Source organism: Syngnathus leptorhynchus, chromosome 1, assembly GCF_054491065.1.
Source record: "Syngnathus leptorhynchus isolate UIUO chromosome 1, UIUO_Slep, whole genome shotgun sequence".
NCBI lineage: Eukaryota > Metazoa > Chordata > Actinopteri > Syngnathiformes > Syngnathidae > Syngnathus > Syngnathus leptorhynchus.
In genome coordinates this window covers 23,879,687-24,156,360 of record NC_141195.1, presented here as the reverse complement: position 1 = coordinate 24,156,360, position 276,674 = coordinate 23,879,687, and the positions used below count along the sequence as shown (strand labels likewise).

At 40.4% G+C, this 276,674-nt stretch overlaps 27 protein-coding genes, 1 long non-coding RNA gene and 1 other non-coding gene across 59 annotated transcripts in view; 16 read left to right on the top strand and 13 right to left on the bottom strand.

Annotated features, from left to right (window-relative positions):
* Positions 1–1,217, top strand: part of plekhm2 (pleckstrin homology and RUN domain containing M2) — an 11,269-nt gene extending 10,052 nt beyond the window's left edge. For both annotated transcript variants that reach the window (XM_085910159.1, XM_085910151.1), the window contains one exon: positions 1–1,217. This exon is cut by the window's left edge and continues 1,926 nt beyond it. The gene's annotated coding sequence lies outside the window, so the exon portion shown is untranslated.
* An 890-nt stretch (positions 1,218–2,107) lies between these two features.
* On the top strand, positions 2,108–13,412 carry arhgef19 (Rho guanine nucleotide exchange factor (GEF) 19). 6 transcript variants are annotated; one of them, XM_085924908.1, is made up of 18 exons: positions 2,108–2,124; positions 2,885–3,057; positions 3,477–3,535; positions 7,368–8,007; positions 8,081–8,515; positions 8,779–8,905; positions 9,295–9,380; positions 9,459–9,715; positions 9,782–9,942; positions 10,020–10,172; positions 10,579–10,708; positions 10,845–10,919; positions 10,984–11,073; positions 11,261–11,424; positions 11,559–11,717; positions 11,814–11,893; positions 12,229–12,333; positions 12,403–13,412. In XM_085924908.1, exons 4-18 carry the CDS (start codon positions 7,389–7,391, stop codon positions 12,555–12,557), a joined length of 2,796 nt encoding a protein of 931 aa, XP_085781034.1. In that variant the 5' UTR covers positions 2,108–2,124; positions 2,885–3,057; positions 3,477–3,535; positions 7,368–7,388; the 3' UTR covers positions 12,558–13,412. The 6 variants fall into 6 exon arrangements, 5 of the variants coding, with proteins under 5 accessions (XP_085781034.1, XP_085781060.1, XP_085781023.1 ...); XM_085924917.1 differs by lacking the exon at positions 2,108–2,124 and adding an exon at positions 2,819–2,844 and having other exon boundaries at positions 2,923–3,057; XM_085924934.1 differs by lacking the exon at positions 2,108–2,124 and having other exon boundaries at positions 2,803–3,057; positions 7,368–7,983.
* Positions 13,413–13,930: 518 nt separating this feature from the next.
* Positions 13,931–27,699, top strand: cenpe (centromere protein E). 2 transcript variants are annotated; one of them, XM_085921959.1, is made up of 49 exons: positions 13,931–14,106; positions 14,403–14,515; positions 14,593–14,682; positions 14,758–14,876; positions 14,981–15,100; positions 15,347–15,428; positions 15,503–15,570; positions 15,697–15,771; positions 15,995–16,046; positions 16,141–16,228; positions 16,304–16,442; positions 16,696–16,815; positions 16,926–17,078; positions 17,155–17,305; positions 17,396–17,492; positions 17,563–17,797; positions 17,874–17,915; positions 18,039–18,206; positions 18,348–18,422; positions 18,599–18,667; positions 18,976–19,107; positions 19,210–19,387; positions 19,468–19,622; positions 19,745–19,843; positions 19,928–20,077; positions 20,261–20,344; positions 20,472–20,588; positions 20,681–20,797; positions 20,869–21,090; positions 21,178–21,255; positions 21,346–21,468; positions 21,580–21,753; positions 21,933–22,136; positions 22,215–22,439; positions 22,503–22,694; positions 22,775–22,870; positions 22,954–23,034; positions 23,176–23,301; positions 23,374–23,568; positions 23,679–23,876; positions 24,103–24,315; positions 24,401–24,604; positions 24,805–24,981; positions 25,104–25,204; positions 25,289–25,386; positions 25,824–25,959; positions 26,039–26,376; positions 26,449–26,487; positions 27,221–27,699. In XM_085921959.1, exons 1-49 carry the CDS (start codon positions 14,051–14,053, stop codon positions 27,280–27,282), a joined length of 6,426 nt encoding a protein of 2,141 aa, XP_085778085.1. In that variant the 5' UTR covers positions 13,931–14,050; the 3' UTR covers positions 27,283–27,699. The 2 variants fall into 2 exon arrangements, with proteins under 2 accessions (XP_085778085.1, XP_085778094.1); XM_085921968.1 differs by lacking the exon at positions 26,449–26,487 and having other exon boundaries at positions 13,932–14,106.
* Positions 27,700–32,527: 4,828 nt separating this feature from the next.
* Positions 32,528–50,092, top strand: LOC147062886 (fidgetin-like). Its single transcript, XM_085924667.1, has 3 exons — positions 32,528–32,808; positions 33,306–33,351; positions 44,806–50,092. The coding sequence occupies exons 2-3, from the start codon at positions 33,312–33,314 to the stop codon at positions 47,049–47,051; spliced, it is 2,286 nt and encodes a 761-aa protein (XP_085780793.1). The 5' UTR covers positions 32,528–32,808; positions 33,306–33,311; the 3' UTR covers positions 47,052–50,092.
* Positions 50,093–63,380: 13,288 nt separating this feature from the next.
* LOC147062885 (voltage-gated inwardly rectifying potassium channel KCNH7-like) lies at positions 63,381–76,089 on the top strand. Of its 3 annotated transcripts, none has more exons than XM_085914673.1 (16): positions 63,381–63,613; positions 64,383–64,613; positions 67,228–67,374; positions 67,662–68,114; positions 69,019–69,233; positions 69,307–69,732; positions 70,449–70,680; positions 70,764–70,931; positions 72,006–72,205; positions 73,449–73,692; positions 73,751–73,956; positions 74,253–74,331; positions 74,488–74,682; positions 74,752–74,878; positions 74,959–75,125; positions 75,195–76,089. In XM_085914673.1, the coding sequence occupies exons 1-16, from the start codon at positions 63,538–63,540 to the stop codon at positions 75,275–75,277; spliced, it is 3,249 nt and encodes a 1,082-aa protein (XP_085770799.1). In that variant the 5' UTR covers positions 63,381–63,537; the 3' UTR covers positions 75,278–76,089. The 3 variants fall into 3 exon arrangements, with proteins under 3 accessions (XP_085770799.1, XP_085770809.1, XP_085770790.1); XM_085914683.1 differs by having other exon boundaries at positions 73,440–73,692; positions 74,524–74,682; XM_085914664.1 differs by having other exon boundaries at positions 73,440–73,692.
* On the bottom strand, positions 75,980–79,209 carry gca (grancalcin). Its single transcript, XM_085914698.1, has 8 exons — positions 79,040–79,209; positions 77,599–77,817; positions 77,456–77,525; positions 77,338–77,381; positions 77,102–77,249; positions 76,682–76,795; positions 76,555–76,613; positions 75,980–76,424 (listed from the first exon to the last, which is right to left on the bottom strand). The coding sequence occupies exons 1-8, from the start codon at positions 79,061–79,063 to the stop codon at positions 76,398–76,400; spliced, it is 705 nt and encodes a 234-aa protein (XP_085770824.1). The 5' UTR covers positions 79,064–79,209; the 3' UTR covers positions 75,980–76,397.
* A 589-nt stretch (positions 79,210–79,798) lies between these two features.
* Positions 79,799–88,222, top strand: LOC147062883 (dipeptidyl peptidase 4-like). The gene is made up of 27 exons (XM_085921460.1): positions 79,799–79,822; positions 80,879–80,944; positions 81,156–81,243; positions 82,048–82,146; positions 82,219–82,310; positions 82,434–82,508; positions 82,720–82,772; positions 82,852–82,924; positions 83,056–83,176; positions 83,399–83,553; positions 83,624–83,721; positions 83,794–83,923; positions 84,355–84,393; positions 84,477–84,575; positions 84,652–84,722; positions 85,165–85,218; positions 85,272–85,384; positions 85,458–85,505; positions 85,569–85,667; positions 85,744–85,813; positions 85,901–86,095; positions 86,165–86,219; positions 86,288–86,387; positions 86,628–86,686; positions 86,749–86,821; positions 86,940–87,013; positions 87,073–88,222. Exons 1-27 carry the CDS (start codon positions 79,799–79,801, stop codon positions 87,163–87,165), a joined length of 2,316 nt encoding a protein of 771 aa, XP_085777586.1. The 3' UTR covers positions 87,166–88,222.
* Positions 88,223–88,405: 183 nt separating this feature from the next.
* LOC147062882 (glucagon-1-like) lies at positions 88,406–90,625 on the top strand. 2 transcript variants are annotated; one of them, XM_085920534.1, is made up of 6 exons: positions 88,406–88,544; positions 88,621–88,718; positions 88,785–88,934; positions 89,436–89,552; positions 90,303–90,449; positions 90,518–90,625. In XM_085920534.1, the coding sequence occupies exons 2-6, from the start codon at positions 88,630–88,632 to the stop codon at positions 90,540–90,542; spliced, it is 528 nt and encodes a 175-aa protein (XP_085776660.1). In that variant the 5' UTR covers positions 88,406–88,544; positions 88,621–88,629; the 3' UTR covers positions 90,543–90,625. The 2 variants fall into 2 exon arrangements, with proteins under 2 accessions (XP_085776660.1, XP_085776670.1); XM_085920544.1 differs by lacking the exons at positions 90,303–90,449; positions 90,518–90,625 and having other exon boundaries at positions 88,417–88,718; positions 89,436–89,633.
* On the bottom strand, positions 89,875–109,960 carry LOC147062881 (sodium-driven chloride bicarbonate exchanger-like). 7 transcript variants are annotated; one of them, XM_085920430.1, is made up of 27 exons: positions 107,513–109,960; positions 105,715–105,744; positions 100,530–100,611; positions 99,676–99,819; positions 99,457–99,598; positions 98,935–99,095; positions 98,615–98,803; positions 98,418–98,506; positions 97,545–97,702; positions 97,372–97,459; positions 97,031–97,177; positions 96,459–96,559; positions 96,135–96,309; positions 95,927–96,060; positions 95,601–95,846; positions 95,418–95,523; positions 95,141–95,302; positions 94,969–95,082; positions 94,660–94,821; positions 94,346–94,597; positions 94,204–94,272; positions 93,668–93,841; positions 93,453–93,575; positions 93,312–93,376; positions 93,113–93,217; positions 90,416–90,538; positions 89,875–90,017 (listed from the first exon to the last, which is right to left on the bottom strand). In XM_085920430.1, exons 1-26 carry the CDS (start codon positions 107,924–107,926, stop codon positions 90,457–90,459), a joined length of 3,714 nt encoding a protein of 1,237 aa, XP_085776556.1. In that variant the 5' UTR covers positions 107,927–109,960; the 3' UTR covers positions 89,875–90,017; positions 90,416–90,456. The 7 variants fall into 7 exon arrangements, with proteins under 7 accessions (XP_085776556.1, XP_085776591.1, XP_085776549.1 ...); XM_085920465.1 differs by having other exon boundaries at positions 89,884–90,538; positions 107,513–107,618; positions 108,902–109,960; XM_085920456.1 differs by lacking the exons at positions 89,875–90,017; positions 90,416–90,538 and adding exons at positions 90,955–92,100; positions 92,742–92,779.
* stk24b (serine/threonine kinase 24b (STE20 homolog, yeast)) lies at positions 108,927–113,351 on the top strand. The gene is made up of 11 exons (XM_085920521.1): positions 108,927–109,554; positions 109,715–109,945; positions 110,053–110,109; positions 110,231–110,339; positions 110,421–110,578; positions 110,668–110,853; positions 110,927–111,078; positions 111,199–111,322; positions 111,417–111,485; positions 111,556–111,692; positions 111,759–113,351. Exons 1-11 carry the CDS (start codon positions 109,519–109,521, stop codon positions 111,790–111,792), a joined length of 1,293 nt encoding a protein of 430 aa, XP_085776647.1. The 5' UTR covers positions 108,927–109,518; the 3' UTR covers positions 111,793–113,351.
* A 24-nt stretch (positions 113,352–113,375) lies between these two features.
* Positions 113,376–117,648, bottom strand: donson (DNA replication fork stabilization factor DONSON). Of its 3 annotated transcripts, XM_085920499.1 has the most exons (13): positions 117,065–117,648; positions 116,502–116,576; positions 116,178–116,378; positions 115,935–116,113; positions 115,632–115,707; positions 115,388–115,490; positions 115,234–115,321; positions 114,910–115,059; positions 114,502–114,700; positions 114,233–114,302; positions 114,022–114,152; positions 113,773–113,949; positions 113,376–113,600 (listed from the first exon to the last, which is right to left on the bottom strand). In XM_085920499.1, exons 1-12 carry the CDS (start codon positions 117,491–117,493, stop codon positions 113,809–113,811), a joined length of 1,842 nt encoding a protein of 613 aa, XP_085776625.1. In that variant the 5' UTR covers positions 117,494–117,648; the 3' UTR covers positions 113,376–113,600; positions 113,773–113,808. The 3 variants fall into 3 exon arrangements, with proteins under 3 accessions (XP_085776625.1, XP_085776615.1, XP_085776635.1); XM_085920489.1 differs by having other exon boundaries at positions 113,376–113,949; XM_085920509.1 differs by having other exon boundaries at positions 113,376–113,949; positions 114,910–115,056.
* A 373-nt stretch (positions 117,649–118,021) lies between these two features.
* runx1 (RUNX family transcription factor 1) lies at positions 118,022–127,890 on the bottom strand. 2 transcript variants are annotated; one of them, XM_085905527.1, is made up of 8 exons: positions 127,529–127,890; positions 124,407–124,546; positions 124,218–124,328; positions 122,660–122,816; positions 121,068–121,172; positions 120,028–120,279; positions 119,302–119,448; positions 118,022–119,228 (listed from the first exon to the last, which is right to left on the bottom strand). In XM_085905527.1, exons 1-8 carry the CDS (start codon positions 127,614–127,616, stop codon positions 118,696–118,698), a joined length of 1,533 nt encoding a protein of 510 aa, XP_085761653.1. In that variant the 5' UTR covers positions 127,617–127,890; the 3' UTR covers positions 118,022–118,695. The 2 variants fall into 2 exon arrangements, with proteins under 2 accessions (XP_085761653.1, XP_085761646.1); XM_085905520.1 differs by lacking the exon at positions 127,529–127,890 and adding an exon at positions 125,324–125,527.
* An 8,916-nt stretch (positions 127,891–136,806) lies between these two features.
* Positions 136,807–151,407, bottom strand: LOC147062877 (uncharacterized). The gene is made up of 4 exons (XR_015067920.1): positions 151,313–151,407; positions 143,592–143,702; positions 137,301–137,370; positions 136,807–137,078 (listed from the first exon to the last, which is right to left on the bottom strand). It is a non-coding gene; the product is annotated as an uncharacterized LOC147062877 (long non-coding RNA).
* A 1,247-nt stretch (positions 151,408–152,654) lies between these two features.
* urp2 (urotensin II-related peptide) lies at positions 152,655–155,661 on the top strand. The gene is made up of 6 exons (XM_085918217.1): positions 152,655–153,025; positions 153,107–153,204; positions 153,306–153,593; positions 154,285–154,319; positions 154,486–154,630; positions 155,123–155,661. Exons 1-6 carry the CDS (start codon positions 152,994–152,996, stop codon positions 155,152–155,154), a joined length of 630 nt encoding a protein of 209 aa, XP_085774343.1. The 5' UTR covers positions 152,655–152,993; the 3' UTR covers positions 155,155–155,661.
* Positions 155,662–156,061: 400 nt separating this feature from the next.
* On the bottom strand, positions 156,062–160,301 carry ptk6b (PTK6 protein tyrosine kinase 6b). Of its 2 annotated transcripts, none has more exons than XM_085939087.1 (8): positions 159,793–160,301; positions 159,548–159,666; positions 159,284–159,453; positions 159,033–159,192; positions 158,802–158,963; positions 158,164–158,345; positions 157,766–157,919; positions 156,062–157,689 (listed from the first exon to the last, which is right to left on the bottom strand). In XM_085939087.1, the coding sequence occupies exons 1-8, from the start codon at positions 160,299–160,301 to the stop codon at positions 157,463–157,465; spliced, it is 1,683 nt and encodes a 560-aa protein (XP_085795213.1). In that variant the 3' UTR covers positions 156,062–157,462. The 2 variants fall into 2 exon arrangements, with proteins under 2 accessions (XP_085795213.1, XP_085795298.1); XM_085939172.1 differs by having other exon boundaries at positions 157,766–157,895.
* Positions 160,274–168,384, bottom strand: srms (src-related kinase lacking C-terminal regulatory tyrosine and N-terminal myristylation sites). Its single transcript, XM_085939300.1, has 8 exons — positions 167,673–168,384; positions 166,238–166,359; positions 165,312–165,478; positions 164,103–164,250; positions 163,827–163,985; positions 163,541–163,722; positions 163,296–163,452; positions 160,274–162,602 (listed from the first exon to the last, which is right to left on the bottom strand). The coding sequence occupies exons 1-8, from the start codon at positions 168,044–168,046 to the stop codon at positions 162,403–162,405; spliced, it is 1,509 nt and encodes a 502-aa protein (XP_085795426.1). The 5' UTR covers positions 168,047–168,384; the 3' UTR covers positions 160,274–162,402.
* Positions 168,385–171,774: 3,390 nt separating this feature from the next.
* On the bottom strand, positions 171,775–196,541 carry LOC147062873 (nucleolar protein 4-like). Of its 2 annotated transcripts, none has more exons than XM_085939426.1 (10): positions 195,826–196,541; positions 194,643–194,726; positions 192,274–192,529; positions 184,555–184,712; positions 175,471–175,895; positions 175,203–175,397; positions 174,936–175,124; positions 174,637–174,750; positions 174,215–174,428; positions 171,775–174,148 (listed from the first exon to the last, which is right to left on the bottom strand). In XM_085939426.1, the coding sequence occupies exons 4-10, from the start codon at positions 184,670–184,672 to the stop codon at positions 173,928–173,930; spliced, it is 1,476 nt and encodes a 491-aa protein (XP_085795552.1). In that variant the 5' UTR covers positions 184,673–184,712; positions 192,274–192,529; positions 194,643–194,726; positions 195,826–196,541; the 3' UTR covers positions 171,775–173,927. The 2 variants fall into 2 exon arrangements, with proteins under 2 accessions (XP_085795552.1, XP_085795638.1); XM_085939512.1 differs by having other exon boundaries at positions 184,555–184,708.
* A 151-nt stretch (positions 196,542–196,692) lies between these two features.
* commd7 (COMM domain containing 7) lies at positions 196,693–199,854 on the bottom strand. The gene is made up of 9 exons (XM_085939644.1): positions 199,680–199,854; positions 199,484–199,537; positions 199,199–199,301; positions 198,491–198,547; positions 198,128–198,165; positions 197,927–198,017; positions 197,528–197,577; positions 197,393–197,441; positions 196,693–197,270 (listed from the first exon to the last, which is right to left on the bottom strand). The coding sequence occupies exons 1-9, from the start codon at positions 199,758–199,760 to the stop codon at positions 197,194–197,196; spliced, it is 600 nt and encodes a 199-aa protein (XP_085795770.1). The 5' UTR covers positions 199,761–199,854; the 3' UTR covers positions 196,693–197,193.
* An 855-nt stretch (positions 199,855–200,709) lies between these two features.
* Positions 200,710–212,867, top strand: LOC147062871 (DNA (cytosine-5)-methyltransferase 3B-like). Of its 4 annotated transcripts, none has more exons than XM_085913704.1 (22): positions 200,710–200,857; positions 203,418–203,520; positions 205,889–206,033; positions 206,412–206,494; positions 206,581–206,700; positions 206,845–206,985; positions 207,204–207,362; positions 207,434–207,541; positions 207,757–207,898; positions 207,976–208,098; positions 208,384–208,428; positions 208,511–208,590; positions 208,873–208,985; positions 209,093–209,276; positions 209,368–209,452; positions 209,519–209,664; positions 209,763–209,853; positions 210,540–210,688; positions 210,854–210,939; positions 211,035–211,104; positions 211,168–211,286; positions 211,386–212,867. In XM_085913704.1, coding segments are annotated over exons 1-22 (2,436 nt in total). In that variant the 5' UTR covers positions 200,710–200,855; the 3' UTR covers positions 211,528–212,867. The 4 variants fall into 4 exon arrangements, with proteins under 4 accessions (XP_085769830.1, XP_085769820.1, XP_085769839.1 ...); XM_085913694.1 differs by having other exon boundaries at positions 211,014–211,104; XM_085913713.1 differs by lacking the exon at positions 200,710–200,857 and adding an exon at positions 201,710–201,728 and having other exon boundaries at positions 211,014–211,104.
* Positions 212,868–213,652: 785 nt separating this feature from the next.
* Positions 213,653–221,143, top strand: LOC147062870 (DNA (cytosine-5)-methyltransferase 3C-like). The gene is made up of 18 exons (XM_085910105.1): positions 213,653–213,944; positions 215,695–215,854; positions 216,638–216,691; positions 216,834–216,947; positions 217,078–217,155; positions 217,227–217,577; positions 217,810–217,854; positions 217,941–218,020; positions 218,406–218,518; positions 218,602–218,785; positions 218,875–218,959; positions 219,153–219,298; positions 219,387–219,477; positions 219,550–219,698; positions 219,767–219,852; positions 220,286–220,355; positions 220,637–220,758; positions 220,896–221,143. Exons 1-18 carry the CDS (start codon positions 213,942–213,944, stop codon positions 221,089–221,091), a joined length of 2,127 nt encoding a protein of 708 aa, XP_085766231.1. The 5' UTR covers positions 213,653–213,941; the 3' UTR covers positions 221,092–221,143.
* Positions 221,144–221,863: 720 nt separating this feature from the next.
* Positions 221,864–226,477, top strand: LOC147062869 (microtubule-associated protein RP/EB family member 1-like). The gene is made up of 7 exons (XM_085910116.1): positions 221,864–222,013; positions 222,996–223,137; positions 223,305–223,450; positions 223,524–223,725; positions 223,804–223,913; positions 223,998–224,150; positions 225,192–226,477. Exons 2-7 carry the CDS (start codon positions 223,017–223,019, stop codon positions 225,234–225,236), a joined length of 777 nt encoding a protein of 258 aa, XP_085766242.1. The 5' UTR covers positions 221,864–222,013; positions 222,996–223,016; the 3' UTR covers positions 225,237–226,477.
* Positions 226,478–227,041: 564 nt separating this feature from the next.
* acss2 (acyl-CoA synthetase short chain family member 2) lies at positions 227,042–235,707 on the top strand. Of its 3 annotated transcripts, none has more exons than XM_085919906.1 (19): positions 227,042–227,682; positions 228,224–228,419; positions 229,939–230,030; positions 230,107–230,210; positions 230,282–230,354; positions 230,449–230,524; positions 230,730–230,835; positions 231,086–231,130; positions 232,542–232,679; positions 232,807–232,977; positions 233,043–233,176; positions 233,255–233,387; positions 233,449–233,505; positions 233,672–233,752; positions 233,833–233,941; positions 234,037–234,105; positions 234,192–234,368; positions 234,871–234,945; positions 235,117–235,707. In XM_085919906.1, the coding sequence occupies exons 1-19, from the start codon at positions 227,556–227,558 to the stop codon at positions 235,242–235,244; spliced, it is 2,091 nt and encodes a 696-aa protein (XP_085776032.1). In that variant the 5' UTR covers positions 227,042–227,555; the 3' UTR covers positions 235,245–235,707. The 3 variants fall into 3 exon arrangements, with proteins under 3 accessions (XP_085776032.1, XP_085776023.1, XP_085776041.1); XM_085919897.1 differs by having other exon boundaries at positions 231,083–231,130; XM_085919915.1 differs by lacking the exon at positions 231,086–231,130.
* Positions 235,708–237,183: 1,476 nt separating this feature from the next.
* Positions 237,184–239,794, top strand: LOC147062867 (galactose-specific lectin nattectin-like). The gene is made up of 7 exons (XM_085908639.1): positions 237,184–237,302; positions 237,459–237,521; positions 237,609–237,636; positions 237,732–237,817; positions 237,903–238,037; positions 239,147–239,243; positions 239,399–239,794. Exons 2-7 carry the CDS (start codon positions 237,459–237,461, stop codon positions 239,476–239,478), a joined length of 489 nt encoding a protein of 162 aa, XP_085764765.1. The 5' UTR covers positions 237,184–237,302; the 3' UTR covers positions 239,479–239,794.
* A 2,896-nt stretch (positions 239,795–242,690) lies between these two features.
* LOC147062862 (snaclec alboaggregin-A subunit beta'-like) lies at positions 242,691–272,967 on the top strand. Of its 4 annotated transcripts, XM_085908559.1 has the most exons (11): positions 242,691–242,968; positions 244,573–244,642; positions 252,079–252,177; positions 266,478–267,419; positions 267,716–267,778; positions 267,883–267,922; positions 268,034–268,122; positions 268,224–268,355; positions 269,405–269,507; positions 269,576–269,727; positions 272,454–272,967. In XM_085908559.1, the coding sequence occupies exons 4-10, from the start codon at positions 267,378–267,380 to the stop codon at positions 269,650–269,652; spliced, it is 546 nt and encodes a 181-aa protein (XP_085764685.1). In that variant the 5' UTR covers positions 242,691–242,968; positions 244,573–244,642; positions 252,079–252,177; positions 266,478–267,377; the 3' UTR covers positions 269,653–269,727; positions 272,454–272,967. The 4 variants fall into 4 exon arrangements, with proteins under 4 accessions (XP_085764685.1, XP_085764668.1, XP_085764676.1 ...); XM_085908542.1 differs by lacking the exon at positions 244,573–244,642; XM_085908550.1 differs by lacking the exons at positions 244,573–244,642; positions 272,454–272,967 and adding an exon at positions 269,877–270,444.
* On the bottom strand, positions 245,428–247,333 carry LOC147062866 (alpha-N-acetylgalactosamine-specific lectin-like). Its single transcript, XM_085908624.1, has 7 exons — positions 247,257–247,333; positions 247,038–247,094; positions 246,925–246,940; positions 246,761–246,846; positions 246,529–246,663; positions 246,206–246,317; positions 245,428–246,010 (listed from the first exon to the last, which is right to left on the bottom strand). Exons 2-7 carry the CDS (start codon positions 247,092–247,094, stop codon positions 245,925–245,927), a joined length of 492 nt encoding a protein of 163 aa, XP_085764750.1. The 5' UTR covers positions 247,257–247,333; the 3' UTR covers positions 245,428–245,924.
* Positions 253,459–256,294, bottom strand: LOC147062865 (galactose-specific lectin nattectin-like). 2 transcript variants are annotated; one of them, XM_085908593.1, is made up of 7 exons: positions 255,923–256,294; positions 254,556–254,612; positions 254,457–254,478; positions 254,290–254,375; positions 254,073–254,207; positions 253,878–253,989; positions 253,459–253,685 (listed from the first exon to the last, which is right to left on the bottom strand). In XM_085908593.1, the coding sequence occupies exons 2-7, from the start codon at positions 254,610–254,612 to the stop codon at positions 253,603–253,605; spliced, it is 495 nt and encodes a 164-aa protein (XP_085764719.1). In that variant the 5' UTR covers positions 255,923–256,294; the 3' UTR covers positions 253,459–253,602. The 2 variants fall into 2 exon arrangements, with proteins under 2 accessions (XP_085764719.1, XP_085764727.1); XM_085908601.1 differs by lacking the exon at positions 255,923–256,294 and adding an exon at positions 254,720–254,842.
* Positions 258,652–260,040, bottom strand: LOC147062864 (galactose-specific lectin nattectin-like). Its single transcript, XM_085908612.1, has 7 exons — positions 259,967–260,040; positions 259,783–259,845; positions 259,665–259,683; positions 259,493–259,575; positions 259,273–259,407; positions 259,023–259,134; positions 258,652–258,939 (listed from the first exon to the last, which is right to left on the bottom strand). The coding sequence occupies exons 2-7, from the start codon at positions 259,843–259,845 to the stop codon at positions 258,860–258,862; spliced, it is 492 nt and encodes a 163-aa protein (XP_085764738.1). The 5' UTR covers positions 259,967–260,040; the 3' UTR covers positions 258,652–258,859.
* trnas-cga (transfer RNA serine (anticodon CGA)) lies at positions 266,234–266,315 on the top strand. Its single transcript has one exon. It is a non-coding gene; the product is annotated as a tRNA-Ser (tRNA).
* On the bottom strand, positions 272,875–274,255 carry LOC147062861 (alpha-N-acetylgalactosamine-specific lectin-like). The gene is made up of 7 exons (XM_085908580.1): positions 274,181–274,255; positions 273,992–274,048; positions 273,865–273,889; positions 273,692–273,777; positions 273,482–273,616; positions 273,272–273,395; positions 272,875–273,183 (listed from the first exon to the last, which is right to left on the bottom strand). The coding sequence occupies exons 2-7, from the start codon at positions 274,046–274,048 to the stop codon at positions 273,116–273,118; spliced, it is 495 nt and encodes a 164-aa protein (XP_085764706.1). The 5' UTR covers positions 274,181–274,255; the 3' UTR covers positions 272,875–273,115.
* Between the last annotated feature and the right edge of the window lie 2,419 nt (positions 274,256–276,674).

Here is a 276,674-nt window from a genome sequence, read left to right as displayed (position 1 = left end):
TTTTTTTTTCTTTTCCTTCAGCTAAACTTGAGTCTTTGTCAAGGAGGAGTAGATTATGAAGAGTTTACATGTCAGGAAAATCCCATTGGAACATCTGGGATTTATTTGCGGTTATTCAGAGGTCTTTTAAATGGTAGCAGTTGTTTGCCGACTCCCATCTTTTGAATGCAATTAATTCTGAATAGCTACTTTGCCAAAAGGGTGTGCACACTTGTGCAACCACATCATCGCAGTTGTTTTTTTTTTTTACTTCCTCTTAAATGTTTTATTTATGTATCAGAAATCTATCTAGCTCTCCAGCTAGCTCGCTCGCAACCTATCTAGCAAGCTGGATAGCTATCTAACTAGCTAGCTAGATGGCTATTTCAAATGTGTCCGGGTTGTAGTTCACATTGTTTGTGGAAAAGGTTTCGAAAAGAGTGTGTCGACTTTTCATATCTACTGTCGCTATTTCACTTACACGTGCCGTCATATCGAGTGCTTTAATCGTTTCCAAGTGCCACTTGATTGCCTCTGCTGCCCTTTTAAAAAAAAAACAAATCTAATCTCAGGTGAAAAAGGTACCGAGCATCCAAAATTCACCACTTTCTTACAATTTCTTTTAATTACTGCTCATTATTTAACTTCCAGGTTGTTTTTTTTTGTATGTACGCAAAAGGAGCAAAAATGTTCAGTTAAGTTGGGCCTCGCGTGTTATTATCGGGAGTGTATGGCGGCCGAGTACCCAAGCGCACTTTATTTTCCATCATTTTTACACCAAGAGGCCGCAACATTATAAATACTGCCAGTTTGCAGTCGTGTACAGTGTGGCTAATTTTGATAACACAAACTCTCATAATAAAATGTGGTTGTGCAAGCACAACAATTCAAATATTGTTACATTAATACCTCTCGAACAGTGTTAATCACAAGTGAACTTTATTGTAATGTTGCGGCTGGTTGGTGTTGAAAGAAAGATCTTCTGCGGGATTCCCCCATTTTTTTTTTGGGAGGGGGGGGAGTTGAAAAAAAGAAGTTCTAGACAGTAAAGTTCAGATGTGGTAAGTGTAAAAAGGTCATGTCAACATTAAGTCAAACATTGCTGGCCAATGATGGATGATATTCATTTTCGTTTCATGCAAGTAAAATGTGTATTCAGTTAGGCTGTTTTATTGGGATGTCAATGGAGCACTGATGAAATAGAAAACACACATGCCAGGTTTTTTTTTTTTTTTTTTTTTCCTACTCTTAACTGTGCTAATGAGTGGGAAATAACCTGGTGGCAGATCAGAATAAAGTGGAAGAATTAAAGTTGTGTATAATGCTAATGATTATTTTAATGACGGTGTTGCATCACATTGCTGTGACTATGGAATAAAACTGTAAAATTGAAACGAATGGTCAAGAAGACCCATCATTTCTTGTTTTGCACAAATCACATCCGGTTTGATTTAGTACACATGAACAAGATTCCCCACAATTTCTATATGTCATGACCGTACAATATAAGTTGACTTTCTATGTATCTTGTATAACTCTAATTTTGTGGGGCAAAATGACCTGGGTTGTACCAAAAATGTTATTTTTTATGTGTAAATAAAATAAAATGAAATTAATATTTGTTCTTTTATATAAAGTGATGTCTTGATATGTTTAATTTAGTTCGTGACCACGATGCTCAGTCAAATCATCTTTCCCGATTTTAAATGAATGAAAATGATATTTACCCTCTACCCTGAAAAGAAAGTGTGAAATGTGTTTTTTACTGAGGAATAACGTCACTCTAAAACATTATAAATATCATAGATACAAATTTCTGGCATTAGCCATTAGTACGTGTGATCATTAATGTAGTTCTCTTTGTTTAATTTTAGTTTGACAATAAAGTTTAACTCTTTAGAATCGATAAAACGGCTAAAGCCTGATTTTTGTTTGTTTATTTATTTATTTATGTATTTATTTATTCATTTATTCATTTATTCATTTAAAACATATTTATATTTTAATGACATTTATTGTGTTCTCACTTAGACCGACAGATGGCGCCATTACTGCAATTCCGAGGCGTTTCCCCTGTGCATCATATATCATATATCAACTTTGGAATCACAGCCAAGTTCGAGGTATTGTAATCATGTCACTCAAGTATGTATTTTACATTTGAGCCTGTATTCTGCGAAGTTTCAACATGTTTATGATCTACCTTCAGATTATGATAATTGAGGGGCAAAGTATTTAGAACGTTTGAATCAGTTGATACATGCAGTAAAACAAACAAGTACAATTTTATGTACACCTCTGCATAATATTATATTGCAATGTTTTCTGGGGTCACACATACCCCCCCCCCTCTAATTTAAATTTAAATTTGCAGTGAATACCTAAAGGAACATAATGGTCAGAATTCAGTGTGCAAATATGTTTGATTGCCGAAGAATGTTCCAAGTTGATTGTGTATCAAAATAATCACATATCCAATTGGCTGCCATATTGAACCCTTTCATGTGATCCCAGTGATAGATATTGTTGATACTGTTCATTTTAGACTTGTTTACCAATATATTGTGCCTATAAAAAAAAAAAATGCTATATGTCTATAAACACAACAGCATGGATGAAAATGGGCATAAAGGTCATTAAGGTCATTGTCGCTTTCTCCTCGGACAGGTGCTCAGCTGTAAGCGAGACCATTTCAAAGTTAGACGGAGGGTGAATTGGAAAATGAGAGTGAGTAAGTAACCAACAGTAGCAAGAGAGACAGAGAGAGGCGAGGAGGAGGGGGGGGGGGCTGGAGGAAGGGAGGGAAGAGGAGAAGAAGGGGAAAGGAGTGAGACGAGGCACAGACGCAGGCAAGATATCTGCACTGTGAGTTCTAACCTTTTTTTTGTTTGTTTCTCCGAGCAAGCAAAGAGGAGTGCAAAGAGATTTTGTTCTCCAAAGAAGGGAGGAGGGAGGACAGAAGGAAGACAAGGTAGCGATGGACAACGGAGATCCTCAGTCTGAGCCTTCCATGGCCCGCAGGACCTTCACGCTGGAGCCCACGGAGTCCGTGCGACGGCCGCGTTAGGCTGTCTTCAGGTATTCGATTTCCATACGTGAATGTGTTTTGTGCGTTCAGGAATGTTTGATAGTTGTGCAAAGGTCTTGGCTCATTGTTAGTTGCTGTTTTGGAAACTTTGCTTAAATGTCAAATAGGGCTGCAATAAATAATTATTTTAATCATTTTCTCTATAAAATGGAATCTTCTGATTTCCAGCCTTTTTATTTCAAAACAGGATTTAATTATGATTCAGTGACTGTTTTAAAATGTCGATTATTTGTTCTTATTTCTTAATCTTAAGTATTCTGAGATTCTCCTTCGTTCCTACTCAGTTGAAATGAAGTCAATCTGTCCGTTGAGTTGGTCAACAAACTCATGTTGACTCGATCTTAACACAGCCCTGTCACTAAACATCAAGTTTGTCTCTAAGAAGTCTTTTCTTCCCTGATCATAATAGAATTCATGATCATATCAGCTGAGAAGATGCACCAAGGGAGGCGTTGCTCATCGGGGCAGGTAAGCGCATGTTTGGGGTAATGTTCATGCTGCACGAGAGCTTGTTACAAAGCGGCGGCGATATTCCACGCACGAATTCTACGTCTCACCTGCAAGCTTCGGGGTAGACGCATTGGCTTGTTTGGCACATTTGACACAGTGCAATTAACACTGTGGACACTTTGACTCACCGCCCGTCTGCCACGAGAGTCTAAATCGAGGTGACTGTCTGCCACGTTGATGACTAAATGCTCTGTCATGTCAAATGTGTGTGTGTGTCTAGTCTCTGAAATAATGATTTTCTGTGTAACTAGCTCCAGGCTTTTTTTGCATACATTCATGACCCATTGAATTTGTTTTGCTTTATGAAATCAAGGTTGGTGTTTCCCAACCTTGATTTAATAAAGCAAAACAAATTGTTGAGAAAAAATCTCACTGCACACCACTAAAATATCCCCCAAAATAGTACAACTGGGCAATGATCGAAAAGATTCGAGCTGCTCCTGCTGTGCGTGTGTTGACCTCATGGGGGCGGTGTGGTGCCGTGCCTATATGGAGTCCACATTTGTGTTATATTTATTGATTATTGCAAGAAATATCACTTGATGCTAACATTCTACAAGTCTGTCAAAGGCATTTTACATTGACTAGTAGCATTAGCACTGGCAATGTTTTGAAGTACAATCTTAATGTGTGTTATTCTTTGTGCGTTTTCATGATCAGTGTGCGTTCCCTTTTTGGTTTTAGGCCGTGTGTCCTAAATAACAGTGGTCCATGTCGTCTATAATAGCAACCTGTGCGTATGTGAGCAGTTGCGTTTCTTTGATTGTCTCCGGCCTCGGCCTAGCAGTCCATTTGAGAGGAATGTGGGTCTAAAAGGCATGTTGGGAATGTGGAAAAGTGTCTGAGAGAATCCGAGGGTCTTATCTTCTGGGGGTGGAAGTAGAAATACGACGAGGAAGTGGCTCTTGAAAATGGACATGAACTTGAAAGCTGGAGTATTAAAAGGACCACCTAGTGTGCAACAGACTAAGAATGAACTTGATACGAAGATGAATCCATTTTTTTTTTTTCGTTTCTTCTGCACGGCTGAGAACATTTGGCTCACTTGAGCCGATTAAAGCAGGAGGCCCGAGGCCATGGCTGCACACACCTGTGCGTGTTTCTTAGTCTTTGCAGCAAAATGTTGCTTCCTAGCACACACACAAAGAAAAGAGGCCCGTGTGTATTTGGTTCTTCAATTCAGTTGACTTTCGCTTTTGGACGGTCAGTGTTGATGTGTTTCCCATTTGATAAAGTAGCTCCATGGCCAAGTCCAAAAGTGGCCATGTTAGGAGAAAGGAAAAGGCTGCCAAAACAACAGCAACACAAAATATGTCCACGCTCCAAAAACTGGATTTGGTTGTTGTAATGGTCTCAAATGAAACTACTAAAAATGATTAATCACAATAATAATAACTAAATCTAATAACAGTATATTCCATGCCTCAGTCACTTTAGTCATTGTTTTATAGTATTAAAATGTACAAAATTGAAAGTAACAAGATTGGGTTTTTACTAATTGATATTTATGCAAATAACATGTTGACATAAAGCATGAATTACTACAGTCATTCAATAAAACCAAAACTTAAAAATAAATAATTGTCTTAATTCTGAGCTACAATTATTTTTGTTTTGTTGTTGCTGTAGGCATTTATGAGCAGTTTGCAGACAGTATTTCCCTCTAGGGGGGCTAATTTCTAGGAGTGGGCCTACTTTCGGAAGTCAATTATCAACTTGTGAAGGGTGGGCTGATGCAAAAAAAAATTCAGCAGACTTGTTATGGCAAAAGTTCGTCTGGTGGAGCGGCTTGGGGGCAAAGATCCAGACTTTGTTGGCGTTTACTTGTGAAATAGTCGTTGTTTCTTTCAAACCTGGTAAATACTGTGGTGAACAATTCCTAAAAAAAAAAGAGTCTTTGAGCTGTTTGTAAAGATCATAATATAATATTAGTGCTGTACTGATGAGCTGAGAGGCTCATGTCAAAACTTTTTAGCACAACCATTCCGGTTTCTTTTTTGCATTTGTTGAATATTTGAAGAAATATAAGTGGATGGAAACCCAGCTCATGATCTGTTTGCTTCGTTTAGTTGCATCCACCAGTGTTCATTTTTCTGAAAACCCTGGGTGGACATCATAAGGCTAAAAATCTGATTGTTTGAAAAAAAAAAAAAAAAAAATGGTTAAATCATGGCATCCACATGCTGGAATAATCCCACAAGACTTTGCACACGTGCTGCTGAATCATAATGGGATTGTGCGTGCGTGTGTGTGTGTGTGTGTGTGTGTGTGTGTGTGTGTGTGTGTGTGTGTGTGTATACACACAGAGACAATGCAATTAGTGTGCTGTTGTGATCTCACATGCACACACAACGCACAGACACCAGCAACTTTCACCCCAGTGTGACTAACTCGAGGCACCGTGTTGGGCCATGGATGTTAAAGACCACAAAATTGGCATGTCCGGAGTTGCTACCACAATGAGAGACTCCTCCTTCTCATGTGCAATCACTTTCTGGTCAGATTGTTAGCTGTTACTCCAAAAAAAAAAAAAAAAAAAAATGGAGAGATTAGCAGTAAATATTTGACAAATAATTCATTGAAGAGTAGATTTGTTTGAGACGGAGTTCTATAAGTATGGCAGTCAAAAGTCGACACACCCCTTTTTCGTAATAGTTGTACTAAGTTCATTTTGTTTCCCTTGTCAATCACTTTTTTTTGGTTCTTTTATCACAAACAATTTAAATTTTATTTTATATTACCTGACATGTTTCGGCATGTACTTCCGCCTTCATCGGAGTGTCAGGTAATATAACCAAGCAAATGTTTAAACATGTAACCCAGAAAACTCTTCTCCTTTTTTGTTTCTGAAGAGCTGAATAAGAAAACCCTTGAACCCTTATTTACTGAAAAATGACTTGTTGTTTGCCAGAACAGTTTATTCTTAATTGAATATTTCCCTGCTGGTGATTTGGTTTAAAAAAAAAAAAAACAACTTTTGAGTGAAGGCACCTCCGACAGCTCTTCGCTTTGGCCTGGACATCCACTTTTTGATTTCCATATTATGTATTTTATGTGCCCTCTTTGCATCCATTGCAGCCTGGTGATCCTGAAAGGGGGATCCTTCCATCTGTGGTCCCTTCTCAAGGTTTCTCATTTTTCCCCTGGTAGGGGTTTTTGAGTTTTTCCTTGCCCTTTTGGGAGCCCAAGATCAGGGGATGCTTTGAGAATAATTGTGAGACTGCTTGTGATTTAAGGCTATACAAATAAACTTGACTTGACTTAACCTAAAAATTAAAATTGTTTGTGATAAAAGAACCAAAAATACCTGAGGAATGCCTCATGCCTTTTCAGGGATTTTTCATACGACAATAAGACGTTTTCCGGTGGCAGGCAGCTTGTGTCATTTTCTGCACTGCCACCATATGAGCGGAATCAGAGCTTCCCACAGACTCTCAAGTATCAGCCAGGCTCAAACACGCATAAAGACATCCTTTGTCTGGGAACACACAACCATTTGTGCTAACTACCTACCTACCTGCCGTGTGTGTGTGTGTGTGTGGTGGGGGCGGGGCTAAGTCGAACGTTCCTGTCCGCCTTCACGTGAACAGGTGTGGCTTGCTTTCCAACAGCTGCACATTGACAACAAATGCTCTTCCGCAAAGAGGAAGTTGAAATTTCATTTCCTGTCTGCGTGGCCGCAGGCAAAAACACATTTGAAGAACTAACTTTGTCCGAATGGAACTAAAGAAAATTCCCCCTCACGTGTGCGCTGTTGGATCATATCGTATTTCCTGTCTCCTTCCCTCAGATCCGTGGCGTCTGAGTCGTCATGCTTCCCGGTTATGGATTCTCTCCATTTCCTGATTTCCAGCCCCATCATCACGTTTTGCACCGCAGCGACGACGGTCCCGCCATGTGGCTCCCCGGCAAGTCGGCGGCTCTGATCTCTGACCCCCACCACCACGACGAGTCTCTCCCTCACCGCAAACACGTGGCCGTGTGCCAGCAGGAGACTTTGACCTTCATCGATCTTCAGCCGACAGCGCGACTAAATGGAGGCGGCTCTCCCGGCGACCGTCAGTGCTCCACCTACGCTCGACCCCTGGACTCTTTTAGACACTCGGGTGAACTGATTGACTGGGCAAAAAGTTACCTGGGCAAGGTGGATGAACAGCTAACTTCCAATTCTTGTCCTACCAATATCGGTCGTAAGACGTGTTTACTAGAACAGACTGATGGAGAAGCACAAAGTGTCACATCAGTGTGTCATCCCCACCACATACCTCTTGGTCTCCCTTTGGCCTTCCCACTCTACACAAACAGAGACTCCTGGGACTCCCAGATACCTTGCTCTCCATCTCCACCCGAGGGTCCAGATTTTCACAACTTGGACTCCTACCAAGCGCAGAGGCGAACATCCCAAGGTTCGCTTAAAGAGAAGTCCATTCGTGAGTGTGCTCTTTCTTGAGCTCTTCATCGATGTTAGATGTGTGTTTTACTAGAAGTTGTTTTTGTTTTCAGGTCGTAAGATGCAGGTTTATTCTCCGGACAACCTCAGTGACGACTCTCTCAGTAGCCCCGTTCTGGATACGGACTTCCTCTTCCCTGCAACCTTCACGTCTTTCCTGGAGGAGAACCTCTGTGGACAATCCTCACAAGATATCAACACAGAAGCCACTCCGGACCTGCGTGATATTCTCCATTTGCCAATAGAGGATTCACTTCCAGGCGTGAGAGAAGATAGTCAGGACACGTCAACGGTGGCAACGGCGGGCGGCAGTGTGCCACGCAGTCGCCAAGCAGACCACGAGCGACGGCGCTTCTCGGCTTCGGAATTGATTTCCAGACTCCAGCTGTCCCAAAAAAAGAATTCCTTCACTTTGAAACTGGGAAAGTCACTGTCGGCCCGAGTGGCCTCCAAGGACCGACAGAGTTCCAGTGGTCTGAGCACGGATTGTGAGTAATAGTAATCTTCTCGAGGATATACGTCGTGACATTTTAATGAAACAAATCATTGTCGATTAAAACTCGACTAAAAAAAAAAAAGAGATCGTACATAGTAATTGATGATTCGACTTATTTTTGTGCTTTGCCGTTGTCATTAAGTGACACTTTCTACATAAAAGCAATATTTGGGGGTCATTTTTGGATAATATAAACAAAACAACAATGGCAGCTGTATGAATCATCTGCACTACTTGTGTTCAACCACCTTCTAGATAATAAATCCAATACAAAACAACGGGGCTACAGTGATAGCGCCCCCCACAGTCCTGTAGGACCTGTACCGCCACTGGCCAGCAGTGACAATGGAATGCCAACGCATTGGTGGAGCAGCAAACTTGGGTGAATATATCATTATGAATATATAATTGTTATATTTTAATATGAATATGTTCCATAAGATTTCTGAACAAAAATATGAATCACTGTCATCACTGCAGCATATTGTGCAATATGTTTTTAACTCGAGAACGTATTTCCAGACGTTGCTTTGTTGGCCGCCTGGATTTTTGTGTTACTATCATATACTGAATGTTTTTGGTTTGAAGTTTGATTTAGTGCAATGTACAATCAATTCAATCAGTCTGAATCCGCTCAGCTCTCCAGCTCTGAAAAAACTGTCAGGCCATCATTTTTTATAGAAATTGCACACAGTCCCTTTAAGTCTTCATCTTATAGAAAGACCACCAAGAAAAATTAAAAACTGTATTGATGTTAGCTAATGTTGACAGAATGCGAAAGAGATCCACCGAGGAAGACTTGTGCACGCCGCCCGTTGTCGCTTCCTCCAATCGCTTATCGAGGTTCTTGCCGAGTTGTAAGTCAACTTCTTTCCCAACTCTCGTTCTCCTGCATCTCTTCAATATCCCCAAAAATGTTTCTGTATTTCTCGTAGCCATCCTGTATCAAGAATACAGCGATGTTGCCATTAACAGAGAAATCCAAAGGCAACAAGGCAAAGAACCGGGCACGGACGAAGACGGCCTCAAAGACGAAGGTTCCGACGGGACCCCGTCTCCATCCAGTCTATCTCCATCCGGTTCCTTTTGCTCCTCGCGGGGTTCTGCTTTCGCCCTGTGGCAGGACATCCCGGACGTGCGCTCCAGCGGTCAGCTGGATAACTTCAGCAATGAGCAGAGAAAATTACAGGAGGTTGTTTTTTTTGCTCATTCAATTTTGTCCTGCTCCAAACTAAGTGCCCACTTCTCCTCCCTCTAGGCCAAGTTTGAACTGGTGACATCCGAGGCTTCGTACATCCGAAGTTTAACCATCGCTGTGGATCACTTCATGCTGTCGCAGGAACTCTCCGAATGTCTCGGAGCTCAGGACAAGCAGTGGCTCTTCTCCAAACTGGCCGAAGTCAAAGATGTCAGTGAGAGGTGAAGTCACGAGATGCTCGCGTGTCATCCAACGCGTTCATCTTGAAGGTGTATCCGACGCTCTCCGTTACTGGCAGGTTCCTACAGGATTTGGAGCACAGGTTGGAAGAAGATATACTACGTTTTGACGTGTGTGACATCGTTTTGGATCACTGCCCGGCTTTGCGCAGGGTCTACTTACCTTATGTGACCAACCAGGCTTACCAAGAGCAAACCTATCAGCGTCTCCTGTGAGTAGAGCTTTTTTGTCTTGTTCCTTAAAGTTCTTGTTTTGTTTTGATATTATCTAAAACAAATCAATTGATGCCATTCTATTATACTGCCCTCTGGTGGTCGTGTCTCAAGGCACCAATGCAAATCTATTGATTGGTCTGAGCAAGAGAAAAATATCTCATGTCATGGCGCTAAATATATTTTCTTGTCGACATGGGTGGTTGTGTTGGGCGTGACTTAACTTGTAGTGAGCTGAAGAATTTCTCAAGTGCAGAAATGTTCCCTTTGATGCCATAACATGGCTCCGGAGTGATCACGGTGATTTTTTTTTTTTTTTTTAATATACATCTTTGCAAAAAAAAAACAAATTTCATATTGTTCTTTATAGTATGAAGTCCTAAAAATGATCTCTTGTGTTGTCAGGCAGGAGAAAGCTCGTTTTCCTTCCACCTTGGCCCGTCTGGAGGAGGACAGCGTTTGCCAGAGACTACCTCTGACCTCCTTTCTAATCCTCCCATTCCAGAGAATCACTCGGCTTAAAATGCTGGTGGAGGTAGTCTTGGAGAAAAACTGCACACCATTTAGATTTACACTTGAAAGCCAAACACGTTCAAATAAAAGCAGAACAAAATTGGTGAATTTCCACTGACAATATGCAACATGAAAGAATGTAAAAAAAATGTTTGTAGAACATCTTAAAGAGGACCACACCAGGCTCCAGAGATGAGGACACTGCAACAAAGGCGTTCAATGAGCTCAAAAAGGTACTTGCTAGTATTCTCAAAAGACTTGTGGAGAATCCTAACTTTAGTTTCTGTCTTGTCTCAGATCATTAAGGAGTGCAACTCCAGCGTGCAGTCCATGAAGAGGATGGAAGAACTCATCCACCTCAATAAGAAAATTCAGTTTGAGGGCAAGGTGAAAAGTCTGTTGATTGCCGCCTTTCATTTCATTTCTTTCATTTTAATATCATTTTAATAATATGCATCATATATAATTGTCTGGGTGGAAAAAAACTCAAAGAAAACTCAAAAGTCAATTTGTTTGTAATGACATGAAACGTTGCTTGGGCAGAGACTTCAACACGCCATCTCTTTCTTTCTAGATCTTTCCTCTGATTTCCCAGTCTCGCTGGCTGGTGAAGCACGGAGAACTTCTGGAGGTGGACACACAGACTATGAGTATTTCTGGATCCAAATTCAAGCTGCCCACCAAACCTGTGTATTTGCACCTCTTCAACGACTGCCTCCTACTGTCTCGGAGAAAAGAGTAGGTCACCATGGCAGCTTGGCCGGATGAGTTGAATCATCATTTATTTCAAATAAAATAAAATGAAAATATATATTTACCTTTGAACTTTTAAGACAATTTGTCTCCAAACTGTATATGTGGTTGTTTTGCAGCACATGGAAATTCTTGGTGTTTGTCCACGCCAAGATAGGAGAGCTGAAAGTGAAGGATTTGAGTCAGAAGCTACAAGGCATCACAGGTTTCATCTTCCATCTTCAGTTGTGCCAAGGACAGCAGCTCAAACATCAGATTTTGCTCAAATCAAACTCTGAGTGCGTACTCAAGTCAGAAGTCGACACGAGAGTGGCATTTCATCGAAACTCTGCTCTATGAGTTGTGTTGATTTTGATTTTGTGCTCCTTAACAAGGAGCGGGAAGCAGCGATGGATCGCAGCCATGTTTCCATCCAATCCTCTGGAAGACATCGAGCAAGCCAGTGAAAATGATGGTGAGTATACAGCAGGGTTGAATCATTTTTGAAAATTCATCAAACTGTGACGCTTCCCCGCCTCAGTATCGTGAATTTGCAATTATTAAATATACTTCCCATGTATTTTTCGATGATTTCATTTGTATTACAAGAAACTGTTAGATTCATTTTATTTATTTTCATTTTCATTTTCATTTTCATTTTCATTTTCATTTTATTTTATTTTATTTTATTTTATTTTATTTTATTTTATTATTTTATTTTTATTTATTTATGAATTGTTCAGGCCTACTGCACAGCTGTAGCAACGCAAAGCATTTGAATTGTCGCATCTCCTTATCTTCTCATTTCAGACATATCTCAGGTCCAGTGCATTAGAAGCTATCAGGCACAAGAACACGACGAGTTAACACTGGAGAAGGCGGACATTCTCCATGCCAAGACCATCACAAATGACGGTGAGGAAAAAAAGCTTTGATTTATTTTCGCTACGAGGGAGGGGAAACAATGTTGATCTTTTCGTCCAGGTTGGGTGGAAGGCATCCGGCTGTCTGACGGGGAACGGGGCTGGTTCCCCAAACCTTACGTGGAGGAAATCACCAGTCGCAGCGCACGTCTCCGCAACCTTCGAGAAAATATTCGCATCAAATGTGTCACGCAAAAACTGGAAGGAGAGGACTAGCCGGTAATACTTCTGGAGTGATCAATTTAAAGATAAATCTCAATTGAACAAATAGAACAAAGCTCTTAACGCTTGATAGAAAATAAGCGGAAAAGTATTGTAACATTACAACCAAGTTTTGCTTTCTTTGTTTACACTGTTTAAGCTCTGTTGTGGACTTGAACATTTTGTTTTTGATAAAACCTGTGTACCACTGTCATCATCTGCAAGACCCACTCCTGGATGCTAAAAAAAAACAATTGCATCGCATTTCGTAGATTGTTGTGCAGCACACGTGCTCTACAACTCCACAAAGTTTTTCAAGTTTTATGTTTTAAGTCTGCTAACAAAAAAACTTGTCACATGTTAAATCTCCCATCTCACCGACAGCAGGCTTAATTTTAATTTTAAGCCATAAACCATAAAATCAATAAATCTTTATGTAATTACCTGTATACCAAGTTTTTTTTTTTTTTACAGTCGATATTAATTGTAAAGATTTTCTGAAAAGCTCATGCATAAAAAAATGCTTGGACATTTTTTGGACATACATGATCAGTGTTGATCTTATTTAGTAACACTACACTGCAATGGAAATGAGTATTTTTTTCAACCACTCTTATTAATATTCTAAACCTTAATTCACATCAAACATTTCTATCAACTCTTCCATGGTTGTTTGTAACTTAAATTTGTATTTATGGTCTGAAGCTGTTTTTTTTTTCTATGTTAAGAGTTGATGCATTTATCCTAATTTATGTGAATAGAAATTATGTTCAGAATTTACAATCATCCATGTCTATTATTACACATATTGTATGAGACTGGATGGCTGCTCACTGCTGTAACACAAGGAAATAAATGGGAATTATTCTATTTTGTCTTATCTCGGAGTCATGTTGCATTAACACAGGTTAATAAAAAATAAAATGAATTAGGGCACATTAAATGAGTCCTGTAGAATCCTGTCAATTTGATTAGTTCTGCCGTAGCAACATGCTTTAGTATAAAAAAATGCTTTCAAATAATAATATTAATTCATACTTCTTTTGAAATAAGTGTGTGCAGTACATATATAGTAGCTACAGTGGAGATGAAGATTGTTGTAGTATAATTGTTGTCCACGCGGGGTCACTATTCTCACGTCTATCCATACTGGGTTCTGACAATGCGGAAAAATGTAAATACATATTTATGAAAAGTATATGTTCATCTGTCACTATCACGATAGTACGTGAATTGCTACTTGGTTTATTGCAAAATGTATTAGCGGTATAGAAAATGTATGTATATATGTTATTTTTTTAAAAGAGCGCCTTTATCGGACTTGATGCATACTTTCTACCAGTAGATGACACTAGTGTGTCTCAGTGCTGTAAGCCTACCTTATTTACCAAGAGAAGAAGATATTTGAATTTCTTAAACGACTCAACTCGTTCATAGATGGTGTGTCGCAGAAAGAAAGTTAGCAAGAAGAATTTTATTAGATTTTTGGGGGGCTGTAAAGCAACAAAATGACTGAGGAGTCGGCGGTTAAAGTGTGTGTTCGAGTACGTCCGATTATTAAAAGGTGGGTTATCAATGTTCATGTAACTTGTTCCACAAATAAGTAAAAATGTTCATTTTATAGACGAAGCAGATAAAAATAACCTCTACGCTTACGTTAAACACACACGGAGAGCATTAAAAAAAACGATGTATCAACTCTTTTGTAAGCGTTATTTTTCCGTGAACGGCTTTAATGTTACGCGAGTGTTATCTGTGACTCTGCTAACGCCTTAGTAAACGCAAAGTGGTGAAAAAAAAAACCCCATTAATTTCCACACATTCCATGAATCAACATTCTTCAATGTTTCCTTGTTACAGAGAAGAAGGTGTTCCATCAGAAAAGGCAGAGCCTGTTCAAGTTTTTTGGAAAATAGATAAGAAATCTATTCATCAGCTTGATGATGGGAGCTCAACAAAGAGTTTCAATTTTGGTATGGCTTTTCTGAAAAACAAATTTTAAATCTACAGTCACAATATAGTGAAATCTTTTGTCAACTGTTTTGAACAGACCGAGTGATCACTCCTGAAGAAACAACTAATCAGCTGTACCACGAAATCGCAAAGCCATTGGTTGTTTCAACTGTGCAAGGATACAATGGTTAGTATTTGCACCTTAAAGTTCTATACATGTTCTTGTCCCTGTGTGAGTTGTCACCTTTTTTGCTTTAAACAGGTACCATCTTTGCTTACGGTCAGACCTCCTCTGGAAAGACATTCACAATGATGGGGAGTGACCATGTTCCCGGTGTCATACCACTGGCTATTGATGGTGTCTTTGAAACCATTAAAAAGGTCAAATATATTGTGGATTTCTTTCATGTGTTGTGATATGCTATGTTTTTTGTTGTTGTTGTTGTCAATATCATTTTATCAACAATGTTCTGTTTGGTCTACAGTGTCCAGAGAAGGAGTTTCTTCTCAGGGTGTCTTACTTGGAAATATACAATGAAACCGTGACTGATTTGCTAGTAGATAGCTGGAAAAGAAAACCTCTGGAAGTCAGAGAGAGTTTAAATGTAAGTTGACTTTTATTTTACATGTCATATTTGTGACACACGATGATATTATGTTCTTGGATCATGTCATTTTCTGCTCAAAGTTTTCAAATGTATTTATTTTCAAGGTCAAAAAGTGACAGCATCATCCTTTAGCATGAATATTGCAATTTTTATCTGATATTGCGATGACGGCAATAATCCCGAGACACTTGTTAGCTTTTCATTTCTCATTTTAAATCTTCATATTTCTTATTGACTGTGCAGAAAACCATCTATGTTGCTGACCTGACTGAGGAGCTGGTGACCTCCTCTGCACAAGCACTGGCTTGGATTCGCAAAGGAGAAAGTAAGTCTGAGAGATTGCCTCATCTGGACATACAGTACAATGATGAATTCATTAAATTGTATTTGACCCTGCAGAAAACCGTCACTACGGAAAGACGGAAATGAACGAGCGCAGCAGCCGCTCACACACCGTCTTTCGAATGGTAAGCAACTTTTCCAGTTCACTTGAAAATAAATGAATGAAAAAAATTGTCTGTAGTTGTATGTTTAACAAAGGACTATTAAATTATCTAGGTTATTAAAATAACCAATGCCCTACTGTGCTTTAGATCCTCGAGAGTCGTGAAAGAAGTGACCTGGGATCAGGGGAAAATGCTGACGGCGCCATCATCGTTTCCCATTTAGTAAGTCATCTTTTTTTTTTTTTTTTTTTTTTGCCAAAATTCCCTACTGGCAGCTGCTTTTCCTTGGTTGTCGTCTTACACAATTTTCTGATGACAGGAACATACTTGTTACGCTTGTTTTCCCTATTGCACACATTATTTTTGAATTTGTGTTCTTTTAAAGTGCATTATCGATAAATTCAATTAGATTCTAATGTGATCCTTCTATGTCTCCCTGTCTCAGAATTTAGTTGACTTGGCCGGATCAGAAAGAGCAAGCCAAACAGGGGCCGAAGGTAAATAACTAGAGTTTTGCGCACTTGCTTCAATGCGCCGTCGACTTGGGGATAAACAATGCTCGGATTGACTTGACATGAATCCACTTGTTAGGTACACGCTTGAAGGAAGGCTGCAATATCAATCGCAGCCTTTTCACACTTGGCCAAGTGATAAAGAAGCTCAGTGAAGAAAGCCAAAGGTATGTCGAATGGGAATATGTACGTTACATTTTGTATTCAGTCCTAAAATGCTTTATCATTGTTCACATTGGCAGTGTTTCCAGAAGTTTCATCAACTACAGAGACAGCAAGTTGACGCGGATTCTTCAGAACTCCCTCGGTGGAAACGCCAAAACGGTCATCTTGTGCACAATCACCACTGCGACGCTCGATGAGACGCTCCGCACTTTGCAGGTTTGCACACGCACACACCAATGATGTCATTCAAAATGCGACGATTTATTTTTATTTTTTTTGCGAGAACTTCAATTTACAGGCAGTGAAAGTAAGCTTTCAAATGTTTTTGGAAAATGTCAATTTAAACACTGGTTAAAACCAACCACAAATCTCTACTTTTTTTTTTTGTTCAGCTGAAGACGGTTTAGTTATTTTTCAATTTCCGCGTTGCTCTGTGTTTAAATGATCTTCGTATGTTTTCATTCTACAGTTTGCCAGCACTGCAAAGAAAATGAAAAACGATCCACATGTCACGGAAGTTTCCGATGACGGTGCGCTTCTCAGAAGATATCGCACCGAAATTGTAGACCTCAAGAGACGACTTCAGGAGGCATGATGTTTTTTTTCAAATTATTTTATTCCCCCTCCCTGTTCCTCAATCTCCACAGATCGCATATCCCAATCATTTTCTGTATTGACCAAATGACTCCCACGCCGCAGGTTTCCTCCATAACACAGACCACGGCAACAGAGAAAGAGGTGCTCTCTCAACTTCTCCAAGAAAAACATCAACTTCAAGTGGAGCAAGAGGACAGAATAAGAAACCTCACCAAACTGCTGGTCACAAGCAACAACCTGACTTGTGTCCCAAAGGTCACTAAGAATGAAAAGAAGAAAATGTCCTCCTTCATTGCTGTCCTAACAACCCTTCCGATGATTGTTTTTGAAGGTGCCCAAACGTCGGGTTACGTGGGGAGGGAAAATGCTACGTTTGGCCCACCCGTCTCCCAGCGAGGACTGTCTGTCAGACCGTAGCTTTGCTGCGTCTGTCACTCGGAAGAGGAAGGTTCATTCCTCCGCAGTGATGGAGCAGATCGAAGGTAAGGACAAGAACCACTTCGTCATTCATGTTCATTCTTTGTACTGCAAGATTGATTGACAGTGACATTCATCATTCTGGATTTTAACAGATGAAGACTTTGATGGCGACTGGGAAATTCCTGATGAGTCGTCAGATGACATAAGCCAATGTCAAGACTTTGTGACTTTCCGTAGCATGGCTAACAGGTACTCGTGCAGTCCTAATGATCCTCTCGTGAGTTTTGTGGTCTATTCATTTTATCCGTGACTGTTTTAGGGCAGCTGAAAGAGTGGCAGAGTTGGAAGTTGAACTTCAAACCGTCGGCCAGGAAAAGCAGCAAGCCCACGATCAAATCGCGGCAATGGAGCAGAAGGCAGCCGAAGTTGACCTTCAGCTCCAAAGCGAAATGCAGCAAAAATCCCAGGCCGTAGAGAAAGTCGAGTTGCTGGAGCTCCGCGTGACAGATTTAAAACTACAATTTGAGGAACAGCAGTTGAACTTTGTTCCACAAGTGCGTTGTGAACTGAATTCATAGTCTCTTGTCCACTTTGCTGCTTTTATTTTACCCTCTTTTTTTCTCGCCCTAGCTGGAAGATGATCAGCGCTATGAGATTCTAGCTACTGAAATGGTGAATATGATTTTGATTTCTACTGTTGGGAAAGGAAACAGTTTGGCACTGCAGTCGTGCCAACATGAAAAAGAAAAAAAAAACATGATCTAATGAGTTCTCGTTGTTTGAATGTGTTTCTAGGATATGCTGGCGTCTGAGCGAGATTATCTCAAGCAGGCCCTGGACCTTGCCCTGGAGCGGACTCAAATTCTGGAGACGGAGAAAACTGCACTTTCACAGGAGCTTGAGGAAAAGACGGAATTGCAGGAATTCATATCTCTTGAGGAGAAGATGAGAAATGAACAGGAGGTAAAAAGAAATAAATAAAAAAAAAAAAAAGGAAAGCAATTGGCTGCCCTGTTTTAATACCTGTGTGCATGGATGTATTGCTTTGTATATGTATACAAATATGGATATGTTGACATTTTGCCATTGTTTGTAATCTCACAGAGTGAGTTGAAAAATAAAATTTGCTCATTGAAGGAAGCTATGGAATCCCGGGAACTTGAGTATGTGGAACTTCAGGTGAGGAGGCTTTTTTTTTTCAGCTAAGAAGGCCCAAATAGGACTAAAATGTACTATTATGCAAAGTAATTTCAACTGTTTAATTTGATTAAATAAAAGTACTTTTATTGCTATACACTTTTAAGTCCTGGCAGTGCATGAATAAAATCAAACGTTTTTGTTTTCTTTTTTAAAAGACAAATTTGGAGACCGTTTCTGAAGAGCTGAGGAAGAAAACCAAAATTGCTGATGATCTTCAGAATATGGTATGGAGTATTTCTATCTAGTCATAGTTCACATTTGTAGGTAACACTATCCAAACAGTGAAAAGCAGAAAAGATCAGACAAGGTAATGCCTTATGTTTTTACACTTTTCTTTTTTTTTTTTGTCTTAAGTGTCTTTCTTTCTAAAGTGTCTAATTATTGTCATAATTAAACATTGCCAAAGCAGCTACATATGGTTATGTTTAAAAACATGTTTTTTAATTAACTCTGAATGAAACTGCAAGCAATAATTTATCCAGATTTTTTTTTTTACCCATCTACAAAGGGCTATTTTGTTTTCTTCTTTTAGTGTGGTAAAGATTTGTCTAAAGAAGTGGCAAAGCTTCAGCTTTCTCTCGATGACTCGGAGGCCCTCGGCAGAGAGACCAAGAAAGAATGGGCAGTTCTGCGCAGCGAAAACATTGCCTTGCAAGAGTTGAAGGTAACGAAAATAGGCAAAGGAGGTCGAACTTGAATTCATCAGCATGGAAATAGATTGTTGTTTGTGAGCTCACTCTTCCCGTCGTCCTCATCTTCTCTTCAGGCGACCCTGACCGAGAGCCACGAAAAGATGGAAGCTGAAGTCAACAGCCTGCGTCTTCAACTTGAGTCCGAAAAATCCCATTTCAAGAAGATGCAGGCGGATCTCCAGAAAGAGCTCAACGTCGTGTTTAACGAGAACATGAAACTAACCAGTCTACTTGATGGCAAAGTCCCCAGAAGTAGGTTTTTATAAAGTGGGCCCTACTAATCCCGACAGCGGCGGATTTTCAGATTGATGCCAATGTTTTCCGTGACGCAGATATGATGGAAAGCGTGGAACTTGAAAGAACCGTGACCGACCTGAAAAAGGAGCTTGCGGCATCTCAAGAAGCTGAGGGTGTCCTGAGAGCTCAAGTGGAGGAACTCCAGTCTCTTCAGACGCCCACATTTGAAGCCGACAACGTAGAGAAACCGGTTTGTTTATGAACCAAACTTAAATACTGTTTTAAATTTATTATTTGGTGGCCCATCAAAGGCAGTCCATACAGGTGCTTCAAAAGATGAGGATAGTAAAAACCTTGTTGTCTCATGTGCAGATTTCTTCTCAAGAATTGGAGGAGCTAGAATCCGTGGTGGCGACTCTCAGAGCCGAGCGAGACCAGCTCCAGATGGATCTGCAAGAAAATATCGATATGGTCAGCTTTTGCCATCTTAATATCTTTTTTTTTTTTTATGTCCAAGGCCGAAGCCTCATTGCTCATTTATTGTCGTCAAAACAGATGATCGAGCTTCAGGAGGAGCTCAGGACGGAACTCGGAGAAAAAGTTGTTCTCAAAGAACGGATCAAGCAGCTGGAAGAGTCACAAACAGACAATTTAGAAAAGCCTTTAGATGACTTGACTGCAGAGCTTGAGACGTTGCAAGCACAAGTAAGTTGAAGCCAAAACGGGACCATTTGATTCATATCACAGTTTTGTGGTTTTCAGTCGCAAAGTTGAGTTGGTGTACGTTGTAGCTTTGCAACCTATTCGTCTTTTTATTTGATGTTCTGTATGTTTGAGCCAGTTCTTAAAGTTTCCACACCCAGGCATGTTTTCTTCTCCCCGTTTCAGAAAGAGCAACTTGAGGCGACTCTACAAGTAGTCAACGAGCAAAAGGACAAACTACAAGGAGAGCTGCAACAGTTTATTGATGGGGTGAGTGAAGGCTTTGCTTTTTCACATGGCAAAGTCCCTTTTTGCAGATGATCAATTGATTTTGGTAAAAAAAAAAAAAAATCCTATATAACTGAATTGATGCACTTTTCTTTTGGTCAAATATTAGGCCGCAGAGAATCAAAGCCTTCTGCATTCCCTCCAATCTCAGCTTCAAGAGCGAGTTCAGAGAAATGATGATATTGAGCAAACGGCTGGAGAGAAACAAGCTCAGCTGCAGCATCAGGTTTCTTGAAAGCACCTTCGAAAATTGGACACATTTTCATAAATATCCTAAACCTCCAGTTAATTGTTTCCTCTCTTTTTTTTTTTTTTTAGGTTGAAGAGTCTCAAACTCTTCTCCAGTCCCTTCAAGATGAACTTGAAGAGCTGAAGCGCAAGAACAATAATCTTGTCAAAGTCAGTGAGGAGAAGGAGTTTGAATTAGAGCAAAGTGTAAGAGGTTTTGTCCTACCGATTTGTTTTCTATCCATTGGTGCCTCTAAAATAAACCTTCTTTGAAACAGATTAAGATTTTGAGCGAAGAGCTTAAAACTGCTAAAGCAAACGGGGGTGACCTGTGTTTCAACGAGGACACCGGACGTCAGACTTTGACGGAAGAGACTCGGGAGTTGCTGTCCAGAGTGACGTCTCTCACTGAGGAGAGGGATCAGCTTCTTGAGACGGTGAAGTACCTGAGACAGGACAAGATCCAGCTCAGGACAGAACTGGAGGAAAATATGGAGATGGTAAGAGAGTGTACATGTTTTTATTAATTGTGAGTCACCCCAGTTGCCCGTCCTTCTTCTGGGAGATGCAATTCAAATCTGTTTTAGATGCAGTATGGGTTGCAGCAACAATTCAACTCAGATCTGCCGTCGCTGAAAGAACTCGAGGTTCAACAAAATGCACAGGTAAGGTTCCGCTGACACTCTTTTAGAATGCAGCCAATCCGGCCAATTTGTGATCCACACTGTCTTTTTGTTCACGTTGGGGATTTTCAGACTGCCGAGACTCAAGCAGAGCTCACAATAGCAGAAGAGAAGATCCGAGTTCTACAGGAAGAGATCAACGTGTTAATGAATGAAAACAAAGACGCTGGCAAAAGCCAAGAACTTCAAAATCAGGCAAGAACTAACTTTTTTTTTTTTTATATGGCTAGGGATCTCCTTGTAAATAGATCTTAGCTCTTGTGTGCACAATCACGGTCATTCCAGTTAAGTCTCACATCCTCACAGGTTCAGACGCTGTCTGAGGAGCTTGAGTGTGTGATCGCTGAGCGAACCAACCTCCAATCTGAGATGGAGAAGCTGCTTTGTCAAGTGACTTCTCTCGGTGAAGAGCGACATCAGCTGCTTGAGCAACTGGAGGCACTGGAACAGGAAACAAGCCAGCTCAGAGAACAACTGGAGGTGACGTCAATTTGAACTTTATTTGATAGAATTCTACTCCTAGAAATGGAATTCAGTCTTCTAGTAATCGTGAGGTCTTTTTGAAGCTCAGCCTCTAATATGTATTTTACACACACACACACAAAAATAGTGTTGGGGCCTTTGTTAGTCATTATTTTTGTTTTTTTTCCTATTTACAGACAAGGACTTTAACAGACAAGCCGGAGTGTGTCGAAGCGGAGAAAAATGCCCAACAGGCCGAGGAGTTGGAGAACCTGACACGCAAACTTGCGTCTCTGGCTGAGGAGCGAGCTCAACTGCAGGAGACGGTGGAGACGCTCACTCAAGAGAAAAATCAGCTGACAGTGAAGCTGGAGGATGTGACAGAAACGTGGCAAGCGGAGGTTTGTCACCTTGTACTGAGACGAACGACACTTGGCTAAAGCAGAGGCACTGACTTTTGCTTTCCCCCGTGTATGTAGAAAATGCGCTTAATTGCCAGGGTCGAAGCTGAGAGAGCTGCTTTTCCAGTTGAGACAGAAAATCAACATCAGAGCTCCGCTGAGGACCTGGAGAACTTGAATTGCAGAGTGACGTCTCTGAGTGAGGAGCGAGCTCAGTTGCAGGAGACGTTGGAAATACTCAGACGGGACAAAAATGAACTCACGGCCAAGCTCGAGCACGCGACTGAAACATTTCAAACGGAGGTAGGATGTTTTTTTAAATGTTCATGTTTCATGTCGTTATTAATGTCGAGTGTTCGTTTGCAGAAAATGTATTTCATTGAGAAGATCAAAGGGATCGAAGCCGAGCAGGAAAGTAGACATCAGAGCTCGTCGGAGGAGTTAAAGAAGCTCCACTGCAGAGTGAAGTCTCTCGACGAGGAACGCGCGCAGTTGCAGGAGACGTTGGGAGAAGTTGAGCGTGAGAAAAAACGGCTTGAAACGGAGCTGCAGGACAAGGTGAGCATAGCACAGTTGTTGGTGTCCTATTGTAATTCCACGGCCAGTGGCTTGGGTAAACGTTCAAATGATTGTTGAAGGTCTCCATAATGCAAGAGAGCGAGAACAAGCACAAGCAGTCCAGTTTGCTGCAGCAGGCGGAGGCGAGAAAACTGGAGAGCGACCTTCGACAAGAGGTGGAGATGCTAGTCAAAGCTCCGTTATGACAAAGAATAAAGATTTTCATCCAAACATGCTTCTTTTCTCACAAATACTTTAGGTGCAGCAGCTGGAGGAGCAGCTCAAAAGGTTAAAGGAAAATCAAACGGTGGTTCAGACTGAGGCGTCCACGTCACAGCAGGTTTCTTATGCACGTTTTAGTTCTGCAATGTAAATTTAGATATCTGTACAAAAGAAAATATTATTGTTGCCATGGTCCAGAAAACAATCAGTGAGTCGTTTTTGAAGAAAGCTCTTCTGTTGCTTTTCTCCACCTTTTCAGTTGCTGGCGGAAGCAAACTCAACCGTGGCCATACTCAACGAGAAGCTCAAAAGTTGCCAACAGGACTTGGCGGCCTCCAAGGTGACGGGACAAGCCAGGCTGCGCGACTTAACTTTGCAACTCGAGGTAAATGCATCGGCGGGTGTGGAAGAAATTGTTTTCACAAGGATCGTCCAACCATGTTTATGCCATTTACAGGAGTTATTTGGACAACTGGAGCAATTTATACACAAAAGCGGCCAGCTTCAACCCGCATTCGAAGGCGACAGCCTAAGGACGGAACTTTTTCTGACTAACGAGGAGTACAACTCCTTTCCTCAAGCCACCCGGAAAGCCGCCAACGTGGTCTACAGGATAGGAGCCCAGAATCTTAGCACGCTCCAGATTATACTTGTAAATAACCAACCATTCTTTCCATGGGATATTTTTGCTAAGTCTTTTCTTAACACGCAGGATTTATGAAATTCTCTCTTTCTTTTTTTTTTTTTTTCTTCTTCCTCCAGGATGCCCTTCAGGTAGAGGCCAAAGAATTCAAGAGGATTTTCCGGGAGTCGATCCAAATTGATGCGACCATCTTTGAGGAGTGGCACTTGCAGGATGTGTTGTGCTGCAAAGCCGACTCTTCTCCAGACCTGGACTATTCCTCAGATCAGACTGGCAGATTGGCTGAACTCATCGACAAAAGACAGTTTTACGTGCAGGTGACTTTTATTTTTCTTGTTGTAGATTCACAAATAATCATCATCGAGAATGGAGAACTAGTTTGTAATCTTTTTTTTTTTTTTTTTTCAAGCATTTTTAACATCAATGTTCTAAATCCATCATAAGATTATTTCTTTTTAATTGCGGTTTAATTTGTTAATACAGGCAATTCCACATTTTATCTTTGACGCTTTTAAAAATGACAAAACATGCCTTGTTTTTCAGAAAGTGGGCCATATTTTGGAGACCCTCAATGCAGGCTTGGATTCTTACCACAATGAAGTGTCTTCTGAGGACAGAGAGAGGGCAAGGTTCTCTAGGCTGGTACAGGAGGAGCACGCCAGACAACCTTTAGATGCCAGTAGGATGCACGACCTCTTTAGCGCTGAGGCCGCCAGCAGGTCTGCAGTGTTGCAAAGCAGAAAAACGCTTTTGCAGGTAAGTTTTGTGCTCTCATTTGTTTTTTAAAATAACCTAACTCTGGGGAAAGTGCTCACTCCACGTCTCTCTGAACCCCCTGAAGAGCATCTTTACCAACCGCGACGTTCAGTATCAGGAATTGCGGCAGGTGACGGCGCGGGCTCAGTCCCAGTTGCTAGAAGAAAAAAGCAAGCGTGTCGCTCTGCGACAGAAGCTGGAGGAGAACCCAGAAAGGCCAGAGCTGACTTTGCTCGGTAACAACCAAGAATTTAGTAGTCTACTCCAGCAATCTGAGGAGAAAGTCAAAGTAAGTCTCATCATTTTAGATTGATAACTGAGAAGGGCTTCAATCAGTAATAATGTTCTCCGTTTATTTTAAGCTCTTCATGGATGTGTATACATTCTCAATTTTCGGGACGTGTAAATGGAGGAAACACCTTTTTTTTTTTTGCACAGAAATTGCCCTGTGTGTATTGTGACTAAGCGGGGACGTGTTTTCTTTATCAGACGTTGTGTCTCAAGAACAAGGAGCTCGAAGAGACGCAGCAAAAAAACAACAGTTGCATCTCTGGGTACAAGAAGACCATTCAGCAACTTGAGACCGAACTGAAGGAAAATCGGGTCAAGGTTGAAGAACTCAAAAACGACGTGAAAATCCTGAAGAGCCAACTGCACGAATCTGAGGTTGGTTCCAACAACAACGTCTAAAAACTACGAGGAGCCGTCGGGAATGTCATTCGGGATTAGCGGAATGAAATGCTCCCGAGGCTTGAGATTTTTCACGACTCACAGCTCTTGTCCGATAGGAACGCGCATCGCCTTCAGTTGCCGAGCTGCAGAAAGCCCAAGCGCAGTTGTACATGAAGACGATGGAGTTGAGCGTTGCTTCTGATAAACACCAACAAGAGTAAGGAAGGACCGGCAAGAACCGGTACTTTACCCGTCTTTTTTTCCCCCCCGCTCGTCACATTCTCCCTCGATTATCTTTCAGAATCCAGAGGATGACCGCTGCCTTGCAAATGAAGGAAGAGTCGGTGAGGAAACTGAAGGAATCGTTAAGGGTGTTGCAGCACACAGGAGCGGATCCATGTAAGACGGCAGCTTTCACATTATCGTGCCCAATCAAAAGATTTCATTAGAATCCCAAATATGGTAGCACAGTTTGCCCAATTCTTCCAAGTATTTTTGGAAGAAAAATGGAAAATAAAAATGCTTTTAGTAGTTAAAAATGAAACCGAAATACATGTCGGAAAACAAAATTCTAAAAATAAAATTGCATTAAAATTTAAATATAAAAGCAATACACTTAAAGTACTCTTAGGTTTAAAAAAAAAAAAAAAAAGAAGCTTTGAGCTCATGTATTTTAAATATTCTGTCAATGTTATAAATAAATATTTGATATTGCATTTAAGTGTATTTTAAAACAAATTTTCCAAGACTATTGTTGAATCCATTCTTATTTATTGATTAGCGATTTAAAAAAAAAATATATATAATTCTACCTCACATCTTGAATGCTTCTTTAGTCCTGAAGGGTGAAGAGCTTTGTGACCGTTTTCTGAACCCACGGGGTTTGGGGATCAAGAGCAGCGCGATGATCCAAAACAGCAAACTGGAGGAGGAAGTCAAAGAGCTTCAAGTTAAAATCACACAGCTTGAAAGGTAAGACAAACGCACAGACGCCGCATGGCTCGGGTTTTCCCTCTTGACCCGTTTGTGTTCCGCCCCGCCCCGCCCGCAGCGTCATTTCCAGTCAGCAGGCGGACCTTAGCAAATGGAAAAACAGAGCGCTCAAGATGAAGTCAATCGTCAAAGCGGACGTCAAGCCTTCGCCGCCGTGCACTCCCACCAAACGTGGACTACCCACGTGCCCGGACCTCTTCCCTCAGTCACCGAAGAAGTTGCTACTCGCGTCCCAAAAGGTCCCGGACTCCCCCGCGAGGCAGTCGGACGCACCACGCATCCCGCCGCTCAATTCTCCGAAAAGCCGCTTTTTTGACGAGGGCGCAACCACGGATGTGCTTTCCAGAACGTTTCCCAGAAAGTTCTTCGATAACTCCAGCCTCGGACTCGCCGCAGGTAAACGCCATGAGCGAATCTTAGCCGGCGGTCCGCTTCGGCTGCAATTTAAGGCTGGTTTATCTCTGTCAGAGGTTGCCCACGCTCCCGTCCAAACGGATGCACAGAGCGGTCGGTAACTGCCGTCGCTCACGTTTCGGATGTTAGCATTTTTGTCACATTCTTCAAAATAATGGGAAGTTAGAAGGGGATAATTTTCATTGGACTGCACTGACACACTGAAGTGGGCCTGCTACCAAATGCACGTCTTCCTTTTTTGGGTGACTTTACATTTCTGCACAGGCGTCACGTCACTCTCTTGGCGATTATTTTATTTTATTTTTTTTAACTTCGGTGATGCCAAAAATGCCGTGCTTGCTCAACCACTTAACGTAGCATTGGTCAAGAGAGCCAGCCATTTTGAACCCTTTTAGATTGGTCAACTGTTTGTAAAACAGTTTCGATTTGTGCAATAAAATACGACATCGACCAATTTGAAGTTTCAGCCCAACGCCAGTGTTGTTATAGCACAGGTGTCGAACACGAGGACAGTGGGCCAGATCCGGCACGCCGCATTATTTTATGTGGCCCGTTAGAGCAAATCGTGTCTGTCGACTAGCGTGACCCTCGCGAAAATCTCTCTCAAAATGTTTGTTGAAATATAAAGTATGCAATGTATCGGTATCGGTCTTGAATGGTTTTCTGAAAGGTAGTTGATCAGTTGATAGCTCACAGTTGAAAAACAAACACACTGGGAGAAGCACAATTTTATGAGTCTTTGAAAAGTGGTGAGATCTTTGGGGTTACGTCTTGAACACAAGTTATTCCTAACTCTTTTTTTTTTTTTTTCCCTTGTTTTTTGCAGATGCCACCTCGGACGGGTGTGCCTCTCAGTCGTCGGACGCCCCAGATTGTGTCACGCAGTGAACACAACTTTGTTCTTCTTTAGTTTTAAATTGTTACTTTTAGAATTAAATAAAGAACCCAGGTCTTGAAGTTGCCATTTTGTTGATGCCACAGTCGGAACTGCAAATTGGCTGAGAAACCTTTTGCTTTTTCTCTTATCGTGAGAGCGCTATGCATGTTCTGTGCTGTCTTATGAGAGGTCAAATTTTCAACAGACTGTTCTGTATATTTAATCTTAAACGTCACGTCATGTAACATTGTTTTTTTTTTTTTTTGGTTTGGCTGGTTGCCATAATAATCTACTGCAGTGTCGCCTTCAAGCCAACAGAGGGCGCACTAAGCTCACTTACAAAATTGTATAAATCGAATCGTTCAAAAATGCAACAGATTTCTGGAATTAAACAGTGTTATGGAAAAAAAAAAAAGTATTTGCCCCTCTCAATTCCTTTTATCCATTGTTTCACCACTTTAATGTTTGACATTGCAAAACAATTATAATTATCAGAGAAAGACAACCTAGGTGAATATTAAATCTGTCGTTTACTTCTCGGAACGATGCCATCTTTGTCCAGTCTCTTCCTCAATGTTGAGTCATGAAAAGTAGCTTTCGCTGAAGCGATGGTAGCTTCCAGTCAGTTGTTCCAATGTTGTCCTGAGGTCTTTTATGACCTCCCGGGTGACTCATTGCTTTGCTCTCGGGGGTCATTTTTGCAAACTGGCTGTTCACCACTGTTCTGCTGTGTTTTCTCCATTTGTGGCTAATGGCTATTAGCATGTTTTGCTCAAGTTTTATGTTGACTTTGTTTCCCTTTCTAGACTGATTACAGGAGATTATTTAAACAATAATAACAAATCCAATTAATGGTACCATAGAAGAAACCAAACCATGTTTGTAAGCCTGTGATTTTTTTTGTAAGATCTGTGTGTCAATCCAAAATACTGGCTCCAGGAATAATCACATTATCTTTCAGCAGGGAGAAGCCGAACGAACGGTTTCATTTGTAGATATGTGAGAAAACACACATCAAACATGTCACCGCGAATGGGGGACCTCTGAGTCCTCCCCCCATCTTCTGCCCCCATCAACATGTGACAAAAATAAAGTTTAAATTTGGTTTCAGAGGATGAACATATCAGTGCGTAGACATTTCGCTGTCAGGTAAAATGACAGATCGCTTTTACTGTATCGTGACTTTGAACTCTGGGACGTTAAGGAGACAGATTGTTTTTGTCAAGCAGAGAGAGAGAGAAAAAAAAAACGACCTTGAACCTAAAATCCTTCAACAAATGCGAACAATCTAAAAATATTCCCTCCCCCCACCCTTTCAAAAATGAAACTGATGGAATTTAGGAGACCTGATGTCACCACTGACTAAGAAACATACCCACAATATATATTTTGGACTTTTATTATTCAAAGTGAGCTATCATTTTAGCAAGCATTGTGGTCCAAAGGTGAAATGGGAATATTTGAATATGTGTATGAAAGGCAACATATGAAAGGTGCCTCTTGGTTTTGTTTGAATATCGTTTGAATTGTGCTTCTTTTGTTCATTTGGCAATGTTACATGTTCTGGTGCTAATTATACAAGCTCGCGAGTCTTCGCACCTTGCGAACGATACAAACACGACTGTTTTTGACATGTTCATTTAACGTTCCAAATCAGATGTAAATATGCAAAGAAAGTCCCAATGGGATTACTTTGATATGCAAATTGAAAGTGCAAACAAAGGTAGAGGAGACATTTAAAGAAAAGTGAAAATAAACGTCTTGTAAATTTGACATCTCACAAAAAGTCTTATCAACACTGGCAAGTATTAAAAAAAAAAAAATCTCGCTCTTAAACTTCATGGGCTTGGCTGCTGCTGAAAAATAGATAGCAAACAGAAACGAATCAAAAACGAAGCATTTTTAGAAAGCAACCAGTTTGTCCAACTCATTAAAACCCACAAAATTAAAAATAATTGCCATAATGGCACGTTCAAGTTGCGGCATCTAAATTCCGCTGGTTAATTCTTGCCGCTGATGGAATAAACAAATTCATGATTCTTATTTGCAATTTCCAACACAAATGTCCTTTTGTCTTATGCCAAGCACAGATATCCCTTGAAGAATTGCCTCCCGGCATTGGCAACACGCGTAGATTTTCAATGGCTCTCTGCCAACCCCGACAACACCAAGGTTACAGAAGAGAAGTTGAACTCTTGATAAAATATGCAAAACCCACAGCTTGTTCACCAGGCCTTGTTCATTGGAATTCAAGAGCTTACTTGGAACCTTTGACAACTGCTTAAGTAATTAGTTGCAGGAAGACACCTCTCCTAGACAAACGCAAAAGCCCTCTCCACCACTCTTGCTTAATGTTGAATTTTTTAAGTCTTCTGGATTGGTTCTTGCTCTGCACATTTTCTGGTTTTCCTTCACTGGAACTTTTGTGGCTATATTTACACCTGACTACAAATCTAAGTAAAAAGTAACATTTACAGTTTGTTCCTTCATTGTGGCTCTTAGGTATGATTTGAATGAATGAGCTGACGGTTGGCAAAATGGCGTCAACTGTTGGTGATTGACTGTTAGCTAGCAAATGAGTGTGCGTGATAAAGCTGTGTCTTTTCTACCTGACAGGTGGGAAAGTGTATTTGTGTCTGGGTTTGGGTTAGGATATGGGTTGAGGGTGTTTGTGGAAAAAAAAAAAAACAGTAGGAACAGACAATGTGGGTGAGGTTTTGTGTGTGTTTATTGATTTGGGCAGGTATGTGTGTGTTCACGTGATAGCGCTGCCTTCAGGCTCCTCGAGGCATACGCCTAAAAGAGCAGGTAAGGGCATCTTCTGATGCTTCTGCAGTCTTCTGTTTTGTTGACACCGCTGAAGCAAAGACGTGTGTGTGTGTGTGTGTGTGTGTGTGTGTGTGTGTGTGTGTGTGTGTGTGTGTGTGTGTGTGTGTGTGTGTGTGTGTGTGTGTGTGTGTGTGTGTGTGTATGTGTCTTTGGGTGCGAACGATTTCATCAGAAGGATTCACAAGGACTTTGACGATGGCCGTTCTAAGTATAGGCCCAGAAGTTTGTTTGTTTATTTACTTATTTATTTATTTATTTATTTATTTATTTATTTATTTATGCTAGCATGCTGCATATTCTGACAAAATGAAAAGAACCATACAAATGATTAAAGAAAAGTCTGCTAGCTTGATGCTAATTTGCATCCGCTACTGTGAGCATCATGAATACCTGGTAAGGGTTAAAAATAAAAAGAAGTTGAGGCGTGATATGAATATGAGATTCGGCACAATGTCTAAAGGCCTCAAGACAACCTAAAAATACCAAGAAGAAAGAGTAATATACAGGAATAAGATGAGAAAATGCTCAAATTCAGTTTAGCTATTAGCTGTAGTGCTCTTTAGCTAGCAAGTCAGCGGTTGCTTGGGTTCCTCGCTGTCTAATGGCCCACAACACCAAGTCCTTATCTTCTTTTGTCCCATTTGAATGTTCTTCACTTGTCAAATATTAATCGTAACGATGAGCAAGTGGGGGTTGTATGGCCACTACAGTCTGTAAGAAGACATCACAAGGCTACCAGGGGACCACTTTGTACTTTCAATATTTGAACTGTGGAGACAGAGACATGACTTCATGTATCTTGTGATGTAAGTAATACCACAATTCATGAATTTCAAACACTTTGACTGGGGGTTAATTTGAACCATAAGGCTTTCCCTGATAGATTTATAGCAGACTTAATGGTGATCATACCATTTAGCACTTGGAGACTGCTGAGAGCTAAACTCGTTGGTCCGTTTTTTTTTAAGTTTCTCAAAATGACAAACATTTCCTGGAGAATTCAAATGAATCAAGATGGCTTTGTCTGCCCGTCTTGCATGGGCCGTGCACAAAATGCTGAATTTTGCATGAGTGTCCGAGCATTCAGCCGTCCCAATTGTGTTGTTTACTGTTGCTTCCTCAGGGCATCTTTTTTTTTTTCTGCTCAAAATGAGAATAGGAAAATCTGGTGCGCTACTTATAAAAGCAGACCACGGCATAATAAAGGCCAAAGGTCAGGACGTGCTACAGGGGCCATACAGGAAGCAGAGATAACTTCCTCAATGAATTCTAAACATGAATGATACTGAAGTCATATTGACATAACCTTAATGTAATCATGATTGTTATCAGAGATGCGACAACAAAACGTACTTTTGCTAGAAAAATCAAATAAAGTTGAATCCTTTGTGTAATTTGACCAAATAATGTCCGATACATTTGAATCATGCACCTGTAAAATATTTTTAAATGTGAGGTGAAAAACCTATTTCTCCTAATTGCCATGGGAATGAGATTGATTTTATTGTAAGTGTACCACAGCACTTTTATGCTATAAATCTGCTTCATTTTATTTTGACATGTTGTTTGAAGTCTGCAGATATCAAAGGGTAGGGTTAAGTGATGACAATTATTTTTAGCTGACGTCAAATAACGACTTAAAAAAACAGTAGTAAGGACAAGATACAATTGATTGGTACCAATGTGAAGACATCAAATGTTTTTCATTGATTCTACAATAATGTCATCGTACTACTTAATTATGAGCTAATCCCATTCAGGACGAAAAAGGGTTCAGTGGTTGTCGTATGACTCTTGACTTGGCAATTTCAGGAGGATTAAAAACACCTGACGCAAGACGTTGATATGCTTAAATCACGTTGCATTTCATTCTTTGAGAAGAACAAAACCCGTAAAATCAAGTTAACATTTTGTGAAACACTTTTACCGTAAAGCAGGGGTGTCAAACAATTTTTTTCCCGGGCCGCATTGTACTCATAGGTTCTTTCGGAGGGCCGTTATGACTGTCAACCCAAATAAATGTATGAGCACCTCATATTATATCGAGTAAAAACGACAAAACAAACTGACAAATAACTCGTTTTCAAATCAGACGAGAAAAAACGGGTCAAATAAAAAGAAGATATTATTAAAAATGAAGACAATTTGCAATTCTAGTCATGACACACGAATTTAATGCACAATTTCTCTTCGCGGGCCACATAAAAAGATGTGGCGGGCCGTATCTGGCCCCCCGGGCCTTGAGTTTGACACCTGTGCCGTAAGGGTTTATTTAAACCCAATTAACTATGAAATAATGCTTTCCCGCCACAATATAGACACACACACAAAAAGCAAGAAAAATCAATCCACAAGTAGTGAGATCTGAAAAATCGACTTTGTTACTCTACCACGAATGATTGGTGTGTGTGTGGCTGTGAATGTAACCATTGCGCATGCGCGCTGTTGCTGGCGTGGCGTGGCGTGGGGTGGCGTGGCGTCGATGAGGGTGAGAAGCATCTGTTGGGAAGAAGAAGTGCTGCTGCCGCCGCTGCAGCTGCCGCCGCCGCTGTGATTCAACATGGCAGTGGCGGCTGTGGTCAGCGTCTGGTGAGCCAGCCAGCCAGCCAGCCACCCAGGAGGGAGGGAGGCATGCCCGAAGAACCGAACCTCTCCGGCGGGGAACGACAAAACAACCTTCCCACCTCGACCTGTGGCTAAAATAACAGGTAAGGAGAAAAGGTGGAGGGAGGGGGTTGATTAACCACTGGATCTTTTATTATTATTTTTTTTATGATTATTTTTAGAGGGCCACGTTTTAAACGAACGGGGAATTATTTGAATAAGTTTATAATCGACACGTCAGCGTGAATTGTGTTCTTTTGATCGTAAAAACGATCATTACGATTATTTTGATATTCATACGCACCTATCAGGATTTTCCGTGATGTTTTTCTCAGCCATCCTTCAATTAAGACAATTTGCGCACTTTTTTTTTTTTTTAACATAAGCCGCAGCTCTGCTTTACAAGTTGGCGTGAATGCGATGCAAATTGGTTTAGGTCCTTTACCTGCGTTCTCAACTTGACATGAGTTGATGGAAAAAAATAATCATCACGGTATAAATCATTATTCTCGCCCCAGTCAGCACAGGAAATTTGTGTTGAAGTTGTTTTTTTCTTCATATCAAATTCTCCTCCACCAAACAATTGCTCTCGTCCATGCAGCACGAAATGATCAGCAGCAGCAGCAGCAACAGCAGTAGCGTCTATGGTAAGGTTCTTTTTATTCATTTATATTCCTTTCTTCAGAATTGTTCTTTTAGTAGACATTACTTGTGTCAACGAGTTAATAAAAACGTACACTTTTTATTCAATAGAACAAAAAGTCTCAAAAATCGATCATAATTGGATAGAATTATAATAAACATTCTGTTGCATGCAATGTCATGCCTGAATTAGCTTTGTTTAAAATGGAAGTATATGCAAATGTCATTACAACCTTTCACCTCGCCATAATATACATTTCACTTATAGCTCATTACAAGTAGTTGATCATTATTTTTACACTTGGACAACAATTCATTTTACAAGCAATTTACATGCCTTTGCATTTAATCGCTGACATCACTGTGTTGATCTAAAAATACAGTCTCAGTCTCTATCACTATTTAATGCTCTTCTAATTTGAAATTTCTACCAGACATTGATTATACGATGTATAAAACACAAAAGGGAATAAAATCGAAGGTGATGGAGCAGGCACAGCAGCAGAAAGTCGTAAATTTATCATCTATTGGTTCCATCATAATGACCACTACTGGCCCAATCAAATCCCAATAGGAATGGCATATACTTAGTCTGGACAATGTCAAATTTGTCCAAAACACTTTTCTGTGGATGAAAAGTCACATTATTTCTGTAACTTGAAATGGAAAGCTGCTAATCATGCTGAAGTGCAACACATTTTTTTATACAGTAGCGTACGAGTGTGTTGGCTGACGTGTAAAAAGATGCTAAAACCGAAAGCACGTGTCGCCGGTGGCCGTACGATGTCTTTCCTCTGAAGAATAATTGGCCTGATTATATTTGTAGCGTATCGTCTCACATCTCAGCATGCGAGATGGCTGAGTAAATCCGAGGGAAGGAGATCGCTCTGCAGAAAGGGGAGCGTCTTTTTCCCTCCCTTACAAAGAACGCTAAAGGTGGTTAAGCGGCTCCCAGCGGGGCCATATAGATAAATTATCCTGACACTTTCTATCAGTCTGTAATGTTTACCATTAAAAGCTGTTTTACCATCCCGGCTTCCGCCTGCCCCACGGGACCCCTGACAGATGTAAAGCAGTTGATGTGCGCTTCTTTATGTCAGCGTGAGTGGATTTCTCCCACATGTGATGCTTTGAAAAGCTAGCCAGGAAAGGCTTTTTTTTTTTTTTTTTTTTTTTGGGGTGATCTTTGGGCAAATTTGTTACGTGTCTGTTATTTTGTACGGGAAGCAAGCACTCTTGCAACTCATTGGAGCTGCATTGTTGAAGGATCTGTTTCCACAATTGCATTGGTTCTTGCATGCTCCAGTTGAAGTCATTGTGTCTACGTGTTCAAATGTGCAAGTGTTTAAAAAGAGTCTCAAAAAATATCAACCATGCGTCCACAGACGCACACAATATTGTCATAGCTGGGCGTAGGTAGAAAGGGATGTTTGCGCTGTTGTGGGAGTGACCACAGATGACTCGTTTCCCCGGCCAATGGAAGCAGCTCCCCTTCATTCCCTTTCAATTAAATTCAGAAGATACCCAGACGTTCTTTGTCGCTGGAGTCCGGTTTTCCCTATCAGCGTTGAGTCCTTGTACATATGGTTGCTGTGGTACGCGTTTGTCCCCTGGAGGCAAGGAGGAGGGCGGAATTCTAATGGCAGCATGAACGGATGCATGAAGTCTGTCCTCCCGCAACCTTCTCCCCTATGTGATGCATTAATCATGCACTAGGATGAGGATTCACGCATGGTATTGACTTTTGAGTAGGTGTCCGCTGGTCCACGGTTGGCTCTGTGTTATTGCAGAGGTCACAATAGCTGCCAGCAGAGCTGGAGCTATAAGATTGTTTGTTAGCGTTATTAGCAAAGGCAAAGACTTTCTATACTCTTGATCATTGTTCAATTTGTACTTCTTGACACTTACACAGGAACGATGAAAATCAGGTGTCTCGCAAATTGCAGTCAAAAACAAGCACACAATTAAAAAAAAAAAAAAAATCATATTTACTTTTGGCAGAATGTCCATATGAGGATATGGTGGGAATGTGATTATTTATATTCAGGTTTTTGACCAGACAATATTGCACAGGCCATGTTCATTGTATGCGCTTGGAAATGATATAAGGGGGGGGGGGGGTGATGTGTTTGGTGGTAGAAGCTGTATCTGTGCCTGCGCTGGTTCTTTGTCTGGATGAGACAGCAAACATTTTTTGCCCCCTATGATTAATAATAATAAAAATAATAATAAATAAAAAACAATACATGTCAATTCCAATCCTGGATTGCACTTATGCACCAAATTCAACCCTTGCCGCACACTAGCATATTTCAAAATGTATCATTTAACAAAATGCTAGTTAGCTTATGAAAAATGGATTTAGAGCATTTTGGAAAAGAAGTCTAGGATGCAAAAAAAATCATCTGTCATGATGGCCCAAGATAAAAAAAAAAAAAAATCAAATAAAAGAACTATTGTTGCTTGATGAAGGGCCACATTCTCCATCTTGGTGCTCACTAACATATATTTATCCTCTTCACACCGCATTCCTCAAGGCCACTCAGATCCCCTCTTGGGAGCCCAGATGACATGCTCACTAATGTGGGCTTTGTCCTCCAAGTCTCACAAAGCACGTTCCGATTTGTCCCTTTGTGACTACGCTTGCGCCAAGTCCTTGAATCCCAGAGAGGCTTAGTACTGGCTTCCAGGGGAAGTGTCAAGTACCCAGGGATTGAGAATGTTTTGAAGGCAAGGAGAGAAACTAGGTGGCCGCTGTCAAGCAACTCCATTGAGTCGCCGCCTGAATGGCTCATTCATATATGTATATTTTTTTCCCGACAATTGCACAAATGCCGTATTGTTGGTTCAACAACAATTAAATGCAACAAAGGATTGTCACAGTTTCTTGAATTGCGCCGGTCGGTGGGGAAAACTTCTCGTAGGGTGCAGGCAGGGGACACATGATGGAAAGTTTCCATTTCATAAATTGACTGGAATGAATATGGGCACTTTGTCCAGGCGTGTTTCTGTGGTTCTCAGATGCTTGTAGTAGTTTTATTTTTTCTTCCCCCCCTTTTTTCTCGACTCGCCATGAGACTTTAGTCCTGCGTTGTCGAAATAAATCTCCGTTTTTAATCCCAATTTTCAGTTCAGTCTTGGAAATGAAGCAAGCTGCCAACACACACTGTGCAGTAAAACCCATTTGGATCATCGCCCTTGACAAGAGGCTGATCACATTTATCGTTTGGCTGCGCGGGACACTAATGGCCGTTTAATTACTCAATAAAAGCCACCTTTTAATAGATTTCTGGGCCTCCTTTGCGGTGAGCAAATGGTATTGATCCGTCTCCGCGCCGCAACGTGATCTCTCGAGAAGGACAATCAGAGCGGTCGGACCTTGATAGTGCATTTGTCACTTATTAACGGCAGTAGACGGAGGCTAGCCCAAGATGTAAAAAGACACATTTGATCCGAAATATTATTCAAAATGAGCCTAATTAAGATATTATGGTTCTTTAAAGCAGCTGTCTGACCCAGACTTTTTTTTTTTTTTTTCCTTTGGATATGGTCAGCCTAATTTATGTGAAAAGCAGGTCTGCTTTGTGTTCTTAACATTTTTCAGTTCTGGTTCTTTGTGATCCCGTCTCTCTTGATGTGTACATCAAATGAAAGACGGCTTTTCTGCACAGGCTCAAGTCACTTTGGGTGGCTTTGTGGACCAGAATTGGGCCTTGTAACGGGACAATAAAAGCCACATTGTCCAGAAGCGAGCGTATACAGTTCTTTTTTTTGTCGATAAATGGATTTTCATGCTCATCAAGAATGAATAACTGTGGAGAATGTGGAATTATGGTCTTCTCACATGAAGTTTGTGCGCTCTTCTGAGGGTGCTGTCTTCACATGTTTATTTTATAGCTATACATTTTAAAATTTAATTTAGTATAAACAATGACTCACTGCTAGCAGGTTAAAATATAATTCATTATAATTACATTTAAATATAATTATAATTCAAATGTGATTTTTTTTCCTTTGCTTCTTTAAAGTCAGATCAATTGAATTATAGATTGTAAAGAAAATTCATTGACTCGGGAAAGTGGGTAAAGTCAGGTTCCTTACATCATTAACATTCTTCATATTCTGTTCACACAAGCACCGATGGAGAATTCATGCTTTCAAGCATCCATCGAAGCCACGTACAAAAGATCTTCGTTTCTCAGTAAGATGTTTCACTTCAACATAATTCCTTGACACCAATTACTACTTTCCTGTTAGCCATGGTTTTAGCGCCATATTTAACTTCAACTCATCCGATTATCTTGAAATTTTCAAATATTCTCCTATCGCCCAACTTCTGCTGCTATTTAGATGATAGCAATGTCCTCAACATTCCTGCCAGGCCACACGCTGAGCTCCGCAACAGTTGTTTACCTCTTCTAGCGACGAGCTAACATGATTAGAAATGATCTCCAACAGTTGGTGGGATGAAACCGTGAAAGGTAGCGGGGCATCAGCTGTGGATGTGATTACAACGATCGATGGTAAGACAATGACACCATGTGGATGGCTAACACCCGAGGAGACCGTGTGTGTGTGTGTGTGTGTGTGTGTGTGTGTGTGTGTGTGTGTGTGTGTGTGTGTGTGTGTGTGTGTGTGTGTGTGTGTGTGTGTGCGTGCGTGCGTGCGTGCGTGCGTGCGTGCGTGCGTGCGTGCGTGCGTGCGTGCGTGCGTGCGTGCGTGCGTGCGTGCGCGCGCGTGCGTGCGTGCGCGCGCGTGTGTGTCTGGTAATGCGAGATCAGACGTAGCCTGTTAGTCGTAGCCTCGCATCTGCTGTCAGCCACTCGCTCTAACTCCGTTAAGGATGTTATTGATTGCTCATTACGGGCCCGTTCCCTGAAAGTCGAGCGTCCCCTATGATCACATTAAGGCCCCCCCCCACCACCACCACCATCGGACCCCCTCCTGAGATGCCTTCTGCTCATCAGCTCACATCAAGTTTCTCCTCCGAGATCTGATATCAAGCAGCCCGACATTTTTTTTTTTTTTTTTTTATTCCCCCTTTGTGAGTTACTCAAAAATAACCGTCTTTTTTAGTTTTTCTTTTAAAGCACCCGTGGTAATTGATGTGTGGGTTTTTTTTCGCCTCTGGTATGTAAATCAGCAAGCAGCGAACTTCAGTAAACTTCAATCTGCGCGCAGTGAACAAATTACAAAGTGTTTCATTTTTGTTTGCCCAAAGTGATGTTTGTTAGCTTTGTGATCTGTGTTTTGTTGACTCGGTGACGAACAAAGAGGAGCTGACAAGGAAGACGTCGTTTATTATTCTTAGCATTTGTTTTTCTTAATCAATCGTAACACATAAGCAGCATACAAATTGTCAAGAGCACAAGTTGTAGTTTTCGCCGTGTTCCTTTTGATTTCATCTCTTGTGGACCAAAAGAGACAAAAGCTCGTTACTTTTTCATTGTTTGGAAAAAAAAAATTCAAACTCCAAATTCATAGCAAGCACTTTTTAATTTGGGGTCTGGACACGAAATCATCGGAATCATCAAGCGTCACCGAAAAGTAGTTGCCAGAGGAGTTGGAATAGTCGATAAATATAGCCACATGAGTTGGCAACAGGGAGAGGCCGCTCACTCCATCTCGTGCCCTTGGTCGTCATAGTAACCAAAGACATCGTCAGCATTTGCATGAAAATGACCCCCCCCCCTAAAAGAAAAATTATTTCCTTATCTGTTGCCTACTTTGAGAGAAAATGGTCAGAAATATATTAGTAAGACAGAGGAACAGAACATGAAGAGATTGACGTCTTCCGAAATTTTTCACTGTACTGAGACAAATAACAAGAAAGGAGAAGGGAGGGTGGGGGTGGGGGTCTCGCCCAGTGACCCAGTAATGGTTGTTTTGGGATTAGGCCCGTCCAGCACTTTCCTCCAAGTGGCCAGTGGATTGGTACTTCTAGAAATGAGTCACTTGAAAATGATCATGGGGCCGCCGTCGCCGTGTACAGTATGATAATGGATAACTATTACAACACACACACACACACACACACACACACACACACACACACACACACACACACACACACTTGCCCATACATGATCACTTGAAATATGATGAACGCAGTACGCTAAGCGAGCACTTAATGTCCAAAAGCGGCACATTTGCTGAGATTTACAAGACGGACGACGGGAAGGTGACGGTGGCATGAAAGGTGGGGTTAAAAACCATTATCTCATTTTATTTACGGGGATGGACGCCGTTAGATGAGCTTACACAGGCGCCCTCTCTATTATCCGCCTTCTTCGTCCCCGTCCCCCCCCCATTAGTTTCAGGCTCCGTCTCATTTCTTCAAACCTCACTAATAACATCTATTTGACTTAGCTGACACGCAGGTAAACAAAGTGGCTCCCAAGTTAACCTCTGGGTTACACTGAAAGAAACTTTTATCCAATGTGTTGATCCCCTGTTATTATGTTTGCCGTGAGGTGACTTTCCGGGATGAGATTTACATTAACGGAAGCTTGTTGGAACGGGACCGGATCAGCACTCCCTTGTTATCGTGATACTACAGACAAATTTGTTTACTTGTACATCAAACTTATCAAATCAAACGTGAAGATCGACACAACAACCTCAAGCCAAAATGATAACAAATTGTGTTTTTAATCGTGTAATAATTCAGATTTAAATTATTACACCTGTCTGGATTGTTCACTCCCTAAAAAAAAACAGTTAAAAAAAATATTTAAGCTGATATATAAAATTATTAACAAAATTTTAAAAAGTGGTATTAGATACGTTATTCCCTCTAGATGCCTTATTTAGCTAATTGAAGACTATTTGAGAATCTTTTACGGATAGGTGAATGTATTGTGTTTTTTTTTTTAATTTTGTAGTGACACCTTAAAAATACAATTCCTGTCAATTTGATCTGAAACCGAGCCGTGCGCAATTTCCTTGATCGCGAGCGTTTGTTTAACTGCGCCCTAGCCATTTAACCCACCCCACTCACGTTTGTCTGTCTTGTCCAAGCAAATTTACAGAGATGGTGTCTTAAATCTTTTGTTGTGATTTTTACGGCTGCCAGCGATTGACGCTGTGGAGTGTTTTAATCACGTTTGCGGCTAAAAATAGAAAACCTCTCAAGTAGCAGATAGGAGTATTATTGAAAGTGATGCCAATTTGTGTATTGGTTTAAATGTGTCTGTGCGGAAAAGGGCGGGACCAGAGATGCTCCATGGGGGGGAAAAAAAGTTTCCAATGAGCTAAATACACTTTGTCCGACAGACAATAAGCACGCCTTATTGCTTAATTTTACATAGGTTTTTCCAAATTTCTAGGCTGTCGCCAGCCACAAGGCAAATTCAAGCCAAAGCAGAAAATAAAGTATGATTTTGGAAATACACAAAAATCTGAAAAAATGTGTCAATTATAGTTAAATTGTTTCAGTATAGCTTGAAAGACGGTAAGTTGATTTCAATGTTTTTATTTTATTTTTGTTTAAAATGTTTTGGGGAATGTAGACATTTTTAGAATGCAAATATTTCCCAAGATGACCCGAATGAAGTGAGATTTTGACATTGGAATGGTTTGCAGGAGCATAAAACTTGTGCGCATTAATAATAAAACAAAATGTTGGTGCAAACTATGTGCAGCATATAAATTGCTTTTGTACAAGGTTATATCTCAGTTTGGCACCCACGGATTCACCTATTTGTGCATATTTTTGTGAAGGGGGGGTGGGAAATATATATTTTTAAACACTTTTTGGCAGTTTATTTTTTTTTCACCCCAATAAACTTATTGTGAGCATGAATGATTTCTGCTAATCATGGGCTGGGCTACTCAAAGCCCCCCCCCCCCCAAAAAATGGGAGTAAAAACAGCATTACATTGTAAAATATAAATATGAAAACACAATAAAAAAAAAGGTAATTCAAATATATGAAGTGTATCTTTAAATCACGGCAAATGTCAAACATGCACGCATGCACTGTAGTATTCGTGTGTTGGCATATTGCCCAGTGAGAGGTAGCTAGCTCAGCGTAATCATTTTTGCCATGCACCCTGCAAGTGTTTTCATTTTGTATTTGCATAGAATCACTCTTCCTATTTCTACTGTTAGCATTTTATTTTCTGGGAAATGCGTGAGCATCAATGTCAATGACATTTTCACCCATCAGCCAGGAAGAAAAAAATAAAATAAAAAAAATCTTGCTTTTTATGCGTGTCGAGTTTGTCTGACTAAATTTAGCGACACTGTTAAAAGCTTTGCGGATTGTTTCATGATATTTTAGATTTATCTAGCGCCAGTAAACTTGTCAAAGCTGATCTTCTGATGATTCCACTGATTAGAGTTTGATGGTCACACCGTGATGTCAAAGAGCATTGATTACCATGAATATTAGATTATTTTTTGTTTCCTTAAAAGATGCTGACATGTGTCAAGTATCTTTCTATTGCCAGCGCAAGCTGTCATCTTTGCAGCAGCCAAGCACCGGCAGCCTTTACTGTCTTTGAATTAGTGACAGCTCATTTCTTTGGGTCAGCGCTCAAGCATGGGAGACTTTGAACTCACTCTGTTTACTTCCCTCATCTGTTGTTGTTTTTGCTTTTGACAGACTGGTTGTCATCATGGTGAGCTGAGGAGGAGCTCAAATTCCACTTCAAAGTGCATTTGGATTCCGCTTTGGTTTTGTTTTGTTCGGAGGGAAAAAGTGAGAGACATTGTTTTGTTTTTTAGCACTTCTGAAACGCAGTGCTTTAAGGCAAAGATGATTTTTAGGAATTTTCAAATTTCTTTTCTTTATATTTAGTGTTTTTAATTATTATTTTTTTCAAATGCATATGGCACACTACAGCATTTTTTTTTTTTTCAACACTCAAAGGCAAGCGTACTTTTTATATGTAATGAGTGAGTGGGCGAGCAATCGAGAGATAATCCTAATTTACGTCCTGACGCCCACTTACTTCCCCATTGTACATAACACCATGTACCACTTTGTCACTCGACATCAGTGCGACGGGACCAAAACGGGCAGTTAAACTCCAGTACCACCCAGTTCTGGCAAAATGTTGGTGTCGCGCTGGACTTAAAAGCACTCATTAGCACCTCTGCTAAAGATCTGTTTACTACTGTACACTAATGGGCAACTAGCTTGATACATGTGGACTTTGGGAGTGATGGGAATAATTAAAAAGGAAGGGAAGAGGTTTAATTGAATGCAAAATGACAAATCCTGGGTAAATAAAATACGTTTTTATTTAATTTTGAACGCAGTATGCCTGTGCTAACCATGTAGCGTGATGTAGGGCAGTGGTGAGGTCTCAACTTGTTGCCTTGATTAGTCCAACAATGAGGGTGTCATCATCAGATGTTTTACAATGATGAAATGCAAAAACCGTTATGAGTCAAGAAGGGGACTGTGGACTAATCCCTGCGGTATTCCAAAATCCAGGATGAGAGCAGAGATGTGTTGAGAGATGCAAGTCTATTATTGGCGTACACTGACATGGCCCAGACAGTGATGTGAAATGCAAGATCTTCAAGACACCTGTAGAAAGTTCGAAATGTTTTGGTCCATATGATTGTGAAAATACTGTCAAACTTGCAAAAGATCAACCGCAAAACTCGGTTGTTTACTGTCGGGGTACAGGTTAGTCTTTTGGGACTTGGCAGACTTGTCAGACTTCTCACTGCACCGAGTGTCTGACAGGCTCGCGGGCCTCTGCCAGACTCCTCTCGGCTAAAGTGAATGCAATTATCAGATTACCGTTGTGCTAATTAGCCACTTGCGACTGCTGAGAGATGTTTGGAGAGGAGATTCGCAGAGGAGAAAATAGTCTGGGGACTTGTGATCCCTCACTTGAGCTGTTTTGTTACCAAACAAAGCACAAGATGTGTCAGTCTATTTTTAATTTGCCGTCGTTTAAGTGGATTAGCCGTTGATCTGAATTGCTCTAGCGGAAATGAATTATGCCCATGCCCCAACTGTGGATTTCTCGCTAACAATCAATAACCAAGGCAAGACACCTTTATTATATTTTGTAGGACTACAGGTTGAAATCTGCTGTGATTAATTCCCACCGCCTTTGGTAGTCGGACTCTGTGGAGTGAGTCAATGGCAGACTGTCCATGTTTACAGATGGCGCTGGCTCGGATTAAAGGAAACAGTCCCTCAACAGCCTCCCGAGGTCATAAAAAAAAAAGGGCTGGCAGGGGGCAGGTGAAAGTAGCCAGACATGAGAGAGAGATAGCAAAGGGAGCTGGGGAAGAAGCAAGAGTGAGTGCAGTAAATAAGAGAGGCGCGGTGGTGGTGGCGGCTAGCAAACTAGGAATGGGAATTATAAATATTGTGAAAATAAAAGGTGGTGATGAGAGGAAATCAAATCATGTCGTTGATGGAGCAGCGATGGTAGCTAGCAGACCGGGAAGAGGTACTACAGACTGAGAAGAGGTCAAGGTGGAACTGTGCAGGAAGGAAGCAAATGCATTGTGATTCATAGCCTGCGGCAATGGCATGCCCGTGTTTGTTCATCTGGGTCAGTGAACGAGAGCTCGCGTGTGTCTGATTATGTGTTGGAAGAAATCAGAGGGCTTTGTGTGAGGCGGATGCTCGTCGAGGCTTTTTTTTTTATTTTAAAAGCCCACCCCTAGACACCTTAGATGAGCGGGCGATTATAGCGTGAGCCTCCAAGATCCAGGGTCTTATTAGTCGAGCCAAGGTTGCATGGGGGAGCATAACCCAGCCTCTCTTACGTGATCATATAAGCTGCGAGGTTTCAACAAGTTGTCATCACTTTTATTTTCATGTATGTATTTATGTTATGTATGTCATTTTTTGGGGGGCTTTGAGTTCAAATTTATAGTTTCAGTTACACAATAGAAAATGAAAAGACTTGCAAGAAACCTAAAGGAATCACTCTATCCTAATGTCACTCACTAGGCCACGCCCCTCAAAGGTCCCTGTGACCTGTTTATTAACATTGCCTTATTTCACATCTTCTAGTTTTGTCCTATTTCATATTTATATTGTACAATTATACTTCTTTTCTCTATTTAAAATGTGGTTCTTGAACCCGATCGTTTGCGTGTTAGCTCTTTTCGATAGGGAAACATTGATTTGAATTTCAAGAAAACTAGCCATGGGACAAATTGAATTTGTTAGTCGAGTTACCACAGTACTTGGAATCCTGACCAACTTTTGAATGTCTCAATATATGTATATTTAGCTAAATATAGAAAAGAACATTTTCACAAGTTGCAACAAAAAGTGTATGAATCTGTCTATCAGCAGCTATGATCTGAAATGGGATCCGTTCCCAGGCTCAATTTTCAGAAAACCATTAAAGTTGATCATTAGCTTAAAACACCAAATAGCAGAGACATAGCGTGGGAATCGTAAGACGTTTGAAGGCTGAGTCCTGATTGCATTTACTGTATTGTCCCTTGTGCTTTTTATTTGTCACCAGGGTTGAAGATGCAGTGGCATCCCGAGCAAAGCCAGTGGGCCGAACAGCATTTTGACATCTCCTCGACCACGTGCTCGCCGGCCCACAAGGCAGAGCCATACCGCGTGGTACCGGGCCACCTACAGTGCTCCGTCGCCTACCAGTACGCCTGGGCGAATGATGACATCTCAGCCCTCACCGCCTCCAACATGCTCAAAAAATATGCGGAGAAATATTCCGGCATCCTGGAATTGCCGGTGTCATACCCCGAAGCCCCCAGTGTACCGGGAGGGATAAACGGACGGAAAGGTGAATCGGAATCCTGGCAGGACGGCGTCTATCTTATGAGCTGCATACCTGAGGGGGTTCCCATCCGCAAGGGAGGTGTTGCAGCAGCTTCTGAGGTGCTAACTGGTTTGTGTAGCTCTCCCGGTCTTGCCTCCAGCACTCTGAGTGAGCCCATCTTCTCCAGTAGCAGTTGTGGGAGCCACACTACCACCACACTCCACTCGTCCTCATTGCCTTCTCAGGAATTTGATGTCACTTACAGCGGTTCCTACTTGCACACCAGTTACAATTCCCAATCTGTCCCTGCCCCTGCACATCCTTCCCCATTGCACAGCTCTGGCCTCCTGCAACCACCTCCACCGCCATCTCACTCGACATTAGTGCCAGCATACAACGGAGGCTCCCCAAACTTGTCTAGTTATAATTACACCCCTGCGGGATACCCTGCCCAGAGCTCAGTCGGACCTGGATACAACAGCGGAGGAGTGCCCCGACCATCTTCATACCTCCCCTCGGGGATTGCTGCACCAACGCCCCTTCCCCCTTATCCATACCACAACCATAACTTGACCCCAATCACCCCAAGCCCTCTTAACAGTTGCCCCTCCAACTTGCTGAAGAGGAAAGCCTTCTACGTGACAGGCCAAGGAGATATGGAATCCTCTTATGCAAACTTTGGCTACGACCAGACTCGAAGTGCAACCGAAAGCCCAATGTACAGAGTGGCAGACAGCAGCAGCACAAACAGAAACTGTAACAGTCCCGTCGGTAGTGGTTTTCATCCAAGTTCCGAGAAGTCATCTCTACCTTTTAATCCGCAGAAGCAGTCCACACTGCCTTCGGAGGAGCAGCAGCATAGGAAGTATAGCAGCCGGCCAACACCCAACCCACTGTCTCCATCCGCTTACGTCACTTCGTCACTCGGGGGTTCCCGCATGGCCGACTCTCTCGTCAACTTTATATCCCCACCCCTCAGTGAGCAAAGTGCGGAAGATCATCATATCCATCACTCCCACTCAGGTGCTCCCTCTTCTTCAACCATGTGCTCTTCACGCTCTGCTGAAGAGCAACTGAAAACCTGTGACCCGCACCTTTTGGACATGGTCACCTCTGAAATTGTTCAACAGGGCCCTCCCATGGACTGGAGTGACATTGCAGGCTTAGAACTGGCCAAAGCCACCCTAAAAGAGGAGGTTCTCTGGCCCATTTTACGCCCTGACATGTTCAGAACCTTAGGCGCCAGTCCACGTTGTGTGCTGCTGTTTGGCCCGAGAGGCAGTGGCAGGACGTTGCTAGGACGTTGCCTGGCCATCCAGCTTGGGGCGTCGTTACTTCGACTCAGCGCGTCAACTTTAGTCACCAAGTGGCTGACAGACGGCAAGGACATTATCAGAGCGTCCTTCCTGGTAGCTCGCTGCCGTCAACCCTCTGTACTGTTCATTAGTGAGGTGGACATGCTTCTATCGGCACAACTCGCTGAAGATAGTCCCATTAACAGACTAAAGGGGGAGCTACTTTCCCAGCTGGACTCACTTTTAATGGGCTCAGGTGTGGATGGAAGACACCAAGTATTAGTGGTTTGCTCCACAAGTAGACCCCAGGACATAGACGAGGGGTTGCATAGGTACTTTGCTCGGCGGGTTTTGGTATCCCCGCCCGATAGTGCAGCTCGCCACCAGATTGTCAGCCAGTTCCTCGCCCAATACCAGCACAAATACTGCATGAGTGACGAGGAGCTTGCACTGCTTGTCCAACGCACTGAGGGTTTCTCGGGACTTGACCTGTCCAGACTTTGCCAGGAAGTCCATGTGGGTCTGTTACACATATCCACGCAACAGGGGATGGAGATGACCAATATGATCCGGCCACTAACCTACCAGGACTTTGAAAGGGTCTTTTGTAAATTCTGCGCCAGTGTCTCGCAAAAAGAGATTGATATGCACACTGAGTGGAACAAAATGTTTGGATGCAGACAATGAAAGGACATCTTTGATGTAAAGACGCCCTTTCCCTAAGGGCAGACACATTGTATCGGAGTGGGAAAAAAAAACAACAACAGTAAGGGCCTCACAGAAAAATCATTCACACCACAGGATTTGTATATACACTGTACATGTGTATGTCCCAGGGGTGTAACGGTAAGCTACATGTATTTGATTGTGTATTCTTCGGTACAAAAGACTATCCAAAGAGTCAAACGCTAAGCGATAAGCTAACTTACTCTTGACAGCCGAGCGTGTTAGCTTTAAGTCTTTACTTTCAGTTATTACAAGTACCATTAACGCTACGAAGGTTTGAAGAGTAACATGTGACACAGAGCCAATGAGAATGACACAAGACATGCTAACTGCCAAAGCTAACTTCTATGTGAAGTTTCAAATCAACAAGGACATGAGTATTTGAACTGCAAATCATTTTACAGCGGAGCATCTAGAACTACAAACTGTAAGTGAGCAACGATAGCGATTAAGAGAAAAAAAGAGCAATACAGTAAACACACAAATGGAAATGAATCAATGTGTTTAAACACTACTTTCTTGAAAATTGACTTATCGTTACACCCCTAGTCTGAGTTCTAACAAATTTATGAGACCACCTGTTTAGACCATCTGGTATTATGAAGTGCTTGAATGGTGATTTTCGATTTCAGTGACTTATCAAACGGCGCTAATTAATTAAGCCTTTCATTCAGTCATGAAAACACTTTTTTGTAAACCAGTGCTAGTAAATAACTATAATTTGACATCGGAATCAAGGACAAACATGTTACTGTTCTTTTTGCCAGCAAATTTGCTTCGCAATAGATTGGAAAATTCCTGGATAATTCTGGATGAAAAATATTTTGTTTAAAAGGATTACAGACAAAGGAACTACAGAAATTTGGGAATTTGGTGGGAATTGAACATAAACCTCACAACTTGTGGTGGCCTGATAAATTTGTATAGCACTGTCTATATATATTGCATATATATAATGTATTTATTTATACACTCCCTTCTAAAAATATTGTTTATTAAACTGTATACTGGAAAACATATGGGTTTGACATTAAAAAGTAAATATGGTATTTTCATTTTGCTACTGCCATTATGTTATGTGGAGTTGTCATCGCTTACTAGTATAAATTTAGTCTTGGAATACAGAAGCCAAATCTGAAACAGAATGTAGATGATGTTTTAAGATTGCCGTCAAACCCAAATGTTTTCATTGTCAGCAAAAATTAAGAAATCAGATCAATCCTCAAGGAGGTGGGGACAAATGAGATTAAGTTGGTTATCCAAGTGCCTGAAGTGATGCTTTCTGATTCCATTTCTACCATAGTTGACATTCCTAGATGGAATTGATGTCAAATATTCAGCTTTAAACCAGCGTGTTTAACAATTGACAGTCCAATTTTTTATGTCTTTATCGGCACAACAATATTCTGGGCCCTGATCCCTCCAACCGAGCAAAAACTCAGGAAATATTTTGTGAAATCTACTGTAATCTCAAAATAGAAGTATGGATAGATCCTACATACTATGTAATTCAAATTAAATTTCATAATTCTTGGGTTGATAAATCCCTCTAGCTTTCGTCCACCTAAGGCAAAAATGACAACAATGGCCAATCAAGAAAAAGCTTTATTTTTTTTTTTCTCTGTCTACGAGGCAAATTTGTTTACCTCACTCACTGACCTCACTGAGCGTTTGCATGTGGACACAAGGTTAAAGTATGAAAGTGTCTGGTTTTTTTTTTGTTTTTTTTTTAAATATCTGCGTTTGTGTCGACCAGTCCGAGGTGGTTGTAAAACAGCGTAATGGGTTCCTGGCAAGCTACACAGGTGACGATGAATGTACAGCACTTAATATGTTCTCAATTGATGAAATAAAAGTTGTCAATTTGAACGATTGACAAAATAGTCACACAAATTTGATCAATTGTGAAATTTATGGAAAAAAATTGAGATTTTTTTTTCATGTCCATTGTGTTGCACTGAAATGTATTTTGGGAGGAATTATCTTCATTGCCTTCAAACATTATGATATCAGTAAGTCTTGTGTTTTTTGTTTTTTTTTAACCTCTGATGTAAAAAAAAGAAAAATTGGGGGGAAAAAGTTAGCACGTGACGCCGGCAGCGCCGCATTGTGTTGGAGCAAGTGCTACAGTTGATGGCTAGGAAAGACAAAAGACGAGTCGTGCAGCGGAACAAAAAGTAAAATTCCTAAAAAAAAAAAAAACCTTTTTTTTTTTCCTACCTCAAGGCTATGGAAACCCTCATGGTGTTTACTTTACTGTAGTTCTTTCAAAATATCATATACGAGGGATGGCAGATTTAGGATAAAACGCATTGAGAAGTAAAACAAAAAATAATAACGACAAAATGGTATGAATATTACCACCTTGAGATGGATGACATTTGCTGCAGTCCACCTACTGCCGTAACTTTTTGACATCTCATCCAAGTATCCAATTTGCATTCGACTGATGCTTGCACAGAAACACACATTCAGTTTTATGTATGTATAATCAACGCAATTCATTGTGTATATACCTGAGCACCTTTTTGACACTTATTTACATTTTGTTTGGGTGTTAAATTGATCAGTAAAACACACCTTGCTCAACATTTAACCGGTGTGTCGTGTTTGTTGTAAATACATGAAAATCCAAACGTGCACTTATGAGTTTTCACTTACTGCCCTTCTTGTTGCCAGAAAATGATCATATTTTAATATACATCATTCGGATATTCAGAATCTGAAACTAAAATTTTGTTGAACGGCTGTTTGTGTCAAAATCTCAACATCGTTAAAGAATTCAGGGGACAATGGAGAAATGATTGGTGTTCGATGGTGGCAATGGGAATTGGCTGGTGACAAACAGAAGTGGTGATATTTTGTTGGGAAGAAAAAAATGATCGGCAGCTGTACCAGACTTGATTTTTAAACAGTTACGTACTGCAGTTTTACACAACCAAAGCTTTCAAATGTAAACAACGCTTAAAGTGTGTACAGTGTGTGATCCCTATCACTTGTAATAAAACACATTTCCCAAGAACCGTGTACTTTCAGTTTGCTTGATCCAAAAAATACTCGACAACTCCACGAGTGGTCCCTAAAGTCTACAAAAATTACTGAAAAAATAAAAGAAATCATTTACACATATTTGTTCTTTAAAAGTGAGAAGAAAAAAAAAACCACAATGGGTACTGACAGACACTTTATCCTAGGAGGGAAATATAGTGTTCCAGCATTTGTTTTTTTAGTCCTCACTTAAATTGTCAAATTTGTCAAAAGCAAAAAAAAAAAGCTTATTGCACAAAAGTAAAACCGAAATGTTAAAAAAAAAAAAACATAGCATATTGATACCAGTGAATGTGCATGTGAGCTAGCAATTTCACTGTAAAATATAATCAATCAGTAATGAATAAAAAGTCAAGAAAAAGGCTGAGACTTGCAGGACAACGAGGCACAACTGATGCGACAAGGTGGATCCGTTCAAGATGGTGGTGAGTACAGCAAATAACAGATCATGACAATGTGTTGGCTAATGGGTGAAGTTAGCTAGCACCTGTTGGCTTGTCTAGAAGCCCCAAAAAGAATCTTTGACTATCTTTATATTTTTCATGTCTGCATGTGTTGCTTCACTGTTGGCCATAAAACAGCAACTATATATGCAGTTAGCGCATCACGTTTGTATGTTATTTATTAACGTTACGTTAAGTGGACTTGTAATTCTCATGTTATTTAATTTTTTATTTTTTATTTATTTTTCTTGAATCATTCACTAAAGTGTGTTCTTGAGTCCGTCTGTTATGACCCTGATGTTGTCTTTCCACCATCCCTTCTTTGCTTCTTGTTAATGCTTTTTCTATTTTATTCAATCGTTCCTTTTTTTTTTTTGGCCCTTTGCTTTACTTGTGACAAAACAGTTGAGGATGTACTAATTGGCCGAAGCATCTTCCCACCGCTCGGCTCAGTTTGCGGCTCTGAGAATGAAATGAAATGAAGGAAGCAGGTGCGGTCAAAGGGGTGAATTGGGGGTCGTGCAGTGGGAGACTGAGCTTTGGGATCATCACGTGTGGTTAATCCACATCCCACAGGACACCTTGAAATTAATTGAAAACATTTCCTTTTTTTCCCCCCCCTTAAATATTCAAGTCGTCATTGTAGCAGAGCTGCATCCTCATTATGACTTTTCATCTGGTCTTTTCTATCTTGATGGAATGGTAGTCAAGGTAAATAGATAAAACTGCTGCGCTGAAGCAAGAATAGTTTTTTTTTTTTTTTTTTTTCCCCAATTGTCATTTGAAGTCTGAAGCCTTTATGGAGATTTTTGCGTCTGCCTTCGTTGAGTGTGCACATAAACACCTTTATCGTCTTTTTTTTTTTCCCCCTTCTACTGACGACAGCATCATTAGCGCATCTTGTCCAATGCATTACACATAATTGGAATCAACATCTATTCTTGATGCTCGTGACCTTCCCCTTGTTTTGCAGCAAACGGTGTCTAACTGCTGAGAGGGAAGCTTAACGAGGAGAATACATGCTAAGTGCTTTGGCTTTGTTGTATCAGCGGCACAATACGGCTCTCTCGCTCTCTTCATAGAACTTTATTCTGTCTTTCTATCCATCTGTGAGTCTATACCATCAGACAAATAGTATTCATATAATTAGTGTTATTTTTATGAATGTTGTAAACTAAAAGGGCCAAAAATGTGAAGGATTGGATGAAATAAGAGCAAAGAGTGGCCAGATGTCACAAAAAATGTGTCCAACTCCAAATTTTTATTTCATTTGATTCATTCCAACATCACAAAACATGACTTCAATGTATTGCTCAGAAGAGAAATGTCTGATGAGAGCCACATATAGCGTCACCATTTCGAATCTTTACGACAATATAAACGCTTCGCCCTGCAGATAATTCCGATCGAATGACACGCAATTATTGTTTCAAAAAACATTGAAAAGCATTCATTAAGATTGACATTTTTCATGAGATGAAATGAAATCTGATATATTGATATCATTCAAATAAGCTGCCCTGGAAGAACAAACTGTATACAATATAATTACATCGAAGAAAATGTTCTCATTCACCTTGTGTAAAAATATTAAGACTGATGAAGTGGTCCTTTTTAGATGGCATAAATATACAGACAACTTGAGGAAGCACATTTTCATTAACAGACGCTCTTCAATTTCACAACCATTCTAAACAATGTTTAAGGTGACTCCCCTTGGCATCAATACACGCTTGGATTCTCCTTTTTTTTCCTCCTCTAAGCTGTGCAATCAATTGTTCGCTTAAGAAAGACTGAATGAAAACCGCCGTGTGCACAGTCAATCGTCGATTGTGCTACTCTCCATCGATAAAAAACTGATGAGCGTGGGGGGGGGGGGGGGGGGGGGGTGACACGTCTTCCAAAAGTTTCCTCTAAAAACCGCTTAGATCAGTAAAATCTTCCCGTTGAATAATCCACAGTCTTAAACATGACTTGCAGATGATTTGGTTATCACAAAAAAATGGATCTTAGAATGCATCTTTTTTCTTTGTTTTGGTATTTTCCAAAATGGCCGCCATTAGAAAGGGGCATATGCGCCGTGGTGGGAGTGAAAAGAGCCATTTTGCTTCTTTGACATGGCTAAAGTTGAACAAAGGTGGATATTCCATCAGTACTGTGTACTTCAAACTTTCCGTCGCCCATTAAGACATCAAGCTGTTGCCATGGCAACACCGGCGATTCTATTTCCCTCATTATCTACCGGTGTAAACTCCAAATAAAAGCCAGCAGTGCAGTTAAGTTGTGGTTTTATGAATTCAAGATAGACATGCACAAAGATGAGGCGGAGGAGACTTTGTACTCGTCAGTCAGGCCTCATCCTTGTCGAGACGCCCCCCCCCCACCCCCTCTACCCCTCAAATAGTCCTAACCTCCCACCCCAATCCTGCAAGTCCTAAACATGGCACATGGCTTTTGCCCTGGGGTCCATCCAAGTGACAGCTGTTGATTTAGATCCCTCCAGCACATGCCAGATAAAGAAGGATTCAGTCACTCCCAATCCTACTCCATTGTTTGACCCCCAAACCTGCTTCTACTGCTACTGGACTTCTCCAAGGCCGTTGTCAGCACGCATGATTGCGTACGATTTTCAGCCTCCCACCAAACAGCCCAACCCCCACGCTCTGAAACCATATTGACTTCTTTATCCAACCAAAGAACTTGGTTGCGTTTCAGTCATGGCTATAAATTACCATAGCGATGTTTAATAGTGTTGCCTTGAGATGCAAGCTGTCATTAGGAATTTTTTATGGACTTTGACTTGAGAGCAACATTTTCCAGATATTTACTTTTGGCAACAAGCAGCAGTTTGACAGGTAGTCAACATCCAGCCATCCATTCTCTGTCACGCTTTCGGGTTTCCGAGGGCCTATCACACCCTGGACTGGTCACCAGCTGATTGCAGGAAATCGTCAATAATTGTTCAAAGAAAAAAAGGCAGATATTTCCAACCCCATGTAACGAAGTCAAATTCCTTGTTTGGCACGCTCAAACATGGCGAATAAATTCTTCTTGAATCTTGAATCTTGTTTATTCAATTTGAAACACATAATAAAAAATTCAAAATTAAATTAATACAAGTAAATAAATACATAAATTAAATAAATAAATAAATAAATAAATAGCGAATAAAAGTGTTTTTTTCATTCAAAGCAACGATAAAGCTTTGCTATCCCATCGGATGTTTATTAAATTTAAAACACATAATAAAAAATAAAAAATTAAATTAAATTAATAAAAGTAAATAAATACATAAATTCAATAAATAAATAGCGAATAAAAGTGCTTTTTTCATTCAAAGCAACTATAAAGTTTTGCTATGTGTCTGGAAATTAAAACACATTAAAATATTTGATTCATCCAATTGATCAAACGCAAAATAATGGACAAAAAAGAAGACACAGTTGATACAAAAATAAGGAACGAAAAATGACCCACAAGAAATGTACGGGTAGTTTACTCAGTGACACCCACTCAGTCAGAACCCTCCAGAAGACAAGCAAGCTAGCTGTCATGTCAGTCGTTCTGCTAACGCGGCCGCCCGTCCGACTCCCAGAGTGACTGCGAACATTGTGGGAAGTATCGCCACCCTGACACACAAAGTTCCCGAAGGTAGCCTCCTGTGACAAGACAGGTTGTTGTTTTTATCCACTGATGGATGGAGGTGGCGGGTGACACTGAAACACTCCACTGAACCTCAACATTCCTACAACATCACCCTGGTGTGAGAATAAGAACCCAGAAAGAATTCCATCTTCTAATTGAAATATGATCAAACAAGGAAGTTTCTGGTGCCAAACATTTAATGGCAACATCACACAGCTGTTCTTTCTCATCTTTGTCCTCATCTCAATCACATCAAATCCCCGTTTTGACTCTCAATCATCCTGTGAGTCATTTCCCTTAGGTTGAAATTTGACTGCGTACTCGACATTGGCAGAGATCCGCGAGCCGATAAAGGAATAATTCATGCCAGATAATTGGACTCAATTAGGCTTCATGAGATCATTTCAATTAGCGGCTGTGTTTTCATTTGCCGCTCCTGGAGGGCTGTTCTATATCCACAAGGGACTAATCTATTGCTGCCATTGTTTCCAGCTCGATTAATTAGTCACAGATAATTAATTGATCCCATTTAGCGCATGCGTTTCATCGAGACGGTCACGCGTCGCTTTAAACTTCATTTCGAGTGAAGGTTCGTCATTTAAATCAACGTGACTATCACAGTAGAGTTGAAGGGATGATTTGACCCAAATGATTCCATCACAATAATAATTCTATGCAATTATGAAGCCTGTGGGGAAAAAAAAAAAGAAAAGCCGCTCATTCGATTCTTTGTGAATGTCAATTGATCGGGCGGAATATGCATGGAAATCCATTGGGTGTGAGTCAAAAGAGCGACATTGATTAGATGAACTAAAAGGCCGCCTCTCTTTCAAAGGTTAAGGTGAAAATTCATTTGCTTGTTTGTCTTGGAAATCATTTGAATGGGAAAAGTGAATGTGACTTTTACTTATAGCTGTAATTATGGTTGCCGAATACAAACGCTGGCGACTTTGGACAGGGTTAGGATTCAAACTTCATTTTCAGCCCTTGGTTTATTTGCGGTTGAGTCGAAGCTATTAATACGGGATTTCTCTCGGTCGCTCCCGTCTTGTATTCCACAATGGCCGAGATTCTTTGAGTATACACACAAGAAAGAGGAGGAGGAAGATTGTGGGGGGGTTAAAACGAAAGCACTCAAAAGTCAAGGTCCATCCATGTAGTTATTGTATGAGATGGTCCCTGTCAAGGATGACAGTTTGAAACACTTGACCCACAAAAATGAATTCTTTGCCAGGGCCAAGTGACAGCTATGAGTAATTCATTCTTTTGAAATGTTGAGGCAGATGGAGAGAGAATGTAAGGAGAAGAGGAGTGACGTGGAATTTGATAGAGCGAGACAAAAGGGACAGCCAGATAAGGTAGGAATAAAAATGAGACAAACAAAGAGAATTTATACATGCAAGGACAAGCGGGGATGGATTAGAAGAACAATATGGATTCACTTGACCACCTTAAGTGGAAAAATATATGAATTGATATGTCATTTTATTATAATGGTGGTTTAATAAATACGCATTTCAATATGTTCAATCAGAGGTCACCTTAGCTCCATTGACACTGGCGGTTATTCACATTGTGCGCCTAGAAAATCTTCATTTCACAGAATAAAAGAAAAAGAAATAAAGTAACCGTGAAAGGCTTTTATTAAAGAATTGACTGTGCTGCTTTGAGATCATCAAAATCGACTCGTGTGATGTCCATGAAAACTTTTGAATGCTAATAGGCAGCGTGTATGATGAGATAGAGTGGGGGGGGGGGGGGGGAAACCTGAGTGCGCCACCGTCCTTCAGATGGCTGATGGCTGCACGGTGCGCTTTGTTGAAATTAGCAGAACTTGGCAGCGATCAACATCCTCAAATAGCGACATCTCCAACGCGCCGTGTTCTTTCAACTTAAAACGACAACAAAAAAGAAGAGACGCACGAGTAATTGAAGTAATATACGGGGGGGGCGGGGAGCAAAGAAAATTCATAAAAGAAGCTTAAAATACAAAAATAGATGTTGGGTGTCACCTTTTGACCTTTTGAACAACAGGTCAGATCACTGACAGACAACCAATGGGAAAAGCAGAAAGACATTTGTCGATATGCTGCAAGAAAATGATACAAGACCCCCCGAGGCAGCAGTGACGGATGAATGGATGGATGGATGGATGGATGGATGGATGGATGGATGGATGGATGGATGGATGGATGGATGGATGGACGGACAGACAGACGGGTGGATGGATGGATAAATGGATAAATGGATAAATGGATGACAAGATAGATAGGCCATATCAATTCTTCATTCAGACAGACGGGTGGATGGATGGATGGATGGATGGATGGATGGATGGATGGATGGATGGATGGATGGATGGATGGATGGATGGATGGATGGATGGATGGATGGATGGGGAGAGAGAGAGAGGGAGAGAGAAAGCTCTCTATCTCTCTGTCTGTGTCTCTGTCCCTGTGTCTCTGTCTCTGTCTCTCTCTGTCTCTGTCTCTCTCTCTTCTCTCTCTCTCTCTCTCTCTCTCTCTCTCTCTCTCTCTCTCTCTCTCTCTCTCTCTCTCTCTCTGTCTCTCTCTCTCTCTCTGTCTCTCTCTTTCTCTTTCTCTTTCTCTTTCTCTTTCTCTTTCTCTCTCTTTCTCTCTCTCTTTCTCTCTCTCTGTTTTTGTCTCTGTCTCTCTGTCTCTCTCTGTCTCTCTCTCTGTCACTCTGTGTCTCTCTCTGTCTGTCTCTCTCTAAACGGTCCAATTTCCACTCTCTCTCTCTCTGTCTCTCTTTGTCCATCAGCGTTATTTAGAGAGCTGCTGATGTTTTAATCATTGGAGGGGGGGGGGCCTCATTGTGATGTAGCGCCACCTCTGTGTTGTCTAATTGTCTCCGAGCAGGCTGATGGGCGTCTGTCTGGAATGCCAAATGAACTGGTAACCAGGAGCCCATAAAAAAAAGCAACCGTGTCTATATTGTATTCTTGGCTGGATTTAGAGATAAAGAAGAAATGTGTCCATGCGTGCGTCACCAATTAAAAATGACCTCCTGTGAGATGAATGGTCTGCACTCACAATATCTTTTACCTGTGATCATTTCAATCCCTGTAATGAGAAAGCAAGCTATTAAATGTAATCATAAAATGAACGCTTGACTTCAATCATCTTTATATTTCCTCGTAATTAGCCGTCACATAACCAAATTTCTTGGCATTCTAAATTTAATTGACGCCTCTATTAAAAGCCACATCGGTGACATTTAAGTGTTTGTGTGCCCACAATCGATCGGTGCGGCGTTTAAATGACTTGCAATCAATATGATTCCACCATCTCCTCAATTAAAAAAAAAAATCTTAATAAATTGCTAATGCACACTCATTATACTTGGAGTGACCTGTAATGTCATAATTGCTTGATTACGTTTTTCTCTGACCGAACAGCTGGATGATATAATTTACTATTGTCAGACAATCCTCATTAAAAAATATATTGATACTGTATGGATTGTATATGCATGTTTTTGCAAAACTACTCTGTTTCTAATTGCTCACTAAGCATAAAATAGAGTTGCTGTGATTTAATCACGAGATCATTTGTTATTCAATTCATTTCAGAGTTTATTTCTTTGAGAATTGAATGGATTTGTTAGAAAATGTATTTTTGTCAATCGTCATTTGAAAATCCAAAATAGAATATTGAAAATTCATCCTTGTGCTCATAGTTTAGGTAAATGTTAACCATTTTGATGCAAGATGGACATTTTTCAATCCATATTTGATGCATTTCTTTAAGTAGGCATGCATTAAAAGTTGAAGGACATGATTTTAATCATGGCAAGGCTTTTGAACACAATATCTCCACAGCCATTATTGCAAAGAAAAGAGTGGCCAAATACTGAGTAGATGTTTCGAACAAGACGAGAGGTAATTGCTTGTTTGACGCTCACCTCAAGCTCTTAAAGCAACATTCTTGAAGATGAGATTTTTTGTTTTTTGAATACACACAAAAGATGCTTTAATTTGTACATTCTCGATGTGGATCTTAAGTGCTGGAGTTAAAACAGATTTCCTTTATTATTTTATTTTTTTTATGAATACACAGCGATGCATTGTGTCCTTACACACGGCCGTGCAAGGCTGGCCTGTAAATTTAACAACAGTGTAACCTTGATGGAACGCGCGCACACACACACACACACACACACACACACACACACACACACACACACACACACACACATACACACACTTTTCTAAAGCATGAGTGTATCTAAAGGTTCAGTGTCTCTTCTCTTTGATGTTTTTGTCAACGGGCCCTGTCAATCATTTTGGCCAGCGTGCTTTCTTTCTTGCTGTTCTTAAATGAAGTTGAAATACACACACTTGATGAATAAAAATGTCTTTTAAAAAAAAGACTTTGAAAGTAGAAGTAGTCATTCAACCTCCATATTCAAGTTTGGCTCCTTTGGGCTTTTTCTCCGAAGGGGTCGCCACAGCGAAATACCTGTTTTTTTTGTCCAGATGACAAAACAAAACGAGAAAACAAATGGTGTACCGAAGAGCAATAGTAGATTTTTTTTTTTACTGGAAGTTGAATGCAATTAATTAAATAGATAATAAAAAGTAGCTTAATTCCCTCTCATGCAAACTTATGAATTGTTTTGCTTAGAAGAAGTTAATAAAACTCACAGGCTCACATCGCGTGTTGAGAACTAGCTAGGCTAGGCTTGACTTTTGGCATAGCTTTTCTCATGTAAACTGAAAACAAAGAAATACAAAATATACAAACAATAATAACTGAGAGTGGGGGCTTGTACCTTCTTTGGATGTGTTTTCGATTCAATGGAGAAAATTTGAAAATAAGGATTTTTCTTAAGCATGTTCAAATGTAGCAGTTAATGCTAACATGTGTTTTTTTTTTCAAAATGATGAAGAATTTAATGAAGATTTTTCTCAAGAAAGATTTCTTTTAACGTAGCAGGTAAATGTATGGTACAGTATTTTTAGATGTATTTTTTTTTAGTTTGATATTTCATGTTACTATCTGTGGAGGTTAGAGAGATACCATGCAATGACTTTATTGTTGAAGAAAGGGGTTACTTTATGGGCATAATGGCTTCATGCAGAGAGATTTTAGCATTCATCTATCACCTTTCCCTTTCCGTCTCGGTAGGTGGCCTTGTCAGTCCCCGTTATGACCCACATTTAATTTGGCTTTTGGAAATGCCCCTGATAAAATGGCCTCTTTTGCTCATTCCCCAAACCTGCATTCTTTCTTTTTTTTTTTTTTTTTCCAGAGCCACAGGCTAAAATCCATTGCCCAACTCCGCCAATGTTTTCATGGCAGCTTTACCCTGCTGCCTTTTTGAAAGTTCATAGCCTGGCTCGGAGGCAAACGGAGAAAAAAAAAAAAAAAAAACCAAAACTGTAAGGTAGACTCACATCACAATTACAACCCCCACCCTCGCTTCTTCTTGAAAATCAGGTTGCCTGAAGAACCCGTGCTCCCTTTAACGATCTCTAGGGTTCCATTTGACATTGCTATGTCTTTTTTATTTTGTCCATTTTTTTTCAGGGCTTATTTTCTCATGAAATAAGGAAGGCAATTATTTGCAAAGACCTGATCTTTGCCTCCGTTGTATGAGTGACGTTTCACCTATTGGCAAACATGTAGCAATGTGATCGCTGAATGTCAGGTCAGGAACATCCGGAGAGCAGCAGTCCTCTCAACTGAGCAGAAAAGAAGTTGATAAAGAGCATCAGAACACAAAGATTCTACCAGGTCAGCTCAAAATGCTACCACGCCATACAAGATGTCAAACAGATGAAACATTTCTTTGTCATTTGTGGCCTGGCTCCAAAAGTAAAATTGTCTATATATTTTTTTTTGTGTGGATTGCAACCAATCATGGCTCAGCTTACGGCTGTCACATGACTAAACCTAGATAACAGGTGAGCTGTGATTGGTGGTTTGAGCCCTCGGCAGCGATGTCATTTTTAGTTGAATAATAAGTTGCTGCTGAAAATGTCTATCTATCGCTTTAAAATCGTTTTACCTTCAAATGTTGTCTTTTGTTGCCTTTAAATATTTTCTAACCTGCTGTCTGAAAAAACAGCAAGTTTACAAAAAGATCCTGCGGCATTTGTGAGCTAGCGTTGTGGCAGGAACTTCACCATGCAAAATCCTGGAGTGTGAAATGCAATTTTACAGCATGGTGGACAAGTGTGGGCGGACGTGAGGGCCTTATTCTGAAACTGTGAAAGACAGCCCAGTGGCCAGAGGTGCCGGAATGGAGACAGCCTCCGCTCCTCACTGGCTGCCTGCGTTAGTTGTGAAATGTGAAATGGATTTATATTGTGGGAAAAAAAAAAGAACACTTATGAGGAGTGTGGGTGTCAAGGAATTTCTGGTCGAACGTTGTTGTAATAATCTATTGTAATAATTACACTTATATTGGGGTTGTTGATTTGTTTTTGGACTTTATTTGGAATAGGAGCATGTGAGATTAAATGAAGAGGAGGAACAGAACAGATTTATTGTGTCATGGGTGCAAGTGGCACTCCAATTGATAATAAGGACTCGAGACAGGAAGGAGGGGTGGAAAACTGTTGATTTTTCTCTTCATTATTAATATCTTCATCACGTAATTAGTAGGAAATGTTAATAGGAAGGTATTATTGATCCTTGTAAAAACTCCCACACATCAGAAAAGGAAACGTTCATGTAAAGGTTAATCCATCGGACATGCTGAGGAAAGGCAGGGCATTTGTATTCTTTTGTATTTTGTGCAACAATGACAATCAACACTTGTTTTACAATAAAAATAAACAATTAAAGAGGAATTCCACAGACCAAATTTTAACATGCTTTCTAATAGTTTTTTTTTTTCCAATTCAAAATTCATTAGTTTGTAAAATTTTAAGTGAAAATTAAAAGTAAAAACCCATAAAAATAAACAAATAAATATTTAAATAAATAAATAAATAAATAAATAAATTAAAAAAAATAAATGAATACATAAATGAATATTTTAAGTTTATACTAGCCACTGGAAACTAGCGAGTGGATTTTTGACATTTATGCAAAAATACTGCTCTCCTTTGGTGAAAGTGGGAATAGCATGCTCGTTTCTCAATCATTGATTCTTGATTCTCGAAGATTCAGTTGAAATCGGCTCCTTCCTATTCACGTTTTTTGTGCACTTTCTGAAACGTCCTTAGATGCTATGCCAAAATTGTGATCCATCAGAAAGTAGTAATTGATATCAGAGTATATTGAAATTCTGTAGCCTAGCCTCTTAGCCTGAGTTGTTTGAATTCGCCACATGTACAAAATATATATTCTTTCTCTTGAGTTGCTTTTCATAAACGAAATCAAATCAAATCATCTCCAAAATGTTTCATTTTAATGCTAAATCTGTGAACAGATGATTTCTTCTTCAGTCATTTTGTCACACGCTTGTTGTTCATGATATCGCCAGCAGAGGGCAGCGTAGATTTACATTTGTTTTTTCTAAATTGGGGACATCTGAGCCAAGTCATACAATGTAGGCTACATGTTTGAAGAAGGGAAAGGTCATGTGTAAGGTACGTGAAAGAGTACAAGAACAAATAGTTAACAAACAGTGAAACAACTTTTGGAGTGGAGTCGCTATACGACAACATGAATATTCTAATGGCGCTACAAATCTAGCACTAATCTTACTTGCAGCATTTTGCAACGTCATTAGCTATAAATCAATAAAGCTATTGATTAACCTCTTACAAGGTTACAACAGCTAAATTGATTGTTCTGTCAAGGTATTGGAAATATCGAGTCTGCATGTAAGGGTCCAGATTTAGCTTGTCCTCAAGCACTGAGAACATTTTGGAGCATGTCCTGCTAAAAAAAAAAAAAAAAAAGTGTAGAGGTTATCATTGTAAAATTTCCTCTACTTTCTCCGTGTGTGAACCGATTTTTGACAGTATGTAATATTAGATGACATCTTTTGCGCCAGAGCTGAAATCAAGAACTAAAGTAATTTCAAGTGTCATTCGACATAATACGGCCATACAAATTGATGTCAAAAGGAATAAGTACATATTTCTTTTGAGTTTTCATGGTCGGGTATACAACAGTTTCCATGGCAACTGTGGCTCTCGCACTCCTGTGGCTCTTGCATGGAAAGGAAACAAAAGAATTAACAAGAAGGACACTCGGGGGTTTCTTCAATCAGGCGAAGACCACAAGTTAGCTAATTAGATCCTAGAGTAAACATCTGGATAAATTATCTCAAATTGACCAGTTATGAGGGGGTGCACACTTACGCAATTACATAATATCGTGTGTTTTTTTTTTTTTTTACTTCTCTTTTTAAAAAGATGATCATTTTCCCATTTTGGTACAGTTCATAGATCACAATAATGGTAGATTTTTTTTTTTTGAAATAAATGTTAAAGTTTGTTCTCATTTTATTGAAATCATCAAAACCTGTCATTCCAACAGGGGTGTGTAGACTTTGTTGGTCCAAGGGAAGTGTTATTTGATGAAAGGAAAATGTGGGAACAGACTCCAATTCTAATCTAATCTTACTCCAAAAGTCCTTGAAGAAGGATCTGTGGGCTGCACTTGCCAGATGTTTGTGCTGCCAATGTGACAGACAAGACAAAGCAGCTACTTGAGTACTAAACAGAAGCTGGAACATAGACAAGAACCCTCCACGTTGTATTTTCCTGACTTTCTGACGTCACACCGTAGCTCCGCCCCTAAAGTCAAGGCACCAATGTACGTACTTTTAATAGAGCAAAATAGGTGTAAAAAGAAAAGACTTTAATGAAATAACACTTTTATTTCTTTCTAAAATATGAATGAAAGATTGTTCATCTGTTTATGAGCGTCGGGGAATTTTGTGAACATATTTAATGGAGTTTATTACTCTTGTTCCATTAAAACAGACTATGTGTATGGAAAATTAACATTTTCAGTGTTTGGTAATTATTTTCAACTGTGAAAAAAAGAATGCCTTTATTTCTATGCGATAGCTTGGAAGAAGACACGCCTACCTTGGTCGGTCAGCACTTGTTATCCCACAAAGGACCGATGGCCCCCCCCCGCCTCCCTCCCTGTCACACGTTTACGCAAACAATGCACCGCGCCCGTGACTGCATGAACACACGAACATCTCGGAAATGAGAAGCGATTGGTTTTGTCTGATGCTTGGCTGCCGCATGGACGCGATCAGTCAAGCCCTTCAAGCGTGCGTCATGAGGGAAATTTTCTGACCATCATGACTGGCTGGTGATAAAAGGATCGGATTTTTTTCCTTTTTTTTTTATTGGGGTGAAGAAGGAAATAATGCCGGTCCGCAGGGGCCACGTAGCGCCACATAATACATTTCTCGGAGTAATAATTCGTAAATTCGAAGGACAAAGTGAGTACAGTGCATGAAGCGTGTGTTCTGCCCGCGCTGCGATGCATGCTGCGCCCGTAAATTTCATCAGAACGTAAAGCACGAGTCTCATTCCTCTTGAAATGATTTGATTTTTGGGATTTATTGTCCTTTTGAGTACAGGTGCAAGAATTTTATCTTTGAATTTCACTTCAGTTTTATCTACGTGAACACTTAGAACATTCATTCGTTATTAATAAGCTTGGACATTTATTTATTTATTTATTTATTTATTTATTTATACATTTACTTATTTATCTATTTATTTATTTGTCTCTTTATTTATTGCTCAATATTATTGGGACAATTTCTGCTTTAATTTGGTGGTATTTATTGGGAAATATTAATCATAATTTGGGTTCATGTTAATGTCATCATCATTTTCCTCGAACATGTATTTTCCAAATGAGTTCCAATCGGGCGTTGACTGCATGTCAATCTTTTTTGGACCATAAACTATAAACAAATACAATCACCAAAGTTATTAGAAATTAAATCTTGGAATACTGCTCTCCATTTAATGAGTCTATAAATGAGTTTCAGTGTTTTGTTACTTCTACCACTAGAACAAATTTTTGTAGAGGTCATTGGGCAAATATGAACAAAACAAATACAAAAAAAGAACCAAGCTCTAAGTATGTGGTGTCTGAAAGTTTTATGAAACTTAGTTGGGCGAATTAAATAAACCCTTAACTGACATTTTGGCCACATGTCTAACTACAAATTAACTTTTGTTTTGAATTGTTGACAGATAAGAAATTCATCATCGCCAATGCTTGTGTGCAAAACTGCGCCATCATCTACTGCAACGATGGATTCTGCGAGCTGACCGGTTTCTCCAGGCCGGATGTCATGCAGAAGTCGTGCATATGCGACTTCCTGCACGGTCAGTCCACAAGCCGCTATGCCATCACTCAAGTCGCTCAGGCCCTCCTGGGATCGGAGGAACGCAAGGTGGAGATCATGTACCAACGTAAAGACGGTGAGTGACCTTGACTGACTTTTGTTTGTCTACATGTTCTTTGTAGCATCATTTATTCAGATAACATTCTATGATGACGTCCTTTTTGAGTTGATGGCTCCTAATGGAATCTTTGAGAGGAAATTCGATTAATTTCATTTATTGCCTCCCATCAGCCTCTTTTGCTCGTTGTTTCTATTCCTGGGGACATTTAGACTCCAGTTAATTTTGACAGGACTTATTTCAGAATTTTCCAAGTATAGAATGAAAACGTTTAGACATAAAGGAAGTGACATTGTGGGAAAAATCTTTGAGTACGTTGACACGGCAAGCATAAAACAGCCACGTTGTCGCTTTAGACTTGTTGCTGCTGTTGTCAAAGTGATATTTTTAACGAAGCGGAGGTCAAAAGATTTTTTTCACAGTCCAATTGTTTACTCCAAAATGTAATCATCCGATAAAAATTGCAGTTTGTCTTTGGATCAGAATGATAAATATTTAATAACGATCAGAAAATTACTATAGCCCGACACTTCTGTCACAGCCTATCAGAAGACAAGTTTTTTTGTCTTATGGTTCTAAGCATTGCTTGTGTTCTGCCCACTGGAAACACTTCATAGCTGCTGTATATCTAAGGAATGTCAAGCATGTGCTACATATAAGTCCTTGTATCAGGAAGGATTAGCTCTTTGCTGTATTATCGCACGCGCTAGCAACGTGACATGAACAAAACACATGTATACACTGCTACGAACTTTGAAGTTGACAACCGCGTGAACATGAAATGATGGCAGCGCACGTAGGTGATTAAATCTAAAATGAGCGTACAGAATCCTGACCCTTTCAGGTCAAAGTGATTGATTTCTTGGCCTAAAGTAATGGAGCATTGCAATGTTTTCCCCCCATCAATCAGAGCGCTTTAAGATCCGCCCTGCTGTAATTGCTTCGATGTTTGATCCACGAAAATAGGTTCGCTTAATGTGTCTGGTGGCGCTAATAGTACATCCCTTGAGTCATCGCGAGGCTAGCTGGCTCAGTTGAGCTCATCGTTAGCTCATAGCCACCTAGCTTGCTCGCGATGCTTTTCAGGGTGTATGCATTGCTAGCTAGCTAGCTAGCTGACTGTTTTAAATGAACACTGAGCTACAGTGACTTAATTATTGAGAGTGGAAATGAAATGAAATGAAACTGAATGACTTGCTCTAAAGTCCTCATTTCCTCAATAATTTATCATCTGAAATGTATTATAGCCACTGTAGTACATTCAAAATGTACCGTATTTTTCGGACTATAAGGCGTACTGTACTACTGTACTATAAGGCGCACTGTCGGCTTTTGATAAAATATTTGTTTTTTAGGTGCGCCTTATAGTCCGGAAAATACGGTAATTAGTATCGTGTGTTTTTTTTCTTGTTTGGGGAGTTTTACAGACATTTAATTGCATCTGCATATTTATGAGTACAAGCTGTATTTCTGGGTTTTTGTCTGTTTGATCGCCAAAAAGGAGGCACTCATTAATTTGTGCATCTCTGTAGTGTCATCATTAGTGCATTTAATCGTCTACATAATTTCAGTTTACAATATTAGTAAGTCGTCAATAGAGCTACCAATAAAACCAAAACTCAGAAGACACGTTTTATTTGTGTGCCGAATGTGTGCAATTGGGCAAACTAGGAGAAACGAGGAGGAAATTCAGTGACTTTCCCTGGTAAGAGTGATCATCTTGCTTCCTCCTCCTCATCATATCAGCAGATTTATCATGACTTATTAATGTCTTTTTCCTTTTGTGGTGACAGTGATGTACGATTATGGGCAGAATACAGCTTAGTCCAGCAGAATCAAGGCTCACCAATACATAAAACCTACACTTTACTGCTTCAAGTCAGCTGGAGAATTTGATTGATTATCTTGCTGCACAAAAATAAATTTTGTTTGGATAACATGCTTTCTAGAATTGTGGTTAAAAAAGGAGATGGATGGATGGATGGATGGATGGATGGATGGATAAATGGATGACAAGATAGATAGGCCATATCAATTCTTCACTCTAATGAATATGTGGACAGAATATTAAGTTCCTGTCGAAAAAAAGCTGCTGTATGAGTTGAGGCAGCATGTGCTATAAATAACTCGACTGCAGACTTGCAGCCTGATTCGACTGCAAGGATCTTCTATAAATGTCCGCTTTACAACTGAATATGCATTGCAGAACTTCCTGACAATTCATGAGTCATACATGGAAAAATTCCATGGAAAATCCAATTGGCATTAGAAACGAGCCTCCTTCTGAAGCAGGTTTAAGAAATAAGAAATGAAAAGAAAATCCTGAGGAAAGTATTTCTAAATAGAGCAGGTGTTCTCGCTGGGAAGCCGCATTTGGGTACGATCCATTTTTATAGAGGTCACATTGGGCCAAAAAACTAAAAATCCTTTTAAACCTGAATATACAGCACACAGAAGTACACATGAAAAGTCTATTGATAAGCTACTCGATAAGTCACATTTAATAAGGTCATAAAATTTGATGGTCCAATCACAAAAGTTTCATTTCTTCATTTCAGTTTTGTCACATGATATAAATGTAATTGATGGATCTAGAAATGAACTAACCATGACTCAATCTCTTTTTGGTCAGGTTCAAAGTTTCTCTGTGCCACACATATCATTCCAGTGAAGAATGAAGACGGTGTGGTCATGATGTTCATACTTAATTTTGATTACATTCTGGACGAGGGCAGCAGTGACTCGGTGGAGAAGCTAAACCCTTCCAAAGCTGACCGACGTAAGTGAAAATGCAATGTAAACAATGTAAGCTAATCAAGCATAATTAACGTGGAATGCATTTTTATTTTTTATTTCATACAATCTTCAAAAAATGCTGATAAAGATTAATTATGAGACAAGGGTGGAAATACAAAAAAAAAAAAAATCCTATAAAAATTGGAAAATACGTAAAAGTTCATTATTTGGGCTAGCACTTGGTTAGGGGGGTGGGGCAGTGCCCTCACGGTCCCACCCTCAAATACTCTTACTGTAACCACGTGTAACTGTGATCTACTCCTCGTTCAGGAAAAAGAAGCTTCTTCCATTTCCGTTTGCCAGTTTTACCACTTGTGGGTATCAGCAAGCAGTCCCTGCCTCAGGAAGACCCCGATGATGTGATGGTGGAATCTCCTTGCCACAGTGACGACTCCATAACAATGTGTAACGACCAACTGGCAAACATCCAGGAGAGCTGGAGTCGTTCAAACCCCAACGACACTCTCATCGTCCCGAGTTTTTCCTCCACACCCGTTTCTGGCCCGTTGGATCACTCCTCGCCCAAAGGTCCCTGGGACCGATTATATCCAGATGCCAAATGTCAGGAGGAGACAATTATCGCCACGCCATCCATCCCGGGCCTCACTCCGACCGCATCCAGGGAGAGCGTATGCAGCATTCGGAAAGCCTCTTCCCTCTATGACGTGGACGGTTTTAGATCCAACTCCAGGGTGGCCTTCAGGGATCGCCACGACAGTGAAGGTAAGCCAATTGTGGCTTGATAAAAGGATGCTTTTGAGGTGCACACTCATCTCGTGCCTGTCAGACTAAATAATATTCAAGTATTACAAAATGGCCGGTTGGTATCAGATCCAATTTGCATACATTGAAGAGCACCAAGCTCCTTTGTCGATTCTCCTCTCCATGTCCCCTCCACCTTCTCTGTTATTAATTGCTGCCATCTGACAAAGGACAAAATATCAAAGCTAACAAGCTTCCTGCATCTTCATTAGCTCAAATGCGAGCTTACCGCGTGAGTTGTGCTGAATGACAAATTATTGAAATGAGCATGAATACATGAAATTTTGGTCTGATTGTTGGGTTATTACTCATAGGTTAAAAATTAATCAGAAATGTATCGTACTTTATCGGACCCCAATTGGTCAGTCCCGGGCTTCCATCCACCCCCACCCACCCTTCACCTTGAGTACCCTGCGGGTGGATGACTGGTGGTATGGTTTTAGCCATTTTTCCTTTGCTGACTGGCCACAAGCTGCGCAAGCATAGTTCATCCTCAACTGTCTCTTGCACTGTCCTATACCATCAATCAGGATATTGTACGGCCATGGCAGCGGCAGAAGCTGGGAGTGGGTCGGTTCTGTGTCAGCCAGAGTTCACCTTTGGTCACTCATGTCACTGTGAAATAGAAATGAATATCGTGGAGACAATATTCAAGTGGTACCTTGACTTATAAAAAAAAAAGGTAGTCGTCAAGGTACCGTTCGAGATAATCCCAAACATTGCTTGATTTCTCAACAAGCTAACACGATGGATGTTTCTCTACATAAATATTGTATGGTCTCGGCTGAGATGTGTCTCGTCACTCCCACTTTCATTGTCCTCACAATTTGTCTTCTGATGTGCACCGTTGGCTTTACATCTTCAGGGCCTCTCATCCAGATCAAATCAAGTCTGCTCTGCTCCACCTCCGATTCCAATCTCAACAAGTACAGCACAATCAATAAGATTCCTCTCATCACGCTTAACTTCTCAGAGACCAACGTTGAGAAGAAATGCCCATCTCCACCGTGTTCTGACAAAACCGTGATTGCGCCCAAGGTCAAAGACCGAACGCACAATGTCACCGATAAGGTCACGCAGGTAAGGTCATATAGTTAAGAATGGAAAAAAAACAAAATCATGAGCAACCTCAATCTCATGTCACCGTCTCCAGGTTCTATCGCTGGGTGCCGACGTACTGCCCGAGTACAAACTCCAGAGCCAGCGCATGGATAAGTGCACCATCCTTCACTACAGCCCCTTCAAGGCAGTGTGGGATTGGCTCATCCTGCTTTTAGTCATCTACACGGCCATTTTCACACCTTACTCGGCCGCCTTCCTCCTCAACGACGTCGAGGAGCAGAGTAGACGGGAGTGCGGTTACTCCTGCTCGCCGCTCAATGTGGTGGACTTGATAGTGGACATCATGTTCATCGTGGACATCCTCATCAATTTCCGTACCACCTATGTCAACAGCAACGAGGAGGTGGTCAGCCACCCAGGCAAGATAGCCATCCATTACTTTAAAGGCTGGTTCCTTATAGACATAGTGGCCGCCATTCCCTTCGACCTACTCATCTTTGGATCGGGATCTGATGAGGTGAGATGTCATTTGGCCAAAGCACAAAACAGGGTTATTGGCTTAAATGATGTTAACCTTCTCCTTTACCATCTTAGTTTGAAAATAGAAATAGAAATTGTTTCTGCGATAATTGAGAGACTGAACATTAATGGCGCTTCGAATGATTTTGACGGTAAGATGGATAACGTTCTTTAGACTTCTCCGCTAAACATTCATTCAAACTAAACTCGTGGGGATGAAAACAGTGCGCTAATCTTTCAAATAAAAATGCTATTTGTTAAGCAAGGCCTGGGCCTTAATTATACTTTATGGCTAGCTAACATTAGCACTGTCTAAACTAGAGCTGGTGTTAGCTAGCAGGCTAAGCATTAGGTTTTGCTAATCAAAGAAAGACAATCCAACCAAACATTCTTTACATTCCTGGAATAAAATTCTTTCCATAAGGTTCAGGTCCCAGTACAGACCTTTAGAAGTGGCTAGTCCACAACGAGACACTCTCGCTATCATCTCTGTAGAGTACAACTATTTATGACAACCACTTGAGTCTCCTTACCAACACCTTCCATTGGATTAATATAGATTTTTTTTTTTAAATAATAAACAAAACAATAATTTATATAGGGCTGAGGATATTTTCTACCCAAAAAAACAACAAGGTGAGTTTGTGTTGAGTCTGTTGACTGTAGTTTGAAATTGTTCCGAGTAGTTGACGCCGTGTTCGCCTTACTTTGCAGACCACCACCCTGATTGGTCTGCTGAAGACGGCCCGCCTCCTGCGTTTGGTACGCGTCGCACGTAAACTGGACCGCTACTCCGAGTACGGCGCTGCCGTGCTCATGCTGCTCATGTGTATCTTTGCCCTAATCGCTCATTGGCTAGCCTGCATCTGGTATGCCATCGGCAATGTGGAGAAGCCGTATTTGGAGCACAAAATTGGCTGGCTGGATAACCTGGGTTTATCTATAGGTGATCATCTCCTTCGTTATACTTCATCAAACTGGTGACCTTTGACACTTCATACCACTGTGATTGTTTTTTTTTCATCCCAGGCAAAAAATATAACTACAGTGACCCAGGTTCAGGACCGTCCATCAAAGATAAGTACGTCACTGCACTTTACTTCACCTTCAGCAGTTTGACCAGCGTGGGCTTTGGCAACGTCTCGCCCAACACCAACTCAGAGAAGATCTTTTCTATTTGCGTCATGCTAATCGGATGTGAGTGACAACCTAGAACAGGGGTCGACAATTTCTTTTCAAATGTATGCCCTTTTTTTCCTTAAAAAAATATGAGGTTGAAAAAACAAAACAACTATTTGCCGACCACTGGGCTGGTTAGAAACCCCAATCTTAGAAATGTATGCCCTTTTTTTCCTTAAAAAAATATGAGGTTGAAAAAACAAAACAACTATTTGCCGACCACTGGGCTGGTTAGAAACCCCAATCTTAGAAACCCTAAAAGTAGTTTGAAACCCTCGTTGAAAACCCTAACCCTAGTTTTAAAACGTAGTTTGAAACCCTAACCTTGGTGTAAAACCCTAGTCGGAAACCCTAACCCCAGTGTAAAACCCTAGTCAGAAACCCTAACCCTAGTTTTAAAACCTAGTTTGAAACCCTAACTTTGGTTTAAAACCCTAGTCGGAAACCCTAACCCTAGTTTGAAACCCTAATTAGTGATCCCAAAACCCGTTGGAAACCCTAGTCAGAAACCCTAATCGGAAACCCTAACCCTAGTTTGAAAAAAATATGTTTTATTTTGTTTTTTTTTAATACATCATATTAACGTCATATTGCGGGCCAGACAGAATAGATGCTGGGCCAAAATTGGCCCACGGGCCTCTGACCTAGAAAGCTTCTCATTAATTCACACTTGTAGAAAAAAAAAAAACTTCTAGGCCTTAATTTTTCTGTTCTAAGCTTAGCATCCACTTAGAGAAGAATTTGAATACATCAACCAGGAATTGTGTTGGTCCAATAATGGATCAAATACCGATTACCCCAGGGGTGTCAAACTCATTTTTGCCATCGTCATAATTTCCCTCGGAGGGCCATTATGATTGTATTCAAATCTAAGACTAGTAAAAACTGTTCAAATATTTTTACAAAAATGAATGGTCATAAAAATCGCAAGCAATATCTTTATTTTTCAAAAGTGAAGACAATTTGTAATCTTAGTAATGACACTAAAAAATCGGTCTTCGCGGGCCACATCTGGCCCCCGGGCCTTGAGTTTGACACCCATGGAATGACCCAAAAATGTTGGCCATTCAAACCGTCATCATTTTTTTCCAGCACTAATGTACGCCAGCATCTTTGGGAACGTATCGGCTATCATCCAAAGGGTGTATTCCAGTACGGCCCGTTACCACCTCCAGATGCTACGCGTCAAAGAATTCATCCGATTTCACCAGATTCCAAACCCGCTTAGGCAGCGGCTGGAGGAATATTTTCAACACGCATGGACGTACACCAACGGCATCGACATGAATATGGTATGAGAGCGATTATCAGGGAACGTTACAATATTTCTTTCTTACATACCGTATTTTCCGGACTATAAGGCGCACCTAAAAACCAAATATTTTCTCAATAGCCGACGGTGCGCCTTATATATGGACCAAATTCCTAAATTTAAACTGTCCCGAAGCATTGTGTCATAAAATCAATCATAAGTGGCCCTCTGAAGACTATGAATCATGAATCAAAAAGACTATGGATCATTATTTGGTGATTATAAAGTCATTTGTTGCATGTGAAGTTGAAATCAAAAAGATAAAATGGAGAATGATTTGATTTGGATTCAAAATGGGCCATTCATTGAAGGTGCGCCTGATAGTCCGGTGCACCTAATAGTCCGGAAAATACGGTAATCTCTGCTTCTATTCATCCCAGTACTTATTTAAGTTTGTCTTTTTCCATGTCTGCTTCATGCCAAATGGAATGATTGGACCACTCTGGTAAGAGCAGGAGGTACATGTGTACGATTTGTTGATTGTTACTCGCGGCGGTGTGGCTCAGGTGGTAGGGTGGTCGTCTCCCGACTTGAAAGTTGTGGGTTCGATCCCCTCGACCATTGTGACTATGTTGCTCCTGATGCTGCATCTTCAATAGGTAAAATGAGGAGATGTTTTCAAAAGCATGATGCAAGTGAGAGTCTGTTTAATGGCGCTATTAATCCTAATCATAAAATCACAAAGTGTAGTTTTTCGCTTTACTGTAAAAAAAAAAAAAGCATATTATTATCAGTCTTGTTTGAGTTGTCAATTATTTAGGCATCATTGGAAAAAGACGGATTAGGTTTTTAAAAAAATCTTCAGTCGCCGTGTCTGGCGCTAGCACAAAGTTTGACCATTTTTAGATGCTTACAGAATGCTTCAGTCGATGTGTAAAAATATTCATACATACTCGAGTAAATATGGAAAATTAAAGTAATGATGAAAATTCTTTCATTAAGCAAGGTACAATTTTGTTCATACGTTAAACAAACAGGATTAATTGATAAAAAAAAATATATTGTTATTGCTTTTCTTGTGGTAACTATAAAACAGAGGAAACCCAAATGAATACACAAATTCTACAAAGGCTGAGGCCCGGATTTGAACTCACAAACTCAGAACTACGAGGCTGATCAGCTAACCACTTGGACACTGTATCATGCAAAAATGATGGCAATTTTTTTTTTTTTTTTCAATTACTGGCTCTCACCACAAATACGTCTGCTTGTAGGTCCTGAAGGGTTTCCCGGAGTGCCTCCAGGCAGATATCTGCCTTCACCTCAACAAGAATCTCCTGCAAGGCTGCAAGGCGTTCGGCGGTGCCACTAAAGGTTGCCTGCGGGCGTTGGCCATGAGGTTCAAAACCACGCACGCACCCCCCGGAGACACGCTGGTTCATTGCGGAGACGTGCTCAGCCTTTTATATTTTGTCACGCGTGGCTCCATCGAGATCCTCAAAGAAGATGTCGTGGTAGCCATCTTGGGTGAGTCGAACGATTTTAAGGCTTAGCGACATGTTGACACGAATGTGTCGCCTTGCAGGCAAGAACGATATATTCGGAGAAATGATCTACCCGTCGGCCAAGCCGGGAAAATCGTGCGCTGATGTTCGGGTGCTGAGCTATTGCGACCTACACACCATCCAGCGGGGGGAGCTCTTGGAAGTTCTGGACATGTATCCAGAATTTGCTGACCATTTCATGACGAACCTAGAGATGACCTTTGACCTCTGTAATGAGAATGCCAAGGTATGGATTCCATTTGCAACAAAAGTTGAGTTCAATTCACTTCAAGGATTTGCATTAAATCTTTATGGACTGTTTTTTTTTTTTTAAACTTGTACTTGTGCAAACGTCATTGAACTCAACCCTAATATGAAAACCTAGTTTGAAACCCTAATTCTAATTTCAAACACTAACCCTAATTTGAAACCCTACCTGTATTATTCGACATGAAACTGGGTCATCCAAATGATCTGTAAAAGCTTTGTAGATTCATTCAGCATACTTCCATTTCCTTATGAGTATTCCATTTATCTCCACAGAGACCCCAAGACACCGATTCCAGCGTGGACCCTCAAACGAGTTGGAGGAGAATGTCATGCGCTAGGAAGTCTTCCATTGGTATGTTCATTTTTCTTTATTCAATTTGATCAACGCTCAAATCAACACGTCCATTTAAAACAAACAAATTGTCCTGACCTTAAAACTCTCAATTCATCTCTTTCCATCGCCGTTTCACAAATTTGACAAATCATTGATACTTCCGATTTGTTGTAGGTCTTCCTGCACCAACATTCTGCAACTCCACTCCAGAGCAAACCACCACAGCCAAGGAGCGGCGAGATTCCGCCATGGCTGGAGAGCACGAGGAGGAGGAGGAGGAAGAGAAACCCAAACCTTGGACTTCCAGCGCACTGGGGAATCCACCAGTCCCGGACCAGCATAGCTCTGCCTCTGGGCTCGACACTTCTGGTTGGTCCATTGAACACGTTCACGTATAACACTGACTGTTACCATGGTGACCGTGACTCTTCCCAACAGAGCACCTCGAAGACCAGTGGACACTCCGGGGTCAGGAGACGCCAGTTGAAGAGGACGACAACGATACCGACTTCAGCTACGTGGAAGTGGAGCAGCGGCTGGACAGGCTGCAACAGCACCTCAACAGGTGCACAAAAGTCCAGTAGACCCCGGTGGGATATCATCTACGACCACGCAACTTCACGCCTTGTGCTCTTTTGACCACAGGCTGGAGTCCCAGATGACGACCGACATACAAGCCGTCCTCCAGCTTCTCCAGAGGCAAACATCTTCCTTCCCGCCTGCCTACAGCGCCGTCCAGACCGGAGAAATCGAGGTTGACCGGCAAGGTGCGGCAAGAGTCGGACATCCGGACGAGTCCTACTCAACTTCCGGTAGACGACACAAACTTTTTGATTTCGAAACGAACCTTCCCTGACTTTTTCATTCGGGATGCTTTTCAGGGTCCTGGCACAGAGATTCATCCAGGTGTGAACATAGCTGGAGTGGAGCAGAGACTTCCAGTGGGGAACGTGTCCTCTGTTGAGTGATGCCCGTACCAGCTTTCCAGCAATGTCACCAGCAGCTCAGTACCAGCGGTGGACCTAGCCGTGTCTGACCACCGGCACTTCCCAAGATGACCAAGGACTTTTTTAGTTGGACTCAGGGTCGAAGAATATGCAAAGGAACAAAACTTCCATTCCTTTACAGAATATCCTTTCCTAGTTGGAATTTGGATTTCTCAAGTCCATTTATATACTGAAGATAATCGACCTAGATGTATTTCAAGTACAATGTGCATGTTCTTTATTTTTCCAGAGAGAATTTTTATTTTCTGGCGCATGTTCTTTATTTGATCAATTTTGACTGCAGCTGCAAAGTGCAATTTGTTTTCCTCACAGGGGACAATGAAAAGCTCATTTTGTTGGACACGTTTCAATTTGTGAGGTTGGTATGTTTTCCATGGCGGCTTTAAAAAAGACAAACTGTTGAAATGTAAGCTGAACTTTTCTGGTACACTTGTGAAGAAGATTTGCCAGATCTCGTCATCAGTCATCTTCAATTTGCGACTCTATGCACGTTCTAAAAATTAAAAAAAGTTGTACAGGATAGTATAAACGACACATTTGAAATGTTTTTGTGAGAATGTGATATAATGCAACACTTTTCACAGCTGTTTGTTTTTAAATGAAATTGAACAAAAGTGTAAGAACACTTAGGGGGGAAAAAAAATCACAATCGTACAAAGTCAATAAACACAACATTTAGAAAATTTTATTAGTAACAAAATATGATCTCATCAGTAATGTGTGTGGGGTTTTTTTGGGGTCTAGAAAAAAAAAAAACATGCAAAAATGTATAGACACATTATATAAATATGAAGTTATCCGTGACTTCATATATGCTGGTATTAAATGGCACAGGTGTCACAAAATCTATTCAAACTATACCTTTGGTTTGATACATTTTTCAAGTTATATGAGCATGTGAACATCCATTTCTAAAGCAAATACATTTTGAATGTTATAGCAAGCTTTTTCACCTTGTCAACCCGACTGGCCATGATTGGCATTGTTGTACAGTGATTGGTCAAAGGGTAATCCCTGACCCCCTCCGATTGGCTCCTCAAGGGATTTTGGACTCATAGCTCCGCCCACTAGCAGCAATTAAATGGCCATTGTGCACAGGATGAACTGCCCAGAAAGAAGACAAAACGTTTTAGGAGCTAAACACACATCATATCATAATATCAGTCAAAAGGAAACACGACACAAGTGGATGAGCGTAAAATTAGGAACCGGCCGGTGATTTAGCGTGACTTACGTCATCGTAGCCAAAGTGCACAGAACCTTGCTGCATGGTATCTCGCCTCTTAAAATGATCTGCAGTGAGAACAGACGTGAATGTGAAAGTTTCGATTTGCCGCGTCTGAAATTGTGAGCGAGGTTACCTGTGAGCGTACGGAGCTTGACGCAGCAGGCCACGTAGTCGTCAAAGTAGATGCGACCGCCTTTATTGTAGCGCTTGATGATGGCGTTCAGGGCCTGAGGACTGATTCGGTATCCTGGTTTGGTGGATGGGGAAGGTAAATGTTACATGTTATTTCCTATTGAAGCCACAAGATGGCAGCAAAACATATTTTTGGGCCTGCTAGACTGGTCTGATTAAATGAAGCTCCGCCCTTTAGTTCAACATTGCTTTTTGGGCACCAAATGATGCCAAAGCGAAAAATAAATATGTCTCAATAATTTCCAAAGTGGAATGATTTGATTCAGTTTGATGCGTCAAACTCGATTTTCTGATTCAACTCATTCCCACTCTTGTCTTGTTTGCTTTGGGTTGGATACGGAAGAATCGTCATTTTCCTCACCCATGGCGCTGATGGCCTGGTTCATCTCATGTTGCTCAATAGTACCGCTCCGGTCTCGGTCAAACATTGTGAAGTTTTGCTTCCAGCCGTTGAGCGCCACAAAAAGCTCCTTGAACTCATTGAAGCCCATCTTGCCCGTAAAGTCTCTCTGGCGACGGCGTGGTGAAGGTACAATAGTCGATGACGGAAAGAGCGCTTTGCGTCAAAAGCGCGGCGGTCACGCAAAAAAAGGATACGTCCAGCATGGCGATCATGATTCTGCACGTCTCCAAGCTAAATGCTGCAACACGCACAAAAAGACCGTTTATACGACCGAGCAAAAAAAGTTTGCGGAGATTGATGATCAAGACTCACGGCTGTAGGTTCCGGTGAAGCCGGATTGAGTTAAACACCTTTGCAACTCCACCGCATCCACCTCACCATCCTGTATACAAGCCATCGAAAGGCTGGTTAAACTTTTTTTTTTTTTATCCCCAAGCTGAAAGACTTTACAATACCTGGCCAGCGATGGCTGTGAAATAACCCCACATTGGGTCATTGGCTGCCGGGGACGCAGCGCCATACGGGCCCGGATAGCCTGCTCCGTAAGGGGCGTATCCGCCACCGTGGGGCTGCGCGCCTCCCATTGGGCCAAGCATTGGTCCGCCCATCTGATTGGGCATCGGCCGTCCCATCGGTCCTCCGGGCATTCCTTGGGGTGCCATCGGGCTGCCATACTGAGAAAGGAAACACTCGAGCTCAACGATAATTTACCCAATTATTGGACGACAACACCAGAGTCCAGTGCGTCTCGAACATTTTTAAATCAAATACCATTTTTAAAAAAATTATTCGCATCGACTCTAAATGGATTCAAACAATATGTGAATGAAATCGAGCTGTGGCGTTAATAATTGTAGATGATGTCATCAGCGAGTGGAGCCTAATGAGGTCAAAATTATATTAGTCAGGGTCTGACCCATGAAACTGTCAACCTCCTTGAGTCTGGTGGGTGTTATGAACGTTGGAAGAACCAGATACATAAACAAGCGACAAAATAGTACAAAAAGAGCACCCTCGAGGTCTGTGGTTATTTTTGGCTATATTATATAGTGCTGCAGCTCATTAATAAATGAGGAAAAAAAGAGTCGAGTGTGAAGGGAACCAAACTGTTCGAGCAGGTTTCAGCAGCTGCTCCACCCTGAGGAATGTTTGCGTGTACGAGTTAGTAACAACTCAGGCAGCTGCAAGCAGGTTGAATGGCAGAAGTTGATGACGTATATAAACAAAAACGCATCGATGACTAATTGAGTCGGAAAATACTATGACTTCCTTTTAATTAGTCACGATAGTCATTTGTAAAAATCAAACAATTGGTTAATTCAATGAAAGTTTTCTCAATGACAATTTTAGCTGGCGTTTGTCTCCTTCTCCACCTTCAAATTATAAATCAAACAATGGCTTTTGTTGTAAAGATGTCAAATTGAACAGTTTGATGTGCAAACAAGCGGAAAAGACACCAGGCTACTCTCTGTTTGGTCGCTTAGCAACCAGTGGCAAATGTGGGCATGTTGGGGGCTATCGCCGTCATGTCTGCATTCCTATTTTTGCACTCCTCGGTGCGCGTCGAGCAAACGACATTGTCGTTAGGGTTTACAATTTCTAGATGTGTTGCAGATGATACTCAAACATTTGCTTGCAAATGACACAGCAAACGGGACTGACCAAAAAAAAAATGGAGGTTGACATTTTCCAACCCCGGAAGTCGTTTACTTACGGTCATTTTGGAACCGACACAAACGTTATTTTTTGTTGCAAATGTGACACGTAATATACGAGAATTGAACTTATTTGTGTTTCAAAACTGTGAAACACTTGGGGAAACACGACAGTGTCAACCAAGAACTGGAAGTCGATTATTCAAAAAAAAAAAAACGTGAGCACGTCCAACGTACTCACCCCACCGTATCCGGGATAAGCCATTTGATGATGATTTAAGGTTGAAAATTGTAAAATGTTAAAGTGTGAATAACACAAGTGACACCCTTTAGACTTTCGGTAAATTCCAGTCAGACGTGAGCGGAAATTCAAGTCGAAATGTGACGTAATCAGGCCCGCCCCGCGCTTTGGGTATACATCTATTTACAACCCTCCTCGACCATTCGACATTTTAGCTGCAAGAAATTACAAATTTGCAAATCAGACGAACTGGCTCATGTAAAACCCACGTTACAAAATAATGTTATGTAGAGATATATTTATTTGAAAAAATTAGAGTCAAATGATCGTATTTATAGTCGCTGAGGAGAGTTGAGACGGAGTGAAATATTTTCTTCTTCCCGCTGGGGGAATAGCATAAACTAAATGAGAAACACACAATTACAGCAAAGACATCGGAGATGGAGAGCAAAATAAAACAAATAAATGCATACATATGTATGGTAGTAACGCAAAGCTGCCACGCGGTGTCGCCCTTTCACCGTCTTGTTATTAAAATTGATTAAAGTTGGATGCGCCTTTTTTTTTTTTACACTCTGTCTTGAAGATGTGTTGAAAATTGATGGCTGGCTGAATGAATTGATGGATATTCCAGCCATTCTTTTTAAATTAAATTATTAGTGCATGTTGATGTGCTTATTAAGTTTGGTAATGTAACAGAAGCACACGTCATAGACTGCCAACAAGTGTATAAAGACAAGTGAAAAGGCACAAAGCCAAATGGCAGACAATTCAGTGATTGAGGTCAAATAAAAAATAAAAAAATCACGAGTATTGTTTTAGGAATAGAAAAAAAAAATTAAAGTAGCTCCAAGGCTGAGGGTAAATGTGTTCAAAATGCCCCCTATAAAGAATTTGGTTTAGTGGCATGTAAATGGAAAGGTTGTACTCATCAAACAAGGCATGCTGCATTAGGGAAGATTTGTTTGCTGAGGATGTCCGCTCTGAGTGGAACAAGTGTTGAAAATGGTGTTTATTCCCCATAAATGTAGAGCTTCTCTATTTGTGAAGCTTTCAACAGGCTTTTACTGTGGACGCAGCCTAATCATCGTCTCACACCTTCCGGCAGGACGGAAATAGACTGCTCCGTGGAATGATGTGGTTTTCACTTTTGTTTCATGTCATTAAAAACTACATGGCTTTTATTATACATTTTGTAAAGTAAATACAATACTTATGATCAGGGACGGTTTTTGCTATGGGAAATTTGGGCGCAATCCACATGGGGGCGCACGAGCGCGCTCAAGAATTACAAAAAAAAATAATCTTAAATGTGTTCAGTGGGCACTGGGGCAACCTTATTGTCACGTAATGTCAATTTACTCCTGAGAGTCGTGTTGGGTCGGGTCAGGTCGGGGTTCTTCGTGCGTGCGTGCGTGTCAAAAGAGCAGCCCTCTTCTCTCGCCCCGCCCCTCCCTCCCCCGAGCCTACGTTACGCAGAGAGAGGGTGTTTGCCATATCACCACTAGATGTCGCTGTTTTATTTGTGAGAGGAAGTGACCTCTACAAACTTCTTATCCAAACAAATAATAATGAAAACAAACTTCAATATATTATTAATAAAGAACGGAATTTTCCTTTTGGGAAAGTAATTTTAGGATGAGAGAAATAAAAAAAATAATAACATTGACGAACTTGTTAACTGATAAAGACAAATCTAATTTCCCTTAGGTTTGGATAGTATTAAAAAGTAAACACCACAAGTATACTATGAAAACACTTTGACGACAAAGGAAGGGGGTGTGATTAAATCTCGATTGAAAGGATTTTGATGAAAGAAAACTTTCGGTTTCTTCAAAGTTGATTCAACTTGTCAAACTTTGCTCTGCTGTTAACGCATTTATTGGCTTACCCTTGAAACCAAAGGTAATATTTAACAGCTAAGTTGGATAGACATACAACTAACTGCGAGCACAATTTTCTGACGCTGCATGGGTGCTGTTGTGAATTTTTTTTTGGACCCATATTGTTGAGTCTTCTTTTTTTTTTTTTTTTAATTATGGTCAGTTAATTGACAGCACATGTTCATGTAACTAAAGTTGGTGTTTTACATGAAATTTTTGCTCCTTCCAATCAGGTCTCCATTGCCAAGGTGGTCCTCGGAATTCTTGGACTGGTTGTTGTCATTGTTCTGATCACAGTACCAACTGTGATTTACTTAAAAGGTAAGTCATTTTCCCAATTTTTATCCATTTTCTTTCCCTCCCAATTTTTCAGATGATTGAATTTATCTTTCAAGGCTAATCACAGAACCCAAATTAAAGTTAATAGTTAACACTTAAGTACCATCAGCAGTCGTAAGTTGTTTCCAACCTTCTCAAGCCGCTACTTGTCCCTCCCTTCTTTTATGGTTGTTATCAAAAGACTCATTATGAATGTCCACCGGAAGATCTTTACTCACCATATCAGCAAAGCATGGGATCAAATAAGATTTATTGTCAAAAGGCTATTGAATAAATATGGGATAACTTCTATGCAACTACTTCATCGGATGTCTTTTCTGTAAAGGCAAACAATCTCAATCAACAAAAATCCATTGTTAAAAGCTACAGAGTTGATTCAAAGAGAAAGAAGTTCCTCTGAAGTACTTTTTCAGGTACGAGGGAGAAAGGAAGGAAGCTAGCTTCGTTGAACTAAGGGACTCCAACCCGTAAATTATGAGGCCGACCATCTAATTATTTCATACAGTTAGTAGACCATAACTTGAAGAATTCCAAAAGACTCTTTAGCGCCTCCTAGAGAAGAGATTACAACAGGCTGTAAAGTAGAGTTAAATTATCTTGACGGGACATTTCAAGAACCTTTCCTGGTCCCTTGGGACAATGGAATGAAGAATATATTAGACTTGTTAATTATTTCATCTCTCTTGTAAACAAGTCAAAAGGTTTGAAATGTAGATTCCTTGAGTAAATCAGAGCAAGTTTGATGAGTGCTGAGCATGCAACATCCAAGTTTCTTGTCTTTATCAGAGAAGCAGAATGAAAACATAGAAGAGAAGTTTTTCTCACTGGCGGATGTGTTCAACAGTTCCCTCAAACCAAGATCAGCCAGCATCCGGTGGATCTCTGGTAGGTATCACTCCACGCTATTTTGAATTTCAGTGCCAATCAGATGTCAGCATTTTTGCATTCCCTTTGTAGATGATGAGTATTTGCAGCAGCGACAAGGCTCAGTCTATCTTCATAACGTGACCACAGGAAAGTCCTCCATCTTCTTGAGCGCAGACATATTTGTAAGTGTTTTGATCTCTGGAGATTGAATTGTTACCAGAAAAATTTTTTTTAACCGGTTTGACCAGCAGTTCTTATTGGATCAGAACATTTACTTGTAAAATCATCTTTTCTTATGCAAACAGAGAGAAAAAGAGGCTTCCGACTATCAAGTGTCTGCTGATCGCAGATATGTGGCATTTATGAGTAACTACACGATGGTGAGACTCAACTTTTGATATTTGGGTTAAAATCACTGCATGTTTCTCTCATTAAATATTAGGTTATGTGGAGAATCTTAATTTTCAAAATGGAGTTAAGGAGATGTCTCAAAGACACCTTGTGGGTCTTTTAACTCTTTTTTTTTTTTTGTGTGTGTATTCCATTTGACGGTGAATTTACCGACAACTGAACATTTCCTTTCCCCGATAGCTGTGGAGGCATTCATTCGTAGCTTCCTACTCACTTTATGATCGGATTTTGAAGTAAGTATGCAGAAAGATTATGTGCTGGATTGTTGTTTTTTTTTTTACTTGCTTTGAATACTGTCCTATGTCATCTCAGCAAGTTTGTAGAACCTTCTAAACTTCCTGAAGAAATCCAATATTTGGCTTGGGCACCTGCAGGGAATAAACTGGTGAGTGTGATTGAATCAATGTCAACTTTAATGGATCAGCAAAACTTAGAGCTGCCTTTTCCAAACACTTGATGTCAACTCTCGATAAGAAATGGATTACTGAGCCGTCGTACGCTTGTTCTCATTTCTAGGCCTTTGTGTGGAAAAATAATGTGTATATAAAGACCAGCCCGGATTCATCGCCCCAACAAGTGACATACAGTGGCAAGGAAAATCAGATTTCAAATGGAATTCCAGATTGGGTGTATGAGGGTAAGTAAAAAAAAAAAAATACTAGAAAATTACATAACGTTTGGTACCCTCCTATTAGAGGAGAGTTAAAAACCAAATTCAACATAAATCGTTTTATACTGGAGAGACGTGCAGTCCTAATCTTTACGTTTGCCACTTGACGGATATTTGATATTTCAATGTGCGGTTATTCTTTACCGGAGTCTCCTAACAATTGGCTTTCATATTTGTTCCTCCTACCAGAGGAGATGTTCTCATCCAATCAGGGCCTTTGGTGGTCCCCAGGAGGGAAATATGTGGCTTACGCCGAGTTCAATGATACATTGGTCCCCATTGCGGAGTTCACCTGGTACGGGGACCAGCAGTATCCCACTACTATTTCTATCCCATATCCCAAGGTGGGTCCCTCATCACATATCCAAAGAACCTTCAATCCGATGTCAAGTGTTTTGGCACTGTTGTCTTCAGGCAGGTTCCCCAAACCCAGAGGTGAAACTGTTTGTTGTGGACACAGACAATACAACAATTATCTCCGAGGTCCCGGTTCCAGAAACATTCAGCTCACAGTAAGAGAAGCCTCATAGCTATTAAAGAATGTGTCGGTAGAAGATTGAATGTTGTCGTCTCTGGTTAAATAGGGAGCACTACCTGGCCACAGTGACTTGGGGGACTGACCAGCGTCTTGCTGTCCAATGGCTAAAAAGGCTCCAAAATCACCTTATCCTTCAGCTTTATGACCTCAAGAACTTCACTTGGGTCCCCGTTGCGGTACAAAGCTAGTCGTGTACTTGCCAGTCTCACTATACAATATGTAGATCACAAGTGTCAAAGTTCAAGGCCCGGGGGCCAGATACGGCCCGTCGTATCATTTTAGGTGGCCCGCAAAGACAAATTGTCAATTTGAAAAATGTCTAACTGTTTTTACTTTAAAAGAAATAGATATATTGTTAGTAATTTTTATAACCGTTCTTTTTAAAATGAATTTTTATTTTTAAATATTTGATTTCAATATTTTATTTTTAAATATTTGAACAGTTTTTATTCGTCTTTGTTTTGAAAACGACTTATTCATCAGTTTGTTGTGTAGCCTATACTATATATACAATCTGAGACGTTCATACGTTTATTTGGGTTGACAATTTAAAATTGACAAATATATATAATATCTTCTCTGTCTTTTTTTTGTTTTTGTTTGGTAGATTCAAGAGGTGAAAAGCATCACTGGTTGGATTGGACGGGTAAAAAATAAAATAATTTACCTAGCGTAGCTATGAAACATGATGTTATGAGCTATGCTAACGTATTTTTTTTTTCTGGCTAGTTTTCCCCAGCAGCTCCAGTTTTTTCCAATGATAAGAAGAGTTATTACTTATTGATGAGTGACCCCAAAGGTTACAAGCACCTGCATCATATTGTGGAGGTTGGTTAAGTGTACAAAGGCACGACCGTTATCTATTTATTTTGGGGTCAACGTTATGCTAACGTATCTTTTGCAGGGCAAGGTGACGCCAATCACTACAGGAGAATGGGAAGTCATTAGCATTCAGAAAGTAACTGCTGATAGTGTGTAAGTTTATTTGGATTCCTCAAGGGGGGGCAGGGCCTACTTTGCGTTTGTTAATCTTGGTGAAAGGTGATTGACGTGAATGAATTTGCCTCCTGCTTCCTCCCACTTCCCTAAAAGACACACGTTAGGTCAATTGAAGTCCCTAAATTGGCCGTTAGTGTGAATGGGTTGTCTATATGTGCCCCGCAGTTGGCTGGCGACCAGTCCTGGGTGTAACCTACCTCTCACCCCAAAGTCTTCCGGGATAGGCCTCTGCTTGCCCGGGGACACAAACGGTAAAGAAAATAGTGGCGGCGGTAGCCAATTGGATAGCGTAGTTGTTTCGAAAACTTGCGATTACGGCTAGGCGACTTTAAATGATGACTTGGATGGATTGATGCAAAATCTTTGATATCGTCCATTAAGGATATTTATATCTTTAACACACATCATATTTCCATAGATACTACTCAAGTAACCAAGAGGGAGGCAAACCTGGAGGAAGGAATGTTTATAGGTAAGACCTTTGTGAAATTCCGCTTGCGTCCTTTTAATACGACTTTGTTGCAGATGGACCGATGGCGAGGTCAAGTGTCTAACTTGCAACTTGGGCGGTGAAAAGTGCCAGTATAATTCTGCTTATTTCAGCCACAATGCCAGATTCTTCCTCATGACCTGCCGTGGTCAGTTCTTATCTTTTTGTGTCATATATGTTGGAATGTCCCGTGACGTGAAGTTGTTTACGTTTGATTCAAGGTCCGGGCATACCTTACAGTTCTCTTATGGATAGCAAAGAAGACAAAGGTGAGAGTTGTTAGCTTAAGCTAGCAATGACTTTGATTTAATTGTCTTTCAATGAATCACTAGAGCTGATGCGTTTGGAGGATAACAAACTATTTGGCCAACTCATTTCTGATATCCAAATGCCCACCGTGCGTCGAGAAACTATCACCGTTGCCGGATACAGTGAGTTCACTAAATTGAAAAATGTGCGTGGTTGTTAGCGTTATTAAATCTTTGACTTTTTTCTCGTTGGTGACAGAGCTCTGGTACAAGATGTATTTGCCACCGGGCTTCGATGAGTCAGAGAAGTACCCCTTATTGATTGACGTGTAAGAGCCCATCGCTAGCTCCACAAACCGGATGGAATTGAAAAAAAAAAACTGTCTCATAGATCAAAACACTCATCAAACTTTCAGGTATGCAGGTCCCTGCAGCCAGAAAGTAGACTTTACCTACAGAGTAAGCTGGTCCACATACTTGGCCAGCACAGAGAAGATCATCGTGGCCAGTTTTGATGGGAGAGGCAGCGGTTACCAAGGCGACAAGCTAATGCACGAAATCTATAAACGTCTCGGAACCTACGAGGTGGAAGATCAGATAACAGCGGCAAGGTAAGGAGGTGAAGGGTCAACAATTATTTCTCCTTCTACGAGAAGGTCTAAAGGATATTTCTGTTTTAGGGAATTCATCAAAATGGGATTTATTGATAAAGATAGAATTGCTATATGGGGATGGGTGAGTAGAACAAGTAGCTCATGTTGAAGTCACTTTGCGCCTCATGGGACTTTTTTGTTTTGGTTTAGTCTTATGGTGGATATGTGGCTTCCATGGTCTTGGGTTCTGGAAGTGGAGTCTTTAAATGTGGAATGGCAGTTGCTCCAGTCTCCAAATGGGAATATTATGGTATTTTTCTACTTTATTTGCAAAATTCACACGACATTTTTTTTGATTGATCTTCTTTCAAACCAGTATTCCGCCATCTAGTGGTCAACATTTAAATTGCACCCAAAAGAAATGAAGGCTACACCAAAATATTAATTGTACGAACAAAACAAAATGTGAAATAGCAAGACCGCCAACCCAGAAGAAAATATGATGATACAAGAGATCAAATACCAAAGGTCCACTTTGGGTTCTTTCCAGATACCATCTACACCGAGCGGTACATGACAACGCCAAATGACAATCCAGTCGCCTACGCTGTAAGTTTTCACAAACACTTTTTCGTAGAGTACGTCTTCAAATCCAATCTCGCTCTGCGCAGAGCTCAACAGTTACTGGACGGGCCAAGAACTTCCATTCAGTACAGTATCTTCTCATTCACGGAACAGCTGATGGTGAGTTATGAAAAAACGGATGGGTGGATGAGCAAGTAGCCCCCTGCCCCGCCCCCGATCGATTAAACAAAATAAAAATCGTCACGTTAACATATCCTGATATGCTTACACTTTCTAGACAACGTGCATTTCCAGCAGGCAGCTGAGATCTCTGAAGCTCTGGTGAACGAGCAGGTGGACTTTGAAGCCATGGTGAGCAAAGGAACCACCATATGGATCCAAATGAAAATTCTAAAAGTGTTGTCTTTTAGTGGTATACGGACAAGAACCACGGACTTCCCGGTTCTGCCTACCAGCACGTCTATACCCACATGAGCCACTTCTTACAGAGATGCTTCGCATGAAGTCGACTGGATCGGCACTCCACGCACTCCTGAGGATGTCACAAAGCAAATTGTCGTTGAACTGATTCGTTGAATTTAAACAGAGGCCAACATTGCCGTATTGATGGCGATCAAGTTAAAGGGCCTTTTTCAAGATGACAAAGAAGGCGCGTGTCTTTGTAAATTTGAATGGCTGTGCACTTGTTAAATGGGAGCTGAAGACGCTGGTATGCGCACAATTTTACCTACTGGTGACTTTTCTTTTTTTTTCACTTTTTATAAATTTGCCTAAGATTTTAAAACCACTTGATTTTCTTACATTGTCATGATGGGCTCTTGAGTCGAGCTGTAAAATCAAAGGTGGACAAATTGAAGCACAATGAACACTTTTCAGTTGCACGGTACTTACTTAAAACTTGGAAGGTTAAGATTGCATGGTAAGCAAGACACGCCCTCTCCTCGCCCCGCCCCGCCCCCCTCACTTAAGTTCATGAGTACACGTGATGTCATCTTCTTTTGACTTTTCATTAACTAAGCGTGTCAGCCCATGACTTTATTGGATCCTAAGCAGAATTTAATTTATTGTGCAAACAATGGATCAAATAAATATTTTGACTGCAGCAGTGACTAGAGGAGCACAAAAAAAAAAAAAAAAAAAAAAGCAAGAACCAATTACAAAACAACCGGAAAGCACAGATGTTGACACGGTTATCATTAACAAGCTACTCGGCATTGACTTTTTAAGATAATGGACATCCATCAGTCCAAATGTATAACTTTGTTTCATCCTTGACTATTTTGCTCATAAGCAGGGCTTTTGACGCCGACTAGTGGCATCAAAGAGCATTGCAGAAAAAGCACTAAACCCAAAAAGTTTTCAGAGAACAACTGAAGAATATTTGAATTTATGAAGCCAAGCCTTGCATAAGAACTTTCACAAGGTATAGTCCCATTCAAACCACTTCATGTTCACCTTTCTCGCCTCCACGATTTTCCTCCCATTAAAAGTTTGTGGAGAAGCTCAAGGTCAATTTCCTTGTGGCCTGCGCGTAAGGTTTCTAACACACGTGTCATCTTTAAAGATGAATCGTCATGGATCCTAAAATAGGGACTCATTGTGCCCACATTAAAATGCAGGAAATAAATGGTGGCCCATTTCAGGATGACATCCTGCTGTTTGCCGGTAGTGTTGACTTTATTTGTTTGAACATTGCACCTTTACCTGGCATCACGCCCCAACACATTTCCTGACGAGGGCTGAAACACATTTAACAAATGGACTGAAAGTAATTGCTGGGCTGTAAATAAGGCAGAAACCTACCCATCCGAGCAGATCCACCTTCAGGTATTCAAGAGCCACAGGTTGGAAAGTTGGCGTTCTTCTGAAAGAGGAAATATAGGTGAGATCTTCACAGACGCTCGCTGTAAAATTGATCACGCTTACTGTGTACGTTTGCTTTTCATTCTATGAGACAGGTTGTAGCGATGACAAACATTCGCTCCTTGGTTGGTCTCCTTGTCGTCCTCAGCTTTGTCCAATGTAGCTGGCAGGTTCCTCTTCAAGACATCTCAAGGTACAACCCCCGATTGGAAATATAGTAGTAAGTGAGGTTACATTTGCTACCGTCTCTTTTGTGAAGGACATGTTCTTCCTCCTCAAGTTCAGAGACAGACGATGCTTTAATGAGAAGACATTCGGAGGGAACTTTTTCCAACGACTACAGCAAATATCTTGAAGACCGGAAAGCTCAGGACTTTGTTCAATGGCTCGTGAACAACAAGCGGAGCGGGTTAGTGGTCCACTTTATGTTTTGTTCTGATAGACAATGTGTATGATATTTGCTAAATATAATTGGTGTTTTTCAATCTACCGAGAATCAAATATTCGAAAAGCAGCATTTTTACTTTTTAATAAGTCGAATTCTGTTTTGTGGTTCTCACTTGTTGCGATTCTGCATTGATGGTTTCGATGCAGCTTGATAGTTGTAGTATTGAGGCGGGTTAAGTTTATTTTGGGGTTTAAAAAAAAAACCTCTTGCATATGCTAACCCTAACCCTAACCCTAACCCTAACCCTAACCCTAACCCTAACCTTAACCCTAACCTCTTGCATTTGCTGTACGGTAAGAATACGACCAAAATTTATTTTGATAATCGGTTAATAGCGGCAACATACATTTATGAAGTTAACCCGTTCCGTGAGCGAATGAGGATGTTCAGTTGTTCGGCTGTTAACCGGCTTTAGCATTAGCCACCGTTTGCACTGACGGAACATGACGCTCTTGTTCCCAGCAGCATGGAAAAGCGTCACGCCGAGGGCACATACACCAGCGACGTCAGCTCATACCTTCAGGACCAGGCCGTGAAAGATTTTGTCGCCGGGCTCATGTCTGGACAAACCAGAAGAGAGTAGGGGAACTTCCTGCTTCTTTGCATTCCTCCAGTGCCTGATTCCACTGGGACAACATCCCCGGCTGCTTTGACCTTGCCGTCCCGGCCCGTTTGACCTTCATGTCCCTTTTCCGTGTAATAATAAATCACATGAATGCGTTGAGTGGAGTGACATTTTACAACATGAACAACGTTAGCTAATCGATTTAGCTTCTTTAGCATCCAATAGGTTACAGGTTGAATAAATACTGTGCTGATTTATAGCTTCAAAATCATTCAGCTATCAAAATGTAATGAGATTAAATTTGTACACATTTTAATCATCACTTTTTTTAATTTCGGTGCACAGGTTTGTAAGCGGTTACCAGTTTTTTTTTTGCTTGGATTCAGTACTCGCTCGTAAAAGGCTGTCCGTCTGTTTCCTGTGACTGACTGGTAACCAGTCCAGGGTGTATTCTGCCTTTTGTCCGGCAATCCGTGAGCCTGAGGAAGACAGAAAATGGATGGATGGATGGATGGTTTGTGAATAAGGATCGCTAAATGAACGTGAAATTCGCATTGTTTTTGCCGAAGGGCACAACCAGCAGTGGCCAAGCAGTTTTACGGGTAACGGTAAAATGCATATGATCAGATCAATATAACAAAGCAGGTTTCTGAAAAGATGCTTTTAAATTCTTAATAATAACCATACAATTGACATTAAAAAAAGAAAACAACCCAGACAACCATATGGCCCAGTAACGGTTTCCATGGTGTGCATGTACCCAGATGGAATGTCAAGCTGCAGGATTGCGGGTCAAACCGGAGGAGGCACGTGGACGGAAGTTTCACCAGTGACGTAAGCAAAGTGCTGGATTCCATGGCGGCCAAGGAGTACTTACTCTGGGTGATGAACTCCAAGTCTTCAGAGGAGAGGTAAAGGCTACTCAGTAGTTACCTTGACCAAGTAGCATGTTCCTATTATGATGTTCTGTGTATTCCAGCAAGATAGGACAAGCTGACCGCTGAGGACAACACAAGAAAACAAATATGAGGAACAGGAAAAGCCATACCAAAAAAAAAAAAAATTCTTCCATTGTTTTGAAAGCACTGCCATAATGATTTTTTTTCTACGCATTTAAATTATTTTCTATTTATAAAAGTTACAAAAAAATTTAAAGCTTAGGTATAAACAATTCTGCTGGGCAAAATAAATGTTTTTTCATCCAACGTTTGCATTACTTCTATTGCACATGTTGGTGTTTTGTCGACAGCGTTTTGCATTGTGTTTACTATTAGCATCATGCTAACTTATTTTGAATAGATATATTTGATTCTCTCTTTTATTTTGGCAGAAAAGAATTGCTCACAAAGTGCTAAACCACTGCCTGTTGAGTTCAAATTTTCTGAAAACAAAGATAGAAAAGGAAAAAAAAGCATCTCTTTATGTATGTTTATTTCATTTTTTTATAGACACGCCAATCAAATCCTTTTTCATTCAGCTGAAGAAAAAGCACAATTGAAGAACAAATCGAAACGGATTATTTCACAATGGCCAGTCAAATTGTCAAGCGAATGCACATGGCTATTGTCTATCAAAGTTTAAGGCAAACAAAATACACACAGATGCAGTCAAAATATGTGATAGTGATATCATTTTGACCTCTTATTAGTTTGTTTAAGCATCAAGGAAACATCTATGTCAGAAAAAAAAACAAAAGCCTTGGACATCATTTTCAGTTATATATTAGTAACACTGAATAAAATATAGTGTGTATTATACATTGTTAAGACTGATCAGCACATATTACAGGTTGCCCTTTGCAGAAAAAAAGTTTTTATTGCATCTCTAGGAGTACTAATGGTGCTTTTTAAAATAAATGTCATTTTGAACACAACACAGAAGACAGATTAGGTCCGTGGATGACAGCAAGATGACAGTGGTAAAGATTTTTGTACAAGCCACTCGAAAGGTCAGCAACAAACAAAGAGGAAAAAGACCAAGTAGCAATTTGCCAAGATCACGTGCTACTTTGCAAAAGATGAAGGGAAAATAAAACAGCTGTAACATCACCAAAAGTAATAAATATACAGAATATATATATGAGATTTAATATAATATTCCCTTCCCCAAAAAATTTTACTTTTGACACACTTTTCACAGAAATTCTAAATTCTACAATAATCACATATTTAAGCAATTTTACTATTTTGCTGAGGCAGGATTTTAGAAATGTTCTAAGTTTTGCGAAACATATAAATACAATGAAAATATTTTTCAAAAAAGTGTCCTTCACTTGGCCCGTTTTGTTGCTGGTTTCACGCAAATGTGCATTGATTCTTTAATATAGTCGCCGATGTTGTTTCTAATGTCATGTTTCATACAGAAGTTGCACACGACACACAAAAAAAAAAATCACAGTACAAAGGTGGTGGAGTGTGGCACAGTTTTTTTTCTTTTCTGATGAACAAAAGAGACAAAACAACGGCATTGTCTGCCAATGTGTGTCATCACAAGCTTGTCTCCCGATCCAAGCTCTTGTCGTGTTTCCGACGTTTGTGGCGCTTCTCAACTTTTTTGGGTAAACTGGGCAGGTGAGGGGAGAAAAAAAAAAAAAACAACACAATGTATTGAAATACTAGCAAATGACTTTTTTTGTAAATGCAGAGGAAGGCTGAGGGAAAATACCATAAAGGAACAAATTAATTGACTAGTGCACAGCACAACTATCATCTCAATCCGAAGATATCATGCAAACATGCCCCCTAGTGGCTGGAAGCAGTACATGTATGTCAATGGCACAATCTGATTGGATAGATAGGTAACTATAGAAAGTTGTGCAAATAAACTCAAACTAGTGAGTGTGGTTCCAACTTCCAAACGTGAATCTCTCTCTTTGCTCTATTATTGTTATGATACCGACGTGATTTTTTTGAACGCACTGAAAACGTAACACGATGACGAGAAGTTCGAGTTTATGTCTCGAAGTTGAATCACTGCCACCAGTTATATTGCAAATTCTGCAAATCATCTCAGCGACAACTTGTACCTCAAACCCTTAAGTTGATCTATCCATCCATTTTCTGAATTACGTTGAGTTTCCACTCAATTCTTCCTAACATGCAAAGGGGCAAACATGCACGGGCAGCAATTCAAAACAAAGGCATTCATTTGACATCACTGGGTCAAAGGTTGCAGCCCTAAACAAGCAACAGGACAAGACTCACCTTTGGCTTCTCAGCTTCTAGGAAGTTAGGAAGGGGAGCTTGAAGGGTGGAATGAGGCAGAGGGAAGCAATGCAGGAGATTCTATGTTAGTCTACTGGCTGGACAAGCATAAGGACAGGGCTGCTCATAATTCATGTTCACGCAAACATTTGTCGAAAAAAAAAAAAAGGGGTCTTCAGGATCAGAAAGTTCTTGAAGTTGATTTAGCTAAACAAGTTCAAATCCCTGTAGCTCCAGTGGCTGGCGTAAGAATGTAATGTTAACAAACGGAAACGAGACAAAACTTAAAAAAAAAACAAAAGTGACCTAATTCTGTGAAAATTCGATTCGAAATAATAAAGAGCCTAAAACATTTTTTGCTGTTGGTTTACCTTTTAGCAGCCGGTTCCTTTTCCACGGGGTTCACGCCCTTCCAAACATTCCCGAAGGAACCCTTAGACATCTCATCGGTGATGTTCACTGTGGCTGGGTCGCTCCTTCAAATATATCCAAAAATAAATCCGATTTGAAAATACAAAGACAATACAGGTTCAATCTATGTGGTGGTTCCAAAATGAATTCTAAACTTACTTGTAGTGTCCTTCAAGTGGAACCTGCACAATGCCTTCTTCTTCTACAATAATACTGTGTTCCTCCTGAGGAGAAACGCGAGCGGCCGTCAGCAACGCAAAGGAGACGTCGTCGTCTCTACACCTTTACGTATCACTACACCTCTTGCGCGGCATCTTCAAGTTTCTTCTTCTTCCATTCCGGCATTAAGTCATCCAACCAACTGAGCTCTCTCTTGGTGAAGATGAAGTCCAGGAGCTTACGGATGAAGACGAGTGCCAAGACCTTGAGTAACATAAATTCAATAACCACTTTTGAGTCCGCACCATGAGATCATTTTCAATGTTTTGCTCTCTTGACTTTTTTTTTCTTTTTACCATCATCGGGAAAACGATGGCGGCCCTGGAGGTCTTGATGACCCATAGCAGCACCAAACAGCTGAGCTGGATGATGGTGAAAAGGTGCACCTTCCTCAAAGGAACGTGGCGAAGGTAAATGAAGTCAGGCTGATGTTTAGCCGGCATCCCATACAATCTGAGACGGTCAAAGAACTGTCAACAGAGAGGTCAGATCAAGCTACAGGATTCATCTTTTCTCAAAAATATGTAGCCATTGCTATTGGCCTCTCCGTACCTATTTCTTAAAAAAGAGAAAAAAAATTCAATGTCCAATGCAAATATACTAAATTTAAGTGAAATACAACTGAATTGTACAAAAGGCCGCGATTCGCTCGCATGCCACTAGAGGGAGCCCACGTAGCACCCTTGAGAGTATTACTGATCTAGACAATCCAAGACATTTGGAGATGTTGGTGGTTCAGAATGATAACCAATAATGTGACCAACTAGACTAGAGCCAAAAAAATTGCCGTCCACTTTGATTGGACACAAAAAAAAATGACAAAAAGACTTACCTGGATGCCTCGAAGTGAAGAAGCCCCCATGTAGAGAAACACTCCATACAACACAGGCATCGGGATGAACTAGAATGAAAACCCAGAAAAGTCATCGGTGATGTCTACGTATTGACATAATTCATGAATTTATTTTGCTGACCTTCAACACTGAGGTCATAAAAACAGAGCAGCCCATGAGGGTGAAGATCATGAGGCCGGTAAAGCGCTGCTCACGGATGCCCAGGAACTTGGGCTGCTCTCCGGGTGCAGAGCACTCGGACTCCAGCTTCAAGCTGTTCACGTGCGAGATAGAAAGCACGGTGGCGGCCACGAACCACGGCAGGCCCATCACAGAGCACACGCCCAGCATCACCCCGACCACAAACAAGTCAAGGTGGTAGCCACAGCCTTTCTGGAAAAAGCACGGCCATTTTCAGAGTATTTTCTCCGCAAGTCATTTCCAGGTGTGGATACCTTCAGTTTGTGTTCTTTCCTGTTGATAATCACAGCTGTGATCTGTTGGTCCATGAAGATGAGGATGGTGCACAACAGAGCAGGGATGAAGGTGATGATGGTGGTCCACCATGGGTTGGGGCCCACGGGATTTATAATCCAGGTGCGATCATCTCTGGTTGGCTAAAAACAGTACAACATTTTTTGGGATTTCTTCAAGACATGAGCTGGTGTTTGCAAGAACGTGGATCGCTGTGGCTGTGGTTCTTCTTTTGGAGTAAAAAAAAAAGCCAACCTGATCTTTGATTGTTTGAGCTAGCTAAGACTCACTTTAAACTTGTTGGGAACTTGTAATTTTGGTGAGGGAATGCCCAGAGCGTAGTCAACCAGAACCATGGTGAGGATGGTGATGAAGACTGCAAAGTCACTGATGATGGCCCGAACCTGAACAAAAACTTCATTGAGGTCATTAAGACCACAAGGTGGCTCGGCTAGTACTGACCTTGGTCGGAAAGTAACGCCTTGTCTTGAACTCCTTGAGAAAGGCGGACATGAAGACAGTAGAGAAGAAGAGGACCACACACCAGAAGAGGACGTCTGGAATGTAAGGGCCGTGGGGACCACAGGCGCTCCCCACGAATTCCCCGTGCAGCTCTTCGCACTCCTACTGGCACCAGAGGACACGATGAGGACGATCGCGAGATAAACGACAACGGAAATCTTCTAAAGGCCCCGTCCACATGTTTCGATTTGTCGGGTGAGTTCCAAAAATGATTTACCTTAACTTCCAACATGGTCCAGTTGACCTCAGAGGCTGTGATGTTTCTCTCCTGCCACAACAGCCGAGTCTCATTGCTGGGATCTTGGGGCTCTGCACAAGTGCACCTGTGTAGACCAGATAATTCCAAGTTGGTCAGTTGATCTCACTCAACAACAGGGTTCTTCTTTTTTTTAGCACTTACGAATACAGTGTTAGCTTCTGAAGGTTGTTGTTTTTATTGATGGGGTAGTGCACGCCCAGGTGGATGAGTTTCTCCAGGGCCTCATAGATGAATATGATGCAGATCAGGGCAGCAAAGGCTTCCTCTGTAAACCTTGTGATGTAACAAACAAGTGAGCTGGCATCCGTGGCCACGAGCAGGAGACAGAAAAAGGACGTCCAAAGGCCGATACAGGCCCTCAGGGAGAGGTAGGAGAGGCCGTAGTCCCTGCAAGAGGACGAGAAAGTCCTCAACATCAATTTGCAAAATGATTCAAAATACTTCGAAAAAATAAAAAAAAGACATACTTGCAGAACTTGAAGAGGATCTTCTCAAAAACAAGGACCGGACCGGTGCTGCCAAGGATTGTGAGTGGCTGCCCGGCAAAAAGCGAGTAGGCGATTCCAGTCATGGAAGCCCCGAATAAGGACTCGATAGCGCTCTGAAAATAGTTTGGAGGGAAATGTCAAATGGGAGCGACGATATCTTTTTTTTTTTTTTTTTGAATCCACTTACCACACGTCCTTCGGTCGCTTCACCAAGAAGACCTCCAAAGGTGATGACAGGTGACATGCAAGCGCAGTAAAGGAAAAGGAAGGAGGCCAGACACTGCAGACTAAGAGCATCCGTGTAGTCCGAAAGATAGTGAGGGGCCTTTCGCTTGATGTCCAGGATGAAACCGCCAAAAAACCTTGGAGGAGCATCAGAGGAAAAAAAGCTGTAAGTGGTATTATCTCATTGCTCCATGTGGTTATGTCAAGGTGGACTTTTGTAGGAGCACGGCAAGATTGAGGTGACATTTTAACAGAAGAGGCCGATGAATGTCTCTCTTTGACCTACTTTCCAGTACGTTGAAGCTCAGGGCCACCGTGACCTCCGTGTTCCTCGGAGTCAACAAGATCGGTGACTCCATTTGGAAGAGGAGGAATCTTCCGCTTTTCCTGTCGAATAATAATAGAAAATATTAACTCCGACCGCCACACTGTGCTATCTAGTTCTTAGAAGTATTTGATTTTGAAAACGATAAATAGCATCAATAGACAACTGTAATGAATGAGTGAATGTAGAAGATCTCAATCCTGGTACATATTGAAATGTGTTCGTTAAGAAAAAAAGTGGTGGTCATGCAATATTCTTTATTTCATAATTCATTATTATTTATTTATTATCAATAATGTATTTTAAGCGATCAACGGGTATCTAGGGCAACAGACAGAACAGATGGCAATTGTCCCGTGTATCGATTTTTTTATGACACTTTGTGTGTGGTGTTTTTTTTTAACCATGTCATATAAGTGCCTTGGCTCAATAAAGGTTAAACATTCTGGCGTGGTTTGGATATAATCCTGCTATAAATAACAGAAAGGAAACTCCTAACAGGTCAAAACAAAACCTTTTTTGTGGGGGTTTACCTGAGAGGGCACATTTTTGGGAGGTTCTATTCTGATGGAGGGATCCCATTCTCCAGGGGGTAACACTGTCACTTGGTCCAGGAACTCATCAATACCAGCCACAAGGTCATTTCTGTCTTTGGCTTTGTAAGCCACATCGTGGAAAATCTGTTGAGGGGAAAAAAGTTTGGTTGTCATCCCAACGCCTTAAGTTCATCACGGGGGCGGGTGGAAAGGCAACATCTGCTGAAAATCCTGATGCTCATCATTCATTCCTCTGTAGCTTCCTTTTTTTTCAAGGAAGCAACAGAATCTGTCATCATTGCTGTTTTAAAAGTTTGGCTCCCGGACCAAAACCTCACCTCGTCGGTCATTAAGGTTGCGATAGACCGTCCGATTTCATGGTACTGCGGACCTTTGCCCAGAGGCCCGAGCAGGATGAAAAGAAACCTGCGAGAGTATGTATAGAGGACACAATCAGGGAGTGCGCTGGATCATCTGTCCAAAAAGAAACACAGAAGTCAGCGGGAGCAACCTAGTGGTGATGGGAACCTCAGCCAGGCCGCTGAGCAGCACAGCGGGCGCCAGGCGGACAAAGGCCACCACAGGGCGTTCGAGAAATTCCAACTCGCCAACCAGGATGTTAGAGGCCTCTGCGCCAGGTGGGATCTTCTTCATGAAGTGAAGGTCGATCTAAATAACAAAACTTTTGAAGAACTGGTGACCGATACACAATCGACTCATCATTCTAGAGAGAGTTATTGTGACTAACTTATTGAAGAACTTGATTTGGGATATAGTCACTAAAAAGGCAATTGTGAAAGTACAGGACTAAGTTTCCGTACCTATTTAAGTCCAACAAGTAAAATGGTGAAAGGTTCATGAATATTCCCACATGAACGGTTATGGAGTCCCACAAGGGTCAATACTAGGCACACTATTATTTCATTTATAGTTTAATATTGGATAGAAACTCCAATTTAACCTGCCAAAATCAATCATTGGAAGACCTGAATGACTTTGTGTTCACATCCAAAATGGTGCGTATGTACTTAATAATTCATAATCATTAATTAATAATGATAAGAATGATTTCCCTCCCCCCTTGTTGTAGCTACAGTAATTCTTTTCCTTCTTGTAGGCCATGTTGGATTAGGATTTTATTCATAAACAAAACTATTCACGCTCATATTAACACCTGCGGGGAAAGTGAGCGCGCCCGGAGAAAACCCACGCAACTATCACGACGATGTATTTTCCGTTATGTAAATAGCTTGGTCCTCTAGTTACACAATGTCCAATTTCCCAGGCTAAGTTGCAAAATCAGACGGGTACCCAATCTTAAATCAATAATTTGACCCGGTTTCACGTTCCGCAGATAAAACAGCAAAACCAGCGGTGGGCTCACCTTGCTGAAGTCGACGGCGCTGTTTTCTCTACTGACGTCTTGTTTGCCCTCGCTGATCGCGGACTGAGACTGAGATGAAACGGTTTGTCCTGTCAAGAAAATACTGATATCAGGTCAGCCAAAATACGCAGCTAAATGTCATTAGTTTGTTTGCGTGTATATTATATTATTATAATTAATGGCTCACACGTACTCACCATTCTTATCCATGGAGTGAGGCTCTGATTGCTTCTTCCCAATATCTGCAAAGGAGCGAACAATGGGAATACGGTTGGCAAGCTTCTTGTGGTTCTGATGGTGATGCTGCTTGAGCAGAGCTTCACGAATCCTCCTCCTAGCATCTTGACCCAGTTGACCGGACACTTCGTGCTGATCCAGGACCATGTCTAAAAAGGAGAGCAAACCAGAACTTTTTTTTTTTTTTTTTAATAAGCGGTACATAATAGATAGATGGATTATATACTGTAATTGCTAATAAGTGTTGGGCTCATTGTCTCCATGAAAATGATTGTTGTACCTGCAATCTCCTCCAGGGAATTTGCTCTCATGTCCAGCATAACAGTGCCATTCATGATGCAGCTGCGGAGCTCAAAAAGACTGTGGAGGGACAGCGTGGCCACGTAGGGCTTACTCCATCGCTCGCCACCATCTTCGACGTCTTCCTCAAACTTCAGCCACCTTTACGTACAAATACAAATAGATGCAGCTAGCTGTTGCCGAACCATCTGGATGGATTGCAGAGATTGCAAAAAAAAATGATGATGCTTGTATGGACTTTTTATTGTTTGGTATTTTAGTCATAATTGGATTAATTTTAGGGTGTTAGATACCAACATAGATATTCACTCATTGGTACTGATACTAAACTACTTGGACTCAAATTAGAAAATTGGATCATTTGAAGTAAGATCTAGAGGAGACCTAAGAAGAAGACGTGAAGAACAACACCGCAACGCTCCAACTAAGATTTTGTTTGCAAACATGAAAATGTCTACAGGGATGACAAAAGTAGGATGTGGTGGGACAAAAACAAGCCCACCTGGCAGTTTCCTTCCATTCTGCATCCTCGCCCTCTCTGAGGCAAATTTCATCCAGCTCGGTGAACAAAGCGTGCGGGATGTGCTCCTCATCGCCATCTTCTGTCCCCAACAAGAACTGCACCCTCTGGGCTGGTGTGTCTGCTGCAGCAAAGGACGACGTTTTATTTCTGCTCAAACGGCAGCCGCATGAAAATGTAATGAACGTCGGGACAACCGACTGTGTGATGGAGATTCTCGTCCATCGTCAGCCGTGGAGTCCCTCTCCTTGGAACGCTTCCTGTGTCTGTGGCCGTGGTGACGGTGGCGGCGATGTGATCTGCGGCCCAGAGGAACATGTACCCCAATGTATAGAGTGCGGTGACCTGGAGTCAACAAAAAAAAAAAAGGGGGGGGGGGGACTTCATGCTCCAACTGCAGACATTGTGTGCAACTTGGCCACCGGGGGCAGTATAATACTGACAAAACTACAGCAGTATTGTCATATTAGTCATAGTTTTTTTTGTAGAGCATAAAGAATGCATAGCTGTGAGTGTCACTATCGTGTTGCTGCACCATTTGTGTTCGAATATCCATTCCATACTGTGTTGATTGATTGATTTTTCTTCCAAAGTAAAATTGTTTGGTCGGGCTATTCATTGTTTGTTTACATTGAATGCAGACTTAGCGATGATTTCCACCTCCTTTTAGCTGCCACACTTGTGCGTGCGGAATTCGAGCATGCATGCGCAAGGTTAGAGTGAAGATAATCTGAGCTGACTGTCTCCTCTTTTTTATTGCAGTCGAGCTGACTGGCCAGTGATGCAAACTCTCCACCCATCGCTGGCTCTCAGCTGAGTGGTCAGAGAACTGTGACTGCCCTGTTCTTGCCTCCTGCACCGTATGAGGTGCAACAGTAAAATCAAGTTGATCTGATTTTACACATACAATAAGCGGTTCAGAAAACAGATGGATGAGATAGGAGTCATTGGTCTGATTATTATTTTTTTTCTTTTTGCTTTGAATTGATGGCAAACTTGAAATGAGTGTTGTATGGTGGCAAGGTGATAATATATAACACGGAGAGGGTTGTTACCTTCTAGTTCTTCCTTCTCAAAGTTGGTGTTCAGCATGGAGCGGGTTCCGCCACGGTCCACCACTGCTTCCTCATCAGTCCTCTGACACAAACACACACAAACAAGGCTTGGTTCAGGACTGTAGATCATCTAAACTCGAACATTTCTTCAACCTTACGCTTTTCTTACAAAGTGAGAAGGTATGTCCAAAGCTGCACCTGAAAAGTGACTAGTCACTAGCTGTAGACATAACAAGTCAGCCAATTTGAATTTAGTATTTAAAATCTGCTTTTTAAAAAAAAAAAAAAAAAAAAAAAAAATCTGGTTTCCAAATGAAGTAGCTCTGACCAACCAATCAGAGGACAGAAATAGGCCAACATCAGTCTGAGCTTTCCTGAAGGGGAAGAGCATTTAATTTGGGAATTGTATTGGTTTAATAAATAGCAATAACCATGCTGGGATTCTAATGACCCTGGGCAGATGATATTAAAATGAAAACACATCATAGCAGAAATCAACAACATAGATGTTACTGCTGATAGTGTTTAGGCGCCCATGTAGCACAAAATTTCTTTTCCTGTCTTGGCCGCTCACTTGTCTTCCACGCTCTGGGCTCTACTTAGACGAGTCGAAGCGAGCAGCAGACAGCCATGAACCCTCGCTGTCGGGTGAGGCGGAAGAAGAGGCAGAACGGAACGCCGGCAGGAACACAATGATGAGATTCAGCCTCCTGGTTGACAATTTAACGAAAGCTTGGCTCACCCGTGGCCAAATGTCGGCCGGGTCACTGCAGGAGACAGATCTGCCCCGAATACGAGCTAATTCCACCATGAAAGATGCAGTGAGAATTTTTGTATCTTTGATGAAAACATAATAATAAGACACATATTTTAAATTGTGATTTTAAGCTATTTTTCTAATGCCAAGTGTCGGGGTCAAAGGTCATCCACCAATCACCATTGTGAAAACATGGAATACATCGTGACAGGCTTAGGAGGGCACTTGCTGAGTATCTCCAGCTTATCCGGCAAAGATTAACGGACAAGTGAAATGGTGGCACATCACTCTCTCACACATGGATGATAAGACGGAAGATCAAAAGTGTTTAGTGGACAGACGCGGCGAGCTCATGCTGGTGCGTTGGTATTCAATATCCGATAAGTCAGTGTTAATTGACTCAGACACTCAAACGTGATGTTGAGTCTGACAAAAAAAAGAACACGAAGGCTTGTCTCACATTTACGTCACATTACTAGAATATTGGGTGCACTTGGAAAATGCGGATGGAATGTTCAACTGCACTACGATCACTACTGGTGTTCCTTTTATGTAGCTCAGTAAGGAAAGTAGACATTAAACATTCATAAACATAGAAAGGCGGCAGTTACGTGACGAACACGCTTGGGGTTAAGTGGTGCTGACGTTCATCGCAAATGCGTGTGTAACTAACATTAACATCCAAAGAGCTAGCTTAACGCTATAGGGTTAAAAAAAAAAAAAACACACACACACACACACTTTAAGTTGAGCAACTCCAAATTGGACAAGACACTACAGTGATGAAAATGGTTTGCTGATCTCATTGTTAAGTGTTGTTCAAATTTGTTTGGCACAAAATGGCGGCTAGCAAGTAAATGTTATTCATCAAGTGTTGATTAGAAAGCAGAATGAAAGTTGTCTTTTGGATAGGAGGCTAAATACAATTAGTCTCATAAATACAACAAAAAATATCCATTTTAAATATATTTAATAGTACAGTAAGTCTTTAGGTAAAGATTTAAGCGGATGCTTACGCAATGTTGTTGTTTTTTGTGCTAGCATATTTGTTTTTATTCCAGTCTAAATGCATATAGTCTTTTTTCTTTGTAGTTCTTCAAGAGATTTGTCTTTTCTATTAGGACCTAAACCAACTTTTCAACTTGTAAACATCAACTTTACCACTCTGCAATGATAGTTATAGCCTGCCAGCTAACGCTAGCTGTTTAATATGTTCCGTGTGGTGAATCGGTACGACCAAGTACCTTACCGAATGTTTCCTACCCACCCCTAAAAAAATCAAATACATGTATCACAACCCCTATTATGTAACGATGAGCCAAAATATCCACCCAGCAGGCCTCTGTTTCTATTTATAGGCCGTAATGATACAGCTAGCTGAGCTAAACCTGAAAGCATTTAAATCATTAAAAGAAATACGATGAAATTAGAGCCGAGGAAATGGAATCAGGAATTTCATGAATTATGTTGTGTGATGCAGGGGAAGAACAGGGAGCATGTAAACAAGACTGCAGGGGGTGGGAGTCGGGATGGACGAGGTGGAGGAGGGGTGGACATGCGACCATGCGTGATAGAGACATGCTCACGTGTTTCTGTATGTACAATCCATGATGCCACCAGAAGAATGATTACGTGCCAGCCACAACATTACGACCGGCGCTGGCCCAATATACGGGAACTGAAATATTCCAATAAATGAGAATAACAATTTTGCTCTGATAGAAATGACTCCAGTCCAATGTCACGTTCCTCTTCTGAAGGTCAGGATGCTTTTATACATGTTGCGCAAATACGAGCTCACGTGGCTTGAGACCGAGACACAATTCTTATTCCACACAGCCTGCCTCTGTCTGCATTTTACATAAAAAGCAATCAAATATATATGTTGAACACGAATTAAAATAACGGGTTGATCTTTTGGTCAGTTAAAAAAAAAGATCCAGGGTTGCTGTGAGATCAACAATATGATATTTATTTTATGACCAGTTTGTGAAGCATCTAAATGAGTGAAGCGTGAACCACCAACAAAAAATATAGATTTTTTTTTTTTTAGCTTGTTTTGAGGGGGCGATACTATCATTAGAATTGACCCAACGTAATGTGACAAGCACTTTCTCCTTCGTTCATCACCACAAATGAATACGACTCAACCGGCTAGCAGCCCTAATGAACGTTGCCATAATAAAGCTGCTATGTTTTCCAACAGGTGTCCCTATATTGTCATTTGAAAATACAGAATCTTAACTCTCGCTCGCTTTCAAGTCATGGACAGCTGGGGAAGGTATTATGTGCATTAGCTGCACTGTTACATCACAATCAGTAAAGAACGGCGCACATGCTTTCAAAACATGAACTTAGTTGTTTGAATTCATCCATTCCAGAGACCCAAATCTATATACAAACAATTAAAAAGTCCAATTTTCCATATTATGTCCACTCTAGGCTTTGACCAGCTTACTTCAATTCCTATATTCCACACATGCTCCTTATGAGTAATCCATTCCCAATATCATGTAACTGTGGAAAACAGGTACAATGTGTGACCTAATTTCTGCAATAAGCTATTCATGGGTGTTCCCTGGGGAGCAACATAATGAAGGTTAAATTACTATTGTGGGAGTTACAGTATACTTCTTTCCAAAAAAAATAAGAATACACCACAGCAACAGTATGTGAGCTTGAAAAAAAAAAAAAAAAGGCTTGAGAGACAAAGCAATTTGATTTATTTCCACGCTGCATTAGTGTCAACACTACAGACGTGACGATTGTGGCGGCTTTTAGTTGACAAAGACGGAGAAGGATTATCGGTGGCTGTGAGGGCCTCTGCGACTGGCGGGTGGTTTTAGTTGTCATGGTTTTTCATCCCTACAGATGGTTACCGTGGCGATGATAACTGCTGAGAGCATCAGCACTTATAAAAACTGGAATATTCCGTCTGTATAGAAGGCACTGTCAAAACAGTACAAACGCTTTTTTTTTTTTTTTGGAATCCGATGAAGTAACCGGGATCATTGCAGCAGATATAAGCCCCAATCTCGGAACAGTACGGTCCCATCTGTCGAGGCAAGCTCCTTGGGATTTCTCACATGCGCAACATCCAAATCCCAAGAACTTTCGAAATCAAATGAATTTCAGCAGCCTACCTGGTAACTAAATCTCTTGTTGTAGTCCACCGAAAGCATTTTGGGTCCCTTGGGAGGGGACAGGATGGTTAGTAACCCCTCCCTCCTCCTTGTTTGGCGGGAAGTGGTGGGATGAGAGGGTCACAAGGGTTATGCGTCCCACTCGGAAAGATGACGTAGCTCACGGCGATGTCGGCTCGGAATGGAACATGGCGAGCTCGCATCCAAGAAACGGAGCTCAGCTCAGTTCAGCTCTGAATCAATCGTGTCTCGTCTCATCCAGGGTCAAATGTTTCTGCCTCGCATCCATCCGCCAATCCGCCCTAACCCCCCCACCCCCCCCACCCTTCAACAGGGATTATAGCGCTGTGACATCACCGATGCCAACATGATTGGAGCAAAGCTTGTTTCTCTCCCAGCTTGGTAGATTTGTTATCTCAAGTCGGTGTCCCAAAAAGTTTGCAATCGAGACAAAGGATCGTGACAACGGTGCCAGACTCCAATCAGTGTAATTTTCATTTTTTCTTTTTTTCTTTTTTTTAATGTAGTTACTTTTTATTCATTTTCAGTCATCATTTGTTGTTGTTTTGGTGAATTCTGCAATAACCCACTGCAGAGACAAGAAATATAGAAATATAGAATATCATTAGGATTCTTTTTTCCTACACTTCAACCGCCCACAGGCACCATGACCACTAACCCGTAACACCAACCAACCATCTTGCGCAATCGCAGTTAGCAGAAGTATTGCCATTTAACTAACACAGTACATGTAAACCAAATATTATAAGGTTACAAATGAAAGATTTTACAACATATAAATGTCATAAAAATGAAAAAAGTGCTTCATTTACGTTTTTATGTTTGAATCGGAAATGTCCCTGTCGCCCCTTTTCATTTTAACATTCAGTACAACATTGTAGCAGTCAGTGTTGAAAGGTCAAGCTCGTCCGTACGTGGTGCAACCTTGAGCTGGCCGCTTTTTACTTACTTGTCCTTCACGCAAGATTACAAACTTGCATTTGTTGTGGAATGTGCTTCCGCTTCGATTAAGAGATGTTTCTTCCACAGACAACTTTAAAAAGTAGTCAATAGGACATTTCACAAAAGATTTTTTTTTTTTTTGTATTACCTTTAAATACTGTGTGACTCATACTTACTGAATACTGAAGTTGTTTTCAAATGGACCGAGCCAAAGTAAAATGTCAATTTTAGCATTATTTAGCTCACATTAAGCACACAAACTTTTTTGATGCCTGCCTTCTAAAAGTCAAATTAATTGAGGGAATAAAAGGAGTGTACTTACCACATTTTTAGTTTCTTGTACGCTTTGTTCCTGCAATCAAAAGACATCAGTTATTAGGACAAAAACAAAAAACAAATGTCAAAATGCTAACAATGAGATTTGTCGATTAATCGTGATTAAGATCATCCAAATTGTCCTTCAACTATAATCTAAAATTCCCTTTTAAATTCCATTTTAAAAGTTCAAAGCCTCACAATTCCATCTCCTAAGAACTATTCAAATTTGGATTCATCGCCCCAAAGAAGCAACTTTATAAACCTCAACAATATTTCCCAGATTTTTAATGCTGCTTTTGTACAATGACAAAAGTGAAGTGCGTTACAATTAAGAGCCGTCACAAAACTCAACATCAAGTCCCGTTCAATAGAAAACATGAAGTCCAGTCCAGAACCAATCGTTGCTGCAGAAATCGCTGGTAATGCAATTCAGTGGTAATTGATAGATCAGTTGTGGTTTCCAACCTAATTGACAGAACAGGCACACAATCGCATGGAGGCTAATATATTTTACTAGCTCTGTATTATTTATTTTTTTATTCCCTGATTCAAACGTTAAATTGTAATTATTTACTTGCATTCTTGTACAGACCCCCAAAAAATGTTTTAAAGGAAGAATTGAGCTTTAAATTGGTTCTTCTTGTTAAAAAATGCTTACAATTGAAGGAAAATGGAGAAGATTATGAAATGTTTTATATGGTCTCTTGGGAAAAAAGATTTTTTTTTTTTGGGTATATAATTTGGGTCAGCTGTGGCATAAACTCTAAACTGTGTGGTGGTCTAATAATTCTTTCAAGCACTGAATATTGTAGGACCTGATCCCAGATATTTTGCTTATCTCTGTAAATATTGTTTCATTCTGGAGCCTATTAACCAATAAAGAAGTGATTTCACTTCACTGGTCTGAATGTATCATCTATGACGCCATATTGTGGCAGGCAGAATGTAGAAAATGAACCTAAGGTTTTATTTTAGGTCAGCAACATTTTCCTAATGTTGAATATGTGCATTGGCTCAATAGAAGCATGCGTATATTGAATCGCATCAATACTCGCTTCCCGGACATGATCCACGTAGCGACATGAAATCCTACTGATGCTATGACAACACAGAGAACAAGCACGCCATGTATCCTAAAATAAATCTAGTCAACATTTCTCATTTATCTATTTTTTTTTCCTCCTGAATAATGATGAGATGACGCTATCGTTAGCGACGTGAAACGAGGCCTCTGATTTTAGTGGGCAGGTGCTCACTCAATCTGCCACTGAATCACCAAATGATTAATTCCAAAAATGATGAGAATTTAGTAAAAGGGGGGGGGGGGGGCTTCTTGTTAGTTGAAAGTATGCGAAAGATGCCTCATCCTAGCTCACAGGTTGCATAAGAGGCTGCAGGTAGTAGAGGGCGCGTGAAGTACACTCACTGGGCAATTGGATCCAATTGGACAAAATCTATTTGTATTTCTAATTTAAAAAAAACAGCTTTGTTTTGATTGACGATGACAACATCCTATCCATTTCACATCATGTATAACAAAGCTGATTTCACAGATGCACATCGAGCATCATTCAAATTGAGTTAGGATGATATCATTTTTTTTTTTTGCCTTAAATGACATTGAATTTGGAATGTGTGACAAAAGAATTGTAAATCCCAATTGCCCATAGCAGTGCACCACAAAGATTCAAATGCTTCTAGTCATACTAGCCAAGGGAGATTAAACCGAGCGTCTTATGTTGAATTCTAAAGAGAAATAGCCAAACGTGAACATTTCACACACGACAACTCATTTGACTCACCGCTGGCAACAGGGGCTCCATTTGAGCACCCTGATCGGTAATGTCCATCTTTTCCTCCTCCTCCTTCCAAATGTGTTGCGCTTCTTTAGTTGAGACGCCGATGAAGCTTGACGATAAGGAGAGTGGTTGATATGTCTCGTTGTCTTCTCCACTCGCAGTACCAGGATATTTACCGGTACGGGTTTTCTCAAATGGAGGTGGCAAAGCATGCCCTACATATTTTACGCATGGAGGAGGGAGGTTGCGCCAGCCCACATAAACGTGGGGAGGGGGGGATCGGTGCCAGAAAGCCTCCGTACGAATTCGTCGTAAATGGGATATGAGCGTAAATATATCAAATGTAATAAATACAGGAGAAAGCGTGAGTGGTGCATTGACATTGTGTTTTTTAATTGACGCCCACGTACACAACATGGTTTGTTGCAGTGGCGGCGGGATGTAGCTGATTTTTTTTTTTTTTTTTTTTTTTTTTTACGTAGCCTGGATGTGTTAACATAACGGAAATAAAGTCACAGCATAATGTGATCGTGACCACATTTCAGTCTATGCGGCACGCGATCATGTGCGGCCATCGCGCATCATGACGAAGGATGCTGCGGCACCTCAATCTTGTATTCTAGCGCCTCTATCTGGCCCAAACTGGAATTATTATTATTATTTTAATTTTTTTTTTATTGCTGCATGCAATAACTTTACCTAGAGTTGTAAAGGGCTTACTTTATCCGTCTGTGACTGTAGTAGTCACAGATTAGTAATATTCTATTTATATTTGTTTGGTACTAGAATTCATTTGTCGCACATGTCAAATTCAGGATGATATGCAAGGAAGGAAGGAAAAGGGAGATTAAGAACTGAGATGAGAATGAAAGGAGACAAGAACGTATAAAATGAAAGGAAGCAAGGAGAATTGAAGGAAAGACAGGAGAGAGAAAGGGTCAAGGATTGCATGAGAGGAAGCAAGCTAGCTTAAAACCAGAACCCTGGAAGATGTCTTGAAACCTTACTTTGAAATCACAAACCTTCCATAAAATCCCAAACACTCAGAATTGCTTGATGCAAGAATTTAATTTCGGAAGCTTTTTTTTTTCAGGATTTGACAGATTGGAATAAAAGTACTGCTGTGAGTTACAGAGCTGTGGAAAAATGTTTGGCCAATTTTGATAGTAGGGCATTTACGAAATTGAATAAATGACGCATTTTAAAATTGTACTGTATCTACTTTTTTTTGTGTGTAAATAAATTAACTAGTATAGCATCCAAACATGATTTTCTTTACACAAAGCGGTAAATCCGCGAACGATATTTGAATTTAAATAGTTTTGTATGAACGCAAACAGGTATAGCGATGCACATTTGGATATAATTGAAAATAATTTCTCGGTTTCTTACATGGTGTAGTCCGGCTCAGAACCGCCCTACAGTCAGACGTCATAACTGACAAGATGGCCGGGAGTTCGGGGCAAAAGTGAGGAAGGAAACCAAAACACGGGCTGCTTCGAGCACATGACGAACAGTTAGTGCGAAGAGAATTACTTCAAGACTCCGCTATTTTGACCTCCATTATTGCCATGCCGGGGTCGTTATTGTTTGAGTCCGCTACATGCAGACAACGTTCGGTTGTCTGCTATGATTGGCTAGCTAGGTAGCGAGCTAACAATGCTATCTGTCCACCGAGCTAAAACTGTTACCGAAAGGCTTCACTTTTATAAAGTGACAGCGAGCTAAGGGCTTTGCATAAACTTCTATTTGCTTTCCCGAATCATATCAAAACGTCTTCTGGGCGTGGTTATTAAACGGAGGAGTTGAATAACTTGTCACTGTTAGCAAACGACCGTTATCTCGACAAGCCTTTAGCGATGCATTTTATTTTGGAAGGAAAGCTCTGACATTATTTGAACTCCACAATAGCCGCAGTAGCGGGAGTCCCGTGGGGCCAACTGCCCATTCACGTCACTTAACTAGTAGTTGATATTAGTTGAGCCAAGAAGCTCTGAGCCAGTCCCACCATGGCCCATCCCCCTGGGAACCTGCCTGGGATGCAAGTAAGAGCAGCTTTTCTAATCTCGAATACTTTATGTTTAAAATGTCAGATGATCAACAGAGAAAGTCCAGTGATACGTTTCAAATATCTGCTCTACTTCTCTGTTCTTCTTGTTTTCACTCCTCAAACCTCTCACTCTTCCATCCATCCGTCTCGGTCAGAACGTCAGAGTGGACCCAGAGGAGCTCTTCACCAAGCTGGAGCGTATCGGCAAGGGTTCGTTCGGCGAGGTCTTCAAAGGTATCGACAATCGTACTCAAAAAGTGGTGGCCATCAAGATCATTGACCTGGAGGAAGCCGAGGATGAGATCGAAGACATTCAGCAGGAGATCACTGTGCTGAGCCAATGTGACAGTCCCTTTGTCACCAAGTACTACGGCTCCTACCTGAAGGTAATGCCAATTATAATTTCCTGCTATTGGGAATTGACAGAACATCTTCATGGCCCACATTTTGCTGATTTGTGATTTAAATCCTGTGATGCATCTCAACTGCATAGGATGCCAAGTTATGGATCATCATGGAGTATTTAGGAGGAGGCTCAGCTTTGGATTTGGTGAGTAAGTCCCTCTTGTCGGATTTATAATTAAGGCCCGATTCTGAAGGAACTTAGGGTCGTCATATTTTTTGCACCGATTAGATTTTGTAATAAAAGTTTTGGATTTTGCCTTTGGAAGATGGAGCCAGGTTCTCTGGATGAGACCCAAATTGCCACCATCCTGAGAGAGATCCTTAAGGGGCTGGAGTATCTGCATTCTGAGAAGAAAATCCATCGTGATATCAAAGGTACGATTTGGTCCACGAGACCTAAATTGCTGGCAAGGCAAATATTTTGACTTCTTCCATGTTGATTCCATTTCAACTCAGCCGCCAACGTGCTGCTTTCGGAGCACGGCGAGGTGAAGCTGGCCGATTTCGGAGTGGCCGGCCAGCTCACCGACACCCAGATCAAGCGTAACACTTTTGTGGGCACGCCTTTTTGGATGGCTCCCGAGGTCATCAAACAATCCGCATACGACTCGAAGGTGCCAACGATATTTTCCAGGATGGTGTTCGACCTATGTTTCTTTATATTTGATTATCATTTGAGCTAAGATCTCTGCGTACATTTCAGGCAGATATTTGGTCTCTGGGCATCACGGCCATCGAACTGGCAAAAGGCGAACCGCCCCACTCGGAGCTCCATCCCATGAAGGTTTTATTTCTAATTCCAAAGAACAACCCTCCGACGTTGGAGGGAAACTACAGCAAGCCGCTCAAAGAATTTATTGAAGCTTGCCTCAACAAGGAGCCCAGTTTTGTAGGTATTTTCATCCGGCCATCTTGTTTCCCCTTCAGCCGTGCATTTAAAATGTTTTTTTTTTTTTCTACAGAGGCCGACCGCCAAGGAGCTGCTGAAGCATAAACTGATTGTGCGCCACGCTAAAAAGACGTCCTATTTGACCGAGCTGGTGGACAAGTACAAACGGTGGAAGGCAGCGCAAACCAGAACCGCGAACGAGTCCAGTTCCGATGACTCCGACTCGTAAGTGTACAATAAAAGGATCAGGTTTTGTTTGTGTTTTATGAAGCAGTTTTTAACTTCTTTTTTTTTTTTTTTGGCCAACTCAGCATTTTTTGACAACTTATTTGATATATCCGTTAGGGAGCAGGATGGGCAGGCGTCGGGCGGAAACGACTTTGGCAGTGACAACTGGATCTTTACCATCCGGGAGAAGGACCCAAAGAAGCTACAAAATGGAGAGGGACAGTCAAGCGCAACTGAGCAGGTGCCACGTCAAGTATTTATGCTCTCCGAATGATTTGTGTGAAAATGCTTGTGGTCTTTTCTTTTCACCACTCTCCATCTTTTCTGCCGTGCAGACGAAAGACATTCCAAAGAGGCCTTATTCACAGAGCCTGTCCACCGTCATCACTCCCGCATTCGCAGAGGTAACAATTTCCGTCGCCCAAATCCACGATATCAAGAACCCTTAACTCAAGACTCCCTTCACATTCCCAGCTGAAGGCCAGACACGAGCAAGTGAACCGGAATCCCGTTGTTTTGGACGGTTTGAAGGAGGCCATCTTGCGGGCCGAGGAAGCCTACCCGGGGATTTCGGATTCCCTGGTGGCGCACGTGATCCACAGGCTTCAGAGGTACCGCCAACGACACCTGTCGTTGTGCTTACCGTCATTGATTTTCTTTCTTTCTTTCTTTTTCAGTTTCTCCACAAGCAGGTCGTCCTCTTCTTCGTAAAGCGAGCGGCTCTCTGCGACCCACCCACGGAAGCATCTCCATCCTCCAAAGCAACCCCCCCCCCGGTAGCAGCTGATCTCAATCAACATATATTTTCCGACGGGACTATGCGGCAATCGGCTCGGCCAAGAGACAAGGCTCTTTTCGCCCCGAGGCAAGACTTAAATCCAGCCCCCTCCCTCCCTCCCTCCCTCCCTCCCTCCCTCCCTCCCTCCCTCCCCTTTAACCCGTGCTTGCAGCGTATCCCACTGGGAAGCCTTTGTTTGACAAGAGAGCGAGTGTGCATGTAATGGTTTGCACCAACATGCCCAAAAAGGTAAATGGCATTCTCCGTGGGAAAACTCAGGTAAAAATGCTTTATGTTGTCAAGCGGCTGGGCTTGTCAGTTTGCCAGGGGGCTTAATCGCTGTATACAAAATGCCACCCCACACATTTTGCAGATGCTTCTACTGAAAGAGAAGAGAATAAGCGGAAAATGTTTTTTTTTTTTTGGTATTATCTTATTTCATTTGAGTTAGTTCCATCAGTCTGAGTACAGAGCCCCAGACATAATAAATTTTTTTTGTAACAATCAAATAGATTTAACATATGTACAAAATTGGACTTCAAAATACTAATTTGTGGACACAGAATACTTATTTGTTGATTTAATATCCTTCCCAAGAACAACTCGTGTAGGCGGATAAGCAAATGGAGCACACATTTCTCCGATTCATTCAAATTCCAAACCGCTTCTCTTCATGGGAGTTCCCAGTATCTAGTATGTCCTGAACTGGTTGCCAGCCAATCACAGGGCACACTTGGAGAAACTCTTCACTTTCACAGATATTTTGGAGGTCAATGGGTCTATCACGCATGTGGAAGGGATCCAGAGTTACCAGAGAAAAGCCTCGCAGGCATGGGGAGAAGATGCAAACCTCGCACCTCTGAGGTGGACATGCTAATTTTTGTATTATTTAATTTTTATATTATGCCCACTTGTCTGGGACTCTGTAGCGAGTAACTCATACTGGTGTTTTTTCTCTGTCTCAACTTACAATCCTTTCATTTCAATGGCCTGCTTTGTGCAACAATGTTTTAAAGGATGGGGGGGGCAACACGGCCAAACAATGCCACTCACATGAGAAGTGCCACGGCTTGTCTGTTATGGTCTCCATTTCAGATTATTATTTTTTTTTTTTTTAAACCCATAAAATTGTGGTCCGAAGTGAATTGAAAGCAAACCTTGTTACAGTTGCTAATAACCATGTTGCTATGTATACTTAAGAGCTCCAGAGTCTACTGTGCTAAAGCAGCAATAATGTTGATAAGTATCACTTGTCAACGCAGGTAAGAAGCAAATTAAGAAATAAATGGTATTTTTATAACTGCAGTTATGGAAATATGGAATGCTTAGCTGAAATTAAAAAAAAAAAAAAAAAATCACTTTAAGGAAATTCTGTACATTTGTTTATCATAGCAAGCAGTTTATAGTAGTGTATATAATATTTGCTCGAGTCGTTGGAGAAATCAAATGTAAGCGTTCAAAGTGGCAGAAGAAATAAAGATGCTACTGCAGATCGGATGACTCCGATGACTGGTAATTTGTGTCGAACATTTATTTGTATGCTTTGATAATTTATATAATACACAAGCCATTTTCTTATCATTTTTATACTGAGCCGGCCGGTTGAGATGGAATCTAATCGCGACTGACGGCGGGTGGGTAGTACGACATTTCCTGTCAGTTACGTCACGGGACACCAGCAAGCATTTGCGTTCACACCGGCGGTTATTCTCCCAAATGTGCTTCCTGTCATAATCGCTGCCTAAAAAGTTCAATATAACTGAACTGTAAGTTAAATACATGAGCATTTATTCATTTGAACACCGCTAACTAATTTTTCAATGAATTAAGCGCGGCATGTGAGTTCAAACTGCACTTTTACAGTGAGCAGCATTTAAGTGGGGAAAAAAATGGAATATGATGATGGCACGCACCCTTTTGACTAGGATGAATCAAGAACCAGGACCCAATCACTTCTTCCAGGTGTAGCTGTAGTTGTTCATGGTGATCTGTGTGAGCGCCGTCTTTCCCAGGCTGGATGGTTGCTGCAGCTGGATGATGGAGGCCGGATGGAGGCCAAACGCAGAGAGGTCCTCTGACTCACTCGTGCGCTATCCCAAATAAAAAAAATGCAAAAAACATTAGAAAAGTGTAATATTTATGGAATTTGGGATTTAGTTTACCTGTTGCTTAGTTCCGTGAATGTTCAGGATGGCTGTGGGCGCATGTGTGTAAAGAGTCGCTGAGAAGTTTCCTTTCTGTGCTGGGCGGAGCAGGGTTGTGATGGCGTGCAAAGACGATGGCAGGATGGGCCCTTGAGAACAAAAAGACAAAAAAAAAAATATTTCCCAGATGCCGTCCTGTCTCGAGGATGCTCCTGTGTCCGCTCCCTACCTGTAATCTCCATACTGCTAATGTTCTGGTAGGTAGTACCAACTTGGCTCTTCACATTGACACAGCGAGCCTGAAAGGGTCACAACAAACTCGGGGGGTCAGCTGCTGAGGTCATTTGAGATCTTTTGTGTTCTGCTTCAGTAAAGACAACTTATTTGGAAAAACAAGGCCCTGTCAGAATTGACTTCTTAACTAGAATATAATTTTCAACGTCTTTACTTCTCCTCAAGTACATAGCGACGGTACTTTTGCCACCTGCCGTTGGTTACCTTAAGCGAACGCATGGCAGCGCCTCGAAAAGCAACCGGGGCCAGTAATGTCGGCGGAAGGCCGGCCTGAGACCCGGCCGCCGCCACCGCGCTCTTGCAGTTGATGAGGAAGTTGACGAGCGTGAACGCGTGCGGCCCCTCCACGCACACCACCGACTCCGGCTTGTGGTCCACCCCGACCGCTCGGTCTTCCTTGCGACTGCATGCAAACGTGTTAAGGATGAGACGAGATGAGATGAGAGCCTTGCACTGAAGTTGAAAGACTATCAAATTATTTTATAATGGTTTATTCTATTGATTATTCCATCGATTTATGGCATACGACATTACATATTCCACACTTCATTATTTGAAATGATTTGATTTGGTATTGTAATTTCTTTTCATTTTTCCACCCCTATAGGATACAGTTGAATGCCGATGCTGTCTGGCTTCTGTATCTTGTCCTGGACTCCCATTTCCTTCAGCCACGAGAGGCTGCCACCTCCATCTTCATCATCGTCGTCGTCATCATCTGGGCCGTCCGAGCAGCACGTGTCCTCTTTGTGCTCACAACTACTGTGACAGAAAGATTCAGTTTAGACAAACGGGGTTAGGTTTTCAAAATCAAATCATCTGTCCTTTTTTTTTTTTAAAGACATGGCTTTGAAATGACATTTAAGTGTTACAAAATCATCGTAGTATTTAAGGTTTACACTGATGCACTTGCAACTTTACAAGACCAGGACTCACTCTTTCGGCTGCCGTTCCTCACCGCAACGATTCTGTTGCTCTCTGCTCGTCGTCCGTTCCTCCACTAGAGGCAGAGTGAACTCGATACCTGACCATCAATAATGACGGCAATTAACAACACGGTGACACCCATTTGGCTTTGGAAATGACTCACCTTCAGCTTTCATGGCCTCACGGAGACCTCTGGTGGTGGGAGAAACCAGGGCGTTAATGCTGACGGAGCCTCCGAGTCCAGCGGCACGGAACAATACTGTGAACTGACCGTGATCGGGCACAGACACAAATGCTTATTTAGGGGAGAATTGAGAAGAAGCGGATAAAGTCCTCGGAATTAAAGCATAAAATGAGGAAAACAATGCATTTTTCATCTTCGTTATTTATTTAAATCCATCAAGTACCTGATAGGAGCAGACATAGAAGTAAGGACACAGTTTGGCCTTGAGTAGACTGTAGAGTGATGACAGACTGGCTGACCTGCACAAACATACAGAAATGGTTTGATCCACGTGCATTCTTCAAACACTTCAAGAACCATCAACTTTGACCTGTGATTCCCAAACACCGTGCTCTGTCTGAGAGCTTATTCAGAATCGGCATCAGCCTCAGAAGTGAAAATATTTACATGTCGAGACAAAGTCAAAGCGCCGCTCACGTAAAATTTCTGTTTTGCCAATCATTTTTCAAAGGGCTCACATCCTTACCAGTCACTCATAAGACCTCGCTGCAGCTCTGCATCATGTGCCCAGGGGGCGCTCTTCCCAGTAAACCTGCGCTCAGCATTGATCCTGGGGAACAGTGGCACCCAAGACAGGCTGGGATGCTGCCAATAGATCAGACTCTGCTGGAAGGCACAGCGAAGCTCCCTGCATGACTTTGGATCCTAAAGGAGGAACGATGGCACTAAATACGACACTTTTTTTTAAGACACGACGACAATCGCGTACCTGTAGATCGGGCGGCCATGTGCTAAACTGTGCTCGGCAGTGCTGGCTGAGCCCGGAGGCTTCCTCCTGAGCTTTGGGCTGCTCGGACCAAGACAGCGACAGCGAGGACGTAAAAAGTAGACGGGTCTTCAAGCTCCAGTCGGCTGGATACTCCGTGCACAGAGTGGCCGCTATGGAAAGAGGAGAAATGGCCTGTGGAGTCTAGATGAAAAGACAGGAGAATATTTTACTGTTACATTTCAACATCCTTATTACGTATGAAAATTTCACGTCATATTTATCCTGGAATGATGCAAAGAACATCGACATTTTTTCCCCATTTACCTTCAGTAGTGGTGTTTTAACGTCGTCCTCACTTTCCTCAAAAAGAGAGCTATCTTCAGAGAGAGACAAAGTCTTCTGGAATGAGCAAGAAAGATGAAGAAGACCTTAAATGTACAGCATGTGCAATGACGCATTCCAAATCTCAAACACTGGTTCGTGTCACATTAGTTTGTCAGAGATCATTAGGTGTGCTACGAGAAATGATCTCATTGCCCCTGATGGGTTCAAAAACTATTCGTTTATAGGTATTATTCTGTATTTAAACAAACACACAACCAAAAAGTCCAGGAACTTAATGCCAACCCACATGCAAACCAGGATAGAAATGCTAACAAAACTAGCATCGAAGTCCATGGATTCAAACCCAATTGGCAAGAGAAAAACAGAAATATTATAACAATACGCACATGCATGTATTCTTTATCCCCAGCAAAAGAAATACTGTCGTTTTATGTTCATTTATGCACAAAAATCTCTTGCCAAAGATGGTCAAGCAATGATTTACAAATTGTTTAACTTTTTACACTATTGTATTTATTTCATGTTTCAAAAATGGAACCAACCTGTTTGTCGTTTTCTTGTCGTCCCATAGCTTCGACTTTGCTCATCAATTCTGAGAAAGCCAAGTCATCGCTTTTTCTTACGAGACTTTCTTCCCTTGTTGGCGGCCTTTCTGTTGTTTGCTCGCCCGCTTCGTCGTCGTTCAAATCGAGACATTTCTTCCTCGGACTGTGTCTGTTCTCAATGTTTGCGAACGGGTTTCTGCGCTTCACCCCGGCGCCGGAGCGTGTGTGGTTGTTGAAGTAATGCGGTCCAGGCGAGAAGGGACGGATACACGACGATGACGACGGGGAAGAGACACTTTGCTCGGTACCGCTGGGGTCAGTGCTCGGGCTAGAAGAGAAAGCTTCGCTGCGGGCTCTTTTCCTTCGCATTCGCATAATTTCCGAAGGTCGTTTGAAGCTGGGAGAATAGCCCATCTCCTCGGCCATTGTGAAGACAGCAAATTCGGGCGGCAAGTCCAAAATTTAACAATAATGTAATGTTTAACTCATCCACGGACATTTGGTGCTTTTAAAACCTAGCGCTTGACGGAATGACGTATCCAGTTCTTCTTCGTCGTTATCTTCTTCGTTTAGTAAAATGGCGGTTGATCATGAACATTACTGACATCTACCGGCCTGGAGTATGGATGAAAGAATAAAACAATAGGGAATTTTTAAATCTTGACGTGTGAGAAAATTTGATGGCATGGGTGTTTCTAGCCAATTTGTATGGGGTGGTTAAGCACTGCTAATAGTCAATTTTATCTTTTTTTTTAAATCAAACACAAAAACCGAACCAATTGCAATTACACCATATTAATAATTTCATTTTGGTGGGACAATTCAACAACCTGATTAAAAAAGGATGTAGCTGATTTTAGATTTACTGTATTTTAAGTGACCTTATTAGGTGTTTAAGGCAACAACCCCCCCAAAAAAATGGTGGCAGTGGTTGAATATGATGGGTGACAAAGCAACATTTCATCTTTTATTTTCAGGTATGTACATGTGAATTCAATAAAGAACTTAAAAGTAACCTCGTTTGTTTAAAAAAAACAAACAAAAAACAGCATTTTGGGTGAGCTATGCACAATTTGGAGTTTTAAATGAAAAAACAAACATGCTTGTTTTTGGAATGTGTGAGGAAGCTGAGAAAAACCCCACAAGCATGACGAGAACATGCAAACTCCACATAATAAAGCCTGAGTCGAGAATTGAACTCCAACCACAGAACAAGGCAAACGAGCTAACCCAGTCAGCGTTAAAAAAAAAATAAAAAAAATAAAAATACTACAGTGGTACCTTGACCTACGAGAACTCCAATGTACGCGTTTTAGAGATACTTGCTGTCACATTGTTCATTTTATTTTAATGAGCAAAAAACTAGATGACGGCATCAAACTGCATGTTTATTCAAATGGGCGAACGTTGATTTGAGACTCAAGTGACAAGCCTGGTTAAATGGAGAGTCACTGCACCACTGTAATAGAAGATCAGCTGAAAATATGAATGTACAAATATGACCTTTGACCTTGAATATCAGTGATCGGGGTTGTCCTGCAAATCAGTAGAGCTTCTGACTTTCACACTGCCATCAAAACCTTGTGACGATCCCAATTAATGTTGATAAAAATATTTGTTGATTCCCGTCAATAAGGTCTCCAGACAGCTTCCGCGTTTGCCGGGGAACTACTATGACTGGACTCCACCTCCACAGCCACGCCCTCATTCTGATTAGGCAAAGACGGGTGCAGGAGCGGAGAGCCCGTCGAAGCGTTAGTGCAAGGGGGTAAAATTCTGGGCGGGGAACGAGCGTCACCGCCGCCTCCCCCGGCCATCATGGAGAACTGGTACGAGCCCGCAGCCGTGGAGTAGTACACGTGATACGGCGAAGAGGTGGACTGGAAGGGCCTGTTCTGGCCCTGATGTGGCGTATTTGTCGGGTACGGAGGAGGCAGGTAAGTGTGATACCTCCCGGCAGGTGCGGTGGCCATCGCTGTCGCCATGGTGATGCCGATGGCGCCGTTGGAGACGGGATTGTGCGGGGGGGTGTAAGTGAAGGCAGCCGTGGGGGGGTAATGGACCCGCGGGTCTGAGAAGCGGCTGTCTGGTAAGGAGGGGACAGAGGTGAACGATCGTTCCAAGGTCATCCTCGGGTCACTGAATGCGGCCAGGTCGGGACCTGAATGAGGGCAAAGTTCACGGCTTATGCATTTGTTCTTTTGATTGTACATTGTTAAATGTGTGCGTGTTACCTGTAAGACGTGAAGACAGTTCGCCTAGCGATGAGCGACTTGGTGAAAGGGGATTGGTGGAGTGGATGCTAGGTGTGGTTATCTGTCCAAGATAGGGATAGGATTGGTCGTAGGACCATGATGGAGATGACTGCATCTGTCGCCCTTCTAAGAGAAGCACAGAATGAGGAGACTTGAATTTCTTGCCACATCATTTGGATTTTAGTCTTTGAAAACATAAAGAGAACGTCAAGTCAAAAATTTTATTTATGAGAAAAGGTTCTAAGCTCCCCTACACGGCATTGTGGACATTATTGCATTTGTGGAATATGAATGATGAAAGTAATATCAACCTGCTTTTATAGATAAGTAGCCCAATCCGAAGCGACATCGCCACAAGGCGGCCATTTTTAGACAGGACTGGTCAATCGCATTCTAATTAGTGGAGCGCAGATTTTAATATAACTTGAGATTGCTCAACTCGGCCGATTTTCCAACGGCTTGTGTTCCTCTTTTTTTTTTTTTTGGACATATTTAGTGCGCACGTGTATCGGTTTACTTCCAGCGTCACAACCAGGCAAATAAGAGGAAATGATACCATCGTTTAGTGCCTCCGATTTGTGATGACACAAAAATAAACAGTAACGAGGAACACTTCCATATCGACATACTATTAATGTTCTGTTGTGACAGAGAACTACACCTAAAAAACTTGGACATCACTGATGCCTACTTTGTGTCACTTACCAGTTGCCATCTGGGTGTGGGTGGGGCTGGAGAACGTGGCCGAGTGCAATGCGGCCGCTGCCGTCGACTGACGCGTGTTACAACCGGAGGGCTGATGATGATGATGATGATGATGATGAGAATGATGATGAGGATGATGGTGGTGTGGGGGAGTCACTCTCATGGAGCTCCGCCTCAGCTGCTCCAGCTCTGTGAGTCTCTCGGAAAAGGCCAAGGACCCGGGCTTGATGTCATCCATCTTCTGCCGATGACCTAAGAGAGGATTTCATTACTGAGCTTAGTGTACAGTAGCATGCCTTTTGTGTGTGTGTGAGTCTGTGTGTGTGTTAATGCACATGTGCACATTGTGTGTGGTGTTGGTTACACTTCAAAGCTCTTAATGGGTGTAATCCCCAGCTATTAGAAAGCCCCGCCCACAAATAGTGAAAAACTGAGCGTAATTGACACCCTCCCCGAATAGTTTATAATTGCCGAAATAGATGGCACAAGATCAGGTCAAAGCACTTTTTTTTTTTTATACATGCATAGCCCTGTCACTCAATTAAGAGAAGGTTTAAAAGTGCCACCAGATGGTGCCAAATCACTACTTTTTTTTCTTCTAGACTGGTCAAAGTCTTAGTCTCCTTAAAGAGACCCCCCCATCCCTGCCGTTAATTGTGAACTAGAGGGAGTAATTACCCCTGAAGCTCCCCATTGGTTTAAAATTGCCTATTTATGCCAGAAGATGGCGCCAAAAACACTCCTTTTCAACCATGTCTCCTAAATTCAACCCCAGATGTCCCAAGTTGGTGCAATATAATTCTAACAGGGGGAGGAAAAAACAAAAAAGTAATAGTGAACCGAAAATAGGCATGTGTGCTCGTACATGTCGGTGTGCGTGAGAGAACAGTGACGGTCGTGCGCAAAGTGAACTGTTAGAGGAAGTTGGCATTTGCATGGATGACTCACTTATAGCTGCCATTTCAAAAGGCAGGATTCAAGTTTCGAACTTAGCCAACTAGCTGAAGAACATGACTTGATTGGTCAGATTTGTTACTCACGTCGCGGTTCTCTGGGACCATCCACTGTGATTTTGATGGCTCGCTGGTATGTGGCCACCTGGGAGGGATTTGTGAACACTGTGATGGTCAGGGTGAAACTTTTGCCTATGAAAAGAGACCAAAAAAAATGATTTAAAAACAAAATGGAGGAATCTTATCGATGTAAAGATCGATATTTTATCCGATCCAAAGCTTACTCTAAACAGACATAATTATGCACATAATTAGTTGTGTTTCTTAATATACACATTACCAATATAATTTTTTTTTTCTAATCCATCTGGAGGACGAGAAAAAAAGTTTAGAATACGCAATTCAAGTTTGGTAGACACCAGACAAAAGAAAGACACTTGAAGGTAAATCGAAAATGTCCACAAAATGGAAATAAGAAAAGTATATTTTGAGTAGTTAGTATTGGTTTTGTTTTGCTTTACTGGCTGAAAATATCAGAAGCATAAATATCACATTTATGTGAAATTAATAAAAAAATAATAGAAAATATCATTTTAATTTTGGTTGTACTATACTGACAGCTTGGTCTAATATTTTGATTTTCTTATTAAGATACACGAGACAACGTTTAGAAGCTGTCGAAGAGAGCAACTACAACATGTTAAAAAAATCAATTCATGAATAATAATTACTATTTGATCTGTACATTTAACCAGGCAAGGACCTGACACTAATACAACTTCTCCAAAATAGGAATCTCTGATTAATAAGTTAATATTTTCTTCATCATCACTACTCCCAATGCTGTTTGCAAATGAGCATATGAGACAACCGTTGCTATTCAAACAAATTGCCAGTTGACTTCCTCTAGTAGTCCTTTGGTGACTCATCCTCAAAACTGTTCACATTATGGTTGGAATGTGCAAAATATGCAGTAAATGTAAAAGTCTACTACATTTCGCAACTTCAAGAGAAGCCTTGGACTTTTAAGGCGTACGACTAGTCTTGATAATTAATTACAGTCAACAAATACTCTTCAGAGTAATCAAAATGATTTTTTTTCTGAAACATCATAGTTATCAATTTGAACTCGTGGTATTGCACAGGCTTGTTATAAAGTCAAACTTAAAACCCAAAAAATGAAAATGTCACATAAAACCAGCTCTTATTAAAATTTGCTGAGTAGTGTAACCAACCATATGGTGGAAAAAGTGAATACAATTTTAGTGATTTTTAAAAAAAAATACAAATCCATGGGAAAACCGCATGTTCTATTCCAAACAAAAAGCAAAGAAATAATTAGTTATTTTAGGCGCCACAAGTTGGCAGACCCTTCCGTCATTTTTCAGTGAATGTTGAACTTTTATCCATTTTATTTGCATGTGTGGAAATAAAAGATCTTTGTTTTCTTCTCCTTAAAAAAAACACGTTGCTGTTTTAAATAGATAAGTTCAACTATTTGCTTAACTGTGTGTCAAAGAGAGGGGGAAGAAGGGGGGGGCTCTACCAGGAAGTTTTTTTTTTTTGAATAATGACTTCGACTCACTTGCACTTCCCCCTTGTATATGTGCAGTATATGTCAGAGTGGTGCATATTTTTGCACGTGCGTCTAGTTTTGCACAAGTGAGCAACAAGCCTACCCCTCCCGCTGCGACCCACGAAGCGCAGGTCGTTGAATCGAGCCACTTGGTTCTTGATGGCGGCCGTGGCGTTACGGAGCTCTGCCGAGTAGTTCTCGTCGTTGCCTGCCATCACCGTCACCATGGTTCCGTCAGGGACCTCGCCGAGGGCAACCACCTGATCAGCACCCAGAAAAAAAAAATCAGCAATTAATTATGATTTTTTTTTTCCGAGTATGATAAATCAGTACTGTGGGTTTAAATTAGGGGGTTCAAACTGTGGCTTGGGGACCGTATGAGGCCAGCCATCATTTTCTTCCAGTCCACGGAATATACTAAATATAGCATTTGACTTGAAAAAAAAAATCTCGATCAATGTGACATCTACAACAACCGCTACTAATACTACTAACATGAAATGAGTTTATAATGGCGCTTTTGTTGATAGGCTATGTCAAAATCATGCCAAAATCATGAAGAATCCTAAATTACTTGCCTCATTACATTTCACAGACATCTATATTGTATTATTAAGAGTGGAAAATGTCAGTTTTTTGTTTTTTTCTGTATGTTTGATACCGATTGGTTAAATGGACATCATGGTATTGATGCATCCTACCAATAATCTGTTGTCAGGAAGAGATAAGTGGCACTTCATTAGGATGCATAACACATCACTCGCGTGCACATGTATGATGGCAAGTGCGAGCTAATGCAACAAACGAGTCGGGTCTGCGGCTAAAAGCCACTTTTGCCACAAATGCATTTTCGCCCCAAAGTGCAGGAAAGACACGCACAAGCGTCAACAGGATGTAACGAGACCATTAACCCATAAAAAATATCCAACTTCTGGAATACATGGAAAGGAGTTGTACAAAATGTGTGTCGGGTAATGTAGCAGTTAAACAATTGCTTTGTTTTTGTAGGAGCATTACTTGCAGTTTACTGCTAAGCCGCAGCGGATTAGGTGCAGCCAACAAAAAAATCCCCCCAATTAATAAATATTGGATGCCAACATCATATTGTTGCCATATTCTGACCAAAGGTATTTTACGTTACGAACATCTGATGGCAAAGAAAACTGTCTGGCTATACACAAATGAAATTTTGGCTTGAGAGATTGAAAAAGTCATTTTATAAAATCAGTCAAATCTGCATGTATATGACGAGAGGTTAAACGTACCTTGTGGAAAAGAATATATGTGTTCTGCCTGTCAATATACGTCGCCGGCATAGACGGGTGGACAAAGGTCAATGAAGTCAAATTTCACACCTGGGCATCTATCACAGCACACTGGTGTCAAACTGGAGGCTCCGGGGCCAGATCAGGCCGGTCACATCGCAAAACCAAATCATCTGCTACCTCTTCATGTTTCTTGCAGGAATAAATTGCAAATAATCTTCACTTTTAATGCTACTGAGCGTTAAAACGTTTTTTTTGGTGACCAAACCTTTTTTCAAAATGAACTGAACAATAGTTGGCGTATTTGCCATGATGAGATGAAATGACACTCTTGATGGAAGGAATTTTTCCAAGCAGGATAACATGACAAAAATAATAGAACATAGGTTTTCTGACCTTAAAAGCAATAGGCAGGGTTTTGTTGCACCTCCAGTGTGTGGGTAGCACTGAACACAAGAAGTTAGGACTGTCCGTCTTCACAAGCTCGCCCGGATGATCTGAAAGCACCTGCCAAAGAAATGAGCAATTATTTCGTTTTTTTCGAAAAGATAATAAAAACATGAGAGCCACTTGTATTGAACCTACCATGTCACGGTCGGCCATGCGCAGCTTGCCCACCAGGGATGCTCCGCCCCCGGCCTCCTGGGCACCCAGAGCCTCGGCCATCTTTCCCCCCGAGGCGAGCGTGGTGGACGGGGGAGTGTAGCGCCGGCCGGGGCAGGGGTCTGGAAGAACCATTGATTGACACATCAGAATGAAAATACTTCTGCTCCTAAATAATTACAAATCGTTGGAAACACAAACACATTTGAGACATTTTCTGAAGAGTTTGAAGCAATTTGACAACATGTGTTCATGCCTCAGAGCAAAAATGACTGGTCAGATTTGGCACACATTGTACCCCAGCCACAGTATTGTGCAAAAAAACATGCACAAAACTAATAGAAGGAGTTGGCATTAAAACCTCCTTCATATTATTGCTCACTTTTGACTGCAATATGTTTTGTATTGTCATTGTAGCCAATAGTGCACTGATGGAGAATAACATGAGACCGGAAAAGTAATTATTAGAACTATAGAAGACTTAATTTATCTCACAGTTGTCTATTATAGGAGTCATATATAAATTTGGACAAAATGAAGCAAATTCAGTTTTGCATTATAACCTATTTTGCTTTCATGGGACTAATATTTACGAATATTTTGACATTAGTGTTAAGAGATTGAATGACTTTCAAGTATGATGTCAAAAATATTTTTTTACTCCCCCACCCCAAGTAATAAATAAAACGTGTGCTCAATAAATATCACCGTATTGTTTACAGTTGATTTCTATACGTTAAAATTAAAAAGTACATTCATCAATTGACCTCGTCAGACTCGTATCTATTTAAAAAAATACTTCAGTCAAAACGCAATATGAGTCATAGAGTGCATTTTTCTTCAAGCCTGTATAATGTAATTATAAAAATCATAATCAATAAAGATAATGACGGGTCTACCGTATTTGGCGTCCCAAAGGAAGACCATTTGTGCGACTCTTTCAGTCAATAAACGGCCAGACAAGTCTCAGCTTTTCGGTCTTCTTCTGGATGATGTAAATCCGTTACAAGTGCTGCCGTCTTGAATAACTACTTCCTTTAGTTTGTTCCCCCTGCACTCCGCGAGGATTGGAAAATAAAAATAAAAATAAAAAATAGTTGTCACAATCTTCGAAAAAGATGAGCAGACATGTCAAGCTTGTTTGAAGGCACAACGACACATTGGTATGTGTGCGCGCGGCCGTAAATGACCATAGACGCTCGCAGCTACTGAATTTTTACCGGAATAGCCCACGTTTGGGTTTCATCCGGGGAAGTGCGACGGTTGCTCATGCTGTCAGTTGATTGGTTGCTGAGCTGCCAAGAGTGAAGATTGACGGTGAGACGGGCCAATCAGCTTACTGTCCGTCCGCGAAGGTGGGGGGCGTGTCTTGGATGTTTGTGTGCGCGCGTGTGTGTACGTGTGCGTGTGTGTGTTCCTACATTGAAGAGCATCAACAAAACTCCACTTTTGTCCTTCAAAAACAGCTCGTTGAGGAGATCCGGGTAACCTTTTTTTTTTATATACGTGAAATCCTTACTTTCCTCACAATTCAACTTCAAGCCTTTTGGCTCATTCAAGATTATCTGAAGAGATATTTCCCTACTAAATTCCCATAATTTTCAGTATTCGACCTTTTCCGAGAAAAATAAAACAATTAGGAGGGCAATTTTAAATGTTTTTATCTGATCCTTCCATATTTCTCTGCCGATCCAAACAATCCTACCTTTAAACGGTTACAGACATTCCAAACAATGGCTTTTTAAAAATAATAATATTTCCCTATATTTTCCAAGAAAACCAATCCAAATGAATGGAGACATTTTAGAAATGTACCTAATCCTTTCACAGTTCTCGTTTGAGTCAAACCAAATTCCAGCTTTGCAATGATCAACTAGCTCATTCAGACATTTACAGCAATACTCTCCACTTTGCACCAACTTCCCTTTAAATTTTCCATATTAAGAGACATTTCACATATTCACAACTATAATTATTGCAACTTCAAATTTTTCCATGACTTTGGAAAATGTGTTAAATTCCTCACCAATCTCCCTGAATAGAAGAACTTTCATTATATCCCTACTGTTATTATTTTATCATGTTCGACATTTAATAATATGGTATCTCAGTTCAGTATCATCTTTTCTGCAGTTCTCATTCACTGTAATGATGTCATGCCATTTTTGAAGGGCCACATGGAACCAATGTGGCGCTCACAATAATGTGACATAACATCAAGGAATTTGCCTGTAGAAATAGTCCAGGTCAGCTTTGAATGCCTCTTCCATCCTGCAGTTAAAGCAGACCAGTACCGCTTTACGGCCAATAGGGGACAGTGAGGGATCGAAGGCATGTACTCAAAGTAATTCCAGACTGTCATGTTTCCCTCATATCAATTTTATGCACGTTTATGTTGGGGAATTCCGAGGTGAAAAAAAGCACATTTGCCATAAAATACAATGATCAGAAAATATATATTTTTTTATCATCCAGAAGTCTTCATGTAAAACTGGTAGTGGATGAGGTTCCCTGAGGGTACACATAATATGAAAATAATCGAAATATTACAAATATAGACACATAATATAGAGTGATTGCATTTACAAAATGTGTTTTTTTTTTCATTTAAACTTTTGTTGAACAGATAGTTGACCCGACTTTGTCCACTAAATATTTGGTATGCCAAACTTTATATGGAGTATAACACGGAATTGAGTGCGTATGATTTAAATCAAGTCAACCTTTTATTGCCTTACAGCTGCTGTCGGAAGAGTTTTGAGAAAATGCCAGTCTGCCCCTATGGCCAAAGGGGAATGATAAAAAATGTAAAATGCCTCTTTTCTTGTCTGGCCCAGAGCCGGACGGGATGTGATTTGCCCTCGGAAATATTTATAGTCCACTATCTTGATAACAGACACGTGGAGTCTCAAAAAAAGAGAGAAAAAATAAAGTCATAATGTCGTCTTTATGTTTAAAAAAAAAATAAAAAATCAATTGCACAACTTTGATATACATATATATTTTTTACAATGCAAGATTGATCAGATAAAGACTTTGTCTTAAAAAAAAGGAACATTTTTACCAAAAGAGAATTTGATCAATGAAAGAAGTTGTGGCTTTACCAAAGAGTTCGCTGCCCGATCGGCCTTTCCTCATCAAGAACATCGCCAAGGACAGTGGACCGGAACCGGAGAAAGTTCCCGAGTTCATGCTGGGATCCTCGGCGGGTGACGACGGCTTGTCCGATTTCCAAGCCAAGTAGAATAAAAACGAGAAATGATAACAAACCCCTCAAAGAATCAGATGAATCGAAATTTAGGGAGATGATCAACCTCGAAGAAGAAGTCGCTCACCTTCACCGGCAGTTTTTATACTCATCCTTCCCCCTCGAGCATGTCAAAAAAAAAAACAACATCAAAATGTGAAGGAAGAGCAGTCAGTCAAGCTGAATTCATCTTCGCCTCTAAAGCTCGTAGCCACAGGGGACATGAGTCCACTTTGCCCTCAGGCGCTTTCGCAGCTACTAATTTCCTTTTCACTTTGCCACTCAGCGCCGTATTTTCCATTTTTTAGGGTCACTCCTGTAATTTCCAAGCACTTCCCTTCCATTTTCATTGAAAGTACCGTTCCATTTTTTAGTCTGTTTTTTTAGTTGGTCTTTTTTAGTTTGGTTTTAGGCTTGCAATAATATTGAATGTACTAATGGAATAAAACCAATGTCTTTTTCTTTTTTGATGTAGGCCCACTTCACTATTGTATAATCAATCATGTTAGTCCCTAAGGCGGTGGAAAAACAATTGTAAAAAATTTGAGAAGTGCTGCTATAAAATCCCAAACTCCTTCCAAAATAAAATATATATATATATTTTTTGTGAAATTTTAATATTGTGAAAGATTTCAATATTTAAAACACACTTTAATCACTTGAAACTTCCTCCAGGTCAAAGTCTGATTCCGAATGAATGTTTTTTTTTTTAGAGGACCAACATTTCTGGATTAAAAATGAGTCGTTTGGACTCAATGTAAAGTTAACATCCATGTTTTGAGCCTGTGCAAGCACAAGGAGATCACGTCAACTCAGCTTTGTGTTCGTGTGGCGCTGTCCATGGTGCTGAAGGAACAGTTTGCCCTGTTAACTTGGACTTGGGCATTTCATCAATACCACAATGTATCGTTGTTTTAGTATCAAGTATTGATGCTCTTGTTGGAAGAGTAAAAATTTGATTTAAGAATTTGATTGTGATTTTATGAGCACAGCAATCAAGTAGAAATATTGGTTCAACTTTAAGTCGAGTAAAAAAGTAGAGATCGAAATGTATTTGAGAAATATTACTAGAAAATATATGCAATACCAGTTTTGATAACTTGCTGCAATAACAAAAAACTTGCTTGCACACAAAATAGTTTGTCTCTTAATTAGAAGAAAATAAAACGAGGGTATAAGTTGCTGCAACTTTTATGCTAGTCAGAAAAATGCTAAATTAGCCAATCATATCAACTGAAATGTTTTTTGTTTTTTAAAAAAAATTTTTTTTTTTTTTTTTAGATTCAACAGAACATGGGAACAATGCAAATCATTCTTGTGACAGATGTCAAACCATTTTAAATAACATTTTACTGATTTGATGACTATGAATATGGGGAAACAGTACAACCACAAAGTATTTGTACTTTGATATTTTGCACCTACGTCACAACATTTGCTTGGCTTCCAGCCCTCTGAGTGACTGGCGACCAATCCAGGGTGTGGTCTACCTTGGTGGGATGGGCTAGCTCCAATTGACCTTTAGCTGTAAAGAAAACAGATGGATGGATTTTTCTTAAACGCACATAAAAAGCCAGCAGCTATGTGTCCCCTTCTGCTGCACCAGCCCGAGGGCAGCGACAATGGCAAGACTCCAATCAATATTGGTGTGCGACGGTCCCAAAACGGCACAACTTGGCCAACCCAAACAAGACATTGATCGGGAGGTGGCGATGTAGCAAGTGGCGATGAGGCGAGGACAAATAATGGGAAACGGCCGGTTGGCTGTTGATTTGTGCACCAGGATAAACGCAGCTTTCAACTGCTCTCGTCAAAGATGAGAAACTGTACAGTCCACAAAGTCGCACACCTTTTCTATAATTCAGTGGCTGTATTGTGGGGATGCAGTTAACTGCCGCTTCAAAGTAATTAATTGATTTTCTGACATTGCTGTTAGCGGGACCGGCGAGTGACACACAAACACATAAAAATACAAGAAAGAAAGAAAAATGAGGACTGTATTACCGTATTGCCTGTTATATTTGGAGTAAAATGTAAATTGTTCGTTTAATCATGCGCAACTGATATATATTTGTTCAAATTGAGTAACCCAAAGGATTTTATTTCTGTCTCTGCACATGCGCTTGATAACTTGACTCAACTTGCTTGAAATTTCAAGACTCAAATTGACACGATTGAAATTTCCAACAGTAAATTGGGACATGTTTGAAACTTAAAAGTTACAATTTGTGACTTTTCATGAGTAGGAATTGCGCAACGGCGAAGCAGAAATTTGTGTAGCCAGCCCTGGCAAAGCTCCACCAGCAATTTTATTATTATTTGTTTTTCTTGAATATTCTTTGGCCAAATTCAGTTAAAACTCCTTTAGGATGAAACATGCTCGTGATGTGTGTATTATGCTTTTACTGAAAATATATAAAGTAAGTGAAATGATGAAAATCGATATTTATTTCCTTACCCCCTCCCCCGAGACCAAATCGACGCCAAGCATCTCATTATCTAAACGTACCTACCGTTTATATATATATATATATATATATATATATATATATATATATATATATATATATATATATATATATATATCACTATATATATATATTTTTTTACTTTTTACAAGAAAAATGGAATGCATAAAAGCAAAACCTTCTCTGCACTATATATATATATATATATATATATATATATATATATATATATATATATATATATATATATGTATATATATATATATATATATATATATTTTATTTTTATTTTTTTTTTTTTACTTTTTACAAGAAAAATGGAATGCATAAAAGCAAGACCTTCTCTGCACCACACGCTCCTCTCTCACTTCATCCTATCAACTGTTTAATAGTTTGAAAATTGTCAAAATGATTTGGAAAATAATGCATCATTCATCCCATGTGCGTACGCGAGTGTGTGCATATTGAATTATTCAGCCAGACGAGCGGCTAATTCTTGCTAAACTAACGATTGATTTTCTGACACAAGAAATGAAGGACAGAGAACGGTGAACAGCGTCTGGACGGGCTTCACATGAGCTGAGCCGACGTGGCTTTGAAGGGGTTGAAGGTGGGAGGAAGATGGGGAGGGACAGGGAGAGTCAAAAGTGAGAGCGCACGTGTCGAGTGACACCGGGGCGGAGTGAGAGGGCCCAAGAGATGGGAGGCAGGAAGAACCGAGAGCCTCCGGCAGTGTTTAGTGCAGTTTGAATAGCTGAGCAGGTGCATTAGCCCGAGAAACTCTCCAGCGTCCAAACATGAACTCTTTCTCTCTTTCTGTGTCGGCTGAATTTGGATGTGCTGAAGTTGATCAGCAATTTGGGGTTTGACAACTTCTCATCAAAACTCGGCCATGTGGCTACAGATGTCATTCATCTTTTTTTTTTTTATGCTTCAATACTTTTGCATTTATTGACACTAATCACTTGCACTTGAATCCAGACCTACAGATGAGACTGGAATTATGACCTACTTATTTCTATTTTAAAGACTTGGTTTGGTGCTTTTTTTTTCTTCTTGTGTTTAATATTAGTACAAAGCAATTCATCATACCAAATGACCCTTCTATTGACTCACCGTTCGTTCGACCAACAGCTAGCTAATTAGCTAGCTATCAAGGTTGCTAGCTAGCATTCTAGCTTGCTATTTAGGTATCTATGAGCTAGCGCAGTGTGTGTGTTGCGTGCGTTCATGATAAAACATATTTTTAATAGTCAAAAGTGATATACTATACATTGATATTCATTTTGTTTGTTTTTAACATCAAGATCATGCCAGCAGAGATGTGCTCCCTGCTAACCTTGTAGCTTTTAGGGACATGTAATGATGGGAGTTCCCCAAAGTTATCATCATTCGACCCTAACGTCAAAATAACTCTCCGCGTGTAACGATAAAACATTTTCAAATGTTAATCCAATAACCATCACATTATCAATTCACATACGCAAGCGTTTGTTAGCATTTGACGATTGAGCTTTTGCATGCTAAGTACTCCAGAAGACTCCCTGTAACTGAATCATTAAAGTGGAAGGAGTCGGCTAAATTAGCCAATCAGATCCTTTGAAAGCGACCGCACGCATACGCATCAAATCCCAAACGAGCCAATGAATAAATCAGAAGGTGCAGTCAATGTGTGGAATTTACAAGAATAGAAGGATGCTAATGGCTGCCAGCCACATACTGTATGTACACGTACACATCAAGACAACACTTTGCCTTCATTTTTTTTTTTTTTTTTAAACCACAAAGTGGGGACAAATGGGGCACACGAATGAGGGAGAGTGTGAAAAGGGTGAGGCGACTCTTTGCATGACTTCTTCGTTAACCGCAGCACTGATGGGACCTTGCCTCGTCTCGCACGGGACAGCCGTCCGAATCAGACTTTGACAAACACAAAGCCGCCATCTCGCCCATTAAGGGTCGAAGGGACCCCCAGTGTGGTTAGGAGACGTTGGAAACATCCGCCGAGCTTAGGATGTTCGTAGACTTCATCGATCGTCAAATGGCTCTTCGCTGTTGGCGGTTTTTCTACCGTCGGCGCTATAAAACTTTGACGTAAGTTCAAATCAGCAGGGAAGTGCAACGAAACAAGCCAACAGCGCATAAAACGGTCGGAAATAACACGTCAATTCTTGTCGCTTCAGGTCACATCTACACAATTGTCTCTCGGCGCCTAAATGTTTATTCTATTCACGAATGTTCCATTCTAGCTATCGTTTGAATTTTTAAAAAAATAAAAAATAAAAAAAAAGCATTCCAATGACAAGCCGCATTACCCTTCGGTGCCATTGACGGTTATAGACGTCAAAGATATGAACTGGGTTGGCAGTGAATGAGTTAAATAGTCTTAAATTTTGTCATCAGTTGAATTTTTAAACAGGAATTTTGCTCCATCCCAAAACACACCATCCAGTTTAATCAACGATTATTTCGCAAGACAGGGAATTTATGTCTCACGGGTCAGACAATCGACAAAATATAAGACTGACAAAATACCAAAGTGAAAAGTCTGCACCACTTGACAACCAAGAACAGAGCCTGGGAGCAAAACAACTTACAACTGCCTTAAAGTTGAATTATGGGGTACTAAAGGGTAAAGTTTGCATCACCTCGTCTTAAAATCAGCCACCAACAGACCTGTTGAGTTTCCTCTGCTGTCGTTACCTGACACACACGCGCACACACAAAACACAAGTGTAACCTCCAGATAACCACAATATGCGCCTCGTGACCAGGCTGAGAAAGGCAAAGAATGTCGGCAAGTGGAAACGAGATTGTGTCGTGTGGCCAGAGGTGTAAATTCATGACAGAAATGTAACAAAACAACCACCGATCCAGTTTGATATATGAGCAGCTAGCACCGATCAAAAAAAACAAAACAATAACACGACACATTGATGGTTTGAGTCCCATCAAAGCAGCAAAGATTAATGGAATGGGAACTGACCATGATAAGAGACAGGATGGATTTTAATAAAAATTGTACAAATAAATATAAGAAATGGTATGGCTGCACAATATTGGAATTATTATCGCATATATGGATATTTTCTTATAAATATATATACATGTAAAAAAATATATATATATAATACCACATACCTTTGCCTTTCAGCTCAGTAGCTTAATTCTAATGGTAAATAATGCTGATGCTAATGCTAAGTAGCGTGATTTTTTTTCAAAACACTTTAAGCAATGGATTAATCACAAACAACCCCAGTCGTACTTTTTTTTTAACCTCTTATATTTGAAAGTCATTTTACGTTTACATGTATGTTTCACATTTCGATTCGTAATCTAAAGAAAAATATGACATTTCTGTTGAGACAAGTCAACAGCGGAGACGCTGGAAGAACTTAGCTCAGTAGACATCCTACTGCGTGTGTTCTGGGAGCGCGCAGTGGGAGAAGACTCAGCGTTGACCCCTCCCAGACAAAACATGACCCCCAGCTGCAACTTCCTGGATTCAATCAGACGTACAAAGCCGAAGATCACGTCACGGTCATAGTAACTGAGGTCAGATAACAAATCGAGAAGAATGAAATAATTACCAGCTGACATCTAAATACTGAAATTCTCGTTATCATCACTTCACTTCTTCCAAAGCAATCAGTGGATATCAAAGTCATAGGTAAGAAAATTCAAACGACACTAGCCTGTGTTCCTTCCGTCATCCTCATCACCCCGCCCCGCCCCCCCACCGAGCTCCCACGACATCAAAATAAATCCGACTCACATCTTTGTGCCAAGTCACTCTGTGTGTGTTCTTAGCAGCTGCTAAAATACAAACAAAAAGTAAACATCAAGTCTTTGGGGAAGGTGAAGTCATGCAGGGACAGTTTTTCTGTAAAATCAGGATTCGGACTAGGCAGCCCATTGTCGTGGTTGTCTCCTCGGGTACATCTCGTTTCTTTATTAGAGATCCCGTGGAGGACTTGAGCGGAGAAATGAGACGTCAATCCAAAATGATGTGTGTGACACAAATCAATCACGTCAATTAATTTTTTAAGAGGAATTAAATTGAACTGAAATCAGATACGAGCGGTCGTTCGGATGGTTTTGAGTCAAACGTCGGTTTATGACACAAATAATAATTCTTCAGTGACTGATTGACAGAAAGAATGAAGATCCTCCTACCCTTGTAAGTACATACCGTAGCTAACATATATTATCTTTTTCAAACTTAAGTTATGTTGTGCACGAAATAATTTGCATCATTCACAAGACAACACACACAAACACACACACAAACAAAAAAAAAATAATGTCATCTCAGGCTAATGAGGTGTGTTTACTGTATCTCTGTCAGTTAGTTTGGGGTGTCAGCAAATGAAATAATTGGTCCCACGAGGTTTTTAAGAGTGCGGAATTCGGTGTGTAGTTGCTCTCCATTGGCCTCGGCCTCTCAACTTTTTCTTACGGGCTCTTCTTTTATAAAGTTCATCTCAATTGCTTTAAAAACAACACGTTGAATTGTTTAAAGTAGAGTTAATACCCGATTTGTCACATATGTGACATCCTCTCCCGTAATGGTGGCGTTACAATCCGATTTTATTACCCCGGCACGTGTGCGCCTCTCGGAGCTAATGACGACTTAACGCCAGTGACGATCCCGTTTCGGATTTACGACTTGACCTAATGACGAAACTTCATGATTTTTTTAGTGTTATGTTTTGTTCTCTGAGCAGTTTTACGGCCCCAGAAATTTCACAGATAATTCGACAATGGGTGGGCGGGAACTAAATACTTTATATTGCCCACTCTGAGCCATTGTGATGACCTTTGTTAGGGTCTTCAGCCAAGTCAGGGCTAAATGAGCTAACGCTATTACGATTTGATGGAGGTGTAGAGTACGTTGTTATTGTCACAAATCGCTTCGGGTCAAACACACACAGAGAGACACGCAAAAATGAAGTCAAAAAGATGAAATAATGGAGGGAAATGCACATTTAGATATATGCAATTTAACAAGTATTTAAAAGATGATAAAGGTGATATAAAATGCATTTTTTCCTTTTTTTCATTTTCCAGACAGATGGATTCATTTCATGGCATATAAATGAAATGATGATTGCCGATTACAATTCAGCAATTATTATTTTGATACTGTGTGAGGTACCTCCACTCTTTCTATTTTTCTTCCATGTATACTTATGACCAAAGCAAATTATAATTTATATAATATCTCAAAACGATTTCAAATAAAAACATATTGTCTCTCAATGTGAATAAAACTGTTCTCACTCCAAAAGAAAATACTCAGAATTGGACATTAGTCAATCTATAGGAAGTAAAGTAATTTCTCAAGTCTCTACAATAAGAAACGTGATTGAAAAAAAAAAAATGAAATTAGTCATAAAATATCCAAGCATAGCATCTGTGAATTATTGATAGTATTTTAGCATTATCTTTAGCCTTTGTATGATTTTTATCCTGCAAAATATTTTTTTTGCATGATTGGTTAGAAAATAAAAGTATTACAAACAAAATATTTCATTTAGCATTTTTTTTTTAGTCCTTCTCTTTAGCTTGTAAATCATTAGTTGAGCTTCTATTGTTATGGACTTGTGGTTGTAAATGTCCAATTTCCAAATCAAATGACCGCACACCTGTTTTCAAAATAACAATGCAGCGCACGTTCGTGGTAAGCTTAATGCTTCAAGTTAGGCGTGGACAAGCCTCCTTGCATCTGTCACGTCTCGCACTTCCAACTAATTATTAAGCTCACACACACACACACACACACACACACACACACACACACACACACACACACACACACACACACACACACACACACACACACACACACACACTATGCACTTGGCGTGTAAATTGTGGGCTGTTGTTTTCTGACACAAGATCTCCTCCAACAGCGTCATTATTGCCAACGTGCATATGTAATTAAAGGTAAGGGAAGCCGAATAGAGCGGCAGATGGCGGCGATATCATATTTTTAGATGGCTTTCACTGCACACAACAGAAGCAAACAGATGTGCAAATTTGGCGCTGTTTACTTCAAATGGCTAATCACAATTTTTGCCATGATCTTATTTTGATTTTTTTTTTTTTGTGTTGGTTGTAAGAATGACTCGCCGTGATGTATTGTGCTCACCTGTTTCCGTCAAAAAAGAAAAAAAAGTGACGATTTAATATGTAAAAAAAAAAAACTGGGCAAACAGATAAAGTGATACTCATCCAGTTTCATTTTGTTAGTCAGGTTATAAAATTGAGCAAAATTATTTTGTAGAATATTTTGCTCAGTAAGTTTTTTATGGGTTGGTTCACTGCAGCATGGAATCGCTTGCTAGTTCTTTGAACAAAAAACTGATTTTATTTGCTCTCTAAATTTTTTTTGTCAGTTCATGTCAGCAAAAGTTTGGAAACATGTTTTGAAAGTCTAAATGCCAATGCTAAAAATAAAAATAAATAAATAAGTCCAAATATTTTTACATTTTGGACATTAACGTAAGAGTGACTCACGTAAAAGAGTTGAATCATTTTTCCCTTTTTTTTTTCTAATCATCCATCTGTACTTGAGTAGTACAGAGTCTGGCAGTTCTATGATGATGAGGGTCTCTTTTATCCACCATCCCTCAAATAAGTTCGGAGCTTCACAAACAATCAAATATATTGACCAGACACACACACACACACGAGTGCATCGGCTGCCGTTTTGTCCAATATGCAACATTATATGCTCCCATACCGACTCCTCAGTGGACTAACCTCGTTGGTCTCGGTCCATTGATCTCATGTTTGGTGCCACCAAGGTTTCAATTTATGACTGATAAGAAATGGATGCGCTTTGTTTCTTGTCTGTGTCACATTATCTACCTGTCTGTAGATGGTCTGTTTCGTAAGAAGCAATCTGAGTTTACATGGCACAGTCCGAAAGAACTGTGGGAGAAAAAAATAGTAGGTACATAATTCAAGACCGATGTTGTTTAGTGGTCACAATGTTTTATACATACAGATAAAATAAATAAAAAAATAATAGTCAATATTAGTTGAATAATATTACATTATTAAATGGATTAATATAATTATCAAATAATATTTAATATTAATAAATAATATTACCTTATATATACAATTTTCTTATACTAAATGGTCTCCAACCTGTTGGTATGTGCTTTTTGCGGACCATTCATTCTCGGGTGGGTTGAAGTGGGGATCGGTTCCTCAAATCCTGAAAAAAAAAAAAAATCAGTCAGTCTGCAGACTTTATTCAAGTAAATTTTTAAAACAAAATGATTGTATTTCCTGATTCATTTCAAACATTATTTTCAAGAGTACAACAAAAGTAGATCATATCAAAACGATATAAAACTACTAAAAATCAACCCCTTAGGAATTATGAATACGACTTAAAACGTCAGCATGATAATTTTGAAGTCATTTCTACTTGCAAATTTATATAATCAAACTATGACATGACTTTTGGTGTACAATATAGAATTGAATATTAAAACTAATAGTATTCTCATGTTCCAAATCCATTAAATAGCTAAATTACATTTTTAAGATTGACGCTTTAAACCTGACATAATTCAAGAAGTTGAAGTCATTTAAAATCAGCAGTCATCAGTCTTTTTTTTTTTTTGTGCTGACGAAACGTCTGCCGTATTTGGGACTTTTGTTTCAACAGCATCGCTATCTGTCTTTGGGAGTGAGAAGGATGGCATCACATTGTCCTCCCCAAGGGACAAATGAGACCCTTTCAAGGCTTGTCTCACTCTCTTTTTCCCCTGAACCATCTCTTTTTCTATCAAGACCATTGGAACACTAACGATAAGTGATATATCTGCTCTGATCAGAAAAAACATTTGTAATAATGTTCACATAAATCCTTAATTAAAAAGCATAATGTTTAGTAACGATGGTCAAAAAAAAAAACAAAAAAAACGAATGTAAAAAGTTCATCCGTATATTGCATAGTGTGTGGAGTATCTCTATACTTATCTGTAAGAGGGAGGGGTGCGTCACTGTGGGAGTGGTCATTGAAAACGCTCTCAGGGCACATTTGTATGGAATCCAGGGATCGCAATGATATGTTGTGATGCATTATAGTCTTCAAATAATTCATCTTCTTCGGATTTGTAATGTCAACAATTTTGGAGGTAATTGCAATCACTTATCATGTCAAAAGGTGAGAGAAATATGTAAATGTGAGCCTTCCATTAAAACGGGGATCAGTGCATACAACTTGGCCGATCACATGCTGATATAGGAATATTTATTCATATTTGATGCTGCTTTGGATTTTTTTTTTTTTAAATCAATTAGGTAATCAAGTTTTCACAATGCATATGGTGTTCCGGTGGTCTTTTGCATATTGCCTGTCACTCATATCATTAAAAAGGCATCTGTCGATGTCACCGCTGCCAAATGGCCTTTGATTAGTTCCAGCAAATATATCGAACCGCATCAAGCACATGCACCGAAAACGGGATTATGCTGAATCTGCATGAGCAATATATACATATAAAAAAAATAAAAAAATAAACAAGGCCTGCTGAGAGTGTAAACTTTGCTCATTCACTACTTGCACTAGCTTGCTTAGGAACTCAGGAACTGTGATGTGAAATGCAGATAAGTCCACTTTTAACAAGAAAATGTATTTTTGTGTTCAGTGTGGTTTCTCTTAGACAGAGGAAATCTGTTTTTGATTGTAAAGTGCCTTTGAGCTTCTGGCCGGCGATGAAGAAAACGAAAAAAAAAAAAAAAAGAAAGCCTCTCATGTGTCAGAAATGACCGCATCACCTCTTGCTGGTCACACACACCCACAGTCGCTCACGCCTTCACGTTCCCACAAAGCCACAATGCATCTTGGGAACCATTAAGGAAACCGGAGACCACCGCAGTGGGCAAAGGACGCAAACACAGGGTGAGAGGCTGAGGGCAAGTGAGACCGAGATGGGGGGGAAAAGTGATGGATTTAGACGGTTGACGGCAGACCAAATCTAAAAGTCTGAGAAGAAACATGGAAAAAGACTTCATTCATCCCACAATTGGGAAATTACAAATTACAACGTCTTTAGCAAAAGGAGAATAAAAGTCTCACCATAAAAAATTAGCAAATACATCATGAGTAAATCCAACTATAATGTATGGTATGTTTGAATTTCCACGACTGGATACTTTCTTTTTTTCTTTGGGGTGGCCAAGGACATCTCAGAGTGTCCGTTTTTTTGGTTGTTGTTTTGTTTTCACAACCTAAAAAAATCGGACAAAGTTTTAGGATATGGCATGTGTAAAAATGTAAAAAAAAATCCTGGGATAATCAGAAAATACACAAAAGTCAATTATCTGCCTTGCCACCTGGAGGATCCAAGCATATATCAGAGGGGGGGGAGGCAGTGCCCTTGTAGCCCCCCCTTCTAGCTCCGCCAAAGCTACTATTTTTGAGTCAATATATTATGATGAAATTTAAATTAAATTGCTTTACCAAATTTTTTTTATTATTCTTTCATCTGACATTGTATGGCTGTCATCTTTATTTTCCTTTTTACCATGTTGCCCCCTAAAAAAAATTTTTTGTTTTTTTTTTCACATTCCTGCAGACAGCACTCATTCATCTCAGGTAACGTCTCGAACGCGGACAGCAAATTAGACTTGTCATCTTCGCAATTGTACATCACATCATCTACAATGTAAAGTTGATTCCACTCTCATGTTGCAGTCTGCCTATAAAATGACTAATCTGTGCAATTGTGATTATAGATCTGCACCAGCAAAGGCCTCTGATATGTCTAATTATAGCAGGTCGCCTCAGCGATACGATAGCCAGGAAGTATCGTTTGCACGGAGATGCATTTTTGGCCAACCGAGCCGCTTGATCATCTTAAAATCGGATGAGCTTTTTTTTAAGTGGAAATCAATGAGGACTTTTTAATTTGCTCATTTTTGTAGATACAAATTTCAGAATTCAATGATTTCTTAACACTGCTAGAATGAGGAGCAAGTGCTGTATTTTCTCGTTGTTGTGAAAAAAATCCAGACCGCGCGTGCACAAACGGAGAGCTTGTCTATTTTGGACAAATGGAAGAAAAAAAAAATGAAGGGCAGAGACGAGCGTCCTCTTTTATACAATTAAGTCTTACAGTAAGCCTTTTTCAGAAAGACATACTGGAAATCTCATTTCTATCCTTTTTAGTAATCAATTACCAGAAGACGCTTCCGAAGAAGTTACGATCCTTTTCTGCGTGACAGACAAATCTTTCATGACTCCATTTTCCCATGACTTACTACACGCCATCATAATGCTTCATCTAAAGGTTAACAATAACTTTCATCATGTTGTGGTATTGGCTACTCGAAATTTTTTGTTTGGATTATGAAACATTTTGAATTCAAACATGTACTGTAGTACACACACAAAAAAAAAAAATCTCCCAAAATGAAAATGGAAAGCAGGTACACCTTGTTGCCCGGTAACTTGATGATGGTTATTGGGGGTTGTTTAAGGGAAAAGGCTCTATGGGGACCACGAGCACTGGCTGCTGTGTGATAATATCAGTTTCTTATGGTGGGAAACATGAGCAGAAAATCTTTAAGAGACAGAGAGGGTCCACATAGATCTCCAGGGTCACTTCGAAAATATTTCTGGCCAGGACGATACCGCTCCACGCTAACTGCCCCAGGTTGTTTATTCCCCCCCGTGCGGATTGGCATGGAAGCGTCTGGCCTTTTTTTTTTGGGGACGAAAAGTATCGTGTAAGATTTTGAGTGACAATAAAAGTAGTTTTGTGACGCATGGCCATGACTCGATCGCTTGGTTGGATTTATCACCAACACGGTAAATAATGATAATGCAAATATCTTGCAATTGCACAAAGTGATGAAGGTGAACCGAGAGTCGAGTGGTATTAGTGTCATAGTATCGGAGCTTTCGTTTCATGTACGATATGACTTAAAAAAAAAAATAATAATAATCGACGACATCATAATTACGTCAAGAACCTCCCCCGGGTCCAAAAATGAAATGTAAAGCTACAAACTATGGGCTGGTGTGAGTTCAAAGTGCAGACGTCCATCACTGAAGTTGGACAACTCCCGCATTTGGTTTTCAACATGAAATAATCTTCTGATGCTAAGAGCAAGCAGCAAGAGTTAGCATTGGTAATGGCTTTGCTCTTTTGCTCTTGTTTTGGCATCTGGCTTGTGTTATTTTGTTTGTGTTTGCTTCTGCTCGGTTCCGCTGGGCTGCCTTTCCTCCCGAGTGTCACTGTGGGATGTCGAAGCCGGCACTAACGGGAGGCCTCGCAGGGTCGGCGTGTGAGACTTTTTTTTTTTTTTTCAGTGTGTGTGTAAGTGCAGGTTCCCCTGGGTTGGCGTGAAGTGTTTGGTTGTGTGAAAACACTGCGTGGCAGGTAAACGCACACACATACACACAAGGACCTGTCTACAAACTACCAGTGTGAAAACAAACCGATGAGGGCAAAGAACAGGAGTGTGTTTGTGTGTGTGTGTGTGTGTGTGTGTGTGTGTGTGTGTGTGTGTGTGTGTGTGTGTGTGTGTGTGTGTGTGTGTGTGTGTGTTTTGTTGCCCAAAAGCCTTCTAATAAATAAGATGCACCCTTTGAGATAGCGGCAATTTTAAATCACGATATATTTATGCAAATATCAATTTGTAACTTTTTGAAATGTCACGCACTCTGGTTTTTATGGTTTTATATTCTGCTTTATTGTTTTTTATCTTCTGTACTTTTATGATGTGTGCGTTGAAAATGAAGCGCTCTTTGGTCGGCAGTGTTGTAAACGCGCAATAAAAATCGTTTATGAATTGAATTGTCTTTCCTCCGACGTTTGTTACTCTATAAAGCTCAGTCAGAGGAGTGTTGTTGTTTTTTTTTTATAGATATTATTTTATCATTAGCTGGAGTCGATTTTTTTATAATGAGTGAAATCAAAACACTTTAAGAACAATGTGGTTTGTTTTGATTACAGCCATTTTAAACTGTTGTGGTATGCCACCAATCAATAAAACTGCATTGGTCATAATAGAAAACTACTAGTGGTAGAGGAACCAAAACAGACAAGTGAACTAATTATGGCGGAAAAAGTAGCTCAAGCTAATAATGCTAAAATAAATATGACAGGTACACACACACACACATACACAAAGCATTGCAACCAGTTTTATTTTGAAAAATAAAAACATAACACCAACCACCCTATATTCTTTTCAGCAACAACCAAAGACAATTTATTGAATATATTTAAGAATTAAATATATTTCATATTTATTGAGCAAGATGTGCGCTTGTGTGACGCTCATATCCAGTAACAGTGACTTCCTGTCAGCCTGAGCAGTAAAACAGGATGAATCCGTGTTACTGAAAATGTCAGGTCACAATATTTCACCGTCTTTTATTGATATTTTTTGGATTTGTTTTTGCTTATCACAGATAATATATGGAGGAATTAACACATGAAATTAGAGATCAGTGAATTTGAGAGAGCATTCGAATTGATTGATTAGGATTCGATGGTACAATGCAAATGAAATAGTCAAGTTTCATGCCTATTAATCAATCAAAAGTTTACAGAACTAACCAAACAGAAATTCAAATAAATTGAATAACGGGAATAAAAAAATAAATAAAAAATCCACCTTTTTTGTCACCTTGTGTGCACAGCTGACACATTTTTTGTTTGTATCCAGGGATGCAGGGGAAGCATCAATTTAAGTAAATAATTCACTAGCTGAGTCATGAATTAATAATTAGGCTAAGAGCCTAATTGTCATTTGTTTAAGAGGCGCAGATAACACCTGAAAATAGAAAGCAAGTTGTGAAACTAGAAGAGAAAAATCTCACGACGATAAAACATTCAACTGTGCGATGACATCATCTGTGACAATGCCAAAGATTTTTTTTTTTTTAAAAAAAGGGTATGTAGTGTTTCTCTAGCATCACATTTTCAGTGTATCGAGTGTCCCGGACACAATCTTGTTAATTGGGCGGAGATTGCAGTCATTGCACGCGTGTGTGCCTTTTAGCAGTAGCAGTGCACTATTGGATTGAGATCATGTTGACTGCATTAACATCTGCTAACATCTTTGTGCAAGCAAAACATTCCATCAGTGCTTGATTGCTTCTTGAAAAGGAGAGATTGAGGCTCTCCATGTGTTATGTGATTTATTAGGAAATCTGCATTAAGTCTGTCAGGTTGCGTTCATTTTGTATTTTGTTATAGAATTTTTTTCGACATGATCTCATTTTACTACAATTTTGGAATGGCGGCCATCATGTTAAATTGTCAAATAAATATAAATGAATGGCAAATCCACCTGGTTGCAAAAGGTGAAGAAATAATGGAAAAAAAAAACAGCAGTAGACGCTCTAAGATTGTTTTCTACGCGCAAAAAGAAAGCGCCCTCCCCAAAAGCAAATTGTGGATCACTCACCTTCTGCGGTTGCACAGGAGTGAGGCTTTGCATGTGGTGCGGGTCTTGTTAACAACACGCTTGCCACCTTTGGACTTCAGACCAACGTGTGGACGTATCTAATCTTTATGGCTGGAGGAGTATGAGATAGGAGCATTATTCAAACGGAGCTCATATTGAAATTCTGAAGTTCATTTCAAACGTGACAAAAAATAAAAACACAGAAACAGAACAAAAACCAAATATAAATATCCCAAATGAGCACAACATGTACTGCTAGTCCTGAAAGCAATAAAGAAGCAAATACTATTTTAGATTGAACATGGTCAATACGCGATGACCTTGAAAATGTTCATTCCCGCATCTTTTCAATTTTCAACCCCATTTATGTTTTTTATTCTCAGTGTCTTTTATGTGAGATTTAAATAACATCTATTTTCATTTGTCTACATTTATTGATAATAAATTGGAACACTATTGTTGTTATGTTAAGGGCAGGTTTTGGATGAAAGAGGGCATGAAGTCAATGAAAATGATTACATATAGATATATGATAATAATAATATGTAATATCCACACTATATCCCTTTTGTATAAGGAAGTTTCGTAACTTTTACTCGTGCTGTATTGTTAGTAGAGTCGATCCAAATGCTTTCGGAACCTCACAGATCTGGACGCAGCAGCCAATCACATCGCAGCGGGGCGTGTCCTGCCTTCAACTCACACCTCTATTCCTTTCTCAGCTCGTCAGTACAGCACTAATATTAGTCGTCCTACGCAAGTGAATCGAATGAAAGCTTTTAAAATGTCTTTGCTTGATTGGAACTTACTCTCTGTTCAAGCATTAACCATACAAGTAATGCCACAACCATAATGTGGTCTGTGGGTTGCTCTCTATTTCCTCTCTCTTTTTTTGTTTTTTTTTGTTTTGGAGGCCGGAGGGGTTCTCTTCCTTTCAGGTCTATGTGTCTCACTTGGTTTGTCAGGCAGGCAGTTGTGGTCAGAGGGAATTGTGGGTGGGAAGAGGCAGCGGAATAAACACCACATTTCAACATGGCTAATGTCCAGTCTTGCAATGACAGCTCGGGCATATTTATGCACTCCAAAAGACAAGCCGTGTCTGTTTCATGGACCAAACTTGATACTTTACATCATCTGTTATCTGTAGTCATCAGATCTTAATGGTGAACTATTTAAGAATCATTCATAACTCACATTTGTGGTTGGTAACATAATGATATCAGAGTTTTTTTTTGTTTTTTTTTACTGAAAATGGCTTGTATGCATAATCTTGTCAATGTTTTTCCAATATTTGGTCGCATAATTCATATTAAAATGAGAAACCTGGTTGGGCTAACTAATTGTCAAATTAGTAATCAGGACGTATATTTTAAACAAGTGAGCTTAGCTTTTGATATTGTGATTAACATGTTTGTCCCGTTTGAGAAACACAAACTGTTTCTTTCCATCCAAGCATAGCAACCATTTGCTAAATGTTACCAATCGGCATATTTATGTGCTCCTTCTATAAAATCGTGAGATGGCACCAATAAAAAAAAAAAAAATTGGTGTCAATGAAGTATTCACAATATTAACATGTAGGGGGAAAAAAAGAGGAATTCAAATTGTGTCAATAATTATGTAAACGAGTTCAACTTTGACATAAGCTTGGTCAAACATGTCGCCATCACCAGAAAATATTCCAAATATTCAATTGATAGCTGAGAAAAATCTGATTTCAACAATAAATCGAAAGTTGCCGCCCACCCATGTATACAAACACGCAAAAGCGTCCTCCCAATGTCCATTTTTCGTCCTCCCTGCAAATTCTCCATCGCTCTCAATTACTTCTCTTCTGCTGCCATCTCTCTTTTGTCTCCGCTAGCGCCCCACCCCCCCGAGATACGCAATTGGAGTGGAAGCAAATCAATCAGCTATCGAGCAGGGATTGGATTTGGACGGGCCTTTGGATCTTGCTTGGGTGCTTTTTGATTTTAGCTCTGCTCCAATGAAGGTGGATCAGATGTATTATTGTTATAGACATTGTATGTGTGTGTGTGTGTGTGTGTGTGTGTGTGTGTGTGTGTGTGTGTGTGTGTGTGTGTGTGTGTGTGTGTGTGTGTGTGTGTGTGTGTTGTTTGTGTGAGATGGTCTGATGTCACATCTGTCAAACAGAGACTTACGCGTTTCAGACATGACAAAGCCATCAAGACATGTAATGACTGAGATGGACTTTTTTTTTCCAAATCCAAATGTGTGGTTTATAAGCTTTGACCTTGTCATGACACAAGAAAAGCCGTTTTATGCTCAAGCAATCTTCTTGAAGCTTTCAGATTTTGTTTGTACTCCAAAAATGAAGTTGGATTTGATGAATTTGAAGTTGGATTCTTTACTGTGGCCAGCACAATCATAATAAAGGTGCAGCAACACTGCATAAAAAAAAAAATGTTGGTCACAGTAGAGGACATAAAGAACTTTTATTCTCAATGATCGATGTTAAAAATATACTGTAATCCCAATTAAATATTGGTTGTCAATTTTATGTTATTTGTTGAGTGTAACTAATGAATTAACGTGAGCAGTAACGCAAAAAATGAAATAACATACCAATGTTGCTTTCACTAACTCACTGACCGAGACATTCTCTCTAGTATTTTTGGTACAGAAAAAAAATGTTGAAATGTCAAATGTTGTTTTTGTAAATATTTCATCATACAAAATTGTGCATCACTTTATTCAGATTTTTTTTTTTTTTATTTGAGCTATGATGATGACTGATATGCTTCTTGGTGGACTGAAATAAATAATCAAGGTTTCATCCATGAAATCAAATGTTCATGTATTAACCCTCATAAAGCGACTTTGTCTCAATGTGACTCTGGTAGCGCATTTAGCTAATAGCTGCATTAGTCATGTGACCTATGACATTTATGATGTTCCACTCGCTCTCTCACACACGTATTTGCATGATTTCACTTCAGTGAAAACAGAAGAACATAGATACAAATTCATCCAAAGAATTATTTCTCCCCCAAAATGTTCATTCACAATTGTAACAGCCCTGAATGAGTGATTAGCTTCGGCCACAGACAATGTTGTAAACACTGAGTCAATACTAACTCACTCATTTGCTAGCGCTAACCTGCTTTGTACTGAACAGTTTGGGTGGGTGGGCTTCCACAACCCATCTGTTTTTTTGTGTGTGTCCGTATCTTCTTTGGTGCTCTGTTTACATATTTCGTTGCGAGAACTTGAAGCCCAAATCAATAAAAATGTTTCTTTGTCAACAAAGAATTGTGTTGTTACACCGCTTTGTCATATTTTTCTTGCTAATGGTTACGCAATGTTTGGGAGATGTTTCGCAATATTCTGAATGGTGAAGGAAATTATTTCATTGGTTTGAAAATGATTTTTGTCGGATCAGAATTCAGCGAGCTGATAACAAAATGTATCACGGGTATGTGTGGATTGCAACAGCTTTGCTTGTCGAAGTTTTAGACAGCGGGCGGGAAAATGTCAAAGTTATCGAGAGATGATTGTATTATGTTTGTACCCAATATTTATATAAAGTCATAATTTAACTGACTTTCAGCTTGTTTTTCCTTTTTTTTTATTCATTTGATTGACGATGTATAGTTCACGTTTGAAACAAATAAACTTCATTCATTCATTCATTCATTCATTCATTCATTCATTCATTCAAATGCGTTGGCAATATAGCTTACGTTCTATCGAGCAAAGTCTTGGGCAGATTAGTTGACGTGGCAACATTTCGAGGCTGAAATCTGATTGGACAAAAAAAAAATTTGTTTTACATACGTATTTTTTCTTTCTCCCCCTCGAACCCTTCCCAAAAAAACCGCATCTTATTCAGGTGTACGACGTTAATGATTAAATTGCAGTTAGAAGCAGAATTGGGACCACTCCTAGATCAGTCCCCCCTAGAGGTCAAAGTTTGAGGTTCAAAACTCCATACGCTCTTTCATCAGCGTGAGATTTACTGTTCTGATAAAGTTGTAAATGTTTGCTCACAACTAAATTGATTCGAGAAGAAAGAACCACAAGTCATCACCATAAATTTGTGCAGAAAAGTTCTTGGAGTCAGAAGCCAGCAATATGAAGAAGATGGCAGACGGTTGATGTCCTTCCCATCTCCGACATCCAAGACGTACGTCAGTGCTGGTGTGCACGCGTGTGTGAGAGACGCTCACCATTGATCCCCTGTCATCCTGATCACATTACAAGACCAAACCCCTGCCCACCACTCCGATTAAATCTACATTTTTAATTTTCCTCCATGGATGAGGAAAAAAAAAAAAGATTATAAGAAGAAGCTGAAGTTCAATACTCCGAATGGTTGTGGGAAGTAAGATGATGAGATGTTTATAGTTTATTAAACGTAAAAAAAAATAGCTTTTATTTTGATGCTTAATGCTTTATAATAGACCTAAAATTGAATTACGTTGTTGTTTCATTTCCTTTAGCGGCTTGAACTGAAAACAAAATTGCGTGGCAAACTCATTTTAAAGAACATTAGAAGACAAAATCTAATTGTGTTTTTTTTTTTTTTTAAATATCTATAATAACTGATCTTACAATGCACACTACACTGTTCACATTCCAAATAGAATGAAGTCCATCTCCGGCGTGACCAGTAGGGAGGACACGTGTACACTTGACATGCTTCATCTTAATGCTATAAATAATCCGACTTGTTTTCATTAAAGTCAGCCGCCACTACCGCCTATGATGGTAACACACGGACTGTACCATTAGGCAACCGTAAGTGAAATCGATGACATCCTGGTCACTCTCCCCCTAAATTACACTGTTGACCTTGGTCCACCTCATCAAGTTTTTCTCGTCACACGCATAAAAATCAAGATGATTTTTTTTTTGCCAGATTCTGTTTGGTGCATCGTTTACAACCCAAAAAAAAAAGAATCATTGTTTTATATTTATTAACTCAAACCACAAGGAGGCACAAGAGAGTGGAGGCTTGTGATGATATGCTTCCGCACTGTAAAGACAAGAGAGCAACGAGAATTTAGAAGAAATGAAAGGAGCCGCTTGATTGGGCATGATCGATGTCGGCTGTGACCACCCCCGCAGCGGCGCAGCCCTCCTTATAAACCAGCCTACGCTTATCCGGCAGGTCTAACCAGCTACGTGTTGCGCAGAATTCCCGATGCTCAAAAAATAGGGCACTTCAAAAAGATTCACTCTACCACGAATGTTGGCTAGCGTTGTATTGCTAACCCTGCTAACTTGGTGATTCGAACTGATAACATTTGTGAGCTAACGTAAAAAACTATTACGCAACACTTTTTTTAATGTTACCATATTCTACAACACTAAATATGAGCAACCTTTCTTCAATAAAGATTTTCCACGTTGTACTTCCTTTCCTTCCAGATCTTTCTTCCTCTTCCTTATTTCTCCATCTGTCTCATCCCGGTACGACCATTAACTCATAAATCCAATACAGGCCACCTAAACACTATCTGTCTTCTGCCAATGGAAAGAAGGATTGGATGGACGGAGCATTGAAGAGGATCAATGGCTCCCCTGACTGTCAGTCTGCTCACTTGTTTTCACATCCATCTACCAACATCGTCGTCTCCTCCTCCTCCTCCCCACTGCCCCCTTCTCTTCCTCTTCCTCCTCTTCCTCCTCCTCCTCCTCCCTGCTGTCTTCTGTCATCTTCTTGTTGGGGCCACTTTCATCATAAAGGCTTTGCTCCCCTTGACGCAAATAATCTACCACATTACTGCCGAGTGACTAATTGTCATCTGTGGCCGGGGGCAGTCAAAACTGTTATTTGAAAGGTTATCCGACCAAAACTGATCAGAGATGTTTAAGATGAAGCAAGATTATTAACTAATCTGATACTTGACCTGAATGACAAAACCTTTTTATTGGAGTTGGGATCTGTGGATCTCAAAACGGGATTCCCAGGGGTCCTTGAACCGCCGCTTGGGGGTTGCAAAATTATTTGCAATAAATTAAAATGTGAGATGTATAAAAAAGTGCAGACCTCCATATGGGGACTGACAGCAATAAAACAAATATCATTTATTTCACTCACGCATAATTTTTATTTTCATATTTGAGGCAAATAAAGGTGTCTCATAAAAGATATAATATCGCAATGTTTTTTATTTTTCATTTGGTAACCTTTTCCTCGCTGGAAAATAAGCAACTGTTTAATTCCTATGGCATTTAGGGGTACAGTATGTTTAGGTGGCATGGGGACTAGGAAAAGCCAAAAGGTGCTCATGAACCCAAACATTATGAGAACCCCTGTGTTAAATATACCGAGTTATTTTTTTGTCCACACATGCACGCACGGGTGCACGGGCGCACGGGCCATGCCCTTCTCGTGTTTCCTTTGACACGCTGTAATAGATTCCGCGGCAGCTCCACGCCGTGGCTAAGTGGCCTCACCTTTCACTGAAAACAAATCACTCACCCGCTCAGGCTCATTCTTTCTCTCTCACGTACACACACACTCTTCATTTGTGACCTTCCGTTTTTCTGTCTCCCAAGGGTGCTCTCTTCTTCCTCGCCATCACTTGGCCTGCCATCCTTTGAGTCTTATCACATAGCCACCTTTTTTTTTTTTTTTGGGTTGTTGTTGTTTTTTTGTTTTTTTTTAATGCATTTTACCCACTCAGACAAAACATATTATTTTTGAGGAAACACGAGATTGTAATGATGATGAATTTAATGGTCCCTTTTGGGAAGTTTGTCCTATACAAAGAAGCCATTTTTGACCAACCTAACTAAATCAGCATGCAACAAGGCATTTAGAATTCATCATAAAATGTGGTTCAGCATGATCAATGGAGACAAGTACTGGAATCCAAATAATTGGGTCGATTTTTCTTACTTTGCTTCATGATTCTTTTTTTTATGTACTTTCTTTCTACTCCTTGGCCAAATTGCAATTAAGCTTTTATTTTTATTTGTTTTTACAGTGGACAAAAAATTCAAAGGCTAAATTTCCTACATTCAATTTTGAGTCGTTCTTCAGAAATCATTGCGTTTATAATGGAACAAAATTCGAGCTTTTTGGCTTGTGTACCTGAGGTGGTTGTCCGTGGTTAGGCCTTGTAAAGAACAAGCCTGCCCTCTTGTGGTAAGTTTGTATAGGCGAGTGTCTTGGCTGAGGTTTTTTTTTTTATGCGTGTTAATTTTTATTGCTTATCGAAAGGATCTAACTTTAAGATTTTAAGCATACTTTACAATTACTAAATAAAAAAAATACAATTTCGTTGTATCGACGGTTTATCTGTTTTTGTCCAATGACAATAGAATCTTTATTCTAAATATTATATGACAATAAAAAAATTATTCTAAATATTCTATTCTAAATCATAAATAATTCTGGAAAATATGTTTATTCATTTCACACCCGTGAAAACCTCCAATTAGGTACACATTACAACGCATTATTTAAACAGCAGAGTGAGCAACGTAGCCAGCTAGTCTGCTACTTTGTTTTTGTTGCTTGTAAATATTATAGAAAAGGAAATTAAATTGCGTCACATTGTTGTGACGATGATCTCGGCGTGACCACATTGTAGGGCTACTTTGAAGTTGAATAATGCATAAATAAAGGAACATCGAGCGAATGTGCATCGAAGTTCATAGTTGTACTACACTTTGCCATTATTTCACAATTCCTGACTACTTACTTATCGTGTCAAGTCAGAAAAGTTAAATTCAAACAAACTTACCGAAGATGAAATGGGCGTCACAAAAGCGACAATGTCCTCGATACAGTCTTGTAGCAACAGGTTCTTCCTCCTCCATTGTTTTTGAAATTACCTGTTTCCTCGTGAAAAAAAAAAAAAAACTCTTTCCACCTTAATACACACAACAGTTTGCCATTACAATGTTTGAAACGATTACAAAATTGACAAAACCAGCACGATACTGAAATCTAAATAAAAAGTCTCCTCAGCCAATCATGTTTCTCTTTTTTGGGCCAGTCATTTTTCAATTTTAAGGCGGCTGACAAAGAACTTCTGGTGCATTCCCGCCAGTCTGAAATGCATGTGGGTCTATCGCATCCTCCAATTAACATATTCCATAAAAAAAAAAAAAAAAAATAGAAAATGAAAATTCAACTCACAGGAACTTAATGTCTATTGTGTTGAAAACTTTCTGACCTCTCAGGCTTGGACTTCCTCCACATAGAATTTACAGTGGTGACGTCACATAAATATGAATGGAACATATTGAATTTGAGTTCACTGTCTCCCTTTTTGGTGGTGTTTTTATTTGGTAGCATTTTTAAAAACGATTTGTTGGCTTCCTGTTAACGCAAGCCCTTCTTTTCAGGGTACAAGGAATGAATGATTGGAAGTTCTCAGGCAAAATTCTCTTCCCCCAGCAACTGACACACACACGCACACGCGCATACGTATGTTCCATTTATCAAAATTATTTATCTTTTTTTAATCCGGGGGGAGAATGCTTATTTTGGGAACCGAGATCGTCACTCGCGTCAAATTCCTGTCTGTGACATTAATTAGCACAAAGAGTCACCCTTTCCTGTCTTTTGTGTCTTTTGGTCATGTTGCCCTCATCACACTTCTTTTTTTTTTTTTTTTTTACAACCTGTTTGTGTGCATTGTGTGTGTGCTGGGGTATTGGGGGAGGGGGGGGGGACCTTTCATCCAAGTTTAAAACAAACCCTGGATAGCGTCCATTAGTGTACAAGTTGTGTTTTAACATTTTGAAAGTACTGTATTTGTTTTTGCCGTGTGTGTGTGTGTGTGTGTGTGTGTGTGTGTGTGTGTGTGTGTGTGTGTGTGTGTGTGTGTGTGTGTGTGTGTGTGTGTGTGTGTGTGTGTGGCCTGGTGCTGTGGAAGCGGTGATTAGTTAGTTCTTAATATGTTTGCTTAGGACCACAGTAACAGAAAGACCCTCTGACGCATGAGAGGACTCACACAAGGACACACATACGCACAACCACACACACAAGCACACATCCACTCAAGCCCTAAACACACATTTACAAAACGATATTGGATCTCAAAGTTGGCTGCCAAAGTCCCCAAATGTCACCCAATCTATTGAGAAGCAAGAGGGCGGAGCCTCTCGAAGCGATTGGTCGACGCAGATTTATCGCCCGACTGTCCCGAAGCGGAATTTTAAAAAGGCGAGTTCGTCGGAGAGGATCAGGAAGACGAGAGTCGCCGGCGAACACTTGACAAGCCTTCTTCTTTAAGAGGCGCATCCCTGGAACATAAACCAGAAATAAGGACGGAAGATTTATTTCGACAAGAAAATTATTTAAATACATTGCTGCATTGACGAACACCAAATCCTGGTTGAAATACTTTTTCAAAGCTTCATTTTTTTTTTTTACATATCTATTTTTGCGGGAAATCCAAACTGAAAACTCACAAAATGATGACGACCAATGGACCGTCCAAATCAATGTAAGACAAAACTAACGAATCTAAAGAAACAACAAAAATCTCAATCGATTTTTCATTTTTCGACCTTTCCGAATCACCAAGGAAATCAAAGATGCTTCTTAGAGGTGCAAAATTGCCGTTCATTCCCGTTATGATGCTGATTGTCACCACGCAAATCCAAGCAGCACCCACAGAAAAAGGTATGAAAGCTAAATCTCCATGTTTTTTTATTTATTTTTTATTTACTAATCTTTTCAAATACCCCAAATCGATTCTGATTTAACCATTTCTCTTCCCCTAGATCTCCTGAAACCTCCAACTCATCTTCCCGCTGGTATTCATTTGTCGGCTGAACCCCCAAGGTCCGGTCAAAGCGAGTTCCTCAAACACTGGCGTCTAAACACCAGAGCATCTGGGGCAGAAGGAACGAGACGAGGAGACCGAACATTTACTGCCGGCATGAGATACCATCCTGGGATGGACGGTTCTGAGAAGCAGGGCCAGATGCTAAAGATGCTCTCGGTCCTTGAGAGGATGCACCGGACGTTCAACAGTACGCTGAAGACAAGGATCACCTTCCTGCCAAGAGGTTAAAACATCTTCACACTTGCTGTCATTATAAAGGCGTGAGAGAAAAGGCTTGGAAAATGCTTCGGATTCCAGAGGGATTATTTCCAAAGGACAAATTTATAGTTTGGATTTGAAATGTAATTTTTGTGACGGCAGTCCTGGAAATTTTCTGACATGGCCCGTAACGTGTCAGTGTTAATCGACGGCAGCCATTTGCAATTTTCACAACACTTAACTTACCCTGCTTTTAGTGGCTTTTCTTGTGGTGACTTCATCAGATCATTCAAGATTTTTTGACACATATATTGCTATCATAACACATCATCTGTGATACATAAATTGAGTATATGGTTGAGATTGTCATTGTGTTGACTCCGCCATGGCGCCGTTGGCTCATGTAAACATATGGCAACCATTTTGGTTTTAATACAGTTCACTGCTACCCTCTTCTGGCAGTTTGGCGCATTACAACTCTTTAAAGCGCTTGCAATTTAAAGGGCCAGTGCATCAAACCAATGAAAAAGCATAACATGTCGTAATTGGACCTTGTCAATTTATGTTTTGATTCTAATGAGCTTCTTCAGTCGTTCTTGACATTTAATGAATTAACGACGATTTATTAGCTTCTGGGTAGTAAAATGAAGTGCGCTGAAATTGTCCTACTGGGCATGATATGAAATCAATAATAACTTTATTTTTATTTTTTGCAGCAAATGCAAGAAATTCAGGACGGAAAAATAAAATGGTAGGTCCCTTTTGATTTTGTCCTTCCGTTTTCTACATCATAGGGTCAGTTTGGGACTTTTCTAAATCAGGATTGTTTGACCTTGGCAGGGATCAACCAAGTTCAGAGTACCTTGATTTTAGTTCAACCCTCATTTAAAAATTGTCTTTCATGGTCTTATGATGAGGCTGCAGCAATGTTGACCACCGCCCCGCCAGCAGCTGCCAATAGCACCGCTTCCGGAGCGAGTGCCGGCGTAGTCGTCCCCAGCCTTACCGGCCGCAACCTCCGCAAGTCGCTCCCAACGCAGTCTAAGAAGACAAACAAAAGAGGTAACGATCAACAATCTCTAAAATGGCATGTATTCATGCTAGCATTAGCATGTCAATGGCTTTTCGCTATCTTTGTTAGCATTGAGGTAAGATGACTTTCGTGTAACTCTTTTGGTTTAATGTTTACAGTTTAATATTTATAAACTTCACCTGGATGTGGCATCAAATAGTTTGAAGCCTCTTTTTTTTTGATGAATTGTTCAATATTTGCCAAAATGCTACTTTTGGATTGGACTCGTATCTTGAGTTTATAATCACGCGTATCTCAAGGCAACACTGCAAATAAGAAAAATCACAAAATAATCAACTTCTCAATCGCTGTGAAGTAATAGTACACAGTGTAAAGTAAAACTACACGGTGATGGAAAAAACACACATTTGGAATCTATAAGAATGCTGATGCTAAAAAAAAAATCTTTCTTGTAGCATCATTGTCTACAATTTTTTATTTTTTTATTTATTATTAATGATTTTTTTTTTTTTCTTCAACAGTGTGTTTCTGGAAATACTGCTCCCAGAACTGAGCTCCCACTCCCCAGCGTTTCACCTGTGAGCCTCATTTCCCTCATCACATCTCCTCCATTCATCCATCCAACGTTCATGGCCTTTGCTTTGTCCTCATGAGAGAAAAAAAAAAAAAAAAAAGAAGTGAACTATTGCTTTATCAAAGTGTCTCATAGCTCGTCCAAAATTTGGATTTGGCCATTATTCTCCACGCATCCATCCTGCCAACCAGTTTCCATACCTATGCTCTGGGCTCGCGTTTGACCTCTGCGTGCTAGGCAACAGTTGCTCAGACATCAGCAGGCCCGGGGCCTTCCACCGCGACGGCGCCAATACCCACTTAGACCTTTTCATCCAACTCGTTAATTAACAAAACTGACCGATCAAAGAAGACGATGTGTGCTCAAGGCTAAGCACATGGAAAAAGAAATCCCCGTTTAATACCACCCCGCCCGCCTAAAGACAGATGCACATTGCTTTTTTTTATGTGTATGCCTTTTTGAAATAAAGTGCTTCTACAACATGCCAACGACAACATAAACTAATCTTATGTTTTAATGTCTTTTTTTTAACGTCATTGTTTACGCTGAATGACCGAAAAGTTCAGAAAGTTGATTAGCAAGTCAACAATAAAGGGCAGATGAGTTAAACGGTTTGAATAATCAAGAAATCTCTTGATTATTTTGTGGATCAATCAATGATTTTTTTTTTTTAAACCCCGTTTTAATTTCCATCCTATTAATCTAAAATAGAATATTATTTTCAATACACAAACATGAATGAATTATAAATCAATTTTGTTTGGTTCTTAACATGTCAGAAAACAGGCAAAAATATTGCTCATTGTTTTTTCAAAATAAAAGCAAATGTTCTCTTTTGATTCAAAACAAAGCTAATCAGTCTGTTTTTATGCAGGACTACAAAAAATTGGAGAAAATTTATTTTATTATTCTGGCGATTTGGACAAAATTAAAAAATATATCTAAATGAGTTATTATGATGAAAAATAATAATCAAATCATTTCATAATGCTTGTCAATTAATCATTGCGCTATACGGCACACCTTGTGAACGGATTATCTCGGCAAAAGTGCTCAGTTACATAAATTTGTACATATCGGTGAACAATTTATGAAAAAAAAATTCTCCTGGCATTTCAGATGTTCTATTCCAATACAAAACAACCTTCAGGCATGTGGAAGCTCGTTAAATTGACGTATATCCCGATTTTTTTTTCGTTCCCCGCAACAAAAACGACACAATCACTGTATTTGTGGTGTGACTTTACATAGTGTCTAAAGCGTTGTAGTGTTGGCTGTACATTCCTCATGTGGATGTTTCCATGGTAACAGATAAGCGTGTTTGCTGTTTGGATGAGTAAACTGTGCTTAATTACATTCAGAGCGTTTCACTGCCACTGTTGCCCCGGTGATGAGTGTGTGTGTGTCTGTACATGCTTCTATGAGTGTGGAGAGGTGTTAAATACACAGAGGTGTTGCGCATAGCATTATTTTGCATTCATTGATCTACAACGCACAATCGTGTAGTAGTCCCAAATGATTCTAAAAAGAAGCAGGTGGAATCATTTTGCTTTCAGGAGTTGCTCAATATTCACCAAAAAAAAGCAATCAGGTTGGAAGGATTAGGCACGCACTATGGTGAAAATTTAGAAAAAGTGAATTATTTATTATCTTTTTAAATGGGCTGTATAAAAAGTGAGTTATTTATTATCTTTATCAAATGAGGCCTTCTGACATGCTTTTCCTCTTATTATTTGTTATACCAAATTGTCTCATTCATCCTAAATCTACAAATCTAAAAATGCATTCAATTATGCCCAGGACTAGAAGATTTCCAAGATTACTTTTAAGTAATGCAGGTTAAGTAACATGTAACTATAATTCAACACAAATACAATGATACATTTTCTAAAATCTGTAACAAGAAAAGAATTCACGGATAAAACTGACTGACCTGACCAGAAAGGAATCGGCGCCATTTTTTTTTTTCAGCAGCGGATTTATCACACAAATACAAATGCAAAGTACGGCTCTATTTAGTGACATAATACTTGATGCAGTTAAAAATAATAATTGCCTATGTATGAATACACTGCAAATCATTATGCAAATGATATATATATTTTTTTTTTACTCTGATTTATAAATAGTCTATGCAAATGGTGTTCTGCATATTGTCAAATCTGCATCATTTTGAGCACGCTATCAATGTGAGCGAGTGCTAGATTGTTAATAAAATGCGCCCAGCGATTAGATGGCGACCTGCATCTCTTGCCAAAAGTCATTTTAGGTTTTTTTTTTAAGCCTGTTAAGTTTCTGTAGGTGTTGTAGGTGCTTCTTTATCTATATGTGCTATGAGACTCCCATCGTAGATGTTGTACATTTGCTCCTTCAGTTGGCAGAAAGGGGGCCGCTGGTCGGGATCAGTATTCCAGCATTTGCACATAATTTCGTACAGGAATGGCGGACAACCAGGAGGTGCTGGCATTCTGTAGCCCTCGCTGACCAGCTTGTCCGCTTCCTCCCCGCTCAGACCTGCCGAGAAGACCACCCGTTATGGAAAATCCCGCAGATCAGCACGGTCTTCGCCGAGTTTCAGCTAACCACTCGCCTGGGTAGGGCACACCTCCGTAGGTGACCATCTCGTAGAGCAGGACGCCGAAGGACCACACGTCCGACTTGACGGAAAATTTTCTCTGGTTGATGGCTTCCGGCGCGCTCCATTTGTGTGGGGTGGCTTTCTGGTATGCAAAGTAGATTGGCTCCTGGGATACCAAAAACACCATTGCGTCACTTAATGTGTTTTTAAAATGACTTAAAGTCGGTTTATGGCAATTTTCGATACCAAGTATTTTTGCTCTTTTTGTAACTTTTTGGGGAGTTTCCCAATATAATATTCAGTATTACTGTTGTAACAAAGTAGCGTTCGGTGATCTAAAACACAATATGTAACAGTTGGCAGCTCTGCTAATCGTCTTTTTACAATTTGTATAAATAACCACCACCCACCTTGATGACTTGGGTCAGTCCAAAGTCGGCCACCTTGCAGATGTAGTCTTCTCCAACCAGGACGTTCCGGGCCGCCAAGTCTCTATGGATGAAATTATGCTCTTCCAGGTACGACATCCCATCAGCCACCTGACCGGCCATGTCCGACAGTGATGACATATCCTGCTGCTTGCCCTCGGGACCTCAACGTCAACACAAAAAAAAAAAAAAAAAAAATGGCCAGAGTTTAGGATGGTGTTGTATTGCCGATGTTAAATGCTAGTTTGCTGTAATGTCTGAGATGCTACATGCTAGCAGTAGTTTGGTATAACTTATCTTCTACATGCTAATACTTGCTAGCATATCCAGAGCAATATTATTGGTTGTCGCAAGCAAGCAACTTAAGGCAAAACAAACCCGAGGATACGCAGATATTTTAAATATATATCAAATTTGTAAAAAAACAAAATCAAGTTGCTTAAGTTTAGTGGTATTCATAAGCATCCAATCAGAACTCAAGTAGGATTCTTAACTCATTAGGCCAGTGTCATGGTGCTATATGCTAAAATGCTAACAGTAGTTCACGCAATGTGGGATGAACTTTTATTCTTGTTCTTAAATTTGATTCAACCTTAGCTAATCACAAAAAAGTAACCTACTTCTGAGCAGGCTGAGGAGACTTCCTTTCTCCATCAGCTCGGTGATGATGTAATACGGCGTGGAGGCGGTACAGACGGCAAAAAGCGAGATAAGGTGACGGTGGCGCAGGCGCTTGAGGATCTGCACTTCCCTCTGGAACTCTGAATGGTTTACCTCCGAGTCTGGAGACAAAGAGAAAAGAAGGTGACCACGCAGAAATTTCAAAGGGGCCAACGCGGGACCATAAATACCATTCTTGATGATCTTGACGGCCACACGAATGCACGACTTCCACCACCCTCGGTAGACGTCCCCAAAGAAGCCGCTTCCCAACTTGTCCTCCAAGGTGAACTCCTCCTTGGGTAGCTCCCACACTTCGTCTGGGAATTGGACTTCTGACACAGGTTCTTTCTAAGGGAACACACAGACACAAGACGTAGACTAATGAGGGAAGGTAAACACAAACTCATAAGAAGACTTCAGATGACAATCTATTTTATACCGGCCTGCAGGGTTCCCCCAGTGTGTCCTCGTTGCTGAGACGGAGACTGTTGTTGCAGTAATGCGCCACCAGATTGCTCAGTGACGTAAACTGCTGCATGCCATCCAGGTCGAAGAGACCGTCGGACGTTTGGGTGATCTTGAAGTGTTTCACTCGAAAGCTAGAACGCACTGCAGACAGGCACACAAACCGGCTTTCGTTCAAATGGACATGCCCGCTTTGTGTTTTTATCTTTCGGCGGGGGGGGGGGTGACATGATCTTGCCTGAGAGAACATATCCGACGTGGTTCTCGCTGGATCGGATGAGGAACGCTCCCGGTCTGTTACCCGGTGCCATGAGGAGACTTATGGCGTCTGAGCGGTTCATGGTCCCAAAATTCCATCTGATACACGTGAGGGCAAAGAAAGAAGAAGAAAGATCCTCATTCTGTCAAAGTACCATCATTACCAAGTAGCGTCAGCAAAGTAGCATTTTAAGCTAATGAGAATTGTAAGCATTGTAAACTCACGGTTCCACCTGCATACTCGTCTCAGTTTTCTTCAGGTAGTTTCCGGGCACAACCCCGCTATCAAGCTTGTTTCCAGTCTGGTCCAGTTTGTATACAGTCCACCAGTCATCACTTCGGTGCTGGACCTTGAACACATCTCCCGTCTGAAACGTCAACTCATTTGAGTTACGGCCCTGGAAGTCCCACATTGCTTCGTATGTGCTCCCGCTCTCCTCATTGTCCACCGGTTGCGTCAGGGGCGGTTCCGGGTTCGATACTATCTGGCCGTCCACCTTTGTTTTGTTGTCCCTGTACAGCTTCTGCCACAGAGCCGGGCATACACTACGCAGGCATTCGTCCATGTTTGAGTGGAGTAGAAGACGCCCTGGATTACAATGGTACACAACACCTGTTGGACCAGTAGTGACATGGTTGGATTTCTGAGAATGTTGCTTGGGGACTTGAGCAACACATGGCATGAAGGTGCTTTTATTTAATTGCATTTTTACTGGCATGAGTTCCTTGTGCATTCTATCATGTCACCGCACACGAGACCAAATAATAAAGTTTTCATCACGACCCCTCACACAGGTCGGAAAACAATATACAGAATGAGAGTTTTGGAAGAATTCTCACAGTAGAGGACATTATGGGAGACTTAGGTACAGACTCGACCCGAGATATAACAGGGGGCATTATGGGACACTCGAGTGCAAAACTGGACATTCTGTGGTAAGAAACAAAATAGATCATTTTGGGACATAATGAGATTCAAGGAAGATGGTGAAACACAGAAACTTTGATGCCAAATGGGATCATAAGTGACATGAGGACATAATGGGACAAAAGAAATGTTCTGAGATACTTTGGGACAAAATAGAACAAAATGGAGAATCCAGGGAACATGATCAGATCATCCCATTCGCTACATGACTTGCTTATTATTTCAAAACAAAAACTTTCAAGTACTTCCTGTAACAGTTATCTATTGCACTAAAAATAGCAAGGGAAAGTATGTCAACATTAGAGTGGAAAGGTTTTATTTTTTTGTGACTCACAAGTAACTCGTCACTCTATACACTTTGTTTTTGTATGGCTCAAGATTGTAAATGTCAAAGTAAGAAAGTTGCATTGTTGTGTCTCATTGCATGGCATGCAACACTGTCAAAAAGCGCAGTCGCCGTAGGGATCGTGGCGACGACTGTGTAAACATGGCGCCCCTTCTGGACGCATATGGAAGACTGAGTTGACGTAATACTTTGGGCTTGGCGAGCAAGTCTTTTCGCCACACCAGTCGAATGCTGGAATGTGCAAAACAGCCCAACTTAGACCAGGGGTGGGCAAACTTTTGTGCTCTATGGCCATTTTTACTTAGGTCGGGTCATCAGATGAGGTAAGATTTAAAACTGTAATTTAAAAAAACAAAACAAAAAAAACATGAATTATACAAAATTAGAATTTGTCCTTATTTTGATATATTATTTATAAATACATTGTAATTTATGACGAATTTAAATGTATAATTGAATAACAAAATTTTCCATATACAATTCGCCACGGAGGAATTCACCTATTAACATTGTTTGCGTGACCTCGAAAGTAGTAATTAGTGTCAAGCAAGAATGTTGACTCTTCGAGAGTCTTTCGCATTTTGCTCTGCTGAGCGGCGGTTAAAAAGCAGAATCAAAAAAACATTTTAGAAGAAGGGTTTGAAATTTAATTTGAAATATTTTAGATCATAACGCTGGTCTACAGCATATTTTAAATTACAGATGCTTAATGAATCCTGAAAAGTATTTTTGACACAAATTTAAAACCAAAGTCAATTACTTTCTAGCAATGTTTTCATTTTTATGTTTGACCTAGAAAAGCTTACGCAATACGAATTTAATAGTTACTTACTCGCTATGAAATCACAGAAAAAAAAAGAGAATAAAGTAGGTCAGATTCGGAATCAGTGCAAAAAAATGTATCTCTAAAAGTTTACTTGCATCTCTGATTCAAAAAAATGTAGCAAACATTTGTTGACCAGAAATTATAATTATTTACGGCTCAAACTATTAATATAGGAAACTGCAAACATTTTAGGGGGCATTAATTACTTGTGGAGTTCTTGGTAAATGAAGTCATTTTTGTAATACTTTCTTCATGAATTCGATTCCATAAAAAATAAATCCAATTTGAGAAGGGGGGAAAAAAAGGGTAACTCATTCTTACGAATTTGAAAATACTCTTTATCATGTAAATGTTCAGTGGGCTTGATTAAAAAAAAAAACCTGAGCCCTAATTTGCCCACCCATCGTCAATGCGCAGTGCTTTAACAACTAACAACCACTTTCAGGTTTTCATATTTGTTCTTAAAAAAAATAATAATGCTAAAGCTAATGACCAAAAGGGAATTCTGCCTCCATTGAGAAATCAGAAATGTTCTATCATCCTTTGGACAAAAATATTAGCTTATGTCAGCCAGCAATGTGGCTAACCACCACTAACCAGCACATCATTATTGCACATAGCGCCTCCTTGTGGCCTGTATTCATCATTGGTCATCTTCAGATGAAAAATTCTTTCACGCCAGTTTTTGTCAGCGTCCGTGGGAGCAAAGTTGTCCTCCTCCTCCCCACCACGTGGTCACACCTCAATGGTCTTGAAGTAGATACGAGCGTAAATGGAGTCCAGCTGGCTATGCAAAGCATGGAAGGAAGGCCTCTTGGACGGCTCGGCCGCCCAGCAGTCCATCATGATGCGGTGGATGTTGTGAGGACATCTGCTCGGACACGCCAGGCGAGCGCCAGATGACAGCAATTCCAACACCTGCTTGTTGCTTTTGCCTAAAAAGGTCATCACGCAGTCAAGGAACGGGAGGATGAGAATTCCCCTAAGTTGTAAAATTACAATATGTGCTACGTAACTGAAATAAATGTTTGAAACTCGATTTTACGTGACCTGGATTTGACTGTACTTGTAACAAAAAAAGTTGAAGCCACAGTAACATAACAGCATACCACTAGAGGGAGCTACAACTGAAAGTCATTTTCCTAAATAAAAAGCTCAGAAATTTGCCAAAATGATCTATCACGGCTGAATTTCATGCAAGGGTCCTAGAGACTTTTTTTGTGTGTGCTCATGTTGATAGATAAATTTCACATTGATTAGTCAAGCTTGTGCCCAGGGTTCATTTCTAAACTTCCATGAATGAGGGAATTCTTCAGGGGTCATGTTGAGGCCCCCTAAAATATGTACAATTTCAAACCTTTTGAGGCATGTTAGGCCTTCAAAAGGCAATTATTGACTATGCACTTAGTCTTACAACTTTTTCAACATTTGTATGATGTAAATCTGCTTTTATGTGATGTTGAGATATTTTTTTTATAAGTGTATCGACGTATTATTTCATTAGATTCCTCTTACATTGTTCTGTTTTTCTTTTCACAAATGACGGCATTACATGTATCACATTTTTTGTGTTGATAAAAAAAAAGATTTCTTTGAATTTCTAAAACATGTAGGATGTTACACGCTACCTTCGTAGGGCATTTTCCCACGTGACATCATCTCGTAGAGCAGAACGCCAAAGGACCACACGTCCGACTTGACGGAGAACTTTTGGTGAATGGCGGCTTCTGGTGCCGTCCACCGCACGGGTATCTTGGTGGTCCGGCTAGCCGTGTACACGCTGTCCTGGAAAACGTGGCCCAAAGTCAGCGAGAGACAATTTGATTGTTTTGTCTTTTTCCAAAGTACTTCCTTTTCGGAGTCATGAACACACCTTGATAATACGAGCCAGTCCGAAGTCTGCCACCTTGCAGACCAGATCTTCTCCCACCAGTATGTTTCTCGCCGCCAAGTCTCTGTGGACGATGTTCCTGTCTTCCAGGTAGGCCATGCCCTCGGCCACTTGACTGCCCATGTAGATGAGGTGAGCTGAGGTCAGCACCTGACCTTCTGCAGCTACACACAAAAACAGAAAATGGAAGCCACATTGAAATGTCCAAAAGTTTTTATGTTAACTCTCAGTGGAAGTGTTTTTGTTTTTTTTCTAAATGTTAACTCACAGGCCAGGTAGGATTTGAGGCTTCCTTTGGTCATCAGCTCAGTCACAATATAGACGGGTTCTCCTCGGGAGCACATGGCCAGCAACTGGATCAGCTTGGGATGGTGGAGGCTCTTCAGCGCTTGCACCTCTTTCACAAACTCATCCTGTTTGGTGTCCTCTGAAAATCACCCAAAAGAAAAAACATTCTCAACTCTATTGATATGTTCCAGACCGATGCGCAAAAGGTGAAAATATATAATACAGTGGAAGTTGTTTGAAGACAAAAAATGGATACCTTGTTTGAGCATCTTAATGGCCACTCGCTTATTCTCAGTGGTCCACTGAGCCTCCCACACTTCTCCAAAGTGGCCTTCGCCCAACTTGCGGTGCATCTTGAACTCCTCCCGAGGCCTCTCCCAAGGCTCCATGTCGTAAAGCTCCCGCTGCAGAGCACAAGCATGTGAGTACACGTCGCACGACGCTGGGGTGTGTGTGTGTGTGTGTGTGTGTGTGTGTGTGTGTGTGTGTGTGTATGTGTGTGTCATCCGTGTTTCACGCAGCAGGTTCCTTGCTGGTTCTTCTCTGTGTCCTCACTGCTGATAATGAGGACAACCAAAGTGTTTGTTTGTTTGTTTGTCACTGATGAAGAAGACAAGCCAGGAGACTTCTTGTGATCATCTTTTATTATGGATGTGCCACAAACACAGTGAAATTGTTTGACATTTGACAAGTCAACACAATGGGAAAAAAAAAAAAAGGTAAAAAGTGACAAAAGACTGAAATGATAAAGAATCAACTCTTGAATGAGATTTGGCGATTACACAAAGAAGCAACGGTCACATTGTGCCTGGTTATTAACATTAACAAGGAAACTAAATTGAAATGTTTGAGAATTGAAATGGGACCATTTTAAGACCGTACAATTATTATTGCTACAATTTTAAATAATTTTTCATACACTTATTATACCACCATTGCTATTATCAGTTTTGTGTACACTGAAACAAAACAAAATAATCACAGTAAGAGAATCAAGTTTTTCAACAGAAAAATTGGAATATACAAGAATAAAATTGTATTAAAATTGAGTGAAAAAATGTTTTGTCACTAAAATTCTCAAGGGAAAAAGTTGGACTATTTTGAGAATAAAGTGTTATATTCAATGTTTTTTATATATGAACGATTCTAAAATTCAAAGAATCTATGAAAACTACTTTAAAAAAGTTGCTACACAAAAAAAGCTATTGTACAAGAGTATAGTTGAATTTTTCTTTTAGATATTTTAGAGATCTTCTTCAAAAGGAAAAAGTAGCACTGTTTTTTTAAAAGAAATAAATCATAACTATCTGAAAATAATGTATTTTTTCTTTCTTAAAGAAAACCTCCCTCAAATCTCTGAAGGAGAAAAAAAGAACTAGAACTAAGCTGGAAGCTCGTCCAATTGTAAGCGCTGACAATATATCTTGATGCTTATGAATTAATATTCGGCTGTATGAATTTTTACCTGCTGAGCACAAGGTTCCACCAGCAGCACGCCCAAACTGCGAGGGTTCTTCTGGTAGTACGAGACCAGCTCGCCCAGCGTCCCGAAGGAGATTTTGTCGGACACGAAATAAGCGCCGATGGAGGAACGCTGCACACGAAAGTGGATCACCTTCCCGTCGCTTCGAGCTGGAAGTTAAACAAGCACAAAAGGAAATTGGTGTTCAAGCATCACCATACATCCAACCACAGAGGGAGCATGTAGAACTCCGATGTTGCACCCAAAAGCATTTTTTGCATGTTAAGATACTGACTGAACAAAGCTGAAAAGGACAAGTAGTGAAAAGTCTTGGCATATTTTGAGAGTAAAAAAAATTTGTAAAATTACAAAAAAAAGATTATATTGACCATTCTTGACAAAATGCTTATTTTTGGGAGAAAAAAAAAAAAAAAAAAGACAAATTGTTACAAAAATAATCATAATTTAAAAGAAATAGAAATGTGGGAAAAAATACAAGGATTAAAAAGTAATTTAAGAAAAATATCTGAATTTTAGTAGTATCATGTGGAATACAGTATTTGTGAAATAAAATCTTTATTTTCATGAGAACAAAGTAATCAGTTCAAACACTGAGAAAACTAGAAAAGTCTATGTTACTATTATGTAGGCTACAGTATTCACTTAACAAAATATTTTTGATGTGGAAAAGTTGCCTATAAAACAAACAAAAAAAGCAAACATAAATGTATAAGAAAGTATTTTTTTAAATGAATAATACCTGAATAAAAACACAGAAAATGAGAAATAAAAATTCATCATATTTCAACCCAAATGTTTTGATTTTGAACTTTGAAAATTCTTGTTTTTCTTGACGTTCAAAGATACCAATCACCCAAGAAAAATATTGCCAAAATATGCCAAACATACACATCAAAACACATACAAACCTGAGAGGGTGTACTCATCACTATGACTCTCACTGATGCGTGCCAGGAAGCAGCCATCTTTGTTTTGGGGGGCCAGCAGCAGCTTCTCGGCTTTGGTACGGTTGATGTTGCCGTAGTACCACCTGCACACATCGTTTGAGTCAACATCTCATTTCTTCAAACATATTTTGAGTGAGGAGCTTGTAGATTAAGAAATGAGATATAGTCGCATATACAAACAGAAGAAGAACGTAAACACTAAACTGGTCGGTACAGGCGACTGTGAGATTGTTTACGTGTATGTGATCGGCGTGGGCGTGTCGCTCGGGTTTCACTGAAACTAACACCAAATGACTGATTCAATTCAAAATGTCATTTTGATCGATTATTAGTCCTTGGCAATCACATGTGTGCATATTTGTGATTATTTCTTACTCCAAACTGTACATACAACATAATTTATATGAAATTCCATAGTGGAACGCAAGTTCACCAAAATGCACCGTCACGCACATGAGCTGAGTTTGGAGAGTTTCAAAAGGTGCTTTCTGTTTCTTTTTTTTTTGTCGTGGATTCCAAAAGAAGCAGCAATGCGGATCTTCTTACACTTGTGTAACAACAGTTGAAGGTGACAGTTTGACCGTGGGAGAGAATATTCCTATTTTCATTTTTTTTCCTTTGCATTTTTTTTTTTTTTTTTTTCAAAATAAAAGAGACAAAATCAGCATTTTGAACACATTGTCAAATTGAAATGATAAAGACGGGAAGATGAAATATGAACAATTTGGCGGCCCATGAAGAAAGTGTAACTAATGGGTCAGTTTTCTTTGAGTGTTAAACCGGTTCTGCTCGACACTCATAATATGAACAAGGTCAGCGTCAACAAAGCAGCAGCACATTAACTTTGATTGTGGAAATGTCAAATAAATCAAATACATAATACTCGACTTTTTAATTGTTACTATCTTTGCTCAATGCATTTCAATTCATTCATTCATTCATTTCATTTCAATTATTTGCCAATTTGGGGTATTTGCGAGCTAGGTAGGACAGGTTGGTCCATCTTCTGATCGGATCAGAGCTTTGTCTTTTTTTTGTTTGTTTGTTTGTTTGTTTTTTTTACTTGATGACTGGCGATCAGCTCCAAAATCCTGATTGTGTAAAAATAAAGCCAGCAAATTAAGGGAGAAAAAAAAACATTTGGACCATTTGATAAATGATTTTAAAACTAATCCGAAATTATTGAAATGAAATTGTCAGTAGTTTAGAATAAACAAAACGTTTTAGTCAAACATAGACATATGCTGTACAGAAAATCGGATCTATCTTTTCCATAATTGTATGCCACTTCGAATTCTGGAGCAGTTCGAAAGCAAGATGACAACCGACCTGAGGTCAGCCTCAAATTCAGCCTCCTATGGTTGAGGTGTCTTAACCGACCTGAAATCAGACTCACTTGTGTTTGGCGAACTCGTCCTGGAGAACGGCCACATAGTTGGCGGGGATGAGTCCAGACTCCAGCGACCCGGTCAGTTTTTTGGCTAATACGTAGTTCCCCCTCTGCTCCAACACAGAAAGCTTCTCGCCTTCCCGGACCGTCAGCTCGTCATCGCTGCGGGCCTCAAAGTCGAAGAGCGCCGCGTACAATTGGACCGGCCTCTTCTTGGGCGACGGTACGCGGATGTCGCCCGACACCGTCCTGATCTCGGCTGTATGCGCGGCCGGGTTAGCGATCACATGGTTGGACAGGCTCGGGTAGCGGAAGTCGGGCCAGATGTGATCCCAAAGACGCTTGAAACAAGGCATGCAGGAGCGGCAGCAGCCCTCCATGACCTCCGGATCTCAGAAGCGTCCTTCAATCGTAGAAGGCGAGCCCCCGCAAGCCCAGCACAGAAGCAGCCGCCCCGCGGTGCTGCTCTCCTGCGCGGCCGGGATGAAGCATTGTTCCGGGCCAGCAGTAGCAGCGGCAGCGCGCTCCAGATGAGCCGGACCGACCGGTTTTTTTCCCTGTCGAGCGCATGGACGCGAGCCGCCGTGAGAATGCGGAAGCGGTTGAGAACATCCGAGTTGGCAGCTTCGGACTCGGGCTTAATTTTGGACCGACTGACAGGCGTCCTTTTGAAGTATTTGCTTTACGCGTGCGTGACACCTGACAGGTGCGCGGGCACATGGGCGCGCACCCTACAAACAATGAGCGATGATCCTTTTCACGATGACGTCACATATTTTTCCCGACTGGCAAAAAGTCGGATTGAATTGAATTCTTGGATGATTATTCTCTGCAAGTAAAATGATATTTTTTCTTTGTCTTTATGGTTTTAAAACCCTTTAAAAGGCGGTAATCTCAATGATATTGCTTTTTGTTCTAAAAGACAAAAGAGATGAGCTGGTTAGGACAGTTTTTATTATCATTAGTATATTTAACTTTGTGTTGTACATTTCAGGAGGTCCGAAGAAAAAAAAAAAACCCAAAATGTTCCAAGTGACAGCACATTGAAAATAAAGTCACCATTAGATTGTTGACATGATATGTTCTCTTTGACAAAACACAACATAAAATCTCATTTACATATATGAACACATTAGGTCCACTGTTGTATGAAATCCAAAGAAAGACAATAAATAGAAAATGGTATCAAAGAGGGCAGCAAATGAGTTTGTACAAAACTTTGTGTTGTTTTTGTTTCCTGAGGTTGACGTGTGTCGTCTGCACCCTTCTCGATCGCTAAATATACGAATAGACCTCCAAAGTGGGTCTCAATGGCTTTTCATTCTCCCACACCGATCGGTGTGTGTATGAGTGTCTACATAACTGAGCCCCTCCAACCCCCCCCCCCCCCCCTTCAAAAAAAAAATAATAATAATGAAAGATGCTTCTTGTTTCATTTCTTCACAAACTGGCACCCAACTAGCTGTTAGCATCCTAAATTAATGAATGGGTAGATGATAGCAGATTAATAGCATTAATAGCACACACATGGGAAAATTCCTATTCCTATGGCTTAATGCTAAAAGGCATTTAGAATCCCTAATGTATACAGTCCATGGTTAGATGCTAGCAACCCGTTTGAAATGTCGAGAAATGCACAATTATTGTTCCCTCGGTGGCCCATGGCTAAATGCTAACAAGCAGTTAGATCTAACTGATGCATAGCTGGATGCTAGCCAGATGTTGAAGAGAACCAAAATCCATATTTATTTATTTTTCTGCAAGAGTATATCGGTTGGGGCTCTCGTTGGATAAATGGCTGAGAAGCCGCTTAGCTAGCTCGCTAGCAAATGCAAATAAAGGGCGTGTAGCCTGCGGCTAAATACCAACAGGAGTTAGCATCACTTGGTCACTAAAAAAATGATTGGCACAACCTCTGCAATTTATGGCTAAATGTTATGACCCCTTCAGATGCCTCTAAAATCCTCCATCCGCCAATTGACTGCTTAAGGACCTATTCTACTACCCACACGGATCTTCTCCCCAATCTGCATTTGTGCTAGTTCTTAGGGGATAGTATCCACATTTCACAATTCCCCCAAAAAGCATTTTTTTCCAACAAACAACCCCCCTAATTTTCTCTGGACCATATTCTCCAATTTTTAAAATTTTTGATACGTTGTACTCTGGTTGATGTGGCCATTCCATTTATAAACAGCATTTTGGCAGACATTTTTTGTAACATTAACAAAGAACTCCTCAGACAGCTATGGCTAAATGCTAACTGTAGTTAGCATCAGTTAGTCACATAGTTCTGTGACTTATGGCTAAATGTTAGCAAACAGTTAGCATGACCCTATCTTAATGCACGATTACACCACAGCAAACTCTTAGAATCTGTTAAATCACACATGGCTAAAGGCTAACTATTAGCATCCCTTCAGTGACCTCTGTCGAAACAATAACAAGTAGTTAGTATCCCTAACTCAGACTCGTGAGATGTAGTGAGCTGTTAGCATTCATCACATCTGGCTCAATGTTAAGAAGCTGTTTGCAAAGATCGGTAGGGTTAAAAAAAAATAAACAAAGGGTGAAGAAACGTGATCGACTTCAATTGAAAACATGTCTCCAGCTGTTATTTCTACATTGTTCTTCCCATTTTCATTGTTGGAGGGTGTTGTTGGGGGTCGGAGAAAAATCATTGAATACGAGGGAACGACGGGGCAGAAAGTTGAAGTTCTGTACATGTAAACATCACACTTCCACTGAGTGAAACGAGGCCAAGCGAGCAATTCAGATCATCATCCAGAACAAAAAAAAAAAAAACATAGAAAGAAAGAAAAATATCAATGACACGAACCTGTAACACACAGTCAGTGATAAATAGCTGGCCAATGGATTTGTGTCCTCAGAGAGCTTGAGTCTATCCAAGTCAACTTTGGGCAAGAGGCTTAAGACACCCTGGATTGGTCGACAATCAATCGCAGGGCACAAAATGCAGACTCACATTTACACTAATGGGTAATTTAAAGTCTTTCAGATGACTTGTGGTGAGATTTATTGACTAGTAAGTATGATGTGTTACGAATGTCAACCCTTGACAGCCAATTGCAAGACACATACAAAGAAACAATCATTTAAACTCACATTTAACACGTGGACAATTTTGAGTGTTCAATTGGCAGAGCGTGCATGGTTTTGGGAGGACCGAGAGAAAACCCATGCAGGGAGAACATGCACACAGAAGGTCCGAAGCTGAGATTCAAACCCAGAAGCCATCAACTGTGAGACAAACGTGTTAACAACTAGGGTCAAGATGTTGTCCCATTGCTCACTACTAAACTCAACCAACCTGGTAGCTGAGTTTAACCGTATTTTCTATCATTAAGTTTGAGATGGACTAAATTAACGTCAAAAACTCAAATAGTAAGGAAGTTGTTTTCTTACGACGAAAGCATGACGGGCAACAATTCAGAATGCAAACACTGTCAAACATTGTATATAAAAAAATATATTGTTTAAAAAGAAAATCACAAAGTTGATTTTGGAAATAAAAAAACAATCTGGCATCAGGAGGTGGAGTTTACTAGTAAAAATTTGATTCGAAACAGCAATTTAGAATTTGGCAAAGATTGTCCTTTGCTTGTTTTTTTTTATGTTCGCCTTAGTGGATTGAGAAGAACAGTGTTCTTACTTTGAATATGTTCTAGTTCTATTTTGAACAAACACAAATGCTTTTAGCACAAGGGTGGACAAACTTTGTGCTCAAGGGCCACATTTGATTTTAACATTGCATAAATGGGCCAGGTCATTCATGCAGAGATAAAAAATCAAACCAATTTAAATGTGTATGTAAAATATAGAATAACAATGAAACTTCTTCATTTGGCTTGTTTTGATCACTAATTGAATGACTTGTCAATTCTTTCATAAAATAATGATTAAAGTTAACCAATTTAATAAAACCAATTTTAGGAAAAGATTTATTAATGAATGCAAGAAATTATAATGATTAGAATTAAAGAACGGATCATACCATATGTGACCCCAGGCCATATTTTCCCAACACCTGGCTTAGAACCTTTAGAACCTGATTGTAGCGCAGTGTCACATGAATCATGTGACTTCATTGCTCGCAACCCCCCCCCCCCCCCGACCCCCTTCCTCATTCTCCCCCTTTTTTTGCATATTTGTCAAAAATAAATAAAACAATAACAAAAACATTCTTCACAGTTGAAATCGGGAATGTTCCACAAAGCCAACAAGTCACATTAACTCTCATTGCTCTCGCAATTGCTAACACCTCGCAGTGTGAGACCGCCTAGCGTCGAGGGAGCGGTGTGATTATCAGTTGCATTGTGTAAAAATAAAATAAAAAGAATAACAAAAGCTAGTGCGATGCGCACCACCTGCCCCCTTTCCATCACAAAATAAAAACATCACAGTCGGAAACAAGTCGCTCTTTTAAATCCTCTCTGTCCCATCAGCGTTAGCTTGTTCATTTTTTTTTAAATTGTTGTTTTCGCACAAAAAAAAACCTCAATCGTAAGCATAAAGTGTCACCGATTAGCAGAGTCACAACTTGAATTTTCTGATTTGTTTGTATGGTTAGCTTAGCTTTGTGTGTCCTTGATGTACGCTATGATAACATGAATGTTGGATTGAATGAAAGGACAATGTTTTTTTTTTTTAACCTCCTCACAACTGAAATTATGATGAAAAAAAGAAGCAAACTAGTTAAGTGCAAAGGCAGCATATTAATATTATGGCCCATGGAGGTGAGGGCAACATATTTTTAGCGAAAACAACAAAAAAGCTCAATGCTAAACACAAATTCACCCGATAGCAAAATGGCCACCTACATTGATGGTTATTTCTTCGCACCAGTTAGCTTATGTTAGCATCACCCATCTTAGCCATAGGAAGGCATTGTACTTTGAGAAGACAACGTTACGTTGGTTTTGATCAAAAAATACGATGTTATGCTACGCTTGGTCGTCTACTCAATGACTAGCTGTACAATGTGTATACACGTTGACAAGTTTCAAGTTTGTTTTAAACGATACAATTTTAAGCCAAGCTAACTTTATATTCGCGACAAACCGAGGCTGAAAGATGATGCGAGAGGACAATGAGAGTACAAAGTGTAAACTTAAAGATAGCTGTTTTGAAGTAAAAATTATTTTAAGTTAAAACAACTTTCGCCTCACAAGCTAAAGTTGCTCACTGACTGATCCAGGGAAAGATAACTGAATCTTGTAAGATGAAAAGACATTATTGATATCCAGTAGTGTAGTTAACCTATTGACTACCTGATAATAAAAAAAAGATATAAAGTCAGCTGTTTTTGAATAAAACAATACAACTTTAAGGTAAGCTAACGCTCTCCTCGCGACAAAACAAGGCTGCTCACTGACTGATCCAGACCAAGCTAATTCAATCTTGTACGGCGACAGACATTAGCGACATCTAATCACATAGCCAACTTGCTGTACAATGTAAAACAAAGTTAATGGTGGACTGTTGCAGTTTTGAAAATAAAACAATACAACTTTAAGCTAAGCTATCGTTTCTCCTCGCAACAAACCGAGGCTGCTCATTGGCTTATCCAGACAACGACCGGCAGCCAATGACGTAGATGTTGCGACTTGTTGCCGATTTATCCAAACACTCCAACAAAAAAGACATGTAACACAAGAAAGCTTTTGGTGGTCTGTCATCGTCGCCATTTGTGAGGTCTCGCGGGGGGGGGGGCTGTCCACGTCTGAAGCTCCGCCTCTCGTTTTAGCAGCAATATCCCAGTCCTCTCCTTCCTCCGGTGGAGGACGCCTGCGAGGACCAGCAGGAGCTTTAGGTCCATCGAGAGGAGACGGACGAGGTCCGAAGTGATGTGACGACCGTGTTAGCGTAAGAGGTAATAAAAGGAGTAGTCGTTAGCAATTGAGCACACACAGACGGTAGACACACGTGTCATCATCCTCCGCATCTTCAGCTGAGTATTTACAGCAGCGGGGCAGGAAGCGGATGATTGAGGTATTTCCTGCTCTGGTCAACAGGCGTTCGAGGTGCATATGAAGTAGCGGGGAAGGTTAGCGGGATAAGTGCTTCTATGTACAAGCCGACGTGGTCGAGTGGGGTGTTGGAACAGGGGGGCGGCAAAGTCGCTCTTCATCGGAGGCTCAAGCTGATTGTGAGTAAAACGGGATAACCTCTTGTTACAAATACTTTTCCCCACATTTTCTCCTGGACTGAATTATGTGTGTGTTTGTGAGAGTGTGCACTTCAGTTCTGCTGAAGGATGAGGTTCTCCAGCTCGTCGGCAGAACGCAGCAGGAAGGCCGCCGATTCCCGGTATCCGGCGATCAGCTGACGTACAGCCGCGATCTCCGGTTGACTGAGTTGGGCCGAAGTAGCGCCCCCGCCCCGCCCGCCCAGACAGTGGTTGGCGGCGGCGGTGGCCATGTTGCCGGACGAGAGCGACTTCATGCTGAGGTCTGTGGGGCCTGACGAGGAAGAGACAAGGTTGAAAAAACTGACAAAGTATAAATACGTCTTTCCTATATCCTCACCGTTGCTCTGAGCGGCGGCGCCAGTGGTCAAGGAAACGGCGCCGCCCAGGTATCCACGGTAACCGTAGTTGAGAGCGGCTCCGTTGATGTAAACTTGCGGCTCTTGGTTGGAGAAGGCGGACGCGGCCAGCGAGTAGGCGGAGGGAACGAGTGATGCCGGCTCCCTCGTGGCGCCGCTACCGCTGGACGGTTTGTCCAGCGAGATCTGCTCATCCTTCAACCGCAAGGTGAATGTCGGTTTCATTTGTTAACAGCGAGGTTTAAGATGAGATGTCTACGTGTGTATTTTTGGGAGGAATTCAAAAATGTGACACATCAGGTTATCGCGATTTTCTCGTTTGTTTTAATTACGTTTGACCTCGAAAAGCTTGTGGGGTAGAAATCTTCAGAAAAATGCTATGATAAAAAGGTCGGTGACTTACGTGATAGGCATCCAGGCGCATCCTCTTGGCAGCGTTGCGAGATTCGCTCTCGCAGGCGGCGGCCAGGATGTTCTCCGCCATGGCGGAGGTGAGGTGAGGCGGGGTGGGCCGGGTCTGTGGAACAACCACATTCTGACCGTCATGAATCTCTTTATATTGATGCACGGATTAAAAGATGAAAAAAAGAAGTCACTCTACTCATTCGCTTTTTTTTTTTTTTTGAATTAATGGGCCAATATTTGGTGATTGGAATTTAAACTTGCCAAATGTTGCAATCGTGTCTTGTCGAGATGCAGTACCTCCATGCCATTCTTCTTCATGCGTCGGCAAGATTTGAGGTAGGTGCGAATGCGCTTGCGGGCGCGTTCTTGGAATTCTGGAAATTGTCTGCTGCAGGACTCAATGATAGCCTGGATCTTCTCTTTAGGCTGCTTGGAGATGGGAACCATCCGGTCCAAGTTCTCATCCACAAACAGACGCACAAACATCTGGAGGAGTCCACACCACAGACGGCGGCGTTACTGGCTACGCCACGCGGGAAACTCGACGGAGTCGAGGCCACTCACATTAAAGGCCTTCAACCGCTCCGGGTCGACGCCCTCCGTGTCGTTGATCTTGTCGCTGTCGTCGTGTTCGTCGTGCTCGTCGTCGTCATCGTCGGGGGCGACGGGTCCTCCGAGACGGCTGGCGGCGCTCAGGTCCTCCACGCTCGGCTCCATTTTGATGCTGTCGTAGCTGCCGCCGGAACTGTACACGGGAGACTGGGCGAGCGCACAAATACATTTTGAAAATGACCAGTCGATAACGTTCGGGAAAGGCCGCAACTCCGCTCACCTTGCCGCCATAGTCGCGCTCTAGTCGCAGATCGCTGCCTAGCAAGGCGTGCGTGCGCGGGATGTGCGCGCGAGGCACCGGCAAGGCGGGGTGCGAAGCGAGCGGAGGTTTAGCGGCCAGCGGGTACTTCCTACGCAGTTCCTCGGACACAGTGGGATGCAGGGCGCCGAGCAGGGCCGCCGCCGCCGCCGACACGGTGACGGGCAGGTGAGAGGGACCCAGCGGCGGCTTCTGAGGGGGCGGCTCGCTCAGGTTCACAATATGCTGGTCCTCGGAAGACGAAGACCAGGACGTGGGCGTGCTGAAGTCGAGGGGGGCGGGGCCGCAGTTGCCGTTGACAACCTCGGCTTCCCTGACGACGGCCGAGGAGGACGACGGAGGCGTCAGGGTGGGAAGGCCGCTGCCGCTCTCCGACGATGAATCATCTGGAATGACAGAGGGGGAAGGACTTGGTGAGAAATTGCCAAGTTTACTTCACACTTGACCATGCTTCAACAAAGAAATTCATAAAATGTCCAGCAGGTGGCGGCATTAAGTCACCAAGAAGAAAGGAATGGACCAAGACATGCATATTGTATGTGCTCTTAGATTCCAAAACAGCATCAACCTCCCTTCCACATCCCACACACCCTTTTCTTCCTTCTATCATCATCATCATCATGCACTTTAATGGACATCAACATTTCATGATGGATGAATGGAATGTGGGCGAACGGATGCTGGCAAGATATGGATGAAGGTTGACAGACAGGTGAAGAGTGAGCTTCTCAAGGATGTAAAGATAAATGATAAATAGATAAAATGATAAAAAGTATGCCATTAGAAATACTTTTTCTTATTGTTACTAGAACTAGAGCTCTTACCGGCCCTGTTACTATTTGTACTCCGAAAAGTAGGCACCAGTTCTTTTAGTAGTAATGTAACAACTACTACTTGGTTTTGATCAGACACCGAGCGAGCACATCGTGATTTGATATTTAGCTGGAAGTGTATCGATGCTGCAGCAGAACAGATGGGCGGATGTATCATTTTGTCTCGCCCCGATAACACAAGACGAAGGGATGCGGGAAGACGAAAAGGAAAGATGGAGAGGGTGGACGGAGAGACTGCTGGGGGATCGGGGGGGGGGGGGGCTGCAGAGGGCAAGGAGCTAGTGAGAGAAAGAGGTCAGGTGGGGGTGGGAGGGCTCGCTTTAGAGGTGGGGGCTGATGATGATTATGATGATGACCTGCTGGGGGAAGGGTGGAGAAATATGTATACACAGTATAAATGTATATGAATAGATATATACAGTACGTATACTTATATATGATGATAGCATGTAGTACATAGCTATAATCGGATTGTTTGAAAAGATAAAGGACTGGTGGAGAAGTGTAAAAAACATCCGCCCTGCAGTCCAAATCGAGTTCTTGAGTACCACATAGTTTCTAGATTAAAAGGAGGACAAAGGACCGCCACAATCGAATGGGTGGACTTCTGGTTGTACACAAAGAAATGACATATGTGACCAGACGGGGGCGCCAATGAAGTGTGTCATTCTGTCAATCAACGTTTCATGACAGCAGGAATTCTGACATTGGAGATGATTTTTTGGGAGAAATTATTCCTGACACCAATTTGATTGATATGGCTTTAATTATTCAAGTCTGATTTCAGTCTATTTTCTTCCTTTTGCTAATAGAAAAACCAAATGACATCAACATTATTCCAAACAAGTTTTTCTTTGATTTCTTCTGACAATAAGCACATGCTTTTCTCAACAAACTTTTATTTTCAGTCACAAACTTGCATACATTTTATGTTCTTACATCTTAATGTATCTTTTTTTTTTAAAACAGTCACGCTCGATTAGCTTTTGTAAGCTAGCTCCGCTGTTGGCAGCCATGTTGTTATTAGGAACCGTGTTTATGGTTCTTCTTCTACATGTAGGACACGTACGGCCATGAAAAAAAATTATGAAACACCCGTATTTTCTTCCATTTCTTGTTTTAATGTCTAGTATCACTAAAAGTGTATCAAAAGTGTAAAAACAGCATTTTGGGAAGTGCAATGCCATCACTATTTGTGTAAACACTTGGAAAACGACTTTGGTTCCCAAGACAGAAAGAACAAAATTCCACTTCTAACCCAAGCTAACGTAACTCAAACGCAATTCCTTCACACCAATTATTGAACTACTTTCCTATTCAGCCAGGACTTACAGATAGAGCACAACACAACGATTAATTTTTCATCAAACTGTTGAGTGTCGGTTCCATAGGAGGCAAATCGGTAAAAAGCGAAACTCCAGTAGGCGAATGTTCGCTATCCAGTCATCACATGCGACGTAACGAAATATATTTTTATCTGGAAAACCCCACTTTCTTACAAACGCACATTGTGATTTGAAATTGGAGTTGGGGCCTCTCAGTGACAGTGTGTGTGTGTGTGTGTGTGTGTTGTGTGAATAGGACGCTCTGTGTGATTGAGCGCTGTGCGCATCACATGACCTCGCCCCTCAGAGCATGCCAGTGTGCATGTGTGTGTCACGCTGTCACACACACGCTACCGTGACCTCCGTCCGGCTGCGAGCGCCTTCACACCGAGGAGAACGTTGAATTTGGAATGACAAATCACACTTAATATATCAGCTCCCCCCCCCCCTTGCCCCGCCCCCAAACCGCCTGAAGGCCCTTCTCAAGCATCACCGCACAAAACGGGGAATCCCGACTCCCTCCTGAAGGGAGGCGGGGAAAAATGGGAAAAGAGTGAGAATAAATGGATGAGGGAGAGAGAAATAAAAGGGTGCATTGGGAAATGAGAGGAATAATAAAGGGATGAGGGAGAAGAGAATGGCCGCAGGGAGAGGTGGAGTCAGAAAAACGAGAGAAGAGATTTGTAGATGGATGCTCGGATGAGGGAGGGATGATAAAATGGGAAGGATGGAGAAGGAGAGGGGGGGGTGCCGGATTGGGTGACCCGCCCATCATGCTTCATTTGCGGCTTCACCCCTCCTCCCCTCGGCCTCCCTCCGAGGGGGCGAGAGTGTTAACAGATGCTAATTCCTTCACTACTTCCCCCCCTTCCCCTCATTTCAGCCTCTTCCTCACCACATCCCGAGAGACCAAGAAGGGGAGAGTGCCCCCCCCCCCCCCGCCCCTCCCACCTCCTACACCAAGGCAGGATTACAATGGATTATCCCGCTAAAGCGCTGCACGAGCTGCTGGCAAGGCAGGCGCTCGGTGGTTCCTTGATGCCACACCCTAAAAGGCCCCGACTCCTTTGCCTACCTGGCATCGTCATGGCAACTGAGCACCCCCCCTCCCCCTCCTCCTCCCACACTCACGGTCAATAAGGCAAAGGTATGTAGTGAACAGATGCTCACTCTCTTTCACAGGAGTCGTATCACAAACAAGTCTCGTTTCTATTATATCATTTCATATCTTCCGAAATGTGAATTATTGCTTATTCTCTCCATTGTTTGTCTCTAAGTTCCTGACATTGACTGGTGGGCCAAATTTATTTGAGTAAACAAAACCGAACAGAATAAAATAATAGAATAAATAATAAAAAAATAATAAGTCTCGCTACCATTATATAATTTCACATATGCACCTTCTTCCAAAAATGTGTATAATTTGCTCATTCTCTCAATTTTTTTGTTTCTAGGTGCCTGACAACAAACACAATAACTAAAATTGAAAAAAAATGGTGAGGTCACAAAAAGACAAGAATCCATCAGCCCGTTAAAGTTCATTTAATTAATATAGCGGTGGCCTTAGAAATCAGGACATGTAGCCATGACATGATAACAACACCATGTAACCGTGACAACGTGACACTGACAACATACATCAAGACATGTCAAATGACATATGTTACCATGACAACACAACATGACCTGCCTCATTACATGACAACATGATATTGTGACGGGATGAAAACGTACAAGCGGCTGTATCAAACACAAAACTAATGTTATTAACGACATCGAGTCTACTTAGATAAAATAAATACAAATATTGCAATATAAATGAACCTTTGGAAGCTGCTAAATATCGAGTGTCACTTTTGTAGCACTATTTTCATACGAACTGAAAGTCTTACACGTACTAGCACCAACTAACTGCATGGGTAGAGTCGGCTTCCTTTTGGTATTTTCGCAGATGCGCGCAATTGGAAACGGGTATTTGCGCCGTTGTGGGGGTGAACACAGCCGACTTGTTTTGATGCTTGCGTCTACTTGGAAATTTGGGTACGCCAATTGATACGCACGTGTACTGTGTTTCAAAATTCCTACACTTGTTAGTGCAAGTCTTAAGCTGCTTGCACCGTGATGGTTGCCACTGGCCTCCTGACCTACTTTACATATAAAGCACTGTAAAATGTGAAATATCAGATAAGGTGCCATCTGCTCCATGACTTTCAAACAAAAATGATTGACAGATGATATCCCCATTCACCTTCCCTTGCTTGCGAATATGATTCAAACCCTTAGATGGCATTTTTCTACATTTGTCCACCAATACATTCAAGCAAGCCACTGAGAAATCAATCGAGGACGAAGCCCGCCCGACAACCACGTGGAAACATCAGAGCGATAGCAATAAGGCGGCGACCCGGCGCTAAGATGGCAACGACACAAGGTGTGAGTACACATTAACGCTTTGGTAAAGACTTGTCAGCAAACACAAGATTGTGACGAGGACAACATGGCAGCAACGTGGCAATAACGCGCCATCGAAATTGTAATCATATCTCATTAACATGAGGATTCGAAGAGAGAAACCTAAAACCGAGAGAGTCGGCAAACACATGCTGACATTGCCTCACTCGTCTCCGCATCATTCACGCCCACGTGTAGCCTACTAGCATCGGAATACACTCACGTACATTTTGTGCAATGTGTATTGTGCGGCCTGTGGCTGGATCATCTGTGGCCTTGAGAGGTGAAAGAAAAAAAAAAAAAAAGCTACCTGCAAACACCACACACACACACACACACACACACACACACACACACACACACACACACACACACACACACACACACACACACACACACACACACACACACACACACACACACACACACACACACACACACACTGTGAGGAAGACAAAGACCCAGACTGTTGAGCTTTCTCCTCCTCGACCTCGCCTTACCATACCACTCCTACGCACGTACACACACGCACTCGCCTATATAGGAGCACACACAAATCAGACATCCACCCACACATCTTTGGACTTTGAACACAACTCATCCAGCTGGCCTCAGGCATGATCAATCAATCACAGAATTCTTCCCATCAACTCTCACAGTGCACACTACATTCAGATATTTTTTTTCGATATATTTGATATACTCGAATCGTTACTGTAAAAGAAAATGTCGACAATCGAGAAAATGTTACTACTTTATAAATCATCATTGGTGATTGGATAGTACCTGAGTACCGGGTTAAGATGTAAAAACTTTACCAATCTGCCATAGCGCTTTCTCGACTCAGGTCACTATCCTGCTAATCAGTATGCTAGCAATTAGCTTGTTATCCTGTCATCAATCCTCATTAAAAGTTGTCATTGAATAGGGTAAAATGTACAGTAAAAGCTTTCTGGTAAAATGTTGAATGAAAAAAGTTAATTTGTTTTTTTTTTGATTGATTGATTGATTGATTGATTGATCAATTTTATTTTGAGCTTAAAAACAGAAAAAGATATTAGTAAAATATAAAAGGAAAAAGAATAGGAAAAAGAAAACAGGACGATAACAAAATGTCCCAAGCAAGTCGTAAATAACTTCACAATTAGGACAGCTCGAAAAGGAGTAGGAAGAAGTTAAAGCCTCGAAATACAAAAAAAAATAATTCGGTAACATTTCCGGGTCATAATACAATTAAAACTGCCTTTTACGCCTTTCCCTACTAAAAATACTATCTCGCTAACATGTTGGCATTTTATCCATTTTTAAAAGTAGTGCCTGAATCCAGGGTAAGATTTATATGCCTTGTCAATTTCCCTTGTTAGCATATCAACTGAGCTATTGTACAAATTTCATCTTAGCTCAACAGACATTGATACGACCGTTTGTCATAGGTGAAAAGCTAAAAAGTGAGAAATATCATTTCAGACGTGTCTTCAGCTTCTCCAGGTTCTTTGTTGAAAAGGATGACCTCGGGGGGGGATGTAAAAAAAAAAAAAAAAAAAAACCCAGCAGCGAGTACATTATCACTTACAGATTGTGTGTGCGCGCAGAGTCTCACTAGAATGGAAGAGAGGTTTCCTTGACGACAGTGACGAGGTTACGGAGTACATCCTGGTATAGAATAGCACATTAAACACTGTGGAGTCCCTACAGGACAAATAACTGCAGTGTACTGCTGTGGATCAATGTGCCAATCAGACTTTCAAAATAAAATGGCCATATAGCACAGCGGAATTTAATAGGACGCATGATCAATAACTCAGCGTGCTTGTTCAGTCCAACAGAAGTAACCATTTTGTGCTTTTTTTTTTACCCCTTGTGGCTTCCAGTAAATGAATGAAAAAATATTAAAATGATGTGAACATGCTGCAACAGATGTTTGAATACTTTCAAAAGAGTTGTGAAAGTTTTCAAAGCGGGCAAAAAGCGGTATTTCTATTTCTATCGCTTTTTAAAGAAATAAAAAAAAAGGGTAACACGAAAGTCTCTCTCTCTCTCTCTCTCTCTCTCTCTCTCTCTCTCTCTCTCTCTCTCTCTCTCTCTCTCTCTCTCTCTCTCTCTCTCTCTCTCTCTCTCTCTCTCTCTCTCTCATTGATTAAAGATTGATTTATTAATTATTACTGGTAAAAAGAAAAAAAATCACCATTAGGCTGACTTTGAAAGGATTTGATCCAACGCTTGTTGCTTCTCATCTCATCCCACCCCGCCACAAAGACCCTAACCACGTGCCTTCTCCTTTCTCCCTTTTTAATGGATGCCCTCCTCATCCTCTCTACAATCCCAGTGCTACATGTATGGAGGTGGCAGTAGGAGATCATTTCACAACGCTGTGTCCTACTTTCCCGCACCGCGGCGCAAAAACATATTTATTATTAAAAAAAATGAAGAATAATGATGATAATAAGAAATCAGCATGAAGTCAGTGGAGTGGCATTCCAAGCAGAAAAGACCACAGGTGTTCCAATACCTTTGCCCAGAGGTTGTGCTGGATGGATGATTTTACGTTTTAGTTTATCTGTGAATGAAGACATTTTCAATGATAAGTGCATTTAAAAAAAGAATATTTTGAAGTAGCTCCTTGAGATTATGAGTAATTTGTTTGGATCATTTTTGCTTTAACTTTCGATAAGAGCGTAGTACAGTGGGAAGCGCAGTGATCCTAGCTCGACTCACTTAATGGAGTTTGGAGGATTAGGCAGATCCACCACCAAATGATGGCCACTGCTCCACATTTGAATCACCGTCCTCGTTATGCAAGTCATGATCCGGATTACTCCGTACGCAACATCTGTCCGTCAGGAGCGTTGCGTACCGAACGGACATCAATTAGGAGCAGGAAATTTGCGCATCCGTCCGGAAAACTGATCTTGTATTTAACTTACGTCACGATAGGCAGCACTTTGGGATGAAATGTATGATTTTTTTTTTTTTTAGACAATTACGAGCACGTCAGCTTAGCTTAATGCTAGCCATTAATGCAACGTTCCATTGACGTGCTAATGTTAAGCGTCCATAGGTACGGTTTCAGAAACAAGAGCTTTGTTTCCGATTCTATGGTTTGTTTGACCATTTTGAGTCTCAATAAAATGTTTACCATATTTTCCGGACTATAAGGCGCACCTAAAAACCTAAAATTTTCTCAAAAGCCGACAGTATAGTCCAGTGCGCCTTATATATGGTCCAAATTTCTAAATTTAAACATTGTGTCATGAAATCAATCAGAAGTGGCCCCCTGAGGACTATGAATCATGAATCAGAAACACTATGGATCATTATTTTGTGACTAAAAAGTAATTTGTTGCATCTGAAGTTGAAATAAAAAAGATAAAATGGAGAATGATTTGATTTGGATTCAAAATCTGACATGATGCATTAATGGTGCGCCGTATAGTCCGGTGCGCCTTATATAAGGACAAAGTTTTAAAATGGGCCATTCATTGAAGGTGCGCCTTATAGTCCGGTGCGCTTTATAGTCCAGAAAATATGGTAATTCTTTTTTTCTTGTGTATGTCAGTTTTACAGGTAACTTTCACTGGGATACAAAGGAACAGACTAAGTCATTCTGCGACATTACGGCTTGCTGCTCAGGTATATAAACAGGACAAGAGGTGACAAGTGTAAGAATAATTTTTTTTTTCCCCAAGCACTTTTTTTGCATAACTGGCAGGTGGGCGGCGATCTGTCAATCATCCTTTAAGACCTTTTCCACTCAGCTTGGCAGCTCTTGTCGCTAAAATACTTGAAACTATACGAAGCTTGATGTGTATATAAGGTGTGCGCTCCTAAAGAGTGCGTGGGTGTGTGTGTTCGTGTGTGTGTGTGTGTGTGTGTGAGTCATGCACCATAATAGTGCACCAATTCAAACATTTATGTCCTAAAAAAAAAGATGAGTCTACGTTTCGTCTACTGCTTTCAAAGTAATTTGACATTTTGTCGTTGAAGCTATAGAAAACACAAGCACACACTTTGACGAACTAAGTTGAATTTGTTAACATACGGCTAGCGGCTGAATCCAAGCAAACAAAGTCCAAGGAAGACATAATCAGAGATTTCACTAATTGGTGCTAACAATGCGTGTGACCAAGAATATGAGCAGTCATTAATATTGAATAGTGGGTGAACAGTTAGCGACAAATTAGTTTATTAATAATTCATAGACATCGCTAAGCTCCTCCCACAACACTGTGGTTTGAAGTTAGCTATTTAGTATAGAATTCGAAATCATGCACCAAAAGGGTGAAGACTTATAACAATTACTACTTTCCTATCAGATAGGGTGTTTAGAATCTTTAAATCCATCAAATTGACCTTCTTTCATATTTCTTGACCAAGTCAAACCATTCCACCTTCCAAAAGAATGATATTGAAAGCAGCATAGATAAATGTTGACTTACCGTCGTCCTCCCTGTTGCCGGCGATGTTGGGACTGTGGCGCACGGTATCCGCTCGGCCGGCCAGGCTAAGCTGCGACGTCGCTCCGGCGTCGGCTGCCGGCCACGAGGGCTCGCTCATGTCGGCCTCGTCCTCGCTGCTCACTGACGCGTCATTCTAGCTTGACGTACATAAAACAGGAAATGGTCACAATAAGTCGTTAAGGTACACAAACGTGTCACTTAGTGAATAGAGAACAATTCCTTTAAAAAAAAAAAAAAAAAAGCTTCAATCTGTGTACTACCACTCCCAAATGACGTTTACTGATAGACTAAGTATTTTACAAAAGAAGAAAAAAAACCAAATAGCTTAGCTTTTGGGTTCATTAGCTTAATGCTAATGCTAAATAACATCTATGTTGTGGTTACTATATTAATTCAGCATTAAATTTCATTTGAAAGAACTGAAAACACAGCTGACGGCATTGGAAGCATTTATTGAAAGAAAATGTGGATTTTTTTTTTCTTCCCCCTGGCCGTCACGTTCACTTTTGGCTGATTGGTTCTGACTGCTTGTTCAGCTTTACCACGCATCAGAAATGCGCATCAATGTGACTTCCCACCAGACTAATCGTTGTAGCATTGGTGGTCTGGTTTGTGCGTGCGCATGCGTGCGTGTTCATCAAAAGCAGAGCAGCAGCCGGATGGACAAGCTAAGCAAATCAAGTTAGCTCATGGACCAACGGAAAGATCTTTGTCTCCGAGTGCTCATCTAGACAACGCAGCATCCCCACTAAGACAAGAGAAAATATACCTTGATAATGATCAATATCATTGTGATGTATTGTCAACATATATGCTACAGGATTCAGACAAATAGATTGAATATTGGTCTTGATATAATCCACTAGAGCGCACTTCATTAGGAAATCACAGAAATTAAGGATTGAAGATGTAACGACACCGGAGCATCAATTATATCAATACATGGCGATTTTATATGTGTAATATTTTTGTATCAACGCTCAAAGATACAATAAATGTGGACAGCATCGAGAATTGATCAGGTTGCATTGACAACTGCCGGACAAGCAACGATACGGTATGATAACAAATGCAATGTCTCATAATAATGATGTTGTTCCAGTTGTTATAAAGACTTTATAACAAGCAATCATGATACAATCGATAACATATATGAATACATCTCAAAAATGTATCCAAAATATATATAATACATATTATATATAATATATACATATCGTTTAATCTGGTTATATGAATATAGCAAAAACAATAATTCTATCTTACTTCACAATACTGAGATTTGATTCAGCTATGTTAAGACGGCAAGTGACACTGATATAAAATATATCCGTAGGGGATCCAGTTGCAGTGATATTATATATTCCAAGTGATAATAATACAGCATCATATCGATACTGGAATAACTTTCATTGGCACTATGCGACAGGAATATAACAAGTTTGATCCACTTTAGCGAAAGTGATAACAATATGACGCAGCGCGATATCAACTATGGATCGTATTGAAACTGTCACACAAGCAATGATAATATATTCGAGTGATATTCGCATTCATATGGTGATATGAATTTTTTTTTTGCGAGTGTTTGTGCTTTTCCATTTTATGAATGAAGGTTTATGATCTTATGGGGGGGAGGATGGAAAGTGGTCTCTTTGTTGCCATGGTGCAGAGCTGCCGGACCCTCAAGCTGGCATCAACATCACCACTCCCAACCCACCCCCACTCCCATCAGCACCCCACCCCACCCCCATTTTACCTCCCTTCCCCCATGCCTGCATCCTCTCATCCTGACAACTCCCAGCATCCTGGCCTCCGAGCGGCCTCCTTTGTCATGGTATCGCCATATTACCATGGCAACCAATAATTAAAACCAAAATGATTCAGTGCTATTCGCTACGTGCTGTATTTGTGGGTTTTTTTTTTTTTTACCGATGCGGATTCTCTCGTCCACACCTCTGACACACCCACTGCGCGTATCATGGGATGAGGCCTGACTCACTGGCATTCCAGGCTGCCTGGAAATCCTGGAGACAAATACTTGACTAGAGACTTGTGAACGTCATTGAAATCCATGAAAAAAAAATGTGTAACTTTGACATGTTGAAGGTGGGCATGATTTATTTATTTATTTATTTATTTATTTATTTATTTAATTCTGTATTAAATCAGTCCAATAAAAGAAACTTCTGTGAATAAAAAAAGGGGTTGTGCTTGTTGTCTGGACTCACTCCTCAAGTTTTTGGTTCTGAAAAAAAAGTATCTGTTGAGAAAGTGCGGAAGTGACAGATTCAGTGAGATGGGAGTGTCAGCGTAGTGAGAAAAGCTCACTTTTTTTTTTTTTTTTTTTACTGAAGCACACGAGAGAATATTCTCCTCATACCACTGTGTCGCCATTTTATTTGTTTTTGTCAGGGATATTGAACTGAGGTCCACATGCAGTAAAATGGAAGGAAGTGTGTGGGGGGGCACTTCATTTTGTGTTTCTGAATCATACACGTTTATGAACACCAGTTCAATATGAGCTGGGTCAACAAATATCAAGCCGTTCAACATATTTAAAGACGAAAGAAAAAAAACCTGTCAATTTCAGCTTGGCTTTATTTTCGATGCTGTAAATCAAAAAGTTATTAGTTTTAGTGTGACATTAAATATAGTTAATTAAAACAATTGTGTGATATCTTGTGACTCAAATCAACTTTATTTTTACAGCACTTTGACAGCGTTTGCAGCTGTAACAAAGTGATGTGCATAAACAATAAAAGACAATAAGTAAAATAGTACAAACGTTCATAACTAAATAAAATGTGCTTTTCTCATTAAAATACACAACACCTCTGTTTACATTTGTATTTAGTGTGCATCTGGTGCAGAGGTTGTGAGTCGTCGTTATTGGGTGAGAGGAGCAAAATTGAAGTCCTTATCCAATTTGAAAAAAATATTTAAATAAACTTGACAATTAAAATGAAGATACTGTGCGTCTCTAAACATTGGTTCCATTTTGTAACCTTTTGATGACAGCCTTTTGATTGTGAATTTTAAAAAAAAAGGTAAAACATTTAAATACTGTGTATAGTTGCCATTCTTAGAATAACTGATTCATTTAGTCTTTGTACATAATACAAAAAAACATTGAAATAAATAACTGTTGCATTACCATTTCCATTAATCTTATCAGATTAATTAAATAAAGGTCAATTCATTATAAATAAAACAAAGGTCAATTAATTATAATGAAACTGATTTAAAAAAAGATTTTAAACATTTAAAATGTGTCTTTGCTTCGGGCTGCTAATACCTACAAGACACACACACACACAACACATCCTGCGAGGTTACCAGGGGTTGCGGTCAAGGGAGAGGCACTGAAGACTATTGATCGCTGAGAAAACCATGAGGAAGAATAGTTCATCAGTTGACTGACAGTCTGTGTGTGTATATTTGTGTGTGTGTGTGCATTTGTGTGTATGATACATGATGCATGATACAGCACAATATCAATATTTGATAGTAACAGTACATCGAAATCGGCAAAAACAATATATACCAATGTTTGGTGTCTCAATACGTTAGTGTACGTGTTAATAAAATAATATATCACAACATCAATATTTGATCAGTGTTGTATTCATACTAAAGTGTAAGAAATACGAAACGAAAACACTAACAAGCGTAACTTTTGAGCCAGTCACAGAATAACAACAATGGTGTGGAATGGCTCATTTAAAAGCGATCCGGTGAGGCGCGCTGACACCTAGCGTTGCGTACGATGTTGACGTTTCGCCCAATGTTTTGCTCGTACCTGTAAAAGTTTTGGGGGCGTTACCTCCTCAAAGGTGTCCTGTGTTCTAGCTAATCATTAACCCGACCGGGGCAATAAGGCGCTGAATCAACAAGAGGGCCTCCATAAAACATTTGACATCATAGACGCGCGGACGCTAGTTTAGTCGCCACCTTTTTGCACGTCAGAGATTAGCCGAGTGGCCAACACGCTGAGCCCGCCTTAATCCAGTCAGTCACAAATCTGCTTGAGCGCTATTAAACTCTTGCCTTTCTAGCATAGGGCTGGATTACACCTAGCAAAACTCACTGGCCCGCCAAACTAGATTTCCCACAGCCGCTACTAGCTGCTTTAGCTAGTTGCTAGCCGCATTTCCAACACTGACCCCGCTAGCTCTATCCTCTATTTTTGCACTCAAGTTATTTTACAAGGGTTGGAAGTGCATGGCCGCTCCCGCCATTGCTTGGCTCATAACCTTGTCCTGTGCTAACCTATCACATCCTATCCTGTTTGCTATTCATCGCGTCTCTTTATTATAAGACCTAGAACTGCCTGGTTCATATCTGTCCTGTGCTGTTTTGTTCTTGTGACATCTGTTTCTTAAAGCAGTTTGTGATTTACAACTATCCTGTCCCATCATATCCCAAATTGAGTCCCTCACACAAGATGGAGCTTTGCCCGAATCATCGCTACTGTCCAATTCCGATGTCATGTAATTGTTGTCATATGCTGTTTTACTGCGTTGTGTGTCTGTCTCCTGTCAAAACTTGGTCTGTTTAAATTGCTTTTTCCCATAAATGTCAATATAAAAAATAACAAAAAACAAAGGAAGTATATCAAATTTCTCATTTCCACAGTAAAACGGTTCTGGCACAATGTGAAAGAGGTAATCCAACATGACCACTGGGGGGTCTTCTGAGAAACCCAAAGAGAAGTGGTTGGAGTCACTTAAAGGGTTTTGAGGTTAGACAGCCTAAGTGCTGCACAAGGCAAAACAAGGTGAACGTTCCTCGTAAAGCTGTCAATGTTCGAAAACCTCTCGGAGCATTTAAAACATTGTTTATGATGGATGTTTACCCTGAAGGGAAATCTGTTTATGGCAAACATTTAGCGCAAACTGTAGCAAAAAAAAAAAAAGTGTAGCGGAATATTGGGTAACAGAAATAAGTACACCCATTGGAATAACACAGTTTGAAGATTAGCTGTACTTAAGTAGAAGGGAAATTGTGCACTGGTTTATTTCATTAAAACATGAAAGTTATAAAAATATATAAAGATGTTTAAGAACAAACTATTCTTAACAGTTCTCTGTAGATTAAAACCAAATGGTTTGAATTTAAATTCAAGACAACGCTTTAATTTTATGTACCGCACTTAAAAATCCTGCTAAATGGTGGTCGATGCTTAACATGTAGTATAGGCAACGTAAAGAAGAAAAAAACATAGCACAAACATCTTTCAAGAGAAAAACGCTCATGCTAAATGAGTCAGCCATTCACCCACTTGAAATGGCTGTTCATCACATTCACATTGTGTTCGCTGCAAAAATATGTTGCCTTGCACCACCTGTACAACTAAGACAAGACCAAATGACCTGGCAACAAAACATGCTGTTAAGATGCCTTCCGGTTATGCAAAATTGTTTAAAATGTTCATTTATTACAGAAAAGCTTTTTGACAAAAGAGAAACGACTCCGATTTTTGTGGGGTAGAAATAAAGACATTCTATTTTCAGGCCACATCAAGACATATGACATATTTCCCCGACAGTAATTATTTGACTTTGCATGATGCTAACAAAAGAGTAAATGTTTGATTTTCGAGAGTTTTGGTGTTGAGCAAAGGTGGAGAAAAGACACGTGACAGCCTCAAAGGGACTCCAATCATCAATTACACATCAGCACCCAATACACAGTAAATAAAGAGTATCGCTAACATGAAAATGTTATGCTAACATGTAGCAGGATCTCTGCGGGCAGTTTATGCTAACATCCTAAATACAAAATCAGCTGAGTATTGCCAAAAAGCAAATGTTATGCTAACATGTAGCAGGATCTCTGCGGGCAGTTTATGCTAACATCCTAAACACAAAATCAGCTGAGTATTGCCAAAAAGCAAATGTTATGCTAACGTGTAGCAGGATCTCTGTGGGCAATTTTTCCTAACATGTAGCAGGATGGCGTTCTAAACACAGAAATCACAAAAGCAGCTAGGTGACGATGAATTTGTGGTCAGCTTCTAAACTAAAGTAAACGTCTAAAAAACTTTATTTGTTCTCAGCTACCGTACGGACAGTTCAAGCATCAACAATGCGATCTAGACACAGTGGGGTCGATAATTACAATACTTAATAATTCAGTTAAAATTCGCAAAACAAAAACCTAAATAAAGGTTTGAAAACAAATAAATTGAAGTTGAAGCTACTACTATAATATCATTTTTTGGCTCAGTTTGAATGTTGAGCCCACAAAGCACAAGTGCAGGGGTCACCAGACCTAAAGTAGCCCGTAGGCTCACAAAGAGGGGAATCCATTTAAATCAGCACCGACCCCATGATATATAGCGGAAGGGCCCATTCATTCCTTCAACCCTGAACTTTATGCCCCTTATCTCTACTTGGCCCACCCACCCCGCTCACCAGCGACATCTTTTGCAACTTCTCCTCACTGTTGCTGACTTGACAAAAAAGTGAAGAACACAACAATAACTGAAGCTTCAAGCAATGATAAACGGGACCTTATACCCTCTTTTCGCAAACATTCCGAGAAATGAGCATCAAATCTATCTGTCAAAGATTGTCTAGAGGGCATTTGGATAAATTTGAATTCTATTTCAAGTAGATTTAGGATAACATGTGAGTGGTAGAATTAGCGTCTCAGATTCTTTCACGCAGTGTGAACAGTACGATTCAGATTTTTTCAAATGTTATTTATTATATTTTAGATATGGATTGGATATGCGTGCGATGCTCATCCGTACACCTAGAAATCATCATTTGTAAATTGGGGGACAATTCAATGGATAATTACCTCTAAAAACTCGTATCTCTGTTGAAAATGCTTGAAAGTTATTTTTTTTTTTACAATAACAAAACTTAAACCATTTTGTCAAATTGACAAATTTCAAATGTCAGCAAAGTTGGTTGCCTTAACATTTTTAGATCGCCCAACTTTTTGTTTTACAGTGTACAGTACATAAATAAAAGCAAATTATTATCATTCGTTTGCGGATACATTATTTTGCGATGTGTTTTATTCACCACACAATAAAAAAACAAGATTACCAACGTTGTGTGCGATAGATAGATAGATAGATAGATAGATAGATAGATAGATAGATAGATAGATAGATAGATAGATAGATAGATAGATAGATAGATAGATAGATAGATAGATAGATAGATAGATAGATAGATAGATAGATAGATAGATAGATAGATAGATAGATAGATAGATAGATAGATAGATAGATAGATAGATAGATAGATAGATAGATGTTGAATATTGATCTACGCATACATAGACGTACTGACAGAGCGAGAAGACTGAAGAATTGGCTCGGGATCTTTTGTATCCAAAAGATGGACAGGTCGAGTCAATTGACAATTGTCCCGCGCCACGTGCACGTGGACAGTGGTCAGTGTGCACCAGGCGCCTACGCACGCACGCACGCACGCACAACAGAACAACAATGTGCAGCAGTCATGGCGCACAAGGAACCGCAGTGACCGTCAGATGGGTTGTGCGTGTGTACGCGCGCACGCGCCTACACACACACACACACACACACACACACACACACACACACACACACACACACACACACACAACATAAAAACGTCGCCTTGTGACCGGACCGAACAAGTGAACGCAACATGACAGCTGACGATGACGAGGAGGATGAAGAGCAGAGCTTACCTTCACTCCTTTGCAACGAAGACGAAGAAAAAGAGAAAGCGGACGTGTGTTTTTCTTCTTGTCCTCTTCAATTCCTCCAGTATTGTCGAGAACAATAATTGCGATGATGCATTATTATTATTGTTGTTGCGTCTATGATCGACTCGTGAACGTGCTGCCTTGCGCCAGGAGGGAGGATGCAGCGGCGCGCGCGCACGACCCCCAAGACTCGGCGGGGCTGTCGCGGGATGGGGGCGTGGTTATCGCCGTGACGTCGCTGTGGGGGAACGAGTGAGAGCGAGAGTAACGATAAATAACGATTTTACTAACTTGCTTGGAGGGAGAAATGATAATGACGTTAGTTAGTTAGTTAGTTAGTTAGTTAGTTAGTTAGTTAGTTAGTTAGTTAGTTAGTTAGTTAGTTAGTTAGTTAGTTAGTTAGTTAGTTAGTTAGTTAGTTAGTTAGTTAGTTAGTATATTTTTCCCAAAGAAATAATGCTCAGCTTGTTTTTGCACTTGTACTGCAATTAGCAATAAAAGGTGTGAATTCCAAGATTTTTTCCGATAGGTAATAATGTCACTTATGATGATGATTAGTTTGTGTATGAGCTGATCATTTTAATCAGGTGTAGAGTAGGAGTCCTCCAGGACTTGGTTTGGGCACCCCTGCTGTCCAAGGACTTCCCACATGTGTGCCAATCTTTACAGGACAAGGCTGCCACCTGTCGGTTCAGTAGGGAAGTTTAGGGCTGCTCGTGAGTGTTTGCTTCAGATGTTTGACAAATGAAAATTTCGAACGTCTCCAGACTCTGTTTTATGTTTAATTTGAGGGTGAACGTCCCTTGAAATGGGAGTGAGCAGCTTTTAAAGGCTCTTTAATATGAAACCAAAAAAAATTACTATGACGCTGACAGTGAAATTGAGTTGAGTTTGTTGTCACCATGTTGCTCGTATCTGCTTCTACTGCCGTGAAGAAGTAATATGGTGAATCAACAACAGTGTCGGTGTTACAGACCAAAGCCTTCGTGCACGTTCGCGCACACACAGAAAGCATGGCAGCTCATTTCCTCCTCTTATTGAATTGGGATGGGGGTGCGGATGCAGCGATGGATGAGGAAGATGGCTTGGCTGTCGGATGAGTGTGCTCATCCCAAATGGTTTCAAAAACATAAAAAAATAGCACACTATGTTGTCATTTTTTGCCGTGCAAGTCCAAAAGTCCTGAAATGTGTCTATTTTATTGATGTGATGTTCAGTGACGGTTTACTTATATTTTTCATTTATGTTTGTATTTTTGCCAGTGTTTTATGTGATATTTTTGGTTTTCTTGTTCTATTATTTTCTCATTTTGTAAAGCGCTTTGGTGCAGCAAAAGCCTTTGTGAAATCATGATATCAATAGGAAGTATCATATTTTGAATGTATTCATGTTTGTGGCATTAAAATTAAAATCAGAAATCGGATTTTTCTGAAACAAAATGGCGGATTTCTTTTCAAAGCAGCCCTAGTCTAGAATTAACATAGAGCAATAATAAAATCGTGTAAATATGTGTCAGTCTATACTGTAGCTGTGAGTATGTTGCATGTGTGCGCATGCACACGTGTGTTCTTGGCTAATTAACTCGAGTCTCAGAGGTAGAAATTAATTGGAAAATGTCAGTTATATTGCCGATTATCTTCATATCCAGACACACACACACCTACACAAAGTGGCAGTGGCGTGACAGTGCATGTAAATATGGACCTTGCTGGCTTGGTTTCTATGGTTACGAAAATAATATTTTACATGGTTACGAAAATAATTTCTAACATAACCCCACATGGGATAAAATACTCGAAATGATCATCAGACTTTGATACGATCCTGTATTAGATAGTAAATCATGCTACATTGCCCGCGACCCTCAGGAGGATAAGCTGTTCAGATAATGGATGGATGGATGGATGGATGGATGGATGGATGGATGGATGGATGGATGGATGGATGGATGGATGGATGGATGGATGGATGGATGGATGGATGGATGGATGGATGGATGTTGTTAGCTCAAAATGCTAACTTGATGCTACAAACGTAAGTCCCTGTTGCTATACATTTGTCCATTTAGCCACCTGGACATTTTCATTCATTCACTTAAAAGGCAATGCTCGGCTTTCAAATGCATTTTGGTTATAAAAACTACCGTGCAAAAATAAAATATATAATAATAATAATAATACGATGCTCTTATTAGTTCAAAATGCTAACTTTATTCTTATAACAAGGTTCGCTAGGTGGTCTTGTGATGTTTTTATAGGCCCATATGCGTTTGAATGATTGCAATATTAATTGATGTAATTTAAAAAATATATATATCCTATAAAATGTGATGTCTGCGTGTCTTCACTCACAAGCTCAGGATTTCCCGTTGTGTTGACGCTTTCAATCGTGGACATCCACAGAGTCCGACGTCAAGTCCTGCACCGTGTCATTTTCTGAAGGACACGAGGAGATGGGATCAGAAACAAGTCACCGGCTACATGAATATTTTTAATCCCATCGAATTAAAATTAGGATCAGATGCACTGTTTTCATGGACACTAAAATGATTGATCTGATTAGGACATGTTCAAGTATTATACTTTTGATTGGAACAATTCTTTTTGACATGATATAATATCTTTTGCATTTTTCCTCACTAACACACGCAAAAATACGACCATCCCCCCTTCCACACACACAAAGACAGTTATTAACACAGTTCTGTTCCATGCTGATTAATTTGATTTAATAATTCACCACTGAACTTTAGCAGAAGTCATATCATCGTAGAATGCGTGTAATTGTGTGTGTGTGTGTGTGTATGTGTGTGTTTGTGGACCCCAGCCGTGGAGTGAGGCAATTACCAAGATTATATACACACTCACCCACACACACACACACCTACACACACATGCAGAGTTGTTGTGTTTGTTTGCTTGTGCGTCGAAGCGATATCATGCAGAGGTCCTGTCTGTGCTAGTTAAGCCCACCCCTCCTTTTCGAAATACGGGGCCACGCTTCCTGGTCAGTGTCCTTTGTGTGAAGCTGTTAATGAGGCAGCTCGCTTAATGGGGGGGCTGGCTGTGCACCATTTTGGGGGAGGATGTGGAGGATGGGAGGACAAATTGCATTGGAAGCGAAGAAGACAAAAAGCAGAGAAGAACATGTCCTATACCGTATTTAAAAGATTGATCTGTATCGATCACTGAAAAGTACATGTTGAAGTGGACGGAATTTCTTAAATAGGATTTATTTCAATGGGAATGTAACGTTATCTATTCTACACTTAACTACCCTATGTATTCTCTCCATCCATCCGTCCGTCCGTCCATCCATCCATTTTTTGTGAATGATTATTTTCGTATGACAGTATATTGAATATGTTTATGCAATGTTTTTATCGTCTATTTTATTTTGAGCACATCATGAAGAAATTACAATTCAATTGAAATTACAATTCAATTTCGTCCATCCACCCATTACTATGGAATTGATTCTAGCAACTACCGTATGTATTCTTGATATTGATTAAAAGTGTGTGAGCGTCTTTACCTTCGGAGCATTGGGCACTGGCGTTCATCCTCTTTTGCCACTCGTCACAGGTCATCAAGAAGGCGGCCATCTTTGCTATCTGCGTGAAGTTGTAAAAACGACCAAACAAAAAGATTTAATCACGGAAATATACTGTACAACAATACTCCACACTCAAATCCTGAGAGGCTATTAAGCTTGTAAAATAATTTAAGACATTTTTACCGTTGTTTTTTTATTTTTTTTATTAGAGATGCATGTACATTTTGATATTTTTTGCCCTAATTATAAGTCTGCCTTTGTTTGTTTTTTTGGCACATCAGGATTTTGTTATTCTGGGAATGTGACATTTAGCATTTAGCATGTAGCATGAGGCGCTGCCAACGCAAAACACGGGACATAGCACAACAGTTTGTAGTATTTAAAACATTCATTCGTTCGTCTTCCGAACATTTTATCCACACAAAGGTAGACGGGGTGCACATTATGCTAAATGTTTACGCGAGAGGCAAGAAGACTTGAGACATGTGACTTGACTTGAGTCAGATTTAAGCTGCCAATTTTAGGACTTAGTTTGGCTAGAATTTACTAAAGTGTTGGTTTACGGCTTGCTTAACTCGTGCAATAACGTCTCGACGTGCTTTAATTTGAATGTCTGACTATCCGTTAATCGCACGACCATAACAAACATTAGAATGGGAATCACGACTTGCTTGTTAAACACTTTTGTCCAGAAACCACAGCGCCACCTGCTGGCTGAAGTGAATCCTCACACGAGCAGACCCTTGCGTTCACTCAAATTGTATCACGATTATTATTTTTGTTTTGTTACTGGCGGCATCATGTAACATATAAAAACATTGGATGGCGGAATGTTTTATTCTATTTTGTACAAAATTAAATGGAAATTTATAATTGTGACACTTGGCAGGTTTTCATAACGATAAGCCATAACAAAGTCTGTGGAAAATCAAAAATAAAAATTAGACAACAAAAGGATCTGTAAAATGTTTTTTAAAGAATTTATGATTTTTTTCCCCCCCCACATTTAACTACTGTTTAGATTGTTTTTAATCACAAATGTTCAAAGACACCCATAAGGAAAAGTGGTCCAGATGATGGATGGACACCTTTATTGAAATGTGTCATGGCTTGTGCAAAAGTGGCAATTGTGCCCAAACAGCCAAACACACACAAATACATACATACAAAAAGCTAAGAGAGAAAACACACACACACACACACACACACACACACACACACACACACACACACACACACACACACACACACACACACACACACACACACACACACACACACACACACACACACACACACACACACACACACACACACACACACACACACACACACACACACACACACTCAGCTAAAAGAGTCCATGCTGGCTTTGGCTCTCTCCATCTCATGCAGGAAGTTGTAAAACTGCGGGAGCGTCAACTCTGAAACATCCAAAACAAAGTGTTATTTGAACTACCCACAATGCACTTGATTTCTTGTTCTTTAATAATTACCCCCAAATTACCATCTATTCTCAACATTGCCACCAGGCCCAATTACTTACCCATGTAGAGGTTTTCCGTGGAATTCCCCTTCTGGACGACAAGTTTGAGCTGCAACCAAGGAAGATAAAGACACTATTTGTCACAACTTATTGCCATCCAAAGAAAAACTGTGTGCGTGTGTATTATTGTGTTACCTGTAGAAAGATGTTGCTCATTTTGTGGAGTTCGCTCGTGCCGACGGTCACTATGGCGTCACAAACGTTAGAACACATATTAGAAGTCTTACCTGAGACTTTATCAATCAAAAGATCAACAGCTCAATATCAAAGAAAACATTTTTTTTTTTTGAGGAAAAACATATCTCATCCATTGCACAGGATGTCCCTGATTTTGACAGACCTTCCAAAAATTTGTTACTGTAGTTTTTCCAGACATCTGTACTTAACAACTTATTATTTTTACTTTCGACATAGATTATTATGGGTAGGTCCACCGTATTCAATTTTGTGTAAATACCTAAACATTTAAATATAAATAACGACATGCAATAATTCAAATGTTTCTATCATAAATATGATTGTCATTCATCTCACCGCCAAACTTCCATTCCATATCCACCAGGCGGTTGACAGTCAGCGTTTGTCGCACGGCCAGTCTGCACAGCGCCGCACGATGCTCTGCCCACTGCGTGATAGGACGGGCGTTAGTGAGAGGGGCTGAGGACTGGTTCCAAAATGGAGCAAGGAATACGTGAAAATACACAATGTCCGTGAGAAGAGTAGAAACAGTGAGACCTGTTGTGAAAAGTGAGCAGCCTTGTCTTCTTGAAGTCCTGCACAAAAAAAAAAAACGAGTATCCAGTAGTGCCTTGAGGTACGTGTTCCCGCACTTATGAGCTTCAAGCTGATTGTTGCCATGTGGAGCATATGAAGCAATGGTGTTCTTTAAATGACGTTGGGATACAATAACAATACCTAGAAGCATGTACTTTTTTTTTCCTCGGCAAAAAATGACTGATACTGTAGGTTCTGAGTCATTTGCAGAAAGGAGAGATTATTTTTTGGGGGGCTTGTGTCTGCCTGACTGTTTTATACTGCCATCTGGTGGCCAAAGTAGGCACAACAGAATGATCAATTACAGCATTAAATCATACATACCTAAAGTTTGCAGATCTTCTTTTAGCTGCTCACCAGTCAGGTTTTTCTTAATCGCACCTGAATAGGAAACGCAGACAGAAAGAAAAGTCAACCTTTTGAGGATAAAGTAGTTTGTTTGTTTTTTAGAATATATATTCACAATATTATAAGAAGTTGTATATTTTCAACAATGAGGAATATTTTCACCACAGAATTTTGATAGAAGTCATAATGTTAGAATAGTCGTATTTTTGACATTTTATTTGTAATGCAGGAGAATGAAGTCACTTTAACTTTGAGGCGTAGTTTAGAAGTCGCATACTGTCGAGACTTAAATATACGAGAATCAAGTTCATAGAGAAATGTTTTATAAATATTTGAAAGGTCAAAAGATGAAAAGACAAATGATCAAAAGTAAAAGTGTAAATTCGGACACAAGTTGCAAATTTTTATTATTCTAAAAAACTTTTTTTTTTCCTAATTGCTTTGAGTTGTTTATCTTTTCAGTGTGGTCATATGACTCCTTTTTTTTGTGTTCGACCATGAAACCTGGTTCTGCTATGTTTTATTATGCAGTGTGTGCTTGTGTGCATGCATGTATGAACTTGTGTGTGTGTGTGTGTGTGTGTGTGTGTGTGTGTGTGTGTGTGTGTGTGTGTGTGTGTGTGTGTGTGTGTGTGTGTGTGTGTGTGTGTGTGTGTGTGTGTGTGTGTGCGTGTGCAAGGTCACCCTGTGGCACAAGGATGACGCTCTTCATGAGGTTCTTGAGCGGGCCTGCACTCATCCTGTGCTCACTTGCAAAGTCACTAAGCTGCAGCATCATCTTCTCTGTCTACAGAGACGCACACGGACACAAATACATATATTTATATTTTTATAGCTGGTACATTGGTGTCAAATGTTTGAGAACCAACCGTGGGTTGCATGAAAGGTGCAAAATAAATCACTATATACTTTTGAAGTTGCCCATACTGGATAAGTGAAACTGAATTAATTCCCCCAGTGTGTGTTTACCTCTTTAGGCTCTAACAAAAACTGGAAGAGAATTTCCACCAAACGAAGAAATTGCTGTAAAGCAACAACATCAAATCGATCAACGCTTGACAAGCTTTGGAAGAACATCTCATGATGTGTTTTGACGTCATTCGCTAGCTTCTTAAACCTTCAGTAAAATGAGCCAGTCGTTCGCTAACATGTCGCACACTTTTACCTGCTCGTTGAATTTGTTGAGGTTGTGGAAGTCACCGCTGACAGAATGCGGTAAAACATCTTTAGTGAAGTGAAGCTGCATCTTTTGAAGACGCTGATGTTTAACTTCACCAGAAACCCGGAAGAGATTGAAGAAACTTGTCAGTTTTCACTTCCGGGTTAACCACGTGCAATTCGTGACATGCTTGCGCTCTTTATTGTGCCTCGATTTCCGTCGCCATATTGGATGTGTCAAAGTAATTTAACGGCGTACTATTTAAACTTATTCGGGGAGTGGGCAAATGACAATCTTGAATTTTGAATTCTATAATCATATTGTCATATTATCATGTATAATTGTATTGCAATCCCTCAAATATATGCACCCTTATTACTAATTTACCTCTTACTTGACCAGCATAGCACACACACGTAAACAATATGCAATGTTATTGTGGCACTTTTCAGTGGTTTCATGCAAGCTCAGTAGCACAAAATTCATTGCGAGTGTTGTGTCGTGCCTTGTCCATGAAATAAAAAGAAGCACACATACAACGCCGAGGTGGACAACACCATTAATGCTCTTGTAATAACAGATTTAATTTGTTAGTACAACCGAGAGCAGCTCAACAAGCTCCCTTTCACGTTGTTTTGCTCCATGACAGACCCTGGGACTAAAATGGATAAATATCAAAACCAGAAATTGTTGATTCTTTCTTATTTACAAAATTGTAAATAATTAATCATGCAATGTTGGTGACCCCCACAAATAGCATGTAAAGTGTGTTTCTATTGAAGAAGTATGTATGTATAAATTGAAAATGATAAAAAAAGAAATAATTTTACCTTTTTTTTTTCAAATACATTTATTTGTTTAACCTCATAGACTTCCTGCCCAACCTGTTCGCTTGAGCAGTGAGGACAAAAGTTGCGCCACACCTGGCGTAACCCTTTGCCAGAAAGTTCACCTGCAGGTTGGCTTTTCCAACAAGAGAGTAGAGGACGCCCCGCCCGCCCGCCCGCCACGGAGGGGGGTGACGAAAAAGTGTCTTCTGCTAAGAAGGGTCCTTCATTACTCAAAGCAAGGCAAGAGAGCCTGCAGCAAGTTCCCACTACGTGATCAACTCGTGCATTGCAACGTTCACTTGTGGAACACTTGCACAGCGAGAAAACCCAAGACATTTCTTCCTGGATTCTTATGTAAGTGTTCTACCAACTCGCATATATTCATGATAATGTCCACCTGACTGTTGTCGTGTAATTGTCCCGTTACGACAATTGTATACACGCATGCATGTATTGTGCAGAATGAGACACACATGTACACACACGCACGTGTACGCGTCGAAATCTCTTCCGACATGTTCCTTGTGCGCTCGCTGCTTTTTTTTAAAGCTAAGTAAATGAATGCACGTTTATTTGAAAACTTGAGTGGAAACGACGAATTTAAGGAAGCAATTCCACGCTGTATTTGGTGGAGCACGGGCAGGCAGACTTGTGCACAAGGGGCCAAATTTGAAACAGAAAAAAAAAATGGATGGGCCCCGGGTCTATTTGGTGTTCTGAACTTTATATTTAGTCTTCATTTTTGTAGTCACTCGGGCTCGGTGATAGGACCTTAACATAAACTCCCTGTTTTTCTTCACCATTTTTTCCACATTGTTGTCTTTATGACAAGAAAGTTGGAAGACAGTCACAGATTTAAAAACATGGTGTTCAAGGATTGAGCATACATTGGAAACTACTGACCCAGTCTATCTTCTGATTTGCAAATATTATGATCAAGGGAACTTTGGAAACAACTTCAAACTTCAAATATGAGTTTTATATGCTGCCAGTGTACTTAAGTGTTTTCACAATAACAATTTTCCCCCAAAAGAGGCTTCAGTTTGTTTACTGTTTAAAGAGAATTATACTTTGTAAACTTAAATCAACCACTTATTTTAGTCTGCTAGCCTAATGTTAATAATCTTTTTTTGCTCTAAACCTTGTAGGAGCACAGTAGATAACGTAACAACTCTCACAATCATATCCTCTGCAAACAACTTCATATCAGTGTCGCACTGACAAGGTGAGAAGAGCTGATGTGTCTCAATGAACAGCATATCTGTCTTATTAACCCGAGGTGGCCAACATGAGCACACTAGAAAATAATTCAATGAATGCAGTGTGGCAAAATTCCATGTAATTACACTGGAATTTGACTGTCTGTGTTTATGAAGTATAAAATAAATTACCTGCTATTGTTCTTCATTTTAATAAGTGTAGCGATACTTTACATTTGGTACATGCAGTAGACACACGGCCAACAACAAATACATCCCAATTTCTTATTTCAACCTCAGCTAAATGAGATTTGAGACTGTGTAAAGGAGGCGGGGCTTCACACCCATGTGACACAAATGCAGGAAATACGTTTTTTTGCTCGGCAGAGTCACGTGGCACGCCTGCGTGAAGAACGTCTGCCATTTTGTGGAGTTGACCGAGCATAAAGTGATCCCAAAGTACATGACTGATGAGGAATGTGGCCCCAACGAGAACCCAAGCACCCCCTGACACACACACACACACAAATTGAATTCTACACACACGCACTCACGTTTAGGAAGTGAACAATCCCCTCCATAATCTCCAGCTAGCAAACTTTGATGTGGGGGGGGGGGGCACCCCCATTCCCTTTCTATGGATGCCCCCCATCCCTTGATGGGCCCCTCTTCGTCCTCCATCCTTCCTTGGCCCCTCCACTTTGTTGTGGCCGCTGCTTTTGTAAAAAGATAAAGTAAAAAAAATGACAACTCTGTACTTTGACAAAATCATAGATTCCACAAGATGGCTCAAAAGTAATATTTTGATTTCTTTAGCCTGAGCACACACACATACACACATGGAGTCAAGTGTTGACATATGCATCTCATGTGCATGCAGGCTGAATGTAACTAATCCTCGCACAATGCAAAGAAGAATGTGGCACGAACACACCATGGTGTGTTTGTGGATTTTTGTTTTGTTTTATCAAAGGTTCATTTCGGCGTGTCAGCGCTTGTTTTCTGGATTTCTTCAACGGGTCACTTTTACCAATGCTAAAAGGACAAACCAGAGTCGCGAAACTCGTGCGGCCTTTCATGCAAATAGTATTTAGTTCGTTATTGAGTGAGTGAGTGAGTGAGTGAGTGAGTGAGTGAGTGAGTGAGTGAGTGAGTGAGTGAGTGAGTGAGTGAGTGAGTGAGTGAGTGAGTGAGTGAGTGAGTGAGTGAGTGAGTGAGTGAGTGAGTGAGTGAGTGAGTTTAACAATAATGTATTTGTTTCATTTCATTCATAAAATATAAATATTTTATGAATAAATTAAAGTACCAATACTGTCCTGTTGGTTTTGTATGTTGCTGTGTCAGGAAATGAGAAATACAAATAATTATTCAATGCACTAGAAAGTGAAAAAAAAATCACTCGTTACGTAAATAGCTTGAACGCTATCATTTACATATTTTATACAATGAACTCTTATACATATTTGACGTCATCAATTCAGTCAAATTTATTTTGAAAGCTACGTACATATTTTATCTTATACTTGTTTGACATCATCAATTCAGTCACATTTCAAATGTTTATTTTGACAGCTACGTACATATTTTATCTTATACTTATTTGACATGATCAATTCCGTCACATTTCAAATGTTTATTTTGACAGCTACGTTCAATTAGCAAATACTTTTGAATGCAATTGAATGACATCACTGGTTTGATTGCTTGACTGACAGGTTTGAGAAGGGGTCGTCACTACCATCGGCCACAGCCACAGCGATGCCCTCTGATCAATATTCTGCTGTGGCCATGGAGACCGGCAACAACATGGCCTCCATGGTGAGTCCGAATCACAAAAAGCACAAAGATTTACATTTGTCCGATGCTCAGATGCTTTTTCCGGTAACAGTCACGAAATACTAAAATTCATTGTTTTGCTAACATTTAGCTAGAAACCTGCTAAAGCTTTTTACGTCTTGTTCTGTATTCTCAGCAGAACTCTTCTGAGGTGCGTAGCTGAAAAACTGTCTTGCTAACATCGTTTGGCTCATCTTTCACTGAAAGGGGTCAAACTCAAGGCCTGGGGGGCCGGATACGGCCCACCACGTCATTTTATTTGGCCCGCAAAGACAAATTAGTATTGTGTCAATACTAAAATGACAAATTGTCTTCACTTTTAAAAACGACACATATTGCTAGCAATTTTTACGACTGTGTACCTTTTTCAAATATTTGAACAATTTTTACGAGGGTCTGATTTCAAAGCTGATTATTCGTCAGTTTGTTGTGTAGCCTGTCCTGTATATAATATATGCGTTGACAGAAACTACAATGCGGGTCGTGACAAAAATGAGTTTGACACCACTGCTTTAAGGCTTCACACAGTAAATTTTTCTGATAGCCGTTGGCGTTTGTTCCTCTTTTTCACTCTCATAAATCACTTTAACCTGGAGGGGGTGTTAGCCGGGGTCTGCTTCCTTCCTTTCACCATCTGCTCCTATTTTTTTCCTGCTTTCAACACCACTCAAATGTAAATTTTTTTACCAATGTGGTGAAACATGGATCAAACTGTTGTGAATTTTGACATTTCACCCATTGTGAAAGAACAGCTTATTGTGAAATAGTCAACTGTTGTACTTCAAAGGTTTCTAGCAAGTCAAATTAAGTTCACCTGTAAAAGGTTATGGTGAATTATAAATTTATGCCAACATTTTGAATATCCCTAATAGCGGCCTCTTTGCAGTCACAGGACATGTCACCCATGTGTCTTAGCATTGCACGCTACTTTGAGTTATTCCTCCTCAGGAGTCGAGGAATAACCTCGGCTGCAGGATAATCACGTGACCCACTTGGAACACCTTCTGAGACGGCGGGAAGCACCTCACAAGTTGACTGTGGTTTACTTGCAGTGACGTGTTACTGTTTGGCAGGGCTGGGAATGTTTGGAGACAGCTTCTGTGAAATGTACCTTTTTTTGCAGATGTCAATTAACAAATAGCAAATAGGAATTTGGTCTTATGCCCTGAGGTTAGGTTCAGTTTAGATTGATAAGACATAAACAGCTCACGATTGGTGTGCTAACACGTGGGTTCTCAAATAAGGGCATGTGACATTTTGAAATCTATTTAAATTGTAGAATTCATGCAAAATTCCATGAAAAGAGGTCATTATTAAATTGTGTAAATATTTTAGGAACATATAAGTTTATAAAATACATTTTATATTCAGTTGGCTATTTAATTTCATTTTCCTAAAAACCCAGTTCATCCCACCGAACCTGTCATAGGCCATCTACGGAGTATCACCCTTGAAAACTTTAAGATTGTGTTAAGTTTTTTTTTTTTTTCTTTTTCAAAACTAATCTTTACTATGTTCTCAAAAGAAGACACTTGATGTTGATAATGATTTTATGTACACAAATCTTTATAAGTTAAAATGAAAAAAAGTTCAAGAACCACAAATAGCAAGATAGCACAGTTGATAGCATTTTGCAGTCGATTCGATGCTAACATGCTAACCGTCATTATAGCAAGATATTAATCTGTCTAGTTGTCCCAATTAGCTATGGAAATATCTGCTCAAATATTCTGAGGTGTTCCTCAAGGATGTCTCCTCCGCACACACTCATACATCAAACACCCCAACGATTCCTGTTTCAGTCTAACACTCGACCGTCTGACGATCAAATGTCATCAAGCATGCAGCCAAACAAAATGGTTCCGCTTAACTTCCCGAGATCGCATTCCTGAGTCGCAGCTCTTTCTTAGCATGCCTCTCTTCAAGCTAAAACATGTTTGTACCTCATCACCTTTGCCCCTACATCATACACTGTAAGAACTTCATTAAGAAAAGGCTATAATGAAAAACTAATTTAAAAATGATCAATAACAATACATTGATACTGTACTTATACTATATACAATTGTGAGCAAGCAGCAAGTAATATAATATTGTATATTACTTGTACATCGAGTTACAGTCTTGATTTTTTTCCACTACATCTAATGCTGACAACTTTCCAGGCTGCTGTTCACATTCTCTATTTATCATTCCTCATTACATTTATTGGAGCAGTTTATTTTGGTATTAGAATTCTGCTGACTATTCTTTCTGTGGTTCACAGTAAACTACTATAAACTATATATTTATTAGCTTATATACAGATAATGGTATATGTATTTTATTTTTATTTTTTGCACTGCCCAAGGCGGAGGTCAGCCCGCCACCGCCCGAAGGCCTGTTGGAGAATGACAGCGGCGTGGAGATGACCAGTGAGAGCAGCCCGCTGGCAGGGGCCGAACCACCGTCGCCCTTCAGCCCCAAACAGAACGCGGGTGCCTCATCACCTCGAGGTATATGAAATCATTAATTTTTATGTCAATCTCAATTTCGTTCATTTATTCATTCATTATATATTGATTATTAATTATTGATTTCAGACTTAATTGAATTTATTATTATTGAATGTATACTATTGTGATTCAAAATACATTTTGTTTTCAGTTTGTTACACTTTATAATGATCTCTGTTTTAATCACGTTGTAATTACATTTGTGTTTATTTTTTATTGATTATGTTTGTTTTTAAAAATGTATTTACATGTTTTTTATTTAATTTTAAGTCATACTGTATTATTAAATGTTGGGGGGGGGTGGAATTTGATTCCCGAAAAACAAATGAAATGTAATTCATTTTTTATTCTTTCATTTCCACTTCTTTGCCTCCTCAGATGATAACGTGAATGTGGAAAGAGGGACCAGGACCAGGAAGAGCTCCGAAGGCGAGCATGGTACCTGGGACCCAGATAGTAAAGTATGGCGGGCGTAAGCGGACGGCACAAATCTGCGTAAACCGACGCTGAATTTGCATCAACCAACACATGTTCTTTGTGTGTTCAGAAAAAGACCCATCTGGCTTTGAGAGAGAGGCCGCTTGCCCGAACCATCTTCCAGGCTGGTCTGATGCCACACGGCAAACCTCGCAGACAGACACGAAAACATGAGCTCATGGCCGCTATGGTGAGAATCCCAACTGGAATAGAAAAAAACTTTCATTAGTTGGTACAAAACATCTTGCTAGGTTGTGTGTGTCCATATGCCATCACTGTGCTGGGATACAAGAATTTCGTGGAGATGTTCCTTAATCTTGTCTTCCTCCATCAGTGTGGCAGAGCTTGGCGAGCAGTCTCACCCAAGGAGGTCCCTGAGGTGCCTCGTCTAGAGTTGTTGGAGAACGACTCCAAAGACTCAGCCCAAAGCAGTGGCACCAACACGTCCGGTTGCGACGCCTACATTGAATATAACGTAAGGACGTGATTGACGGATGTCCTCACTCATTCTACTGTGAGATGCCTCACAGATAGGCCAAACTCACGTCACGACTTGACGAATATATTCGTTGGTGGCAGTGAATGATTGGATATCAGCTGCCGACTATAAATGTGCTAGCCAGTGAATCTTAAAGGAATTAAATAATTCCTCTGCTTTTAGAAGACTGTACATAAACTTCTGGGTGTCTGCAGGACAACAAGGGCTTCAACGTTGGTGAGCTAGTTTGGGGAAAGATCAAAGGCTTCTCCTGGTGGCCCGGCATGGTGGTGACCTGGCGCGCGACCGGGAAACGGCAGGCCAACCCCGGCATGAGGTGGCTACAGTGGTTTGGGGATGGGAAGTTCTCCGAGGTGAGGAACACAAGATGCAAGCTCGCAACGGTCCTGACACGAGCCGACTGACCATCTTCGTGTCTTTGCAGGTCTCTGCCGACAAGCTGGATTCCATCACTGCCTTTGACAAGTTCTTCAATCAGGCGTCTTACACCAAACTGGTGTCCTATCGCAGGGCCATCTTCCAAACTCTTGAGGTGAACTTCACCCTCACACTTTGAGACAGGAATCTCCATTTATTTAAGTGTTGTTTCTCCAAATGTTGAGATTTTGGGTGCACATGAGGTTAGTGTAAAACCTGCTAATGAGCTGTATGCTAACCAGCTAATTTAGCATACTTGGTGCTTATGATAGACTTGCTAGCAGCGCATTCATGAGCTGATTATATCTGTATTGGGTCCCTACGGTCCAGATGGCCAGCATTCGGGCTGGCAAGAAATTCCCCCCGTCCGAGTCTGACAATCCCGACGAGCAAATTAAGCCATTAATGGACTGGGCCCAAGAAGGCTTCCTGCCAAAAGGCCAAGAGGGGCTCAAACCCACACCGAGCGCCGGTGAGCAGATCTCGATCGGCCACAACCTCCAATGGGTCCTGGTGGCTTGACTAGACGGTGTGTGTATGTGCTTGCAGATAGCGCCGTGCTCGACATACAAGTCCTGGACGTTTCCCTGCCCGAGTATCCGCCCAGTGCCAAGAAGCCCAAACTGAGCGTGTGCAAGATAAAGCCCGGGCCGGAGGAGTCGTATAGCAGAGGTAAACGGGGTCAAATTCCTTGATTTATTAAAAATGATTTATTCTTGTCAAGTAGATTTTTCCTTTTTTTGGGGAGGAATTTAGAAACTCAAACGGCATCCCTGCTGCTAGTTTAAGAAAGCCGAGTAAATAAGATATTTTCCCAAGAGGTAGCACAAAATGAATGAAAGTGAAGTGGAAAAAACATTCAAATTAGAAATGGGATTTTTGTGAAAATAAAATCAGGATATTTTATTTTAAGCCACACTTGATAGGGTCTCATTGTCATGTTTGTGCTCCTTCCAGAACAAATGGTCAATGAAGTCCTGAATAATAAACGAAGTATAGAAGGTAAACAATTCTCTCACTTGACACACTTTCTATACTGCACTGCAATAGTAAGGTACTCATCGAGAGACTTTGTTTGCGTCAGAGTTCTGTCTCTCGTGTGGCAAGATGAGAGCAGCAACTTTTCACCCGCTCTTTGAAGGAGGCCTGTGCCAAACATGCAAGGTAATAATGCAGCAGCAACCACTCAAAACACAAACTAGCGGTCAGGCTAGCATGGGAAGCTGACGTCAAAGTTAGCATCATTACTCAGTTATCTTTTTCTTCTTATTATTATTATTATCATGTAGCTGTGGTTGGTTTTCAAATGCTCTATGGACTCAAATGTAAATTCAGTTGCACAAGATCCCAATCAACGTCCTTTGTTTACAAAAATGTAATCCATCTCAGATGCTAGCTAGCAAGTTAGCTATCAAGTGAAGCTAACCCGAGTCTACTTCCTTATAGGATGTGTACTTGGAGACATCCTACATGTATGATGACGACGGATACCAGTCCTATTGTACCGTCTGTTGTGGCGGCCGAGAGGTTCTGCTGTGCGGCAATGCCAACTGCTGCAGGTTACACTTACTTCCTGGATTTTTGTGTGTGTGCATGTTAACACATTATATCATAACACCAATACAGGGAATGAAGACTTGAATAACAATACAATACAATACTGCAGGTGTTTTTGTGTGGACTGTCTTGACATCCTGGTGCACCATGGGGCATCAAACAATGCACGCTTCCTGGACCCTTGGCGCTGCTACATGTGCCAGCCGCTGCTAGCGTACGGTGTCCTCAAGCGGCGCCACGACTGGAGCGTCAAGCTGCAGGAGTTCTTTGGCAACGACAAAGGACAAGAGTTTGTGAGTTGAATTACGGCTTATCCCAGCAAATACCTGTCACCCATCGCGATATTGAAATGATTACTTGTTAACTTGCTGACTGACCTTCCAGGAGACCCCAAAGATTTACCCGGCAGTCCCAGCCGAACAGAGGCGACCAATCCGTGTCCTCTCGCTGTTTGACGGCATCGCCACCGGTAAGTGCGGTACAGGATAGCGTTACAGAAAAGGTCATCACGTCGGTCGTGTGTTTATGCTCGCAGGTTACCTGGTTCTAAGGGATCTGGGCTTTAAGGTGGACCAGTATGTGGCGTCTGAGGTGTGCGAGGATTCCATCTCTGTCGGCGTGGTCAGACACGAAGGGAAAATCCATTACGTCCATGACGTCCGGAATATCACCAGGAAAAACGTGAGGGCCAAAATGTTGACAGTGTTGGAAGCTGTTTTGGATGCCACTTCTTTAAAACTCATCCTACATTCTTTTAACACGCTGCTACTCTTCCTCAGATTCAGGAATGGGGACCATTTGATCTGGTCATAGGTGGAAGTCCATGTAATGACTTGTCTATTGTCAACCCAGCCAGGAAGGGCCTCTTTGGTAAGTCGAGAAATATGAATATGGTGTACTTGAGATACAGTGAAGAACCCATGCTGTTTCTAAAGGGCACAGACATGCCACCAACAGCGAAAATCCACCAGTAATTAAGAACACTCCAAAAGAATTTTGTAATTGCCTCTTGATGCCCCAAAATAGTCGGAAAAAAAACCACAGGTTCTTAATAAGGGGCTTTTATTACGTCTCCAAATATTCAGAATGGCTTATTGGTATTCCTCTTCCATTCATTACCTGTATAAACTATAGACAAAAGGAACAAAACCCCAAATTGTCAAGACCATACCAGAAAGTGGTGTTACACAATCAAATGTAGTGAGGTGTTAAATTAGTCAACACAAACAAACCACTTTCCCTTGAGGGCCATCAGCAGTATTAGCTAGCATAACAACCTAAATAGCATGCTAGCACAAACTCGCGTGACATCACACAGAAACAAATAAAAACGTGGAGTAGCACGTTACACAACTTGTTGTCTTAGTTTGATTAATCTTACGGTACTTTACACAGCTGTGATTGTTTTAATATGATCTATATATAAATTTGACTCGAGTGAAAATCAGTCAATGCTGATCTTTGAATCCATTATGGGTGTTCACTGCTCATAGAAGTAAAATGTGATTTAACAATGGTGCAGAGATGTGGTATTGATGAAGGTTTTGTCATTCCAGAAGGCACAGGGAGATTATTCTTTGAATTTTACCGTCTGCTGAGCGAGGCCAAGCCCAAAGAAGGAGAGAACCGTCCATTCTTTTGGATGTTCGAGAATGTGGTCGCCATGGGCGTCAACGACAAGCGGGACATCTCACGATATCTGGAGGTGAGAACCTGGCTGGCCTTCTTAACATGTACTTTGTTCTCCTCTTTACATTTCGCCACAAAATCAACATCTTGAGTATTGTTTTGCAATTTTTCATCTGTGTTCAAAATCATTCCTAACATTGTTTTTCAATTTTTTGAAATATAATGTGTTTGTTTGTTGCAGTGTAACCCCGTAATGATTGATGCCATTGAAGTCTCTGCAGCCCACCGGGCTCGATATTTTTGGGGGAACCTGCCGGGTATGAACAGGTGCGAAATAAGCTTCCGAAAACAGCCCCTATGTGCCAAATACTGTAAATATACAGCATATTATATTTACATAGACATGAGTGTATCCATTCTAGACCGCTGTGTGCTTCTGGCATGGACAAGTTGGAGCTCCAGGACTGTCTGGAACACGGACGAGTTGCTAAGGTGACACTTCCCGACGACCCCCTTTTTTTTTTTTCCAAAACCAAATGTCGTCTTGTTATTCAGTTCGGCAAGGTGCGCACCATCACCACGCGCTCCAACTCCATCAAACAGGGGAAGGACCAACACTTCCCAGTCTTGATGAATGGAAAGGAGGACATCTTATGGTGTACTGAGCTGGAGAGGTAAACCCACAGGCAAACACACTATTTTGATTCATCCTTGTATCTTAATATTTACAGAGGAATAATTTAAGTTTCGAATGTTAACAAAACCTCTTTAAGGATCTTCGGCTTCCCAGTCCACTACACAGACGTGTCCAACATGGGTCGAGGTGCTCGGCAGAAACTCCTAGGCCGGTCCTGGAGCGTCCCTGTCATCAGGCATCTTTTCGCACCCCTCAAAGACTTCTTTGCCTGCGATTAACCAGCACAAAGAGCAAACGGACAACATCATATACTGTCATCATCATGTTGAGGCCAGAACCAGCAAACAGTAAACTTTATGACCAACAAACAGATACTATCTCTTACAGCACATTAGTCCCAGCACATAGACGCCACCCATTAACCATTACATGGATGGATGCAACCTGTTACCAGCTAATTAAAACATATCAAGGCCATATTCAGATCATAGATTTGACTTCAAACAGGCATTAAACATAATCTATAACCAACAAATTTAAGGCAGCAAATAGACACATTTCACAGCACAGATTTTCATCACCACCAAATAGACCACACTGACCTCACCAGGAAATACAAAGTAAGCTTAATAGTTTTTCAATGTCATTTTTTTTTACTAGCTTGGCATCACCCTTTAGTTTGGCCAGTATCCCTTTTTTTCACTTTTTATACTTGATGGTGAGGATATTTAAGTTTTTTTTTGTGAGAAGAGCTCTAGCAAACATTGATAGCAATGGAAAAAATAGTGACCTCAAGGGTAGCCATTTCTTTTTTTTTTTTTTAGAAAATCTTAGCTGTTCTTCTTAATGTGGCATTTTCTAAAAAAAAAATTAAAAAAGAGTTGATAGATGGATGTTTAAAAATATATACCTACATTTTATTGTTATTAGTGTGTTACACTGAAAGGCCCCTACATTACAATACTTAAAATAAGCCAATGCAAACAAAAAGCAACATTGAAAAAATGTGTGTGTTTTTATGACCTAAATTTTGCTTTTATTTTCTGTTTGCTGTAATGTCATGGCAAAAACACACAGTATTCCGTGCCAACAAGCATAATGTTATCCATGCTGAAACGTATCATAAGTGAAAGATTTTTTTTTTTTGCTGTTACCAAAAGCAAAGATATATTACCTCAAAAAAATCTCCCAAGTTTTTATAGTTATAATCACTGGAATGTGTTTTTGAAAACACAAAAAAATGTTCGATTCACAGTGTGTGTTGTTATTTCTTCTAGCTTTAAGGGACCTAAAGAACTGTTTACATGTTTCGTTCGTAAAAATGTTCTAGTTGTATGTTTCAACCTGCTGTTTTAAAAATTTTTTGTAGAACAATATTAATCTAAAGAATTATAGAATTTCCAATTCTTTCTTGTAACAAAATTAAAAATATGTTTTTTATCTTTTTTATTTTGCATTTTCAGGACTTAATAGTAAGCAGAAAACAAGTTAGCTTATTTTTGATACTACTTTTTTTACACAGTTACTCGTTTAAACCGTTAGTGGAAAAACACTGTATTTTTCTTAAGTCTTCTGTGGCTTGTTTTCAATAAAAGGCAGCTCTAGCTGAATTCAAAAACGATGTCCTATTTTCTCTCGAATAGATGGATGTGTAAGTGTGAACCTCGGACAACATACGTTTTCTGCATCACATAGCCTCATTAGAGGAAAAAACAGTTATGGCTAAAAACTAAAGGATCTTTGTAGACTTTGAGAGCACCTGCCTGCCAACTGAAGACTAACAGAGGATGGGGTGATGCATCAGGACAAAGGCCAGATAGTAAATCAACTAGTGAATGGCTTCAAGCCTTGTGGAGTGGCCTGTTTGAGGTCATGACCTCACCTAGATTACGATTCTATAGCAACCGTTTACACCAGTTATCCTAAGAATGTTGCGGAACTGAACCAGTATTGTTGAGTGCTTCTGACCATTGTGCAGGTCTGATATGCAAGTATAGGAAACAGTTGGATGGTGCAGAGGAAGACTCAAGTCATGGCTTATTAAATTTAGGTTGAGTTTCAGTAGACTCTTATGACTTGAAAGTTCACAGAAGTTCAAAATATGCTGTATGACCAATTAATGCAGAAATGTATGAAATCAACTTGACTGAATTCAGAGGGGCCTCGATTTGCTTGATTTTTTTTTTTTTGCCACAAAAACTTGAAGATTAGAATTTATTTTGCATGACATTTTTATGATGTTCAATAGGCATGGAAATCAATTATTGTTTTATTTGTCCGAGATAACGTTCTATATATTTTTTTCATAAATTTGATCATTCCAACTGAGTCTAATACTTTTTCTCGCAACTAACACGTAAACACGCGGTTAACCACTGCGAAGCTAGCCGCTGTTAGCATTATTGTTATCGCGAGCTTTTGGTTACCGTCGCCGTGTTTAGTATAACATCGTCGTCGACCATAAAGTCAGAACTGATGGTTATATGTGACATTTTATAACGACCAAGGGCGAAGAAATGTTCGTCGAAGTTATAGAAATGGCGAAAACACAATTTACTACAGATACTGAACTCGACGGGTGGTTGGCGGAGGGGTAAGGGGTGTGGAGGTGGGGCCCGAGGCCTCCCACCTCCTTAGGCCTCCTCAGTTTTGTGCTGGTTTAAATGTCCAGTCCACGCGGTGAGAAGCAGCCATGGTAAGTACTCCAACTTGCGTTTTCGTAATGTTTGTTGAAAAATGGCCATTTTGCCAAATGCATTTTATTTAGTGCATTTCAAAACAACCGCATAAACAACTAAACCACATAGTAGCTTTTTTTAAAATTGTTTTTGAGTTGCGTAACTGAATTAAATACTCACAGAATAAACGTTCATGGTAAGGGAAGTAACTTTATTTCATTGAGTGACTAGCTATATTTTTCACCATTGCTTAAGCATGTTTATTTGATATTCTGTAAATGACGCTTGTTGATCAAGATCGTTTCAAACGTTTGTTTTGATCCCATTTCTTTTGCAAAAAATGTCACGTTTAGTTGAAAGGCTTCTCATGTGCTGGTTACCTAAATTTGTTGTCAGAATTTTATAGTTATACATTTCTTTTACGGCGTTGTTTGGATCGACGTTCTTTCATTCATTGTTGTGGTTTTCGCCCGCCATGTTGTCTTTTAGCGTCGACAACTGGATCTCATCGGTGGTCAACTGATTTGAGTTCAGATTAACGACTTCACATTGTTTGCAAACGCGAATGTAATCTGACTTCGAATCAGAACACAGAAGGCGCGTAATTGTATTGATTCTATTGGTTACTTTGCTGCCCGCGCTGATGTGATTGGCCAAGAAACTATGACTTCCGGTCTTCAACTTTCCCTTTCCGGAAGAATGCATCATAAAATGCTGGTGTGTGGATAAACAGTTAAAATAATCCACGGACAAATTTGTTTCCTTAATGTACATACATGAATCTATTGTTTTAAAAATGCATGGTGCATTTATATTGATTACTTATTTTTAAGTCTTTTTTTGGAAACGAACCTAGAAATACCCGGATGGCGCTTGTTAACCTTCGCACGAAAATACAGCGATCCCTCGCTACTTCGCGGTTTGTTTATCGCGGCTTCACTGTATCGCGGATTTTGCGCAGAGTTCTGAAAACATATTTGCAGTGTTGTACTTTGTTATAAAATAAGTTGTTACGATAATAATTCTGAAAACATATTTACAGTATTGTACCTTGTTATACAAAGTTAAAATAATAAAAGAGTCCTAAAATCATATTTACAGTTACATATACATCTACAAAATCTGCATAGCGCTGCTATGGTAACTCGTGACCCCTAGAGATCCTTTTTTAACCAATGTTAACAACAGAACGTCATATCTACATATGTTACACCCACACACGCGTATAATATTTACATTTTCGATATTTTGACTATTAATGTATTATTTACATATTTGAAACTATTATTTAATGTTCTAATAATAACATACGCACTTAAATGGTTTCATATACATTTATTTGCGCACAAAAAATGTACAAATGAGAGGGTGACCCTACTACGCGGATTTCACTTATCGCGGGGTGGTTTTGGAACCAGTTATCTGCGATAAATGATGGGTTACTGTACAAAATCCAAGACTTTTCTCACGTTATATTTCTTTCGGGGGTACCTTTTCATTTTGTCATCAGTCACAAAAATAAAATAATTGTGAGAATATTTATGGAAACAAGGCGGCTCGTGGCACACTGGTTAGCACGTCCGCCCCACAGTTCAGTTGGGTGCAGGTTTGATTCCACTTCCGACCCTCCCTGTGTGGAGCTTCTCCGAGCACTCCGTTTCCCTCCCACGTCCCAAAAACAACAGCTCGTCCTCTCCCATGATGTGGCTTGTGGTCCCCACAAAAAGTTAGTTGCAACAATGTCTAAACAATGTTTTCCTGTCGAAGGTTCTCACTGATGCCTGGGTTCTGTCGGGCAGTCGAGAAGAAAAACCATCCAAAACGTTACCTCCAAGACTGCTGGTCAAGACCCAGCAACAAGAACATGAAGATGTTACATGGGATTTGTGTGATTCAGACTCCTCAGGTTACACGGACCATTCATCTGGTGGGACTTTTTATTTGTTCATGTTCAAGTATATTTAATTTGTTCTAACCAGCACACATATTATGCGCCCCAGAAAAAGTAATAGTCACCATTTTATTTAATGTCTGTAAAGATTTATGTATAAAGGAAAAACATTTTAATTTCAGCAAGTAAATTTCCAATGTTTTGGCAATATTTTAAGAATTAACTTAATAAAAACGGTTCTATCTTTTCTGGAAGAAAAGTGAAGCTCCTGATATTGTTGTTTTAAATACCAGTGCCAGTATTCAAAGGACTTTTTTAGAGCACAACTTGGATCTGGCAACATTTCTACCTTCTGGAGAAAAAAAAAAACTAGTAGTCTCATTAATTTAGCACCTTTCTCTTTAAAAGCTTTGGACAGTGATTTTTTTTCTTCACAAATATAACCAATTTTGTAATTATAATCCTTTTTTTCTTGACTCTTTAATTGCGGAATATTGAGTAAGACTTTTTTTCTCCAGAAAACTGAAAATGGTTTCATATACATTTTCTAGATGAATGCAACCTACATAAATCTTATCATTTGTTCTTTTGAAATATATAATAAAAGAAAATTCTATCAAATAAATACATCTGTATTGTGTAAGAACAAGACACTACAAACATAGCATTCAAATTTAGTTTTGTAAAATTGAGATTTTTTTTTCTTCACTTAAATATTAGAACACTTATTTTGTTTTCCCTGAGTTCATTTTATCGTAATATTGTGGCAACGATTAAACTAGCGTGTGTGTGTGTGTGTGTTTTGTTGTTTCTATATAGATGAGATTGACGTCACAGAGGAGTTTCACATCAGGAAACCTATCCAGCCAAAATGTAAATTAACAAACAAAGTCTACAGCAAAGTAGACCAATCCAAACATTTTGAAAAGATCTGTAGAAAGAATTGAAACATCACATTTACATTATAGAAATGAAAGGTCAGGAGTCAAACAGCTGCTCACTTGTCTGTTTGCAGCTGTCCCGGCTGCAAATATATCTCCGCCGGAGTTTATCTATGTGCTGAGCAGTGACGACGAGAAAGATAACAACGATGACATCGACATGTCCGACGCCGCGGCCTGTGGAAGTGGTACAAGCGTGCATCTCTTATCTTTTACCGCAACACAATCACAATTAATTTAGCTCGGTCGCAAAGGCAAGCGTTCGTACAAATGGACAACTTCAAATTCAACCTGACTCGTGTTGTGGGAATGTGGCAGGAAGCTGGACTCCCAGGAGAGCATGGAGAACAAGAGCAAACTCCACACCAGAAGATTCAAAACGAGAACTTCAGAACTGTAAGGCTCACTGCTCGTCCACTTTGCTCGCCCGCACCCAACCGTAACGTATTGTCGTGTTTCTCGTCAAGGTGTGCCAAACACGGACAACAGACCCAAAAAGAAGAAATTCCAAAAGAGAAAGTCCCGTATCTCCAGAAGCCCGTCGCAGACCCCGCCGAGCGCCAAGCAGCAACGCAAGAAAGGCGACCCCGATAAACCATCCATAACCGATTCAGCAGATCAAATGAAGCGGGACAAAGACGAGTGCGGCAAAGGTGGTCGGAAAAGGTCCAAGGATGTTAACATTCCATGCGCCGTCGCATCGAATGGCGACCACTCTTCCGATTATATGCCCAAGAGGAGGTCTTACGCCAAAGTCCAAAATAAGGTCAACACGTCCAACATTGACCCCTACACTCAACCAGACCAGAGATGCCGAAGTGAGTTTTTGATTCACAATACGAGTGACTATATATTTTTTTTTAATTCAAGTTTGTAATTTTTTTTCAGAGACTACACGATTTAGATTATATAATTGTAATGATACTGTGTATTTATTGAATTATCAAATACAATAAGAGTTGCCACACCTCATTTTAAGTTGAGTGATTCCCTATTGCCATTTTATTAACACAAAGTTAACAAAAAAAATCTGTGTGTGTGCGCGCGCAGGGGAAACAATCGAGAGGATTGTGAACATGGAACTCGACATCGAAGGTTTGTGTGTTCCGTCAAGAAAATCCATCCCGTAATATCTTTGCCAGCACCTCGTAGTAAAATGACGTTTCTCATTGTAACCGCAGGCTTCTGTTTGTGTTGCGGGAGTGAGCAGGTGGAGACCTTCCACCCGCTCTTCAAAGGAGGTCTCTGTTTACCGTGCAAAGTAAGAAGCCTCTCCGAACCGGGTTGCCCAAAAATGGAAACTCGATGGCAGTGGTTGTTAGGGCACGTGTTGACACGAGTTCCGTTTGGATTCGAAACCCCTTGCTTCTTACTACGGCATTTGTTTTCTTTCTTTATTTAATGGCTTACCTTAACCTGAGGGGGGCAGTATTGAGCCAAATGTATTTGCCAAACGCCAAAGAAACAGAGGAAGAAAAAAGTAGTCATAGCAACGAAAGTGGGACATATTTATACACAATTTATAGCTTATTTCGTCTTAAATTAATGTGTGCTGAAAATCCAACTCACGACAAACTGATTTGATGCCTAATCTCAAAATTTTAATCGGTCTCACTTCTTTCCAATCCCACAATGTTTTTCCACAGGACAACTTCACAGAGACCTTGTATCGCTACGACGACGACGGCTATCAGTCCTATTGCACCATCTGCTGCTACGGCTTGGAGGTCATCTTGTGTGGGAACGGCGGCTGCTGCAGGTCCGTCCCCCCCCCCTCCTCCTCCTCCACCTCCTCCGCACTTTAAGACCTCTCACCGGCAACTATTTTGTCTCTCGTCCAAGATCCTACTGCAATGACTGCCTCAACATCCTGGTGGGCCACGGGACCTTTGACTTGCTCAAGCATGTGGACCCGTGGATCTGCTATATTTGTCAGAACCATCAAGGTCACCGTGCCCTCCTTCCCAGAGATGACTGGAGCATTCGGGTCCAGCAGTTCTTTGCCAATAACAGCGCCATGGAGTTTGTGAGTCTTGGCTTGACATCTTTCGGCACTAATTATAGGAGTAATTGAGTAAAGTGCCGCTCGTTGTTATCTGTCCTCTTCCACTATAGGAGCCCCACCGCGTTTATCCGTCCATCCCCACGAACCTACGAAGACCCATCCGAGTTCTCTCACTCTTTGACGGCATTGCCACAGGTTAGTGTACTGATTCAAATCAGTTGACATGAATTCATGATCTGACACATTTGTAGGTTTAATGAAATGTGAATAAATTGAAGAAATATATTTTTTGTGTGCATTTTATTAAACCTACAAATGTGTCAGATCGCTGTATTAAGTTGAATTGCAAGTTTCTCCGATTGTTAATGTGGGGCCGCCTCCGTCACAGGGTACCAGGTGTTGAAGGACCTCGGCTTTAAGATCCAAACCTACATCGCCTCTGAAATCTGTGAAGATTCCATCGCCGTCGGACACGTCAACCACGACGGGAAGATCATCCATGTTGGCGACACCCGCTGCATCACCAAGAAACATGTACGGTCGCACGAATAAACAATGTTTGACATAAAGAGAACCATCAAATTCCATTTTGACGTCCATGAAATTTATTCTTGCCTTTTAGATCGAGGAGTTGGGTCCTTTTGATTTGCTGATCGGCGGAAGCCCCTGTAACGACCTCTCCATCGTTAATCCCATCAGAAAAGGACTCTACGGTATGTCAATGATTTTCTTTCGGAGACAAACAAGCTCATGGTGTTCTGAAACGTGCGCTCTTCCTTCCTCAGAGGGTTCAGGCAGGCTCTTTTTCGATTTCTACCGCATCCTGCAGATGCTCAAGCCCAAAGAAGAAGACCAGCGGCCCTTTTTCTGGCTCTTTGAGAACGTCGTCTTCATGAACAGACACGACAGAGTCAACATTTGCCGCTTCCTCGAGGTTCTCTTTCACATTCTGTCGTCCATTTGACCCAATTGTTGGTTCAACGCCGTTCTCTTGATTGACAGTGCAACCCGGTTCTGGTGGACGCCATCAGAGTGAGCCCCGCCCACAGAGCGCGTTACTTCTGGGGGAACATCCCGGGGATGAGCAGGTGACGCTTATAAGTGGGGGCAGATATTGATCATCTTGTTTTCCCAAAAAGAACGACTTTAATCTTGTAATATGGCCAACTTTGTTATTGAGGGGAAAAAAGTACAACTTTATTATTATTTTTTTCAAAAACAATAAATATGATACTACTTGAAATAATATAACAGGTACTTTATTATTGTAGTATTATTGTAGAAAAAATGCTATTTATTCTATTATGGCTTTATTCTAAAGAAACAAATTCTTGATTGGTTCAGAGACTGTTCTAAAAAAGATAGACAAGTTTTATTTTATAGTAGTACGTTTTGAGGAGAAAAAAAAATTGGGAAGGAAATAATGAAATGATCCAATTTCAATATCATAGTATTGTAAGCATTTATTTTATGCTCTGAAAATGTTGTATTTGATTTATTTATTTACGTTTTGTCTTCCAGGCCCATTACAGCTTCCCAGAGTGACAAGTTGAGTCTGCAGGACTGTTTGGAGCTCGGCAGGGAAGCCCGGGTCAGTCACTCACTTGCTTTAAGAGCACTTTGCAGGCTATTTTATTCTTCTAATATCTCATCAGTCACAAAAATTTGTCGAAAACTTTGTCGAACAATTCAAACAATTGTGCAAACAATTTTGCACAGTGACAATTGTCTGTCCTAATGATCCATTTATGTTTTTTCACGGTTTCATACTGGTTGTTGTATTGTATAGAACTGATATGACACCTAGTTTGTGTTTGACCCGCTATTGTTCAGCTGAACTGGAAACTTATTGTTTTTGGTGTCTCTGTGCAGTTTACCAAAGTGAGGACCATCACCACAAACCCAAACTCGCTAAAGCAGGGCAAACATGTCACGCTACTTCCAGTCCTCCACCAAGGCAAAGAAGACATTCTCTGGATCACCGAACTTGAAAAGTACAAACTACTTGTGTGTATGTGGTTGTGTGTGCGCGCGTGCAATTATGTGTGCTTGTGAACCGGTCAGTATGTGTTTGTTTATGCCGGGTCAACTACCTGACTAAAGTTTGCCATCGTCTGTGACCCTTTCTCAGGATCTTTGGCTTTCCCAAACATTACACAGATGTGAGGAACATGAACCGACAGCAAAGACAGAAGGTGCTAGGCAAGTCTTGGAGCGTTCCCGTCATCCGACACCTCTTCGCTCCACTCAAGGACTACTTTGCCTGCGAGGAGCTCACGCCCAGCCCGGCCACCGCTACCGCCACCTACGTCCCTCCGCGGGAGTAGCAGCTCGCCTTGAAGAGAATGACGCTTCTCTTTTAATTGTTTTTTTTTTTTTTTTTCGAAAAAGGAATCATGTTGACTCAAGTTTTTAAGTTTTTTTTACGTTACTTTTTGTCAGTACAAACTTAAAAGGCCTAAGTCAATAGTGTAACCATTGGCTTAAGTCGACTGCCAACAGCTTTTTTTTTTTTAATCGTTTTATTTTACCTCAGGGAAGAAGAACGTTTATATACAGAAGAATATATTTATATATGCATAAAGTTAGAAGAACGGAGTCTGCAGGGTAAAGAGACAGAAAAGAAATGGAACACTGTGTGTAAAAAGGCAAATGATATATTTGGAGATTTTTTTTATAACCTATAGAAATCAATAAGATTGACAAAGGCAGTCAAGTGCTACATTGTTTTTTTATTGAAGAAATGTTTAGTCTGAATGTCTATTTCCAAATAAAGCATCTGAACATGCAACAATAAATATGACAAATGAAAGTTTTTAGAATTTACAATGGTTTTAAGGAACATTTTCCACCTGTCGCTTAGAGGGCCAGAGACCATATGTCACAAATTTGTGTAGAAACTGAGAAAAAGATTTGGGGGGAAAAACTCAATTTATAAAAAAAAAAAAAAAAAAAAAAATCTGAAATACACCCAACGCCCCTCAAAAATGTAAATATTACAAAAAACAAACAAAAAAAATCCTAGAAACTGTCCTACCCGCTTGTGTGTGTTTGGCCCCTTCGCGCCACTAGGTGGCAGACAATGAATCCCCTCCTTTGACGTTAACATTAAAACAAGACAAAGAAGAAAGTAGAAATAAAGAGGAAGAAAAAAAAGAGATCTCAGATTTTTTCACCTCCCGCTACCGGTGGACTTGAGTTGGACCAAACCGCTCATAACAGAGCAGAATACACCAGTACAAACTCCAGGTGGGTTCTTCTTCGGCCGTGTCAACTGGCCGTCAAGCTGCTGTTGAAGTGGACAGCCGGCCGGCCGGCTTGAGGCAGCGAAAAAAACGCGTCCGTTTCACTTCCCTGTTTATTCAAAACAAAAATAACAACTCTCGACTCACACGTAGAATACGAGTAATTCTTAGTTTCGTTGGAAAAGAATTCCAACCGCGCAAGTTGCTCGCAAACAGAAAGTAAAGTCCGAGCAACATTTTCGGGCGGGCGGACAGTCGTCATCTGTCTCGGGAGGGTTTAGCATTGTCGAGCTAACCGGTTAGCATCGCGGCCCTGTTATGTGTCAGTGAAATCCAAGTCGTTCCGTTTCAAATTTGCCACAGAGCCAAATATACAAGCATAACCAGCACATAAACGATAAACCTGCTAGTTAATGCTAATAATTATAGTTGTGTAATCGTAATCATCATTAGTTTGTCCTGGACATTTGTCAAAGGACCGGCCCATATTTGTAGGCAAGACGTGACCGTGCGGGAATGCAACGTGTATGTGTTAATCTCCATCAAATAACTACACAACAGTTTTATTTTGTTGTTTTGTGTTGGGGTTTTTTTCCCTGGTCGATATGGTTTCAAAATATGCAATCGTGCTTAAATTTTTCAGTATTCTTACATGACTACAAGGCCCAGCTAAGTTTTTTTTTTTTTTTTTTTTAAATACTTTTGGTTCAATTATTCGATCATTAATCAAACATCAAATAAATCAACAACCATTCTGATATTCGATTAATCGCTTGAGCCTTTGTTCTTGTCTAAATCTCTTTGATTTCAGCCTCTAAAAGTGAGTAGTCTCTATTTTTGTAGTTCTTATGGGTTTTTTGTTTTGTTTTTTTAATAAACCAAATAGGAACTATCCGACCACCGTGGTTATTTGCGGGGCTAATGTCAGCGGAGGAGGAACAGTGTTACCAATTGTAATTTGACTGTTCCCACGTTTGCCCTTCCAGGAATCTGCCTACGAACAAACAATGGCTGTGAACGTCTACTCCACCTCGGTGACCAGCGAAAACTTGAGTCGCCACGACATGCTCGTGTGGATCAACGACTCGCTGCAGATGAACCTCACCAAGATCGAGATGTTGTGTTCAGGTGAGACTGGTTCGAAGCGTTAATTTGTCGTACTGATCGCGGGTGCGTGGCCAACATTTTCTGTGTGGATTACAATAATTTGTGTGTTGTGTGTTTTGAGCTGCGATCATGGTCACGGAACAACTTCAAGGCCTAATATCTCAAAGCACGACTATTTGTTTGTGTAGGTGCCGCCTACTGTCAGTTCATGGACATGTTGTTCCCGGGCTCTGTGCCTGTGAAAAAAGTGAAATTTGGCGCCAAGCTGGAGCACGAGTACATCCACAACTTCAAGCTCCTCCAGTTCGCCTTCAAAAAAATGAACATCGACAAAGTGAGTCGACTCTTTCCCCGAGGCGCGCTTAATATTTGAGGCGAGATGTTCTGGAGAAATATTCCTCTTTCAGATCATACCAGTGGACAAGCTGGTGAAGGGCAAGTTCCAAGACAACTTTGAGTTTGTGCAATGGTTCAAAAAGTTCTTTGACGCCAACTACTGTGAGAGCGAGTATGACCCGGTGGAGGCCAGGAAAGGCCAAGAGGCGCCAACTCCACCCAACGCCGCCATGTCGGCCCTCAACAAGACCCCAAAGAAGGCCATCAGCCGGGGTGGGCGGCAAACTTGTCAAACATATCATCAGGTTTTTTGCTGGCCTGGTCCGTCTCATTTTCCGTTGTTCTCCTCAGCTCCTCAGAGGCCACCGGTTGCCAAAGTCGCCCCTAAAGTGGTGCCCATACACGCCAAGAAGTCCGCAAGTGCCACCGCCAACAAGGAGGGGGCGGAGATCCAGTCAGAAGTAAAAAAGAAAAAAAAGTTGTCTAAATCTTTGGTGTTGCTTTTCGGTGTGTGACTGTGATGATGCTTGTGTGCCAACGTACAGCTGGAGGAACTCAGGTGTACGGTTCAGGACATCGAGAAGGAGAGAGACTTTTACTTTGGAAAGCTGCGAAACATTGAGCTTATTTGCCAGGAGAATGAAGGCCAGGGCGAGCCCGCACTGCAGAGGATTGTGGAAATCCTCTACGCTGTCGATGTAAGTCTTTTCTTTTTAATCAGTAGTATTTTTGAACGAGTTAGTCATTTCAAAAAAATATATGCAATATCTGTATTGCAAAGACATGATAAACTTCATATGGGGAAAAAAAAAAAATATATATATATATTATGTTACACTTAATGAGTTTAACTTTTCGAATGCAAAATTATGACCAAATTGGGAGCAGCAAACTGTGCGAGGAGCTTGCGCTTCCTCCCGGCAATGGACGAGTACTTGCGACTTCAAAACCTTGTTGTTGCTGTGCAAAACAAATGTTGGTGGCCATGACAGCTGATCCTCTTGCAGCTGCTGCTGCCGCTGCTTTTTTTTATTGTTGACGTCTTCTTTCTTCTCTTATGATACCGAAGATGAAGAAGCAGTGTCGCCGGAAGTAGTCGTGTCAACTTAATTCACTTTGAACAATAACATCAGGAAGGTGTGGCATCTTTGGCGAAAGATGTCAAATTACAGTGAAGTCTTCTAAGACGAACTTGAACAAAAACTTAAACATAGTAATTTGATGACGTTACATCATCCGACTGCGGTCGGGTGACTAAAAGCCCCCCCCCCCCCCCCAAGCCCCCCCCGAACACAGTTGTTTACTATCTAGCTGACTCCTCTTTCAGATCATCCCAGTGGACAAGCTGGAGAAAGGCAAATTCCAAAGACAATTTTGAGTTTGTGCAATGGTTCAAGAAGTGCAACTATTGCAACAGTTTGAGTGTCCGAACAGAATGTTGTTTGTTCAGAGTACACCAAAAACAGAGTGCTAGTGTGCGCTGTCGGCGCTCTTCCAAACGGGGGCACAGTGCGTCGGGCGGTCCAGATGGAAACGGTTCAAGCCCGAGCGACTGCGGAGCACATTGCGGCTTTGAATGCGTGTGTGAATGGCCGAATGGTAAAAAGCTTTGAGTGCCAAAATGTTCATCAAAAATTGAAATGTTGCTGATTCTGATTAGTTCTCGCAGCAGTCTTGATAGCATAGTAGAAATTATTCTTATTTTTTTTGTATTCATTGTACACTCTGGCTTTCTCCAGGAGGGCTTTGAGATACCAGATGCTGAAGAGCAGGAGGAGTTTTAGCATCAGGAGATCACGACCTGTTTTTTTTTTTTTTTTTTTCCTCCCCCCCACCCCTTCAAACGTCGTCGGCGTGACCGATCTTCGACGTATTCGCTCGAGTCTTGTGCGAGTGGCCCAGTGATGCAGCCGCCGGACTCTCAACTCTTCTGTCAGTAAAATCCTCTTCCTCAGCGCTGGGAAGTGCCTGATGTTTCTTTCACATGAGTGTAAGAAGGTTCTGTGTGTGTGTACTTGTATGTACTGTACTTTTGCTTTTTTTTTTAACTACCACGCTCAATGTCATTTAGAGTTGTCAGTCAATTCACAAATCGGGTCGCAGCCCCCCCCCCCCGTCTCTCGTTGTCGCCCTCCCATTTTGACATTCCCAACTGGTCCAATTATTCCAAAAGAAGTCAGTCTTTCTCACTGTGGCCCATAATTGATTGGATTTTTACTCTGCTAATTGTCATTTCCTTTTGGACACGTTGGTCTCTTTTGGTGTGGGGGGTCCATCTGTCAGTTTGCTCTCCGCTCTCACTCAAGAGTCATAAGCCGACAGCCATTTCATTTAGTTCAGTTGTGTCCATGATGTCTTTGTTGTATTATTTTGTTCAGACAAGGCGTGTACCTTGAAAACTTTCCCGGCAGCAACGGCGGTGCGCGTGACACGTCTTTTACAGCTGTCGTTACGACGAGGGCGTGACCTTCCTGTCAGATTTGACAGGTGGGTCACGCCCCCTGCTGAACCTCTCTCTGCTCCAAAATGCTGGTCCAGCTCCCTCATCTCGGTTCGTAGTGTATTGTCCATTCTTTTTCTGATTTCACCCTCCATAATCCAGCGGTGGTGTCTTATTTTCTTCAGTGCAGATGACTCTGGTCTTTGTTCCAGTTCATGATATGGTTCTCCCCTTTTTGCAGTGATCTGTTATGGCTGATTTGATGAGTTCCAACAGGTTCAACGTTGTGTGGTAATTTTACTGTTTGTGTGTGTTAAGATAATATTTGTATCATCTGAGGTCATCCTCCAAGCCCCCCCAGCTGAGGACTTTCTTCAGCGTTTGGGTGGCAAAAAAAGGTGCAAAAAATTTGAATGCGTCGATCAAGACAGTCCTGCCAAATCCTTGAGACGTGCAGCGGTCTCACGCTTTGACGGCCTTTAACCAAGTGAATGTTGCACACAATCAGACGGTGCCTGCGTGTTGTTGTTTTTTTTTTGTGTTTTTTTTTGCCTTCTCATAAATAAATAGACTGTTTGCAACTCATTTTTTCATTCCATGTTGTGTGTGGGGGGGAGTACTCTGTCAAGTATGTGTACACAACAGTCCTAACTTGATGAATAATGATGTGGTCCAACCAAAACAAGAGTAATCCCATGCCATTCCACGTGAGTTATTCTTTCAGTAGTGTCTGAAGATTCCACAAGATGGCGCCAATTTAAGGAGGATACAATCCAAAGGAATGGACTAGATTTTTTTAGATTTCATCTACAATCATTTTATAAATTCACCAAGGAAATTAAGATTATTAATTGAGAACTACAAATTAGCAAAGTAGGGAATCCTGGATATTTTTTTGCTAGTGCTAAAGGACTCGAATGTGGATTTGTTTATGATTTATAAGATAACCTGAATCTAAATACGTGGATTTTATAAAGAAGATTAATCATTAAGTCGTTTTACTACCGGCGGTAGTTTCATTTAATCGAAAGAACAAGCTAAGAAGATATAAAATCTGAGTTTTCAGATTAGTCAGTGAACGCCACGCGCGTGTTGATTGGCTGCTGGTGTGAGCGAACATCACTTTTATTCGACTACTGGGAGTTAAGCGGTGGCTTGACGAACGCACCACGTCTCTGATTGGCTGCTCGGCGGGGGTGAACGGAGTTCAGTGCCACTCATTGTGCTTGTCAAAAGAAGGGGGAAAGTAGACTTTGCCACTGCCAAGGCTCGCTCAAGGACTCGGTCACCACTCCTCCTCCTACTCTTTGGCCTTCAAAAAACAGAGGCCCTTTTGGAATATTTGTGTCTTTTAAAAACAAACTCAAACATCTTGGCGTCCCCCAAAAAAGACGGGACGTCTTCTTTGGCGCGTAAACACGTCTCCGCTCTCTTTGCTAGTTAGCTTAGTTAGCTTTGGTTGTGTCCTCCAAGTACAATTTCTGTGGATCTTTTCTTCAAGCATCACGACACTGAAGCACCCAAAAGCCATCAAAGGATCCTTTATTTTTATTTGTATACAACACTCGTGGGGGAGCAAACCAGTGGAGTCTTGCAGCTACGCTAGCGTCCCTGCTCGCAGTGATTTACTCGTACTTCGTAGCAGTCAACGCATCATCTGAATATGATTCCCGACAAGGCGCCGGAGGACGACGTCTTTCACGGGACTGAGGAGATGCGGAGGGGGGCCCACGTTCCCACCTTTGAGAAATTTAAGGAAATGTACATGCAGTCCATTGAGGACCCTGACAGTAAGTGTGACGCTTTAGACAGCCAATCGCACGTTGCGATCGATCGATTGTGTGAAATTGATTTATCATGTCTTGGACAATGCAATAGCTTGGAATACTGAAAAGAAAAAGAGAATAAATACGTAAATGTGAATTATGACAGGCATTAATTCATAGGACAACACTAAAAAGTCAAAAGCCTAAGCCATCCTATGCCATAAAAATGAACGAATTAAATTAATTTAAGAGTTTTAGAATCTGTGGTCTGGCCTTACTTTGCGAACTTTGTGTGTTCTTCCTGTGGGTCTGCATTGCAAAAACATGTAGGTTGCGCTCCTTGAAGACTAAATCGTTCAAAGGTGTGAACAGGAGTGTTTGATAAAATCGATCAAATCAATAAATTGGCAATCGATTACGTTTTAGTAGACAAACCCTTAATGCAATGCATACTGCACCCTAAACAATTGAGGACTGCTCAAGTTGATGGTTTCCTCTCACATTCCTTCAAAACCCAAGTAAGACCATCTACCACTTCTTGGCATTGTGTCTTGTCGGTCCGCAGAGTTCTGGGGGGACATGGCCAAGGACTTCTTCTGGAAGACCAAACACACAGGTCGTTTCTTGGACTACAACTTTGACACGACCAAAGGAGACATCTTCATCAAGTGCATGGAAGGAGCATCCACCAACATCTGCTACAATGTGCTCGACCGCAACGTTCAAGACAGAAAGCTTGGCGACAAAGTGGCCTTCTACTGGTCAGTATGATATTCAGAACTCAGCAATTGAAACCTGTTCTGCGTAAGCTCCATCATTAAGTCTTGAAAAGTTGTTTCCTATAGTGTAATAGTGCTAACGTCATGCGTTTTCAGGTTTTAAAAGTTCCCAGACACCTTAATAAAACATCAGTGTCATTTTGGATCAAAATCAACAAAGTCTGAAGAAGCACAGACCACTTATCATTGGGACGTCTCCTTATCAAAAAATATTAATTAATATCCAATACAATGTCGAGTGTGATGTCAAACATGATGTCAGCTAAGAAAATATTGATAGGTGGATCTCTTTTTTTGTTTGTTTGTCCAAAAACAAAGCATGAAAGTCAGGTCTCAAAGGGGAACATTTAAAAAATGAGCGTGGTTATTGTTTGCATGTAAATAGTGCAAAAAGGGCAGAACATGGGAGAGCAACATCTACATCCAGTTGCAAGAAAAATGATTTGAACCCTATGCAGTGCGTGACCTCAACTTCCCCAAAGAATGTCTTTAAATATAGTCTGATCTATAAAGGGAAAAATGTCTTTAAATATACTCGTCTGATCTACAAAGGGACTGCTTAAACTAATGCCACTGAAACACTGCTTTCATTTTTGTCCTGGACAGATTACTATGTGAATCCTTCGCCTAATAACTTCTCCAAGGGCTAACATGAGGCAGAAATGGCAACAAAAATGACAGCAATGACAACACATTGTGTTCTTTTCAGCAATTCTTTAAAAGAAATATTTAGTAAAAAAAAAAATCGACTCCTCAATGATGCATAGAAATATACAAAGCAAATACGATAGTGGATTTTTTTCACGCTGTTTATGCATATGTGACTGAACATAAGCGGCAAGAATGGAAAGTAAATTTCCTCATTGTAATCAGTGTGGGTGAGGTGATTTTTCTTCAGATATCCTGATGCAACTGATAACGGAGTACAGTCGGTCGACGTGTGCTTTACAGACATTTTACAGCTTCATTGTCTTATTTATTGCATCGGGAACTCAAGTCTTAAAGGGGACATGTTACAGAGAGTGGACATTTTGATATTTGTGTACAATATCCCTCGCTACATCGCGATTCGATTATCGCGGCTTCAGTACATCGCAGATTTTTTATCCCCCCCCAAAAAAGATTCTTATCCCCACATAGCAAAAATCAAGGCATTGCAATTATTTGTACAAATATTTTTTTTTCAAAGAATAAATAAAAATAAAATTACTCAGCACCTGTATTGCAACAATCCGCAATGTTTTGTGTAATCACGTTTCGATGAATAAAATAATTGTTATTTGCAGCCTTAACTTATTGTTTGTTTGAGAAGGGATAACCAGCTTCTTTCCTCGGCCCCCTCACGGGTTGTGCAAGCAGATTTTCAAAAGTTCCTAATCTTAGGACTGAGAGACAGATGCACCTTGCTGGCCCTTGCTTGACTAAACCTACAAAAAAAAAAAGCAACAAAGAGTTGAAACTAATGAAGCCATTTTTTTTGTACGTTTGTGTATTTTTGCAGGGAAGGCAACGAGCCCGGCGATGAGCTGACGGTGACCTACAGAGAGCTGCTGAACATTGTCTGTCGCTTTGCTAACGTTCTGAAGTCACAGGGTAGCACATTTTTAACAAGTCCCACTGCAACGAACTGAACGTGACAGTCATTTACTTGTACGTTTGTGTTCGGCAGGTGTGAAGAAAGGAGACCGCGTAGCAATTTACATGCCCATGGTGGTGGAGCTAGTGGTGGCCATGTTGGCCTGCGCTCGCATCGGAGCCGTCCACTCCATCGTGGTACGTCGGGAGCGGGGAAGCGCCGGTGGGAGCGTGCGGATGGGAAACCGTGTCGAGACGTCTTCTGATAGTTTGCAGGTTTCTCTGCCGAGTCGTTGTGCGACAGGATTGTGGACTCGCAGTGTTCACTGCTTATCACCGCAGGCGAGTTCACATGCTTTAAATGATTCCCCCCTTCCCCCCCATGTTTTAAAATCTTTTTTTTGTGTGTGTGTGTGTGCTTGCCATCCGCCTTCAGACGGCTTCTACCGAGGGGATAAGCTGATCAACCTGAAACTCTTAGCGGATGAAGCTCTGCAGAAATGCACAGACAAGTACTTTGCACTCATGCATGCGCATTTATGACGATATTTGTGTTTTGTGCCGGCAAATCAATTTGATCATTTGGTAACAACAAATTGTTTGGGACGCGTGTCTTTCGTTGCACCGTAACAACTTCTATTGTATGAATGTCTATCAAGAATACAAAAAAAAAGAGTGGAGATGATGTCTACATGATTTTTCTCTGTCTGTGTCCAGAGGATTCTCACTCGAGCGATGCATCGTATTGAAACATTTATCGAAAGAAGCACAAGAGATTTCCCTAAAGTCTCCCCCCGCCAAACGGCCATGTCCTGACCTCCAGGTGAGCTCCCTTTTTCTTTTTTGTTAAAAAAACATTTTGGTAAAATGTGGCGATCACTATCATCATTTGTTTTTCCCAACCATTTTATGATGTGACGTTTTCGATTTGATCCTAAACTATAGTTGAACTTTTTGACCTCTTAAAGCAGGTTCGACGTGGTCCTATTGTTTTCACTTTTCTTTCATGTTGAAAATAACTCATCCCGCTTCATGGTCATGGTCACGCTTGCTTTTTCTCCTTCATCCAGCAGGAGACAGAAACAGGCAGAGTAAGAAAAACTCGTCCTGTTCCGCAGGTACTTGTCCTCCTTCCAGCCAAAACCCTGCCCGCACGATTTGTTTTTGCTTCTGAGTTGACTCTTAAAAAAAAAAAAAACACTGCTGTAGGGTAAACACAATCAAGCCTGTGAATTCCTCAAATGTCATTCGTGTTGATATGGATGAATTTTTATTTTTTGCGTCTGCCTTTTTGGGATCCTCACCGTGCCTGAAAATTCAGTTCTTGCTCTAATCCAACCAGATAAACTTGAAATGTCAACATTAAGCTTGCAGCTATATTTACATCCATACTCGGCATAGAATTGTACACCAGAAACAACAACAAAAATATACCCCCCCCCCCTCCAAAAAAAAAAACCCCGACACGAGTTTTGTTGTTTTTACCCCATCACAGCAGTTTGCTCATAGAATAGCCGGTAAGCACAAACATCTGAGAACGTGAAAATGTCTCCGCTTGCTCACTTCAGAAATGGAACCGAAATTTTTAGAACTATTCAGATGGGCGTAAATGTGCTCATTTGTCAACTACAAATAATAATTCAATTTAAACATCTTAATTAATCAGAACTATCGTCCACAGTACGTTGCTGATGCAATTCAAACAAAAAACTACTTTCCCCTCCAAAGTCTGGAGTTGTTGTTCATGCTCTCAGATGTCTGTTGACTTTTGGATTAAACTAACACTCTTCTTCTCTTTGTGGTCACTCAGCGCACTTTCTCCACAAATTTGTTTTGATCAGCATGAAGATCGTGGTTAACGACTTAGTTTAGCTTTTTGTTGTTGCGTAACCCCAAATAAATAATAGGTTTGTTCTCTGCTCAACACTTTTCAGTTTTGTATGACGACAACATTGACAGTGCACGATTGTACTTTACCCACAAGCTGGTGCCTCTCACTATCTTTTGTCCACATTTATTTCTTTATGATTTTTGATATTGTCCTTTCATGCTACGAATTACATTCAGATACTCCTGATGAAGCCAACAAGTATCATCATTGATACAAAAAGGCACCAGAGCTTGAACAACTGAAGGACAATTAACTTTCCTGTTAGTTCCTTTCAGATTTCAACTATTTTTTAGCTTTAAATTAGTTTCCCTGATTTAATCTGCTAGTTTATAATAATTGAGTTTACAAAATATTTACTCGACTGTTGTTATATTGGGATCTTTTCCGGCACTGCACGTTCTAGTAGCATAGCATCTTCACAATATTGACGCATTACAATATCAATGCTATTTCTTTCCCCCCCCCCACCAATAAACATAACTTGTTTTTCTTCAGCTCATGCCGATGAATCGTTTGCTGCGGGTTTTGACCGGCTAACGTTTGGATTTTCACTTTTGTTGTAAGATTTTGATGATAGAAGACGACATGAGCAAGTTTTGCTTCTTCATTATTTGTAACATTGGAATGGTCATGGCAAGGTGCCGTGGAACCCGCAAGTGGACAAATGTTGGCACGCTTTGATGGCTGACTCGTCGGACGAGTGTGAACCCGAGTGGTGCGCCTCTGAAGATCCTCTCTTCATCCTCTACACTAGCGGCTCCACAGGCAAGCCCAAGGTAGAGTGAGCCACCTGGAATGGCAGAGGAACTATAAAAACACATTTGAGGGATTTCCTAAAGCAGAACATGGCTGAGAAGTCCATATTTTGTGACTCATCAACTCAATGTATTTCTTATTCTGCAGGGTGTCCTTCACACGGTCAGCGGCTACATGCTCTACACCGCCGCCACCTTCAAGCTGGTGTTTGACCATCGGCCCGACGACATTTACTGGTGCACGGCCGACATTGGCTGGATCACCGGACACTCGTACATAACCTACGGACCGCTGGCTAACGGCGCCACCAGCGTCTTGGTGAGTGCGGCGTGGGGGCGGAGTTAGGCGACGGAGCTCACGGCTGGCTTAACTCCGCGTTTCAGTTTGAGGGTCTTCCGACGTATCCGGACGTGAGCCGTATTTGGGAGATTGTGGACAAATACCACGTGAGCAAGTTCTACACGGCCCCCACCGCCATCAGGATGCTGATGAAGTACGGCAACGAGCCGGTGCAAAAGTGAGCGAACTTAATGTCCCTTTTATCGAATCTCGCGTCATCTTCAGGTTGACATTTCTTTATGTGTGTTGCGCGCAGATACAAACGAGACTCTCTGAAGATTTTAGGAACAGTCGGAGAGCCCATCAACCCAGAGGCCTGGCACTGGTACTTCACGGTAGTGGGAGACGGCAGATGCCCCGTCGTTGACACGTTCTGGCAGACGGAGACGGTGAGTTTGTTCCACGCCCCCTACTGGACACGTCCCCGTGACCGCGCTTTCCGTCTTCCAGGGAGGACACGTGATGACGCCTCTGCCGGCAGCCACGCCCATGAAGCCAGGCTCTGCTGTAAGTGAAACGGAATCTATCTGGGTAAAATTACGAGAGAGTGGTCACCAAAGTACACACCCTGGAAATCACTTAAATGGCTGCTTCTGTTTGGTTTTCCATTCTGGTCCTTGAAACATTTCCACACGTCCTGGTGTTGGAGTTTGAAGAAACTTGTCATTTTCAGACGTTTCCATTCTTCGGTGTGGTGCCGGCCATCTTGAACGAGTCCGGCGAGGAGTTGGAGGGTACGAGTGAAGGTTATCTGGTAGGAAGCGGCGACGTTCACGTGAATGCAAAGCTCGGCGGCTGGAAAAACGCCAACGTGACTCATTGACCCCCAAACAGGTCTTCAAGCAGCCGTGGCCTGGCGTGATGAGGACGGTGTTCGGGAACCACGCAAGATTTGAAAGCACCTACTTCAAGAAGTTCCCGGGATACTACGTGACTGGAGATGGTGAGAGGATGCAGCAGTAATCCATCGGTGTGCTAATGATGCAGATGTTTTGGTTTCTTTTTTTTCCTCCCCCCCCCCCCCCCCCCTATCCACAGGCTGCCGTAGAGATAAGGACGGATACTACTGGATCACCGGGAGGATAGATGACATGCTTAACGTCTCAGGTGAGATGTTCATGAGCCATCAAAATCTCCTTGGTGGCCATCTTGACCAGCCTCTTACCTGACATTAGTTTGATGCCTTTTTGCAGGTCATTTGCTGAGCACAGCAGAGGTTGAATCGGCGTTGGTGGGGCACGAAGCCGTCGCCGAGGCCGCCGTGGTGGGTCGGCCACATCCCGTCAAAGGAGAAAGTCTCTACTGCTTTGTGACGTTACGTGACGGTATCACCTACAATCGGACGCTGGAGGCGCAGCTCAAAAAACAAGGTGGCTTCAGTAAAATGCTTCGGATTAGCTCTCTGTGGTGTTTTCATGACTTAGTGCAATTTTTTTTATCAGCACTTTTGCTCCTGTTACCTTTTTTTTTTTTTTTACCTGAAGTGAATGTTGTTGTTTTTTTATACACAAAATATTTCTCAAAAATTATTTTCAATTTTATTGAAATCTGTTAGCTTACTGTGTGCTTTAGAAGGCCCCTACAAAATGTACAATTTTATTTCTGAATTAAATTTTTTTTAGTTCTTATAAAAGATAGGGGCAAAAACATTTTCAAAATTGACAATATTATTTCTCAAAGAAAAAGTTCCACGATTGGCTCAAAGCATAAAATATCAAGATCTAAAATAGAAATCCCCAGGAAAAAAAAGTAAGTCAGTAATACAAACAAAGTTAAAGTTTGATTTTACGAGGCAGAAGAAAAGTATCCTTGCTAAATGCAAATTGTTCTTTTGTGAAGCCTTTTTTCTTTTGTGCGTTTGTTGGTCACCAGTGCGTGAAAAGATCGGCGCTATTGCCACGCCCGACTTCATTCAAGATGCTCCAGCGCTCCCCAAAACCAGATCAGGTACACACTAGTTGGCAAAATGGTTTGAAATCGAAAACCTTCCTTGTCATGAATAAAAATAAACCAAGCATTTCTGTTGCCGAAGTTTGCCAGATAAATATTCTTTCAATTGAAACTGGTTCATTTGAAAGGTCTTTTGTATCCTTATCTTCTAAATGTCTTCCCTTTCAGGCAAGATCATGCGACGCGTGCTGCGTAAGATCGCCGGCGGTGAGCGGGATCTTGGCGACATTTCCACATTGGCTGACTCATCGGTGGTGGAGCAGCTTTTCCAGAACAGATGCGGCGCCGGCGAGTGACGATAACTCAACCAGCCGGATCCACTGACTTATAATTGTCTGGCAACAAACGACAATAATAGAAGAATGAGATGTGTTTGTGCGAGGCGGAATAAGTACTTTTATCTGTACAACCCACGCAATTATTAATTATTGAAATGAATGAATTTCCTCAAATAACATCACTTTCATTTGTGTTGTAAAAGTTTTTCGTTTGACTACGTCTGCTCTTTGTATTGTATGCATTGTTTTGTTTTTGTTGTGTTTTGAAATGAAAACAAAGGTTTTTGATTAAAACATGAAAAGGTTATGCTAATTATTCAACCGTCATGAAGAGCAGCTTTCTAATTGTGAAGAGCAATTAGTCACCTTAATCCCAAGGATTTGAGTGTTAACAATAAAAACAGTGGAGCCATTGGTTAACCTTTTATGCTATCAAAAGTTTTTATTTCTTAAATTCAGTGTTTATTGCATCAAATTATTTGATAAAAAAATGCAAAATGTATTTTTAAATAATAAAAAAAAAACAATCTAAAGATATGAGCGACTAATGTAATTTTTAGAACATTTATTGGGCAAATGAACTCTTGTGGAAACAAAACTAAAATGAGTGAAATTATCAATATTAATCAATGAAATTAAACTATCTAGGCCTCTTCCCAGCTCGAGTTCCATTTTCCGATCCTGTTTATCTCTACGTATATATATGACTGTCTAATTTTCTTTCCAGACACATTAATTTTCCGGCTATTTTGCAATTCAATATTTCTACTTTACCACAATTTCACCCAGACTTTTGTGGAAAATCACCCAGGCGGTACATAACGATGTTTCACAATGATGTTATGATTAGCACCGCCATCTTCTGTTAATTGTACTTTGGCATTCCTTTTGGTTTCGTCCGGATGCTTGGCAGGAGTACAGTATTGCTTATTTGCCACCATGGAGGCTGACTGAGGCTCGACTCCGCAACGTGTTTAGCTGCATTGTGACTAGCTTGTCGTAGCTCGCTACCGGCTAGCTGACACGGCATGTGGAGTTTGCATGTTCTCCCCGTGGCTGCGTAGGGTTTTTTCCCACACACTCCGGTTTTCCTCCACAATCTCAAAAACATGTTTGTTGTGAGCGTTAATACTTGTTTGTCTCTGTGTGAAGAAGCTTTGCCCTACACCTGAGCATAATAGCGTGTCTCCGCACACCATCTTGTTATTACAATCATGAAAGCATCTCTTTCTTTCTTGCCACTAATTATGACGGTACGCCCAAATCTCTCCATTGTGTGCAGTCTCAATCATCTTTTAAAATCTCCTCCAAAAAACTAATTGTTCTAATGAACAACTTGTTTCCTTCTTGGACCGTCGACTGAAGACACTTATAAATATCAAGTTTAGAATTCCATCTTTCTTTCTTTACATCAAGATGTGTTCAACTGCAATATACGTAGACAAAGACCCATTTCCAGAAAGCATCCCGTGTTTGCTAATTGTCTTAGATGGCTAACGGAGGATTAGAAACACGAATATCCTGGGTGACCCCAAACTTTTGAACGGTAGTGTAGATTCTCATTTGTCCATATATTTGGACATTGAAATAGTTAGTCAACTTTAAGTTACAATCAAACAAACTGATTTCCATACACATCTTCGGGCGCTTCTGCTTTAAATTGTAAATATTAAAGGAAACAAATATGTCATTTTCAAACGTCTGTACCACCGGTACAGACGTTTGAAGAAACAAGTTGTGCCACACAAATACTATTTATTATTTATTTAGTATTACATGTGAATTTCATGAAATGAAAGCTGCAACTGAACCCTTGAAACATTGAAATAAAAAGATGGGTGTGTGTTGCTGTTGTCATAGCACACTTGGGATGGGAAGGTAAAATGTATCATTAAAATAATGCAAGATAATTTTTCTCGCGGCCCCACCCCTTTAAATGAAGCGCCCTCATTTGAGACCGGTGTCTTCTAATTAGTTTGCAGACAGGTTCTTCATTCCAGAACTATCTCAGAGCGCTTATATAGAAACTTTGATTTCTCATCAGACTGCACAGCACAAAAGCTTGCAACTGCAGAGGTAACATGACACCCTTTCTATATCTATAGACTCAACTTTTTCATTATTTTATTGTAATATGAGTGTAACTGATATTGAAAGTTTTTTTTTTTTTGTGACATCGATTTTAATAAGAGTGCAACTTATATTGATTTTTTTTTCCCGGTGGTTTTATAGATGGAACTTGCTCTACGCTTGTTGATTCTCCTGTGCGGAATTACTGGACTGTTGACCGGAGTAGTAAGTCACTTACTGAATTTATTTTCACAATTTGTTTTTCAGTCTAATTCCAACAATCTGTTTTGTTTTTGTTTTTTCTCTTCACAGTGGTCTAAACCTTCCAGTCACAAGAAAGGTTAATAGGTGTCTCAATTCTTAAACAGAAAAAAATGTCTTAGTTTTTTGTCTGCCTTTGATATGAAATTTTTATATTTTCTTCCTAAATTGTAGAAAATTGCTGTCCTAAGGGATGGACTCAATTGGATTGTCGTTGTTACATTTACCAAGATAAAGGTCGGCAGTTTGCAGATGCAGAGGTGTGGGAAAATATTCACACGGTTGCGCAACTTCTTCACTGCTTTCCCCAAGTGTTTTTTTGAATTTTGTTGTTTCTTCTTGTAGAGCATCTGCAACATTCTTGGTGGGAACCTTGCTTCTGTACACAGTGCTTTGGAGTATGCTGTAGTTCTTGAAGTGATCAAGGAATCCTCCGACTCTACTAATGATGTTTGGCTTGGACTCCACGAGGCCATTGAGGTGAAACGCCACCTAATTCTTAACACAACTGTCGACAACATATCGAAAGAAATATTGTTGATTTCATATTTTATTTCAAAATATTGATTTTATATTATAGATTTATAATATATAAATATAAGTGTTTAGACATATTAGATATTTATTTTATAATATTGATTTTTTATGTTTAAGCTCAGTTCACACTGCGGGCAAATCCAGATCGGATCTTTTTAGCCCCGTATGTGATCTGTATCCGTTGATTTCATAAACGGCCACATTAGGGTTTTTGTTTAATCCACAGGTGTCAAACTCAAGGCCCTGGGGCCAGAAACGGCCCGCCACATCATTTTATGTGGCCGGCGAAGACAAATTGTGCATCAAATTTGTGTGTCATTACTAGAATTGCAAAATGTCTTCACTTTTAATATCTTTTTTTTTTTTTTTAATATTTGACCAGTTTTTATTCGTCTGATTTGAAAACGACTTTTTTGTCAGTTTGTTTTGTAGCTTTTACTTGATATAATATGAAGGGCTCGTACATTTATTTGGGTTGACAGTCATAATGGCCTTCCGAAAGAAGCTACAACTATGATTATGCTCTGCAATGCGTGAACCCAACAAACCCAAATGAGGCTGAGAACCTGCTGGTGATGACGTCACCCAGCCCGCCCCCATCTACTACGAAACAGAGTCAAAATGTGTCTTTAATTCATTTTATTTAATACAGACCTCAATATCTGGTGATGACATAATTGGACCTACGCTCACACAAATTAATTCTTCCCTAAACTTTTGGGTGGAAAAATGACAAATGATTACACTGGAGTCTCAAATAGTGGCTTCATCCCAATATTACCCCCAAAAATGTTGAGGTGTATTTTGGGGAAGCAAAGAAAAAACATTTCATGGAAAAATATCAGTTATTTATCAGTAGGTTGTTTCTTTAGAATTTTTGAGGAGTTTACAGAAAACCAAAAAGCTTTTACTTTGCATTTCAATGTCAATGATTTTCTATTGACTGGTCATGGCATATTTTGCGTCGATGAAAAATTGTCATTTCCGCCACCCGTCCCTGCAAACCTACTTTTCATATGTGGCTCCTGTAAACGTGTTCTTTTGACTTCCAGGCCGGCACCTTCTTGTGGACTGATGGCTCTGATGTTGATTTCACGGCCTTCAATAGTGACGACGATGATGGAGATTGTGTTGAACTTGAATTTGACGGTAAATACTATATCATAACTTGAACAGGGAACAGTCAATGGCTACTCACTCACTTCATGTGATTGTACTACTGCTAGTTATTTCATACAATTGAAGGAAATTACAAACATTGGCGCATTTCCATTGTGGTCACACTGTTTTGGGTTTTCTTCTAGATCTACTCTGGGACAATGACAGCTGCACTGACGAAAATAGATTTGTTTGTGCTCGAGATGCTGACCAATGCGACCACTGAGCTGCCCTCCGAAGCTCAACATCGACAAGGATACTATCTTCAATATTGGGATTGCTCTTCTTAAATCTAAAGTCTGATGGCGTCTCTTTTCTTTGTTATATCAAAACAAATCAATCATGCAATAAAATACTCTAGCGTTATCATCGCTTTGCATTCATTCCACTTTAAAAACATGGCGAGTAGTGTTTTTTTTAATCAAGAGTGGTGCCTTGAGATACAAGTTTCGACCACACGTAACTCAAATGTGTATGTCAAATCATCTTCCCCTATTGAAATGAATAAAAAATGTCTTTCATCTATTTAACCCCCCTCAAAATGTTTGCCATGTGTTTCTTTTAGTGAAAAAATAGCACACGTAGAAATGATTAATCTTAATAAAAACAATGTTGAATAAATACAAACAGTAACAATTAAATATTTTTCCCACACAGGATTAAGAATTATAATATTCTAATATTTTATAATATTCTATGGCAACACAAGCCTTAGGAATCATTCGTTTGTTTTATTTTTTGGCAAAAAAGAAAAAAAGTCATGATGCACTTTTTAGTTAACTGTCAAGTCTTGGAATGCTGTCACGGTTGTGATTTTTGTTCCTGTATGTGGTCACCGCTATTCCGTGTTCTTGCCATTTGTGTGATTTTCTTGACTGAGCATGACTGGGGGTCATCTGCATGCCTTAGGTGTGGTCAGTAAGAAAATAAAAGGAGAAAAAAAAAAGATGAGAAAAAAACAAGAGCAACAAGATGGAATTTTCACATCATTTCAAAAAGTTCTGAGAAAGATGGCACTTAGACTGCAAGAAAAGAAATGATGTGAAAAAAACAAGAGCAACAAGATGGAATTTTCACATCATTTCAAAAAGTTCTGAGAAAGATGACACTTCGACTGCACGTTGTTGATGATACTGTGAAAACGATCCTCTGAGGATGCCATCTGCTCTGACCTCCACTCTGCCCTCACCCACTTCGAATGTGAGATTGCTGTTTGTGGACTTCACTTCTGCATTCAACACCATTGTTCCACAGCGTCTCATCTGCAAACTCGACAATCTGGGCCTCAGTACCTACCTTTGCAACTGGCTACTGGACTTCCTGTGTCAGAGGCCTCAGGTAGTACGTGTTGGCGACAATATCTCCGGGAGCATCAGTCCGCTGCTCTTCACCGTGCTGACGCATAACTGCACTGCAAACTACGTGCTGAAATATGCCGACCACACCACTCTGGTGGGTCTCATCACCGGGGGCGACGAGACTCAATACAGGTCGGAGGTCGACCTTCTGGCCACGTGGTGCAGGGACAACAAGGACCAAGGAGATTGTTGTTGACTTCCGGAAGGGTCACACCCAACACCTGCCGCTGACCATCGACGGTGCTGTGATGAAGAGAGTGAGCAGCACCAGATTCCTGGGGGTACACATCAGTGAGGACCTCTCCTGGACCACCAACGCTGCGTCGCTGGCGAAGAAAGCTCAGCGCCGCCTGTACTTTCTGCGGAAACTCAGGCGAGCGAGTGCTCCTCCTGCCATCATGACCACATTCTACTGTGGCACCATTGAGAGCGTCCTCTCCAGTTGTATCGCTGCGTGGGGTGGTAGCTGCAGTGAATGCCCTGCCAACACGGCTAGTAAGATCATTGGTGCTTCACTCACCTCCCTGAAGGACATTTACACCTCCCAACTCGCCTGCAGGTCGACCACGATTGTGTGATGTGAGTCACCCCGCTCACTCTTTGTTTGATCTTCTGCCCTCTGGGAAGAGGTACAGATAGATGCCTGCACTCCCGCACCACCAGACTCGCCAACAACTTTGTACTCCGAGCTGTCAGGATCCTGAATTCTCTCCCCCCTCCACCCTCGGCTGCATAACATCCTGTACTTTTGCGCTATGTTCTGGTTGTCTGCCGTATGCACGCTCGCTCCATTTTGCTCCCCTTATTTGTCTATTTATTGATTTATTGTTTATTTATTTTGCTTATTTGCTTATTACTTATTCATCGCTCTTATCTATTGTTTTTACTCTGTGCTATTTGCTTGTATGTATTGTGTAATGTGTCTCGTCACCGTGGGACGGTGGGAAACGTAATTTCGATCTCTTTGTGTGAAGAAATTGACAATAAAGCAGACTTTGACTTTAAAGTCCGTCTGAACTGAAAAAGAAAGAAGAAAGAAAGAGAAAAAGATTGATAAGAATTTTCATTTGCATGTTAAACTAAGGTGTGTCCTATGACTAGCATCATTATTGTCTACCCTGTAATGACTGAAGCTATTTGGCTAATCACGCAATCACACTCAACAGCTTTCCATACCTACAGCAAATGTGCCTTTTTTTATTTGACCTTACCCTAACCAGGCTGACATGCTTGCATTTATGTCTTTATTTTTATTGTTCTTAATTTGATTTTGAATTATATATTTTGAATTGGATTTTTCAATCTATATTTTTTCATTTATTGGCGCGTTTTTGGCAGTTTTGATCCTCTATACATGTGGACAGCCTCACCCCAAGTCCAATAAAAAACAAAAAAACTTTCTGTTCACTTTCTGACAAACCTTTATGACCCTTAGCGTGAACTATGGTCACAAATTCCTATATGAACGGCAACCAATGTTTTGTTTACATAGTAACTGGTTGCTCAGTGACAGACTTGAATAATTTTCAAATCAGTTGTCACAGTACTTCCTACTAATGTAGGGAGATGAAAAGATTTTTTTGGCACTGACCACAGTCACATGTTTTATTACCTTTTGAACTCAACATTCAACATTCAATGAGCAATTGCAAAAGCTCGTAAGGATGTTAGTACCTACACAGTAATTAAGATGTTGGAATTTATTTATTTATTTTATTATGACCCTTCCCAACCCCCAAAGACGTGTTGGCCGCGTCAATGAGTAAAAAAATACATAAACTGAGTTTATTAGTGAAAATGACTATCGTGACTTTTGTGTCATTATCATGGAAAATCCACTTATTTTGCGTCATTATCATTGAAAATCCACTTATTTTGCTTTTATATTCATTTTATTGTGCACTAGGAGTCTCCAAGGTAAGATATAAAAAAAAAAGGAAGTGTAATCTATCCCTCCAGGTGTTGCAGTCGCAGAGATAATTTTATGATCTGTTAGGAATTCTTTTTTTACTCCGTTCATTTTCTCCATTTTCTATGACGTATGTCTATCTATTACGTCACATCCTTTGAGGCAGAACTACCAAACAAGATGGATGCGGCCGAACGATTTCGCAAAGCCGCCATCTTTATTACTCTGAGTATCAGAAAGGTTCCTATGTTGATGCTGAAAATCAAAATATATTTTGTGTTGAATGTTGTCATTTTGGAAAGTTACGTCACCGTGCCATAAATCTCCCTTGAGTTACCTCAGTTTATCGCGATTGTTACAACTTGTGCGCCGCGGTTAGTTACAGACTGAAGTTAGAAGTTGCTGGTATCGACTGAGCGTGTTGCTGTGATGTGCGTCTTTGAAACAAAGTGAGTACTTCCATTTAATCGTTACTACTGTCCACTTTTGTATTTGTTTGTCTTGACGACTTTGGTGTGTTACCTAGAGTATTTCATTTGTGGTTATTCAAGAGTCAAGAATTTTATTTTAGTAGAGTGGAACAGTTCCGTCCAGTCAGTTATGTAATATGTACTGTCTACCTGTATTGTGTGACGTCAGACGTTGTGACGTATTTTTGTCTGTTGCAGAACCACACCCATCACACACTCTCCCAAGAATCACACAAGCGCCACGTACACACTCAAACTAACACACACTACAAACACTTGCTCATAACCCACATCGACGTGCTCTCACATCCTTACGCCATCACGTTTGCCCATTTGTTCCCTTTTTGCCAATAATCCATGAAAGCAACCAAAACTGAACCACGTCTTCCCTCCTGTGTTCTGACCGACACCCGGGGAGGGCGAAAGGAGCATAACCTCGTCCCTGGCACAAAGTATACATTACAACAAGCAAATAAATTAGATTTCTCGGTTTAGTTGAAGACGAGCCATGCCGTTTGAGTTACTGACACCTTAAAAAAATAAAAATTAATCAGCAATACAGCAAGTGAGTAAGGTAAGGTTTTGGACGTTTCCTGCCACTCTCGCCCTCAGGTTAAATGTCATTTTCATAGATCGACACTAAGTGGAACGCATGGCTAACAACTGGACTTGTAGCATACCATCTACGTATTACTGTCGTCAGTGGTGTATCCTTTTGTCTCATAAAATAATGACACACCCTTTGTACTGTGAGCCGGTAACAAACAACAAAACCACTAATAAGGTAATTATAGCAAAAACAACTTTGTGCTTTTTGTGTCTTTTTTTCCCCCACAAAAGACGTGGAATTTTTTTAATTGAATCATTTTTGTAGCGGACAACATTAAACAACTTTATTAAATAAGCGCATGAATGGAGACTATCTTGTTGACTAAAATCTGTCCTCCATTGTCTTTTTTTCAAGTCTTAGATATCTCAATCAGTCAATTTATGAAGATCTCAGCTGTGGATGATTTGATTTCTCTGTTTACATGTTCTCTTTCCCTCCTGTTGTCATCTGTGGAGGTTGAAAAATATAACAAGCTTAATTTTGACAAAAGAAAGTCCACTATTGCTTTTCAAATGAAAAAGCGTAGCAGCAAAATGGTGAAAACTTCCCATGATTTAAGTCGTAGAAGAAAATGGTGGTGCCCCCCCCCCAAAAAAAAACAAAAAAACAAAACCCTAAAAAGAACATGGATTTGACTCGCGTCAAGAAAAAAAGTTGAAAAAATGATGGCACTTGGCCTGCCCGTCAATGATGATACATTGGGAAAAGAATTTTCCATTGCACATGCTTGTTGAACTAAGGTGTGTCCCGTGATATGCATCATTACTGTCTAACCAGTAATGACGAGCGATAAGGCAAATCTCGACACCTTTTGGGAGACTAATTACTAGTGGCTCAGGCTTGTGAGTGAACGATTCGTTCAAAAGAACGAATCTTTTTCAGTGAACGAATAACTTCCTGAAGTTATTTGTTCTTTTTTCAGTTCATATGACTTCAACCAACATGTAATAACGTAACTTATCCCACACCGTAGGTGTCGGGGATGCGCATTGAAGCTGGTGCCACCTTGCCGTAAAACAAAACGAAGAAGAAAAATGACTTCTGTGAGTGAACGAGTCAGTGAGTGAGTGATTTGCATTTCCCGTTCATCGGGAGAACGGATCATTGAGTGAACGTGTGTTGACTTTTCCGTACGCGAACGAGTCAGTGAGCAAACTGCCTTCCCGTGCATCAGTCAGTGAACGGGTTGCGTCTCCTGGTGTGAATAGTTTAGTGAAGTAACATGAACTATGTAAGGCAGAATGTAGATTTACGATTTGACTTTCCCATTCAACAACGGATCAGTGTGTGTTTGCGAATGATTCGGTGAACGAGTCTTTTGAACAAATCTATTGAGTTATCTGATTCGAAAGATTCAGTTGGATTAAAAGAACTGGAATGCACATCACTCCCAATTAGCCTACAGACCCTCCTCTACTCTTACGTCACATTTGTACGCCGTGTTCGAAGGCACGTTGGCGAGCGAGCAACCAATGACACCTGGTTGAGTGAGATGACAGAGTCTAAATATAGACGCTATCTGATTTTTCTGTTAACAACATTTGTTGTTGGTGTAGCTCTACAAGCAGTTCTTCTTCTACTCTCTTTATTTGGATGCCTTTTGGCACCATCTACTTTGGAACCATTCCAACAGGACTGTACAAAAATTCTTTCAAACACCTCAGCTCCTCCCAGGTTCACTAAAACACGTCACTGGGTGTCACAACATATATCAAAATGGAGGCAACAAATTGGCGTGCATTTTTTGAAAAAAGTTATTTCAACCCAGCCTTTTTTTTGCATAATGCCAAAGGACTTCAGGCAAACATCATTACTGAAGAACAAACAGTATGATTTGATTTTTATTGAGAAAGTGCCTAATTAAATGAATATTATTAGAGTACAACCAGTTGAGGGTGTCCCACGCCTGCTGCCCGATGACGGCTGGGATAAGCTCCAGCACGCCCGCGACCCCCGTGGGGACTAAGCGGTTCAGAAGATGGATGGATGGATGGATGGATGGATGGATGGATTATTAGAGTATGTATGCTACTCGCTCTGCATCAATCCATTTTGTAGGTCTTGGGCTTTTATCATCCATCACCAATATTGTAATCTACAATTGCCATCGGTCCAGTGTCTGGATAAAGATATGTGATGAGTGACAAACATATTTTTATGCACAGAAAAAAAAATATTATTCATTGAAAAGCTAAGTTAGCCGTTCAAATAAGATTACTTGATCATTAAAAAGTGAATGATTCTGTCATGAACGTGAAGGATGCCACATATATTATGTCCAAGTTAGCTTGATTCGGAAAGTATATTTTGAAAGAAGATGGCTGGTTAATGGCAGCATTTTTTCGGCACAGCCTTGATGCAAACAAACGCGTTTTCTTCCGTGCAGGTGTCGTCATTCCACAACGGGGTCGCTAGAAAACACACAAACAAGGGTTACGTGTTCCATATGCTTCTTTCAAATATGCATAAAATAAAAAAATATAATAATTATAGAATATATTCTATATTTATATAATAATTATTTATATATATATATATATATATATATATATATATAAAATGCAAAATTATTTTATTACGATGCTAGAATTTGTAAGCATACAAACCAGTTGCCTCAATCTCCACACAGTCTTCATTTCCTGCATTGTTGTCGGGCTGGTCAGGACCAAAATCTCTGAAACTAGTTATTTTGCCATCAGTCCATACAAAGTCATCTTCCTGTAAGATGGATGAAGTAACATTTCATTTAAAAGGAAAGACTGAGAACACATGAGACAAATATTTGGTGATAATTGAGGGTTGTTATGGTATTCAACCTATGTAGATCTACAGGACGTGTGTTGAGACAACCACCGTTCCTTGACAAAATTGGGTGTGGGCGACATATTTGTAAAAGCACACCGAGTGATTCAATGAGAAGATATCTCACCAGAATGGCATCATGAAGTCCAATCCAGGTGTCTACCATAGTACCAGCCCCCTCACGAATCAGCTCAATAACGACGGCATTTTCCTTGGCGCTGCTGATGGACACCAAATTCCCGCCGAGAACGTTGCAGACGTTCTGAAAGACAAAAAAATAAAGAGAAATGTTTGAAACCGTTAATTTGATCAACTCCTGAATGTCAACAGGCAGAAAACTGTCTGAAAGTCTTTCGTACCTCGGCATCTAAGAAAGTCCTGGGCTCCGATTGGTAGATGTAACAATTTTGGTCCAACTGAGTCCATCCTGGAGGACAGTCAATAGCTGCAACATAAAAGTTGCCCATCAAATGATTTCTGTCGTTAAATGGAAGGAAGATTTTGAATACAGCTCGCTACCTACTTTCTGGTTGTCTGCACTTATGTGAAGACCATGAAGAAGAAGAGCACAATGTTCAGTTTAAAGAGCCAAAACAAAAGTCTCGAGGAGAGCCCTGTGGTCGTACATTGACTTACAGCTTGGGACAGTGCGACGATCCCGCAAAGAACGAGCGACAGGTGAAGACGAAACATCTGTGTGATAATAAGAATGAATTTTTGATCGTTTCTTTCGACTGATTCGGACTCGTGCGGTTTTATAAAAACTGTTTTCAACGGATCATGTGTAGGATTTAAAGAGACGTGCGCGGGGGGGAAAAGCGCGGTACGTAAAAAAAAAATCGAGTGTATGCTTACCTTTGCAGTCCTGATGAGTAATGCTGAGGATGTCTTGCAGGAAAGTTTTTATGCTTTGGGTTGACAGTTTTGGAATGTCGTACCCTGAGTCACATGACACGTCAGACAAGTTTAGTTGGTTTCTAAAAGCCAATTACTCATTGGAAAATGTGTCATATTTTCCTTAGATATATAGATATTGACCCAAAAATAAGCCAGAGCACGACCGACCCCTAACGAGGAAAAAGCGGTTTGGAAAGTCAACGGATGAATGTCAGTTTTCTGTATCCGCTATTTTGTTCAAGTTCACGGGGAGCTGATGTCCACCTCAGCCAAGATCAGCCCGTTCTTTACACAAATTAGGTGAGTGAACAAGCACGAGTGGCTTTTAAAACAATAAAAATCGAATATAAAAAAAAATGCTTGATGAAAAGTCATGCCAGAATGGTCACTGGTCACAAGAACTTGAACCCTTTCGGAATTTCATCGCGCGTCAATACTTGGCTTTTGTCCAATCCCGCACCCAAACATTAAAGCAATTACAGTAAAAATTCGAAACATCCTTGCCTAACTTGTTTTTGAAGAAAATGAGGCAGTCTGTCGTGACGCAAAAGACCTCTAATTAGCCCCTATAAGTACAGTATGTCTTAACAGCACTGTCAAGGTGTTTTTCAAACAATGTGTCAGATAACGTTCAGTCCGTATTAACGTGTTGTCTTCAAAACCCAAATTAAAGATGTCACAAGACAGTCAACACCTCCTGATCATAATAATAATAATAATAATACATTTTATTTGTATGGGGCCTTTCACGGCACTCAAGGTCGCCGAACACACATAAAATCGACACAATTAAAAGAAGAGAAGTCTAAAAGCAAAGAGACCTATTGAGCAGAGCAAATAAACTTAGACAAATGCCTGCCTAAACAGGTGGGTTTTGAGGTGAGATTTAAAAAGTTCGATGGAGTCAATGTTTCTGATGTCCGGGGGGAGGGAATTCCAGAGGCGAGGGGCAGAGCAACTGAAGGCTCTGGCCCCCATAGTTGACAGATGAAATGAGGGGACAGTGAGGGTGATACTGGAGGCAGACCTGAGAGACCGGGTAGGACTGTGTACATGAAGGAGGTCAGACAGGTATGGAGGAGCAAGGTTATGGATGGCCTTGAATGTGTGAAGGAGAATTTTATAATCAATGCGCTGTTTTATGGGGAGCTAGTGCAGTTGGTGTAGAACGGGAGTGATATGATGGTAGACAGTGGTTCCAGTGACAATGCGAGCAGTAGCATTCTGGACCAGTTGGAATTTATGGAGGAGTTTTTGAGGGAGACCAAAAAGGATGGAGTTGCAGTAATCTAAGCGAGAGGTGACAAGTGAGTGGACTAAGATAGCAGCGCTGGATGGGGTGAGTGATGAGCGGAGGCGATTAATGTTACGGAGGTGAAAATAAGCGGAATGGATAGTGTTGTTTATGTGGGTGCTGAATGATAGGTTGCAATCAAGGACAACACCCAGACTCTTTGTCTGAGGGGAAGGGGAAACCGAGGCGGTGTCAATGGTGAGAGTAAAACGGGGTTGTTTATTGAGAGAAGCTTTGGAACCTATAAGGATTACCTCAGTTTTGTCGCTGTTTAGTTTAAGGAAGTTTGAGGTGAACCAGGATTTTATTTCTTGAAGGCACGCACTGAGAGAGGAGGTTGTGAGGCTGAAAGGGGGTTTTGAAGAGATATAGAGCTGGGTGTCGTCCGCGTAACAGTGAAAATTAATGTTATGTTTACGGAAAATCTGACCAAGTGGGAGGAGATAAATGATAAATAGGAGGGGACCAAGGACAGAACCCTGGGGAACACCAGAGGACACGGGGGAGGGGTGAGATGTGAAAGATTTTAACTGGATAAATTGAGAACGGCCAGAAAGATAAGAGTGAAACCAGTGCAGGGGTGTGTCAACCAGTCCAATAGCGGCTAGTCTTTCTAAGAGGATGGAGTGAGAGATAGTGTCGAAAGCTGCACTTAAATCAAGAAGAATGAGTATGGATATGAGACCAGAGTCGGCTGCAATCAGGAGATCATTAGTGATTTTAATAAGGACTGTTTCTGTACTGTGTCGAGGGCAAAAACCAGACTGGAACTGTTCGTATAGATTATTATTAGTGAGGTGGGTGTGAATCTGAGATGCAACCACTTTTTCGAGAATTTTGGAGAGAAATGGCAGGTTGGAGATGGGACGGAAGTTACTGAGAATATTGGGATCTAAACCTGGTTTTTTAATAATCGGGGTAACTGTAGCAGATTTGAGAGATAGAGGGACAGAACCAGAGGTGAGGGAAGAATTGATAATAGCAGTAATCAAGGGGAGCAGAGAGGGGCGGGAGGCTAAAACCAGAGGAGTAGGCAGAGGGTCAAGTTGACATGTAGATGGCTTTAAATTTCGAATGAGTTTGGATAGATCAGCAGCAGAGGGAAATTGGAAGCAGGAAAGAGAAGTGGGGGTGGGATGAGGAAGGAAAAAAGATGAATAGCTAGACATGTGAGAGGTCAGTTGTTGGTGGATAGCGGCTATTTTATTGTCAAAGAAGGACATCAGGGTGTTACAGTGACCGGTAGAATAGGTGTGGGGGGAGGGAGTCACGTGGGCGGGTTGAATTATTATTAATAATTATTATTATTATTATTATGATCATCTCGACAAGACTAGATTGGTTTACACCTCTCACCTTATCCAGAGTTCAAAACGCAAAAAGCAGACGTCTCCAATTTTTTTCTTCTTCTGTGAATTAAGTGTATTTACTTATTTGGGAGTCCAGGTTGAAGATATTTTTATTTTGGGGTCTGTAGTATATTTTCTTTCCGTTCCAGCAACCCTTCCGGATCGGCCACCAGGCAAGGCTGGATGGATGGTGATAGAAAAAAAACCTCTCTGACAACCATTTTGGTTCGATTAAAAATTAGATTTTCTTCACATGCTCAAAGAAGTCCCCTTCCAAAAATGACGTCTTGTTGCTGCTCCCTTCTCCCATGTTTGTCTTTTTTATTCAAGACTTCCAATTGGGACCTCTGAGTGTCAGGGCCTTCATCAAGAACGATCGATAGACAACTACCACCTAGTCTCTCGTCGATATTCGAGTGATGACGTTTCGCTTTCAATTAAGATACCGCATCGCAACGATCAATAGACAGTTACGACCAGGTTTCTCGTCGGTATTCGAGTGACGACGGTTCGCTTTCAAGTGCTGAGGATTTCCTCCCTTCTGTTGTCGCCGTGCAAACCACTTCTGACGATTGTTTGGAATGTGTAATATCCAACCTGTCCATCATTCACTCGGGCAGAATGTCGATCGCTTTTCATTACTCTTCATCGTCAATTCTCGGAGCTGCAGCCAGAATGTCGGCATAGACTATTGTACGCAGGATCAGTCACGTGACGTCTGGGATTTGCTTAGTGGCGTGTAGAATACAACCATTTTGTTTTGAAAGAAGAAGGGGGCGTTGAATTCTAAACACAGTTTTTCCCGTAGACTATGACAAAAATATGTGTTAGGAACATTTATCATAAAGTTTTGACTTAAGGATCGATAGATGATTTGCCACTTGAGTGGCAAAACATTTTGACTGCCACCCCATAAAGCCGCCTCTGGTTTCAGTGAACACTTTTTTTTTTTTTATAAGGTTTTACTTTTTCTTATGATGTATGTTAGTCATGTTGTCTTTGTTGGTCCAATTAGCATTGGTACTAATTTATTTAATGGTGATTGAAATTGACAATTTGTTAGGAGAGCCAAGAATGTGGTGATGTTGGATTGCATCAAACGGTAATCACTCTTCATCCTCTCTTAATTGTGTCACAGAATGTTGAATCAGTTATGTCTCCTAACACGACAGACAAGTTGAATGCGTGTAAAATCAGCACATTCCTTACCAGACCAAAAAAAAAAAAAACATTTGTTCAATTAACTTGCTAAGATAAGATCCATCATCCATTTTCAATCTCACGTATCCCGTTTTGGCTGCCCGAAAGTAGACTCAAACCTGAACTGGTCGCCAGCAATCAATCACACGATCATAATTGTTGCACGCACATTCTCAAGAGTTAATGCGTGGGAACTGAAATAACATGGGCTGTGCGGAAGTCAGGTAAACCAGAGATGGACAGCTCGCTCTCTGAGTGGCTTCTTGAGCAATACCCCTCACCCCTATTTTCTGAGTCAATAAAAAGATTTCCCAGGAAATAAATAGAAATTATTTGGCGCTTTATCCACATCACACGCTACTCAAAATATTTTTAAAAAGACAGTCATGCAATTCATTCATTTGAAAATATTGTTTGACCCTTAGTTGCATAAGTGGGACAAAAGTGACCCGGTGAGGTTGCTTATTATTATGTTTTTTAATATCTTTATAACAAAAAGTTATCTTTTCATATTCCAGGTATTTCTCAAAAATCTTTTTGGACATAATAGCATTTAAAATTTTAACTTACCTTTAATATTTATACCAATAATACATTTTAAGAAATCGTAGTTTTTGTATTACGACCCCAAACTTCCATAAATGGGTCAACAATGACCCACATGCATTTTCTATAAAAACCCTAACAGTAGTTTGAAACCCTCGTTTAAAACCCTAGTTTGAAACTCCAACACTAGGTTTGAAACCCTAACCCTAGTTTGAAACCTTAATCCTAGTTCGAAACCCTAACCCTAGTTTGAAACCCTGACCCTAGTTTTAACTCTTAGATACATATGTGGGTAAAAAAAAATCCAGTGAGGTGTTTTTTGTTATTGTTTTTTTTGTGTTTGTTTTTAAATATCGTCATAATAAAATGATGTTATCTTTTCGTATTCCAGGTATCTCTCGAAAAACATGTTTTTGACACTCACACAATGGATTCAAGATTCAAGAAGAAGAATGTTGACAATGTTCCCGTTTTTCTATGACTGTTTTCGGTAAGTCTTTTTCAAATAAGTTAGAAAGTTCAAAATAAAGTTATTTCAAGCATATATAACATAACAGTCATAATACCTAAGATCATAGACGTGAACACTGAGAAGTGTATTATGAAAAATGAAATACACTACATTAACCCTTTGTATTCCAGCGTCGAAAATACTCGTCATCCGTGGACGAGTATTCTCGTCAACTTATCTTTATTAATGGGTAGATACGACTCCCGGCCACCTGCCCACTTTAAAACAAGTCTATAGACACTTGTAGTGGTTAACTCCGAACACTTGATGGCAGAGTTGCTCTTGTTGGCTCAAAGCGAGGTGATGTAAACTGTAAACCCAACCCAAACGGGAGAACGATGGAGAATGTAGTTTTGGAGTTATGGAGGAAGTAGTGCGGTAGTGAGAGAAAATGGTGAAACGGAAGCGATCGGCTTTCAGGTGGATTCCAATGGAGCAAACTATTGCGCTTCGTGAGTGCTGTAAAAATCGATGGCGCAAATTTAGAGGAGATGACTGTGAGTACGCGACAGAGATTGCTCATATTTAAAACTACACGACACCATCAGTGGCTGTTAAAAAAAAAAAAAAAAATCAAAGGATTAAAAAAAAAAAAGGAACATAAAGACTGATTCAATGATGCTAAATGTACATTGAAGGCATTTTTGGGATGGTGCTTTCAAATATTTGGCTTTTATCCACAACATTAATCAGTCAAATGAACATTTCAATCATCTTTGACAAACTTGTTTTGGAACAAAGAGAGCTGCTGTGAGTGAAACAAAAAAATACCTATAGATGTGTTGCTCTTCCTGTATGTTATTTGCATACATGTTATTTGCATACATGTTATTTGCATACATACAACGCTCTCAAGGCGGAATTTAGATTTTTTTTTCACCCTTGAGAAACAAACATCGATCTTGTGTGTGCTAAGTGCAGACCATGAATAAATATCTAAAAATAAAAAGATCATGTCAAACAGAGAAACAAACATAGAATTTATAGTATATATAATATACCAAATAAAAACATTAGAAAACGTCCTGACCAGCTAAAGTACACACCATAATTTAAAGATATTCTATATCATATCTTATATTTTATTAGATCTTATATTTCAAAACAATCTTTAAATTTACAATCAACACAGTCTATTTGCATTGTCGAAATAAAACAACAAAAGATAAAAATGGACTTTTGACTACCTTTCTATGATTAAATATTACATATTAAAATCGGTGTGAAGATTGGAGGGAAGGAATAACACTCAAGCATATGTTTATGCTCAGAAAATGGAATTTATTGAAGATCTGTGATATGCATCCAAATAAGTTTTATTGACAGCAATCATTAAAAAAATAAATGGCCAAAGTTGATTCAGAAAAGACATGATTCAAGATGATCTGATCCCAAGATGGCTGCTTAATGACATTTCTTTTTGTTCACGGGTCTGATGCAAACAAACGGGTTCAACTCCGTGCACTCGTCATCATCCCACAGAGAGTCTGCAAGAAAACACAAACGACGGTCAAGTATGCCACTTAAAAAAAAAAAAAAAAAAAAAGATATTTAATCAACCGTCTAGATTCACCGCTTGCAATATGCCACTTTCAAGCATGTGGTTAAAAAAACAAAACAAACAAATATTTGATCAACCACCCAGATTCACCGCTTACAATATTCTTAAGAATACAAACCAGTTTCTCCAATCTCGACACAGTTTTCATTTCCTCCCATGTTGTCGGGCTGGTCAACACCAAAATTTCTGAAACTAACAGTTTCGCCATCGGTCCAAACAAAGTCGTTCTCCTATAAGGCAAAGTCACATTTTAGTATCGAATCACAGTCGCTGATAAGCTAGGGTAACGCGATTCAATGAGAAGCTATCTCACCAGAATAGCATCATGGAGTCCAATCCAGGTGTCTACGACAGAGCCGGCCCCCTCTCGAATCAGCTCAACAACAACGGCGTGTTCCTTGAGGCTGTTGATGGAGACCAGATTCCCGCCGAGAACGTTGCAGACGCTCTGATAGGGGGTGAAAAAGTCTATTCAGCCCTTGCGCTTCGTTTTCATTTGATTTTATAATATATGTGAAAGTCTTACGTACCTCTGCATCAGGGAAGGCCCTGGGATCATGTTGATAGATGTAACAGTACGTGTCCAACTGAGTCCAGCCTTTGGGACAGTTACCGTCTACAACACAATTGTTTGATACATGATACGATTCAGTCGAAACGTTTCAAATGCGTGTCGGATTTAATCACGGCTACCAACCTTCTTTTTCGTGATCGTGCCTCTGTGAAGACGACAAAGAAGAAGAGCATAGTGTTCAATTTAGAAAGTACGATTAAATCATACCGTAGTTGGACTTACCGCTTGGGTCAGCGCAACGATCCCACAAAGAACGAACAACAGGTTAAAACGAGCCATCTGTGAGATAATAGAATGAGTCGTTATAAAAAAATGGGCTTGCATCTTACCTTATGAAAGGATTAAAAAATAAATTAAAAAAAACACGCAGGTGTAAAATTGCGTACCTTTTGGAGATGCGTGGATGCTGAGAATGACGACCGGTAAACGTTTTATAGGTTGGGTTAGAAGTTTGGAATGTTGTAGGCTATGTCATACGACATGTTCAACGAGTTTAGTATGTAGACGTATGCAGATGCACCCTAGATGGAGGAAATTATAGACTTGCGTTTCGTAATTGCTGTTCTGTTCCAGGTTACGGCAATCGAGAACCCATCCCAGTTGACATCTGACTTACTATAACACCGTGGGACGGTGGGAAACGTAATTTCAATCTCTGTGTGCCTTAACATGTGAAGAAATTGACAATGAAGCGGACTTTGACTTTGATAAAACAAAAAAAGTCAAGTCATTTCTATGCTTTATAAAACTAAGGATGTGCTGAACAACAAGTCATTGTATATTATTTATAGCTCGCTATTATTTCCATGTGATGTATGGTATTGTGTTTTCAGAAAAAGCATATAAAACACATTCTATTGTTCTATTATTATTTTTTTTACATATAAAGTTATATATATATATAAAAAATATTTATTTTAAAATTATTATTTTAATGTTAATATTGGGTTGGATTGACACGATTAGAATGTTGCAGCCGATGTCACACGACATTAATTGAATCCAGTAACATTCAGTAACATGTTTATATGCCTTCTCCAAATTCACACAGTTAATGATAAAAAAAAAACACTCTTCTGCCATGAGGACAATTAGTTCTGGATTTAAGTGAGTCATTGGCTATGAATGCATTGATGTAATTATGGAGTAAGGTTTGTCTGTGGTTGCAAAGCAAAGGTAAGCAGGTCTATCAAGATACCATTGATTCGTTGTACCCACTCACCTTTCATACCCTATTGAGACTCACCCTTACATGAACTGAAACCACAAATCAGAAGAAAACCTAATCCACTAAAAAACTTAGTACTCTCCAAAGTATTGAACCTAATCTTGCCTGTGCCAGATAGAAACCTAGCGTACATATTTATTCGATTTTTTTTTTTTTTAGGGTCTTTGTTGTGGCCCATGTCCTTTGTGATCTCAAATCTGAGGACATGGCATTCGTGGTTATTTTTGTTTTATGTTCTCACCAGTCGCGGTTTTAAAAAGTAGTTTTATTATTTGAATCAGCTACATGTTTCATGATGATTCAAAGATAATGTGGATTTTGTTTTTCCTATCCCATCTAGTGGTGAACTGAAATGACCTACCTTTTTAGAATTTTGAGGCAGGTACACCGGGGACGGCCCTCAGATTTGTATTCCTCTTCTGGGGCTCGGAAAGAGGGGGCGGGGCGAGAGTAATAAATATGTGGCTTTAGAAAATAATTGATAAGTTTATGTTAGAATATCAAATAAAACACTGGAGGGTCTTAGCGCCGGGTAAACCCATTTTACAGGGGATTTCTGCCTCTAATTTGACATTATGAGCCCCTTCCCACAGCCAAGTGATGCAACTTTAAACCCTTGTTGCTGTCGTGCAAAAAAAAAAAAAAGGTTGGCGGCCATGATGGCGCTTGCTGCTTCTTCTATTCTTTGTCTTGTTCTTCAGTGGTGTCGTTCTCTTCTCTCTTCTATTGCAGTCCAGAAGCACATTTTTAATCTCTCACTGATTGCCAACAAATGAGTCAAGAGACACAAAGAACAATATTACAACAAAAACATCAACCCACCCCCAACTCAATGTCACATCGAATTATAAAGTAAACTGTACAGTCACATTTTAGTAAGCGTGGAGTACACGATAGGAATTAATACTTGTGGGTTTAAATCATGTTGTCTGAGTAAATTGACATAAGTTTGAATATTTGCTGTAAATATTCAACAGGTGTTAACTTCTGGGTGGCGCTAGAGGACACCTACCCATCATTTCTTAAATCTGTGATGATAAAAATATAACTACGCTTCCTTCCTTTCATTGGCTGACAAGATTGAATCTGAAGGATATATTCCTTTTCTATGTCAATAAGAACTTTTGGATCGGTCATTTCTTTTATTATTATTATTATTTTTTTACCAGAATAGAATCAAAGAGTCCAATCCAGGTGTCTAAGACAGCGAGCCATCCTCCTCGTGAATCACTTTAACAACAGGTGCTTGTTCCTTGAGGTTACTGGTCGAGACCAGATTACCGCCGAGAAGGTTGCAGATGTTCTGAAGGGAAATAATAAAGAGAAGCAAATGAGCAGCTCTTCAACGGTTGCACTCGGTTTATTAGCTGACAAATGTTGACGCTAACAGACATTCAGTCATCCATACATCTGGTCAAGTCCTGGCATCATTTTGGAAGATGTAACAGTTCTTGTCCAACTGAGTCCCCCCCCCCCCCCCCCCCCCTTACTCCTTGAAGAGGACGATCACAATGTTCAATTCAGAGAGTAAACTGAAATATTTATGAAGAGTTGCGTCGTCAAAAATCCGGTTTAAAACTGGCAATGTTTCCGAATTGAAAAATGTTGGCAGAGGAAAGAAAAAAGCAGACTGAAAATTTGGAGTCATCTCACCTTTGCGGTCTCTGCGCTTAGGAAGATGAAAGGCACTGCGGGTTATATACCGCGGGTTGGGTTGACACTTGGAATGTTGCGTTCCATGTCACATGACATTGACCGGCTCCAGTAACATTCAGTCGTCGCATGTTTATGCCTTTTCCAAATTCACACAATTCATGATTAAAAACACTCTTCTGCCATTGGGGAAGTTGGTCCTGAATTAAAGTCATAAGAGTCATTGGCTATGAATACATTGATTTAATTATGTAGTCAGACTTGTCTGTATGGTTGCAAAGAAAAGGTAAGCGGGTCTATCGATCCACCGGAAAAAAAAAAAAAAACTAATCCACTCAAAAACATAACTTTGTTTAATGAACCACTGTCCAAATTCTTGAACCTAATCTCGTCCGAACCTGATTTAAACCTCCCGTACATGTTTATTTCATTTATGTTTTCGTGTCTTTGTTGTGGCCCATGTCCTTTGTGATCTCAAGTTTGAGGACATGACATGAGTGGTTGTTTTGGTTTTATACTCACGGGTTTAAAAAGTGCTTTTATTGTTTGAAACGTCTTACAATGAATGATTGGTGTTGAAATGTAACAACAGTTGTCTGTGATGTTATGTTAAACATGTCATGTTCGCAAATGCTAACAGTCATGAAAGGCTGACCTACGTTGTGGCCAAAATTATTCATGTTAAATCCTCTGTGATCCTTCTTTGTTCTTTGTTGCTTGGTTGGTTGGTTTAATTTTTTTTTTTTCGTACAGTCAGTTCGTTAAAAACAAAGGTGTTGCTTGCAGCGAGCCTTTTTTTTTTTTTTTAATTATATTAATGGCTACAAGTGGATAGACAAGTTTTTGTAACTTTTCGCATCTAATTGTTCCGCCCGTCACAAATACATTGCTGTCATAGATGGACTTGATTAACTTGTAAGTCAGTGGAAAATTAGCTTTGAGTCATAATTTGGGTGTGCCATTGATTACTATTTTTGATTACTATTATATATGCATTTTGAACAACCCGACTTCTATCATGACTATTCAACAAATAAATTCATAAATTATGATGTATCGTTTAAGATGGGTGTAAAATACAAAATGAATACAAACACAACACTTAACATGTTGGTGCATCAGTTGGGATGTGTATAAAAATACAAATGTATAAACAATAATGTTCTCATCTTAATTTACTCCCCACTAGATTTAACTCGGTGAGTAATTTTATTGTAGGGATAATTGCAAGAGGCCATGACATTCTAGTTTATTGTTAACCCGCCCCCTTCCCCAATCTAATGGCATTTAATTTACTATTATGTTCCCTGAAGATGATGTGTCACTTGAACAGTAACCTGTCAAACACAAACGTCGTACAATTGTGCAGTTGGAGCTGCATTATAAATACCAAGTTGGAAGATGTTGAAGAAAGAAAAAAAACCCAACACAAACACATTTCCTATGCAGAGACAGGTTCTTTCATTTATTAGTGATAAGTCACAAGGTTTTTCTGGACTAACCACAACCAATCACAAATCAACAATGCAGGTGAAGCCAAAAAAAAAAAAAAAAAGGTGAAGAGACCTGAAAATAAGACCCTGAAGTATTTTGTTCTCATCCAGAAGGTGGGAAAGGCATTGTGTTAGAAGATATGATGGACTAGTTAGTGTGTCTTGACAAGGACTTTTTTGGCACAAATATATGGACTGAGATCAAGACAGTTGTCATCATGCCAACGCTCGTCTGTAAAAAAAAATCATCACATTAAAGCTCCCAAAATGAAATTGGGTTTCAACATCTACAAAGAAAAGAAATTGAGTTTTTACTTGCGCTATCGATGTCCACACAGTCCTCAGGTGGGACACTTTCATCTGGCTGAGACACGTCAAAGTCATTGAAATCATCAGGGTAGCCATCAGTCCAAATGAAGTCACCCTCCTGCAAGACAAAAATCCAATTTAGATTTCATTATATTTAGGCTAGTGACAAAAGTGAGTCCGAGGGACCCTTTCGCATTCGATGGATCAAAATATTGCGACTCAACATGATTCAATCCAAACCTTTGTACAGCCTTACCGTGATTGTATCATGGTAGCCAATCCAAGTGTCTTCAAATGTACCAGCAGCATCCCGGATTATTTCAATGATCACTTGGTTTTCCAGAGCACTGTGGATGGAAGCCAGATTCCCACCAAGAATGTTGCAGACGCTCTAATGAGGGGGGGGGGGTTAAACGTTCAATCAACAAATCCCGCCTTGAACAACGTTGCAACTACTGTGTGAAAGTCGTCCGAACCTCGGCATCCGCAAAGGTTCTTCCATCGTATTGGTAGATGAAACAGCGGTCATTCAACCGAGTCCAGCCTTTTGGGCAATACCCTGCAAAACAATTGGAGCCATTTTAGGCGACAACTCAATCTGAGGAAGGAAAGGCAAGGAAGGAATCCAAACGTGATGTCTCCACTAACCTTTCTTTGTCTGACATGACTGTGAAGAAGAAAAGCAAGATGGAAAATCAATGACGGTGATCAACAGCAAATGTGTTCTTTAGTTTTTTTTTAGGAACTGGATAAAATTTGAACTCACGATGCCGCCGAACAGCCCACAGATCCCGCAAAGGAGGAGCAAGGAGCGAAGAGCAAATGCCATCTGCGCAATGACAGAAGAAGACAAGTTTGTTCATTTGTGCCTTTTGACCATCGCTGTTAGAAAATTCGCATACGTGGTGTTGAAAATGAGTACAAAACGAATTTAGTTGCGTGGAGTTTACCTTTGCTGTGGTGACGCTTGGTACGGAATGACAATAAGCAAGCTCTTTTTATACCTTGAGTTGACGCTGCACTGGAATGTTAACTACGGCAATTGTCTTGTCATGTGACACATCTGACTAGTTTTTTTGTTTTTTGGGGGGAGCCGCTCAGGTTACTTGCGTATGTAACATTTGGGGCTTTGTTATTAACAAACCAAACTAATATCTAACGATTTTTGCGGATTCTTACATTGAACAAATGATGTTATTGAATAAACTCAATTTTTTTTGTCAAGTTGTTGCACGAAATAAAATCCCAATTTTGTTTTTATTTTTAAGCAGACCTTACATCTGCTTCAAGAAACCTGTATCTGGAGCCAGATGATTTTATCATGTGCAACCACTTGACAAAATAAAATTGGGAAAATTCAACACCATTTTTTTTTTGTTCAGTTTATGATACGCATTTAGACACGTATTCCGAAACAAACGTCAAACGAGTTCAATCAAGGCGAATTTATTTGCATATGCATCCAAAAAGTCACGAAAGGCTTTTCGAGCCCAACGTTGACTCAGATTCATCACCTCGACTATTCTGACCTTGCAAAAGACGAATTCTTTCTTTTTTTAACTCATAAATTATTCTTATTATTTATATAAACGATGAGTTTATTGGGAAAAGAAATAAGCGAAAAAACTGACGTAGGATAAGAAGCAGGGTGGTGCACTTGCCTACAAGGAAATGTTCTTAATAGCTTAATAGCTTTTTTGAGTTATGCCAGCATTATTCATAAGTACAAAACACACCTTACACACCTGGCCAATTACATTTGGAAGGACTCTGGCTTTCTTAATTAAGGACACACCCATTCCAAGGTTGTTTGGCATGCCGCTACCCTAGTTGAATGAAACCATGATGACTTTTTCTCATGCCTGAATCCGCTTTGACGTCATTTCACAGGCATTTAAGTCGCACCGTCAAGAACAATTAAAGACTTCAAGAACGTACGCCATTTTCAAACATGTTTTGTCAGTTGATGGAAACAAATTAATTGTCTATTAGCAGGCCCGTAATGTGCCCATCCATTTTGGCGTGTCTGGTGAAAATACATATTTTGGGGGGATCCCAATTAAGCAGTGCGGCAATTTTAGAAAATGATCCAAAAAATGAAATGAGCTTCATGTTGATCAATGCGTAAGATTGAACAGAAAGTCAACAGGTTTTTTTGTTTTTTTTTGCTCATTCCTTTGAGTAAATTCCAGAGCTTGTTCGTTGACACTCCCAGGAAGTCATTTACTCAAATGAGCTGAACTCAGTAGCAGATTAACTTCCCCAACAACTCTGTATCATCATGACAGTTGACCTTGATAAAGCAAGATGTTAAAATGTGTTGCAATCATAAGTGACACTTTTGATTTGTTGGAATTTTAACTTCGGACGTGGATAAGATCAGGTCCGATTAGCGACAAATCCGCAAGCGATTACAAAGAGGCATCGACTTCTCTTTCAGTATCAATCCAAATTTGGCGGCACGTTGAGCTTCCGTCCGTGACAAAGCTTCGCAATTAAGCGTCACCCGCCGATCCCGTCTCGTGCATTTGCATTTGGGTGACTTGAATGCCTTTATGAAGTCAGAGAGAAATGCTCAAAGTAACATGCCTGACACTCCCACGTAAAGAAAATATTCTCTTTGCTTTTCTGTTAATTAGCCAGACGTAAGAGACAAAAACACACCTAATTATTCAGATGGGTGCTGCTTGATAATTATGGCGCACCCAGCAGCATGCATCAGCTGATTGCCTTGTATGCTGCTTATTCACCTTCTTGAAGCTGACAATAGTTATAACCTCCCACATTGCTGAGTCCTTAGAAAAAAAAAAGCAGTAACAGAGTTCACTGTCAATTTTTAACAGCCACATATCAATTGCAAAATTAAAATGTCAAAGGGACTGGGATGAATGTTTGTTCACTTCACAATGTTAGGTGGAATTGAGAGTCTGGGGTGGAAAAGGCCAAGCAGAAAGAATTGTTCTGTTTTCTATTCATTAACTTATTTTTAAGCATTGACATCTTCTAACGCTTCATCCCTATTCTGACTGTATGTGATGTGTCAATCATTAAGACAAAAAAAACTATTACAAAATGTATCTTATACATACAAAAATATGTATGTAAAATATATAAAATATCATACATATAGATATACAAAAATATAATTTTCATATAAGTATAAATTATTCACTATCATATATATAGATATACAAAAGTATAAATATCATATATGTATAAATTATTCACAAAATCAATATATATCAGATCAGTGGCATTGCGAAAGATCTTGCAACGGGGTGTCACAAATCATCCACATAGGGCCTTGCTGTACATGTTGGTGGCCAGTAGGGGGCCCTAGGTGTCATCTGATATTAGTCTCAAGCACATGTCAAGAACTACAGTACAATTGTCCCGCCCCCACAAAAACGCACGCTCACAAGAAGAATAACTTCTTGACATCATGATAAATCCAAGTGGCAGTCACCCAACCATTTGGACAGTCAAGCTTAAACTCTAGCAGCAGATGGCACCAGTGAAGTATTTAAGAAGCTTACATTGGCAACTGTAGAAGCAACCAGAGAGAAGCAAAGCGAGCAAACCTGTTTTTGTCACAAGCAAAACACCAGATGGCAGTCAGGAGCCTTTAGCTAAAGTCCCAAGCTCAGTTCAGAGGTGCTAAAGGAACACTCACTCTCTGACACAAGCCTAAATCGCGGTGCTGTACAGCAATTCATCCCAATCCTTCCTTATTTATTTATTTATTTATGGGGAATCACGAGTAAATTTGCTATCTTTGTACCTGAGTGCATTGCATGTATTGTTTTCCTATCAAATACTTCCACGGTGGCTTTCTCTTCTGTACTTTTGATTGAAGTCCTTAAGATTTTTCAATGGTTTCTGGTTAGTTTTGTGTTCCTGAGCTCAGTTTACAAATAACACTTGTCATTTTCAATCGTCTATAATTCTGAGACATCTATTTTAGTGTGACAACTAATTCATTGATGATGTGCACCTTCAATCATTGTTAGCACGTAGTAGCACTTGTGCTTTGACATCTCCAGGCAAGCAAGATCAGCAACAGGAGGCAACAAGAGCCAGGGAACAGGGAGCAACACAGGACAAATTGACAATGGTGGAGCTGGAGAGTTGCGTTTAAACTACTTAAGTAGGCAAGTTGATAAGGAGCGTTGATTGTGCAGGGCGTGGCTGTAGACAGGAATGCGGTGTGGAAAGTAAAAAGGAGCTGACCATGGTCCTGAAGGAGCGGACATGGGACATTGCGTTCAAGTAACACTTAAAAAAAAACCCTAGAACCATTGAAACGTTCATTTACGGTGTCATTCAACTCGGCAAATATGCAAATTGGATACGTGCACACAGTTGACAGAATCATAATGACATGCCCTGTTCTTATCCACCAAAAGGGGCAAAGGAAAATTCAGAAAATCCCAACTGTGGAAACATTTGAAAACTTCCTTGTCATTATTCTAGTTCTGAATCTTATTATCCATTCATCCATCCAGTTTTAAATACTAATCCTAGTTTGAAACCCTAAATTTAATCCCTAACCCTAGTTTTAAACCCTAACACTAGTTTGAAACCTTAGTACAAACCCTAACCCTAGTTTGAAACCCTGACCCTAGTTTGAAACCATAGTTAGAAGCCCAAACCCTAGTTTGAAAGCCTAACCCTAGTTTTAAACCCTAAATTTAATCCCTAATCCTAGTTTTAAACCCTAAAACTAGTTTGAAACCTTACTACAAAACCCTAACCCTAGTTTGAAACCCTGACCGTAGTTTGAAACCATAGTTTGAAACCCAAACCCTAGTTTGAAAGCCTAACCCAAGTTTGTAACCCTAGTTTAAAACCCTAACACTAGTTTGAAACCCCAACTCTAGTTTTAAACCCTAGTTTGAATCCCTAACCCTGGTTTAAAACCCTAGTTTGAGAACCTAATCCAAGTTTGAAACCATAGTTTGTAAGCCTAACACTTGTTTGAAACTCTAACCCTAGTTTTAAATCTTAGATGCATACATTGTTAAAAAATGCACTGTGAGTTTTTTTGTTTGTTTTTGTTTTCATCTTCATAGTAACATGATGTTATCGTTTCATATTCCAGGTATTCCTCCAAAAACATGTTTTTTTACACTCGCACACAATGGATGTTCACAACATTCCCATTTTTCTATGACTGTTCTCTGTAATTGACTTTTTCAGAGAAGTTCAAAATAAAAATATTTGAAACATTAAATCATTGTTATACGGTCCTCGATATAATACCTAATAACAAAGAAGTGAACGACTCTACCAAAATGACAAAAATAGCATTAAAAACCATATTGATTCATTTTTGACCCATTTATGGAAGAGTGTGCACTTGTGCATCTAGTGGTAAAAAAAAAAGAAAAGAAAAAAAGAGTGCTCTTATAAACTACACTTCCAGGATTAGACTTTTTGATTGTGATCAATCTACAAGAACACAGACTATACACATTTGAATTATTTATATCCATGTTTTTAACAACCTAATACATCATTATCATCATATAGCATGAATGTTGAACTTGACATCTTAATTATGACAAAACATCTCGTGTCACGAACTGGTGCTGGAAAAACTAGTTTGCACTGTTGTGACAACAAGTCTCTGGCTGGTTTACAATACAACTCTCGAAATGGAATCAAACATAACTAAATTGACTAACTTGGAATATGCTATTGCTGTATTTAAATCATATGTTATCCTGGTCAGATTTTTGTTTCGTTTCTCTCTTTCCATAATCATGGTAGTATTATAAATTGTACTGTCGTAATGTAGATTGCGTGTCTGGCAGTGAAACCTTGGTTGTAATCGGAACGGGACTTGATAAGCAGAATTTTTGACAAGTCATGTAAAACGAAATGTGAAATGAAGTTGTAATAAGTGTCAAACAAGTGTCAAATCTAAAAATCAAATACTGCCCAAAAAAAGTCATCTTTCTTCTTTAATCCCTTCAATTAAACAGAATCAATTAATATACAATAGAATTGAAGAATGTCCAAAAAAAGTTAGCACTAAAATTCACACCACTAAAATAATGTGTAGTTATTTTAAGGGCTTTTTGGGGATGACATTTATAACAAACTGGCCTGCGGACTTTTGGAGCCTGTTTTGTAGGATTTTTTTTTTTTTTTTCTCCATGTCAGCCTCTACGTCACTGGAGGCATGCATACAAACAATTTCATGCATCTTGTTTACTGGCTTGGTTTGTCATCGTCTGTTGTCACCTAGTGAATGAAGTGGTGATTTGTTGCCACTAAAATTCGTGTGCACATTCTTACTCTTGTTCACTTCAACCCGTGAAAATGTGAACGGGTTCTGCACAGTATTCTGGATTTACTTTGTCAAATGTGAGCGAAATACATTATCATCTTCATAAAATTCAAAATAGTGCGTTGATTGATTTTCAAATACTTTTTATAGGGTATAAATTAACGTACTACACAGTTGTTGCAGGAAGAAAATAAAATAGATGACTTACATTTTGTGTCAAATGTTGATGAAACAGAGAAATTGTTGATTTGGAAACGTGTCTTTGAGACACAGCTACTCACCTTGCATGTGATTGATTGAACCAATGTTCCCCAAACATTTGAAAAGAATATTCTATAGATTTAAGAGACAAAAATGGAACTGTTTGGAAGGTGAGCGATCCAAATGTAACACAGCATTTGCAGAAAATATTGTGGTGGCTGCTCAACTAATTTGGATGTTCTGGTTGTGATTGATGAAACCAATCTTTTACTTGGAAAATCACTTTATAAATGTTTTATTTTTATTATTATATTGGAGCAGCCTAAATTCCTTGGTATTCTCTAAAAAAAAAAGCTGTTCTTGCTATTAAAATATTGTCATTGTATTGTCATTTGTCATTTTCACATGTCCTGAGTGAGACTGTGATGTAACCAAGTCAAATTCCTTGTTTGGCACGCTCAAACATGGCGAATAAATTCTTCTTGAATCTTCAATCTTGAAAAAAAAAAAAAATCCTCCACTGTTGCTGCATTAAAGCCATTGCGCAAAGACAAAATGTTGTTTGGTACTTTTCATTACGCTAAATTATTGTTCTGTTTTTTTTTTCCCATCAAGTCTTTTTCCTATATACAGGGTGTTGTCGAGATTCTTTGCCACATCTTGCTTCTTTCTAAATGCAGCTTCTGATGTTTCTAGCCATGTAGTCTCATTCATGTCACATGTCACGGTGGCCGAGAGGTTAAGGCGTTGGACTCGAAATCCAATGGGGTTTCCCCGCACAGGTTCGAATCCTGTTCGTGACGTGAGTTTTAGATCAGTTCAGAATGTTTAAGATGGATGGTGACATACCAGTTACACCATATCATGAATCGTTTGTGGGTGATGTTTAAAAGGACGTATTTTGATTGGTGTCACAATTTTTTGATGATCGTAAATCGCCCCAAGTGTGTTTTGTTTTTTAACAGGAACTGATTTTCTCACGGAATGGAATGACGGGCCATCGCAAAAGCAAGCTGACTGAAAAAGATGAATAATAACACCGTTCAAATTGTGATGGACCTCCTAAATGGAGTAGAAGACAATGTCACAGTACCTCTACAACCTGTAATACCTGAATAGCTGAATGTCTATTATCGTCGTTATCGTACATTTTTGCAATGACTAAACAACAAGCAAAGCCTGATGTACTTTCCTGTTGTTCTCACCTACATTACTTTGGTTGCTCTTTCTTTTATATGAATTTTTTTTTTCAACTTTTTTTTGTAAAAAAAAAAAAAAAAGGGGGAAAATAACGTACTTCATGGCTCAGTGTAACCCTTTTGTTTTTACTTGGTGCATAACTATAACAGACATTTGAAAATCAAAAAAAAATTCCATTCTATCCACGTCTTGAAATCCTCAGAGTGTCCTCAGAGCAAAAGTGTTTCTGCATATTAGTGGAAGGGAGTACTGTGTTTCCTTGGGATGCAACCCAAAGCATTGTGGGTAGTAACCCTGACCCTCCTAGAAGCCACCCTGGTGATGTGTTCAGGGCACGTCTCACCCAGAGGATGCTCCTGGGAAGATGGAGACACTTTGTCTTCCAGTTGGTCTGTGAACATCAAGACATCTCCTCAGCTAAAAAATTGTCAAAATGGAATAACTTAACCTAACAATCCTTGTCATGTCTTTTTTTTTTTTAAATCAATGTTTGTTTATATCATTTTATGTTTGATGTTCAAAATGAACAACTTCAGTCATTTATGAAATATGTTCAAAAGAGCCCTTCTTCTCCCCTCCCAAAAAAAGAAATCATAATTAGCACTTGACAAATGTTTGAAGCCTCAAACAGACCTTAACTAGGGTGCAGAAGATATGTTCCTCTGATGTCATCAACTGGTTCAGGTGTTCCATCGTCCGACAGTCAAGTCAGTAATTATTGCAACAGAAAACTGGTCTTATGCATGCACTCATTTTAAGTGAGGAATTTTTCTGAGAAGAAAAAAAAAGTGTAGAACATTCCTAGGCAGTATAGACTATATAAGACTACACATTGTGGTCCTTGGTACAAAACAACTCAGTCACGACCGCAAAGGTAGCGTTTCACAATTTGATCATCGTGATTTGTTGTGACTTTCTCAACATTCACATCTTTTTTGTTTCAGAGTAGCACAAAGCTGCTATTCATTATTTAAAAAAAGTTTTTTTCTCCCTCATATTGCAGATGGCGTTTGCTCTTCGCTCGTTGTTCTTCTTTTGCGGGATGAGTGGACTGTTGACTGGAGCCGTAAGTCAAAATGTCATGTATTTTCAATATTTAATTTACTGCTGCCTTCATATCATTTTTTTTTTTTTTGCAATTTCCCCCCCCAAAAAAAAATGTCTTCACAGTGGTCCAAGCCTGCATATTACGAGAACGGTTGGTGGAAATGTACGTATCGATGCTACTTTTCCAAATGAACAATATCTTATATATATATATATATAAATAATATATTAATTGACACATTTCTTTTTTTTTCCGACAATAATATTTGTGTAGTGAACAGTGACTGTCCAAAAGGCTGGACTCAGTTGAGATGTCACTGTTACATCTACCAAGATGAGGCAAGAAACTTTGCAGATGCAGAGGTATGAATCATTGTCAAATCGAAAAAAAAAAACCGAAATATATTTAATGTCAGATGGATTCAATGAGTGAAATGAACATTCAATTCTATTTTTCTCATCAGAGTGTCTGCAACATCCTTGGCGGGAATTTAGTCTCCATCCACAACGACCTGGAAAACTCATTTGTCGTAGAATTAATTCAAGAAGGTGGAAATACTGACGAAATCTGGATTGGACTTCATGATGCCGTTGAGGTGATTCATTGATCATTGTAAAATTTGGGATTGAACTAAGTCACTTGCATTCAATTGAATTGTTTTTTTTTTTTGGTCGCATAGAAAAATTGAATTCTTGTCACCGGCGTAATGAAAAGATGTTCATTTGCAACGAGTTTTCCTACGAGTAGGACATCAACCATCACGTTCAGGGTGTGCCACATGGTATTTCATGATTTCCTTCAGAGAGCGATGACTTTATCTCACAGTTTATTACTACACTCAGTTTCCAGTTGATCCATCCATCCATCCATTTTCGGAACCGCTTTGTCCCCACGCTGACAAGGGGAGAGCATGCAAACTCCACACAGGGAGGGCCGGAGGTGCAATCGAACCCGCACCCTCCTCACTGTGAGGCGGACGTGCTACCCAGTGCGTCACCGAGCCACCGGCTTTCCAGTTGATTTAACTCCTATTATAGGTTTTGATAACATATTAAATTTAAAATCAGAAGCCATAGAAAGTGATTGGTGGGCCATGTGGACCTTTCGTAAGTCATGCAAAATGATGCCGCCTTGAGCTTGACATCGTACACTGGGACTGATTCGAGGTTAAAATAGCTTTGGATTTTTCTCCTAGTTATATTATTATTGAATGTTTACTTTTGTTTTTAAATTCACTTCGTTCAGATGAGTTTTTCAAAACATATTGAATAGCAAAAGTGAGACTCAAGTGCCAAGATGATCTGGAAGAACCAGCTCGATGCTATTTACGCGGCACCAGCTAACTAGCAATTACAATTCTCAGACAAACAGCCAAATATTTGTAGAAAACCCCAAAAGCTGATGTGCGAAACTATTTGACAAAAATGAAAACAAAGTACCTTTTTGGTGTGATCATTATTGTTTTTGTTTTGTAAATGTAAACTTTTGTTTCCGTTAGTTTTCAGTTTAAAAAAAAAAAACACAAAAAAACTCTTTTCCTGTTATTTTGTTAGCAAAATTATTTCTTCATTTTTTTAAAAACCATTTTGTTAGTTTTTATTAATTCTAATCACTCTGGACTAATGATTCAAATGTGACTTCCAGAATGATGACTTTATATGGACTGATGGCTCAGATGAGGATTTCAGAAATTTTGCTACGGGAGAGCCTAATGAAACTGGTGACTGCGTGGAATTAGAGGAAAGTAGTAAGTAAACTCAGTAAATGTGGGTAAAGAATAAAATGCTGTTATGCTTAAACATTTATTTCTCACAGATGGGACTTGGGAGGATGAGGACTGCACAGATGACAGTCCATATGTTTGCATCCGAGAAGTGTATCACCACCACTAATCAAGTTCTTCGATGATTACACAGATTTCTCCAATAGCAAACAACATTTCTATCAAATCAAAGATCATCTCTCTGGTAAATGAAGCAATCTATCTGCATTAAAATAAGTGTTTGTGTCTTATTTCCTCGAACAAATTGAACGTATTTTATTGTGTGAATGTATTGTCATTTTTTAAGAAGAGCCTGTGAGTCAGCGGTATTTTACCACTGTCATTTTGTGTTAGGTACTCACCCGTTTTGAATGGAATGGATCGCGGAGGGGATATGAGCTGGGATTCAAAGTAAAGTAAAGCTCCAGAGCGGACTTAATAGACGGATTCCTTATGTGTGTTCCGCCACTGTAACTGAGAGATTGAATTTTGCAAAGAAATTCACTTTTCTTTAGGAATGAAATGTACTAATTGCAACTAGAAAATACAAGTTCTGGAGAAATTGCCTGTGAAGGCAAAGAAGCTGAATAAATACTTGGGGGATGCTGCAGAATGATGTTTAAAGTTGAAACGAGTTGAATTAGTTGAAAAATGTAGAAATGAGAAGGGAAAAAACAACATTTGGCGTGAATGTCAAAATTGAAAAATTTTCGGTAAATGGGAAGTTGTGGAATAGGCAGGCAAAAGATGAACAGTTTAAAGTTGGAATGGGTTGAAAAATGTAGACATTAAAAGTGAAAAATGGAATTTTGTAAAATTTTGCAGAGATTTTTCACGTGAAAACGTGACATTTTTGAATTTGGCAATTTTGGGAATGTCGAAAATCTTCCCCAATGTGAATTGAATGTGCTGAATGATGCCATCAAGAAGGAATGGGGAAACATTTGCCGTCATACTTTCCTTCGGAGGGCCATTTTGACTGTCAAAGCCTTATTTTGTATACAGTAAATTTACAAATTTACACAATAACTTATTTACAAATTTACTACACAACAAACTGATGAATAATTAGCTTTAAAATCAGAGAGTAGTAAAGACTGTTACCATATTTTAAAAAATGAATGGAAATGGAAATTGCATTTCTCTATTTTTTTTTTTTAAAAGTGAATTTTAAATTTAGTATTGACACGTGACATCGATGCGATGCACAATTTGTTTTTGCGGGCCCACATAAAATAATGCGGCGGGCCGTATCTGGCCCCCGCGCCTTGAGTTTGACAGATATGAACTGGATTAAATAGAGTTTGAAACTCTTTTTCCTGAATGCCAAGCATGACATCTGATAGAAAGTAGGCTAAGGTCCATCCATCCATCCCTTCAGTGATCTGCTGGCTTTTCTTTTTCACCGGCACTGAGGACAAGATGAACGTGGCCAAGTAGAGAAAGATCCTTGATGGAGAGCACATCTTAAAAAGCAAGAAACAAGTTCTTGTTTTTTAATGAAGTGGACATAGGTTAGTTGTTTTGGAATGAACTCTCCATCCACATTTAAAGGAAGAGTACCTCCCTTAAACCCAACCCCCCCCCCCCCCCCCCATTCATGGTTGCCATAATTTGGCTGCCATATTTGACATTTTGAGTTGAATGTATTCATTTATTACTCAATCAATTAAATAATGAATGAACATCATCTTCTGATCTTACAAACTGCCTGATTGACCTGGTTGTCAGGTGGCAACAATCGAACAAGGGGAGTACCGGCACTTCTTTTTTTTTTTTTTTCCCCATTACACCGATATACTGCACACGCGATCTCGTTCCTGTTTCAGGCTGTATTGCGTGTATACGACATCTTGTAAATGTCAAAAATGTGCTTTAATAAGGTTGAGAAACACTGCGTAAGAGAGACTCAATGATAATTACCTGTAATTAGCACCAGGAAATTGGTGGAAGGCATCCTATAAGAAGCCTCGAGCAGAACTGAATTAAGGGAGTGGCTGACAGTCTCTGCTGATCTCAACCACTGCTGTCACTCAACTAATGAAGAATACCCAAAAACGTCTTTGTCTGAGTAAAGGAGCAAATTTTGAATTCTCTGGAAGCCAAGGACACTGTCAACTCAAAAGTATCGCTTGGCGTCAGCTCATGATCAAGGATCACAATTGCAAGATCAATATTTATCGATTCGGGGCAAATATGAACTAGATCTGGTTGACCGGCTCAAAAGAAACATCTCAAAGAATAACATTAATTTCCTGTAGCCAGTAGGTGGAGCCACTACTACGATGAAAAATAAGTTCGTAGATGTCTTCAGGCCCTGATTATGATCAAATGCATAAAAATGTGGAGATGGGGTCGTCTGGGTCAAGTTCGAGCACTTTTAATTGTCACACAAATTGATCAAACTTTGTGCCATCGTAATAGCCACGGCCCTTTACCGAAAAGTCGCAAAATTCCACGTAGAGCCTGAGCAATGTCTTGAGGCTGTTCTGACATCGGCTCGGTGCAGTAGATATTAAAGTGGAAAAATTTGGATTCCTGGTTGCCACTAGGTGACGCTGTAAGGGAATATCACAGATTTCTTCAGGTTGCGACTATTTACCCCAAAAATGTTTGAGTTATTGAGCATTTCCTCTTGTGCGGTAAAAGAAATATGAAATGCAAACTTTGAGGTCCCGTCCCCACTATATAGTATTTAAAAAAAAATAATAATAATTCATGATTGTTGTCCCACATTTCAAGCTGGTGCAACCCAATTTTGAAGTCAGTCGGATGAATCTTGTAGGACAAGGGTGTAAAAGTATTCAAAAAGCTGGCTGGCTTGTAGCTGGCTTCCAGTTTGTTTCAGGCTATAGCTGCAATGGACTTTTTAGTACGCAAGGCAATTTTCGTTTTGCTCAAACTGAGATTGTTTTTCTTTTCCTGCTCTAGGTAGCGCTACTGAGCCATTTTATTTTCATCAACTCAAAGATGTCCAAATTTTCACCAAGTCCGATGAGTGTACAAAATTTGGTGAGTTTTTGTGCATGTTTAAAAATGTGTAAAAAAAAAAAAAAATGCAAAGCGTGTGTAAAAAAATAAACATGAAGAAGGATTCCTTCAAAACAATTTACCATTTTAACTTGAACATAACTTTACCCATAAGAGCTGACTTTATTTATAGATTTTCTATAGATGTGCTACACATATTGCATAGGGTGAAAAGGAGCTACAAAGTCTTTGATGCTGACCATTTCTACATGATCTAATCAGTCATCGTTTGGTTTTCTATCTTTGGAGTACACGAGCGCACGCAAATTGCTCTGACCTTCTGTGTGCCACAAAACAACAAATACAAAAATACACACATTGATGCCGAGACAGTTTCCTTCATTTATTAGAGAGAGCGAGAGAGAGAGAGAGAGAGAGACGCTTTCAAAAAGTTGTTTTTCTTGATGGCAATCAACCATACTTGTAAAGTGGGAAAGGAGCTGACATAACACATTACTTCCAGAAACGGAAAGCCACCGCTGATGTCCTAGAATGTCTCAGAAGAGACATCAAGAGCATAGAAAAGATAATGTTGGAGAATACATGACGTCGACTGTTGGGACTTAATGCACATTGGTGACGCAAACGTATGGAACTGTTGAAGTGCAGTCCACGTCATTCCAGAAAAGAGCTGAAAAACAACACAGGAAACAGATTTAGACATCCGTGTATCGTCTTCGCCTTGATAGACAGGAAAAGACGGAGGAAAGGAAACGTACTGTCTGTTCCGGTATTTGTCACCACACAGTCTTCACCGGCACTGTTAGGGGCGGAAACACCTTCAAATGCCCTAAATCCACCAATGGGGGAAGGTGATCCATCAGTCCACACAAACGTTCCCTCCTGGAAGACCAAGTTACATGTGAAAAAGTCACTCATCACAATCACGACGACTTTGATTTCCATGATTGCGTTAGCTCATGCTTTACAGTATTTATGTCGTTGAATCCAATCCAGGCAGTTTGAGTTGCTCCAACTTCTTTGTCGACCAGTGCAAGAATCACCGCATGTTCAACCGAGTTTAAGATGGAAGCCAGATGGCCTCCGATAGCTACGCAGACGTTCTAAACAAACAAAGATACAAATCAGCTCAGAGCTTTACTGTAACATCAATGTTTTCAGACCATTACTGTATTTACTTCTGCATCGTCGAAAGTTCTATCCTCGTCCACAACACGGAAACAGCGGTCATTCAGCCGAACCCAGTGCTTTGGACAGCAAGGTACTAAAAAAAAAAAAAAAAGGTGATTTGACATCAACGATCGAAATGCAAACAGGCGACGAAGCTACAAAGTCACTGGTACCAACCAACCTTTAACGACACCTCCACTAGACCACTGTATAAGACAAAAACATCGTTCACTGTTAGAATGTAATCGCCAAGGATAGATGTGACTCTTTAAAGTGACCAATGACATAAAAAAAACATTTTCACTTACGACACCAGTCAACAGTCCACTGATCCCGCACAGGAGAAGCAACGTGCGAAGAGCCATCTGCGCCAGAACAGGAAAAAGAAAAAAAACAACCAAAAACTTCACGTTAAACACTTAATTGACCTCACGTCATTGATTTGGCTTTGCATGTTGATACTAAAATCGCAAGGTTAGGCTTTCATGTCGTGTTACCTTAGCAGTCGTGATGAATGCTTGATGCTGAAGATGTGTGCAAGACGACAACGACGAGCGTTCCTTTTATATGTGGGCCGGAAGCAGCCCAGGAATGTTGAAGGTGTCGCTTGTGTCACGTGACGCATCAGACGGGTTCTGGTCCGCCTCGAGGAAACAATGGCATTGACAAAGAGAGTCACCGAACTCAAATTGAACATTGACTTTGTCATCGTCGTTGCCTACGCGATATTGTGTTGAGCACATGCTTGGTGAGGTTTAACCTTGACCATAAAGTCCAAAGCTCTCCTGTAGAACATGTTGATGTTGCATGTCCAAGTTTTGACTTTTATTAAGTTTTTGAACAAAATTTCCCGTCAAGCCTTTATTTTGGGTTCTCCTTTTTATTTTTGTCACATTTGGAGTGGAAGGGCGGGCGGCTTCAGATAGGATGTCCCTTTGACTCCAAAAGTTAGGAATGCAAAATGAGACGAGGCGTTGGAGAGGCAGGGCAATGTTCTCGTGCACGAGGAAATACTTTTTGACTTGGTTAATTAGCTACGTTTGACTCCTACACTCCCATGTCACACCCTTGATGTCCTCCGAGCTAATTTTGTACGAGTCAGCCACGTTGGCGACACGAACTGGTTCGGCTGTGACCACGTTGACTGATAAATATTTTGGTGATGAAAATCCAACAAACTGCTCCTTTGCACACCCCTGAGAGTTTGACAAAATTCGGAAGTTGCACATCAGTCGAATGTTAAGCGGCGGCAGTTCACACAAAAATCTGAGCGTGTCATCAGATGTCAACATTTCACTCCCTCTGTAATGACTCCCTCGAATAAGGCGTCGTACGTGACGTGCCAACCGTCTCAAATGTACATAACAGGAGGGAGTGACGAGTGTAGTCGGACCAGGTGACAAAACACACCTCGAAATGTAATGAGCTTCACACCCCAACATAAATTCATCTCCGGTGACGTCAATGCTGATTGGTTGCTTGGTATGCTACTCGTCCTGTCTAATTGTCTTAACTAGCGTTTAAAATGTTCAGGGTAATTAAGGACGCCACGGTGCAGGTCTGTTGTTCGGGGCGTCGCCTCACCCGTGTTGTGACAGCGGCTCGTTAAGAGCCTAATTGGCCTCTACAATTGAGCTTTTTTTTTTTTTGATGTTTCTGACTGTCACTAATGACTTTGGGTTTCATTTGACTTGTCTAATCAGTTATGTCGAGTCACATGAATGTGAGGGTGTGTATATGGGCCAATTGTGTAAGACTCGAAGAAAAGAAATAAAGCGACAATCCTTTGTTTATTCGTTCACGTTCCGAACAAATTTGATTATTTTAAAGGAGGGTGATTGTCAATTATTGACTAGAGAGACATCTTATTTTCATATTTCTGATTTTTTCTTTGGTGATTTGACGTAATACGTGTTGGGAGTTGGGACGGACGGGTCCAAATAGCAATGCAAGGACAATTCAAAATTCAAATGGGAAACCTTGAGAAGGGACCACAGATGGTGGGAGGGTCCCTCTTCTAGGATGACCAGGCTGCAATGGATGCAGAGAGGACACATAGTACAAACAGTGTCGACAATTCACAAAAGGTGTGGAGAGCAGGATGTTATCATCATAAACATGCCGTCGTCATTAAATAATGTTTAGTTAGGCTCATTAGGAAATGATCGCACCTTTATGCATGCAAAAAAAAAAAAAAAGTTTGGCCGCTCAGAACACGTACCTGGCACGAAGATACGTAAATAACCGTTTGACCCATGGTCAGGGTGTGCTGAAACAAACTAAACGTTTGACGGATTTTCCCATTGGATGAATGGTATGTTCGTCAAAGAGGATTTTTTTTAATCGGGGCAACAGTGATCAAATCCATACGTTCATCATCTTTCCAACTATTTTCTATGCAACGTGTCCTGTTACTTGGCTACCGAAAGTTTCAACTGGTCACCAGTCGGTATATTAAAAAAAAAAGAGTACAAGCTACCCTTACACGTGCGTTAAGATGAGGTGTTTGGTTATTTTTCGTTTTGGATCTTTTTTTTTTATTTGGATAGAAATGACCGACTCGTGTAAGAAATCAATATCACTAAAGTAAAGTGTCAGACTGGATGAGGTCTTCTTGAAAAGTACTTCTTCCCTCTGAACAAGTAAACCGTGTTGAACTCGAACATCTTTCGATGTTTTCTACAATATTTATTATTCTCTCGCAATGTGTTTTCAGTCTTTTGATAGATATCAACCAATCAATAACAAAAAGTTGTTCTCTGCGATGATGATGATCCCTTCTTCAAGATACTGCTGCCATGATGAGGCAATTTTACAATGGCTTTCTCAAGACAGCGCTGAACTCGAAAATGTTTATTAATGAGGCTCATTTGCATAAATTTCTCAACGACATGTAAGCTAGTAACGCTCTGTGTGTGTGTGTGTGTGTGTGTGTATATGTGTGTGTGTGGTACCAGGTAGCAACTGGTGGTAATATACCACTGTGGTAGG

Excerpts from the sequence above, each read along its gene's own strand:
- arhgef19 (XM_085924908.1), top strand. The coding sequence starts at position 7,389 with ATGCTTCCCGGTTATGGATTCTCTCCATTTCCTGATTTCCAGCCCCAT. Across the intron at positions 10,173-10,578 it reads CAAACCTATCAGCGTCTCCT|GCAGGAGAAAGCTCGTTTTC; the intron begins GTGAGTAGAGCT and ends TTGTGTTGTCAG. Across the intron at positions 10,709-10,844 it reads GGCTTAAAATGCTGGTGGAG|AACATCTTAAAGAGGACCAC; the intron begins GTAGTCTTGGAG and ends AAATGTTTGTAG.
- cenpe (XM_085921959.1), top strand. The coding sequence starts at position 14,051 with ATGACTGAGGAGTCGGCGGTTAAAGTGTGTGTTCGAGTACGTCCGATT. Across the intron at positions 14,683-14,757 it reads AACTGTGCAAGGATACAATG|GTACCATCTTTGCTTACGGT; the intron begins GTTAGTATTTGC and ends TGCTTTAAACAG. Across the intron at positions 19,388-19,467 it reads TGATGGCAAAGTCCCCAGAA|ATATGATGGAAAGCGTGGAA; the intron begins GTAGGTTTTTAT and ends TCCGTGACGCAG.
- LOC147062886 (XM_085924667.1), top strand. The coding sequence starts at position 33,312 with ATGATCAGCAGCAGCAGCAGCAACAGCAGTAGCGTCTATG. Across the intron at positions 33,352-44,805 it reads CAACAGCAGTAGCGTCTATG|GGTTGAAGATGCAGTGGCAT; the intron begins GTAAGGTTCTTT and ends ATTTGTCACCAG.
- LOC147062885 (XM_085914664.1), top strand. The coding sequence starts at position 63,538 with ATGCCGGTCCGCAGGGGCCACGTAGCGCCACATAATACATTTCTCGGA. Across the intron at positions 63,614-64,382 it reads TCGTAAATTCGAAGGACAAA|ATAAGAAATTCATCATCGCC; the intron begins GTGAGTACAGTG and ends AATTGTTGACAG. Across the intron at positions 74,683-74,751 it reads CTCTGGGCTCGACACTTCTG|AGCACCTCGAAGACCAGTGG; the intron begins GTTGGTCCATTG and ends TCTTCCCAACAG.
- gca (XM_085914698.1), bottom strand. The coding sequence starts at position 79,063 with ATGGCTTATCCCGGATACGGTGGG. Across the intron at positions 77,526-77,598 it reads TCACAGCCATCGCTGGCCAG|GATGGTGAGGTGGATGCGGT; the intron begins GTATTGTAAAGT and ends GCTTGTATACAG. Across the intron at positions 76,796-77,101 it reads CCAGGCCATCAGCGCCATGG|GATACCGAATCAGTCCTCAG; the intron begins GTGAGGAAAATG and ends CCACCAAACCAG.
- LOC147062883 (XM_085921460.1), top strand. The coding sequence starts at position 79,799 with ATGGCAGACAATTCAGTGATTGAG. Across the intron at positions 80,945-81,155 it reads GCTTACCCTTGAAACCAAAG|GTCTCCATTGCCAAGGTGGT; the intron begins GTAATATTTAAC and ends CCTTCCAATCAG. Across the intron at positions 82,147-82,218 it reads CAGCATCCGGTGGATCTCTG|ATGATGAGTATTTGCAGCAG; the intron begins GTAGGTATCACT and ends TTCCCTTTGTAG.
- LOC147062882 (XM_085920534.1), top strand. The coding sequence starts at position 88,630 with ATGACAAACATTCGCTCCTTGGTTGGTCTCCTTGTCGTCCTCAGCTTT. Across the intron at positions 89,553-90,302 it reads TCTGGACAAACCAGAAGAGA|ATGGAATGTCAAGCTGCAGG; the intron begins GTAGGGGAACTT and ends GCATGTACCCAG. Across the intron at positions 90,450-90,517 it reads TCCAAGTCTTCAGAGGAGAG|CAAGATAGGACAAGCTGACC; the intron begins GTAAAGGCTACT and ends TGTGTATTCCAG.
- LOC147062881 (XM_085920430.1), bottom strand. The coding sequence starts at position 107,926 with ATGTTGTGTACGTGGGCGTCAATTAAAAAACACAATGTCAATGCACCA. Across the intron at positions 100,612-105,714 it reads TACAAGAAACTAAAAATGTG|AGGACTGATGAGGAAGCAGT; the intron begins GTAAGTACACTC and ends TGTTTGTGTCAG. Across the intron at positions 99,096-99,456 it reads GAATGGAAGGAAACTGCCAG|GTGGCTGAAGTTTGAGGAAG; the intron begins GTGGGCTTGTTT and ends TTGTACGTAAAG.
- stk24b (XM_085920521.1), top strand. The coding sequence starts at position 109,519 with ATGGCCCATCCCCCTGGGAACCTGCCTGGGATGCAA. Across the intron at positions 110,110-110,230 it reads GAGGCTCAGCTTTGGATTTG|ATGGAGCCAGGTTCTCTGGA; the intron begins GTGAGTAAGTCC and ends TGCCTTTGGAAG. Across the intron at positions 111,486-111,555 it reads TCACTCCCGCATTCGCAGAG|CTGAAGGCCAGACACGAGCA; the intron begins GTAACAATTTCC and ends TCACATTCCCAG.
- donson (XM_085920489.1), bottom strand. The coding sequence starts at position 117,493 with ATGGCCGAGGAGATGGGCTATTCTCCCAGCTTCAAACGACCTTCGGAA. Across the intron at positions 115,322-115,387 it reads TGAGGCCATGAAAGCTGAAG|GTATCGAGTTCACTCTGCCT; the intron begins GTGAGTCATTTC and ends ATTGATGGTCAG. Across the intron at positions 113,950-114,021 it reads TTCACGGAACTAAGCAACAG|CGCACGAGTGAGTCAGAGGA; the intron begins GTAAACTAAATC and ends TATTTGGGATAG.
- runx1 (XM_085905527.1), bottom strand. The coding sequence starts at position 127,616 with ATGAACTCGGGAACTTTCTCCGGTTCCGGTCCACTGTCCTTGGCGATG. Across the intron at positions 121,173-122,659 it reads CGTGGGTCGCAGCGGGAGGG|GCAAAAGTTTCACCCTGACC; the intron begins GTAGGCTTGTTG and ends CTCTTTTCATAG. Across the intron at positions 120,280-121,067 it reads TGGTCCCAGAGAACCGCGAC|GTCATCGGCAGAAGATGGAT; the intron begins GTGAGTAACAAA and ends ATCCTCTCTTAG.
- urp2 (XM_085918217.1), top strand. The coding sequence starts at position 152,994 with ATGATGACGACCAATGGACCGTCCAAATCAAT. Across the intron at positions 153,026-153,106 it reads AATGGACCGTCCAAATCAAT|GAAATCAAAGATGCTTCTTA; the intron begins GTAAGACAAAAC and ends CGAATCACCAAG. Across the intron at positions 154,631-155,122 it reads TAAGAAGACAAACAAAAGAG|TGTGTTTCTGGAAATACTGC; the intron begins GTAACGATCAAC and ends TTTCTTCAACAG.
- ptk6b (XM_085939087.1), bottom strand. The coding sequence starts at position 160,301 with ATGCACAAGGAACTCATGCCAGTAAAAATGCAATTAAATAAAAGCACC. Across the intron at positions 158,964-159,032 it reads CGTCAAGATCATCAAGAATG|ACTCGGAGGTAAACCATTCA; the intron begins GTATTTATGGTC and ends CTTTGTCTCCAG. Across the intron at positions 157,690-157,765 it reads CGGAGGTGTGCCCTACCCAG|GTCTGAGCGGGGAGGAAGCG; the intron begins GCGAGTGGTTAG and ends TCTTCTCGGCAG.
- srms (XM_085939300.1), bottom strand. The coding sequence starts at position 168,046 with ATGGAGGGCTGCTGCCGCTCCTGCATGCCTTGTTTCAAGCGTCTTTGG. Across the intron at positions 163,986-164,102 it reads CATTAAGATGCTCAAACAAG|AGGACACCAAACAGGATGAG; the intron begins GTATCCATTTTT and ends GGTGATTTTCAG. Across the intron at positions 162,603-163,295 it reads TGGGAAAATGCCCTACGAAG|GCAAAAGCAACAAGCAGGTG; the intron begins GTAGCGTGTAAC and ends TGACCTTTTTAG.
- LOC147062873 (XM_085939426.1), bottom strand. The coding sequence starts at position 184,672 with ATGAGCGAGCCCTCGTGGCCGGCAGCCGACGCCGGAGCGACGTCGCAG. Across the intron at positions 174,751-174,935 it reads TGAAGAAGAATGGCATGGAG|ACCCGGCCCACCCCGCCTCA; the intron begins GTACTGCATCTC and ends GTTGTTCCACAG. Across the intron at positions 174,429-174,636 it reads TGCGCCTGGATGCCTATCAC|GATGAGCAGATCTCGCTGGA; the intron begins GTAAGTCACCGA and ends TTGCGGTTGAAG.
- commd7 (XM_085939644.1), bottom strand. The coding sequence starts at position 199,760 with ATGCAGCTTCACTTCACTAAAGATGTTTTACCGCATTCTGTCAGCGGT. Across the intron at positions 198,548-199,198 it reads CGTCATCCTTGTGCCACAGG|GTGCGATTAAGAAAAACCTG; the intron begins GTGACCTTGCAC and ends TTTCCTATTCAG. Across the intron at positions 197,578-197,926 it reads TATGGAATGGAAGTTTGGCG|TGACCGTCGGCACGAGCGAA; the intron begins GTGAGATGAATG and ends GTGACGCCATAG.
- LOC147062871 (XM_085913694.1), top strand. Across the intron at positions 203,521-205,888 it reads GCAACAACATGGCCTCCATG|GCGGAGGTCAGCCCGCCACC; the intron begins GTGAGTCCGAAT and ends GCACTGCCCAAG. Across the intron at positions 208,986-209,092 it reads GGCAATGCCAACTGCTGCAG|GTGTTTTTGTGTGGACTGTC; the intron begins GTTACACTTACT and ends ACAATACTGCAG.
- LOC147062870 (XM_085910105.1), top strand. Across the intron at positions 216,692-216,833 it reads GAAACCTATCCAGCCAAAAT|CTGTCCCGGCTGCAAATATA; the intron begins GTAAATTAACAA and ends GTCTGTTTGCAG. Across the intron at positions 217,855-217,940 it reads CATGGAACTCGACATCGAAG|GCTTCTGTTTGTGTTGCGGG; the intron begins GTTTGTGTGTTC and ends TTGTAACCGCAG.
- LOC147062869 (XM_085910116.1), top strand. The coding sequence starts at position 223,017 with ATGGCTGTGAACGTCTACTCCACCTCGGTGACCAGCGAAAACTTGAGT. Across the intron at positions 223,726-223,803 it reads AAAGAAGGCCATCAGCCGGG|CTCCTCAGAGGCCACCGGTT; the intron begins GTGGGCGGCAAA and ends TGTTCTCCTCAG. Across the intron at positions 224,151-225,191 it reads AAATCCTCTACGCTGTCGAT|GAGGGCTTTGAGATACCAGA; the intron begins GTAAGTCTTTTC and ends GGCTTTCTCCAG.
- acss2 (XM_085919897.1), top strand. The coding sequence starts at position 227,556 with ATGATTCCCGACAAGGCGCCGGAGGACGACGTCTTTCACGGGACTGAG. Across the intron at positions 227,683-228,223 it reads GTCCATTGAGGACCCTGACA|AGTTCTGGGGGGACATGGCC; the intron begins GTAAGTGTGACG and ends GTCGGTCCGCAG. Across the intron at positions 233,506-233,671 it reads CCATGAAGCCAGGCTCTGCT|ACGTTTCCATTCTTCGGTGT; the intron begins GTAAGTGAAACG and ends TGTCATTTTCAG.
- LOC147062867 (XM_085908639.1), top strand. The coding sequence starts at position 237,459 with ATGGAACTTGCTCTACGCTTGTTGATTCTCCTGTGCGGAATTACTGGA. Across the intron at positions 237,637-237,731 it reads ACCTTCCAGTCACAAGAAAG|AAAATTGCTGTCCTAAGGGA; the intron begins GTTAATAGGTGT and ends CCTAAATTGTAG. Across the intron at positions 239,244-239,398 it reads TGTTGAACTTGAATTTGACG|ATCTACTCTGGGACAATGAC; the intron begins GTAAATACTATA and ends GTTTTCTTCTAG.
- LOC147062866 (XM_085908624.1), bottom strand. The coding sequence starts at position 247,094 with ATGTTTCGTCTTCACCTGTCGCTCGTTCTTTGCGGGATCGTCGCACTG. Across the intron at positions 246,664-246,760 it reads GGACTTTCTTAGATGCCGAG|AACGTCTGCAACGTTCTCGG; the intron begins GTACGAAAGACT and ends TTTGTCTTTCAG. Across the intron at positions 246,011-246,205 it reads TGTGGAGATTGAGGCAACTG|CGACCCCGTTGTGGAATGAC; the intron begins GTTTGTATGCTT and ends TGTGTTTTCTAG.
- LOC147062865 (XM_085908593.1), bottom strand. The coding sequence starts at position 254,612 with ATGGCTCGTTTTAACCTGTTGTTCGTTCTTTGTGGGATCGTTGCGCTG. Across the intron at positions 254,479-254,555 it reads TCGTTGCGCTGACCCAAGCG|AGGCACGATCACGAAAAAGA; the intron begins GTAAGTCCAACT and ends TCGTCTTCACAG. Across the intron at positions 253,686-253,877 it reads TGTCGAGATTGGAGAAACTG|ACTCTCTGTGGGATGATGAC; the intron begins GTTTGTATTCTT and ends GTTTTCTTGCAG.
- LOC147062864 (XM_085908612.1), bottom strand. The coding sequence starts at position 259,845 with ATGGCATTTGCTCTTCGCTCCTTGCTCCTCCTTTGCGGGATCTGTGGG. Across the intron at positions 259,135-259,272 it reads GCTACCATGATACAATCACG|GAGGGTGACTTCATTTGGAC; the intron begins GTAAGGCTGTAC and ends TTTGTCTTGCAG. Across the intron at positions 258,940-259,022 it reads TGTGGACATCGATAGCGCAA|ACGAGCGTTGGCATGATGAC; the intron begins GTAAAAACTCAA and ends TTTTTTTTACAG.
- LOC147062862 (XM_085908542.1), top strand. The coding sequence starts at position 267,378 with ATGTCATCAACTGGTTCAGGTGTTCCATCGTCCGACAGTCAA. Across the intron at positions 267,420-267,715 it reads TTCCATCGTCCGACAGTCAA|ATGGCGTTTGCTCTTCGCTC; the intron begins GTCAGTAATTAT and ends CTCATATTGCAG. Across the intron at positions 269,508-269,575 it reads CGTGGAATTAGAGGAAAGTA|ATGGGACTTGGGAGGATGAG; the intron begins GTAAGTAAACTC and ends TATTTCTCACAG.
- LOC147062861 (XM_085908580.1), bottom strand. The coding sequence starts at position 274,048 with ATGGCTCTTCGCACGTTGCTTCTCCTGTGCGGGATCAGTGGACTGTTG. Across the intron at positions 273,890-273,991 it reads GTGGACTGTTGACTGGTGTC|TGGTCTAGTGGAGGTGTCGT; the intron begins GTAAGTGAAAAT and ends TGTCTTATACAG. Across the intron at positions 273,778-273,864 it reads TAGTGGAGGTGTCGTTAAAG|TACCTTGCTGTCCAAAGCAC; the intron begins GTTGGTTGGTAC and ends TTTTTTTTTTAG.